The sequence below is a fragment of the Manis javanica genome, chromosome 15 (genome assembly GCF_040802235.1).
Source record: "Manis javanica isolate MJ-LG chromosome 15, MJ_LKY, whole genome shotgun sequence".
Taxonomy (NCBI): Eukaryota; Metazoa; Chordata; class Mammalia; order Pholidota; family Manidae; genus Manis; species Manis javanica.
The window spans coordinates 24,552,155-24,824,983 of NC_133170.1; the positions used below are offsets into that span (position 1 = coordinate 24,552,155).

Consider the following 272,829-nt stretch of genomic DNA (forward strand, 5'->3'; position numbering starts at 1 on the left):
CAGTTATTATCTATCAATGTACAAAGATGTTAAGGAATCACTGACTATATGCTCCATGCTGTACTACTATCCCCATGCCCAACTTACATTATGATTGAGAATTGTTGTGCTCCTTTATCCACCTCAACCCCTCCCCCATGGTAACCACCAGTCACTTCTCAGTGTCTATGAATCTACTGCTGTTTTATTCATTCTGTGTTGCTTTGTTTTTATAGTCCAGTAGTGAGCTCTTCTTAATAACAGATTTTCAACATCCGTCATGCGTATTGTAAATCTTTTCCACCAGTCTATTACTTGTCCTCTGACTCTTCCCACACAAAAATTCATAATTCTTCTACAGTCAAATCTTTCAATCTTTTCTTTCATGGCTTCCTTTCCTGCCTTGCATGAGAGTTTCTTCTACCTGAAACATTTCACATGTTTTTAAAAATTGTTTGTTGTCTTATGGATTGTATTTCAAATATAAATCCATCCAGAATTTCGAGTCAGGTTAAGGTATGTGTATACATATAAATAAATAAATATATATATATGTATGTATATATATATATATTTGCACACACACACATGTATATGTGGTTTTTTTAATGGTTTGTCAAGTATGGCAGTATATTTTGAAAATAAATCATTTTTCTACTTTTGATTGCCTAGTAAGAAGTAGGTAAATCAAAATCAAAATACATTAATAACATAAGATCCTGGGATTTATGAATGTGCATTCTACTTTTCTCTGCAATCTTTTTTTTTTGGTATCATTAATCTATAATTACATGAGGAACATTATGATTACTAGACTCCCCCTATCACCAAGTCCCCCCCACGTACCCCATTATAGTCACTGTCCATCAGCGTAGTAAGATGCTATAGAATCACTACTTGTCTTTTCTGTGCTATACTGCCTGCCCCGTGCCCCCCTACATTATGTCTGCTAATTGTAATCTTTTTTTATTATTGAGGTGTAACTGACATACATTATGCTAGTTTCAGGTGGATAACATAATGATTTAATAGTTGTGTATATTGCAAAATGATCACCATAATAATTCTAGTTTGTATCTATTACATAGTTACAGAAGTTTTTTTCTTGTTAGGAGATCTTTTAAGAATAATTCTCTTAGCAACTTTCAAATATGCAATACAGTGTTATTAAGTAGGTCAACATGCAGCACATTATATCCCCAGCATTTATTTATTTTATAACTAGAAGTAGCTTGTACCTTTTGACTACCTTCACCCAATTCTCCCACCCCTACCCCTGACTCTGGCAATCACCAATCTGTTCTCTGTATCTATGGGCTTGCTTTTTTCTTTTAGATTCCACACATAACTGAGATCATATGATATTCATCTTTCTCTGACATTTCACTTAACAGAATGCCCTCTTGCTCCTTTCCATGTTGCAAATGACAAGATTTCATTCTTTTGGTAGGGGTGGTCGGGGGTGAGGATGGGGGTGATGAAATGTTTTATTTCTTTTTATTTTTTTATTGAAGACTGGTTAATATACAATATTATATTCATTTTGGGTATGCAACATAGTGGTTTGATGATTTTATACTTTACAAAATGCTCACCATGATAAGTGTAGTTACCAAGACTTCATTCTTTTCTATGGTAGAATAACATTCACATATATATTCATATATAATAATAATAAATATTTATATTGAAAATTAATTAATAATATAATTATATTCACTTATCATATTATAATAATATTCACATATATCTATCACATTTTCTTTAACCATTCATCCACTGATGAAGATTTAAGGTTTTCCCATATCTTGGCTGCTGTAACTAATGCTGAAATCTTTTCAGGTTAGTGTTTCTGTTCCTTAGGGTAAATACTTGAAGTGGAATTGATGAATCATAGAGTAGTTCTACTTTTAATATGTTGAGGAACCACCACACCATTTTCCATAGTAGTTGTGCCAATTTACATTCCCATCCACAGTGCACAAAGATTCCCTTTCCTCCACATCCTCACCAGCAATTGTTATCTCTTGTCTTTTTGCTATTAGCCATTCTAACTGACGTGCAGTGATACCTTTGCAGTTTTGATTTGCATTTCCCTGATGGTTAGTGGCGTAGAGCACCTTTACATGTACTTGTTGAACATCTGTATGGCTTCTTTAGAAAAATGTCTGTTCAGATCCCCAGCCCATTTTTAAATCAGATGTTTTTTTGCTATTGAGTTATATTAGTTCTTTACATATTTTGGATATTAACCTTTATCAGATATGTAACTTGCAAATATTTTCTCCCATTAAGGAGGTTGCCTTTTCTTTTTGCAGATGGTTTCTTTTGCTGTGCAGGAGCTTTTTAGTTTGATATAATCTCACTTGTTAATTTTTGCTTTGGTTTCCTTTGCTTTTGGTGTCAAATCCAAGAAATCATGTTCAAGACCAATGTCAAGGAGCTTACTGCCTATGTTTTCTTCCAGAAGTGTTATAGTTTCAGGTCTCACATTCAAGTCTTTAACCCATTTCAAGTTTGTTGTTTATGGTGTAAGAAAGCGTTCTGGTCTCATTGTTTTCCATGTAGCTGTCCAGTTTTCCCAATACCATTTATTGAAGAGACTATTTATTCTCAGTGTATATTCTTAGCTCCTTTGTCATACATTAATCAGTCATATTACATGTGTGGCTTTACTTCTGAGCTTTCTATTCTGCTTCATTGATTCTTGTGTCTGTTTTTATGCCGGCACCATACTGTCTTGATCACTTCTGCAATCTTGACCTTCACTTCTACTAGTTGCCTTCATAGTGTTATTATTATATTTTTCTACATTATATGCATCCTTGCATTCCTCAAACCCCATGTGAAAAAACATGGGTTAAAAAATATCTCTCCCTGAATATAAATACTTCAATATTACTCTACTACGTACAATATAAAATCTAATCTTTTTTTTTTTCTGACAAAACCTGTGGCCTGAAAAAGGTGTGAGCTTGTGTATTTAAGGAGCTGAGAATGTTGGAGAAACAAATGGGACGCTTGGACAAGAGATGTGGGAAACATTGCAAAAGATGGAATTTGAGTCCCAAAGGTAAAAAAGTTGTTAAGGTAGAAAAGAGATCTGGAAAAAAGAAAAATGGGAGTGAGAAGAGTGAGACAGGCTGAGGGACAGATCTCAGAGATTCTTCTATGGCTTGTTAAAGTATTTATTACTTATAAGTAATGAGTGGCAGACACTGAAAACTTTAAGCAGGAAGTGTCATGTTTACACATATGTTAGATGTGTAAACGTAGTAATAGAGACCTATTACTCTAATATCCATATAGAGGAATTTGAGAGAGACAATATGCTGCTTTGCTATATTGAATATTTTGAGTTGTAGGAGCTTGAAAAACAACAAATGCACTTTTCTCTGACCTCCCTTTATCTGCCTGAAGACAGATCCTCCAAAAAGAAACCAATTGTCACAAAGCCCTTCCCAGGGATTTTCAACAACCAGGGAAAATGGACTCAGCACAGGACAGACTAGAAGGCAGTACCACACCCAGACAGACTGTATCACCAACTGATTTACCTCCTATCTTCTAAGGGCCATTCATCTTTTCTAAAAATCATTTACTCCCCTAAGAAGCCCAGATTCCCTCCTTTTCTTTCTCTGTTAGAATATTTAATCCTGGATTATAGAGCCAGGATTAGTCATTGAGCGAGTCATTTTTCCCTAGGTATCTCTCATGTATGCAAAAGTATACATGTTAATAAACCATTATTTTTCTCTTGTTAATCTGTCTTTAATTACAGGGTTCTCAGCTAAGAAATCAGAAGGGTGGAAAGAACACTGTTTTTCCTCCCCTACAGTAGTAAATAATGGCTAACATTTCTTAAGCACTTCCCACACACCTGGCATTCTGTTACCACCTCACATGTTTTATCTCTTATTATTCTTACAAGGACTCTGTGAAGTAATTACTACAGCTCCTGACATTTTACAGATATAGAAATTAAGGCTCTGTAACATCTTTGTATGTTGGCAGATAGTAACTGCATTAGTTGGGATGAGGATTTAATAATGTGTGTAACTGTTGAACTACTGTGTTGCATACTTAAAACCCCTCTAAGACTGTATATCAACCATACTTCAATAAAAAAATAATTAACAAATTAGTAAAAATAAAAAAGAAACTGAAGCTCTACATTAATGAGTAGGATTTGAATGCCTGTCTTTCTAGCTCCAGAGCCAGAAACTCATCCATTGAACTCAAAATACCATGGGCAAAAAACAACAACAAAAAAACTGAGATTCTTGTTATAGTTACAAATTTTTAGTCACCACCTCCTCTTTCTCCAAAATTCGAATTTACAGCTTTTGGAGTCAAGTCATGGACTCTTAAAGCTGATTTTTTTTAACAACTTCATCGAGATGTAATTCATGCATATACAATTTACCAACTTGAAGTGTACAATTCACTGGTTTTACATCATTACTGTTTTTGGAATTTCAGATTTTAACAGGCATCTTAGTTCATTCTGTAGATGTTCCCAAAATACCATTTTGAGAAAAATGTTCTTAACCACCATGCTGTACGCCTCGCAACAGAACACACAAACACGCCCAACACAGTATCTCTCCAGTAAAATGAAGAACTCAACCCATGTTGAATATGAATGTTCAGCCTGCAAACAACTATGAAAGGAGTGTTAACACTGATCTTCCACTTCACATTAAAATATCATGATAAAAGATTAAAATTTAATATTTAGTAGAATCATATACCAGTTTTTGGTAACTAGGTGACAGAATTTTATAGCAAAAATATTTTCTTCACAGTGTAATTTGTTTTTATGTAGTATAATGAACAGATTTTTTTTCAACTTGTAATATTATGTAGTCCATGGCTCCTAGTCATCAAACTCTGCATTAAAAATATTTTTCTTCATTTATCATTTATTAAAACATTTACTGAGCATCTTCCTATACAACAGATATAAATCTAGGTCTAGATGAATAAGGTATATAAAGATCTTACTATCGTGGAGTTTTCATGACTGAAAAGTCCATGGGGAATATTTAACATCAATCATTTGGCCAGTTTCTTAATTTTCAAATTATTCTAGGCTATTATTATTTATCCATGTATTTGATCATAATCAGATGCCATAATTATATTAACAACCTATGTTAAAAGATAAGTGGTCATCAAAGAAAATTAAGCAACAAAAATAACTTTAAAAATATGAATGGACACTAGAGAAAAACAGACCTAAATTAATCCTTATTTTTAGTGTGGCATGTGTCAGTCTTTTTTTTCTCTCCATTTTCTCTTCCTATCTTAGATTAATGATTGGGGGATTAATATATTTCCTGTGATGGTAGAATAAAAGCTGTGTTTTAGAGAATATATTCATAAATGACATATCCAATAAGGGATTAACATCCAAAGCATATAAAGAGCTCACGCGCCTCAGCACCCAAAAAGCAAATGATCCAAAAAATGGGCAGAGGATCTGAACAGACACTTCTCCAAAGAAGAAATTCAGATGTCCAACAGGCACATGAAAAGATGCTCCACATTGCTAATCATCAGGGAAATGCAAATTAAAACCACAATGAGATATCACCTCACACCAGTTAGGATGGCCACCATCCAAAAGACAAGCAACAACAAATGCTGGTGAGGATGCAAAGGGGAACCCTCCTACACTGCTGGTGGGAATGTAATCTAACTCAACCATTGTGGAAAGCAATATACAGGTTCCTCAAAAAACTAAAAATAGAAACACCATTTGACCCAGGAATTCCACTCCTAGGAATTTGGCCTAAAAATGCAGTTTCCCAGTTTCAAAAAGACATATGCACCCCTGTGCTTATCACAGCACTATTTACAATAGCCAAGATACGGAAGCAACCTAAGTGTCCATCAGTAGATGAATGGGTAAAGAAGACGTGGTACATATACACAATGGAATATTATTCAGCCATAAGAAGAAAACAAATCCTACCATTTGCAACAACATGGATATAACTAGAGGGTATTATGCTCAGTGAAATAAGCCAGGCAGAGAAAGACAAGTACCAAATGGTTTCACTCATTTTTGGAGCATAACAACAAAGCAAAAACTGAAGGAACAAAATAGCAGCAGACTCACAGAACCCAAGAATGGACTAGCAATTACCAAAGGGAAAGGGGTTAGGGAGGATGGGGGAAAGGGAGGGAGAAGGGTATTAAGGGGTATTATGATTAGCACACATAATATAGAGGGGGCATGGGGAAGGCAGTATAGCACAGAGAAGACAAGACAGTGACTGTAATGGGTATGTGGTGGGGCCTTGATAATAGGGGGGAATCTAATAACCACAATTTTGCTCATGTGAAACCTTCATAAGATTGCAATGATACCTTAATAAAAAGAATTTAAGTTAGATACAGTTTTGAAATAGATATGTCTCTGATTCAAAGTCAAATCAGTTATTCTAAAAAAGATTAGACAGTTTTGTAAATGTGGATGCAAAGATTAAAGGAAAGAAATTTCTGTAGTTGGATTCAGGTCCTAGAAAAAGTTTAGGTATGTTTAGAACACTTTGGATGTTCAAATATATTTTTCTTGAAATCTAATAGAGACAAAACATTTTTGATGAAAATTTTGTGTGTGAATTCAGATGTGCTCTAAGTTAAAAGACACATTTCAATGACAGTGTGGAAAAAAGTGAAATCTCATTAATAATGTTCTTATTGATTACATGCTGAAATGACAATATTGTAGATGTTAAATAAAATATATTAAAATTAAAAAATAATTACAAATGCCATGCAGAAATGCCATCCTTCTAACCTGCTTCAAGCCAATGCATATGCACAGTGAAGTTTTATCATTCAGAAGTCTGCTCTCTGTTATGGTGAATAAATACTAAACTGCTCTACAATGAAGCACTGCAGCACAGAACACAGCACACTGCCCAGCACATGGGCAGAGCTGGAAGAGCACGTGTGGAATGGGTTTCACAGGACATTTACTGGGTGATCGGCATCAAGCTCAGAACCATACATGGGAACTCTATGAAAGCATTTGTCTAACTCAAAGATCTTCCGGGGGACCCAGGGCACATCCTCTAGCTCTGCTGAAAACAGTACAGGTTCAAAAACATTAGTTCCCGGAGTGTGTTTTCCCCTTTGCCACATTTGTCAGATTACAAAGTTGCCAACAAGCAAAACCTGGCCTTGCCTTCTTCTCCTGTCCAAATATTCTCCAGCAGATTCAGCATCACAAATATAGTTTGAAATTTCAGCAACTGAATGAGCTCATTGAATTCAGTTTTGCCACACTCACAGTCCTCGAAGGTTTCAACCTCCGAACTTCTTCACCGGGATTTCCTGGACCTAGTATGAACTATGTTGACATGTTTTTCCTGCAGAAACATAAGCAACATCTCTAAATCACCTTGAGGGCACAATAAAAGGGATACCATGGGCTGTTGCTGTTCAACTTTTCAGCAATACGGTGCCAAGGGCCCAGAAAGGAGGGAGGAAAAGACAATCTCCTTGCTGTTTGGTTGACTGAAACATGGAAATGTGTTCAATAGAGACTATAGGTAGCTTTTTATATCTCATTAAAAAGGGGGGGAGGCATTAAGGTATAAAAGGAACTACAAAATGTATTATAATTATGAACACCATTTCCCAGAGCAGTCCACATTCCACTGGTGGTGTGTTTGATTATTTGGGGGGAAAGTTAGCTTATCCTATTATCATATAATCCCCATTTATATTTTTATCTTCTTAAGTTTCCAAAGAACATAATTAAAACTCAAACCCCTGGTTTTCTAGAGATATAAAGTTTCCACTATGAATTAAAGTTTAGAAATAAAATAATCTTTGAAAAATAAGTGAATAGTACAAATGGCAGGCAAATGAGGCAAAACTGAGAAGGTGGTAGGAAAATGACTGATGTTTGGGAAACACTGCCAAAGTGTAGCCCACATTGTAGGAAAAGATAAGAAAGCAAGGTAAGTGACCATCAGTAGATGAATGAATAAAGATGTGTACATATACACAATGGAATATTATTCAGTCATAAGAAGAAAAGAATCCTGCCATTTGCAACAACATAAATGGATCCAGAGGGTATTTATGCTCAGTGAAATAAGGCAGGCAGAGAAAGACATATACCATATGATTTCACTTATTCGTGGAATATGAAGACAAAGCAAAACAGAAGGAACAAAATGGCAGTAGACTCATAGACAGTGAGAAGGGACTAGCGGTTACCAAGGGGGAGGAGATGGGCCAGGTGGGGCAGAGGGGGAAGGGAATAAAGGGGCACAATAATTTGCAATCACTATATAGGTTGTTCAAGGGGAAGGTAGTACAGCAAGGAGAATACAGTTAATGACTCTAAAACATCTTACTACGTTGATGGACAGTGACCGCACTGGGGGTGTTGAGGATTTAATAATATGGGTGAATGTTGACCCACTGTGTTGTAACAAATCCCTTCCAACATCTTATAGTTCCCAGTAACCCCCTGTATGAATAAAGAAAGATTATAACTCAGGATGTTTGAGGACTTGGGAATTTACTTGGCACCATGGATAAATTCTATTTTAAATATTTTTGGAGAAAGATTATTTAGGAAAGTGACAAAAATCTCTCAAAGAAGGGATCTAAATGTTGACTGATAATGACAAGAGGGGAAAAAGCTAAACCTGGTAAATAAATGTTAATGTATTAGGGGTTTTACATACATTATCTCATTTAAACCTCACATTAACCCTGTGGGATAATAATGTCACTATAAAGGGTAGCAGAATATGCCACCCCAAAATATGGCACTTTTGCATAAGGATAATTTTGAACTAAAGGCACTGAAAAAACAGCAGATGGAAGAAAAGTGCTCTGACTTCCCATTTTCTCTTGAAAGTAGGAGACAAAACTCCCATATGAAAAATGTCCTCCCTATACCAGAAGGAAAAGAGTATTCTTACACCAGAGATGGGGAATGGGGGTCCAGAGAAATCTAAGTAAGCATGTTAAAACCCTTATCTTCCTTTAGTCTCCCTATATATTTTAGTTACTTTTTCAAAATTACTAGTCTTTTTTCAACTTTGTTATAAACATTTACATACTAACTGCTTTTGAGTCTTTATTTTCCTGTGAAGAATCCCATGTATATAAAAATATTAAATAAACTGCTTCTCTCTTATTAATGTTTTATGTCAACTTAACTCTTAGGCCCAGCCAGAGACCCTCAAAAGACTGAGGTGAAGTTTTGCCTTTCCTCCAGCTGTTTTGCAGGTAGTGTAACTTGAAAATCCGACAGGTTATATTAACCTGCCCGAGGTCAAATTGCTGGAATAATGACAGATCTGGAATTCAAACCAATGTCTTTGACTAACCCCCAACTCCTACCTTTCCAGGTTCCCCAAAACTATATCACACTACTTACAATTTATAGGAATGAAGGTAGAAGGATGGGATTAACCTGAGGGAAATTTGCCAGGGGAAAAACAGAATCACAAAAGTCTAGAGATCTCCCGTCACCACAGGATCTTCATCTTTTTGGCTATAACCGTGGACGTCTGGAGAACAGACGCCATCCAACTGGTAATAAAGATCTTAAGGAAAGATATCTTTGAAAGCAATGAGTACGGAACAAATAATAATGTTCTGGGAGCAGGCAATAAATTCAAGGAGGAAAGGGCTGGGGAAACGGGAGATAGAATGCTAGAATAGATAAGGACATGGGTGAAACGGGAGTCCTTAAAATAAAACAGACCAACCTGTCACAGCCAAGAGGGGCCTTAATGACATAATGGAGACATAATGACGAAATGTAATGTGGTATCCCGGATAGGATTCTGGAACGGAAAAAGCGCTGTGATCCCTCCTGCCGGGAGGAAGCGGCAGAAAGGCGGAACCCAGCGGCGAGCGCCCTGCTCGCGGCCGGAGCCGGAAGGGGCGCGGCACCCCGGCGCGGACGCGGGGCCTGGAGGCAGCCGGCAGTGCTGAGCCCTCCCGGCGCTGCCTGGGTCTGGCGGCGGCTCTTAGCGGCGGGGACGGCCGCCGCTCGTGCGCCCCGCCTTAGTATTTAGAAATGATGGAAATAGAGGAGATGCCACTCAAGTTATAGAGCATTCTGGGTTCACCTGGAGTGTGTGGAGAGTAAACGTTGGCAGGAGGTGAACTGCCGACTGCCGTGACCCCAGCTGCTCTGCCTGGTCCCCCCTGGGCCCGGACACGGGCGGAGGCCGTGGAGCCCACGCCCTCGGCGCGTCCCGCTGCCGCAAGAGCGTTTCCCTTAGAAACACCTGACGATGCTTCCTTATTCAAGCAAGACTGGGTGGGAGCCCTCTCAGACTGCTTCATCGTTTATCTCAGAGAGAGTGTTGGGTTAGCTGGTCCCATTCCACGTTTTCTATCTGAAGAATACAACTTTCCCAGATAGCATTTGTTGTTCAAAAATATAGGGTAGTTGCCCTAGAGTTTTCTCATCTGGAGACAGTTTAATTACAGTTGTACACAATTTTATGCCTAGGATATGTTCAGAGGGGTGAAATACAAGTTTCTTCCGCCAACCCACACTCAAAGCTGCCGTCCTTGCGGCTGCATTGTTCACACTGCCATCTCTTTCCCTTGCTCAACCCTCCCAGTGCCTTTGGGCCACTAGCACTAGCCTAGAAGGGCATTTCATATGCACCTTGACACCTGGAGAGTTCCCTCAGTTTGCTTTCTCATCTCCAGTAGAAGGTTAATGTTTTCTTTGAATTGCTTTTCATATTGCAATTACTGTTAAATCTTTCTTCCATTGAAAACTAAAAATATTCTCTTCCTGAGAGTAAACTTACATGTCCAGATAAATAGGGACCAGAGATGTACTACCTACAAGAGTACTAAGCCCTTCTTTCCATTCTGATTACCGCCACCCTTACTGTATCATAGCCAGAATATTACAAAAGAGATAGTGGGGACATTACCAACCTTAAAAATATTTTATTAAGTAGACTCAGTTATTCCGCTTTTGTCAACACCTCTAATTAAGTTGTCTAAAATATAAAAGATTATATGCACAAACATGTCTGGGTAGCATTACTTGGAATAGCTCACTTAAAAGTTTATAAACCACTTAAAAGTTTAGGGCTAGAGTCAGCAAACTTTTTCTGTAAAGGACCAGAAAGTGATGTTAGGGGTTCTGCAAGCCATATAGGTCTCTGCCGCAACTTCTCAACTCTGCTGTTTGTAGCACAAAATTAACCATAGAAAAGTACCTAACTAATGGTCATGGCTGTGTTCCAATAAAACTTTATGTGCAAATGCAGGGCCATAGTTTACCAACCCTTAGTCTAAGGCAATAGTCAATAGATAGATAGATAGATAGATAGATAGATAGATAGATAGATAGATAGATAGATATAGATATACAAAGCCAATAAATGACACTGTTATGTATTCATTAAAAATTAGTAATAAATATGATGAAAAATAAGAGAAAGTCACTTACCAACTGTACATTTCCCTGTATGGCCCTGGAAGATGACTGGTTAGCCAGAGATGGGTAAGATTCATCAAGGGAGGAACAACCTAAGACAGGCACAGTCGCAGGGGGGCCATCAGGTGAGAAACTGGTCAACAGAGGTGAGGCTTAGAACCTCACCCACCGTTTTGAGAGAAATCTTCTGCATCCGTGGATGTTTTGTTGCCCTTGTCTAGCTTGGATTAATACTTACTCCATAGGCACACACCTGATCATCTACATTTGCTTTCTTACAGCACTAAACTATGTTTTCTACCTTTATCTTGCATCTACCTACCACTTCAGCATTTTATTAAAAATAATAATAATAATAATAATAAGGGAGAAATGTGGGATTCACATATAAATCAAGTATAAAAATCAATCGAATAATCATATTTGACCTGATTGTTTATAGTTCATGATGCGTGATCAAAACCAAAAGTTTCTGTGATGACTGCCCTTGCACTGTTCACCATGTAAGAACTTATTCACTATGTAAGAATTTGTTCACCATGTAAGAACTTGTTCGTTATGCTTCAGAAGATTGGAGACTGTTGAGAATTAGGCTTGGGGTTGATTAATGATTGTGCATTGAGTCCCCTATACAGAATTTTATTGTTGTTAACAACCATTTGATCAATAAATATGAGAGATGCCCTCTCAAAAAAAAATATGAGAAAGTATTAAAAGAAAAGCAAGATACAAGAGTATATGAATGGGTACAATTATGTCCATAAATAAGCTACCAAGTGTATAATGGAAAGGTGACAAGATAAATTACTAACTGTAGTTACAACGGGGTGGCAAGGTATGAAGTCAACTTCACGTTTCTTCAGTATTTATGTTTTTCTTTATTTGTATCACTTTTATAATGAAAATATTTTAACATTAAAACATAGATTAAAAAATAGATAAAAACTTAGAAAATATGACTAAAGTATGAACTTCAGTTAATGGCAATGTATCAAAATTGGTTTGTTAATTTGGACAGTTGTACCATATTGATGTAAGATGTTAATAACAGAGGGAAGTAGGTATGGAGTATGCAAGAACTCTGTGCATTATCTTCTCAATTTTACTATAAATCTTATAAACTATTCTAAAATAAAGAGTTAATTTTTTAAATTATCAAAAAAGACCTAGAATATTATTTTGTTTGTTCAATATGTTTGCTAATATAGTTTAAATAATATCAAGTGTTTTTAATGTATTTTTTAAAGATCAAGAAAAACTATATAATCCAAATGAAAAGAACTTTGTTAATGACAAACGTCAAATTCAAGAAACCAAATCAATCAAATGCTATCTTCAGCACCTAGGTGTTAACTTTCTTGAGTATATTCACTGATAACATACAAAACAGCTAAATGGGGGTTCTACTGTAGAAAGAGAACCAGTAGGATATATATATATAGTTATATAAATATAGATATATATTTATTTAGATAGATAGATATTATTATAATAATGTATTTTATAGATATAGATATTTAAGGAATTGACTTACGTGATTGGGGAAAATGGCAAATCCAAAATCCATAGGGTGGGCCAGCCCACCAGGAACTGTTAGGCAGAAGGTAAAAAAGTCCACAGGTGGAATTTCTTCTTCCTCAGTGAAACCTAGGTTTTGCTCAGGGCCTTTTGTCTGATTGGATAAGGCCAACCCAGACGATTAAGAATAATGTCCTTTACTTAAAGTCAGCTGAGAGCAGACATTAACTACATATACAAAATACTTTTACAGCAACACCTAGAATAGTGTTTAATTGAATAGGACACTATAGACTATCCATGTTGACACATAAAATTAACCATCATAGCTCACACCTTGTCACCTTGACATCCATATACATCTCCTTAAACCATATATAATCTCCAAATAAAGAAAATAGCAAAGTTATACTTTGCCTAACATAATACAACTACCCTGTGTACAACCAAACCATGCTCTTTCCCAAAAAGATGATGCAAAGTCTTTGGTTGATGTTCACTCTTCTTGACATCCTGTAATTTAAATACTATGATGTAAAGTTAACTATTGCTACATCTTATGTTAGATGATAGGGATAAAGGAAGGATGTAAACAAAAATATCTCACACACACACACACACACACACACACACACACTTGTAACTTGTATGGGCTGAATTTTCTCCTCAAATTCATACAATGAAGCCCTAACTCCCAATGTGACTGTTTGCAGATAATACCTTTCAAGAAGTAATTAAATTTGAATGAGGTCATAAAGGATGGGCCTTAATCCAATAGGACTGATGTCCTTATAAAAAGAGGGAGAGGTACCAAGAATACGCAGACCCAGAGGACATACTAAGAAGGCAGCCATCTGCAAACCTGGAAGAGGATTCTCACCAGAAACCAACCATACCAGCACCTTGATCGGGGACTTCCAGCCTCCAAAACTGAGAAAATGAATTCTGTTGTTTAAGCCACCAAGTCTGTCATATTCGGTTATGGCGGACTGAGCAGACTAAGTAACACAGTAACTAATGCAGTAACAAGAAAGGGAAGAAATGTCTGTAACAGTTACAGTCTTTGTTTCTGCAACTGGTCACGTGGTCATAGCGGTATTTACACCTTCCTTTTTCTACCGCCCATTACATAATCCCTCCACATGCAATAAGCACTAAGAAAGATCTAATGCACATTATAATGAATATAGACAATATTGTATTATAATCATCAAACTTGCTTAGAGGCTAAAAGATATTCCTTTTGCCCCCAGCAAGCACTTAAGGTAGTGATTCTTTGCCTGGTGAGGTGACCTAAACCTTCATTCTTGAAGGGCCTGGGCCATTAGTAATCCTGCTGAGATTGGGTTGGTGTAATTCTCTATTGACCGTAATCACATGGCATGATCTCCAGACCAGCACGCTTAAGGTCATGGGTACTGAAAGCAGAAATTTTGCTAGTGAATCACTAGGGATAATAGTAGGTGATACCACTCTCATTTCTACCTCCTGGATTCCTGGACTTAAAGTCCTGACTATGGGAGAAAAACCACCATGTACTGGATACTGATTTGCAGTACATGCAACCTCCTAGAGGACATTGCCCCTGTCCTGAAAGGTATTACCACCTAGCTGGCTCAGTAGCTGAGTCTTCCAAAAGCCACTCCACCATCCTAGCAGGCCAGCTACTTTAGGATGATAGGAAACATTGTGAGACAATTGAATTCCATAAGCATGAGCTCATTGCAGCACTTCCTTTGCAATGAACTGGACTCCTCTGTGAGAAGCAATGCAGTATGGAATGCCACGATAGTGAATGATGCATTCGCTAAGTCCAGCAAATGGTGGGTTTGACAGAGGCATTGCATGCAAGGAAGGCAAATCCATATCTAGAGTAAGTGTATGTTCCAGTAAGAGCAAAAGGTTGCCTCTTCCAAGATTGCAGTGGTCCAATGTAATTAACCTGCCACTAGGCAGATGGGTAATCACCCACCTGAGGGAATGGGGCCATTGGGAGGATGCAGTATTAGTCTCTGCTGCGGCAGATGGGCACGCAACAGTCAGTCTTGGCGGCTGGAAGTCCATGCTGCTGAGCACATGCGTGATCTCCATCCCTGCCATCCTCTTGGTCCTCTCCATACCCCATTGTCTTCTGGAATCCCTGCCTTGTTCAGTCTGAGTGAGATCTGCCACATATCTTTACTATTGAAATGTTTATTTCCCCTTACATGAAAACTAAGGGGAAATTGAGGAATTCTTTTTATTTCCATGTCTCTATCAACTTTTATCTTATAGTCTGTCTACCTGTCCCTAAGATGTCTGAGCTTGCAACCTTGCTCTGCCTATTCACTCCGGTCGATTTCAGAGCTTCAACTTCCAGCCATATACTATGAGCATGCTAATCTCTAGGAAATGAGACCTTTTTCAAGAGTTTTGTCCCTCATTTCAACAACATCTGGATTGTATCTCAGATACATTAATCTAAACATACCTGAAATGTGATTACCTCCTCCAAAATGATTCTCTGCTTGTAATTCAAAATCAAGTGGGCGGCAACTCTAGCCAGAAAAAGTGGCCTAGCATTCTCCACTCCTCTTTATATCAAAATAGTTTTCAAGCCCTATCAAGTCTACCTACTAATACAGGTCATACACCTGTTCCACTCCCACTGCATGGTTCCCACTTCCACAGAGACTCATCACTTTTGTATAGCTCCAGAGTCAGCATACTTTGTTCTTCAAAGGGTCAAGTAGTAAATATTTTAGTATCTGCAAACTATATGGTTTTTGTGACAACTAAACTCCGCTGTTGTAGCATGAAAGCAGCCATAGACAATACATAAATGAATGAGTGTAACTATGGTCCAATAAAACTTTTGTCCAAGTTAAAACTATGGTCCAAGTTAAAACACTGAAATTTTAACTTCATGTACTTTCCACAAGTTAAAAAATACTAACATTTTTATTTATTTTTCCCTAAACCATTTAAAAATGTAAAAAATCACTCTTAGTTCATGGACCCTATGGAACAAGTAGCCAACCCAGTTTGCCAGTCCTGGCCTAGATTATTGCATTTGGCCTTGAATGGGTCCTGCTCCACTCTCTTCCTCAATTCCTCTTTAGGTGTTCTGACAACACTGATTATATCATCCCCACCTAAAAACCCTTCTGCGGCTCCACTGCCTTTACTGTGAAATCCAAGCTCTAGCATGGCAGAGACCTGGATAACCTAGCTCCTAGCTCCTGGCTATAGCATCATCTCTAGTCCCCTGTAGATGTCAGGCTTCTTCATGCTTGCTTACTTTTTTCCTACTGCCTGCCCGTCTTTCAGTACTGAATTCAAGTACCATTTTTTTATGATGATATTCCTAATTCATTTCCCTCCAAGATAGAAGTCACTCCTTTGTACTCCTTCTATATCTCACCTGTATTTATGGCACAGTTCCAGTAACACTTTAATGCTCTCATTTGTTTGCACGGCTTCTTCTCCCTATTACACTATAAAATACTTTGGTATGAGAAGCATGCATAATTCATTTCTTTCTCCCTGCACCTGACACTTCAGAGATGCTTAATAAATAAATATTTGTTGAGCGAATGAGTTAATGGATTCCTTAAAATATAGCCTAGACAGAGAAAATAGTAACAGTTAACATTTATTGAGCTTACAGATAAGACCCGTACCTTTGTGGTCAATGTGTAGGTTTATTTACTTGTTATTTACATGAAGAAAACTGAGGCACTGAAATGTGTAACTATTTGTCATACAATTAGTGGGTGGAAAGAGGATTCAAATGCAGACTGTCTGACTCCATGTCTGAAACACGAAGTAATTTGATAAAAGTCTAAGGCGACATTGGATTTTGAGATTCCTGGGCCTTTAGCAAAAATGCAGGCTGGCTTCCTGGTGTGCTAGAAATCCTGCTATCTGCATTTGGGTGGTGGTTACTACAGTTGTATGCATAAGTAAAAATTCATTAAGCTGTACAACTTGAGATTTGTTCACTTCGCTCTATTATTCCTCAATTTTAATTAAAAAAAGCTTTGCCGTATTTCCTCATCTTCTTGCCCTAACCCTTTCTAATGCCTTCAACAAATGCTTCCTTAAATTTGAATTCCTCTTTTAACACCATGCTTCTTTCTTAGCTTTGGACTCTTTCTTTTCTAATTAAACTTATTTATTCCTGGGAGGCAGGCACCTTTTGCTCCCTCTTCCTCTAATCCCTTTATATTAGAATTCTCTGGTGTCTTGAAATATTCTAAGTACAATATTTAAATGCCATCTTATTAGGGTTAATGCTTTAATTCATCCCACGACCAGCTAATTAAAGCACCACTAAGGTGCTAGAATTTTCCCTTTATTCTCACCACCACTTCACTTTCTTCAACTCCACTCACCATCACCTATTTTTTTCTAAATTCTCCTTCCTCATTCTCTAACACCTACTGAGAAACCGAGGAGCCTGTTCTCTTTTGGTCCAATCATATGTATCTCATTGTCCCAGGGGAATTTTATACGTTGCTAAATTTTGGTAGCCATTCCTAGATGTTCCTCCCCTCCCTGGGGACTAGACTTCACAGAGGGAGGAAAAAGAAATCCCTTTTTACATGGGGGCAAAGATCCCCTGTGGGCAGGGTGGGAAAGAGGGAGTAAAGCCCTAATATCAGTAGGGTTGCTCAGGGTCAGAACTCTGATAGTTCAGTTTAATAGTTTATCCTTCTGAACTCTCTACAAGACCTTAGAATTTGGTACACATAATAATTTAGTCCTTAAATATTAAAACCCTTTTTAGTTAGAGTAAGATCTGACAAATACAAATCAGACAGACATGTAAGAAATTTGGTTTTGTTTTTTTCAGAGTTCTTCTAATTGTCTAGTTTTATGAATATCAGTGTTTTAACCACAGAAGTTGTTTCATTAATTTAATAAATGTGTATTGAGGTTTTTCCCTACTGCCAAGCATGTATTCTAGAACAATGGTTCTCAAACTTTAGGGTGCACAAGGATCATAAAATCTTAAAAGACAGATTCCTGAGCCCCACTCCCAGGGATTCTGACTCAGTGGGTGTGTGGTAAGAACCAGCCCAAAAATTTGCATTTCCAAGAAGCTCCCAGGTGATGTTGATGTAGAAAGGGGGCCTATACTTGAGTAGCAGAGCACTAGGTCATAGTAACAAACCAAGCCCTGAGGGAGTTATTATTCCAGCCAGGAATCCAAACACACACAAAACCTATAACTAAAATGCAAAGTGGGATGAATTGAAGCATTAACTTCCTGTTGCAGGAGGACTGAGGCACAGGCAAGCGGTACCTAATTCAAGGGGAGAATGGGTGACACTCAATCTGGACAATAACTAAAAATGAACCAGGCAAAGAGGGGCAAGAAAAGCATTAAGGACAATGGTAATGGCTTGGGTAGAACAATTTGCCAAAGCTTGAAACTGTCTTGAAGCAGGCAGAGAGAGTAAACTGAGAGCTTAATTAGAGAAATCCGTACAGATGGATAATATGGCTGAGTTGAAGGCAGGCCACTCTGGTGCACAGTTGGTTCAGTCTGTGGAAAGTTTCCTGAGGTCTACAAAGGTCTGGGCAAAAGATGATGCCTGAACAAGGGTGAAGGGAGTGTTGTTGAACATCCAGGGCACAGCCTGGAGACATGCCAGGAAATAAAATTATCCTGACACAGTTATTGATTGACTGAATAAAGGTTTGGATGGTGGAAAAAGAGTCAGTGACGTCTCACATATTTTCATATTAGATGAATCTTTTATTGGGCTTGAAAATTTGCACTCATGCTAAGGCCATTGATGAAACAAGATAGGCCGTGAGTACATTCCTTGAGCTGGGTGACAGGTACGTTATGAGGGTTTATCATATTGTCCACTACGTAAGTTTAAAGTTTTTTCAGAGTAAGAAATTTCTTTTAAGGGGGGAAAAAAGTGTTTGTGCTCTCACAGCTAAAACAGGCACAATAAGAAGAGATGCTGTGTGTTTCCATTTGCAATCTCTACAGCAGCAGTCTGGGTAGCTGCATGGTTCACCTTTACAACACAGGTAAATTAAGAGTTATCTATCTCCCAGAGGAGCCAGAAGAATTGACTCTTTGTCTCAAGTTAAAGTCAGTTCTTTAAAAGAGCTCCAGGCTCATTGAACTCAGCTTAGGGACATGAAGCAAAGAGCATTGTTGTTTTTTTTAAGGGTTATTTTGTATATCACATTGAAGTGCAATTTAATATTTAAATGTAAGGAATGGCTCCCACTTCTCTATTTGCTTGCAAAGTCCTATATCTCATTTAAACCCATTCCTTGGTCAACAAATAGGGATTGAAGTTTTCTACTATGTGCCTGGTACTGTTCTAGAATGGTTCTCAAACAATGGCAGCTAAAGAATCACCTGGAGAACTTTTTAAACACAGATTCCTAGTCAACCCCAACCAGATATTCCTAATCAATAATTCTGTAGTGAAGCCCATCCATATGTGTTTCTAGCAAGCTCTCAGGTGATGCTGTTCATGTTGGTCCACGCACCACACTCTTCTAGGGCTGGGGATACTACACTGAGCAAAAATAGCAAAGATTTAAATAATTGCTCTCACAGAGCTTATATTTTAGTTGCAGTAGGGAGATAGAAGATGGTAGATGATATAAGTAGATGAGACAGATAGTTGATGATAGATAGATAGATAGATAGATGATAGATAATAGACATGGATAGATAGATGGATGGTTGGATAGATGAATGATAGACATAGAATATTTATTATGCAAGATGGTGATAATTGCCATGAAGAAAAATCAAGTGGAGAAGGATGGGAAGTGGAAGAAATCATTGAGAAGTCAATATTTTAAAGATTTAAAGGAGATGGGAGATCAAACTGGTAAGATTTCTGAGGGACGAACGGATCAGAGAAAGATAAAAATAAGGGCACAAGCCCTATTCTGCAGCTTTCCTGGCATGTTCCCGGAAGCAGCTTCATGAGGGAGGAGGAGACAGCAGTAAAGTACAAGGTCAGAGAAGAGCTTATGTAGTTCACTATTTTGACTTGTTTCTCTGAATAGGAGAAAGCCAAAGGAGGATTTTTGAGCAAAGCAGTAGCTTGATGTGACTTGTCTTAACAAAAATTCATTCTGGCCACTATGTTGAGATAAATTATAGGAAGGCTAGATTACAAAAGGGGAAACAGTTGGCAGCCTCTTAGAATAATCCAAGTGATAAGTGGTGCTTTGTAGAGCAGTAGCCTTGGAGATACTTGGAGAGGTCAAGTGCAGCTGGGCTGGCACACTTGCCAGTGTGAGCTTAGTCTCTTGCCAGAGGCCACAGGTAACTGCAAGGCCCCAGCTGTCCTGTGACTTAGGCAATAATAAAATAAACATGTGTTCTTTAAAAAATAAAACTATTTCTTGTGACGTTGCTGGTTCTCCAAGCCCTAGCCCATGTGATGATCAAAAACCCACTCAAACAGTAGAAAGAGGACAGATGGGTGGGGATAAAAAGTGAAGGAAATAGTTGGCTTCTGCATATTTTTTCTTTTCTGTAACTGAAGGTGGTAGTTATGTATTTATTTACTTTTAATTGAGGTATAGTTGATGATTCTAGATATAGTTTGAAGGCATAGTTAACAAGGATGACTTTAAGACTTTGAACTGAGCAATTAGGAAGGTGGAATTGTCATACGCTGAGATGGGAGAAAATGATGGATGGAACCTGTCTAGGGAGGAGCATGAGAGGTTTATTTTGGAAACATTGATTTTGTGATGCCTGTTAGAAATCCCAGGGGAAACTGAAGGTAGGCAGTTGGATATATGAGACTTGAGTTTGAGGAATGGGTCTGGGATGAAGACTGTAGAGCGGTAGCCTTGACCTCTGAGAGTCAAAAGCATATGAATGTTACTTGAAGTTGTAAGACCGGATAAGATCACCAGGCAGTGAGTGTAAATAGAAAAGAGGTTTCAGAAATAAGCTTTGGCACACTCTGACTTTTAGATGTATGGGGAATAAGGAAGAATCAGAAAGGAGACAGAGTGAGAACCACCAGGTTAGTAGGTAAAACACCAGGGGAGTGTAAACTAATGAGAGATTTATTTCAAAACTTAGAGTTTTTTACTACTCATGTCACTTCATTACCTCTCAGGTGCCTACACCCTAATTTCCAATGACCTATCCTTTTCTGACGCTGCCTCTGCCCAGATTGTTCTGGAATTCCCTTCCCTGTTCTCAACATTTTCATTTCAGCTCAGTTGAAGATCTTTCAAGAAGCCTTTTCTTACTCTCCAGCCACACCTCCCCTTGTTTATGCTCCCTCAGCATCTGGGGCAGACTGTGGATTGTTGTATGTTTTTAATACATATTACACAATATTATAACTTTTTCGATGTATTTTGATCTACTCTGCTAAATTGTTAGCTCCTCAAAATACAGATGTGCTCTCTGGCACATGATAGGCCGTCCTTAATTATTAATGGAAGTAAGCAATAAACCAGTAAATAGTTCCTGGCCAGTAAATGCGTGTTAAATCACTAACTATACATACACATATGTTTGTACACATGTGGACAAGGAACAGTTACTTATATAATGAGTTTCTTAGGTAGAATGAAACAGTGTAGAAATAGGAGCAGAAACTTACATGGGAATTAAGTAAAAAGAAAATGAGTGAATGCCTATCAATTTGGATATACTCAGGTAAACTTAAGTGAACAGTGGGGTGAAGAGTAAAAGCAATGATCAATCCCTAATAAATATGATCATTCCACTAATAATAAATCAATCATAAATTTGATAATTTCGCCAACAGACACATGAAAAGATGCTCCACATCACTAATCATCAGGGAAATGCAAATTAAAATCACAATGAGATATCACCTCACACCAGTAAAGATGGCCAACATTGAAAAGACTAAGAACAACAAATGCTGGCAAGGATGCAGAGAAAGGGGAACCCTCCTACACTGCTGGTGGTAATGTCAGCTAGTTCAACCATTGTGGAAAACAATATGGAGGTTCCTCAAAAACTAAAAATAGAAATACCATTTGACCCGGGAATTCCATTCCTTGGAATTTACACAAAGAATACAACTTCTCAGATTCAAAAAGACATATGCACCCCTATGTTTATCGCAGCACTTTTTACAATAGCCAAGATATGGAAGCAACCTAAGAGTCCATCAGTAGATGAATGGATAAAGAAGAGGTGGTACATATACACAATGGAGTACTATTCAGCCATAAGAAACAAATTCTACCATTTGCAACATGGATGGAGCTGAAGGATATTATGCTCAGTGAAATATGCCAAGTGGAGAAAGACAAGTGCCAAATGATTTCCCTCATTTGTGGAGTATAACAACGAAGCAAAACTGAAGGAATAAAATAGCAGCAGACTCAGAGACTCCAAAAAAGAACTAGTGATTACTAAAGGGGAGGAATGAGGAGGGAGGGAGAAGGGGACTGAGGGGTATTATGTTTAGTACATGGGGGAACACGGGGAAAACAGTGTAGCACAGAGAAGGCAAATAGAGAATCTGTGGCATCTTACTACACTGATGGGCAGTGACTGCAATGGGGCATGGGGGGGACTTGATAATATGGGTAAATGTAGTAATCACATTGTTTTTTCGTGTGAAACCTTCGTAAGAGTGTAATAAAAAAATTTAATTTTTTGATAATTCCACGTTTGCTGTATACAGTATTCCTTAAAACTGAGGGACAGTGAAGTCTATGTTAATACCAGGGATGACTGTCACCTCCTCCTTAGCTTGCCAAGTCAGCAAAATCTGCCTAAAAGTTGGGAGGCTTGCGCTCTTAAAAAGATGGTGTTGCCGAAAGTACATTTCCTATCTATAACGGGGGAATAAACCTTATCTGTAAAATATTTTGCATCTGTAATATTCGGCGTTTTTGTGTTTTTTCCCTCGTCTTTGTCAAATGATGCTCCTAGGAAAATAAAACCTAAAATCAGGATTTCGCCGAATCACTCTCGCATTTTTGGCTCTGGACTCTAGCGCATTAAACACACCCCTCCTCCCGGCGCACACCCACCCCGAGAAACCCAGTCTCCGACAGCTTCCGAAGCATTCTCAACCTTATTCAAATGGCTTTCCCGGACGAAGAATGTTGTAAGTCTGCCTTCCAGCTACCAGCCCCCTTCCCTTTGGTCTTCCAGTCCGGAGGCTCTCACCCTAGGTACAATAGGACGCCGGGGGGGAGGGGGGGAGGGGGGAATTCTTCCCAGGCTTCCATGCAAACACCCGCGTCGCCAAAAGAACAAAGCTTCTCGTACCTGCAGTTTAGAGAGCTGCAGGCAAAGTGAAGTATTTGGTGGCCTTGACTGCCCTCATTCACCAAACTGTGCTAATTGAGAGCCAGGAATCCAAGTTTAACTCTTTTTTATTTCCTGCTGCCCCCCCCCCCCCCCACAGTCTTACTAGGATGTAATTGCTATTACCTTGTATTAGTTTAAGGTGCACAACACGATCTGGTATGTGGCCATGCCAAGTGATTATCAGAGTAAGTTTAGTTAACATCCATAACCATATTTCCTTAAAAATCAAATAATAAATAGAATAATAAATAATGATCATAAAAATTCATTTTAAGGAAATCATATTTTCGAGACTGCCTGCCCTGAAGTACAATGTATGTCCATCCACCCTCTCCTTGAAGCTCCTTCTCCTACTCGTCTCCCCTCCATAAGGATGGTCTGAGAAGACCAAAGATGCCATAGAATTTCATCCCCTTGCCTTGGACTGGGCAATACTCCTAAGCGCACAAGTTGGCGTCTGTGCATTGTGAACAAATGTCACTTTGCACCGGAGCAAAGCCAGCAGCTCTAGGTGGAGACCCCAGTACCAGAGTGCAGGCAGGATTCGTCAAGGGTTGTATTTTAGAAAAATATTTAACTGGAATTTGCTAGGAATATCCTTTAGAGGTGGGAAATTGGAAATGAGAAAGAAAGCTGAGGTTTCTTGAATGTCGAATTTGAGACTGGGGAGTAAAGTCGAAAGCTGTAGGTCACTATGTTTGTCGGTAACTGTGTTAGTGCCGGAACCCGACTCTCACAACTGTTCCATTGGAAAACAGACCGAGAAAAAAAATTAACAGTGGCGATGAAGGGGACTTCAGGTCTGCAGGCTAGAGAAGAAAAAGCTAATTAAAGAAAAGAGCCACGGGGGAGGCGGGGTGTGTGTGGGGAACGTCAGTAGAAGATGACTGCTTCGGAAGGAGAGATAGACAGGAGGCCAAACATTATTTCAAAGGAAGCTGTCACAAATACTTTGGCAACAGGACATAATTCACATAGAGTATGTTCTTTACCTCTCTCCTTTTGGTTGCTTTGGTTTACTGGTCAATGAATTTCATTATTTGACATCTAATAATGTGCCAGATAAAAGAGGAAGGTGGTGCTTTCATTCCATCATGTTCACTGGATTAAAATAAAATCACAAAAAAAGAAATTTCAAACTTGGAGGTCATGGGCATAGGATCCTGATAGAATATCTATTGACAGCCACTGTTAGTAGGTCACTAGTGTGTCAAATATGCTGAGTATTTAGCACTTTATTTTCTTTCATTCTTACAACACAAAGGAGGTACAGATGCGGAAATCGAGCCAAGATTCTGTCCAGTAACTTGGGTTTAAGAATTAATTTAAAGTCTCCCACCGTAACCTTAGACACCTAATTACTAACAGAGCAGTAAAGTGTCTCTGGTCAGCAGGTCACAGCTGGCTTTTGTTAAAAACAAGAAAAGTCCAAGTGGAAATGTTAGGCAGAAAGACAAGATATGAGCAGGTGGCTTTCTGCCTAACAGGAAGACCTGCCTATTCTTCTGCATGCTAAAAAACAAGAAAGAAACCAGTTGAAAACAAGTATAATTTTTAACATCAACCGATACCTCATCAGTAACAGTCTGTTTTATTGGGACCTTAAGGTGAATCAAAGAGAAAGAGCTGTTTGTAGTAGAAGTTCCTGGTTCAATGTTGAGATCCTAAGAGGTATCAAATCAAGAAACTAATTGTCCTAGTGGGACTTTGAATCATCTGCGGTAGCCTCAAGAACAGGAGGTGCATCTTTGATTTTAAAAGGTGGAAAAATGGTGAACCCAGAAATATTTAATTGCTTGACTTGCTTTTCCTGCAGGTTCTGTGGCCCCAGTTTCCCCGTTCCCCACCCGGTCTGGGTTACCCGGCAGCTACTTTTTGCATTACAATGGCCTGGGTGAGACTGGCAGACGGGATTAACAGAATTCGCTAGGGTGTGTGTGGGCGTGGGGCTGCCAGGAGGGGCGGGTCTCAGGATGGCGGAGTCTTCCTTATAAATCTAGAGCCTCAAAATTGTTCCCATTTAGCTAGATTAGGCCGCTTGGTGTTGGTTACAGCAGAGGTGACTCACCTTGTCCTTCTCTTTGGTGCTTTTGCTTTTGGAGGCCCTCTTTCTCTAAGCCCTTCCACCAGGATACTCCGGCCTGGGCCTTGCTGACAATCTAGCTCTTTCGCTTTTTTCCTTTCCCCCCAACTCAGCAACATGAGTGTGGACCCAGCTCCTCCCCAGGGCCTGCCTTGTCCAGAGGCATCCAATTCAGGGGACCGTTCTCCAGTGCCCGAGACTTATGAGCCTGAAGAAAATTATGCATCCTTGCAAATGTCATCTGCTGAGACACCCCACGTGGAGATGGGTAAGAGAAAACTGAGTCCTTGAAATTTCCTTGAGACAAAGAGAAAGAAGGAAAGGGGTGGGGTAAGGGTCAACCATTTCTCTCGTGAGTATCTCTAGCTCATTAGGTGTCACTACGGACTCATCTCTGGACACCTGTTCTTTCAGTGGAAATTGGTGCGGTGCCCTTCACATGTGTGCCAGGTGTCAGATCAGACTTGTGGACAGAGAGGCAAGGGACACAGCAATTCAGCCGTTCACTATTTCCGCGCTTACGTGCATAGGCACAGTGGAAACCCAAATATGTTTTGATAAATGAGCTGCTGTGTAAACCTTTACAGCTCCTGGCGTACAGTAACAATACATGTTACTACCAAGCCAGAAGTCAGAAGATCACAGCTTGGGGTTGGGGGCGGGGTGAGCATCACCTTTTCCTTTTGCCTACTCAAGGAGTGCCAGAAAGGGTGAATTATATGAATCACATAATAGTCACACCTTATTGAAATGGTTTGCCACGCCATATATAACTGTTGCAGTTGGCTATTCTCCCTTTGGATGTGTGGGTGCTCTGAGTTTTTGAGCATCTGCTGTACCTGAGTGTGCTAAATCCCAAGGAAGCGTTCACCCCATTTAATGGTAGGTAATTCCAGGAGGTTTAACCGGCTGACAGTCAAACAGGTGTCTGGCGCTTGGATATGAAATCCAGTTTGACTTCAAAACTTGTACTCTAGTACTAAAACTTCTAAACAGGACCTGGAAAGTGGGGGGGTGCTCAGACACTGTAAATCCGGGACCGCTTTTTTGAAAAATCAATTCGGCAGTAGTTGTTAAAAAAGCTAAACCAACTTTTACCTGAGTGCCATTATTTCAATGGTCGAGAAAAATAGCTTGAAAACCTGTAAGATTGCAATTGTAAACGTTACGAAGAAGGAATGAGTTAACAAAATAATTGCTGTTATTTGAAAGTGTTAGATGTTACTGTTACCCTGTTTTCCTAACTTTGGGTTAATGTCCTTTTATAATTTCAAACGTTGAAACTGGATTGTAGGAGGAATATTTTGAAAATGAGCGAGTGGGATGTGTATGTCTTTAGCAGGCCAATTGCAAGTTTGTGTAGTTATTTTTTAGGAGATGCCCCACTTTTAGCCATTAGTTGAGGACTTTCTTTTCTTCTTAGAGCTACTTGCAAGAAACACAAGACAGTGATTTTTCACTTTTTAAAGGCTGTTCATTTATTCCATGACAGGTAAGGGAGCCGAGCACTGGGGAGAGATACCTCGGGGGAAGTTAAGAGTTCAAGTGGCTACAAAATCCAGACAATATAAGAAATTAATAATTCTTAATTACAAAGTCAGTATATACCAGTTCCTGTGCTGGGCAAATTTTTTTTTCTTTTTTTAAAGAGAAAGAAATATTATCAGAAAAATGTACTTCCATAGCTGATCATCCGACAGCCTTTAAAAGATCAAAATTAAGGATATGTAAAGCATGCATTAATCATTGATTTGCAGTTAATTTTATCCTATCAGGGAGTAATCCCCCCCTTTTTTTTGTTATCATTAATCTGCAATTACATGAAGAATATTATGTTTACTAGGCTCTCCCCTACACCAAGTCGTCCGTCCCCCCTACAAATCCCATTACAGTCACTGTCCATCAGCATATGTGCTGGGCAATTTTATCTGCTCCTTTGTTTTAATCAAGGAAGAAAGTCTGAGGGAGGAATAATTTTGGAGATGAGGTCACAGAGGTAGTAATGGGAAAGTCTGGATTGAAACTTCACAATTCACATTTCCTGGTAGTCCTGGTATTTAGAACAAAACTTAATTGTATAGGGTTCCCCAGAATCTGATCCTGCAGTTAAAAAAATTATATAGGTGATGATTAAGTCTACAAAAGGAAGTTGTGGAGGGAACACAGTAGGTGGGATTCAGGTGATCTGTCCCACCTTTTGAACAGCCAGGGTGTGGCTCTTGAACATCCATTCACAGTAAAAGGTGGTTGTCAAAGAGGTTGGAGTCTCACTCTGTTCCCTAGCCATGTCTTCATATGGGAAATGGTGACACTAGTGGCATCATACAAATGTTGGCAAAGTGTTCATTAAGTTACTACTTACTGCTTAGCTCTGAGGTTGTGAGGACTTAATTAAAAGTCCTTTGGAAAAAAAAAAAGCTGTGAATACAATTTAATAGTTGAAAAGTTGGAGAAACATGCCATTTTTTTCCCAGCAGTCTCTCCTCTCCCTTTCTCCGTGGATCTGCTGGTTCAGCACAGCCCTGATTCTTCCACCAGTCCCAGAGTGGAATTCCTACCCACTCCTGTGGAGAAAAGCCCAGTGAGCAAGGAAGACAAAGTCCAGGTCAAAAAGCAGAAGATCCGAACTGTGTTCTCTCAGACACAGCTATGTGTACTCAATGATAGATTTCAGAGACAGAAATACCTCAGCCTCCAGCAGATGCAAGAACTTTCCAACATCCTGAACCTTAGCTACAAACAGGTGGGCTTTGTTCTGGTTGGTGGTGTTGCAATAAGAAATACAAGTAAAAGGCTCATTTGCAGATGAGCATAACTGACATTTTTCTATGTACCCATCTACAGTAATTTTAATGTGAAAGTAGAATCTTTGTAACTTGTTTCATGACCATCATTAAGTAGGCTATTATGAATGAATGTGTCATAATTTATTTACCCCTTTTCCCCTGGGGAACCCCCTATTGCGTCTTTTGTGTTGAACTGTTTGCAGTTGATTACTAATGAAGTTAATCATTTTTCATATATTTATCAGCCATTTTATTCACATTCTGTGTTTTTTCTCACTGGTTCCATACTTCTATTCTAATACACACACACACACATTTTCATACATCCAGTCCTTCTGTGATTTCATATTCTAATTTAACTTTATAAACCAACTGGAAATACCATTATTACCACATTAAACATGCTTCAGGGAGGGGTGTTTTTTATTGCAAACAAATTTCCTATAACTGACTAACAGCACTTGAGGCTTTATGAAAAGGGAGATGAGTAGACATTAAATGTGAGCTTCTAGTTAGTACATTTTCAGTGTGTCTTCTATAACTGGTTAGGTTTATTAAAAAGGAGCCAACTGCCTTGAGGGGCTTGTCATAGAACATTGGTTTAAGATATAAGAAAAAGGACTCTAGAAGTTCAATTTTTGTTCCTGAGCTTTAGACAGTTGGAGTTGTTGAGGGGAAAAAACAAAACAAAACATTAACAATGCTTTTTGATCCATAGTACATCTGCATTACTGGTATTCTATGTTTTCCTGTCACCTTTTTCCCGCAGGTTAAGACCTGGTTCCAGAACCAGAGAATGAAATGTAAGAGGTGGCAGAAAAACAACTGGCCAAGGAATAGCGATGGCATGGCCCAGGTAATGGGAAACTTGTTTTCTGCTCTTTCCCTTTAGTGACTTTCCTTTGGACCACTGCTAAAGCATGCAACCCAGCCATAGTCCATTCCATTTTTCCTTGTACCCATTCAGTTAATTGACGCTTCTCTTTTCAGAACGGCTCAGCAACTGTAGAATATCCAGGCGTCTATTCCTACCACCAGGGATACCTGGTGAACGCTTCTGGAAACCTTGCCATGTGGAGCAACCAGACCTGGAATAACCCCACTTGGAGCAACCATTCCTGGAACAGCCAGACCTGGTGCCCACAAGGCTGGAATGGCCAGGCTTGGAGCAACCAGGCCTGGAACAATCAGTACCACAGCTTTGAAGAATCCTTGCAGCCCCAGATCCAGTTCCAGCAAAATTCTGTCAGTGATTTGGAGGCCACTTTGGAAACTGCTGGGGAAAGCCATAATGTAATACAGCAAACCACTAAGTATTTTAGCACCCAGCAGATCATAGATGTATTCCCAAATTACTCCATGAACCTACAGCCTGAAGATGTGTGACAATGGGTATTTTATTCAGTCTCAGTTTGGGCAGTGCAAGGCAGTATCACTTACAGGATTTTTCTTCTTTAAGAGTTTGGTTTCTCTGCCTTGATATCCTGCATCTCATTATGCCTATAGTGTAAATGGTGGAGGGTAAGGGATTTGATTGCAGCCTAATCAAAGAGGTTTTCTGTAGACTTGCCTGCTATGGACATGATAAAAGATGTCTGGCTATATATATAGATGACCAGGTATAACTAGTTTGGGTATCTTTGGGATCTAGAATCTAACCTCAAGAATAGGAAATAAAAGTACTGAGATATGTGGTAAAGGGTTATTTGTATTTTCTGGGATTGGGAGGTTTTACCTGTTAAAAACCTTAATTGTTCAGATAAAGGGTTAAGCTCTAATGTGCTTCCATATTTTCCTTTGTCCCTTTTGCTGTTTTACTGTAACTCCTAATTATATGATGTTTCCTATTTTGATACATGATGATAATAGTACCAGTCTGGCTGGTTGGTGTATAAGTTTAAGCAGATAAATAAAACACCCATTTTCCCTTTAGTTGTATCTATCTTGATTTTACTTAGTAGTTCAGTGAGTAAAATTTGCCTAAACCTGGGGCTCTTTTTACAGTTTTTGGTGTGTGTGGAGGAAAGAACTGAAATCTTCTAACCTTTGGGAAACTGAGAAATGAGTAACGGAAAGGTAACCAAGTATACAATGCTAGGTGACAAATGAATTAAACCCAAACAACGTATTTCTTTCTTGTGTGTGTAATGTTATTGAAACAAAATATGGTTGTTTGCAGTTAAGGAAGAGTGTCGCACCTGAAGATTTGCTGCAGAGAAGTGATAAGCAGAGCTCTCAGGTTTGCAAAGAGGCTCAAATGAAGGGCAGCCAAGGGAGAAGGCAAATAGTGGAAGTTAGAGGGAGTTAACAAGGAGAAAAGGGGAGGGGTCAGCTCTCACCCTTTAAGGCACATACGCAAAAGGTTCTGTGACCGCTTTTCGGTGGTTTTACCCTGTCAGACTATGTTAAAATAAGCTTATTAAAAAAAATTTTATGCCAGCTTTTATTCAAAAACTTAAATTTGTAGACCAGTTACAAAAGCAGAATTTAACATGTTAAAATGTATGAGTCTAAAGATATTAATATCCCTTAAAAAGATCATATAGAGACCAATATATAAGTAAATTCTGAGGCTGTTGTACATAAACTTTTTATTCAGATCAATAATGTCCTCACCTTAGAGGGAGCTAACCAGGCATTAATAAACTATACTAATCATCATTGCACTGTCCTCTTCCCGTCCTGACTTGCCCCAAAATCATCTGATCCGGAGCAATTGTTCATTCACCTTGCTCTCCATGGAAACCCCCAGCTTTCTGAAGCTGCAGAGGTGCAGAGCGTAACCAGCCCAGTTCTGGTTGATCCCTCAGCGTTCCCCTGATTTTCCAATGTGGCTCAATAAATCCATTCGAACTATCTAGACCTTTGACAAAAGAGGACGTTGGGAATAATTCCTGCCAAGACTAAGGACAACATGAACTCTTGAAATATTTGAGGTTTATGCCAAGCACTACATATGGACCAAGTAGATAATAGAGCATTGACTAAACAATTAAGTGACCACATTTTAGTCTTAAAGCAGATTTGAGTGTGGCTTTTGAAAAACGGGTTCTCTGTTCTGCCACCTAGATTCTTACAGATTAAACTACATTTTTTTCCTTTTAAAGATAATGACACTATTATAAAATTATTCATTATAGCTGAACATGAATTACCAAAAAATTTGAAAACATACTAAATGGTGAGCCATACCCTAGAATCTTAGAATAGCTATTGCAAAATGATGGATTCTAGGGAACTCCAGATTCACAGTACTGGACCATACCATGTGCCAATTTTTATATCTTTGATTGCTGCTTGTCTCTGGATGACATTCGCCTCTAAACCATTGGGAATAGGCAAGGAACGGCTAAGAACGTTTGAGTTGGCAGGGTGGATGAGCACCTAGCATGTTTATTGTAAGTACTGGGAAAGGAAGAAATAAAGATTGAAAAGAAAAAGTTGATTCCTGATGTTCGTTTTATTTGCTTTTGGAAATTAGCCATTTCTGGAAATGCCACTCATGTACTACTTGTACCCAATAGGTGGGTATTAAGAGTAAAGATGAAAAACCTCAGGTGGAGAACAGTAAAACCAACAATCATTAAGGAACCAAAGAAAGCCTTGATATGTTTTTTAATAAAAAAGATAGACCTTTTGATTGCAAAAATAAAAACTTGCTGTTATAAACAAATTTGAATAATAAATACACAATGAAGTGAATCCAGTAACAACTACTATTCAGTGATAACACTATTAGCATTTACTCCTGTCAGCACTATAAACAATTTCTACTGATATTTAGTAATTTAATATGGGTAGTTTTGTATGTGAATTTTTACAGGTACAATGTGACAGGATTGTATCTCTTGTGAAAGCTTTATTTTTATGCTTACCATTATATCTTCAACCTCTCTGCATGTCAGAATTTGGAAGAATTGTAATTAATAACTGCATTCAAGATTCCCTATTTTCCTTAAATGAATTACCAAGGTTGAGATGGTGTCTTAAATATTCTCCATCAAAACATTACTGATTGGACGAACATAAAGTGAACTTCAGATAAACAAGGGAAAGTCTTTTGATTCTTCTAACATTAGTGACTGTCCTTCCCTTTCAAAAAAACAGCTATATGTAAAATACTAAATAATAAACCAAGATAGTTAACTTTGCATAACTTTGATGTTATCTTCCCAGACATTTTCATTAAATGACACAGACAACACTTTTTTAAAATTCAAATATAGGAATTGTCAAGCATTTTGTTGGGCACTTGCTTTCTCACTTAAGAATACATCATAGAGTAGCACATACAGTGTAGGGGGGGTCACAGAGAAGACAAGGAGTGACTATAGCATCTTACTAAGCTGATGGACAGTGACTGCAGTGGAGTGCGGGGGGGGAGGGACTTGATAACATGGGTGAATGTTGAAACCAGTGTTGCTCATGTGAAACCTTCATAAGCCTGTGTATTGATACCTTAAAAACATAGCTGTCCACATCAGTAAATTTAGCTCTGACTCATTTTTAATTGCTGAGTAGTAGTATATATGATGTACTACAACTCAAAATTTAAGTTGTTTCCACTTTGATTAATGGCCACTATAAATGATGTTGTTACTAACATTTTGTCATTTAAGTAAATCTAAGACCTTTTTAAATTATAAACAAAGAATTGGCTTGAAATGGCAAAGTTTTTGGTTTGGTCATTCCTTTTGTTCGTGCTGATTTCACTTGGTGACATTGATGTCTACTGAAATTGCTACTGGCTCATTTAATAAGCACCACTAAATAATAGTGATTTTTAAAAAACTACAGTCAATATGTTCATTAAAAACTTAAAAAGTACATCATTAATACCTAGAAAGGTGAAAGACTGCTTATTGAGAATAGAACTAACAAGTATTGGAGAAAAATTCAGAATTTGTAAATAAAGCCACCCTAAAAGCTTGGAAAAAGTTGCCAAAAAACTTTAGTACGAGAGGTACAAATCCAATTTGAAGCCTTTGAGTTACCTTGGTTTTGGTCACGGGACCACCACGAATATAAACTCGTGTAATAGGAGGAGATAAGGCCAAAAAGAAATAGCAAAATTCACCTGCCAGCCTCTCCTTTTTCACATCCCTTCCCTTCCAAGTCATGGTCTCTCCCTCTTCCTCCCAAAAAAGCAGTTGTTACTTACAATGTCATATTTTAGTAGCTTTTTTATTTTTTGTTTTTTTAAATTCACTTTTTCTTTAAGTTTCAGCTTGTATTTCCACCTCAGTTTGTACCTGAGGGGAAAGCAGCTCACTGGGATGAATTTTCCCAACTTCTGAAATTTCACAGCCTGAATTCAAAAACTCAGAAGTGGGAGGCGGATAGGGTTTGCTCAATGATTTCAAGCGTCCAAACCTTGGGGTAAAGGACAAGTTTAATTCTGTTCTGAATAATCCTACTAACCAGAAAACTTGGTGGCTACAGGGGAAAAAATAGGACCGGGCTGCTAACCCGAAGGTGTAGAGAGGCAGACAACTGCCAGACGGAGGCAGGAAACGGGGAGGGCCTTCAGTAAATATTGCTGGCCTCCCGGGGCCAAGTGCGCTTTGCCTCTAGCGGGAGATAAAGGGAATTTGTTAAATAAAGAAGCCAGTTGCGGCAGACAAAAGCTGCTGGCACAGGAAGTTAGTTCGCCTAAGGCTACCGAAATGGAGGCATTTGAATAGGTTCCTCCGTGTGAGGTTGAAATGGAACCTGATTGAAAAGTAGCAGCTGCTGGTGGCCAGTCTCCTGAAGCGAATCCCGGCTCTTGGGTGGTTGATGGAAACGGTGGTCCTAGATGAAAGCGTCCTTGAAAATTGTTAAAAGTTTAAGCAGCTGTGAAGCTAATTTAATGCAACGGTAGCATTATCGCCAAGTACAGTCCAAGCAAGCTATCAAACGGGAAAGCTCGCGTTAAGATGCTAGAATCATATCGATTAAATTTAAATGGCACAAAGCATGGGGAACGAGATGGGCCGCGCCAATTCATGCACTAAGGAAGGGGTGCAAGTGGAGTAGAAAGGTGGAGACGTTCGTCTGACCATCTCTGACACGGTATGACAAGGACTGGGGCTGAGAATTTGAGATCGCATTAGGGCCGGGCAGGTTTTCCGGGGAAGTTATGTGTGTACTGGACACACAGGCTTGCTCTCTGGGAGACACCGAAGCACCTGCTCTTGGCCACGAAAGTAGCTCTCCGTAGCTGGATAAGCAGCTGTGGAATTTATTTTCACTGCTTGGGCAAAATGTATGTGGGGCTGGAAGAGGTGTGACCAATGATGACCAGTTTAACTCATGGATATTGAGTGCCTCTGACCCATAAGCTTATTTATTGTTAGACTAAAGAATAGTATTAGGTGCCTCTTGCTTCTTTCATCCTTTTCTGTTTCTGCACACGTACTCTATCCACATCTAATAGGTCTTACTGGTTACTAAGTAGTCTATCATTGATGTGCCTTACGTGGGTCACAAATATTTGTTTTACGTAGTCAAAGCAAATATTCTGGCAATGCAGTGAATGCACGTTACACCAGTTAGCTACATGGTTCCTGTCCGTCCCGCAGCTCTAAATCTTCCCTAATTCTCAGACTCAACCTAGATCCCAGATTTCATTCCTTAAGTCTCTTATCCTCCACTGGCCATTTAATCCTACACTCATACTTCACATTCCCCAAACGGTGAGGCTTGGCAGATTGTTTCACTTTTGTCCAGTGGACCATTAAACACAGTGGCTTAATTTCTGCCAGTTCTCTAATCAATTCCCATCTCATTAGGTCAATTTAAAAAATTTCACTATTTCAAAAGAATAGTGAAAAATAAAGTAAGTTTCAACTTGGAGAAAAATACCTATATAAAAATACATTCATACAGCACTCTCTTACATGGGAAAATAGTGATACATTTTATTCCACATGATTCTTAAACTATACTCCGAGGTTTACTACCATTTACATGTAAAGGAACTGAAACTGTTAGTTTAAATAACACGTCCATACAGCGTTGGACTGCTTTCCTTTCAGTCTGCGTTGACTGTAACCCCAGTCTCCGTGAAGAAGCTGCCCTATACCTTTTTGATCCACTGTAATCTATTTCCTATTCTTAACAAGCCATTGCAATAAATCAAGCTAAAATTTCAAAATCACCTGAGTTCATCCTTTGGCGCCCTCAAAGATTATTTGTGAATACTTACTAGTTATTGTAAGGTTGGAGGCATCGGAGGGAGAGGTGAGCACGTCGGACACTGATGACGTGCCAAAGTCCCCGGCTGCTGCCCCTTCCCAACCTTTCAGTTATCATATTTTGCTAAGTGTTGAGGTGAATAAAATAGGCGTGGTGCCTGTCTTCTTGGAGAGAACATAAATGTAATCCTTTGCCCTTAGAGATTATCTTGACTCTTCCTAAATGAACATTTATAGCAACTATGTGCCCAGTACTGTAATAACTACTTTAAATGCATTCTCTTACTTAATTTTCATAAAAAAAAGATGAGGTATTATTATCCTATTTAGAGGGAGGCTAGAGCAGGAGTCATGACTTCCCAAGGGACACATGTCTCAGAAAAGCCACCTCCATATCACATGATCTTAGCTGTACTTCCACACGAAGTTATCTCCTTGACACCTCCATTTGAAGAATATATTTCTAATTTCACTACACCCTTTTTAAAAACAGTCCTCTATTTCGTAGACACGTGAATTGTCTGTCCCCCTTTGCCCCGCACACAGGTTTATGGGCGTCTCCTCCTCTACTAACTGAAGGATTCTCTCGTCAGACTGTTCTGTTCTCAGTCTGCGTGCTTTGCTCTTGTTTTTCCCTAGGAGCTCTATGATTGTTACCAAATCTACAATATAAGAGTCTGGAGGGCCCAGATTTCAGACATGATGCCTTGGTATCTCCATTGACACTAACCTGATTCTGAGACTCAGTTTCCTCCTCTGTACAATAGATGTGAGTAGCAAGTTTCTTACTCTATTGTGGAGAGGATGGGTGAGAATGTCCGTGGAAGACCTCCCAGATAGGCGCCTAGTAAATGGTAGCCACACTTTTCGTTACGGAAATTTCACTGGCATCTCAAACCTACATATCTCAAATCTAACCCACTATCTCTTTCCCCCACTCCTCTTTCAGCATTTTCTTTAATCCTCATAGCCAGAAGTCCTGCTATAACCCTATATTTATCTATTTATGAAGCCATTAAAAAAAAAAATGAGGCTGACTGAAGTGCGTAGGAAAAAATTCCATTATTTTTTTAGGTAAAAAAGGCAAATCATTTTATAAGTTAAGGTGATTCTATTTCTGTCACATACAGAAATAAAATGTGGAAGGATAGATACACACCAAAAAGTACTGGTTATGGCCAGGAAGTAAAACTATAAGGGGATGTTTACTTTCTTTCTCTATTGGAATTTTTTTTGGAACGTATCAGACAAAAATATAAATATGTCTATTGGGGAAGAATTAGAGTCACCTCCAAGGGAAGAAATAATTGCCAATAAAAGTAACATTTTTGAAATGTGTAAATAGCTCAGATATCTTTGGAAGGCTAGCATCCTGGAACCAGGGCTTTTGAACTACAGATTGATTAAATAGGCTGCTTTGGTCAAAGCCTCAGGGTCAGCATTAAGCTCACCTTGAGGGTCACACTTCCCCCAGTGGTCCTGTTTCTCTGGACTCACCAGTCTCTGCACTGGTCTAGAATATTTGGGGAGTTTCCTACTCATCACCCTACTTTCAAGGACAAAGGAATAGACATTACATGTGGTTCAAGATGGAAATCAACATACAATGGCAATTAGATATATACAGATAACGCTTTGTGAACTGAAGGGTCTCCTGAGCTGAACCAGTTGGAGGCCCTGAGAGAAAGAAATCGGGTGAAAATGCTTCCCAGAGTAAATGACACTTGTTTTTACAAGTGGTTCTAAACCAAGAAGGGAAGGAAGCACGCAGGTGTTGCCAACAGAGCATGCTTGCGGTGGATACGTAATTACAATGGATACCTAGGAACAGATTGCTGAGGAAAACCAGAAAAGAGGTCTGTTGTCAGGGGGTTTAACTGAAAGTACATTCATCTTGTTTCAGTTAATGCCAAAAACTCAACAGAGTAAATTTTAAAGATCTAATGGACTTTATTAATCAATTCATGATTCAGGCAGCATCTCATCTAGCAAATAGAAATTTGCCACACTGAGCAGAACAAAAGGAAAAGTTTTTAAAGGTGGAGGGAGAGAGGAAATTATTAGCAAAGAATCCATTGTTTTAGGCAAGGTCACCCTCCTAAGGGAATGGAAGGGAGTCTATCAGTAAATTTCCTAGTGCTGACCAGGAAATTCCATGTTGACTGGTTAAAGGTTGCAAGGGATTATAGGGGGCTGAAACTGTTGGGTTAGGTTTAAGTCTTCATTTGCTGACAAAGGGCCCTTAACATTTTGGGCCTATGGTTTTCTTTTGACACAGTTTATCAGCAGGAAGATTTGCGGGAATAAAAATATTAAATAGGAACTTAAACCCAAACCTAAATGTTCTATTACTAATGTACAGAGAGAAAATGGCCAAATCCATATACTAGTTAATGCCAGAAATTCACGCATTTGTTCAACAAATATTTATTAAACATTGCAATTTGCTATAGACCCCATTCTTTTTTTAATATATTTTTATTTTTTAAACTGAAGTCTAATTGACAATGTTACGGAAAAAACTGGAAAGCCTGGACTGGATCGCTGACGGAAGAACCAAGCGGCACTCAGAGGTCTTCGAGTGTTGAAATTTTATTTTACACCGGCAGGCTCAGAGGGAGTAATCTCCCAAGGTCTGAGCCCCAAACAAAGGCAAGGGGAGCAATATATATCTTTCTGCTTCCGTATCTGCAACATTTCTACGTGCACAGCAAGCAGGCAGCCAGCAAAGGGAAAAGGAAGTTTGGGGGAGTGGGTGCCTGGAGGAGGGAGGGATGAAGGGGAGGGGGAACCAGGAGTTTTCTGCTGACTTCGCCCAAGAAGAGAAGCAGAAGGGAGTCACCTGGACTATATTGCTGACCTTGTAAATATTTCCCTATCAACAACACTGTAGTAGTTTCATGTGCACAATATAATAATTCAGTATTTGTATATATTACAAAATGATTATCATAATAAATCTAGTTAACTTCCGACACCACACATAGTTACAAATTTTTTTTCTCATAATGAGACCATTTAAGAGCTACATTTTTAGACCTGGTTCTAAGCACTGGAGATACAGAGTGGGAAAAAAAAAACAAAGAAAATTAAAAAAAACTAGAAGAACATTAGAAACCGCAGATTTGACATTCTAAGTTTTCACAGTGTGTTTTTTACAATATTTTATGACATATCCAAGAAAATTACAGTTTCAAATATTTCGGCTCATTTTCATTCAACATCACACAAAAATCTCGAATCTTATAGGGAGAAAACAATGCCATTTTTTTACATCGTGTCGGTAAGGCTTTCTCAGATGAAGGAAGGTTTTAACTTGTATAAAGCAATTATTGATTACAGTTGTTTCAAGAGGGCCTAAATAAGTTGGTACAAGGTAACCATAATTGGTGAAAGCAACCTGTCCATGTGCAAAAGCTGCTAAAATGTCTGGAATAAAGTACTCAAAACTCTGCACTGTGTCAGGGAATTAAGGATAGGTGGATAGTCCTAAATTCCTTGTAAATTAATTAACTCTCTAACCAGAAAATGTGGTGATCAGGTGTCTAATCTTTTCTTTCTACCTTTTTTGTCTTAATTGGCTATTCTTCTAACTTCTCGAGATCATTGATTCTCAGCCTTTCATCTTTTCTGATATATTTATTTAAAGCTATAAATTCCCTTAAAGCACAGTTTTACCTGAATCACACTTTTATATATTTTCATAATCACTATGTTCTAAATATTGTCTGCTGTGAATTCTCTGACCAATTCTTTAAAATTAGTTTCAATTTCCCCTTTTTCCTAATTAGATTTTTAAAAATTTCAGTCTTGAGAGTTTTTTATGTTTCTAGATACAAGTCCTTTGTCAGATACGAGATTTGCAAATGTTTTCTCCCAGTCTGTAATTTGTCTTCTCCACCTTAATAAAATCTTGCACAGAGCAAGTTTTTAACTCAGGTGAGATCTAAGTTATCAGTTTGTTCTTGTATAGCTTGTGCTTGTGGTGTCAAGTTGATCATTTTTTAAATTTAGTTTTTCCCCTATTATTAACCTTTGTATTAGTATACTATGTTTGTTACAATTAATGAATCAATATTTTTATATTATTAACTAGAATCTACAGTTTATTCAAATTTCCTTTGTTTTTATCTAATATCCTTTTTTTTCTGTGGCAGGGTCCCATCCAGGATATTATATTCAGTTGCCTCCTTAGGTTTCTCTTGGCTGTGACAGTCTCTCAGACTTTATTTTTAATGACCTTGACAACTTTGAGGTGTGCTGGTCAGGTATTGTGTAAAATTCCTCTTCATTGAAGTTTGTCTAGTGCTTTTCTCATGATTCGATTAGGATTATGGGGTTTTGAGAGGAAGAGTACAGAGATAAAATGCCATGTCATCACATTCTATTAAGAGTATACGTCATCAACATGCTTATCACTGTTCATGCTGGCCTTTGCCACCTGGTTAAAGCAGGGTTTGTCAGGTTTCCCAAACAAGTTATTTTCCCCCCCACCCCCTTTTCCATACTGTATTCTTGGGAAGGAAGTTACTCTGTATACTTAAGGAATGGAGAGTCATGCTCCCCCTCAGTACAGGGTGGAATATTGCCCCCCTCCCAGCCCAATTCATGTTTACCCAGAACCTCAGACTCTGATCTTACCTGGAAATAGAGTCTTTGCAGATGCAATTAGTTAAGATGAGGTCCTACTGAATTAGTGTTGGCCCTAATCCAGGGACTAGTGCCCTTATAAAATGAGAAAACAGGCGCACAGAGACACACAAGAGAGGCAGCTGTGTGATAACACAGGAGGAGATAGAGGGATGCATCTACAGGCCAATACTAAGGACTGCCAGCAAGGACCGGAGGCTGGAAGACACAAGCAAGGATTCTTCCCTAGAGTCTTCAGAGAAAGCATAGCCTTGTAATGCTTTGATTTTGGACTTTTAGCCTCCAAAATTGTGAGAGCATAAATTTCAGTTTTTTTAGCCACCCAATTTGTGGCCATTTGACACAGCACCCCTAGGAAACTAAACATAGCCTCCTCTGGAGTATCTACAAAATTGATTTGGAATTCTTTTGCATAGGAGATTTGTCTCCCCTATTTATTAATTTATTTAATCATTTATTTGTAGTAGTATAGACTTGGCCATGAGGTTTTTTAGTTGAGGCATAATTTACATATAGTAAAATTTACCAGTTAAAACAAGTTTTTAACGTTTTGTTCTGAAAGAGTAGATTAACATGAAGTTGTGAAGAAATATACAAGGAAATCCAAGGCAACCTACCCCCAGCCTCTCAAATAATAACATCTTATACACTATTCTATAATATGAAAACCAGGAAATTGACCTTGAAACAATTCGTAAAACTTATTCAGATTGCACTAGTTATGCGTGCACTCATTTGTGTGTGTATGTGCGCATACCGCATGGTTTCATCATATGTATAGACTTGCAAAACCATCACCACAAATAACTTGACTGTACCATGACCACAGGGTACCCTCATGCCCACCCAGTGACAGCCATACCCATCTTCTCTCCCCACCCCCATCTCTAAACCCCTAGCTACCCCTAATCTGAATTCCATCCTTATAATTATGTATTTTACAAGTGTTACATACATGAAGTCATGAAGCATGTCTCCTTTTGAGTTGGTATTTTCACTCAGGATAACTTCTTTGCAGTTCACCAAGCTATATGTACTAATTCATTCCGTAGTGTGAAGTAGTGTTCCATGGTATGGTTGTAGCACAATTTAACCAATAACTCACTGAAGGACATTTGGGTACTTTCCAGGTTTTGGTTTTTACAATAAAGCTGCTATGAGCATTCATGTACATCATTTTGCTGGGATAATTGCCCAAGGGTAGATTACTGGGTCATGTGATAAATCCATTTTTAGTTTTGAAAGTAACTGCTAAACTATTTTCCAGAGTGACTTTACCATATTACATTTCTACCAGTAACATACATATTCACTATTACAAAGAAAAATGAACCTTCGTGCCTACCTCACACAATGCACAAAAATTAATTTGAGCTAGATTATAGACCTAAACTTAAAAGCTTAAGTCATAAACATTTTAGAGGAGAATATCTTTGTGATTTAAAGGTAGGCAAAGTTATCTTACATAATAAAATGCAATCACACAAAATATAAATTAGAATTTATGTATTTTATTTGTTTATATTTTGTTAAGGATTTTTTCATCTATGCTTATTATGGATACTGGTTGAAAATATTTTTCTTATAATCACTGTCAGGTTTTGCTATCAGAGTTATAACTCTCAGAACACTGGGAGGTATTCCTTCCTAGCAGAGCTTGTGTGAAATTGGTATTATTTTTTTTCTTTAAATAGTTGATAGAATTCATTCTTCAAGTCATCTGTACCTGGAGTTTGTGGAGCAATTTTTGATAATAAGTTCAATTTATTTGATAGATAAAAGGCCAGTCAGATAGGTTATCTTATGTTCATTTGGTAACTTGTGCCTTTAAAGGAATTTTTCCATTTCATCAAAATGTTCAGTTTGATATAAAATTACTCATACAACTCTGTATTATCCATTTAATGTATGTAGGATATTTTATAAGCCCAGCATATTGTTTAGATTGGTAAATGCTCCATGTTCACTTGAAAATAATGTGTATTGTTCATTCATTGGGTATAACATTCTATAGTGCAATTTAGATAAAGATGTTTGTTAATATTGTTCATATCTTCTGTATACTTGATTTTTGTGTAGTTGTTCTTTTATTGAGAGGTGGTGGTTAAAGTCCAAATATTTTCTGTCTCTTTATTTTGTTATATCCATTTTTACTTCATGTATTCTTTTTTTATAGGGTTTTTAAAAATTGAAGAGTTTTACATTGTTTATTTCCAGAAAGCATAGTTGACATACAGTATTATATTAGTTTCAGGTGTATAGCACAGTGATTTGATAATTGTATATGTTACAAAACTCTCACCACAATGAGTGTAGTCATTTCTCACCATATAAAGTTAATATAATATTACTGAATGTATTCCCTATGCCATACTTTAAATCCCCATGGCTTATTTATTTTATATAACTGGAAGTTTGTATGTCTTAATCCCCTGTACCAATTTTATCCATCTCCCCTCCTCCCTCCCTCACTTTTGCCAACCATCAGTTTTTTCGCTGTATATATGAGTCTGTTTCTTTTTGTTTGTTTGTTCATTTGTTTCTAGATTCCATATATAAGTGAAATCATATAGTATTTGTCTTTCTTTGTCTGAATTATTTCACTTAGCATAATACCCTCAAAGCCATCTTTGTTATTGCAAATGGCAAGATTTCATTCTTTTTTATAGCTGAATAATATTCCATTGTACATATATACCACATCATCTTTATCCATTCATCTATTGATGGACACTTAGGTTGCTTCCACAGCTTGACCATTATATAATGCTGCAATAAACATACGGGTGCATATATCTTTTCAAATTAGTGTTTTCATTTTCTTTGGTCAATACCCAGGAGTGGAATTACAGGATCACATGGTGTTTCTATTTTTAATTTTTTGAGGAACCTCCATTCTCTTTTACATGTGGCTGTACCAATTTATACCCCCACTAACAGTGCATGAAGGTTCCCTTTTTTCTACATTTTTGATAATGATTGTTATTTCTTGTCTTTTTGATAGTAGCCATTCTGACTGGTATAAGGTGATATCTCATAGTGGTTTTAATTTGCATTTCTCTGATGTAACAATGTTGAGCATCTTTTCATGTGTCTATTGGCCATCCATATGTTTTCTCTGGAAAAATATCTAGTTAGGTTTTCCGCCCATTTTTAATTGGCTTATTTATTTATTTATTGGTGTTTAGTTGTACGAGTTCTTTATATATTTTGAATATTAACCCTTTATCAGACATATCATTTGCAAATATCTTCTCCCATTCAGTAGGTTGCCTTTTCATTTTGTTGATAATATTCTTCACTGTGCAAAAGTCTCTTTGTCTGATGTAGTCCCAATTGTTTATTTTTGCATTTGTTTCTCTTGCCTGCGGAGGAAAATACAAAACAAAACAAAACAAGACAAAATGAAAGGAGGAGACAGATCCAGAAAAATACTGCTTAGGCTGATGTCTAAAAGTTCACTACCTATGTTTTCTTTTAGGAGTTTTATGGTTTCAGGTCTTACATTTAGGTCTTTAATTCCATTTGAGTTTATTTTGGTGTGTGGTGTGAGAAAGTGGTCCAGTTGCATTCTTTTACATATAGCTTTCCAGTTTTCCCAGCACCGTTTATTGGAGAGACTGTCATTTTGCCACTGCACATTCTTGCCTCCTTTGTCATAGATTAATTGACCATATAGGTGCAGGTTTATTTCTGGGCTCTTTATTCTGTTCCATTGATTTATGTGTCTATTCTTATGCCAGCACCAAACTGCTTTGATTACTATAGCTTTATAATACAGTTTGAAATTAGAGGGTATAGTACCTCAGCTTTGTTCTTCTTTCTCAAGATTGCTTTGGCTATTCAGGATCTTCTGTGGCTCTATACAAATTTTAGGATTATTTTTTCTAGTTCTGTGAAAAATGCCATTGGTATTTTGATAGAGATTGTATTGAATTTGTAGATTTCTTTGGGTAGTATGGCCACTGTAAAATTCTTTCAATCCATGCATGTGAAATATCTTTCCATTTATGTATGTCATCTTTAATTTTTTCATCAGTATCTTATAGTTTTCAGAGTACAGGTCTTTCACTTCCTCAGGTAAATTTATTCTTACATACTTTATTCTTTTTAAAGTAATCATAAATGGGATTGTTTTCTTCCAGGATAAATCACATTAGGACACAAAACTAGCATCAATAAATTTAAGATTGAAATCATAACAAGTAATTTTTCCAACCACAATCCTATGAAACTAGGTATCAATTACAAGAAAAAGACAAAAACCATAAAGGCATAGTAGCTAAACAACATGCTACTAAACAACCAATGGGTCAAAGAAGAAATCAAAGAAGAAATAAAAAAATACATACGGACAAATGAAAATAGAAACACAATGATTCAAAAATCTTTGGGACTCACCGCTCATCTCTGGAAGATTCCTGTACTCCCTCCTTGAGTGTGTACTTTGTTTTACTAAACTACTCTGCTGCTCACTTCTCAGGCATGCCTGGAAATCTGCTTTGAGTATGTACTTTTGCTTTATTAAACTACTTTTTGCTTGTATCTACTTGACCTGCTCATGGATTCTTACAAGGAAGGAAATAATAAAGATCAGATTGGAAATAAATGAAATAAAGATTAAAAAAATCAAAAGATCAATGAAACTAGGAGCTGGTTCTTTGAAAAGACAAAATTGATAAACCTTTAGCCAGACTCATCAAGAAAAAGATAAAGGTCTTCAATAACTGATGTTGGGAAAACTGGACAGTTACATGCAAGAGAATGAAACAATTGCTGTCTAACTCCATACACAAAAGTAAACATGAAATGGATTAAAGACCTAAATGTAAGCCACAAAACTGTAAATCCCTTAGAAGAAAACATAGGCAAAATCTGTTGAACATAAGCATGAGCAATTTTTTCCTGGACATATCTCCTCAGGCAAGGGAAACAAAAGCAAAAGTGAACAAGCAGGACTACTGCAAGCTAAAAAGCTTCTGTATAGCAAAGGATACCATCAGCAGAACAAAAAGGCAACCTACAGTATGGGAGAATATATTTGTAAATGACTCATCTAATAAGGGGTTAACATCCAAAATATATGAAGAACTCATACACCTCAACATACATAAAACAAATAACCCTATTAAAAACTGGGCAGAAGACCTGAACAGACATTTCTCTAAAGAAGAAATACAGATGGCCAACAGGCACATGAAAAGATGCTCCACATCATCAACCATTAGGGAAATGCAAATCAAAACCGCAGTGAGATGTCACCTCACACCAGTCAGACTGGCCACTATCCAAAAGACAAGAAATAACAAGTGCTGGCAAGTATGTGGATAAATTGGAACCCTCCTACACTGTTGGTGGGAATGTCAGTTGATGCAGCCACTGTGGAAAGCAGTATGGAGGTTCCTCAAAAAACTAAAAATAGAAATACCATTGGTCCCAGTAATTCCACTTCTAGGAATTAACCCGAAGAAAACAAAATCTCTGATTTGAAAAGAAATATGCACCCCTAAGTTTATTGATGCATTGTTTACAATAGCCGAGATATGAAAGCAACCTAGGTGTCCATCAATAGATGAATGGATAAAGAAGATGTCATAGAATATTATTCAGCATAAAAAAAGAAAAAAATCCTGCCATTTGCAACAACATGGATGGACCTAGAAGGTATTATGCTCAGTGAAATAAGCCAGGTGGAGAAAGACAAATGCCGTATAATTTCACTTATTTGTAGAATGTAAAAACAAAACAAAACAGAATGAACAAAATAGCAGTAGATTTATGGACACTGAGAAGTGACTAGTGGATACTATAGGGGAGGGGTTGGGGTGGATAGGTGGAGGTTGAGGAGGATAAAGGGGCACAAAAATTTTCAATTATAAGGTGGTCACAGGGATAGTAGTACAGTTTGGAGAATATAGTCAATGATTCTGTAACATCTTCCTATATTGACAGATAGTAACTGGACTAGTAGGGGTGAGGATTTAATAATATAGGTAACTGTTGAACAACTGTGTTGTATACTTGAAACCAATGTAAGATTGTATATAACTATACTTTAATTTTACAAAATGATGTCTCTATGATTTCTCCACATTGTTGCATGTAGCTGGACTTCATACACTTTCATTGGAATATAGAGTACCTCTATGTGAATACACCAAATAGATCATAAGATCATAATTTACCTAAGGGGGAAAAACAATTCCTTTAAACATTTCTTATAAGGCTGGTTTGTAGTGGTGAATTCCTTTAACTTTTGTTTTTCTGGGAAACTCTTTATCTCTCCTTCAATTCTGAATGATACCCTTGACAGGTAAAGCATTCTTGGTTATAGGTTTATTCCTTTCAGGACTTTGAATAGATCATGCCACTTCCTTTTAGCCTGTAAAGTTCTGCTGAAAATCAGCTGATAGCCTTATACGGTTTCAATTGTAGGTAACTAGTTGCTTTCTCTTGCTGCTTTTAAGATTCTCTCTTTAAATTTAATATTTGACCTTTTTTTTGTTTTGACATTTATAGTATGTATCTTGGAGTGGACCTCCTTGGATTCAACTTCTCTGGTGATGTCTGTGCTTCCTGGACCTGTATTGTATGTCTGTTTCCTTCCCCAGGTTAGGGTAGTTTTCAGCTATTATTTCTTCAAATAAGATATCTACCCCTTCTCTCTCTCTTGTCCTGTGACTCTTATCATACAAATGTTATTATGCTTGGTATTGACCTAGAAGTCCCTTAACCTATCCTCTTTAAATTTTTTTTTCTGCTCAGCTTGACTGTTTTCCACTACTGTGTTTTCCAGATTGATAACCCATTCTTCTGCATCCTCTATTTTGCTGTTGATTCCCTTTAGTGTACTTTTTTATTTGTTATTGTATTCTTCAAGTCTTGTTTTTATATTTTCTATCTCTTTGTTTAAGTCCCGCCTGAGTTCATCCACTCTTTTCTCAAGTCCAGTGAGCATCTTTATGAGTATTAATTTGAACTCTTGAACTCTTTTCAGGTAGATTGCTTCTCTCTCTTTCATTTAGTTCTTTTTCTGAGGTTTCGTCTTGTTTTATCATTTGGAACATATTCCTCTGTTGCCTCATTTTGCTTGGTGTTCTGTGTTTATTTCCATGAATTAATTGGAACAGCTACCTCTCTTGGTCTTGAAGGAGTGGCCTTGTGGAGGAATGTCCCCTGGGTAGGTTATGCATACCTAGCAGTACTGGCTGGCTGGAGTTGAAGCAGGTGCTGGCTAGGGTGGTCCATGCAGGGATTGCCCTGGTGGGACAATGGGAGTTGGAGGGGGCACTGGGATTAGTGGGCACCCAGAGGGGTGGGTGCAGTGGGTGCCATCTGGGTGTGTTCTGAGGTGCTTTTACCTGGGCCACATTGGCAAGATGCTTGGAGCTGAAGTGAGTTCAGGGCAAGGGTACTATTGTATGCTGTGCTGGGGCCACCTTGGGGAGATAGCTGGAGCTGTTGTAGAGCCTTCAGTGGCAGCCCTAGCAGGCCACTAGAGTGCCTAGACCCTATCCCCATCTGTGATTTCAAAGTGGAAGGGAACATAAATAATCTTCCCAGTGCCTCTAACCTCAGAGAGGATTCTAGTATTTTCCTCACTGTTTGGCAGATACTCTGGATTAGTAAATGGATTTCCTTCACTTACAGTCTAGTCCCTTAAACTGACATTTTTTGCTGTGCTAAGGGTGGGAAAATTTTTTTGTGTGTGTCCCTCAGTGATATCCCTCCCTACATCAGTTCTGAACATCAGGACTGAGTTCCCAGTGTTCCTGTATCTTTCTCTCCTACTATTATCTGTGTGGTCCCTCTATCCTTCTTTGTGCAGAAATGTTCAATCAGCCCTCACTTTTCCAGGAGGAATTGCTCTATATGTAGGTGTAGATTTGGTGTGTCCACAGGATAAGGTGAGTTCAGGTCTTCCTATGTTGCTATCTTGGATGCCACCTACTTCGTATGTTCTTTTCCTTTCTTTTTTTTTTTACTTCATGTGTTCTTAAAAAGTTTTGATCTAAGCACATTTGATGCAAGACTGAGGTGTTAGGTCTTCCTGATGTGTTGATTCATTTTTTCATCTCTTAAGAATCATATTATCCTCAAATTGTTCTATTTTAATACTCTTTTCTTGAAGTTTATATATATATGTAATTTTCTTTTTATTTTGGTGTCATTAATATACAATTACATGAGCAACATTGTGGTTACTAGATTCCCCCATTATCAAGTCCCCACCACATACTCCATTACAGTCACTGTCCATCAGCATAGTAAGATGCTATAGAGTCACTACTTGTCTTCTCTGTGCTATTCTGCCTTCCCCATGACCCCCTACATTTTGTGTGCTAATCATAATGCCCCTTATTCCCTTTATCCCTCCCTTCCCACCCAATGTCCCCAGGCCCTTTCTGTTTGGCAACTGTCAGTCCATTCTTGGGTTCTGTAAGTCTGCTGCTGTTTTGTTCACTCAGTTTTTGCTTTGTTGTTATGCTCCACAGATGAGTGAAATCATTTGGTACTTGTCTTTCTCCACCTGGCTTATTTCACTGAGCATAATACCCTCTAGCTCCATCCATGTTGTTGCAAATGGTAGGATTTGTTTTCTTCTTATGGCTGAATAACTTTCCATTGTGCATACGTACCACATCTTCTTTATCCATTCATCCACTGATGGACATTTAGGTTGCTTCCATTTCTTGGCTATTGTAAATAGTGCTGTAATAAACAGATGGGTGCATATGCATTTTTGAAACTGGGAAACTGCATTCTTCGGATAAATTCCTAAAAGTGGAATTCCTGGGTCAAATGGTATTTCTGTTTTCAGTTTTTTGAGGAACCTCCATACTGCTTTCCACAATGTTGAACTTGTTTACATTCCCACCAGCAGTGCAGGATGGTTCCCCTTCTTCCACATCCTTGCCAGCATTTGTTGTTCCTAGTCTTTTATATGTTGGCCATCCTAACTGGTGTGAGGTGATATCTCATTGTGGTTTTAATTTGCATTTCCCTTATTATTAGCAATGTGGAGCATCTTTTCATGTGCCTGTTGGCCATCTGAATTTCTTCTTTGGAGAATTGTCTGTTCATATCCTCTGTTCATTTTTTAATAGGGTTATTTGCTTTTTGAGTGTTGAGGCATGTGAGTTCTTTATATATTTTGGATGTTAACCCCTTGTCAGATAAGTCATTTACAAATATATTCTCCCACACTGTAGGATACCTTTTTGTTCTGCTGATAGTTTCCTTTGCTGTACAGAAGCTTTTTGGCATGATGTAGTCCCATTTGTTCATTTCTGATTTTGTTTCTCTTGCCTGAGGAGATGCAATCAGGAAAAAGTTGCTCATGTTAATATTTGGGAGATTTTTGCCTATATTGTCTTCTAAGAGTTTTATGGTTTCATGACTTACATTCAGGTCTTTGATCCTTTTTGAGTTTACTTTTGTGTATGGGGTTAGACAATAATCCAGTTTCATTCTCTTGCATGTAGCTGTCCAGTTTTGCCAGCACCAACTGTTGAAGAGGCTGTCATTTCCCCATTGTATATCCATGACTCCTTTATCGTATATTAATTGACCATATATGGTTGGGTTTATATCTGGGCTCTCTAGACTGTTCTATTGGTCTATGTGTCTGTTCTTGTGTCGGTACCAAATTGTGTTGATTACTGTGGCTTTGTAGTAGAGCTTGAAGTCAGAGAGCATAATTCCCCCCCCCCCCACTTTATACTTTATTCTTCCTTCTCAGGATTGCTTTAGCTATTCAGGGACTTCTTGAAATATATTTTATCTGAAATCTATTTACCTGAGATTCCATCCTATTTTGAACCCATGACAATCAAATTTTCAACATCATTCCACCAAAACTGCTTTGTTGAGAACTTGTTTAGATCTGTTCCAGCTGCCATAACAAAAACACCATTTGGGGTGACTTTTACACAGCAGAAATTTATTTTTCATTTTCTGGAGGCTGAGAAGTCCAAGATCGAGTCAATGACAGATTCAGTGTTTGATAACTGCCTGTGTCTTTGTTCATAGACTATCATTTTTTTGCTGTAATCTCACATGGGTGAAGGGGAAGGAAACTTTCTCAGGGAGCTTTTGTAAAGACACTAATCCCATTCATGATAGCTCCACCTTCATAACTTAATCGTTTCACAAAGGCCCCACCTCTTAATACCATCACCTTGGAAGTTAAGACTTCAGCATATGGATCTGGGGGAAATAAACGTTCAGACCATGAAAGAACTACAGGCCTTTGGCAGAGAGCACAGGGATGTGGTGAGGTGGGATGGCTGAAGAATTGGGGCCATGTATGTCCAACTTTGCTAGATAAAGCCCCTGCTTTCTAAAGTGGTAGTACAACTTTACACTCTTATTAGCAGTAAAGACAGTTCCCATTTTTGTATATTTGTCTATGGTTGTGATTTACAGGTATTTAAAGATTTGCCAACCTCTAGAAGGCATGACAACAAAAGAAAAATAGATGAACTGGACTTAAATTTTTTTTAAAACTACCTTAACTGCGGTAGTCTGAATGTTTGTGACCCCCCAAATTTGTATGTTGAAATCCTAATGCTGAATGTGATGGTATCTGTTGGTGGGGACTTTGTGATATAAGGTCATGAAGGTAGAGCCCTCATGAATGAGATTAATGCCCTTATAAAAGATGCCCAGGAGAGCTCCCTTGCCCCTTCCTCCATGTCAGGATACAGCAAGAAGGCCAACCAAGATGGCCCTCATCCAACTCAGCTGACACACTGATCTCAGACTTGTGTCTCCAGATCAGAACTGTGAGAAATAAATTTGTTTTTTATGAGCTATCCAGTCTGTGATATTTTGTTAAAGCAGCCCAAATAGACTAAGACCTTAACTATATTTAAATGTCCATTACAAGTAATGTTAATTTTATTTACATTGTTATGAAACAGATCTCCAGAATTTTTTCATCTTGCAAATGTGAAACTCTATACCCATTAAACAACAATTTGCCTTTTCCTCATCCACCAACTCCTGGTAACCAGCATTCTACTTTGTTGCTATGAATTTGATGACTTTAGATACCTCATACAAGTAGTCATACAACATTTATCTTTTTGTGACAGCTTATTTCACTTAACATAATGGCTTCAAGATTCTTCCATGTTGTAGCATGTGACAGGATTTCCTTTTTGAAGCTGAATAATATTCCCTTTTGTGTGTGTGTGTGTGTGTGTGTGTGTACATATATATACATATATATAAAACATTCTGTTTACCCACCCACTGATAGAGATTTCTGTATGTTACTTCCACTTTTTGGCTATTGTGAATAGTGCTGCTGTGAACATGTGTGTGCAAATTATTATTTTGGATATACATCCATAAGTAGGATTGCTGTATCATGCAGTGTTCTATTTTTAATTTCTTAAGGAACTTATTTGCAAAGCATATATCTGATAAGAGACTTTTATGAGACTAAAGAACTCTTACAACTCAATAAAAGTAATAAATAACAAATAAAATCTCAAGTAACCCAATTAAACATAGTCAAAGGACTTGAATAGACATTTCAGCAAAGAACATATACAATGGCCAATAACCACATGAAAAGATGTTCAATATGGTTAATTGTTAGGGAAATGTAAATCAAAATCACATTGAGATACCATTCCACACCTACTAGGATGCACAAAATTAAAAAATTAGGTATTAACAAGCATTGTTGATGATGTATAGAAATTTGAGCACAGTAATTAATATTTATTCAATTATGTTGAATATTTGCATAATATTCCACCACAGGATGTTTCAAACTTTATTTTTACTAGTTTCCTATCAGAATACTTACATTTTTATATCACTTACTCTTTTCATTAGTTTTAATCTTTTTATTAAACAGGGTTATTTTTACATAATCTGTACATTACAAACTTCATCCTTTTAAAGTGTGCATTCGGTGATCTTTAGCATTTTTAGTTATGAAACCACTACCATAATCTAGTTCAAGCATGTTTCTACCATCCCAAGAATGAATTGTAAGGCAGCAAAGGTGGAAAAAGGGAGCCAAGATCACCCCAACTGATTAAGGGGCATTATAATTAGCACACACAGTATCGGTAGGTCACGGGGAAGGCAGTATAGCACGGAGGAGACAAGGACTCGGTAGCATCTTATTACACTGATGGACAGTGACTGTGGTGGAGTGGGGGGGACTTCATAACATGTGTGAATGTTGAAACCACAATGTTGCTCATGTGAAAAAACCTTCATAAGATTGTTTTTCAATACCTTAATTAAAAAAATCACCCCAACCATGGGGAATATGGTGCACTCGGTGAGGTTCTCCTGGCTGTCAGGGCTGTTTCAATTTTACATTCCAAGTATAAGGGTTACACTGTCAGTAGGAAGGCTTTGTGGACACAAAGTAGCCATTCAAGTATCTTTAGTAAAGTGAATGGAAACACAGGGGAGTGTCTTAACAATGTAAACAAAGTCAGGGAGACACTGAGTTTGGTGGGTGTGAGATGTTTTCTCATATAAAAAGAAGCTAAGAAATGCCCCATCGAATGAAAAGGCAGCAGGGACCTTGTCCTTGGAAGGGTTGTGATCCCCTGGAGGGCGTAAGTTTTTTTTTCCTGTAGCTGACTGGAAGCTACTGAAGGATTTTAAGTAGGATAGTGATTTATATATATATATATATACATATATGTCACACAGCTACCGCGACATCAGCGTAGTGTGGATTTTAGAAAGCAAAGTTTGGAGGAGAAAAAAAGTACTAAAGAGTGTGAGAGAAAAACAGGATTCTCACTGGACAACGGAAGCATCGTACATTTATTAAGTAGGCAAAGCAGTGCACTGAGGCCTTTTCATTCATCTGCATATCAAACAAGTATTGCTTTTCATATTCGTAGCCTCTCTCCAAAGAAGCTTACTCAAGGTAACAACAGGTATCGAGTGGCCCAACCAGGACTTAAAGCTGATTTTTGTTGTTACAGGAAGGACAAAAGCAAGACAAAACAAAAACCAAGCCTTTGATGATGTAAGTACATTCAGAATTTTTATTTCAAAACAAAGAACCACAGTTAACAATAATAATAGAAAATCCACTTGGAAATATTCACAATCTGGTCACTGAGAAATGGGAAAACTTCCACACTGCGTGCTTGCCAACCCAGTTCCTGAGGAGCCAGAAGTAGAGGTACAGTCACAGGAAAAGGCATCCCGTTCCAACAAAGTCCCCCTGCCCTTTTCACCCAAAGGCTAAATGACCAGAGGTGAGGATTAGCACTAAAATACTGTTGTAGGCAAGGCTCTGGGCTGGGCTAACGGGCTGGAAATGTCTAAGCACCAAGGAGGGAAGGGGGAACAGGCAAGACAGGAAAAGGGGAAGAGAGGAAAAAGTGTCACCGGGTCCCATCGCCTTAACAGAAATACGGGGGAACGAGATGCCTGTGGAGGTGTCTGACCCGTGACAAGCATGAGTCCTTCCATCTCATCCAACTCTCTGAGTGGCCCCTGAGCTGGATGTCTTCAGTGTTTCTCATCCCCTTAAGTGTTCTCTCCCCTCGAAGCCGGGTGGTGCCCCCAGGAGGCCACAGCCCTGACCTCACCTTCCTTTCTACTCCCACCATCCGTCTAGAGCAAGCAGTCCTCCGCCCCTCACCTCCAGACTTAAGGAGTTCTGCAGCAAGGCCGGGAGCCCGGAGGACCCCACCCTGAAGTGCGGAAGGAAACCACAGATGCAAAGCCCGCCCAGCAGAGGCAGTGCTAGTTACACAGTTCTACCGCCTTCTGTACAAAAGGGGGCTGTAGGAGCATGGAAGAAACAAGTTACCAGGAAACTCCCTCCACCCAGAGCAAAGTGTCAGTGCACAGACATTCATACTCTCTCAAGTGTGGGCTACATGGCAGGTCCTCCTCCTATCCCAAGGGTGGCCTATGGGAAAGATGAAGTCCCCTGAGGGCATTGACAGAACACCACGGAAGGAACCTAGCAAGGGTAACTCAGACACAAACAAGCATGCAATGACCCTAAAGCAACAACATATTTCAACTAAGTACTAATGGTCAGGAAAAATCCTCTCCCAGAGCTGAGGTTACAAAATCCAAGTTAGCTATGAACATTCTCTTTTAAAGCTATGGCTTAAAATAAAATCAAAAGCTAAAATCTCCTGAAGAACAAAATGGAGACATATCGAACCTCTACCAAAAACCAGTATTTTAGGTTGCTCTTTTAGAGGGCTCTCTCTCTCCAGGTGGGTGGTAGGAATACTTAAAAACAAACAAACAAACAAACAAACAAAAAAAACCCCGAACAAGTGAGTCCACTACAAAGGGAAGTGTTTGGTCCAGGGAGGGGAGAGAGGATTTCTAGAAACGACCTTCCCTACTCTGGACCCCACCCAAAATTAGAACCCATCAACCACCAGTAACTACAATTCCATCTTTGTAATAACCATAGTTTTCAAGTAATACTACATATAGCCTTAAACAAAGAAAAAAGTTCCAGAGGAAACCAGTAGCTTCTTTATACAGGCACATAACTTTTCTGAGGAATCACACTTGAGAATTTCCATCCGCAGAACAGAAACTGTTGAGGCAACATGCAAACTCCACACATCCTCCAATAACTCGTCATTTCCCCCTACATTCCTCCCTTATTTCACCTTAGCCTCTCCCCCACAAACTCTCTTGAGGCGCCTCCCTCTACCCTCGATTTCCTTATGCTTTTGTTATTTGGTAAAATTACTTTACACTTAAAAAAATAAATATTTATGCAATAAAACCAGAAGGTAAAATAAATAAAACTCAAGTTAATTTGCTCTGCAGAGCTGTATGGAAGTGAGGAAGGTGCTTATTGATCCTCTCAGCCCCCCACGCTCCTGTACGTCTGCTTCCTGGCAAGCGAGGCAGGGGAGCTGCACCCTTACTCTTCCTCCCCATATGCCCTGGCCAGGCGGTACTGGAACCCAAGGGAGGGAGAGCTGGCAAAGCTGTCGTCCGCCAAGGGGTCAGTTCCTCCTGAAATGAAGGCGGGCTCACTTGGTCTCTCCTGAACAGAAGAGAATGTCCAAGAAAGGAAATGTTTAAAAAGCTGTTGAGGATGTGACTAGCCCCAGCCTCGGGTTCCTCTGAGTGCTTGTGGAGTGTGAGGGATGAGAAAGGAAACAAGTAGCAGCATTCAGAGACAGTCCTGGGTTACCACCTGATGAGGCCTCTCCCTCAGGCAGGGAGAAGTTGCTTTTGCCTATGGGGAGGGAGGCGGGATGCGGGGCGCCTAGACGGCGGTGGTGCTTTCCTCCTTCACAGGTGTGATGCTGTTCATCTCCACCACGGGGCCTTTCTCGTGGGGCCTCTCATGGGACTGCCCTTCAAAGGCTCGGGTAATTTCCTCAAAAGTCCTGCCACGGGTCTCAGGGACTTTGAAGAAGGTGAAGATCCAGAAGATGACAAGGAAGGCGGAGAAGATAATGAAAACGTAGGGTCCTAAGTAGAACTGGTGAAAGGGTGCAGAAAAGCGTGTCAATATGGAAATCTGATCATGGACAGACTTGTTACCTTTACAGCCATATTTGCAATAGTCTTCAAGCTAAAACCCGTCCACATTTAATGAAAACAGGTAGGCTTCCTCAGAGATTCATTTATGGTTCCAACGCTAACTTACACTCTCTGCAATTTCGTGTCATTCTGAATATTCCTATTCATTAAAGTTAGCTGTTTCCAAATACCTAGTGAGTATTTGAGGACTTTATTATTATTATTATTATTTTTTAATTCAAAAATACTTTATTGCTAAAAATGCTATCACTGAGTTTTCAGCAAGTCGTAATCTTTTTACTGGTGGAGGGTCTTATCTTGATGCTGGCTGTTGACAGAGATTATTCTTTTTAAAATATTGTTTTTAAAGACCAGGGAAATAGGAAAAGCATTCTAGAGTACACTTCACATTCCTTCATTTAAAAAATCAGCTCCAGGGCACTTTATATTAGGATCTACCTCATCCAATGCTCAGTGAACCTTTACCAGCGTGAAGAGCATTAATGTGGATTCATGTTACGGATTTCAAGTGCTGGTCTGGAATCCTTTAAGGCTTACCACCGCCATCATTCACTGTTTCTAGGCAAAACTATGCCTATTATCAACCCAGACTAGTGGTCTTTTAAAAGTTCCTAGTTCTGCCTTCTTGCTTTAATCTTTTCTAATTCTTCTTTTTATTCCTTCTTTTTCTTTTTCTTCTTTTTCTGTAGGTCACTTAAGTGAGGGAAAGACCTAGTTTAAAGTATTTGACATCTAATCCTTCATGGTGTCAGTAACCATATCTTAAACGTGTTGGTGTACGTGGGTTAATTTAAGACAGGCGAGGTGACTTTTAGTTTACTTACTGCGGCTGAGGGGAACAGCAGTCCGACCAAAAAGTTGGAGGTCCAGTTGGAACAACCAGCCACTGCCATGGCGGTTGGGCGGGGTCCCTGGCTGAAAAGCTCGGCCACAATAAACCAGGGAATGGGGCCTGGGCCAATTTCAAAGAAGGCCACAAAGACCAAGATGGCAGCGATACACACAAAGCTCATCCAAGTATAGTTATCCTATGTGAGGGACAGAGGAGAGTTAACACTTTAGTCAGCAAGACCTACTGGACCCACAGGGTGGTACTGACTCATGAAAAGCTCCCCATCCTGTGGTATAATGGAGTCACTGGACTGAGTCAAAGCCTAGAGCTTTTTAATCCTAGCCGTGTGATCACACCCATCATTTTACATTGAGATCATCTCATCTGTAAAATGGGAATCATAACCTCAAGATTATTATGTAATGTATTTTACAAGCTCCATATCATACAGGTGTAAGGATTACAGCAGTTTAATTACCTGTCTCTGATGACCCACTTTTCTTAAACCTCTGGGCATGTTGCTTCTCCCAAATCTGACTTCCTCAGTCTCCAATGTCAACTGCCCACCCCTGTCACAGAGTCACCTGTCACCTCTCTCCTTCCCCACCTCTTCTCTCAAAGAGCACCCACCTTTAACAACAAAGAAATGGTCATGAGGATGGAACAAAGAGCCATCCCTCCAAGGCCAATCAGGTGGAGGGTCCTTCTCCCTGCCCGTTCCACCAGGAACACCTGAAGGAGGAAGAATACAAGGTGAAGCCTGCCATCCTTCTCAGGAAAGCACCCTCTGAGCTACTGACTTTGCCCCACCAGTAACACAATACTTTAACTGTCACAGGTCCCCTTTTCAGCTTCAAGTTTAAAGCATCCTGTATCGCCTCATACCCCTCTTCCCCATCCATTCCATATTTGCTTAAAGAGGGTGAACACTGCTTATACCCATCATTCAGTCTGTTTCCCCAAAGAGGAATTAAAAAAAAAAAAGGTTTAAATGATGGTGGTACATGGAAGGACATGCAGCCCATCTTTGAACATGTGTATCAAGAATTCCTCTCTCCAAGCCCCCCTAAAATCATCAAAGCACCCAACTTACAGAAACTACAGTGAAGACAGTATTGACGACACCTGCACCAATGGTGGCATAGATTGGCTCCTCAACGCCTGCATCTTCAAAGATTCCTGTTGAATAATAGAACACCTAAGAGGAAACAAAAGCAGTTGTGCATAGCAGTTAGAGAGAGAACCCTCAACAAACACACTCAAAACTCCCAGGAGGTAAAGCATCCTTTCTGGAGTTCTTTGTTCAATCACAGTATCTTTTCTGCAAATGAGTTATCCTCTGTATCCTAGCTCTGTTCTCCTCGTACTTCTCAATTCTAGCTGCCCATTTCCATGTTTTCATCTAATTATGCTTATTCCTACTGTTTCATTTAGTCTCTTCCTTACATCTACTGTGTCAGCTTTTATAAAAAGTCCTATTAGGTTTTTCAATTAGCCTTTTTCAATGGCAAATTCTCCTAACTCTTAAAACTGTGATAGGCATATTGATGTCCTGATTTGATAGTGAAGACAGAGAAGTAATGTCAGCCTGCTCATGTAATTATTAAGAGCCTGGGCAGGAATTCCTAGCCCTAGATCCTAATACCAGCTACTATTTTAATTTTATATATTATTGTACTATTTGCCAAACACTGAGCTGAAACATAGGATTGCTACAACTACCGGACTTAGAAAGAAGTCAAAATACTGGACTCAGATTCCGGTAACAAAGGGCCGTACAAACCACCCAGCGTCAACCAGCCCCTCAGGTTTGGTTCAAGAGTTCACTGTTTCACTCAAGTATTTGCCTGACAGCAGTATTCATTAAATTTTTTTTTTTTTTATGAATATGTGCCTCCACACTGGGATTTACCAACAACGAAACAACTCTTCAAATCCCTACAACCTAAGATAGAAACTACTAACGTTAGGGTATTTACTACAGTAAGATTAAGGTTGTCATCCTGATTGAAAATTGCTGTTATAGAAGAGAGGGGTGAGCTAATTAAAACATTTAAAAAATTCTAGTATTTAATGACATAAAGCTTGTAAGGGAAGTTTCAACAGTTAAAACTAGCAAGAATAGTTGCGCCTATTTTCTTCCTTATATAAGGGTAGGTTGGAAAAGTGATTTGCACACACCATTTCTGCAAGTGGGAGGGGTCTGCACTGCAGAGTGCCCACCTATCACTGGAAATACCCGTAGCTACAGTGGGCTTTTCCAACCCCGCTGCTCTGAAAAACCTTTTCCCCTCCCTAACAACCAGAAGGACACTTGTATTTGAAATAGCACTGCTTCTTGTGAGGGATTAGTGGCTGCTACATCAGAACCTAGGAGGAAAGATGGTTTGAAAGAGGCTTTCAGATGATTTTGATGGATCCTAGTCTCGCATTTCATTTGAAAAATCTCCATGATAAAATACACTCTCAAGACTTTTCAGGAAAAAAAAGATTGTTCCTCCAGGCTTTATACTGATTTGACTGTAAAGTCCTGGAAAAAAGCCAAGGCGTATAAATTTTTGGTATGGCCTCGTTATCACTGATGACCTCAAAGGTAGATCACAGTTAAAGAGGATGAAATAAATGAGTGGTCAAAAAAAGAGAATCAATGAAAATTAGATAATGTGTGATACCTGTATGTTAAAAAAATGTCTAGAAGAGAAGTATCAATCATATTCTAAGACTAAGGGTCTTAGAATTTTTCTAGATGAATTTTTCATTTTTTCATTTTCCCCAGAAAACATGTACTATTGATATAATTTTAAAAGAAAAAGTAAATCAAATCAAAAGCTGGATAATCAACATTTTCTGAGGGGCTGCTACACGGCAAGCCTTGTAGGAGAGTCTTCCGTAAGCAGGGGAGCAACACCCAGTGCACCGCACCCCGGTGAGGCGACCCCAAGGACTCACGGCGTTGATTCCGGACAGCTGCTGGGACAGCTGCAGTATGAGGGAGATGATAATCGGCTGGCGGTAGCTGGGGGCCCTGAAGAGCTCCAGCACCGTGACCTGCTTTTCTTGTGCCATCCTCACGCTCTCGTCTTTCATCTCCTGGATGTCCTGAGCCACATCCTGGGTGCCCCACAACCGCTGCAGGACTAGCGAAAAGAACACAGAGGAAAGGGTAAAGCTCTGGAACTGTCCCAAATCCCTTTCTCCCGTGAAACAGCCGGAAGACGCCACACGAGTTGGGCCTGGATATGGCTGATCAATCAGCATCCGTGCCTTCTCACCTCATTCTTTGGGGGTGGAAGTTTCTCACTGAAGAGTAATCAGAAAACTCTCTGCTGGGCTTTGGAGGGGCAGGGAAAGGGGAGGACAAAACTCAGATCCAATGCCCTCATCCTAAAACAAACCAAACCACCCGCTAAAACTCCTAGTGTGAAGGTGTGATGGATACTCACTCTTCTTTGCGTTGTCCTCTTCCTTTCTGTTAATGAGCAGGAAACGAGGACTTTCAGGGCAGAATGGAAGGGCCGCACTTTGGAGGACTGCTGGAATGATGGTGAAGCCCAGCAACACAGGCCAAAGCTCTTCAGTCCCCAAGATAACTTTCAGACCAAAGATCTAGAAACAAGACAAAGGCAATCCCATTTGTCATAGGCCACAAGGAGATTTGGGAAGTTCTGAAAACCATCTGTTCTTTTACCACAGGAAAACGTAAATTAAGTTTCTTCTCCTTTCTCTAACCTGCCTGTTTCTTTAGCCGTACAAAGTACAGTAACAATAAAACCTGAAACTCATATATATAGTTGAGTATGTGCCAGTCTTTTTTTTTAATTGACTATCTTTTACGTATACTAAGCAATATGTAAAGGCAAATAAAACATGAGTCTGGCCCTTCTTGTGTATGACCCCTGGTGTAGAGGTACATGTGTGCACACACACACAAGTAACTATAATATATTATGGTAAGTGCTGACTCCTAGGAGAATGAGCCAGCAGGCAAAATGGATTAATTATTCTGGGAAAGTCTGAGGCAATAACATTCCTGCTAAACCTTGAAGGATAAATAGGATTACAGTGCAGAGAGGAGGAAAGGCATTTTAGGTAGAAAGAAAACATGGGAGAGCCTGACCATCCAGACGTTAAGACAGATAACCTTGAGTATCTACATTAACTCATTAAGGGGCTATGACACTAACACTCATTAAGTATAAATTCTAGAGTACCTGGGCCACCAGAATCCCAATGACGATTCCCAGCTGGTTGAGAGTGCCAAAGGCTCCCCGTAGGGCAGTGGGCGATATCTCTCCAATGTACATGGGCACAAAACCTGTGCACAGTCCGCAGAAAAGGCCGATAATCAATCGGCCTATGATCAGCATTTCAACCGATGCTGCTAATTTGCAGAAGCCCAGAAGGCACCCCCCAGTGATGGCCAATAGGTTGACAATAAGCATTGAATTGCGCCTGAAAGGTTAAACAAAGACAAGCGAAGTTAGCAAAACAGGTTTCTTCCCTTCTTTCCTCATCATTCTACCTGTCTCCATGCTCATAACACCTTCTCTTTTCATGTAACTTTTCCACTTCCTATTATCAGAACATTGTTAGTGGAAATAACCAGAATCAATGGTTTTTCCATCTCTGTATGCATAAAAGTCACCTAAAGAACTTAGTTTATGATTCTCCTCTCCAAGTCCTAGCTGTAGCTTAGGATTTTAGCAAGTCCTTTCAGGTCAATGGTTCTCAAAGTGGTCCATGGACCAACAGCACCAGCTAGACATTTGCTTGAAAATGAAAGTGTCCACCCAACCCCAGATTTACTAAATCATCAGATCTGACTCTGGGGTGGAGCCCAGCAATCTGTGTTCTAATAACACAGGTGATTTGATGCAAACTCAAGTTTGGGAGCCACTGCCTGAGGCAATTCTGAGATAGCTGGCCATGATCCACTTGAGAGGAATTTTTTTGACCAGGGCCTATCTGTTGAATACTTCCTACTGCACTTGTTATAATGTAGTTGCTTAGATGTCAACAACATACTAATGATGATAGATTATTTCAGACAAAAGTTTTTCTACATCACAGAAAACTTTGTGCAAAAAGTAGTCAGCTTCAGCTCTCCTTCTCTACACTATATTGTGGTGATACCATTAACAATTAGTATTGATAGCCAGTATCAAATAATGAATTCCTGCATTTATGGCTAAACATAGGAAGCAAAGCCACTGAAACAGACCACTCCAGCAGTGATTCTTGACTCAAGTGGCCCACTGGAATTACCTGGGGAACTATGAGAAATACAGATACATGAGTCATATCCCCAGAGATGCCAATTTAATTAATTGGCTTGGGGTGTGGCCTGGCACTGGGACTTTTAAACTCTCCCAGGTGATCCTAAATGTGCAGGCAAGGTAGGAAACCTGCTGCAAAGCGAAAAATATCATCCCTCATCCTTACTTTGACCTCTCTCTGCATTTCCTTTCCTGGTTCCCCCTTCTCTATTAGGTTATTTTGCTAATAAAATAACAATAGGAGGAAAGCCCCATGTTAGTTATGGGAGGCACATGTTAAAATTTTAATGACTTTAGCAGATAAAACGTAGCCTCAAAAATGAAAACAAAACAAAAATCAAACATTATCAAGTAAAATAGGTTGCTTTAATTCTCAAAAATCTTGAATCCATGTTTCCAGAACATCTAAGTATAAAGTAATGGTTCCTTCACCTCTCATCACTCATAGTGTTCTACCTACCCTATAAGACATCTTATTAAGCCAGCAGTTAGAAGATGTAATTTTCTTTTTGGGGGAAAAAACACTTCAGTTCAGTTAGTTGGCCATTACCCACATTTGCCACAGAGCAAGGATTATAAAATAGCTTCTCTCAATACCGCTGTGTAAAATAATGAAAACACTTAAAAGAAATCCCAAAATATTTAAGAAAAGCAAGCATCTTGTGACTTTGTAAATTATTATATGTATGTTTCTAGGAAACTCCACAGCAGATTTTACTAGAGAATGACTGAGTTAGCTAAGGCTGGACTTCAGGCCAGTCATGCACATGGCCCATCTTCTTGAAGAGTAGCATAGGCAGTCATATTTGGTGCCTGCTGGACTGTTTCCGTTGATCAGAATTGAGGTACTCTTGTTCAAATGCATCATAACCTCCAGCCCTAACTCTCCACACCAGGCCTCAGTGTAACAAGGACAGCCCTCTTCTGTGCCCAGTTTCTAGTCAGTACCTGCCAAAGCGGTTGACAAAGAGTCCAACGGAAAAGGAGCCAATCATACCACCAACGGAGAAGATGGCCACAGACAAGGACCAGAGGGACGTGAGTAACACCTCAGTGGGAGGCTTTGAGAACTTATCTTCCAAAGTGTAATTGAGAAAGTCCTTTATGATCTGAAAATTAAAATGGTTGCGGGGAGGACAGGCTGTTACGGTTGAGTGAGAGGTTCTTTTCTTCCTAAGAAAACGGCACTGCGATTACTTTGTAGGTAGAGAACCAAGGGAATTAACAGCTGGGGGTGGAACAGACAACATGAGATAACGTTACTAGCTCTGAAAAGAACAATTTTTTGTCCTGAAAATCCCAGTAGTAGTAGCACCTATGTTCACTGACTATCCAGAGCTCTCCTAGGAGCCCCCCTTCATTGGTAACTAAGCCCTAAGGGACAATAAGGCAGTGTAACACCTCCATGGGGTGGAGAAGGAACAGAAATGGTCTGGGATACATGAGCCACTGGGCTGTTTTTTCCTTTGATCAGCAATGCAGCTAGACTTCCCCACCAAGATTATTCTCCCTCTTAAGTTTCATTCAAGCAAGACACCAAGTTAGTCTGCAATTCCTAATATTTGACACCCCACTTAAAGGAATGATTCCCTATTCCAAATGTGAACTCTGGCTGCCCCGGCACTCACCATCTCAGGAGCATTGATGACTCCTGTGTTGTAGCCAAACTGGAAAGACCCGATTGTAGCGATGGTGATGGCAAAGATCAGAGGAGCTGTGACCTGCGGGAAGGGGGGAGAAACAGTCCTTAAAACTCTTGACTGATGATTGTCTCTTACTAATTACGGAGATACATTAGGGAGACATGCCTATGAGTGGTATGAAAAGAACAGTTAATGGGATTTAGGTAATGATCAGGGAATACAAAAGAACAGGTTCTACCTAAGAACTTACCTGGAGATACACATACAGACACTGGCACGTAGAGTAAACTTGGTAAAGTGGCAAGGAAATCCAGAAAGGAAGGAGTAAGTTAAGAGGAACTGTGTTACTGGGTTTGGATGCATTCAAAATACTGCCCCGGGTAAAAGCAAGCACAGGATGCGCTCAGAATAGAAGACCTGGGAGCCGGAGGGAACTCCCTTTAGGATTCCTACCCACAGATTACTTTGGAAACCGCTAGACCGAGTGTAGTCTCATCTGCACTCCGACTCCACTGAAGCCAAGTGGTGCTGGCGCTGCTTCTTCGCCCTGGGCGGCCCGGACCTCCCTGGATGCGGTCAGCGACAGTATCTGCCCGCTGTATCCCGACCCGGTTGAAATTCCTCCCCGACAGTTGATACTGCACTGCCACCCCCGCCCGGCAGGGGGAGAGCTAAGCTCACTCCCAACGCAACACTAAGGGGGAACCAACCCCGTCATCTCTCTCCTGGCTGGGAATATTTCAAATGGGAGTTATCTTGGATTTCCACCTTAAGGTAGCTAAATTTTTTATTCCTGAAGCCATCCTCTATGGCTGCCAAGCCTTCCGTATCCTAAACTCCTCGCCTCTCAGGTCAGAGAGTGACGGGCTAGGAGTTTCAGTTCCCCAAATTGACCTGGTCTCCTGGGCCAGGCCTCGGCAGAGCAATTCCCATTTAATGCATTTCCCTTCAGGAAAACCTCTTCTTTTCCTCCTCATCATTTACCATCCTTGTGGGCCTTTTCCTCTTCCCATTTTTATCCCTTCTCTTATCTTTATTTTCAAACAAATTGCCTTACGGAGAACGCCGTCCTCCCTACCAGTACTGCATCCTTAACACACAACAGGGTACCTGCATCTCGAGCACTCACAATACCAGCTGCACACGAAGGACGGCTGGGATTCTTTCTCAGGAGAAAGAGGTTAAGGGGCGGGTGCTGGACACTGACCCATGTCCCCAACAAATTCCAGGTCCTTTCAAGGCCTAATGCTTCCAGAGAAATCCTCATAAGGCTCTGTGACCCACACTCGTCATCAACACAGCCCAGCAGCCCCGACCCCTGAACACTCAGCGGTATCACCCGCACGTCCTCAGTGGCGTATAACTGTGTGAAGAAACAAACCCAAAAAACAACCCTGGGCAACAACACAACTTCGCCAGGTGACCCTCCCCACGACAGCAGATGAGAGGAGCTGGGAAAAATCCTTTCCAGGACCTGACACCCTCAAAGAGAGCTGGTGGATCTGTGCCATTGCAGGCTGGAGGAGAAACGGAAAGGCCTTAAGATGGCCAAGTGACTTAGGATAAAAGAGAACACAGCAACCAATCAAGGTTCGCCTTTCTCAGTGTCCCCCAAACCAGCAAAAATAACCAGTAGCTTTATCATTCTTACCTTCGGCGTTCCCATGGCCCCAGTTTAATTCTTTCCGATTCTTTGATAAAGGTTAAATTAAGTGGAATTTCAGAGACACCTCTTCCAGCCAACAAAACCTCCAAAATGTCCTTGGGGATACCAAGTTTTTCTTCAGGTTCTCAGTACGGCTGTACATCCCAACCTCACCGTTAGAGAGCCCCGAGGCACTTATTTATAATCTCTGCAAAGGGTGGAGCCTGGGAGACAAGCCCCCAGCCCCACCCCATACCGCCCCCAGTGATCTCGTGACCTTTCGGAATTTTGTGACATCAAATTCAGCCCCGAACCCAAGCGACGTTTCCCTCCCTCCTCTAAAAACCACATCCTTCACCCTCCCTACTACATTTTTTTTAAAGGCCGTCCTCCTTCCCTTTAATAATAGCTGCTACAGCCTCTCAGTTTCACAGACAAAATGCTACCAGGAAAGCCTTGAGGGAGGGCAAATACACTTTTATTTTTGTTCTGGCATCTGCTTGGAATTGAATCATTCTACAGACAGATGAGAACCAATGCTCTCTATATAAGGCAAAGTCGAGTGGGTGCTGCTATCTGAGAGTTAAGGTTGTTTGAAGGGAGTATAAGCAGAGAGAATTCATAGTCCCACGTGATGTGATCAGCTGCATTTTGATGCAGTCTGGTCTACAGTCTTGGAGGTGAGGGAAGGACAGTCTGAGAGAAGAAAAGCAAGTGAAGAAAGAACTGGCTCAGTTTGGGGCTCTACTTGCCTTCTGACTAGCGCAATCGCTCCTGGGAGGAGAAAACCTGGATATCTAGGAGCCAGACCTTCAGGGCTGCAGGAAGGAGAGAACCAACTGCCAGTGGGATACAGTCCAAAGTCCTTAATATGGCATTTATGGAACCAACCTTTCTGAAACCATTCTGCAATGTTTTGCCTCTAGCCTTCCTTAGGTTCCATCTAGAGATGGAACAATTTTCAAATTCAGTTAAACAGGTATTTCCTGACTACATACTATCTACCACCAGGTACTCTCCAAGAAGTGGGGGACTCATCAGTATATAGGACAAAAAAGTCCTGGTCCTTCAAGAATTTATAGCATTTCCCTTCTTCCACTAAAAAAATAAAAATGGGACAAAGCCAACTGATTCTCACACAACTGGAGACAATGATCAATATCCTATGAATTATGGAGTGTGCATTTCTTGAAATAAAACATAAATATCTGCTTACCAAGTCATACAAGAAAATTGAGCAAGATGAGTAGTAAAAAAAGACAGGAATAATGTGAACAGAAGATGATGAAGGGTAATAGACTGAAGTGGCTCCAGTGTGTGAGAAAACATAGCACAACTATTTTGTTGTGCTTAAAGAGTTGGGTAAGTAAGAGATAACATCAAGGCTCTGCAGGAGGGAAACATCAGTGGTCAAATTCCTAATGCCTGATTAATCTGCAGCCTAGCAACCCCCTGGGGGTTATGGGGAGAGGGTGTGGGGTGACAGATGCACAGAAATGGGTGCATTTTTTTCTAGATGCTACACTGGTGGGTGGGCATCTTCCTTTGGTTGAAGGCCTAGAATTCAAATTGACACTAGTGGATCTGAAACAAACCAGATGATTGTCTCCTTTCCTTAAATGATTATATTTTCTAAATCTGACTGTTAACTGAGAGAATTGAGGAGTGAAACATGACATCCAAGAAAACCTTTACTGAAGTCGTACTTCCCCTCCCCCCTCCGCCTTGTTTTCCAGGAAACAGAGCCTTCAGGCCCCTTTAGTTTCCACAGCAACTGAATTAAGCCGCCAAAGGACAAAGAATATCCTGTATGGCAGCAGTCCAAGAAAAAGAAACAGGAGAAATTAATTTTAGTAATTACTTTATTGACCTGATATATAAAAAATATTTCAACAATGTAATCAATATAAACATTATTGATAAGATAGTTTACCTTTTTCCTACTGTCTTCAAAATCCAGTGTATGTTTTACATTTATAACACATCTCCATTTTAGATTCTAAGTTTTCTACAGTTGAAGTAATAGTGTCCTATCAAAACAAGAAGCTGTGTTTAATGGGATTTAAAATTTTAAATGGTTTCCACTTAAATTAATTGAAATTAAGAATTCAATTCCTCAGTTGCATTAGCCACGCATAAGTTTTCAGCCTCTGCAGGAGGCTCACAGCTGCACTTTTCAGCTGAAGAGTAAGAAGACCAAGGGCAGGCTGCCCCCAAATATGCCACAATGGACTATTGATTATTTTGAATTAAAGTGAGTGGAGAAATAGCCGGTGTAGCAGAGATTCTCCGACCCTCCTCTGTCCCTCACTGAAGCCAAGAAATAAATCTCCCATGTACCTTCCCAATATCTAAAGGGCTGAAAGACAGCCTAATCACCAAAGACTGGTGAATTTAGAGCCAACGAGCCTATATAAGCAAATCTTGTTCCCTTTTTTTTACTAATTTACTACCCCAGACAATGCTGTTTCAGCTCCCAAACTTGAGTTTTCTTTGTCCTGTCAATTCTGCAAAGATTTATTGTTTCTTTGTTAAAATGTATAAAAGATGCCTGTCTTGGTCATTTCTTTGGGTCTCAATTTCATTATTGGGTCTCTGTGCACATGTAATTGCACTTTATTTTTTTCTCTTGTTACTCTGTCTCATGTTAATTTGATTCTTAGACCAGCTGGAAGAACCTTGGCAGGTAGAGGAATATTCTTCCTCCCTAAAATCATACTGCCCTGATTTCCTTCTAGTCTTTTCTCCATTCATTCTTATCTTTGACTATTATTTGTCTCACAATACAGTTTTTGGCTCTGAAATCACTGTCTTTATCTCCTTCTCCTTAGTCTTAGAATAATTATGCTTTAATGTTTAGCATGAGCAAATGGCACCAGTGAGAGTAAAAAGTGTGTCTGTATCACCCTCTTCACTTACTAAGAGCAGGTTCCGAAGCAGTTCCAGAACACAGTGTTTGTCCCGTAATTATCTGATCTGTATTTATTGAAAGAATAAATGAAGTAATTGTGAAGGCCCAGGATTACACCTGTCCTCCCAAAATTTGTGGGAAACAGCTATCGAGGAAGATAATACTGAGGGACAAGTTTTAGAACTTTGAAGTCTGTAGGGAATTTTTCTTCTTGGTAAAGGAAGGAGGGTGAGAGGGAGTAAGATCTGAAGCCTGTTTTCTCTGGCTAAACTAAGCCTGAGAAAGTTACCTTTAAAAAAGTGAAGTAGATCAACAGGGAGAGAGCATTCTACTTCTAGCAATATATATATTTTTTTGTGGTCTGAGAAGCTGGTTGCACAATAGCAGTATATATTTTAAAGATTACAACTGGACTTCAACTGAATTTCAAGAATCTAAGTGTGCTGAACGTATTGAGACAAATGCTTCTTGAGCAAGAGAGACCTAATAAGCTCCTGACGTTCAGAAACTAGTTCTGAGCCGGGCTTGTCCCCAGAGTAGAGACATCTGAGTTAGGCAATCCTCACCCTGGGCAGTAGACAATAGTTGCTCAATACAACTGTTTGTTGATACGCTTGGGGAGATTGACTGGTTGTTTGGGGTCTCTGTGCACTTTGGGAGTAGGTCCAAGCTCCACTGCATCAGAAAGTCACTGCTCTGCTGATCCACCTCGAGGGAGCAGGCCAGCTAGGGTAGGTTAGCAAGTTAAATGTCCTAAAACACACATCCTGTGTCATTTCATTCCTGTGAGATGTTTTTCCACATTATCAAAAACAAAGTAGGAAAAAATGTGGTGGATAAATCTCAAAAATGGATTAGGTTGGGATGAATGTTATGGAATTCCTATCTAATAGTTTAATGGAGGTCTGCTTAGAAGAAACAGATTGAATGGAATAATGGTCTGAAATCTCAGATGCACATGCAGATATGTGCAGACCCTGAGTCTCAATCCTAGCATCAGACTACTCCGTAAGAGGATGTTTGCTGATGTGATAACCAAATGGGAAAATAAACAAACCTCAAACCCTAAAATCAGGGAATACAGGGCTTTAAACACGTAGAGTTAAAGACAGGGAAAACTGCCCCCTCCCTCACAGAACAACATAAATGGCATTTTAAGGCTCACAGAAAGCTAGTGACTAAAGATTGACAGTTAATTCTATTCTTTGCTTGTATTTGTAATATTGTTCATATGGAAAAACTTTCATTACAGCATGTTATTTTTTAATTTTCCTTAGGTTAGGTGTAGTCAGAGTATCTTTTTAATCTGAAAACTCTGTAGAAAATAACTTCTCAGGGTGAAGAAAGAAAAAATTTGAGAAATGTTGATTTTCCTGTCTACGCTGGGTTTCAATCATTCATCACTGTAGTTGATCCTGAGGCATCTAATCCCAGCTCCCAGACCCTTATTACCTTCTGAGGGGTCTTTCCTCCTCCAGTTTCCTTCAAATATTAATTCATCACACACCAGTGCTAGATGAATTACCCTAAATCAAAATTCTCATTATATCAATCTTCTACTCAAATACTCAATGATTATTAAAGTCTAGATTAGTACTATTGAATAGAAATATAATGTGAGCTGCACATGAAATTTAAAAATTTCTAGTAGCCACATTTAAAAAATGAAGAGTTGTTAATTTGAATACTCTATTTTGTTTAACTTAACATACACCAAATATTCTCATTTCAACATACAATATAACAATTATTAACAAGATATTTTACTTTTTTTGGTATTAGACCTTCAAAATCCAATCTATATTTTACATCTGCAGCACATCTTAATTAGGACACTAAATTTTTAACAAGGTGAAACATAATCTTAAAAGTTGTATTTAACAAAACATTTACACTGCTTCAAATTTTTTAAAGTACTACTTCAATTTAAAATACAAACTTAAATGAATTAGACTGGGATGAAATTACCAATTAAGTTCCTTTGTCACACTAGCCACATTTCAAATGCTCAGGAGCCACACGCTGCAACAAGTGGCTGCCGCACTGTGCCAGTCAGTGCCGATCTTGACTCCTTAGCATGACCTCACTCTCTTATTCCAGTCTTATCTGGGACATAGACTGTACACCCTGGAAGTATTACCTCCCCTTTGCCCAAACCAAATAGAATGATTTAGTTTTCAAACAGGCCTTATGTACTTCTTCACCTGTAGCCTTTGTTATATCCTTTAGGGTAAACTTAAGTGTAGTAAATGTTTCTCCGAGTTCTGTGAGCCACTCTAGCAAATTAATCAAACCCAAGAAGGGGTCATGGGAACCTCTGATTTATGGCCAGTCAGAAGCAACCTGACTTTTGATTGGTGGCTAAAGTGGGGACAGCCTTCTGAACCCAAGCCCCTAAACCTGTGTGACCTGATGCTATTTCCAGTAGAATAGAGTCAAATTTTAGCAACAGCTGAAAATTGGAGAATTGCGTGGTGGTATGGAAAAACACATATTAGAGGCTGCCCTGACAATGCACCAAAGACTGAGTGGCTTACACAATGCAAATTATTTTCTCAGAGTTCTGAAGGTTGGAAGTCCAAGATCACGGTGTTGGCTAGTTTAGTGTCTCCCAAGACCTTTCTCCTTGACTTGCAGCTGGCTGGCTTTCTGCTGCGTCCTCACATGGCCTTTCCTCTGTGTGCATGCATCCCTGGTGTGCCTTTGAGTGTCTAAATTTCCTTTTCTTGGAAGGACATCAGTCAGGTTGGATTAGGGCCCACCCTAATGCTTGTTTTAACTTAATCACCTTTTTAAAGGCTCTATCTCCCAGTATAATCACACTGAGGTACTGAGAGTTAGGACTTCAATGTGCATTTTTGGTGGCAATTCAGTCCCACAACACCATGTTATTGGAAACTCACTCTTTTGTATTCCTCCATACTCGTACATCTGCCAGCTGGCTAACTCCTGGTCATACTTCAATAACCAGTATCTCTTCCCTTTTGTGAAACATTCTCAGACAAACCTAAGAATATGCGATTTCCTTTGTACCACAATACCTATCTCAAACATACCCAGGTTATAGTACTTATTAATTCACAGTGATTGTTTGCTTACGTTTCTAAATTGTGAGCACTTTGAGGGCAGAGACTTTATTTTACCTATCTCTATATCCATCATGCCTAACAAACAGGTGAACAAAAATGTCTGCTAAGTTAGCTGAATAAAACATCTCCAAACTATATCCTTAGGGCTGTTGAGTATCTAGACAGGCTATATAACCTAATTAATATATGTACAACATGATTAGAAAAATGATTCATTAATAAAGATAGTGATTCATAAATGTCTCAAAAAATGTCCCTTAGAAAAGAAAATCCTTTTAGGGATGTGCCTGGATGGGGCTTGATAACCTAAGGTGACCCAGTTTCCTTTAATTCCCAAGAACCAGTCCTTTATGTACTTAAAGATCACAAGTAATGCTAGCATCACCGAAACTCACTTTTCATTGATAAAGCATAAAGTCAATTAGAAAAAATGTACAATCTTTTGTCTATTTCATTGGCACTGTCCATATATGAAGCTCTGTCTAATCAGTCACCCAAGCTCTCTGTTTCACATTAAAAACAAAATCAAACCAGAAAAACCTCTAGTAATACTTAGATTAGTTCACTTAATTGGTGAGCACATACTGTTGAGCACTTGTTATCCTTATTCTTTATTGCTATAAACTGAAATATGTGCTTTTGGTTAATATCATCTCCCAGAGCATATCATTTTATATATTTAGGTCTGTTATAAATTTTAAAGTGGGTATATTCTAAATGTACATATTATAGACAAATCTATTACCATACCATATTACTGTAAATATTGCTTATAATAGAAGGGAACTTCCTTAATTGATAAAGAATATCTACAAAAAAAAAAATCTACAGGCAAGGATGTTACCTCTCACTACTCCTTTTCAACATTACACTACAAGTACTAGATAATGTAATAAGACAAGAAAAGGAAATAAAAGGTATACAGATTGAGAAGAAATAAAACTGTCTTTGAACATGACATGACTGTCTTTGTAGAAAATCTGACAGAATTGATAAAAAAATCCTATAACTAATAAATGATTATAGCAAGGTTGCAAGACACAAGGTTAATATACAAAAGTCAATTATGTTCCTATATACCAGCAATTAAAAAATGGAATTTGAAATTAAAAACAAATTACCATTTAACCAGCATCCAGAAAAGGGAAATATGTAAATAGAAATGTAACAAAATATATACACAATCTAAATGAAGAAAACTACAAAATTGTGGTGATGAAATCATAGAGTAACTAAATAAATGGAGAGGTAGTCCATATTCATAGGAGGACTCAATATTATCAAGATGTCAACTCTTCACAACTTGATCTATAGATTCAATGCAAGCCCAATCAATGGATATTTTGTAGGTATCATAAAAGTGACTTTAATGTTTATATGAAGAGGCAAAAGATCAAAAATAGCTAACACAATATTGAAGAAGAACAAAGTTGGAGGACTGACACTGCCTACCTGACCTCAAGATTTACTATCAATCCCCAGTAATGAAGACATTGTGATACTGGTGAAAGAAAACAAATAGATCAATGGAACACAGCTGAGAGCCCAGGAAGACACACACGAATATAATCAACTGATTTCTAACAAAGGAAAAAAGGCAACACAATGACATAGAGACAGTCTCCTCAACAAATGGTGCTGGAAGAACACACATCACAGCAAAATTAAAAAGGAACGTTGGCCTTATACCCCTACCCCTCACAAAAATGATTTCAAAACTGATCATAGATGTAAATGTATAACATAAAGCTAAAAAATTCCTAGGAGAAAACATAGATGACCTTGGGTATGGAAATGACTTTTTAGATACAACACCAAAGGCACAATGCATGAAAGCAATATTTGATAATTTGGACTTTATTAGAATTAAGAAATTCTACGGGTGTACAGGGAAGACAGTATAGCACAGAGAATATAGGTAGTGACACTATAGCATCTTACTACACTGATGGACAATGACTGTAATGGGGTATATCAGGGGCATTTGATAATATGGGTGAATGTAGTAACCACAATGTTGCTCATGTGAAACCTTCATGAGATTGTATATCAACGATACCTTAATAAAAAAATAATAAATAAATAAAAAAGAAAGAAATTCTGCTCTGCCAAAGACAGTTGTGAGAGAATAATAAGACAAGTCACAGACTGGGTGAAAATATTTGCAAAAGACACATCTGATAAAGGACCATTGTCCAACATATACAAAGACCCCTTAAAATTCAACAGTAAGAAAACAACCTGATTAAAAAATAGGTCAAAGACCTTAACACACACTTCACCAAAGAAGATATACAGATGGCAAACAAGCATGTGAAATGATGTTCATATGTGATAAGGAAATTCAAATTAAAATGAGATACCACTACACACATATTAGAATGACCAAGACCTGGAACACTGATGCTACCAAATACTGGCAAGAATGTGGTGCAACAGGAACTCTCATAAATTGCCAGTGGGAATGCAAAATGGTATGGCCACTTCAGAAGACAGTTTGGTAGTTTCTTACAAAATGAAACATATTCTTACCATGTGATCCAGCAGTCCCACTTGTTCTTTACCTAGAGGAGTTACAAACATGTCCACACACAAAAAAAAACTGCACACAGATATTTATAGAAGCTTTATTCATAATTGCTGAGATTTGGAAACAGCCAAGATATCCTTCAATGATGAATGTATAAACAAATTGTGGTGCATCCAGATAATGGATTATTAATGAGCACTAAAAGGAAATGAGTTATCAAGTCATGAAAGACATGGAGGACCCTTAAATGTGTATTACGAAATGAAAGAAACCAATCTGAAAAGGCCACATACTATATGGCTCCCCTCATGTGACATCTGCTAAAGGCAAAACTATGGAGACAGTAAAAAGATCACTGGTTGCCAGGGGTTGGGGTGAGGTTTTGAAGCAGAGATGAATAGGTGGAGAACAGAGGATTTTGGGGGCAGTGAAACTATTCTATTTGATGCTGTAATGATGGATATATGTCATTATACATTTGTTCAAAGCCATAGAGTGTATAAAGCCAAGAGTGAACCCTAACATAAAAGTATCAATTTTGGGTGACCATGCTGTGTCAGTGTAGTTGATCAGTTGTAACAAGTGCACCAATCTGGTGGGAGGTATGATAATGGGGGAGGAAGTTAGGTATGTGTGGGGGTAGGGGGTATATGGGAAATTTCTGTACCTTCCTCTTAATTTTTACTGTAAACCAAAATTGCTCTAAAAATACAAAATCTTAAAAAAAAAAAAAGACCAGTTCCCTAGGCAAGCAATCTTCTCCAATCCTGAAAGCAGAGGGGGTGCTCATTTCTTTTCTACGTCTCTTGCTACACCATCACTTCCACACCGCCCTCTCAATACCTGGCATAGTACATTATTAGATTACACACTTGAAAAGTATTTTGGAGGAATTAAATAATTTCATTTGGAGGCAGACAGTTTTGGAAGGGAGAGAATGTACTGACTGGACATAAACTTTCATTCTTATTGGTAAACCAGAATGCCAATTAAAATTTTACAATCTGTCTCTTGTCAATTTTACTAGAACAACTTGTTGATTAAGTGCTGCCTAATCAATCAACTAGGCTTGCTCACTGTCACCTCTTTTATGAAATCCACTTATTAATATCTATTACACAATTAATCAGTTGGTAAGAATACCCTTTGAAAAGAACATTGAACTTTGCTGTTTAACATCATACCCATAAACTTCTTTGAATTTGTTCCCTTACTTAGTTTTTAGCTTTTTAGAAACTTTATTTCATGCTTTAAAGTCTGTTTGCCAACTCCAGGTAATGTTTTTGGGGGGGATCCAGTATTTTTTAATACTTGGCAGAGATTAAATTGTACCATGCCATAACATCATATATATTAAACTTATTGTTTAAATCGTATCTAGAAAGATACTAGATCATTATAGTTGACAAAGGAAGGTCTGAAGAAAAAGGAAGAACCAGGTTACAAAGAGGGGGAAGTAAGTGATGTGTCATACTCCAAACTAAAAAACCGACTACCTTATACAACAGCTGCCCACAATTCATCTCTAAGCTCTCCCCAATCCCAATACGCCAAACTAATTCTAAAAGATAAGCAACACAGAGAAAAAGTTTGGGGTTTATATTCAAAGACTCTCTCTATTGTTTTCTTAATTGACCTTCCAGGATTAGAGGAAGAAGTGGCACTCTCTCCCTGCAGAGCATCTTGGTGCTTCCCTGAAATGATCATCTACCACTAAAGCAGAAGCACCTTCTGCCACACCTCCCCTTACTGATCACAGCTACCTTGGGTGGGGCACAAATACACTCCTCACTGTGCATTCTTTTTAACACCCAGCAGAGACTTGGTGTTATTTTGTTATTTATCTCATTATCAGCACTAGGAGGAACAGGTGGGAGAGAGGATAATTACGGCTTAGTGTAATCAACTAAGCAGAGGATTAGAAGTCAAAAGAGCAAAATCTGAGTCTCATTTCTGGAACTAGCGTTTAGACATTTGAAAAGGTCATTTAACTTTTATATATCTCAATTTCAGTATTTATACTGGAGGCCATAATATTCAGTTTATGGAATGATTGGGAGAATTAAATGAGATAATGCAAGTGAAAAAAACTGATAACCTCTAAAACCCTAGCAAATACACATTCAGTCATTTATACATTTTTCATCAGCTATTTACTGAATATCTACTGTATGCTAGGTACAGTTCTAGATGCAGGCACTACAAATGTTGTGAAGACAAAGTTCCCTCAGAGAGCTTAAATTTTAATATAGAATGGTTATATGAAATGGTTTAATATGGAATGGCCTATGGGATCATTAATTTTATATTGGCTGTGCCACAGTGCCTAGATATCTGGTCAATTATTATTCTGGTTGTTTCTGTGGGAGTGTTTTTGGATGACATTTACATTTACATTGGTGAACTCTAAGTAAAGCAGATTGCCCTCCATAATATAGGTGGGCCTCACCCAATCAGTTGAAGAACTAAATATAATAAGAGCCTTCAGTCCCTGCAATCAAGAAGGAATTTTTCAGCAGATGGCCATCAGATGTCAGCTGTAACATCAACTCTTCCTGGGTCTCTAGCTTGACAGCCTTTGTACTTGAACTGCAGCTTGGCCCTTCCTTCCTGAGGCCTATCCTGCAGATTTTGGACTTGCCAGCATCCATAATCATGTGAGCAAATCCCTTAGAACAAATCTCTTTCTTTATATATACACATCCCATTGGTTCTGTTTCTCTGGAGAACCCTGACTAATACAGGTATTAGTATTAATCTGAAATGGGATGCTGCTCTAACAATACCTAAAAATGCAAAAGAGGGTCTGGAATATGGGTAGAGGCTGAAAGAGTTTTGAGGCACATGCTGAAAGAAGCCTAGGTTGCCTTGTAGAAATTGTTGGTAGGAATATGAACAGTAAAAGTGATTCTGGTGAGATCTAAGATGGAAATAAGGGACAGGTTACTGGAAACTGGAAGAAAGTTGATTCTTGTTGTTAAGTGGCAAATAAATTGGCAGAGTATCTGATTCTAGTATTTTGTGCAAAGTAGAACTTTTTCATGATGAAATAGGACATTTAGCTGAGGAGATTTCTAAGCTAAGTGTTAAAGGAATGGCCTGGTTTCTTCTTACTGCCTATTGCAAAACACAAGATGAGAGAAATAAATTTAAAGAGTGATTTTTAAGCAAAAGGAAGCCATAAATCAAAGATATAGAAAATTCTCAGCCTATCCATATTGCAAAAACAAGAACATATGCTCTGGAGAGGACACTAAAGGTGTGGCTGGAAAATCATTTGATAGAGATTATGAATGCAGTTTATGGGTTTAATCGGCCACCTCAACAGAATCTAGGAATAGAGATGGTGTTACACTAGGAGAAATGTGACCAGGGTAGATAAAGGCAACAGAAAGAGACAAAATATCTGGGATTCTATAGGATGGGAAAAGAACGCTATCAACATGTGAAATTTTTCAATAAAAGGGAAGAATGACCCCAAAGTAGATTCAGAGATAAGCAGAGTCGCCATCCCCACCAGAGGCAGCACACAGGCCGGCAAGGCAAGGCTATCTCCTCCATAGTTTCAGTGCGCCAGGAGGGCAGAACACTGCTCCAATGAAGATTTTTCTTGAGACTTAAATCTAATGGAACATTGTGCTTGCTTTGGCAGTACACAGACTAAAACTGGAATGGTACAGAGAAGATTAGCATGGCCCCTGCTCAAGGATGACATACGAATTTGTGAAGCATTCGATATTTAAAAAAATAAATGAATGAATGAATAAATAAACAAATCTAATGGAACACTGTTTGGGTATGACACCAAAAGCACAAGCAACAAAAGCAAAAAAAAGACAGATGGGACTACACCAACTTAAAAACTTGTTCATCAAAGGATACAATCAAGAGTGAAAAGGCAACCTACAGAATGGAAGAAAATACTTGAAAATCATAGGTCTGATAAGGAATTAATGTCCAGAATATATAAGAACTCGTCAACAACAAAAATAAATAACCCAATTTAAAAATGGGCAAAGGATTTGAGCAGACATTTCTCCAAAGATGATAAACAAATGGCCAGTAAGCATATGAAGAGATGTTCAATGTCATTAATTATCATAGAAATGCAAATCAAAACTACAATGAGATATCTCTTCATACCCAGTAGGATGCCTACTATAAAAAAAAGTGAAAAACAAAATGGCAAGTGTTGGTGAGGATGTGGATGAATTGGAACTCTTAGGCACTGTTGGTGGGATTATAAAATAGTGCAACAGCTATTGAAAACAGTATGAAGGCTCCTCAAAAAAAAGAACTGCCATATGATCCAGCAATCTCACTTCTAGTTAGAGCCAAAAGAATGAAAGTAAGATCTCAAAGAGATATTTGCATACCCATTTTGTACACCCAGCAGTATTTATAATAGCCAAAGGTGGGAACACAAGTGCCCATTAATGAGGGATAAACTAACTATGGTATATTCTACAATAGGGTAATATTCAGCCTTAAAAAGGAAGGAAATCCTGTTATATCCTCAAAAATGAAGCCTGTGGCCATTATGCAAAGTGAAATAAGGCAGTCACAAAAAGATAAATAATGTATGAATCCACTTATATGAAATATCTAAAGTAGTCAAACTCATTGAGACAAAGCAGAATGGTGGCTACCTGGAGTTGGAGGGAAGGAGAAGAGGGGAGTTGTTGTTTAATGTGTATAGAGTTTCAATGATGTAAGATGAAAAGTTCTGGAGATCTGTTTCACAACAGTGTGAATACAGTTAACACTACTGAGCTATACTGAGCTATGCACTTAAAAATGGCTAAGATGGTAAATTTTATGTGAATAAGAAAACAAGTGAAGAAAAAATTGAATGGAATTTACCTTGCCAGATTTTAGGTTTGTTTGGGACTCATCATTCCTCTCTTCTTTCTGATTTCTCCCTTTTGGAATGGGTATGTCTGTCCCAGCATTGTATTTTGCAAACACATAACTAGTCTGGTTTCACAGGTTCATAGCTGGAGACAAATTCTGCCTCAGGATGGATCAAACCCCAGGTCTCATCCATACCTGATTTAGATGATATTCAGACGAGACTTTGGATTTGGAATTGATATTGGAAAGGGATAAGACTTTTGGGACTGTTGCGACTGAGGTGAATGTATTTTGTATGTCATGAATTTTGGGAGCCAGCATGGGGTCTAATAGACTAAACTGTGTCCTCTTATAATTCATATGTTGAAGTCCTGACCTCCAGTACCTTAGAATGTAACTGTATTTGGAGACAGGGTTTTGAAGAGGTTATTAAGTTTAATTAAGGTCATAAGAATGGGGCCTTAATCCAATATTAATTGGTGTCCTTATAAGAAGAGAAAAAGATACCAGAGGCAGAGTAAAGGCCACGTGCGGACACAGTGTGAAGGTGGTCATCTGCGAGGAGGAAGGGCTCTGGAGAGACCAACGCTACTGATACCTTGATCTGGGACTTCCAGTCTCCAGCACTGTGAGAAAGTAAATTTGTTATTGAAACCACCCATTCTGTGGTACTTTATTATGGAAGCCTGTTAGAAATGGCATAAAACTAAATGTGATGTATTCCCAGAGGCATTAACGTTTCAACAAAAGGGTGTTAACAAGAAGCCTACATGTCAGAACATGTACCAGGGAGTCACTCCAGCTGGGAAGGGGAGGAAGACTGCAAAAGAGCGGGCTATGGGGTCACTTCAGAAAAAGGCAGAAAAATTTTGAATGCAGCCAATAAAATTAAGACAAATGTAAAGAAAGCCTAATATGGATATAACTTGCTTAGGCAATGTCTGGGAAAGAACGTGCAGCCAATGAGGAACCAGGGGAGGGACTTGCATGTTAAGGAATAAATTGCTTGTTGTAAGCACCCTGAGTGCGCCTGCTCACCAGACACAGACACCCGACCTTGCAAGGCCGCCATTAAAGCCTCCCTCCACTGGCCTCAGGGTCTACTTATTGAGTTTGGACCAGTCAGCACATTTCTCAAAAGCCCTAGCAGACTTATACAACAGACAATAAAACAAACAAATATATATGTAACACCAGGTAGTGATAAGGGAGTGCTTTGAAGAATAACAGAGCAAGATAAGGTAATAACTAATTGGGGGGATCATTTAAGATAGGATGGCTAGGGTTGATCTCAGTAGAGATGACATATGAACAGAAACCTGGATGACATGAGGAAGCAAGACTTGGGAGCATTTGTGAGAACAACATTTAGAACAGAGAGCATTTCAAATACAAAGACACGAAGAGCAGGATGTGTGCTTGGCATGGCACCAAAGGGTGGTTTACAGGAGTGGAGTGAACAAGGGGCAGAGAAGTAGGAGAAATGATGTGGAAGAGACAAATAGGAGCCTGATCATGCAGGGCATTGTAAACAATGGTGAGGATCTTGGATTATATTTTTAAATGTGACAGAAAGCCAGGAACTATAAAGCCATATAGGTTATTGGGCAAAAAAGTGACATTAGTTGATTTATGTTTTTTAAAAAAGTATTGCTGTTGATTGGAGAAGATGCTGGAGGAAGCAAGAGTGGAAACATAGAAACTGATTAGGAGGCTCCTTGTCCCGATAAAAATGATGAGAGCTTGGACAAGGGTAGTAGTGGTGGTAGCAGGGACTTGCTGGATGTGAAATATATTTTAAAGACCGAACCAAATGGATTAACTGATAGTCTAGATGTTGGGCGTTAGGGGGAAAAAAAGGAGTCAAGAATGATTCTTAGGGTTCGCCTGAGCAAGTGGAGAAGCTGGAGTTGCCATTTACTTCAGTCAGGAAAGTAGAGAGAGGAGCAGGTTTGAGGGCTCAAATTGAGAGTTTTGTTGTGGACGTGTGAAGTCTGAGTTATTGTTAGGACATGAGCTAATAATAATAATAGAACATTCTCCTCTTTCATCCTTAGATTCTGGGAATATTAAGATACAAATGGTATAGCTCCTGCCTTTAAGTTCTCATGCAAGGGCATGGAAAGAGACATATAAAAATCAGTGTTTGGATTTTTTTTTAATTAATAGATTTTATTTGCAGGGAGCAGTTTTAAGTTTAGAGAAAAATTGAAGGAAAAGCGTACAGTGCTTCTATATACCCCAGCAACTTACCTATTGTTAATGTCTTGCATTGTTGTAATACATTTGTTGACAACTGATGAACTTACATTGACACATCATATTCACCCAAGGGCTTGTACATTTTATGGGTTTGGACAAATGTATAATGACATGTACCCATCATTATATCATCATGTCCATTGCCCTAAAAATCCTCTGTTCATCCCACTACCCCTGCCCCCCCAACCAATCCCTGGCAACCAGAGTTTTTATTATTTCCGCAGTTCTGCCTTTTGGAATCATACAGCATGTGGCCTTTTCAGATTGGTGTCTTTCACTTAGTAATAGACATTTAAGGGTCATCCATGTTTTTTCATGGCCCGATAGCTCATTCTTTTTTAGGACTGAATAGTATTCCATTGTCTTGATATACCATCATTTATCTATTCACCTACTGGAGGGCACCTTGGTTTCTTCCAAGTTTTCCCAATTATGAATAAAGCTGTTATAAACATTCATGCACAGGTTTTTGTGTGAGCATAGGTTTCTAACTTATTTGGGTAACAAGAGGTGTGATTTTTGGATCATAAAACGAGTAGTCTGAATGTGAAATTCTATACAAGTGCTGATAGGGAACACAGACTACTGCTTGCAGGAAGCAAAGAATTTTCTTTGTTTTCCTTAAGTTTACTGTAACAATGCTCTAAAACCATGAATGTCCCCCCCTTCTCTGTGTGGCTACTAGCCTAACACTATCACCAGGATACCCCTGCCTGGCTCATTTACAGGAAGACAGCTACTGAACACTGATAACTGAAGTGCTCATGCTGACTCACATCCACCCTTTCAAAAAACCACAAGCAAGTGCCAATTCGTGGATGAAGTGAGGAGCAAAGCCACTTCTCAGTACACTGTGTCATAATTAAAGGCCTATGTTCTTTTAGCAGGGCTCCTCCCTAACTTTGGTCACCCTCTAGTTAACAGAGCCCAACTCCTCAAAAGAAATCCACCAAGTTCTCTAGAAAGAAAAAGGCTGCTGAAGCTCCAGGCTCGAGTTTATTAAGATGAGGTCCTGAGGTGGACTAGGCAGATACACAAACCCCCTGAAAGCGAATGCAGATGGTGTATTTCAGGTACTTTTCTGAAGAGGAGGGGGACCATATGCTCTTATCACAGTCTCAAAAAGGTGTAATGAAACCCAGAAAACGGCCAAAGGATCTGCCAAACACTGGATTGGGTAGGACATGGGAGGAGAAGAATCTGATTTCTCTCCAGTCACCAGAGGAACTATAGTGTGGAAACTGCAGTAGAGTCTGCCTTCACATTGGTTTACCTCCTGCTCTCAGAGCTGGTCTGCGCTCCTGGTGGAACCACAAAGAGCAAGCTCTTTGCAAACCAGAGGCTCTAATTCCCTCCTAGCAGTGAGGAGAGAGAGCTCAGCGTGCAGGAGTAGGGTGCTTCAGCAAGGAAGTACAACCAATCCTCAGAACAGGGCATAGTTTGAAGAAGACTGTGAATCATCACCTTTCCTCATCCAAGAGGTCACTACATTTTAGCATTTGCCTTGAGCAACTTGAAGATGTGAAGCAGTGGAGGCAAAGATCTTGAGCTGAACTGAGAATCGTGTATTTTTCTTATCAAAATTTATAAACATTTCTTATCAAATGCGATATTCCATGCATTTGACAGATTTTATCATGTGCCTATTATGTATCACACAGGGTACGGGCCACGGTACTTATAACAATTCTATCTCCTACACAGGCTTCATTTACAACTGCCAAGTGGTCATTCTGTGTAGTGAAAAATCAGCTTTCCTAATTTACGCAGCTTTCTCACAAATAGCGGAGGCCACTGGCCTCGTTTTCGGCCTCAAATTCAGGCAGTCACAGAAATATTTGGATGAGGCGGGCCCAGAAACCAAAGAATCTCTTCCCTCCGCGTCTACCCAGGTTAGCCCCGCCCGCCTGCGTTTTTAAGGGGCTGCGTAAGCCAGTACAGACGTGCGCTGCAGACCGTCTGCCAACTCTCTGAAGCGATGAGTAACATCACTCAAAGCTGTCCTGTCCCTTCTTAGTCTTCTGCTTCCCCCCTCCTCCTACGGAACTTATTTTCGCGCTAATACTAAACAGGGATGCAGGCAGTATTTTTATCTCCTTCATCATCCCGTTTTTCCCTTGTCCTCTTTGGTTCTCAGTCCCTTACTTGACATGAATCTGCCCAGTCTCATGGGTGTGTAAAACCCTGAGTGCTTCTTGCATGGTTGGAGGAAAATTTATTGAATGTATATGTACCCACTTAAAAAATGTGTACAAGAAGTGTTGGCTTTGATGGCCTGACCCTATAATTCTGTAACTGTTTTAAGTGCTAAAATGTGGGAAAATTGCTTTGATTATAATCACAATCTAAATGCCTTAAATGATAGGTTCCAGGTGGACTTTCAAAATCAGTGTAATTCCAATTACATGTAAATGGTTGGTTTAAGCTAATTGTAAATAAGTAATTATATAAATATGTAATATATACAATATATGATAGTATATATTATATACTTTTATACAATAAGTAACTGTATATGTAATTTATACTAATTGGAAATAGGCTTATACATATTTTTACAAAATTTAAGAGGAAAGAGATAATCCATTAAATCTCATACCCTTGCTAAGTTGTCCTTTAAGGTCTTTGGACCTTAGTTTGATATTCTCTGGCCTGCTCCCTCTAAAATATGATTAATAGGCAGTAACAAATCAACATACAGCAAAAGTAAAGAAGAAAGATAAATGAACTGGAAAACACCCAGTGGGATACAGAGCTGGGTGTAGGGGCCTAGGGGAGGGCACCCCAAAATGTGCCAATATTGATTGCTTTAAATTAAAGCAAGTGGAGAAACACCTGGTGCATGAGGGCTATTCTGCCCTTCATCTGTCTCCACTGAAACCAGGAAATAAATCTCTCACATGAAAGGTACCTTCTCTCTACCAGGAGATAAGAGAGACAGCCTTATCACCAGAGAGGAATTCAGAGCTGAGAAGTTTGTATAAACAAATCTTGTTACTTTTTTACTATTTACTACCTTGCCCAAAAGCAACTTAGAATTCCTTATTATCTAAAGCTCTCAAACAAAAGTTTTCTTTTAATTGAAGAAATTAAATTAAATAACAGGTCCTGCTAATTCCTCACAGATTTATTGTCTCTAACTAAAATGTATAAAAGCTACCTGGCTTGGTCATTTCTTTGGGTCTCAATTTTATTATTGGGCCTCCAGGACTATGTAATTAAACTTTGTTTTTTTTCTCCTGTTAATCTGTCTCAATTTGATCCTACAACAGCAGAAGACCCTTGAAGGAAAGAGAAAAAATTTTCTTCCCCAACAGGGTGAATTCATGTATCATTTATACAGATCTATGCTGCCAGGCCCAGTTTTAGATCCTGGGGATAGTGTGGTAAGGGTGCTAGAAGAACTCTATCCTCTTCCTGCATGGAGCTTAAATTCAAGTGGGTTGGAATTATGTATATATGTTTTTACTTTTTATTTTTGTGTTTAAAAAAAATAGTTTAAAGCCAGATGTAGCTAAGAGCACCTATTCTGGTGCTAGACAGTGTGGGTTTGAATCCTATCTCTGCCATTTATGTTGTGTGATCCTGGGAAAGTAATTTAGCCTCTCTGTCCTCCTATTTCACATCTATGAAATTAAGATAATAATAGTCTACTTCATCAGATTGTTGTAAGGATTAAATTAAATCAGTTAATATGTAAAATATTTAGAATAGTGCCCGGTATATATTAACTGCCATGTAAGCGTGGAAAGAAAGAAAGGAAAGAAGAGAAAGAAGTCTATTTAATTTCATGATGAATATATATGTTCAGAGATAAAGAAGTTACTAGTTACTCCAGGTCATGGATTAAAGTCTAGATCCCCATTCTTTTTAAGAACCCAAAAACTTTTCAAAGATTCTCTAATTATAATTGAGAATCTTAAACCATCACAGAAATCTTCTTTGTAGTCATAGCAATAGTAGTTCATAAATTGAAGCATTTTTAATAAGTGCCAGGTTCTTATCATGTTACCTCACTTACAATTCACAACAATAGTTTAAATTTAGTACTATCATCCAGATTTACCATGAAAAATCTATAATTTGCTCAATGGACCCATGGTTTGGGGCAGAGCTAGTTTTGTGACTATACTATTATGCTACATTCCTACAGATTAGGAGAAAGATGTAGCAATGCAGGTTTAGAAAAAAATATCTCAGATAACCAGTGTTCCCCATCCCCACCTCCCCTTTCCTTCTAGAAATGGGGTCTGTTCTTGCTCCCTTCTCTCATAAGCAGCGGGTCATAAACAGGAAGCATGGCTGAGGTGCAATAAATCTGGAGATGTCCATATGTGGCTATTCAGGAGTTGTAGGAAGAGGAAGCCATTCTCCCCCACTGGTTCAGTAAGGACCGTTATTCTCAGGCTATAAAGAAGGTCCCCATAGGTGGACAGGCAATGAAGAAGGCAGGGAAGGGGGCTACTGAGAGAAGGAATACTCTTACTACTTATCGGTGTTGTCTCTGCCAACAGGAGACAGCAAAGGGTAAAAAGGAGGTATCTCCAGGAATAATGGATTTAAAGAGCCCAATACCTGTTTTGTACCATCCATAAACTAAGAATAGCTTTTACATTTGTAAATGGTTGGAAAGAAATAAAAATAATATTTCATGACTTGTAAAAATTACATGTAATTCAAATTTAAGTGTACATGAGTAAAGTTTTAATTGGAAAAAGTCATACTCATTGACTTATATATTGTCAAAGGCTTACTGTTGAGATGTAAATAAATTCCTCTGTTGGGGTATTTAGTATTTGATCTTTAGCGGTAAAATTTGCCAACACCTGAGTTAGATAGTAGATGAATCATATGAAATCAGGTCGTAAAGTTTGAGAACCCATAGTGTAGGGTTATACTAGCCCAAGTCAGCGGAAGAAATAGACAGGGCAATGTAGCAGGAGTAGAGAGAAAGAATGGAATATATTTGGGTCAGATACAGACATCTTGTGCAGTAAAAATCTCTAAGGCGTTTCTTGTACGGAATGCAAAACAGAGGGCCTACCAAGATAGAGATGCAAAAGGGCAGAGATTAGGAAATAGAAATCTATCCTCCAAATTTCTCTCACTCCATGTACTCGGGAATGGGAGAAACACCATATGGAGAGTACCTTCTCAGACTGGCTCCCTAGACTCACGCGGGCAAATGAGTTCACCTGGTTCTTCTTAAATTATCTAGAAACAGTACAGATATTGTAACACCTAAGTCCCTAGCGGCCACTTTGGACATGGTGTTACCCTCCAAACTATTGGGGAATGGAAGTGGCTAATGAAATGTGCTGATGGCTAATCTCAAATCCGGTCTGTCTTGCCTAATTCCACGTCATTTTCTGTGACCCTCAAGGCGGCGGCAGACCCACTGCATTTTATGTAACTGCCAAAGATGGTACAGGATGATGGCAGTGAGGATGGCTGAAGGGTACAGTAAAGCACTTTCGACTGCTGCCAGCGAGCTCCCCATCTTCTAATATCCTTTCTTCCGGTTGGAGAAGCGGAAGTCAAAAGTGCTAGGCATGGAAAAGGGAGTCAAAATGTTACCACCACCATTGCCCACTGACCCAAATGAAGTGATGGGTGAAGAAATGGGATGTGGAGAATAGCAGAGGAATAAGAACCTTAGTGGAATTAGGTCCCTAAATAAATCATTATAAATAGAATACATCATTAAAGGTCATTACTTTTTTCTACATTTGTCACTACTTGATGTTGTAAATGATTGTTCTAATTCTTTTCTTGGCAATTCAGATTCTAATGTGTGGTACGACAGGTAAGTGTTTAAAGTAGAATACGCTTGAATTTTCTAATTGTTGACCTACAGTATTTCAGATGCCGCTTTAAAGACACATGTTATATGCTGAATGTTATCTACCCAAAGTCCCAAAAAGTTCATATTAAGTGGCATGAGGGGCACTACCAAGTGTGTAACTGAAATATAATACACAAAGAGAATGTCACGATACATAATTCACATTTTTAAAACACGGTATTTTTCTTCATAGTGCAAGAAGGGTGAGAAAGATAAACCCCAACAGCAGAATTTATTTGCATCTCAACGGCAAGGACACTGAGGGAGGAAAGGGGGAGTCCTTGATTAGACTTGCCCCTTTTCCTGGCTGGCACTTGTTGCTTCTCTCGGGCGCCTCTTCTGCCGTGGCAAGCATAGAGCCAACAACTCCCCATTTGTCTGCAAGTTGTTTTTTTATACTTTCCCCGGGACAACTTGATTCTCTTCGTTGATGCCTCCATTAATTCGCAACGCGTTTCCGCTCCCAATCTCGCTACATTTCGCTCAGCGTCTTGGTTAAAATAACCTCTTTTCTTCGCACCAACTCCGGCCACCCGGCCTCTCACCGCACTTTCTCCCTCTTCGGCTCTCCGCCTCCCTCCCTCCTTGCGCCGCCTCCAAGCACCTTCCCCTTCTCGCGCTCCGCGGTCTTTATCTGCTAAGCCTCCTCGCCCCCGCCGCTTTCTTTCTCTGCTTCTGCATCTTCCCCTCGCGTCTGCGGGGCCGGGGGCGGGGCGGGGCGGAGGCCGGATGCGCGCGCCACGGGCGCCAGGCCACCCCGCACGTCCGCCGCCGGCCGGGAAGCGTCGCTCACGCTCGGCCCGAGCCACGCCCGCCTCCCGTCCCGCGGGCCAGACGTCTACAGCGCCGGCCCACGCTGTGGGCCAGAGACCGCTGCAGTTTCCAGGAACCTGAGGCATCCCCGGGGGATGCGAAAGGCTACACAGGGTTTTGCCTCAAGGGCAGATGTTCTGTTCCCGGCAGCTGGCTCGTCCCCCGCCGACCCTGACTGCGCTACTCCGCGGGGTCGGTCTGCGACCCCTACTCCCCAGCTTTACCCCAGCCACGCCTGTTCAGCTCAGCTCATACCTCTTAGTCTTCTTCTCTTTCCTCATCCTGTCTCCTCTCTTCTCTTTTCTCTGCACACTCAGATCTTTACAAAATCTTCCCCTGATGTTATTTTTTAAAGTCAATTTTATTTATGTATATATACAAATAAAATGCATAATTTCAGATGTATAGGCCAATGACGTGACATAACATCCCTGTAACCACTGCCCCATAGATCTGCATCTTATCTCCCTTAACACACCCTCTTGCTGCACTTTGTCATTTTTCAGTTACAGCTTATAGTTTTATTCTCATGCATTCACCTTTTTCATGTATTGGCATATAAGTACCTTCTATGAAACAAACACCGATGTTACAGAAATAAGTAAGAAACTTACGCTATTCAGTTTAAACGGTTAGTCATGTAATGTAAACCAAGCTATCTGCTCTGCCCTCACTTACATAATTCTAATAATTCCCCTTTTTTAGACCCTCATACAGTTCGGTAAGCTGACTAATCCTTCCTGAGAAAGAAATGATTTCTTTTTTCCTATATTTGCATTTTTCCCAGGAAGGCTGAGGGTGAATGTAACACACCAGACCCAGGAGAGCTGCTTAGAAGGCATAGGCAGCCGGGTGGGAAAGTGCTAAAATAGGGAATTCCCTGGAGGCCTGGGAGGGGGCATGCGCTGATGAGACAGGGGATGTCACAGGCACTGCTGAAAAACACTTGAAGTCTGACAATGCCCCCATAAATAAAGTGGCTGGAAGGCCCCTTGGGCAGGGGGACAGGATGTGAGTCCCTAAAATAGACTCATAAAAGAAAATATCAGGATGGACCATTGAGTTTAATGAGACACAATGGAAAAGATGGGAAAGTAGGCTACCGACAGATGGAGAACATTTGGGGCCCTTCCTCCCCCAGGATATGTTGTATGGGGGACGGTGAAAAACCAATCTAAGAAAAGTAGTCATGAAAACACAAAATGAAATATAAGAAGAAAAGGAAGGAACAACAAAAAATGATTTGTGCAATGTTGACGTAACCCTGGCCCTTTTCCTGAACCAGTGACACCGGGTTTCCACTTCCCTAGACTATGTTGCTCAAGCCTAGGACGGGAGGCATCTCACCAACAGCTATGAATACGAAGGTAACCACATATTAGATATTTAGATCACAAATCAGAGCCTCTTAATAGTTGTTAGAGTTAAAACATTTCAAGAAAAAGAATGTCTTCTAGTTGTGTTAGAATTGAGGGTGAGTTCTTTCTTCCTCTTATTTATGCCTTTTTTTTAACTGAAGGATAATATACAGGCAGTAAAAGCAGGTAAAAATGCACTCATGTTAAGTGTACAGCCTAGTGAGTATTTACATCTGTATTCACCTGTGTAACGACTACTCAGATCAAGATAATTCTAAATTATAAAAAAGAAATTATTAATAATAATAATAAGTTCTAAATAAAAACAAATGAGCCATGTCTTTGTCTTAATATGTGTTCGGTATTTCAGTAAAAATTTTTTGTATAAATTGTTTCAATTGATCTTCAAAACATTTTTGTGGAGTAATACTGACATTCTACAGGCATAGAAACAAATGGAGAATTTAAACACCCGCGTCAAAGTCATAAAATTAACAAATTGGGAATCAACAAATTTGATTCCTAAACAAATCCATTTTTCATTTTATATTCCTCTTAGTTCACCAGCCTTGTGCGGATGGAGAGGTTACCTAAACTTCCACTTTGTCCTGGACTGTCCCAGTTTTAGCATTGAAAGGCCCTGGGCAAACTGGCATGACTGGTCATTGTACAGAACAAAGGAGTCAGATGGATACCACGGCATGCAAATAGACCAAAGAAAAACAGAACTTATCTGATTCATGCTCCTCCATTCCCAGAGAAAGAGATATTTTCTAATTAAAGAGCAATGCAATATCCACACATTTATGTACTATATATGTCAACTGTATTCCTTGACTTGGCAAATTATCTAGACTCAAACTGTAGTCCACAGAGTAGCAGCCAGAGCACCTCTAGGGAGGCTGTTAGAAGTGCAAATTTATACATCCTACTCCGCCTCCCCCAACCCAACTCCAGACCTACAGAATTGGAATCTCTAAGGGTGGAAAGCTCAGGAATCAGCGTTGAACCAGCTCTCCCAGTTAGGGTCAAGGGAGGCTGGGAAAAAGGAGCTAAAGTTTGAGAAGCACTGATTGAACCAACATTCTTCACAGATGCGTGGATACCTTATCTGGTTTTAAAGATCTCAGGGCAGAATGATTCTACCTTCTTTATGTAAAACAAATCCCACTGTTGGGGAAATCTTTTTTGCCCATTAAATCTCATCTTCTGGTCTTAAAAATGAGTGTGCACAATACCATTTCATAGTTGATTTTGTATCCTTTTTAAAGGCCATTCCAATTGTTTTTCATTATCACTTAAATTATGATGTATAGAATGAATCCTAGTGAAAAACTAGAGTACATCAAAGACTTAGTGGTTCCAATGAGAATATTCATGAATATCTAAGAAAAATCACTTTTCAAGGTATAATACATCAGAAATCATACATGTATAAGAACCATAAAGGCTAGAAACAGAGAAAGAAAGAATAATTAATCTGGATCATGGGAGAGAGAGAAAATCAGATGACAGACTGGCAATGAAACAGAAGGGATTTGTCGAATGAGTTTTGTTAGCAGGGGCTGGATTTGGGCCCCCAGCTGGTTTTCCCTTAGGATTTTGTGTGATTTGGCTGGTGTCCACCTACACAGTTTGTGTGTGTCTGTTACAAGATTCAATATAAAAGGTTGCCCTCCAACTCTAACCCAGCTTCTCATTGTCCGTCTATTCTAGGCCATCTCTTCCTACCCCAGAGAGGGGTTGCTGTGGGGATGGAATCATAGTAAGCCAGGTGGTAAAGAAAAGCCGTGACAGGAGCAGAATGGGAGGAGTGCTAAGAGAAAAAGAAGAGAGTCAAAAGGAAAAGGCCCGGACATAAGTGAGACTTGAGATAGTCAAAAGAGGAACTGATAGGATGCCATAAACAACCCATTACATAAATGGATGCAGAAATACCGCCCATGGGTAGAGGTTACAGAGTAGAGGTACTAAGGCAGCAGGAACAAGCAAACCCAGGGACCCAAACAACATGGAATGAATGACACAGAAGGGCAGAGGCGCAGATGCTGAGCCACGTGGGTCCTAGGACAAAGTTCCAAGGAAGTGTTTTTATTCTCTTCTGCTTCCTGAGTCCCTCCTATTTCCAAGGAAGGGACCAGTAGGAGGTTATAAAGAGGACACCCTTACTTCTGTGTTGTTTTTCACTTCCTTTTCTTGTCTGTGGTTTTCTGATGTGCATGGAAAGGAACCTCCCAAAGACAACGAAAGGCGAGGATCTCTCCCTTAGACTTACCCTTTTAGTCCTTTGACTATTCCTTCCTCCATCTCTTCAGTATCTGAATATCAAAATTTCTATTAGCCCTTCTCACTCTTTTTCCTTTTCTTTCCATTTTCCGCGGCCGGGAAGCCTGAATCTTAAAGCTCCCTTTGTCTATCTCATTTTCTTTTCCACTATCTCCCTTTACCTGAAGTCAGACTTATCACCCCATCCTAGACATAAACACTTGTTACTTCCAATTCCATTCTCTATCTTCACCCATTAGTTGCATTCTTACTTGAATCTTCCAATCTTTGGATAAGATAATGTTTAATAAAAACAGTAAGAAACAAGAGTTTTCTAAATCCAGGAAGATTTTAATGAGTTTTTTAGGCAATGTTGAGAACAATTTACAAACACCTACATATCAAGAGAGCCTCCAAAATGCCCAGCACTCTACTGAACAATGCAGAGGATGCAAAGTCCTTGCCCTTAAATTAACTATAATCTGGCTGTGCAAGGGGACAAGATAAGAAAGTGCTGAAGGAAGCCAAAGATTCAGGAGATTTTACCTATGTAGGAACAATCCAAAAGGCTCCATGAAGTTAGACTTTGGAAAAGATGTTGAAAAGGGGTAAGGCAAGAGATGGGCAGAGACAAGAGGGCATTTCAGGAAGACGGAACAGCCTGGGCAAAGGTATGGTGGTAGGAAGTTTGTGCGGAAGGCTGGGGAATAGTGCTTCATCCAATTTTGCTGAAGAGTAGAGTACTTACAGGAGCCTGGTAAGAGATTATGCTGGAAAAGCAAGTTCAGGCTGTGCTGCAGGAGCAGTCGTTGAATACCAGACACACTATGAGTATAAGCCCTTAGGTAGGGAATGAGTAAAATCTTACTGCATTTTTTTCTTTTTTATAGCACTGACACACTCCTTGTACACCAGAGATACCAAATGTGCAGTTGTATCTTAGATGCTTTGCCTCAACTAAAATGTGCTTTTGTTCAGTGCCTCTTTTGTTCTCCCCTTTCCACTGCTTCCCTCAACCCCAACCTTGAACCCCCAGACTCTGTTGCTTCATTTCACCATCCTATCCATTGTTTCAGTCAGATGACTTTCTGGATAGAAAACAACTTGGTACAATAGTGAAAAGTGTTTTCTGCAGGCAAACTTCTCTCACATCTGTTTTTAGAACCAAGACAGGGTTGGAGGTTAGAAAACTCAGGTAGCAGCTCAGATTATGGAACTGACTTCTGTGCCATACGCTGTACTGATCAGTCAGGCTAGTCGTTAAGCCTCTGTACAGAATTACATTTCTGTAATTCCAAGACGTGGTCTTTGCTTTTTCGTTCTTAGCAATCTCAAGGGTCCCACAAATACTTAGTGATTTATGCATGTAAAGCAATCATTATCCCATGGAAGAAAGGTGATGAATTGCATAAATATTTTGACTACTTATTAGCTATTCACTTAAAATTCCTCTTTCAAATACACACTTGAAATTTCCAAATTTTTAGAGCTTCCCTGGTTCATTTATGTGCCTGGTACATGCAGACACATTCAATAAACATCTGAATGAATGAATGAATGTCTTCATTTCTTTCATAGCTCTAAACATAAAGGTACAGGGGAATGATTATTTTTGTTACTAGATTCTGAGTGTTAACACAGTTGTAATATGAAAAATTAGAAACATCTGAAAAAGTTATTTACCTTGTTTCTGGGTAGGGCTCAGGAAAGAATTTATTTCTTCTCTTTCATCAGCCCTTGCTCCTTTCAGGTACTCTGAGAATGAAGCTATTTACTCCTGTCTCATTATTTCCTCTTTGATCTTGACAGCTAAGGGCAATACCAAGAAATAAAACAGCCCCAGGAAAGACTCATGTTCCCACCACAGAGGACAGAGGGATGTGCAGTGAACAGCATTCTTCTGTGTCCCCCACACCCCTGCCAGTGACAGATAGTGACTTCTGCCTCCACCCCTCTCACTAATAACAAACTAGCAAACGTTTTTAGTAGTGCCACAACACAAAATAGCTGCATGCCTCACTGGGTTACTTGAAAGACAAGGGGAACAGAGCTTTTTTGGTTTAAGTTGTATTGTATTTATCTGAAATTAAGGGATGACAGAAGAAAAACAGGATTATTCCTCTTCTCAAGAAACACGACTTTGAACAAAATGTAGAGAAGAGACACACCAAAGACCAGAAAGGGCAATGAGATGAGTGAGTATAATTTTGCTTTATGTAAAAACATAAAAATAATGCCCAAATATGATCAATGAACATTGTTAATATTCTAAAAATTATGAAGATTGGGAGAGGTGACAGAAAATTGGAGCTACAAAAACCTTTTCTTAGGTGAAAAAAAGTAGCGTCTCATTATTTCCCATTAAATTCCAGAAAGGTTATTAACAGACGGTTGGTGTGCAATAAAAGGAGCAGTGATTTTCATTAAGAACCAGAATTATTTCATTAAGTTTAAATCATGTCAGTTCTTTCACATAAGATTTTACTAACCTTTTTTCAATAAGGTAGGTAAACAAAACAAGGAAAGTACTATAGTTAGGGTTTCTAAATCTAGGTACTACTGATATTTGGGTCAGATCATTCTGGGGGTGTCCTGTACATTATAGGGTATTTAGCAGCATCGCTGGCCCCTACCCACTAGATGTCAGCAATATTCTCTTTGCCCCAAGTAACAGCAACCAAACGGCATGCAGAAAAATGCCAAATATCCCTGGGGAGCAAAATCACTGCTGGCTGATAACCATTGCCTTAGAAAATCTCTAATGAGATCCTTGTGTAAAAGGCTGAAATAGCTCACCATCTGGAACTGAACTACCTGGAAAACTCTGTTACTTTGTAGATAGGTTAGAAAAACAAAAGAAAAAATATTTTCTCACCAAAAAGCTTTAATCACAGGAGGGCTCCACCGGCCCCTTTCAGAAAGCGTACTCTCTCTTTTTAAATTATTATAAAATATTCCGATCACACAAAGCAAGATGTTAGTATCTAATACAGAGTATAAATTGGTTAACTGATTTCCAAATCGGTAGATTAGAAGAAAATTAGAAGTGATTTTATATTCCATAGGCAGGGACCCTGAAACAGCAATAAAGAAAACAGACGAATTACAAAACTGAACAGACTTCTGGAAGGATAACAAATCCGAGGTGTAACAGCCCTACACTTTGGGTGTTTTATTCGGGTCACTTTAGTCCTTGTCATCCTACTTTAAAAAGGCTATGAACAGGATGATGAAGTACCTGGAACAAGGTTGAAGAGCAGCTGGGGAATTTGGGGTTATTTAGCTTAGAGAATAAAAGGATCTAAGCCTTTTATTGGGGGAAAAACATGGTAACTTTCTTCAAATATCTGATGTGCTTTTCAAAAGCATGCATTTTTTCAATAACCCCAGATGGAAATGGGTGTCACATTTATGATCATCTCATCGAACGAAATAGAATCTTCTGGTAATTAGAGATTTCTCTAATAGGCTGTAGGGTGGTGAGTTTCTCACTGCTGATTTTTCACCTGATTTCCAGTCTTATTTATATAGCCTGTCTGCTATATCCACTCGAGTGGCCAAAAGGCATCTGAAACTAGGCATAGCCAAAACAGAAATACCAATTTCTTTTCCAAACCCCCAAATCTTTCTCTTCCTTAGTCTGTCCATCACAGTAAACAGTATTACTAGTCACCCTTTTGCAAAAGCCAAGATGCTAGGAATAATCCAGGATTTCTCCCTTTTCCACATCCACATTTAATCCAACAGCAAGTACTGTCAGTTTTACCTCCAAAATAAATCCAGATTCCTTACACTCGTCATCTCCACTGTACCATCCCTGTCAAAACCATCAGTCACTTGATCGACTACAATAGTCTCTAAGTCGGTCTTACTGATTTCCTTCTTATTCTTCTACAACTCATCAAATGCCTGATTTCTTCTTGTCATTTGGGTCAGAGATCAAAGCCTCTTCTTCAGAAAGGCCTCCTCCAACAGGTTTTCTATGATGCCCTTCTACCCATCCATCATTTCTCACATTTCCGTTTTAATTTTTTTCATAGCTTTTACCATTATCTGAAATTATTTCTTTGGTTATTGTCTATCCCCATTACAACAGGGTTCTTGTCTGTCAACATTATTTGTCCCGTATACTTACCATCTAGAAGGAGCCTGATACGTCCTAGATGCTCAATTCATATTTGTTGAATAAATGAATAATCAAATAACAAAGCAGATGAAGTGAATAATTGTTCCTACATTTGGTAGGAAATTGGATTAGATAATTACAGATTGCTGGGCATTATTAGTAAGTCATGAGATTGATGACCATGAATTTATGAAGGTACCAATCCTCTGCCTAGTTGTGATTATTTTTTCAGCATCTTTGGTGTAGTATCAAAGAAGGCTTAGCCAATGCGAGTGGGTGGAACAGAAGGACGACTGTGCAAAAGCCTCACTCAAAAAACAGTTGTTTGGAGGGCTAAGCACAGGAAATGACATATCTCTACAAGACACAGTGCTCAAGATTTTAGGGTATGGAGAAAATACTGCATCCAGAGAAACAAACCTTCTCCCAGTCTCTGCAAACTCCAAAGCCACCCCCCCTGTTTTTCCCAGGTACCCAGATGACCAGGCTCCATGCTTTTTCAGGAAATGGATTTTGTTAATTTCATTCCTTACCCTTAACCTCCTTAATCATTGTTCTAAAATCCTGACTATCTTAGAAGTTTCTATCCTCCTCTCCATTATTGTATCCTCTCTATGCTCTAGAATACCGTTCCATCCATTATTCCCATTTTTGTTTAAATCTCTCACTTTCTGCTTTTCCTTTTCTTATTGCCAGTGGAATTCCAAAGTACCCCCATCTGAAGTACTCTTGTTCTCCCCTAAGGTACTCTTCCCTTCACTGTCAAGTCCCTCCAGAATGATCTATACTTTGTGCTTCTATTTCCTTTCCTTCCCATTCAGCATCAACCTACTTCAGAATATCTTGTGGTCTCCATACAAGTTTAGACTTCTGTATGAAATTACACAACTACAACCAACAATATCTTTGTTATGAATGGAATTCTCAATTATTTTAATGAAATAATGATTATCCTCCTAAGGCCACACATTTGTGAGAAGGACAGTTGCCCTGAAAATAGTTAACACTCCCATATCTGGAGAGAAGAGGTGAATCCACGAAAAAGAAACCAGAACCCTTACACATATGTATAAGGAAACTGAACCTTTTTCCCTTAGACTTCGAGTTTGGATGTGTTTGAGGACCCTCCCAAGAGGTACAGGGTAAAGTTGGCCTCTGACAAATGGAACTAGGTCAGGAGCTTCTCAGGAAGAGTTCTTCAGTGAACCACTTCACTCAAAGAGAAACATCTATTATCCATAAATTTGTATTTCTTCTTTTATCTCCTGGTCTTTGGAAAGTCTTGCTGCAACATTCCCCAGGCTTATCTCAGCTGTATTAAGCATTGGAGCCAAAATTAAAAGTAAAAAGAAGCACTCTGCCTCCCTGGTGCTTCTTCCCTTAGGCTACCAAGACAGTAGTTATACTCTTTAGCAATCATTTTCCAAAGGAAACATGTTTTTTGCTTGAAGGTTCATGCATTCTTCCCCACATTCCACTGCAACCTCTCTACGAAGTTTCAGTTGCAAAAAACATCAATAATGCAATTGCAAAACCAGTGACCTCCTCAGCTACTATCCAGCTCAACCTCTTTTCATCATTTAAATTGTTCATGAGCGTTCCCCTAAATGCACCCCCCCACCCCTGATCCAATCTCTCTTGGCCTCCATACCATACTCTAGGTAATCTTCAACTTCTCCAAATCCTGGTTCTACTTCTTTATCACTGGTTTTTCCTCTTCAATGATTCTTAATGTTGAGTCTATTTTTGAACCAATTTTTAGAGGTCTCAATCTCTCCCCGAGAGAAAGGGAACTTTAAAATTTATGTCTTTCACTGCAAACCTTCTTTTGAATTCCAGACCAAACTTACAGTTGCCTACTATGAATCCCCACATGGATAGCCTCTAAGTACATAAAGCTCAACATGCCCAATCTGGGCTTCCAAATCCGCTTCTGCTTTTCCTCCTCTAATTGACTTGTCACTTTGGTTAATGGCATTATTAATTATCTAGTTCCTAAACTAAAATTTCTGAGATTCTTCTATCTGTTCCACTTTCTAGATGTCAAGTTCTTTCAAGTCTGCTTTCATAAAAATCCCTCAATACCAGAGTAGTTATTGACAAGATCAAATCTTATTTTGAAAATGGTTCTGTGACAACTGGATATCCACAGGCATAAATAAAAATGAAGTGGGACCCCTTCCTCACACAATAGATAAAAATTAAATAAAAATCGTTCACAGCTCTAAATGTAAACCTTGCTGAAGTAAAACTGTCACTATTTGCAGATGATACGATACTATAAATAGAAAACTCTAGACTCCACCAAAACTATTAGAACTAATGAATTCAGTATAGTTGCATGATACAAAAATGGCCATACTACCCAAAGCAATCTATGAATTCAATGCAATCCCTATCAAAATACCAATAGCATTTTTCACAAAACTAGAACAAATAATACTAAAATTTGTATGGAACCATAAAAGACCCTGAATGGCCAAAGTAATCTTGAGAAAGCACAAAGTTGGATGTATCATGCTACCTGATTTCAAACTATACTATGAGGCTATAGTAATCAAAACAGTATGGTACTGGCACAAGAACAGACACACAATGGAGCAGAACAGAGAGCCAGAAATAAACCCACACTTATATGGTCAATTAATCTATGTCAAAGGAGGCAAGGATATACAATGGAAATGACAGTCTCTTCAATAAATGGTGCTGGAAAAACTGGACAGCTACATGCAAAAGAATGAAACTGGACTACTTTCTCACACCATACACAAAAATAAACTTAAATGTCATAAGACCTGAAGCCATAAAAATCCTAAAAGAAAACACCAACAGTAAACTTTGGACACTGGCCTTAGAAATTTTTTTTCTGGATCCTCTCTTCAGGAAGGGAAACAAAAGCAAAAATAAACAAGTGGGACCATATCTAACTAACAAGCTTCTGCGCAGCAAAGGAAATCAACAAAATGAAAAGGCAACTTACTGAATGGAGAATATATTAGCAAATGATATATCTGATAAGGGGTTATTACCCAAAATATAATAACTCATACAACTCAACACCAAAAAAGCAAACAGTCTGATTAAAAAAAGGGCAGAAGACCTGCATAGACATTTTTCCAAAGAAGATATACAGATGGCTAACAGATACATAAAGAGGCTCAACACTAATAACCATCAGGGAAATGCAAGTCAAAACACAATGAGATACCATCTTCCACCAGTCAGAATGACTAGTATCAAAAAGATAAGAAATAACAAGTGTTTGTGAGGATGTGAAGAAAAGGGAATGCATGTGCTGATGGTGAGAATGTAAACCAGGGCAGGTGCAGCCACTTATCAGTATGGTATTCCTTAAAATGTTAAAGCAAAAATACCAGATGAGCAAGTAATTTCACTTCTGGGTATTTAGCTGAAGAAAATAAAAATACTAATTCAAAAAGATACATGCACTCCCATGTTTATTGCAGCATTATTTTCATAGCCAAGATATGGAAGCAACCTAAGAGTTCATCAATAGACAGATGGATAAAGAAGATGTGGCATTTATGTACAATGGAATACTACTCAGCCATAAAAAAACAATGAAATCTGGGTTGCCATTTGTGACAACATGGATGGACCCAGAAGGTATTATGCTAAGTCAAACACTCAGACAAAGACAAATGCCATATGATTTCACTTATATTGGAATCTAAAAAACAAAATAAATTAAGCAAACATAAATAGACTCACGAATTATTATGAGAACAAATTGGTGACTGTCATGGGGGGGTGCAGGGATAGGTAGAATAAGTGAAGGTGGTAAAGAGGTAAAAACTTCCAATTACTTCCAAATGAATAAGTCACAGGGATGAAAGGTACACCATAGATCATATAGTCAATAATATCATAATAACTTTGTATGGTGAGAGATAGTAACTATACTTACCATGGTGAGCATTTCATAATGTGTATAACTGTGGAATCATTATTCTGTACACTGGAAGAAATATATGATATGTCAACTGTATTTAAAAACAAACAAATAGTGAATGTAAACCTCTCTCACTTGGGTTAGACAAAGTCTTTTGTGATATGAGATTGAAAGTACAAGTAACAAAAGATAAAATGTACTTCATCAACATGAACACTTTTGTGCTTCAAAGAACACCATGAAGGAAATGAAAAGACAACCTCTACAACATGAGAAAATATAACTCATACATCTCCTAAGGACATAGCCAGAATACATAAAAATTTATAACTCAACAAAAAAGACAATCCGCTTAAAAAAAGAGGCAAAGGACTTGAATAGACACATCTCCAAAGAATATATACCAATGGCCTGAAAAGCAAAAACATCCTCATCACCTTTCGTCATTAAGAAAATGCAAGTCAAACCCATAATGAGATACCAAAGAGCACTCATCTATTGTTGCTAGGTATGAACAGTGGTTAACTGGGCTTTGGAAAATAGTTTGGCAGTTCCTCATAAGGTTAAACATAGTTATCATATAACCCAGCAATTTCATACACACACACACACACACACACTCATGGAAATTGAAAACTTATGTCCACATAAAAACTTGGGAAAAAAATGTTCATAATAGCATTATTCATATTATTCATAAGAGCCAATTATGGAAAACACCCAAATGTCCATCATCTGATCAATGGATAAAACAAATGCAGTATAATCAGCATACAATGAAATATTATTTGCCCATGGAAAGGAATGAAGTACTAATACACCCTACCACATAGATGAACCTTGAAACATCATTCTACATGAAGGGGCCAGTCATAAAAGGTCACACAGTTCATAACTCCATTCATGAAATGTCCAGAAGAGGCAAATCCATAGAGACAGAAAGTAGTTTAGTGGTGGCCAAGGGCTGAGTGGTTAAAAGGAACGCAGAATGTCTGCTAATGGCTGTAAGGGCTTCTTTTTGGAGTGATGAAATGTTCTAAAATTAATTAAGGATTGCACATCAATGATTACTCTAAAAACCCTTAAATTTTAACACTTTAAGTAGGTGAATTATATAGTATGTGAACTATATACCAATAACGCTGTTAAATTTAAAAAGTCCCTCAAATCCATCTTCTATTCCCCAAGCTCGCAGCCACTGCCTCAGTTTACAGTGCATAACTAACTGGTTTCATTTTCTTTAATTTCCCTGACCAGCCCCATCCCTATCATAGAATGCCACAGCACTATAGTTGTCTTTTTAATACAGATCTGTTTTAAACAAAACATGTAACATCTGAATTATAAGGAATAAAATATATAAATAGGACCACATAAAACTAAAACTTCCTATTGTGATAAAACGCCATCCAAAATTTTTTGAACACCTGGCAAGCACTGGAGTGGGAGAGGACTTGGTAACATGGTTGAATGTTAAACCACTGTTGAACCACTGTGTTATGTATTTGAAACCATCATGAGATTGTATATCAATGATACTTTAATTTAAAAAAAAGAAAGAAAGAATACCTGGCGAAAATATGTGGCAATACCTGGCAACTCCTATGACAAAGGCTTACTTTTCATAATATACAAAGAGGTCTTTCAGAGCAATAAGAATATGAATAATATAAGACAAAAGTAGGCCAACCACATGAACAAGCATTCATATAGGAAGAATAAACACCTAAACTTACTAACAATAAAAGAAATGAAAATAAGAAGGTGTTTTTTTTTTTTTTTCCTACAGAGAATGGTAAAAATTATGAAGGACAATAGCCAGGTTTGTCTAAAGTTTTAGAGAATAGACACTTGGAATGAGTGTATAATTGGAACCCTTTTTAGAAGCCATCTTGACAGTATCTATTAAAATTTAAATATTCATGCCTTTGACCCATAATTTCTACTTTGCAAGGATCCTATAAAACACTGTCACAGTATATACAGACAAAAGTACAAGGCTGGCCACTATCACATTATATCACAGAAAAACTTTTGAAGCAACATAAATGTCTAAGACTATTTGTTTTTAAAAAACTATTATCTACAATCTTACCTTACACTACTACCTCCCCTTATTTACCAGTTATAACCATAGTGATATTTTTTTTCAATTCCTCAAGAGACACCAAGCTCTTCTGCATCTTAATGAGCTGTGCGTATGTACCCTCTGCCAAGACTGCTCTTTTCTCCCATGGCTAGCATATTCCTTCAGATCCCAGCTTCAGTGTCACGATTGAGGAAGGCCTTCCCCAACCACCCTTCCTAAAGAGGATCCTTCTGTTAATATCCATATTAAGTTCTTTTTGTTTCCTTCAATGCCAGCATGGCACCTGCTGTAGAGTGGGTTCTCAATAACGTGAATGAATAAATTTTGTAGCAATTAATGAAAAAACTATGTAGTTATTGAAAAGAATGAAATGTAACTATATATACTGACTCGAAACATAATAGGTATTTTTTATTGTATATTAAAAAACATATATATTCATTGTAAAAAATTAGCACACAAATGTAAAACATAAAAAATTAAAGACATGCACTACATTCCTGTTAAATTCCAAGATTAACTATGGTTAAAAAATTTGGGTGTGTGTATACACATATATGAACACATATATATATATACACAAACACATATTATTAATGAATACATACACATATTCTCTGCTTCTTTACTTCCAAAATCTTTTTAAATGGCATTATATAAACATGTATGTCATTTTAGCATTTTGGGATTTTTTTCACTCAATCGTGGACATTATTTTATACCCGCACATTTAGATATGCTATATAGTGGTGTAAAATATGGTAGGGGGACACAATAATTTATTGTCCATTTAGGTTGCTTTGCTATTATAAATAATGCTGCAATAAACATCTTTGTAAATTTATCTTGTGAACTTCTGGGAACATTGGTAGGAAAATTTGTAGATATGGAATTGCTGGTTCAAAGGTACATAGATCTTAAATTTTGAAAAGAATTCCGTGATTTCCCTTTTCTCAAGTATTAATCTATATTCCTGGCATTTGTGTAAAAAGTGTCCTTATATCCCCACCAAAACTGAATATTGATCACTCTTTTTAACTTGTCCAATCTCATATGTAAGATAGGATATCATTTCAATGTTGATTATTAGTGAAGTAGAGTATATTTACATATGCTCATGCTTTTTGTAGTAGTTCATAATGTTTGTGACCTGCCTGATCATAGAAGATACTCATAATTACTTCAAAAAAGGCAGTGGCCAAAAGTGTGGTTAGAATGATCTCATTCTTACAAATAAATGAATTATACATAAACACATATGCACATACACATTAGCAAACAGGAAAAAATATGGAGCATTATATATAACCAACTGGTTAACTCTAGGCACTACAGAGACCTTTCACTTTACCTGACATGTATTTTCTGAAATAAAGTAAAAAAATAAAAAAAGAAGCAGTATGCTTTGTTTTATAGCAAAAAAAATAATAGTAAAAAATATTTGAAAACACAGATCTGATTATATCACTGTTGTGCTCAAAACTCTTCAATGATTTACTGCCTACAGAATAAAATTCATACTGAATATGAAGCACTCAAGGCCTTACAATTTACCTTAATTCACACCCTCCTCATTCACTTCTATCTAACTTTACCTTTCGGGCCTGCTGCCAACCTTCAAAGCCCAGCTCAAATGTCACTCACCTTCCAGTCCTCAGAAACAATTTACTATGCTCCCCTGAGTAATTACACAGTGCCTATTTTTTACAGTACTAAGTATTACAGGATTAAACATAACCTTGTTATGTGTTATAGTTGAGTGGACACATTAATTCCTTCAGTTTCCCTTAGTTTTCTTCCAGCATGCAGTGCAGGCCTAGAATATAAGGCTACAGCTATGTGGGCAGAATGAGAATCAGCCTTGTCACCACAGAACATTAGTCTTATGAAAGGCAGAAGCATGGGAGACTTAGGGGCCTCATAAGGTTGTGACACTGCATAAGACTGCGCAGACTCTGTGTGCACACCCCAGATTACCATGCACATCAGAGTTTCTGTAGATGGTGTTCCCCCCCAACTCCAAAAGTGCATGACTTCTGGTCTTGCCTGAGGTATTTGGGGGAGATATCAAACTCAGGCAGAAGGAAGGGGTGTGGTAGCATCCGGAAAGGCTTCCTCTTTGAGAAAGTTGAGAAAGACCAGGTCTGCAGCAGTTGCCCTGACAAAATACAAGTGAGAGAGAGAGGACAAGATTATGTTCTAGGAGGAGAGTACAATGCAAGAGGGATATACCCTTAATGTATAGGGTATGATGTGTTCATGATCTTGGAAAAATGCATGGCTTAAGTGCAGAGGACCAAGGGATGAGAAGAGGCTGGGAAACAACCAGGGATTACGTCACAAATGGCCTAATATGCTTGGTTAAGGGGTTTGGACTTTACTCTGAGTACCACAGAATAACATGCACATGAATTTTAGAAAGATTACCGACTGTACTAAAACTAGTCAGTAGGCTTTTGCACTAACAGATGATGATGACTTGAACTGAGGGACCACCAGTGGGCTCAGAATATCAGCTATTAAAGGACTTAAAATGTACATCCAATGTAAACCTCTGTTTTCAAGTGAATTTCCTCAAGAGGTGGATCTTATGATTTCTTGTTGGATTTGTTTGTCCTATAGATGGGGAAAATAAGACATAGAAATAGTTGTAACAAGGCAGGAAAAATAATACAGAACCTGCTTTTGGAGTATTCACTCAATAAACATTTATTGATTAACTACTATATACTGGGTCCTTGGCACAATTCTCTGTATATCCACAGGGAGACATACTCTCAGGGCTTGTAGAGCTCCTAGGCGTGTGCTATCTGATCACAGAGAAGAGCTTTTCTGAGGGCTGGCAGCTCCCCTGCAGGATAGTCTTTTAGAAAATATTTCAGCTAATCTCAGTTTGTTTCTCCAGAATAAAGGCAAGGTTACATATTCATTAGAAGATCAGGAGCCGATGGCACTTGCTCCTCTTCAGCATTCTTGACCTTCATTTCTATTGATTTTGGAAGAATTCTTTTGCATTTAACCAGGACGAGAAGCCTGAGTGGTTGACCTTCCCCTGTCTTTCTCCCATGTTGTAAAGAACGAGTCTTCCTCGGGCCTGTCACAGTTGTCACCAAGGCAGTTTCTCCATGTCTGGGGCATGTTTATTTTTATCTCTAATTGTTCCGTATCACTCTCTCTCCTGCTTGGCTTTTATCACCAGCCCTTTGGAGCCACAGATAACACTTTATAACCTAAGAACAAAAGATATTTGGAATGTTGGGTACTCAGACAAGGAGAGGTGTCTGGGAGCGAGCATAGGAAAGAGAGGGGGAAAGGTGAAGTAGGTGGACACCCCAGGAATTCCATCTATGAAGTCCTGGAGATACCAGTTGTTGCTTCAAATTCAGAGTTGGTCTGGAAGCTCTAAACATCAGGTAATCTCTAAGGTCCCTTTCAGTTTTAAAATGATACACCTCTAATAAGATTTCACCAACATATCAATTCCCAAGGCTGATTTGTCAAGAGAAAGAAATAATTCCTAATTAAAATTAGGATTGAGGATTTTGGATTTACAGATAAATCTAGGAATACTGGAAGTTAAATTTCTGGGATTTCCTACAGTTCCTTCAACAGATTCCTGTAAAAGTTACCCAAAACATTAACAACCTTTTGCCTCTAATTTTTGGCTCCTCTTACAATCCAAACATCACCATTAAGACAAGAGTACAGGCATAACTTGTCTGATCGTGCTTTGCTTTATTGCACTTCGCTGATACTGCATTTTTTGTAAATTGAAAGTTGGGGCCACTCTGCACTGAGCAAGTCTGTATTAGCTCCATTTTCCAACAGCATCTGCTCACTCCCTGTCTCTCGTGTTATTGCATCTTGGTAGTTCTCGCAATATTTCAAACTTTTTCATAATTATTATATTTGTTATGGTAATCTGTGATCAATGATGTTATTACTTTGTCTGGGGGCAACACGAACCATGCCCACGTGAGACAGCCAACTTGATAAACGTGTGTTCTGACATCTCCACCCACTATTCCCTTCTCCCTGGGACTCCCTATTCCCTGAGACATAGTACTGACAGCAGGCCAGTTAATGCTCTTACAATGGCCTCTAAGTGTTCAAGTGAAAGGAAGAGCCACACATCTCTCACTTTAAATCCAAAGCTGGGAATGATTAGGCTCAGTGAGGAAGGCGTGTTGAGAGCTGAGACAGGCTGAAGGCCAGGCCTCTTGCACCAGATAGTTTGCCAAGTTGTGAAGGCAAATGGAAAATTCTTGAAGGAAATTAAAAGTGCTATTCCAGTGAACACACGAATGATAAGAAAGCAAAACAGCCTTATTGCTGATACGGACAAAGTCTGAGTGCTCTGGATAGAAGACCAACCAGCCTTAAGCCAAAGCCTAACCCAGAGCACGACCCTCACTCTCTTCAGCTTGATGAAGGCTGAGAGAGGTGAGGAAGCTGCAGACAAGAAGCGTGAAGCTAGCAGAAGATGGTTCATGAAGTTTAAGGGAAGAAGACATGTGCGTAACAAAGTGATAGAAGCAGCAGGTGCTGATAGTAAAAGCTGCAGCAAGTTATCTGGAAGATCCAGCTCAGGTAATTCATGAAAGTACTACACTAAACAACAGATTTTCAGTGTAAACTAAACAGCCTTCTATTGGAAGAAGATGCCGTCTAGGATTTTCATAGCTAGAGAGAAGGCAATGCCTGGCTTCAAAGCTTCAAAGGACTACCTGACCCTCTTGTTAGGGGCTAGTGCAGCTGGTGACTTGAAGTTGAAGCCAGTGCTGACTGACCATTCTGAAAATCCCAGGACCCTTAAGAATTAAGCTAAATCTACTTTGCCTGTGCTCTAGAAATGAAACAACAAAGCCTGGATGACAGTACATCTGTTTACAACATGGTTTATTGAATATTTTAAGCCCACTGTTGAGACCTACTACTCAGAAAAAAAGATTCCTTTCAAAATATCACAGCTCGTTGACAATGCACCTGGTCGCTCAAGAGCTCTGATGGATGAGCAGTGAGATGAATGTTGGTTTCATGCCTGCTCACCCAGCATCCATTCTGCAGCCTGCATCAAGGAGTACTTTTGACTTTCAGGTCTTATTATTTAAGAAATACATTTCTTAAGGCTCTTAGTGCCATAGTCATTTGTCCGATAGATTTGGGCAAAGTCAACTGAAAACCTTGTGGAAAGGACTCACAATTTTAGATGTAATTAAGAACATCTGTGACTCATGGGAAAAGGTCGAAATATCAACATCAACAAGAGTTTGGATGAAGTTGGTTCCAGCCCTCATGGACTCTGAAGGGTTTAAGACTCCAGTATAGGAAATGACTGCAGACGTGGTAGAAATAGCATGAGAACTAGAATTAGACGTGGAGCCTGGAGATGTGATTGAATTGCTGCATCTCATGATAAAACTTTAATGGATGAGGAGTTGGTTCTTATGGATGAGCAAAAAAAGTGGTTACTTGAGATGGGATTTACTCCTGGTGGAGATGATGTGAAGACTGATGAAAGGACAACAAAAGATTTAGGGGCTGCTCCCTCTCTCTGGGGGCAGGCATTTTCTCTTTCAGATAATAAAATCTCCTGCATGGGCCTGTGTCTCCTGAGTCATTCTGGGGAACCTGAGCTGCTCTGGGAACCCTCACTGCCCGCTCCTCCTCCAAGGGCTCACCGTCCATTTCCCTGGATGCTCATCTTCTCCCCCAACACGGGCCTTCAATTTGTTATTCCTCCAGGGCTATCAAGGCCTTCTCAGGAAGAATAACGAAACCAGCTAGATGACATCATGAATCATCTCAAGATGCCCGCCCTTCCCCAACTCTACAGCAATGGCCTCGTTAACCTCAGAATCTGCACCCCCTTCCAGCAGGAAGTAGCTAGAGAATGAGATTCTACGCCCAGTTCCCCAGAGGCCCAATTAAGAAAAGAAAAGATGGGAATGAAGGCAAATTCTGGCATGCTAAGACCCCCACCCTTTAAGATCCAATCACCAACGTAGAACACACCTACCCCTACTCCTTAAAAATGTGCTTCCTCACCCACGAGCTGCTGCTCCTTCCCTCTGGGTACAGCCATTTTCTCTTTCAGATGATGAAACCTCTTGGGTGGGCCTGTGTCTCCTGAGTCGTTCTGGGTAAGGACGGTTGTGGCGAGATACCCTTTCAATTACCTATTCCAAAACTCTGCATATAACTCTGGGGGGGAAATCTTGGGGCAAAATGCCTTTGAAACCAAAATCAGTCAAGGAGAGAAATAAAGTTTAAGAAACCCATTTATTTCTTAAAAAAAAAAAAAAAGATTTAGGATATTACATAAACTGAGTTGATAAAGCAGGGGCAGGATTTTAGAGGACTCACTCCAATTTTAAAAGACATTCTACTGTGCGTAGAACGCTATCAAACACCACTGTATACTACAGAGAAATCATTTGTGAAAGGGAGAGTCAATTGGTGTGGCAAACTTCACTGTTGTCTTATTTTAGGAAATTGCCACAGCCACGCCAACCCTTAGCAACCACTGCCCTGATCAGCCAGCAGCCATCAACAGAGGCAACACCCTCCACCAGTAAAAGATAAAGACTTGCTAGAAGCTCAGTTGATGGTTTAGCATTTTTTAGCAACAGTCTTTTAAAATTAAGATATGCACATTGTTTTTGTACACATAATGTTATTGTGCACTTACTAGTCTATAGTATAGTATAGACATAACTTTCATATGCACTGGAAAACCAAAAAATTCATTTGACTTGCTTTATTGAGATACGCACTTTACTGCAGTGATCTGGAACTGAACCTGTGGTATCTAAGAGGTATGCTATGAAGCTAGAGAATTTAAGTTGTGCAATGTGTTTCGAAGAAGAGTAGTTTATTCTTAATAAGGAATGAAACAGGTAGAGTTGCCAGTTTTAGCAAAAACAAATAGACAAAGGCAGTGCCATTAAATTTGAATTTCAGATAAACAATTAGTACTTTTTTAGACTAAATATGTCCCATGCAATATTTGGGATATACGTATACCAAAAGATATATTATCTGGCAACCCTAAGCAGGTAGCTAAAGTTCTGTTCCATCTCATAAGTTGTTAGGAGGATCAAATCAGATAAAGTGGAGGAAGTGCCTAATACAATATCAATAAATAAAAGTTCTTTTTGCCTTCTCCTTAAGCTGAGGAATATGATATTGATAATTTCCAATTATCCATGTGTAAATTATACATAAGAAAGTTAAATCCCAGTTGGCCCGATATTTTGGTTCGTTTTTCCTTGCTGTCCATTAGCTAATGAAATGAACTAATAATACTTAGCATTGGATGAAACATAGTTAGAAAAAGAAATCTGCTAGGCAATATTGAAAAAGTCATAAATTGCAGTTTTACTCATCAAATAGCTTCCATTAGCACAAAGGACTGACTTTATATTGGGCAGTGTCAGGTGTTAGAAAGAATTTACTACATAAGGTAAAAGACCTATTACAAATGACATGACCTTGGCTGAGTTGGGCTTTAAAGTTGTGGGGAGGATTCAATAATATAAAGTTTTTTGGAAATTGCCAAGTACTTAGTTATTCTTGTGCTGATTTCCACACAGTATAGGAAGTGAGCATTCTTTGACCCAGAGGTCATCCCACAGGCAGACTTTGCTCTGAGGCATTTCTCTTTGTATGTAGCTTGGGAATCCTAAGAGTGTCATTTGCCCCCTAAAATGACTCCATCACTTCCTAGGGTGATCCCCTGACTCCCACTCTGGACCTTACACAATCCATCTTTACATCTGTTCAGGATAGTTCATTTAATTTCAGTTCCTTTTTGTTTTCTGTTGATTGCCCTCCTCCTTGTTCCCCGAATAGCTGTACCACCAATATTGGGACCCCAAGAAGAGATCCACATAGGTCACGTAATATGTTCACAGCTGCACATTCTCCTTGATCAAACTGCGATGTCTTCCTTTCCCTAAATATTTACCATTGTTCCCTCCAATCCAGAAATGCTCCTTCTTAAGGCACCAGCCTAAGAACATGAAGTAGACTTAAAAAAAAAATTAAATTATATTAGCCATACTATTTTGCACACGATTTTACATTTTTTAGTGTAAATTCTGACTATTTTGCTCATATGTTTTTCAGTCCAGCAGCCTTCAAACTGCGGTATCCTTTTTTAAAAGAGATTTATTAGCAACATCCCCCACCAGAATGGTACATTTGTTACAGCTGAACTTACACTGGCACATCTTAGCACTCGATGCACATAGTTCATGGGTTCGCTCTTGGTGTTTTTGTACATTCTGTGTATTTGGACAAATGCATAATAACTTGTATCCACCATTAAAGTATCATACAGTGTAGTTTCAATGCCTTAAAAATCGTCTGTGCTCCACCCAGTCATCCCTTGCTCCTCCCCACTATTTTTTTTTTTTGAGAGGGCATCTCTCATATTTATTGATCAAATGGTTGTTAACAACAATAAAATTCAGTATAGGGGGGTCAATGCTCAATGTACAATCATTAATCCATCTCAAGCCTAATTCTCATCAGTCTCCAATCTTCTGAAGCATAACGAACAAGTTCTTACATGGTGAACGAATTCTTACATAGTGAATAAATTCTTACATGGTGAACAGTACAAGGGCATTCATCACAGAAACTTTCGGTTTTGATCACGCATTATGACCTATAAACAATCAGGTCAAATATGAATATTTATTTGATTTTTGTACTTGATTTATATGTTGATCCCACATTTCTCCCTCTATTATTATTATTATTTTTATTTTTAATAAAATGCTGAAGTGGTAGGTAGATGCAAGATAAAGGTAGAAAACATAGTTTAGTGCTGTAAGAGGGCAAATGTAGATGATCAGATGATCAGGTGTGTGCCTATGGACTAAATATTAACCCAGGCTAGACAAGGGCAGCAAGACATCCACGGATGCAGAAGATTTCTCTCAAAGCAGGTCCTCCCCACTATTTTTAATGAAATAATTTTCCAGATCTTCAACTTTCACCTGTTTTCTTCCCTAAAAGTTTTTCTTAAGAAGGCACCTGACTTGCTCTTTTTTCTTTCCCAACTTTCTCCTACTTTGGAAAAGAAAAGCTTATCTCTAACCAACCTTAAATATTTGACTAAGGTGCAAAAGGCAAAATTTGAGGGTGCATAGCTCCTGAGAGAGAGTGCTGTGACAGTCAATATGGCACTGACTGGAAATATTAAGGGGGCGCTGCCTTATTTTATCCCAGGGCTACTCAGAGCGCCATCATCCACAGATGGGCAACATCAGCATCTCCTGGGAGACTGTTAGACATGAGAAGTTTCAGCTCCACTCCAGACCTGCTGAATCAGAATTTCTGCAGGTGGAACCAAGAAATATGTATTGACAAGTCTTCCAACTGACTATTAAGCATCTTAGAGTTTTAGAAGCATCAATTGGCCAAGAAACCCCAAGTTCCATAGTCTCTGCCTTAGATTAAGAAGGCACAGGGACATAAATTCACATTTTTGTTTGAAATAAAAAAGAAAGTCAGACTTTTTCTGACAGAAAGGAAGTCTGATTCGGCTTACTGGTTTGCCCATGAACAAGGCTTTGCCATTTAGTTTCTATTTGCACAGTTTGAATGAGCTATGTCTGTATTCAAAGATTTTGCACCCCCACCCCCACCCCACATCCCCACCAAAAATATCTACAAGGTTTTGTGTGTATGGTGTACAGCTTAGGAGGCAAGTGGAGGCTGAAATACAGTCCGCAACCTACCGGCCAGGCCCTGCTCCTCAGCTTTTTTCTTTGTCCGCTCTGCTTTTTCCCAGAGGGACAACCTTTCCTATTTTGCACAAAGGCACGGGAAAGGCTAGCAAGACGACTTGAAAGCAGGCATGCAATAGATCATGATGAATCCCTGGAAGCTATTTCAACATCAAAAGAATTTATTTTGGATGTCAACTTGAAAATGTGTGAGAGGGGGTTACATAGTTTTAAAATTATTTTGTGAGTAAACAAGCCAAAAAAAAATCGCCTCTGTCTTTTGTCAGTACTGCTCAGGTGTCCACACCCCACCCCACACCGCAAGTCTGCAATCTCTTCCTTTCTCTGCAGTTCCTTTTTTCTGCCTTTACATCTCAGATCTCGTCACACTCCTACCCTGAGACACCTTCCTTTCCTTTTACCTTCTTCCTGATCTTTTTCCTAAATGTTCTGAAGTTTACTTCCTACTCTTGAGGGCTTTGCCGCTTCATGGCTGGGACCATGACAACACTTTCAGGCCTAACTGAATACAACCACCCGCACATCACGGCCTCGCCTCAGCTGTATCTTTGCTAGATGCTCATTTCCAATCCCTGTAAACCCACAGAACCAGGAAGGGTGCCTCAAAGATACACACTGCCACCTGGTGGCTATTGCTGCAGTGCTCAGGCCACACCTGGACGCGACTAGCCCACAGCAACGGCCCGAAGGCTGATCACAAGATCACCCTTCGTGAGCAGAAGCGACTGTTAGCTCCCTCTTTCTTGGCAATAGCAGAGTCTCTGGCTGGAAATATCTTTTCAAGTCTGTTTTTCTCAAAATTCTTTTCATCTTTCAAAGTCCAGTGCAAATGCCACTTTTCCATGATCTCCTTTCTGATCTTCCAAGTTAAGAGTATCTCACTCCTCTAAAAGCCCTAGAGTGGGCTCCGTGTTTATCTGTGACTCCTAATCAGCTTCCGCCTTGTCTGTTCCTAACCATCGTCTCGTCCCTCAAAGACACAGATCCCTAAAGTACATGCCATGAGGATATCGTAATTGTCTGCTGATCTCCCGGGTCACTTCCCTCCATTTCCTGGACACCACGCCTGCTGTCATCATTCCTAGAGACTTCGTCATCCACGTATGCTGCCCTCAGTTCTTTGACTACTCATTTCCAATCATCTTTTTTTCAGCCCACCTCAGTCACTTTTCCCCAGGGTGACACCCTAGCTCTGGTCATTAATAATAAATACACTCCTTCCAAACTCTTATTTCTTTTATGTCGCAACAACCATCACCTCCTCTCCAACAATGTCCTTATAGAAGCAGGATCCCTAAGCTATTAACACTATCAATTTTTCACTGCCCATCACCCTTATTCTAGTTTTACTTTCCACATCACCCAGCTTAAATTTTTTGATTCCTCACTCTAAACACGCCTTTGCATACACAGTTCTGGCACTTCTTTCCTTGCTGTTATATTCCTTGTATAACCCCAGCCTGGTTAAGCACAACTCTACTTAACACAGCTTGCTTGCACTCACCTCTGTCTTGCTCAAAGCAGAGACAGAAGCACCTGGGCCTCACCAAGCTGAAGTCAAGGCAAAGGATGTGAAGGCCAGGAAAGCAGAGCTGGAAGGCGTCCACACACTGTGGCACTGTGGCTCTGCGGTTCTGCAGGCAGCCCAAACATCCTTGGAAGCGCGCTCCCTGGAGGAGCAAGTTTGACCACTGTGTCATCAAGTTTCCCCTGACCACCGAGTCGGCCGGCCTTGAAGACAGAAGACAACGTGTATTCCTTGTGGGTGTCAAGGCCAACAAGCACGGGATCAAACAGGCTGTGAGAAGGCTCTGTAACACCAACATGGCTAAAGTCTGTGACACTGACATGATCAGACCTGAGGGAAAGAAGGTATATGTTCAACTGGTTCCTGACTTTGATGTTGTGGATATTGCCAACAAAACTGGGATCAACTAAACTGAATCCACCTGGCTATAAATATAAAATTTTTTCACCATAAAAAGTTCTTATAAAACATATATGCCTTCATAGAAATGGAAAAAACAATTCTCCTCTTGATCTTAAGTCCCTTTCAAGATAACACCCCTTATCTGTGCTCCCTATAAAGTTCCTACAATTCCTTAAACCATTCTCTATTAAACCTATTCCAGTTAGGCTTTTGTCCCTCCTGCTCTATTTGAACTACTCCTGTCCAGGTTATCAACAAACTTACCAAATCCAATGGTCAGCTGTCTTTCTTACTCAACCACTCAAAAATATCTGACAAAGCGGATCACTTCCTTCTTGTTCAAATAAACTTCTTCCCTTGGCTTCTGATCAACCAACCTGTCCTGGTTTCTGGTTTAACCTACTGTCTTTTCTCAGCATTCCTAAATGCTTGAGTGCCCCCAAGGTTAATCCTTAAAGCTCCTTTCTAGCCACACTCGCTCCTTGGTCGTCTCCTCCAGGCATGGCTCCTAATACCACCTGTGCCAAATCTGTCTCCAGTCTGGACCTGGTCTCCAGGCTGCAGACTTAGATGTCTCCACATGAACAGCTAGTGGGAATCTCAGATCCAGGACTACTCCAGGCTCCTGCTCCCTCCTCTACTAGCTTGTTCTTCCTCCAATTTTACTACCTTAATTGCTTAAGCTAAGAACAGAAGAACTAGCATTGATTTCTGGGTCACCCACACCCTAGGCCCAATTCATTAACAAGTTCTACCTGCTGAATCTAATTGCTGTTGCTACCCCCATTACTACCACCTCTACCCAAGTTACCATTATCTCTACCAATTTGAGAGCCAATAACTAACTTGAGCTCTCTGTTTGCTTCTACATTTGCCTCCACTCAGCTCACTCTCCAACTAACAAATACATCAATTGGTCAAAACCCTTCCAGTGGCCCTCTGTCATATTTAGAAAAAAATTTAAACAGGTCATTATGGACTCCTAGGCCCTACATGAGCTGACTCTGTGCTGCCTCCCCAACCTCATGTCCTACCACTCCCCCCCCTTGATGCACCATACTCCCTCTCTGCTATTCATTGAATAATCCATGGGCCAAATGCAGCCTACCATCTATTTCTGTTGCTGTTGTTTGTTTTTTTAACTTTCTGAGATAACTATAGATTTACATGTAGTTTTAATAATAATACAGAGATTCTCAAACACTTGTCATCTAGTTTCCTCTAGTGGCTACACCTTGCACAACATAGTACAATATCACAACCAGGAAACTGATATTGATAAACCTATTCACCTTATTCAGATTTTACCAGTTTTACATGCACGCATGTGTGTGTTGAGTCCTGTGCAATTTTATCATATGCATAGATCCATATAACCACCATAAAACACTTCTATCAGAAGGATGTATCAAAAGAAGAAAGGTCCCTTGTGCTTCCCCTTTCATAGCCAGTCATCTCTCCCCCAATCCCAACCAGGGACCACTATCAATCTATCCTCCATCTCTGTAATTTTGTCATTTTTAAAATGTTATATAAACGGGACCTCTCTTAGTTTGGGATGCTATACACAGTACTATAGACTGAGTGACCTAACAACAAAATTTATTCTCACAGTTCTGAAGGCTTGAAGTCCAAATTCAGAGTGCAGTGCGGCTGGGTTCTGGTGAAGATCCTCTTCCTGGTTAACAGACAGCCATCTTATTGTGTCCTCACATAGCAGAGAGAAAGTGAGCTAGCTCTCTGGCCTCTCAAGGCACTAATCCCATTCCTAAGAGCTGCACCTTCATGACCTAATTACCACCCAAAGGCCCCACCTCCAAATACCATCACATTGGGAACTGGATTTCAACATATGGATTTTGGAGGGACACAAATAATCAGGCCATAACAAGATCATATAATGTGTAACTTTGGGGATTGGCTTTTTTCACTCAGCATATTCCCTTGAGATCCATCCAAATTGTTGTATGTATCAATTGGTTGTTCCTTTTTATCACTGAGTAGTATTCTATGGTATGAATATACCATAGTTTATTTAACCATTCGTCTGTTAAAAGACAATTGTGTTGTTTCTAGTTTTTGGATATGACCTTCAAGTACAGATTTTTATAAGATTCTATTTTTATTTCTCTGGGATAAATGCCCAAGAGTACAGCTGCTGAGTCATATGGTAAGTGCATGTTTAGTTTCATAAGTGTCATATTCTTTACAAGAGTGGCTGTACCATTTTACATATTTGCCATTAATGTATGAACAATCCAGTTTCTCTGAATCTTCACCAGCAAATGGTATTATCACTATTTTTCACTTTAGCTATTCTGATAAACATGTAGTTCTATCTCACTGTGGTTTTAATTCTCCATTTCCTTAGTAGCTAATGATGTTGAGCATCTTTTCACTTGCTTATCTGTTATATGTGTATCTTCTTTAGTGAAATGTCCATTCATGTCTTTTGCCCATTTTTTTTAACTTACTGAAGTCTTTTTGGTAAGTTGAGAAAAAAAACACATACTATACAATTCACCATTTAAAGTGTACAATACCACCACAATCAACTTTGGGACACTTTCATCACCCCAAAAAGAAACTCCATGCTCATTAGCAGTCATTCTCCAATTTCCCCCAAACTGCCATAGGCAACCACTAACCTACTTTTTATCTTTATGGCTTTGCCTATTCTAGATATTTCATATAAATGGGATCATATTATATGTGGTCTTTTATCATTGGCTTCTTTTATTCAGTATAATGTTTTCAGGGCTCATCCATATTATATCATGAATCGGTACTCTTATTTCTTCTTATTGTTAAATAATATTCCATTGAATGGATATGCCACGTTTTATTTATCCAGTCACTAGCTGGATATTTGAGTTGTCTCTGCTATTTTGAATAACGCTACTATGAGGACTCAAATACCAATTTCTTGTGTGAATATATGTTTATGTTTCTTTTGGGTATACACCCAGAAGTGGAATTTCTGGGTCATATGGTAATTCTATGTTTAATGTTTGAGGAACTGCCAGACTATTTTCCAAAGCAGCAGTACTATTTTATATTCTTAACAGCAGCATATGAAGGTTCGTTTCCCTAGATTCTTGCAAACACTTTTCAGTGTCTGTATGCTCAGTTATAGACAACCTAGTAAGTATGAGATAATATCTCACTGTGGTTGTGATTTGCATCTACCTAATGGCTAACAACATTGGGTGTCTTCTCATGTGCTTATTGGTCATTTGTATTTCTTCTTGAGAAACATGTACTCAGATCCTTTGCCCATTTTTATTTCTATTATTTATTTTTATTGATGTATAGTTGATATACAGTTTGTTGGTTTCAAGTATACAATATAGTGTCAGCAATTATCTACATTAAAAGCTCACCCCAGCTAGTGTAGTATGTCAACTCAACACAGAAAGATGTTACAGTATTATTTATATTCTCTGTGCTATACTTTCATCCCCATGACTGATTTATATTTTGTGACATTTTAGATTTTGTGCCCCTCCCCCATGGTGACCACCAGTCTCTTCTGTGTGTCTATGAGTCTATTTCTGTTTTGTTCATTTGTTTTGTTTAGATTCCACATATAAGTGAAATTATATGGTATTTGTCTTTCTCTGCCTGGCTTATTTCGCTGAGCATAATACCCTCTAGGTTCATCCATGCTGCTGCAAATGGGAAGATTTCTTTCTTTTTACAGGTGAATAATATTCCATCACATACATGTACATCTTCCTTACCCATTTTCTATTGATGGGCACTCTGGTCGCTTCCTCATCTTGGATATGGTAAATAATGCAGCAATAAACATAGGAGTCCTTTGCACATTTTTAAATCGGGTCGTCTTTTTATTATTAAGTTGTAATAGTCTTTGTATCTTCTAGATTTGGGTCCTCATTGTGTACATGATTTACCAAAATTATCTCCCATTCTGTGAGTCATCATTTCACTTTTTTGATGGTGTCCTTTGAAGCACAAAGTTTTAATCTCGACTATGTCCAATGTATCTATTTTTTCATTTGCTGTTAATGCTTTTAGTGTCATAACTAAGAAATCATTGCCTAACTCAACATCACAAAGGTTTACATCTATCTTTTCTTCTAAGTGCTTTATGGTTTTAGCTCTTACATTTAGGTCGTTGGTGCATTTAGAGTTACTTTTTGTACACAGTGGGAAGTAAGAGTCTAACTTCACTCTTTTGCATATGGTTACCCAGCTGTCCCAGCACCATTTGTTGAAAGGCTATTCTTTCTCCACGAATAGTCTTGGTGTCCTTGTTGAAAATCAGTTGATGGGGTTTATTTCAAGATTCTCAATCATATTCCACTGACCTATATGTCGAACCTTATGCTAAAATCACACTGTTTTGATAACTTCGCTGAGTTTTACGAGGGCTTTTGCTTTTCTAGATACAGGTCCTTTGACAATATGTGATTTGCAAGTATTTTCTTTGTAGCCTGTCTTTTCGCCATCTTCATAGTCTGAGCAAAAACCTTTGATTTTGATGAGGCCCAATTTATCTATTTTTCTTTTTATGGCTTGAGCTTTTGATGTCAAGCCTCTGCCTGTTTTTGTAAATCAGTTTCACTGTAACATGACCATGCCCATTTGTTTACATAATGCCTGTGGCCATTTTAACTTAAAATTGCAGAGTTGTATAGTTGTAACAGACACCAAACAGCCCACAAAGCCTAAAGTATTTACTATGTGGCTCTTCACTGAAGAGTGCTGACCTCTTGTTCCAATCTGATGAACCTTTAGGGCCTTCAGGAAAGCTGTTCCCTCTGTCTGAAATACTCTTTCCTCAGATCTTCTCTTCGCTGGCTCCTTATTGTCATTCCGGTTTCTGCTCAAATTCACCTTAGAGAGGCCTTCCCTAACCGCATTATTTCAAATATAGAACCTTTCCCCCCTATTCCAACATCTGTTCCCCTTACCTCACTTTATTTTTCTTCACAGAACTGATCACTTTACTCACTAGACTATAAGCTCTGTGAGGGCAATCCCTGGCACCAGTAGTGCCTGTCATGTAACAGCACTCAAGAGTATTTGAATGAATAAATGAGTCATAGAGAAATACAACATTTTTCCAGAAAAAATAATCCTACTTATCAACCCATAAATTACTTTTGTTAGAGGAACAATATTTGACTAAAAGAACAGTATATCTGAATCCCATCATGATTTATATGAGTGATGTTTATGTGTCACTTCACCTCCATGGTACTCCCTAATATATTAAGCTGAGGGGTTCCACAGGGCTAGAGAGCAAGGATGTTTGAAAGTCTTTAGATTTGCTTTCTAACTCTGTACTTCCCCTCGATCTTCCCTTGAACATGAACTGAAATCTACTGGGTGGATAATAATGTAGGTTGTCTTTTCTGCATTATAATTGATTGCTCTTCAATCCTGAACCTCTTGATTTGTCTACTAAGGGAACAAGGTAGAACAGAACAAAGGAAAGAGAGCTTTGTTGTCAAGACATCGGTCATAGGGCAGAGCATCACTAGTTGTGTAATCTTGAAAACTTATCTCAAGATCTTAAACCTCGATTTCAGATAATATCTGCCTCACAACTCTAAGTAGATAATAATAAATTCTCAATTATTTAACATTTATATGCCTGATTCCTGGCAAGGAGCTCCTAAAACCCTTGTAATTTCCTCAGTGATAAGAACACTATTGTTCTAATATTTGTCTTTGATCTTTCCTTGACATGGGCTCCTAAACCCTTGTAAATTCGTAAGTAATAAGAACCGGAGGTACATCTTTTGTTCTAATGAGGTGACTCTCTATGGGTTGGCTCCTGAATGGGGGTAGGTCACCAGAAAGATCAAGTGTGGGTAAAACTGCAGTATTTCCAGAATCTGTCCCTGGCCTTAGTACATTTCCATATCAATAGGTGTTTCCAAGGATGAGAGAGGGCATATCTGGACCAGAGAGGTTGAGAGGTTGAGTGGGGCCCCTTTTTATGCAGCCGATTCTGAGAGACCCAGGAGAGCAGAACTGGACGACTGCTTCTAAGCAATAAACACGTTTCTTTCGCTTTATTTCTCCCTTTGACTGGTTTCAGTTTCAAAGGTATTTGCCCCAGATTTTCCCCCAGAGTTACACCAAGCCATGATGAGAAGCTTGGAATTTTCAGCCCAACCCCCTCATCCTCCAAAGAGGGGAGAGGGGCTAGAAATGGAGTTAGTAATTGATCATGCCTATGTGAGGATGTTTCCATAAAATTCCAATAGGAGGGTTTTAGAGAGCTTCTGGGTGAGCGAACACATACATACCAGGAGAGGGACACATCCCAACTGCACACAGATAAAAGCTCCTACAGCCTGGATCCTCCCAGACTTTGCCTTATGTATCTCTCTATCTGGCTGTTCATCTGTGTCCTTTATCATATCCTTCAATAAGCTGTGAATGTGTTTCTCTGAGTCCTGTGACCCATCCAGCAAATTAATTGAGCCCAAGGAGTGGGTAGTTAGAACCTCTGATCTAGAGTTGGTTGGTCAGAAGCACAAGAGATAACCTGGATTTTCCACTGGCATCTGAAATGGGGGGTGGGCAGTGGCAGTGGGTCTCATCAGACTGAGCTCTTACCTGTGGGACCTGATGCAATCTTTAGGTAGACAGCATCAGAATTGAAATAAATTGTGGGACACCCAGTTGGTGTCGCAGAGAATTTCTGGGTGTGGGGAAAAAGCTCCACACATTTGGTGACGAGAAGCAAGTGTTCTGTGTGAGTGGTAAAGGAGGCTTACAGGAGAGAAACAGTAGGAAGAATTGGGTTTTTCGCTATATAGAAAGAAAATAACTGAGTTTTTTTTTACTTTGCTACATACTTAGAATATATCATCAAATTTAATAGACACAATTGAGTTGACAAAGATAGATGTCATCCAAAGAGCTAATTGCAGCATCTGGGAAATGAGTATGAAACAGGACAAACATTCACAGCCATTTACATCTGGCTATTTCCAAAGTGACCTTGTCACAAGTAAAATCAGTGTTTTTAATGTCTGTAATAGCAACAGCCATCTTAAACCACCTATCCTTAGTTCCCACCAAAATTCAGGGGACTTTATTCTTTAGTTTCTGCATTATTGGGATGTTTTCAGAAGGATGTACTTTTTTAAAGTAAATCAACAACAGCAATGATATATATCTTAATAATGATAAGGTTGGCATAATTTGGAAGCCCACAAATACCAGAGGTAACTATCCTATATGATTTTTGAAATGGAAAACAAACTCCTAGTCTTAAGTAGTCACACCTAATTAGTAATTACATAAATATGCAGCAGGCAGAGCTTGGTGGGGAGCTGGAGGTGGGCAGGGCAGGGGGCACAGTGCCTTGTTCTTGATCGGTAGAGGCGCAAACACATTTCATAAAACTAACGACTCTAATTTCTGTGTTTCATATCTTGCCCTTACAGTGCTTCCTCTAAGGCCTTTCCAAGTAGTCTTAACACCTGTCATATAAATGTGTTATCTTTAAAAACTGTGTTGACTTTTTAAGCTTTTAGAAAGATGCATCGTTTGGAAAATGTGCTATGGAACAGCAATTGCTCTCCCTGCTCTTCCTGCAGCCTTGCTTCCCTAAGTACGACCACTAAAAAGTTCAGGGAAAAATCTGGCAGCCTGATATTCCAGCCATTCAAGACACCAGTGGATTCCCAGAGAACAAGCTTGTTTAAAGTCTTTCTAGATGTGAACACATGAGCAAACCCCTGACTTCAGGCAAAACATGATTTAGCCACCAGACGATGCCTCCCTTACCCCAACCCATTCCAAAGGGTCTTGGATCACTTAATACTTCTTTGTAGATCTTCATCACAATGCTTTTGTACATAATATGACTGAGTTACACTCTAGAGATGCTTTTCAGAATAGTTATTATCGTGCACATTCACATGTTGCTCTATATTACTCTTCACGCCTACACAGCCCAGCTCTTTTCAAGAAGATTCTCCCCAAGACTAGTTGTATAGAACAGTACCAAGACCTCTTTGCAGTCACAATGAAGAACATGGCTATTTTACCATTCTCATTATTCTTGATAATATTAAAGCACAGTTATACCAGTAGCAAATACTAATTAACTGTGAACAGAAAGAATGTTGGCATGTACCAAGTCTACTGGCTGTGACAGTCTCTCCCACCCCCACTTATGTATGTCACACACTACCAAGACAACAAAAGTTTAGGAAGATGATCGGCATTGTGATGATTAACATAACCATGACAAAACATTGATTTATACCAAAACATATATTTGGTACCAATCTAACATACATTCTTCATACTCACATCCTGTTTGCTGCTCTCCATCTCTCTGCTATACTAAGAATTGACTCTCCCTCCAATTCCTCTTCAAGATACTGCTTCCTGTAAATTGTAATTGGCTAGTTATTTATTTGCTCTATCTACTTAAGCTCCTTGAGAGAATAAGCTGTGACTCAGCCCACTGGTCAATGGGCACACCGATAAATACTTGTGGAAGGTGAAACCTCAGATAAGGATGTTTTAGATTATCTTAATTCTAGGGGCCTCAACAAAGCTCTTTCCACTTGTTCAGTAGCCACTGGGGAGGATTTCATCAAGTTACAGCAAGAAAAGGGGAAGAGCTGAGTATGGTGAAAGTAGAACCTTTATATTTTGAGTCATTGCTCTGTCACCAGCTAACACAGTTTCCCCATCAGCAATTTGACCAGGGATTAGGTGATCTTGCCATCACAAAATTCTATGGTTCATAAAATTTAAAGTATTTGAAATAAGCCACCTCTTCATAGACTCATCTTAGCCTAAACTGCTTCAGTGAGCTGCAGTGGAGGCAGGAATCATGATTGTGCTTAACCAGTTATCAAATCTGAGTCTGTTTCCTCCTCCACCCGCTCTCCTGCCTCGGATGCATAGTGTTGCGGATGAGCTGAGACGCTGTATGGTGAAACACCAGTATTATTTCCTGAGTTTATCAGGAGGAAGAATTAGGACAGGCCATTCCTTTGACTCTTCCACAGCCTCCTTACCTTTTCTTTGTCATTTCTCTCGTCAACCTTCCCCTCCCCAGCCTCATCTCCCCTTTCTTCTGTCTTCTCATTCTTGGAGTCACCCTCATGTGGGGAAAAACACAAAACCAAAAAACCCCCACAAGCTCTTTTAACTCACTCTTCTTAAAAAGAGGGGTGCTACTTAGCTTTTGTAAAATGAACTCATATGAACTCTTCTTGATAACCAATGGAAATTCTAAATTAAGTCTATGTATTAAACTGGGATAAAATTAATAACAGTTATTTTGCCAAGCACGCTTGGTCTGACTCTCCTCTCACACTTCAGGAATAAAGCACTGAATGAACTCAGCACTGAATGAGTGAAGATCCATAATTTTCTAAAATTTCCATTTTCATTTTGCAAAAACCAACGAAACTACTCCTATGTGTAGTGCACTGAACTTCCTGGTAGACATCTTTCAAAGCCAACACAATTCCCTCTTCTTTAGCCCAGATCCCGCTGCCTGGACCATTCTTCCAGGGCTCCCTCACTTCCTTCCGGCCTCTGGTCCGGGCACTTCTACCCCACCTCCCTCCTCCAGTTAAACATACCGACCCCCTCCTCATTTCTTATTGTATATTTCCTTCGTAAGATGCATCACAGTCTGGCATCCTAGTATAGATCTATGCATTTTCCTGTCCCCCCCCTACTCCGCCCCCCTCGTTTACTGTGGGGCCCCTGGCACTTACAGCAGGTCTCAGGACACAGTAGGTGCCCAGGAAATATTCTCTCCAACATGCTGAGGCTCCTCTCTCATTTTCCCAGAGCCGCAGGACCCCTCCTCGCTTGGCCCAGCCCACCTCGGAGTCACCACCCACCCCTGCTTGGACCCAGCCCTTCAGCTGCCGGCCACAGAGATCGCGCCGTGCACCCACCACCCGGGCGGGCAACTGCGGTTGGGCCCCGCGGCTCCGTTCAACCGCCCCCGACGCCTCTCGGCCGGTCCCAGGCCGCCGCGCCCGACAGTGGCAGCGACAGCGACGGCGCCACCGTGCTACCGCAGCCGTTAGGACCCCCGCGCTGCCCCCAAATGCCGAGGATTCTGTTTTGAATGATCCGTTGAGGTGGTAGGAAGATGTGCCTCGGTTATCCGGCTCCCTGGGTCAGAGAGACGCAAGCACACCCCCGGGGCCCCGCTCGCAAGTCCCGCCACCGCGGCCCCAGCCCTGCTTCTCACCTTCACACCTGGTCGACCGGCCGGCCGCCGCCGCGTGTCGCGTACGGTGCCCCCGCCGGCGTGCTCCGGCGAGGAGTGCGAGGAGCCCTTCACTGGGAAACAGTGCTGGGCCCCACCACGCTTAACGTTGCCGTTAGGAGGGTGTTAACATTTCTGCTTTAATAGATACCCTTCCACCTCGTCGCCTCCACGCCCCCGAGACGGTGCCCCCGAGACGGTGCCCCCAGCTTTCCCTGCCGGGCGGGCCAGAGTCCGGGCTGGGAAGGCCCAGGACAGTTTCTGGTGGTTCTTTTGGACCCAGTAGCTCGTGGGTGATGAAAGGCCCAACTGTCATTCCCTCCACCCCCGGGAAGGGACTAGAGGGTTTTGGGGTTAGGCGTAACAAGGGCCATTCCCCCGCTGCCTGGTTGGTACTATCCAGGGGAGGGAAACACAAAGGTGTTTTGGGGGGTTCCTCTCCCCTGGACCTATTTTGGGACTATTTGGAGCCTCACCATGATCACACCGCCTTTAGTGAAGAGTTGAGTCAAGTGACAAGGGTCTATACTGCCCTTCTCAAAGAATAGTCCAGGGAGCAAAAAGCACAGCAAAAGGTGTGCGAATGAACTGGTCTTCAGGGAACTCCAAATTAAAACCAAGGCACATGCACTAGCGTGGTGAAAAGGAAAGCTAGGGAATGCCAAGCGTGGGAGGGGATGTGCAACACCCAGAACTCTCAGACGCCATTAATCGGGGGGTATACATGAATAAATTAGTGCCAATCACTTTGGAAAACTATTTAGCAATATTTATGAATGTTGAACATAGGCCTATCCTCTGACCCAATTCCACTGCACGAATATACTTAACAGAAATGCATACACATGTTCACCAAAAAACAGGCACTAGAGTGGTCATCTCTGCAGTATTCACAATAGCTCCAAACTGGAAATAATTCAAATGTCCACTTAGAGAAAGATGGATAAATGCATTGCAGTATATTCACACACTGGAATATTATACAGCAACGAGAGTGAATGTACTATAGTGAAATGTAACTATGCAGATGAATTTCAAAGTTGAGCAAAAGAAACCAGGTGAAAAAGGGAACATACTGAACGATTATATAGAAGTCAGAAACAGGCAAAACTAATCTAGGGTGTCATAAATTTAGATTGTGTTTACTCTTTGGAGGGTTGTGACTGGGAGAAACACCAGGCTTTTTGGGGTATGTTCTGTAAGTGGTCTAAGTGCTGTTAACTTTCTGAAAACAATCATCCAACTAAATATTTTTCCATGTGTTTTATTTTAAAAGGTTTTGAATTAAGAAAAAAAAAGGCCGGAAGTATTCATTTGTTCAAATTCTCCTCTATTCAATTCGACATACATTCATTTTATAATCACTATATATAAGGCATTAGCAAGCACTGTGTATTCCTGGAAAGATGTCTCAGCCTTCCAGGAACTCATAATCTAAGAGGTGGTACAAACATGAAAGTCATTGATTAGGAAAAGTCTTTGATGCTATGCTAATTGCTAGAGAAATTCAAAATAATCACTTTAGAAGAAAGTTGGGGAAAATATGCTGTTAGGCAAGAGTTTCTGAGTTAGGATCTTTGCAATTCTAATAGATCCCTCTGACTGACCCTCTACTGTGGGCTCAATAGCAGGGAGATGAAGATGAAGGTGATTGAAAAACCAAGGCAGAAAAAAAAATTTTTAAAGAAAGGAAGGAAGGAAGGAAGGAAGGCACCTATTAAGGTGACCCCAGTTATTTGGTGGGGGTGGGGGAGCAGGGAATTGTGGGAAACAGGCTAGGATTAGGTTGAGGAGCACTTTGAACGCAAAGCTGAATAGTTTGGATTTTACTGACAGTTGTTGCCATAGAATGTTTTTGAACAAAAGGAGAGACACAACCAAAAAAACATTGTGCGTTTCTTTTTAAATCTGGGTCACTGAAGGGGATGAGTAGGTATAATAAGAGGAATCTACAAGTTGAAGTCTATGTAAAAGATTTTTAGGAGTCCAGAAGATAAAAAAAAGTAAATAACAGACTTTTAGAACTGTGAGGCAATAAGAGGCCTACTAATCTAATGCCTTTCTTATTTTTAACTTTTTTCTTATTATATATGCCTTTTAGAAACCTTCCACTTTCATTCTTTCTTAAATGTTAACATTTTTTGTAACACTCATTCTAGTTAGCAGTAAATGAAGACCCAGTGGTAAAGTGACTTGTCCATGGTTATTCAGCAACTCTTAAGTAGGGCTGGACAGTGACCTTACAGTACTTCAGGGGTGTCACAGGCTGGCTACATTGGAACAAAGTGTTCACCGAGAAAGGAAAGGACAAAGTAGTATTTTTCTTGAAGTTACATTTATCCAGTTCTTAAATCCTGAGAGTATAACCTTCCTACTTTTTTGGAGTTAAAAATGTTAATTCTTTTACCAAATTATGGTTCTGGTAGGTGATAGTTGGTGATGTCCTTATGTGACGATATAAAAAGTCTGCTCCCTCTATTATGCTCACTAAGCCAGGTGGAGAAAGACAAAAACCAAATGATTTCACTTACTTGTGGAGTATGAAAACAAAGTAAAACTGAAGGATATCAGCAGCTGACTCAGATTCCTAGAAGGGACTAGCAGTTACCAAAGGGGAGGGGTTGGGGAAGGTTGCTGGGAGAGAAGAGGATTAAGGGGCACAATAATTAGCAATCACAATATAGGTTGGTCACAGGGATGGCAGAACAGCACGGAGAATAGAGTTAATGATTCTGTAATATCTTACTACGTTGATGGGAAGTGAACACACTGGAGGGGGTGAGGACTTGGTAATATGGGTGAATGCCGAACCACTGTATTGTGTATTTGAAACCTTCATAAGATTACTTTGATACTTTATTAAAAAAAACTTTATCAACGATACTTTATTTAAAAAAAAGTCTGCTCCCTCTTATGACCCTTTTAGTTTATATAAAAGGAAAAAGCCTGAAACACTTTGCTTCATTCTTGTGCTACTTCAGCTCAGAATCCTTTCATTCTACTTATTACCAAGGAAATTTTTAAATGCAGACACATATGTACCTGAGATGGATGTGGGTGACCCACCTTTTTTCTACTTTTTTGATGCCTTCCTATACTGCAGCAGCTAGAAAACTTTAAGAACTCTTTATTTCCCAGGCTTTCTGGCAGCTAGGATTCTAGGTGTAAATTTAGATCTATTATTAATTTGCACACCCAAGAGACTTAAAAAGTAGAATTGAGGCAAGGGTCATCTGCTGTTTTGGCTGCTGGCCAGTGTGGTCATGGGGCATTGGGGTTTCTGCAGCCATGTCCCAGCATCCATTCTCTAGCTTCGTGGCCCCTGAAGGCTGCTGTGGCAATGTCAGCAACAGGAGCTTCTGGATTCCTGGATGGCAACCAGGGCATGTGAACTCAACAATTTCAGTGATACAGTCTTTTTTAATTTTTTATTAAGGTATTATTGATACACACTCTTGCAGTCACTGTCCATCAGTGTAGTAAGATGCCACAGATCCACTGTGTGCCTTCTCTGTGCTACACTGTTTTCCCCATGACCCCCCACACCATGTATACTAAACATAATACCCCTCAATCCCTTTCGCCCTTCCTATCCACCCACCTTTGGTAACCACTAGTCCCTTCTTGGAATCTCTGAGTCTGCTGCTGTTTTGTTCCTTCAGTTTTTTCTTTGTTCTTATACTCCACAGAGGAGTGAAATCATTTGGTGCTTATCTCTCTCTGCCTGGCTTATTTCACTGATCATAATATCTTCCAGCTCCATCCATGTTGTTGCAAATGGTAGGATTTGTTTCTTTCTTATGGCTGAATAGTGTTGCATTGTGTATATGTACCACCTCCTCTTTACCCATTCATCTACTGATGGACACTTAGGTTGCTTCCATATCTTGGCTATTGTAAATAGTGCTGCAATAAACATAGGGGTGCATATGTCTTTTTGAATCTGAGAAGTTGTATTCTTTGGGTAAATTCCAAGGCGTGGGATTCCCAGGTCAAATGGTATTTCTATTTGTAGTTTTTTGAGGAGCCTCCATACTGCTTTCCACAATGGTTGAACTAGCTTACATTCCCACCAGCAGTGTAGGAGGGTTCCCCTTTCTCCGCATCCTCGCCAGCATTTGTTGTTTAGTCTTTCAGTTCAGTGATACAGTCTTGATTCTTCCCCTTTCTGGAGCTTCTATGGTGAGTGAGTTTAATAGTTCATTCTTGGGACAATTTTGTAAGCACCTGTGTCCCTGTATTCAGGTCTTTTCTGCTTAAAATAGTTTCTGTTACTGCAATCAACCCAGTCCGATAGAATACATGACTGAGCAACAGTCAGTGTCCCTTCTGTGCCTCTACCAGTTCCCCCATATCCCGGTCTTCTCTTTTCTTCTCTTTCCGTAAATTCCAAACGTGGTATAACCCGGTACTTTCATCTTGGTCTTCTGAGGCCTTGTAGCTATTCCTTGGGCCTCCAGAGAGGAAAGAAACTCCAGATATCTGTGTCAGATAACTGTGTTTCACAGTGGGGGATTTGGAAGGAGGGGGCAGTTAGGCCCTCGGAGGGTGAAGATTTTCCTTAGGCTCAAGATTCTATCGGACAGAGCTTCTCATGTTCTCACCAATCAAGATGCCACTGGTTTCTCTTGACATGCTGGAGGGCATGGATCTGTGATTAGGAACAATAAGTGTTTTCTTCCTTAGTTCTGGGTTCCAGGTCCCCTCAGAGACAATTTCTGCTTTGGCTTATTGGGCATCATTGAAAGGAAAGGAACAGTGCTGTAAGTGTATGAATTAGTAACCCCAAAATAATTTTGTATGTTTCTACACAAGTCATAAAACATTACTAGGAAAAAAAAAGCACTTTTACCTCATAACTACAATTCTCAGAATTTTCTTAACACCACCCCACCCCACATAAGCAATGTATACATTATGCCAGAATTATTTATAATCTAGGAATAATTTTCCCATGGCACTTTTTAATTGCAAATATGGCCGCCTCCTGTTCCTTCTTCTTTCTAAACTATTGCCATAATGATACTGAAGATGCAATATACTGTCTTGTAAACTATCTGGCCTAGAAGATCATAAAAAGATGGGATCATTTTGGATAAATAGAAGGTACCTATTGCTTAATCTTGACCCATAGCCCTTAGAGAGTCCTGTGGTGAGGGTAGTTACAATACTAATGGGAAGGTTTCTCACTCTTCCCTCAATTTCGGAGCATGTTTTAGACCATATTGAAGCATTGCTGAAATCTAGCTATAAGAAAAAAAATAGGCTAGAAAAAAAAGTTTACATTCATGCTGAGAAACAAGTGATACTGTACTTTGCATTATAGATGGGACCTCTCAACACTCTCAAACAGTAAATTCTTCCTACCCTTTAATCTCAGATTGTTAGGTTGAGTATCTTCCTATTTCCCATTTACTGGATGAAGAGGACACCTTTTTACTAATCTATCTTTTCAGTTTTATAAGGACAGTAAGTTGAGGGGAAATCTGCTTTCACAATAAAGGCCTCGAGGTGTTAGGGAGAAATGGTAGCATTTTCACAAGCAGGCAGTTTCCCAGGGAGGTCTGGGAAGCAGTACATCTCAACTTACGGCTGGGTTAACCCAGTGTGAAATATTTTTCCAGAATCATACAAGTGGCACAGATACCTTTAAAAACATATTCTAAAGGGCTGGCATTTTTACAGTTTGTAAGTCTCATTCTGGTTTGGTTTAGATCACATACTAATGTTATCTGACACTGCCAGACACTGCAGATACAAAGATGAACAAAACACACTCCTTACCCAGTTTCTGTACGTCATTAACTTGATAAGTCTTCACAGTTCTCTTCACCTCCACCCACCCTCTCCAAATATGAATGGTTTCTTTAGGAGCTCATTTCGATACTGTGATCCAAGTGAGACAGGGACCGTGGGTGTAGTCAGAGTAGGGTGAGGGCCTCTGGAAAAAGACCCCTACCAAAACTCCATATTAAACAATTAAACAAAGACAGAGCCGCATTAATTCTCTTAAGTAAAATATCAAGCTAAGAATATAAGCATTCTTCAGTGAAGATTAGTTAAAACTAAAAAGCCAGGAATAACCTGGCCTGGAATGTTTGAACATCCCCCAGATAAGAAAATACCTCAGCACAGCCCATGTCGTTTGTGTCAATTAAATGAGGCTATTGTAAAATTTCCTTTAGCCGCTAAAAGGCCAAATTTATCTTTAACTTTACCCAGATGCTGCTTTTCCTCCTCCAGCCCCTAATCAAGTCAGTAACTCAGCTCACCTTGTAGGCAAAACAAGCAGCCTTGACTGATGTGCTCCCAAACCGAGAAACTGCTACTCTGAGAAAGGATCAAAACAATAAATTTCTTATGTTAACTCCACAAAATAGTCTAGAAAACTGATAAGAAACTTAGTGTCTCTTTAAAAATAAACACTTAGAGACCATCTGGTGGATCCACATCCCTAACTTGGTCTCTCAACTGCCTATAAACCCCCTAGACAACGCACCACCACGTAAATCTAGGACCAAAGGCTCATAAGAATCGAACTACCACGTGTAATCCGGAGAGCCAGGACACACTGACTTCGCTGTAAACAGGAAATTATCGATCCCATGCAGGAAATGACCTTGTTTGAGGGCAACGAAGGTGCCGCGGATTTCCCTCTTTTTCCTTCAATTCCCTTCTAAACTCATTTCCGGGTCTCAGTTAATCTGGTCCTTCCTTACAATAACAGAGTCCGGCTGGGCCCTCCCAGTTCCACCCTAGACTTCGTCCCTCAGAAAAGGGCCAATAGGCCCTTTCCATTAGTGGACATTTTTACGCCTCGTTTTACATCACGGTAAATCTCAACCAATCGTAGTTGGGACAGGAGGCACCAAAATAATCTTCACTTCCTCCCCAAAGAACCACCCCTCGCTTGCGTAATCCTGATAGATTACTTACGTAGCCAATCAAAAAGCAACCTGGAGCCCAGCCTACCTTAAACCCAATCAATTAAAATGAAGACAGGGAAGTGGGGCGGAGAATGGAAAACTTGCCCCTTTTGGAAATGGTTTGAAGAGGAACGTCTGGATCTCTGGAACTTACAATTTTCGACTAGCGATTACTGTACACTGTCCGTCGCAAAGGTCCCAGTTTCGTCCCCTCCGACCCCACCCCAAGCGGAACCCCACCCCTCACTCCCCGTTCCGCCCGTTTCAGTAGCAAACATGCCCATCCTGAAACCTCCGGAAAAGGACAAAACCCAAGGGCCCGGTAGCGTGGTTTACACGCTCCTCCCGTGCGGGTTGAGTAGGGGAAGAGGCGACCCGGCAGCCGCTGGCGCCAGTCTTTCCATTCAGCGGGTCTCTCCTCCCAGCCCCACGTTCCCGGGTCGGAGCTGACACGGGAGTGGGAGGAGCCGAGAGCCCCCTCCGCGCGGGGGAGGCTAGCGCTTGTTAAGGTGGAACAGAAGCGTTGGAGCCTGGGCCTCAGAACCATCGGGGATGGGACGTCCTCTCCGCTTTCCATCCCCGCTCCCTTAGTTTGTCATCTCTGGTTCCCTAGCCTTCGTTCTAGTGTTAATTTATTTGATTTACTTTGATTCTTTGGGAGAATTAACAGGTTAGGTAGAGGATATAAAGTTAGTGTAGGAATCATAAAATAACATTTTATGCTTATTTTTAACAGCCATGTAAAGGAACTATAACCACGGAGAGACCTTTTCCTTTATGATTTAATCTCCTCTGCTGTGTTCTAGCCTTTTTTGAGATTACACTGGCAGCTAGAGTTTCTTGTCTGATAAATATTTCTCAATGGATCATTTGTATGTTCGGTGATTCTCTCTCTCCCCACTAGATCTGACTACAGCCATTAAAGGAAGCGAGAAACCAGTACTTAGTGGCTGCACATTGTCCTCTACAGCGGGTCCCCCTTGGAAGCTGCAAGAGTGGAGGTGGTATATTGCTTGACCTTGCAGTCCTGGCTCTGGTTTAGTCTTCTCATTTGTAAAATAGGTATAATAATACTTACCTCCCAGGTTTAGTGTGAATACTAAAGACCTGGTGTAAATGAAAACACTTTATCTGAAAGGTGTAAACAAACATTGGATAATATTGTAAATACAAAGCATATAATAAAAGTAAGCACTTACATAGTCCCTACTATGTTTTAGCGCTTCTTAAACAGTATTTGAAAAAACACTTACTCTGTAAAATTTTAAACACAAAAGTAGAACACTATTTTTAAAATTTACCCATGTTGTAATAAGCACCAGTGGGCCAATCTTTTATTATCAATACCTGGCTCCCCATCACTTGATTATTTTGAAGCAAATTTCAGTCATTTCATGACTAAATACTCCAGCATGCATCTTTTATTAAAGTTCCCTGAAATAGTAACTTCATTAATACCTCTAACATATAACGATAATTTCTTGATATCAACAAAAGTCATTATTGAAATTCCACCAATTGCTTCATAATGTTTTTTCCAGTTACTTTGTTCAAGTCAGGATACACCAAAATATCCAAATATTGTATTTGATGCCTATGTCCCTCTGTATCTCCCACATTTGGTTGGGATTTTTTCTTTTTTTGGTTGGGATGTTTTTAAAGCCTCTTTCAATCTTCAGTTTCTTCTTCCCTCCTGCACTTACTTATATAGATTACATGCATAAAGTCAACAGTTTTTCCACAACACTAGGAAGGAAGTACTTTTATCATTCCCCACTTCACTGATGAGGAAACTAAGAGAGAAGTTAAGTGATTTACATTTTCACAATCATTGAATGAGGGCCCAAGCTGGGATTTGAATACATGAATCTTATCCACAATGACATAGTTTCATATAGCACACAGGTCTTTGATAGATGTTTCTAAAATGTGTATGGTAGCAAATTAGTCACCAATATTATGAAGAAGCATTTTGCTCAAGGTAAACCTATCATTCATGAACTATATTAATTCTATAATAGAAAAGGGTGGGTCTTTACATTTTGATTCCTTGCCTGTTTCAATGACTATAGTTTTATACTGCTTTGTGGTACCCTCCTTAATAGAAAGTGTACAGGAATGAGTGCGAGTGCTTCCCCCTGTCTTAGGGCAAAAATAAAACAAAAGCCAGCTTATCAGTTATTTTTTTAATTTAAAAAATTACATAAGCAAAAATCATACAAACACTTATTTTAGATACAGTAGAAAATGAGGCAAACTAAAATAATCTCTAAGCTCACATCTTTGGTGTACGTCTATGTGTGTGTATGTATATACACACTAATACATACATTCACATAACTATATATTTTAAAAAGCAACCGTATGATGGTATTATACAAACTTTTTAAACATGATTTTCTCCCTGGAATATATTTAGATATAGGAAAAAACTGCTTCTTCAAAATAATACATGCCTACTGCAAAACATCTAAGTGGTAAAGAAGATATAAAAAGGAAATCAACTCTTCACTAATTCTATTTTCCAGAGTTAAAAGCACTTACTCTTTTAAAAATCTAAATAGTATGCTATTATTAGATATACCATTATTTACTAGCTACTCTATTATGGGTACTTAAGCTGTTTCTAATTGTCTATAGTTGCAAATAATGCTGCAGCATATGTCTTGTATATATCAAATAATTTATTGAGCTTTTAAGTTTTCTAAATTTCCAGGAAAAGGCAGTCTAGTTCTTCCCTAGGTTTCTCATTTTTAGTACTTCTACCTCTTTAGCCCTGCCCCCCAAATTCCATATATATAGAAAACGTCAAAAAAAGATTGAAAAGAAATATAATAAAATTTCTAATACATAGCAAGAAACATTTGGTGCCAAATTATCCGTGTGGGGGAAAATGAGTTAATGTTTCCAAGACGGGAAAATACAGCTTTAAACCTGGATATTGGAAGGATGCGGAGAGAGAAGAGATTCAATTGTGCTTCACTTCCTGTAAGTTTAAGGATGACTTTTAATTCTGACAGCTCAGGATAAAGGAATAGAAGTAAAGAGCCAGGTCTCTCCAGTCATTCAAATTTGTTAAAGTCCTGACTTTGCTACTTACTAATCAAGTGAATCTAGACATAATCAATATCTCTAAGTCATCGTTTACTCATCCATAAAATAGATATAATATAGTGTCCATGGATGGCACTGCTATAAGAAATAACTGTGAAAACATATGCAGAGTGCTTAGCTCATTGCCTGGCACACTGTAAATATAATGTCATCATAGAAGTAAAATACAGTATCATATATTTAGCCAAAAGCCAAAAGACTTTATCTAAATGTGAAATGTAGTCATCAAGGTGTATCTTTAGTATGCAGTCTTTTTTTGAGCAATTCAAATATTTCACGGATAATATTTTTGTTTTCATGTAATTTTATGTGATAGAAAGTAGAATACTTTGAGAAAAGTTTACTAGGCCAGGGGTTCAAATATGTAGAATCTGCAGAGAAAGAATGTAATTCCAGGAGGAAAAGTAGCAGTGGGCTCCCTGATGGCATTTTCTGTGGGTGGGATTATTCCATAAGCGGCAGAGAATTTTGCATCCTTTGTATCCTGCACAGTTAAAAAAGCATTTTCACACAAATGCTCATTTGAAACTTGCATCAGTCTTATTGGGTAGGCAGAGCGAGTAAGACGGTCCCTTCTTCGCTGACCCAAATACCACAGAACAAGTTTATACGACTAGACTTTCTGGTATTTAGTCCGGAGTTTTCTCCGTTATACGCTCATTTATCCCTTTAACATTCAGTCATTCAACAAGCATTTACGATTGTAGCAGGGTAACATTAACGTCGGCCCAACCCCATAACCCTTTATAAACATCTCGGAGGAAGACAGGCCCATCGAAGAAGTTCCTGAGGACGCCGCAGATGCCCGTCTGTACGGCGAATCTAACAATGAACATTTTCAGGGTACCAGGATGAGTGATACTGGAGTTGACAGTCAGGGCGCGGGCCGGGGAATCTCCCGGTAGAGGGCAGAGGGTCGTCGTCTGCGGGGGATGGCAGGCCGCGGGCAGCGAGGCGGCCGGAGGCGGTCGGCGGTGAACGGAGGCCGGGCGCGGGCCCCTGGCGCTGGAGCGCGGCGGCGTGTCCCGGCACCGGGGCAGCCGCGCGGCCCTCCCGGCGCTGCGCTCGCCGGCGGCGCGGCCGCGCCCGGAGCCCGGCTCCTCCTTAACCCGCGCGGGGAGGCGGTGGCGGCGGCGGCCGGCGGGCGGGGGCGGGGGAGGGGCGCCGAGCGCGGCGGGGAGGAGCCGGGGCCTGCAGCGGAGCCGAGCCGAGCCCGCGCCCGCGCCCGCGCCGAGCCCCGCCACCGGCCGTGCGCCCTCTGGCTCCCCGTGAGCCCGGACCGGCCGGAGCCCGAGAGGTGGCAGCGCGGGGACCCTCACGCGCCGGAGGGAGCGGCCCGGACGGGACGGGACTCGAGGCGGCGCCGCGTTCACAGCAGCCAGTGGCTGGAGTCGGCGCCGCGGCCTCCCGGCCCCTGCTGCCCAGGCCAGCTCCCGAGAGCCGGGAGTCCGGGAACCCCACCCTCTGGGGCGCCCGGGGAGCGGAGGCGGGGGCGGGGACGCGAGCAGCCTCGCTCCCAGCTGGGGGGGAAGATCCTTACCACTCGGCTGTCGGAGACGAGCCTCTCCTTGCTAGAGGCGAGGAAAACCCCCATCCTGGCCTGGGGATAGACCTCCAGAAGTAGCCGGGCGATCCTCGCTGACGGAGGCAGGCGCAGAGAGCGCCCCGGCGCGCCTCCACCCCTCCAGGCGCGCTCGCAGCAGTTCAGGACTTTTGAGGCAGAGAAAGGAGCTATGCCCGTGTGGTAGGCAGCCTCCATCCTATCCAGGACTCACAGGGCAGAGGCGTCCTCACGTTCCGAAGCAGAGGACACTCCGGGGAAGGAAGAGCGATCGGCTGCCAGCCTCTCAGGAGAGGGGAAGAACTGCCCCCTCAACTTCCTCGTGCCTAGACGGTGGAACAGGGCAGAGCCCCTGCGCGCCCATCTCCGGCAGCCAGACAGAGCCCTCCACTCCCGAAAGAGCCAGTTTGGGGGGGAGGGGGACTCCCCCAAGGGGGAGGAGACAACTCCTGGCTGGGAGAGGCTCCTCCCCTCCTCTCCAGGGCAGCAGGCAGGGTGTGGGGGGTGTGCCAGCTTCCCCAGGTAGGCCCTCCTTCTCCTCCCCCACCTTCCCCCCCTCCGCCTCCCTGCGCTCCTCATCTTCAGGGCACCGAGTTCTCCTCCCCAGCTTGGGAGGCTCAGCCCAGGACTGGAAGAGCCACCGAGGATGACACTGTTCCTTCGCCTTTGAAGAGGGGCGTCCCTCCACCCCCAAACTTCAGTACCAGGTGGCTCCCTCCCTTTGCTGGGGGCACCTTGGCGACAGGTCAGTGCTTTGCTTCTTTGTCATCTTTAGGCACTAGCCGGGGTAGGGGGCTGAGATGGTGGCCCTTGGGTTTCCTTACTGGAGAAGGTAGATACAGCTTCTGAAATGTCTCAGCCAGCTGGGAAATGTGTTCTGAGGAAGCTCAGGGATTCGAACCCACATCTTGCTGCGGAGGCTTTGAGAAACGGGTTTCTGGGTTTCTTAGTGATTGGGGGACTAAATGGATGGGATTCATTTGAGGTCCCTATGGAAGTATATGTTTTCATGCTGAAAGCAAAGGGATATCAGAAAACACCTGCATTTTTAGAACTCCATCCATACCCCAAATAATGATGGACACATCCCAACCAGACTCCCCACACCACCCCTTATCCTTGGGCCTCTTCATCCAAAGAGCAGGCCTTCACCAAAGTCATGGTGGCATCTTGCGGCCTGGTCTTGTCTAGGGCTTCCATCGGTGTTACATTTTCATATCAGTAACCCTAGGTCAGCTTAATGTCCTCAGAAGTGGTCTCTGCCACCCACTGTGATTACTGCTCCCTTGACAAGAAAAGCAGTCTGTCCCCACTCACCCTTCCCCAGACACCAAGAGGCTTCTTGTGATATTCACATTCCTGACTGGAAGCAGGCTTCTATCAATAAAATCCAAAGGGACAATGGGAACCCCAGCTGTCCCAAAGCAAGAAGAGGAGGTATAGGGGAATGCCAACTCCTGGACTAACATTCTTCCCTAATGATAGCTCTGTACCACTGCTTCAGTGCCCTTTATGACTCCTGTCCTGTCCTGACAGTTCCTTAGGAAAAAGCAGATCCTGCATAGGTAAAAAGGAATATTGCTGCATAACCTCCTTCCAGTCTTCCATCTAAAGAAGTTGGCCATCATAGAGATTTGACCTCTGAGGAGTTTTTTTTTTTCTGAAAAGCACCTAATAGCCTCATCCTCTCCCTTCCTGCTTCTTGTTCAGTTCTGGGACTCAAACCTTGTATTTAAGTTTTCTTTCATAAGAGAGTCGAAATCATCAAAACCCACAATCTTCAGAAAAGGCAAGGAAAAGGTGCCAGGAAATCCTAGTTGAGCCCAGGCTGTGTTTTTAGTAGTGCGCTGCCTTTCAACCTGGGAGCACTAGCTGGGGGCCTACTTTCCTGCCTTGTCGTTGGGAAATACCTTATCTTCTGTAAGGGGTATTGCACCCCACACCAAGGCCAAGTGGGAAGCTCATCTTATTTGGGTTTTTGTTTCCTCCTTTCTCTGTCTGGGCCATGGGTGGGCTGCCTAGGTCCTTAAGTATGTCCACTGAGTCCTGGAAACTACCTGCTCAAAGTGGTATCTGAGACAGGGCTATAATCCTGGTTGGTATGGCAGTGTTATAGAATGAGGCACATCTGTTTCTTAATTCAGGTTGGTGTAGCTCTATCTCTGTGTTCCACATGTGTGGAGACAGGTACATGTGTGCTTTTTAGATGGAGCCTCCAATGATCTAGAATTGCATGTTTCCGGTAGGCCTTTGAAAGCAGGTGCCTCTGTGCAAGGACCTGGAGAGGATGCCCTATAGGAGGAAGGGCTTGGCCTGCCCTGGCCAGTGGGAGCCCTCAAGCATGGCTGCAGGGGAGTCCTCCCATGTGGCAGGGCAGCCATTCTCAGGCTGGGAGCACTTCTCCTATGACTAATAAGAGAGCTTCATTTCTGATATCTCTGGTCTCAAAAGCATGAGGATCCTTGGCTCTTAATTTTAGAACTCCCTCCCCCATTTTTTGCAAAGAGACGGCTGTGGTGTAACAGCAGCCTATTGCTTACAAAGTGCTTTCCCAGATGCTGGAATGCAACTTGTGGAATGGCTCCAAGTGTACTATATCGCAGCACCCCAAAGTGTATCACCACCACAGTTTAACTGGCCCTGCTTGGACTGAGTTTCCCTGATTCTCCTTGTCTCTGTGGAGTGAGTCAGAAGTAGATGGCTGTTAAGTTGAATTAACTGTGATGTAGAGAGTCTGTTTTCCAGATCGTGTTGTATGACTATACCTAGTCCTCCCTGAAAAATAAGAGATGATATTCCCCCATTCCTTCATTCTTGGAGTTCACGTGGTCCTGGCATTGGTCAGTACGGTGGTGACACTGTCCCCAAAGGACAAGTCTGAGAATCTGACATCCTGAAAACAATTGCAAGCTCAGTGCGGGCTTTGCGGTGTAAACCATTGCTGGCTGTTGCTTCCAGTCTTACCTCTGTGGTCTGTTCAGTTTTCTTATTTTTAATTTCTAGTATTCTCTTTTTTCCCCCTTCAAAAATAATAAGAGCTACACTTTCATAACACTCACTTGGTGTTTTAAAAAATACTAACGCAAGGTAATCCTCACAAAAACTCTATATAGGCACAGTTATCTTGTCTATTCTAGATGAAGAGACTACAGCATCAAGAGGTTAATACACTTGCCTGAGGTTGCACAGCCAGGAAGTAGTGGAGCCAGGATTGACACCCTGACTGGTAACTGGTAATGTGGTAAATGTAACCACTGCTCTATTGGTTTTGGCATTATTCTACAGAGCAGGAAGTTATCACTCCTTAATACCTAACCTTGGCACTGTGCAGAGAACAATTACTGGCCTTTCAGATAAAATGGGAAGAAAAACCATGCATGTTATTTTGAATCTTCCACATCTCCTCTGGGGTCAGTCTTCCACTCCAAGAGAATGTCTCTCTGTTTTTCTCTGCCTTTCTCCCAGGACTGTAGTCTTCATTAGACGTCCTGTGGATGTGATGGAGCCTGCCCTTTGGCTGCCTTTCCCAGTTTCTCTGGGTATTTCCTTTCAGTCTTCCAGCATGCAGAGAAGAATGTGGGCTGACTCAGGTTCTGCCCAAGCCCAGTGGCACGAGGCCCACCTGGAGAGAGAGGTCTAGGCAACTAGGTTGGTTGGACTGAGAAATGGAAGTACCTCTTATTTGCCTTTCTAAAAATAGCCCTGGCCATGAGCCTTGTGCCATTATTTTGGGGAGCATGGAATGTGTGACAGCCACAAGCTCATTAAGCTTCATTCACTTCCCTCCAGGGATGAAGGTTTGGCAGTGTTTATGACTTCATCCTTTTTATGGAAGGGGAAACTGAGGCAACCAGCCTTCAGGGGGCAAAAGGTGGTTAGGGACATTTAGTGAGTCAGTGTCAAGGTTGGGATTAGAACCGAGGAACCTCAGTCTCTGGGGTTGTCCATGCTGGGCTGCCCTTCAAGAATGGGGAAGTGACAGGGTGAGGAAGTGGGATGGGTTAGGGAAGAGGGTGCTGAAAGATCAGAAGGATCCTTTGCTGCAAGCTTCTTGCGGCTGGTAAGATTGGAATATATTTTGAGTGCTGGGGCGGCATCTGGAGGGCTGGCTGGGAGGGTGCTGGAGAAAGGTTAAATTTAACCTCAGTGTCCTAACCTGGTGCTGGGGTAAGAATAGGGAAGGGCATAGAACAACTAGCAAAAGGCCCGAGTGCTTCCCTTTCTGGAATTCACAGTGATTGGCATGTGCCAGATGGGTTCTGTAAACTACTTTAAATCTACTCTTATGTCCCTGTCCAATGTTGGGACAGTTTCAAATGAAATGTCCACTGAAGGTTTCTGCTCATTCTTAAGATGAGATTTTTCTAGGGATTTGTAGCAGGAGATAATAGGGAATAGGGCAAAACTTCTTTACAGACCACCCCTTCTGTGGAGGACCCAGGAGAACCCTGGTCACTGAGAACCTGCTCATTGCCATGTTACTGTTCAGCTGGGATAACCCAGCTACAGGACTGGATTATTGCCTAAAGCTCCCCACTTTACCCCAGAGGCTGTGGTGTTTTGACTTATTAAAGTGCTAGGAATTCTGAGACTTGCTGGAGTGATTAAATGTCCCAATTAGTTTTAAAGCTGCCATGTGTTTTGGGCAAGATGGTGGGGATGGGATGAAAAGGAGAGTGGTGGGAAGAGGATAAAGGGGAAGCCCCTTCATGAAGCTATTTATAAACATAGCCTTTTTTGTTTTGTTTGTTTTGTTTCTCCTTGTCAAGCAATTCTTGGGTTGCAATTGGGTTTCATGCTGCCCCAGCCTCTGAGACATTAGGTGTTTCCTGCAGCCTTGTGGAGCGGGTGTGCTGCTCGTGAGGAGCCCAGAGCCGGATACCTGTGTGTACATGCACGGGTTGCATGGGTGGGGACCTTGAGGGAGCAGGAGGTGAATGAGAATGTTGACCCTAAAGAGGAGGGGGTGCGTCTCAAGGGGAGAAGAGTCTCTGACTGGAGGAGTGACCTGAGAGCCTGAAAGGGGTACTGGAGTCAGCAGAGGGATAGGTAGTCACACGTGGGATCAGCTTTTGACTGCAAAGCTTGTGGATTTGTATGTATTTGCCTGTGCACATTATTTGGGTGTGGATTTAGAGATTACATACGTAATGTGTTTCTGCTCAGGATTCAGAACTCTGAGGCATGCCAGTCCTGGCTGCTCAAGAGAAATGCCTGGTGGGACTGTCAGCAGGGGTAGGAGGAAGAAACGCTAGCTGGAATCTGGTGGCTGTGCAGGCACAAACCTGTTAGACAGTGAATGCTTAGGGACTTGCTGGCATCAGCTCTAGGGGAGTGCCAAATGGCTACCAAGTGGTTCCTGCCAGTCTTTCTAGTCCCTGCAATACAGCTATCACCCATTATTCTTCACCTTCCCCTCCAAGAAGTCTCTGCAGCTGTACCTCTCCATCAAGAGCACCCAGGCTGCGTGGGTGGCAGTAAGGCGTGGGCGGTTTGGCAGTGCCAGGAGTCTGCACGGAGGTGCAGTGAGCGTGAGTGCTTGGCTGGGAAGGAAGGAGAGCGGAGGAGGGCAGGAGAAGGGGAGCCAGCTCTTAGCCCCAGAGTGGCTATTTTTAGCCGGGCTATCTGATTGTTACCCGTGCTCACACAACTGAGTGTCTCCCCAGCTCCGGCTCTGTGAAGCCCTGCGCGCTGAGAGGGGGGTGGGCCTTGCTGATGACTTCTTCCTGGTGTTGGTGTCTGTGGGCGGGAGCTCACAAGGGGTAACTTTAAAGGTGTGAGGGCAGCTGTACTCTGGATCTGTTACCCCTGTGTGTGACTTTGTGCCCTGTTGGTAATGTATGCCGTTTATCTAACTGTGATCTCTGTGTATGTGGGCCACTGTTTATGTCTGTCTTGCATCTGCCCTTCGGTGGCTGTCATAGGTGATTTATGCTTGGGATAGATCTGCTATGCCTCCTCATGTGCACATGTGTGTGAGATAAAGAGGGTGAGCACTCAAATATATCCAACATGAAATATCTTCAGAAGTGTTGGTGTGTGCTTCATTGCTGAGTATTTGTCTTGACTCAGACTGTTTCTCGTTACATGTTCACTCATGCTATCCACCTGTGGGTGTTGTGTGTGAATAGAACAGGCATCACATAATTGGAGACTAGACTTTGGCTGATTTTACCTGCTCTCTACATGTTTAAAAAAATTATTTCTACAGTTTTAAAATATGTTGTAGGGCTTGAAGTAAGGAGAATCGAGGAATAGCTCTGTTTGGTAGATGGTTTGGGCTCTCTTTCAGTCCTGCATGGAGGGAGAGGCCTCTTGGCCATGTTCTACATTAAGGTGTAGGATGAGTACCAGTCTGTCATCTGGTAGATGATTGGTAACGTCTTGTTTTGGAGTTCTGGGAATGCCTGGTTGAGCGCTGTCCCGTGAGAGAGGTCGCCTAAGGGGTGAGAGTAGGAAGAAGCTGTATTTCCCTTAAAGCACTAGGATTTGATTATACTTGATTCTAGAAACCAGAGGTAGCACTACTCTCTTTTCCTCTCCCTTTTGTCCTCTTTTCTGCAGAACCCAGAAGTACCATGGCTTCTGACCTAGAGAGTAGCCTCACCTCCATAGACTGGCTCCCCCAGCTGACCCTCCGGGCTACCATTGAGAAGCTTGGGAGTGCGGCCCAGGCTGGGCCTCCAGGTGGCAGCCGCAAGTGTCCGCCAGGCTCACCTACAGATCCTAATGCCACCCTGAGCAAAGATGAGGCAGCAGTCCACCAGGATGGCAAACCACGATACAGCTATGCCACCCTCATCACCTATGCCATCAACTCCTCCCCAGCCAAGAAGATGACTCTCAGTGAGATCTACCGCTGGATCTGTGATAACTTCCCCTATTACAAGAATGCTGGCATCGGTTGGAAGGTGGGACAGCATCTATAACCTGGGATTATTTCAAGCCTTTGGCGATCTTTGTCTCTGCTTTTGTTTCTTCCTGTAACCTCACCTGTCTCAGAGATGTATGAACTTAAAATCTCCTGTCTCCCATCTCTTGTTTTATTCAGAGTTGAGCATAAGGTCAAGGAACTCCAGTAATACCAAGCCACTAAGTATAGTTACGGAGATGGCAGGATGCTGTTGCTCATCATACCCTCTTAGCTTCTGGTTCCTCAAAAGGAGATTCATTCATTTCACAAACATTTATCGTCCCCCTACTATGTTTAAGTCACTGCAAGGCATGGCATTGCTTCTTCCTACCTAGAAGTAGGAATCTCATCCATTTTCCAAAGCTTCATTGCACACAGTCATCACCTTTTTAAAAACTGTGTACCAAGGAAAAAATAATATAATTAGGTCCTCTACCAACAGCACATCCAGCAAGCAAGTAATGAGAGGATAAGTTGTTTGGCTGGAGTTAAAGGAAAAAGGGACCTCCTCTTCCAACAAGGAAGGAAGACTGATGTTCTCCATCTTTGGGAGCAGCCTCTCTTTTGCCAGTTGTTGAGTGGGAGTGGGGATTTAATGTAGTTTTCACTCTGTAAATCACCAGTTGACATACAAACCAGATGATGAGCTGGAGGCTGTTGAAAACATTCCGTTTTTCCTCTCTAAATCTGTCGCCACTAGCTACCACAACTCCCAGCCACACCCAGCACCATATGCAGCAACCATTCATTCTCTCTCCAAGTGTGACCATTCTATGGGCTGTTGAGAAAATAAAGGTGAACTGTGCCTTTGTTTCACTCATGATTTTTGTTTTGTTATCATTTATATAAACAGCTTTAAGACATTACTCTTTTACTATGGTAGAATGAATTAGGGAACTGAGTGGCTGTGATTTTGAGGCATTTATATACCTGTTGTCAGTTGGCTGGGAAGGTTGAAGAACAATATGATCAGCTTTCCAGAAGCACCTGGTCATCAGATTTATAGCCATTACCTTTCACAAATTTAATTTCTGCATTTTTCTTGTCTCATTGCTCCAGCTCTCTGATAGGTAGTTTCTGCCCTCAGTCTAATTAAGAGATGCTCAGTTTGCCCCGACAGTTGAACTGTGTTGTGTATTATGTCCCTCTGTGTTCTGTTGGAAAATTTTCTGCTTTGCACAATGCTCAAATCTTACTTGCTTTTCTGCTCCCCCAGAATTCAATTCGGCACAACCTTTCTCTCAACAAGTGTTTCCGGAAGGTGCCCAGACCTCGGGATGACCCCGGGAAGGTGAGATACTGCTGGAAGCATTGGAGGAGGAGCAGGAAGGACTGAGAAGTGGTTGACAGACTGGAGTCCTGTGGCTGTTTTAATTACCCAGAAGAGGAAGTCATACTAATTAGAGAAGCAGCTTTATTTTTTCTCAGAGGAAGAGCTTGGCCATCAAGCTTGTTGGGCCCCACTAGCATGAGTGACTAAGGAAGATCAGAGTTCTTCTCAAGAAGAATTACTCAAAGGAAGAGAAAAGGGAACATTTTTTTTAATAGAGATATTTATGATAAAGTGGATTTTGATATCCCTTTTCTGTGTGTGGCACTCTTTCTAGATATAAAAGGGAGACTTAGTAACCTTTGTCGGAACTTTCCTATACGAGAAGCCTGTGATTTTTATCATCAGAGGGGAGAAGGGGTAGATCATTCTCTTCATCAGACAGATGTGCAATGCTAAAGACCCAGAGTCTTTAGGTCTTGCCTCAGGTCACATGGAAGAGATGCATTATATCTGGGCATTTCCAGCCCTTGACTTGATACCATTGTTCTGCCCCCTCCAGAACAATCAAAATCTGTATTTGAACCACAGGGGTACCTCTGGCAGGCTCAGTGAGCTTTTAGGATAAATTTATTTTTAAAAAATAGTCAGTATCCTCAGGATTCTGTGTGAATCTCCAGTCCTTCTTCTCAACATAGACTATTTTATGTAAAAATCCACTCAAATATCTACTTTTCCAGGGGCAAGAATTTCCACATATAACTATTTTGTTCTCTTGGGGTTGGGTTCTCCTTCCAGGGGTCTTACTGGACGATTGACACCTGTCCTGACATCTCCCGAAAGAGAAGACACCCCCCAGATGATGATGTAAGTCCTCACCTCATGGGGAGATGCCATTTCTGAGCCAGCTGCTCCTTCTACATGCCTTCCTGTATTTTCAATCCTTTCCTATATTTGGGGCAAAGGGTGAATACCAGCGGAGGTGAAACTGTGGGTGTTGGGAGGGTATTTAGCTCCTGCTTACAGATCCCCATTCTTTCATAATCCTCAGCTATCCCAAGACTCACCAGAACAGGAGGCAAGCAAGAGCCCACGGGGAGGTGTTCCAGGGAGTGGGGAAGCCTCGCTCCCCCCTGAGGGGAATCCTCAGATGGCACTTCAGAGCCCTGCATCTATCACCGGCTACAGCCAGGTGGGACACAGAGGTGGCAGAGGACATCGGGATGGATGGGTGGGTGGCTGGTGAAAGATCAGAAAAAAAAGTGAGAGGAGAAGGGGAGTGTCAGGAAGACCGTGTGAATGTAATGTAGGAAGAGGGCCGGAGGCTACATCAGGATAAGAACAGATGAGGAAAGGAGAAAATGATACTCATTCATTGAGAAGCTGGGAGATGATGGAAGGCAGACAGGAGAACTTGGAGACAGCTTAAGGGCTGTATTGGTGTCTCATTTAGGACATACATCAAGTCTTTCTCCCCTCTTTTTCCAGGGCACAGGATCTGTGGATGGTGGAGCAGTAGCAGCAGGGGCTCCAGGCCGGGAAAGTGCTGAGGGTCCCCCTCCCCTGTATAATACCAACCATGACTTCAAATTCTCCTACTCAGAGATCAATTTTCAGGATCTAAGCTGGTCCTTCCGTAACCTCTACAAATCCATGCTGGAGAAGTCATCTTCCTCCTCTCAGCATGGTGAGTCTGGCACTGGGATGGGAGCATGGACAGCATTGTATTTTTGAATAGGTGGTGACATTCTCTTCTCTCCCTTCTTTCTTATTTTTTAACATAAGGAGAGGTTGATCGCTGGTGAGGGGAAGCATGTCATGAACCCAGACTGACGGAGTTGAGCTCTTCTGGTTTAGTTCTGAAGGACAGCTATTTCAAGAGGCGGGTGGGTTATTAGCTTCAGAAAGTGAGTTGGAGGAATCACCCTTCTAGAACTAAGGGCAGTGGCTTTATGGCTGCAAACGAGTCATTTAGAGGATGGTCACTAGGGGGCAGCAGTACACTCCCTTCCCTGAGATTCCCTGTTGAGAACAACTTAACTTTTTAGCATATTTATATTTATTAGGAAAAATTTCAAACAGATGCAAAAATAGAGAAAAGTATAATAAAGCCTCATGGTTCCATTGCCCAACTTTAACAGTTACCAATATGTTGCTAACCTTGTTTCATTTACCCTCCAGCCTTTTTTTTGAATTGAGATAATTTAATATCATTATAACTATTCAATATGCATCCTTCATCTAAAGACTTTTCATTTAATTATCCACTGTCATATCACTAGTAACATAATCAACAATGCTTCCGTAGTATCGGTTTATATCTTGTCTGTACTCAAATTTCCTGAATCATCATGTGAGAATGATTTAAAGTTCTTATTGGGAGGCTTCTTGAGAGCTCCTTTGGCTCAGCCCTCTGCAATTCCTGATTGTTTTTGTTTGTTGGTTTTAAAGAAATGAGAGGTACGGGTGAAGTCAAGACTTCAGGTGAAGCAGCAGGACTTGCTCTGCGCAGTGGCCCCGTATAGGCAGCAGGAGAGGAACAGAATGACCAAAAGGGGTTAGAAATCACCTTTTGGAAGATTCATATTCATTGTCATGAGTTCTGTCTTTCCCATCCCAGGGGATTCATACTGTAGCATTTGCTGAGTCTAGCTGAAGTGGCTCGTCAGTTGCACGTGGGGATCTTGGAGAGGCTTTCAGAAACAAAGTGAAAAATTAGATTGAGTGAGGACAGCGAAGTTAAATTGTGGCTGGAAGCCCCGAGCCTCCATCTCTAGTCCTTCCCTGCCCAGTCTGAGGAATTCATCCATCCCTCTTCTGGGGTTCTCCCAACTCCATTTGTTGGTGGTAAATATTAAGAAGAATGCAGGGACGATAGGAAGAGGAGAGAAGAGATGCCTAATTGCATTGTTTTATTTATAATTTACTTTTTAACTTTATCTGATGTCTGATTTCTTTTGAAACTGATTCCAGACCTACACCCTGAAAAATAGCATGAAGAGGTACATGCTGACCTTTTTGCTAAATCCCAGTAGTCACCACAGTGTCACTGTGCCTCTGTCATAGTTGGCAGGGGAAGGTGGAGGGGGTGGGGGCAGGGCCAAGGAGACCCTGTCCCAGAATACCCTTTCCCTTTGAAGCCTGCAGTGCTTGTCTGAGGCCTCCCATCTCAACCCGGTGGAAATCCTGTTCAGTGAAAAATGCCCTGCCCGAGTGACTTGCCTCATTCCTCCAACCCTCCAGGCTTCTCGTCTCTCCTGGGGGACATGCCACCCTCTAACAACTACTACATGTACCAGCAGCAGCCACCGCCTCAACAGCAGCCGCCCCAGCCGCCCCAGCCGCCCCCACAGCCTGTGCAGCCGCAGCCACAGACACCAGCCCAGGGCCCCTCAACTGTAGGGGGTGCCCCTCCACTGCACGCCCCAAGCCCAGATGGCTGTACCCCCCAAGGGGGGAAGCAAGCCGGTGCAGAAGGCTACGGGCCTCCCCCGGTGATGGCCATGCACCCCCCCCAACTGCAGCACGCAGGCTATCACCATCCCCATCAGCACCATCCCCACCCCCACCCTGCCCAGCAGCCGCCGCAGCAGCAGGCACAAGGCCAGCCTCCTCTCAACAGTGCTGGCTTCGGTGAGTTAGTGTGCATGCGGAGCCTAGAGGAGGGTGGAATGACCCCTTGTTCTGACTCTGGCCTGGAGGAGTAATTGGTTAGGAAGTTTACAGTGGGGCTTTTAACCTTGCTCCCCCGTCTCATCTGAGCAAATGAAGTTGCCACTTAGAGCTTTCTGTTACAGAATTTGAGGACAAACTGGGGTGGTTTGACATATTCTGCTATGAGCTGGGCCATCTATACTTAGAGCATGGATATCTTCACTAATCCTAAATCTCCAGAGAGGGAGATTCTAAAATTATCTTGGTAATACAATTAATAACCTGCAGAGATGCAAGAATCTTGCATGTAGTCGTCTGCGGTCAGCTGGCTGAATCTTAGACAGCACGCATTACTCACTTTTCCTTCCTCTTTGCAGCCTTTCCTTCTGACTGGTGCTCAAATATCGACTCCTTAAAGGAAAGCTTCAAGATGGTAAATCGGCTCAACTGGTCCAGCATTGAGCAGTCACAGTTCTCAGGTCAGTGACTGAAGGGTGATAAGCTGCAGGGGGAGGGATACATCATAAATGTAAGAACCTGATAGAGACTGAAATCAACAGGGGACGGCTAAGTGAAGTTTGAGGATTGGGGTGTTCATTGTGCCCTTTCTTATTTCACAAGATGGGTTATGTTGATATTATTTTCAAATTAATTTTGCCTTAATCCAATATATGACAGTGGTTTTTCCTAGCTAATTCTGTCTCAGGAATTCTCCTGGATCCCTATTTTGTAGTTTTGTCACGATTTATTGACAGTGTGACCACAACCAACTTGCTCAGTCACTTTGACATTTTGTTTTATTCATCAATAAGATGGAAATATAATAAGTGTTTATAAAGAGCACATAGAATGAGTTTGAGAATGCAGAGCTCTAAGAGATGTCCATCATTACCAGTAGTGTTGAATTGTAACGTGGTTGGAACAGTGAGATAGGGATGTATCTGGAAGGTGCTCTGGGCCTCTGCAAGGTTAGCACTTCTTGCTTCTCTGCAGACCTGATGGAGAGTCTGCGACAGGCAGAGCAGAAGAACTGGAGCCTCGACCAGCATCATATTGCCAATCTGTGCGACTCCCTCAACCACTTCCTTACACAGACTGGTCATGTGCCCCCCCAGGGGGCCCCCCACCGGCCACCAGCCCCTGCCCGTATTCCTGACTCCTGTGCCCTCACCAGTGGCAAGCAAGAGCCAGCCATGAACCAAGGTACTGAACAAACAACTTGCCCAGGCGGTGGAAACTATGAAGAAAAGGGAGGGGAAGAGAAGGGCGGGAGAGGATTGGGGAAATCGTCCTACGAGCAGTGATCCACTAAGCAGTGGGACTAGTTTGTCCAGCCTACTGACTGAGCATCTATTGTATCAGCAAAGTCATCTACTGAAAACTGCCAAAGAAATAGGCCATATGGTTCCTTTTTAGACCTTGAATTGGGAGATCAGAACTACTTAAGAAAGGGGAGGAGAAAGTCCCCACTCAAAATTTGGGTCTTAGCAAGCCCTACCCAGATCATATCAGGTGGAATTATGATTCTCTTGTTATGTGATCTTTAAATCAGTGAAATGAGAGATTCAGTGATCATGTTTCTTATTCATCATCCTTCTCATAGCTGTTACATTGTATAACTCTGGTACCTCATCCCTTTTTATCCTAAGTGGTGAGGACTGTAACTTCTGCAGACAGCCTTCATGCCTGCAGGAGCTACAGAACAGAACAGGGAGGGGAGAAGAGACTGGGAAGGAAGAGTACTTTTCTCCTCCCTCTATCAGATCCTGCTCCACTGAGTATATGATCCCATTCAAATAAATCTTGTCTTGCTTTGGCAGTGAACTCTTATGTGCACCCACAAGCCCCCCATCTCTACCCTGGCCCATCACCAATGTACCCAATTCCCACCCAGGACTCAGCAGGGTACAATCGCCCAGGTAAGAGCCACGAAGCTTGTTTCACCACCAACCCAGTATCTCTACTTTGACAAGTCTTACTTTCCTCTGGCTCTGAGCTTGCATCCCCGTCTTCTTGCCGGCCCCTGGTGGGAGGGTGTAAACCTTTGTGATTCCCAAGGCCTGAGGGTGGGCTGCCTGCTAGGGAGGTGTGTGTCATGGGAGCCTAAAGACCCATTTACTTTAAAATTAGCTCAGGCCTGCCATAATGAAAGGAAATAAAGTTATGAATATAAGCAAAAGATAGATAAGTAGAACATTTATGTGTAGCTTTGGAATCTAGATAGGGGATATACTCAGGCAAATAAAATGATCATGTTATATAAACGTATCTGCTTTGTGCCCATGTCTGTTTTCCTGTTGCCTGACCTCTGGCATCAGGGGTCTAGGATTGAACTATCTCTGATGGTGGGAGTTGGCGGGGGGAGACCCTAAATTGCCTAAGTAGTACAAAATGAACTGCTCTTTCACCTTTAAATACATTTTACAAATTCACTATTATCATCTTGCCTAAGCACAAGTGTTTTCAGTTTTTTGGGTGACATCTGACTCTTCATGCATATATTCCTTATCCATGTAACACATACACAAATTTCTGTTCTGCTATTTCGTATAATAGCACCTTCTATATGCTTTTGTCATTCTTACAGAGCCTTCATAAGAATAATCTTTAATGGCTACATGTATTATTTTGCTATATGACCTAGTATACTCTAGTTTATTTCCTGAGACCTGACTGAATGGGTGCTGGTGACAAAAATAACTCTGGACTGATAAAGACAATAGTTTCACCAGACCTTCCTCATGGTATTATTCAGGACTGAGCATTGTCCATCTAGCCTGAGAGGACAGCTTCCCATCTACTCTCCTTTTAATGTCTTTCTCTTTTCCTGACAGCACACCACATGGTCCCTCGGCCACCGGTTCCCCCTCCTGGTGCCAGTGAGGAGATCCCTGATGACTTCGACTGGGACTTGATCACTTAGTGCGTCATCGAGTGTGGCTGTGAGCCCAGGGCTGGGCGGTGAAGTCTGGCGATGGGGAAGGGCAGCCCCAGCCCATCCCTCCCCTATTCCTCTGTACATAGATAAACATCCTCTTTCTTTCTTGCTCTGTCAGAGAAGCCGCTGCAAGATGCTGCCGAAGATAACCCCCTTTCCTGCCTCATTCTTCCTCTTCCTCCTTTTTCCCCACTTCTTTTATTATTATTCTTATTATATTATTATTATTATTATATTATTGGGTATATGCTATCCCCAGTCTCCTATCCCTACACCATGGACTGTGTCCACCCCTTGGCTAATTTAAAATCATTTGGCTGGAAGGTGAGGCCTTGGTAGCTATGGAGAAAGGTTCGAACTCCAATTACTTTTCTCTTAGAGAAATTCAATGCTAATCCCACCGTTCAGGCCTAAATTGTTTTCTGTTCCTGTCAGTTCAGCCCAGGACTGGAGAGGCTACATTATCAAGTAAAAGTGATCCTAAAACACTGCTTGGCAGCCATAAATTTGCAGGTTTTACTCAATGGTGCTAATTTTGTTCTCTGAGTTCTTCCTCACCCCTTTATATCTTCAGTCCTTACTCCTGCCAATCCTCATTCCCCATTAAGTGTCAGAGTGATGGTGGTGGTACAGGAGGGCGACAGTATAATCCTAGTGGAGTAAGAGCCTGGGTTGGGTCATGTAGAACACTGTAGAGGGGTGATGAAATGTAACGGAGTCAGAAATGGGGTATATGCTACTGTCAAATAAACTTCCGTTGGCCTATTCCTAGCCCATTCTCTGTAGGAGATAGAGTTGGTCTCAGCCAGGACTCTGCTTCTGTGGTGGGGATGAAGACAACTATTTAGCATAGGCTCAGCTTTTAGGAGATGGTTTCAATGTAACCACATTGGCTTTTAAACAAAATTTTCTCTGGAAATTAAGTGTGGCTAGTAATTACACTTGTAAATTATCCCTCCATCCCCAGTTCTCCTGTGTGAGTATTATTTTGTCCTCCTTTAGTTGTTTGCTCATTCTGTCCACCCATCTTATTTTGTTTCCCCATTTTCTGGGATTCTCAAAAGAAAAGTAACCCATTATCACTCTTAATTTCATCATGTCCTAGGACATGATGGAATCTCTTTCCCACCAGTCATAGAACCAAACCTATAGTACTGGTGGCAGGAGGGCGGGGAAACGAAAAGGAAGCTGGTGTGGACACGAGTAGGGAATATTCCAGTTATTTAATTACGCAGGCAGATGCTTCTCTTGGAATCCAGATAATTGGGCTGAAGCTTTTGGAATTAGGCTTTTTTGGGGTGAAGGAAGTTAATAGAGGACATTGAATAATCTAGATGGAAGAGTTCAGTAAAGGCTGAGGGAGACAACATATCTCTTTGAACAAGGAGTGGTCATGATTTATTACTGCAAAGGACTAGTGTATATTTAATGTTAACTGTTGAATTTTAGTTATGGGAGGGAAGATCAATTTTACTTCTGTTTTTATTTCACTGAATGTTCACTTTCCAAAGCTACAGGAACAAAATATATGGAATGGGCAGGACCCCTCTCTCTGTGACTTCTGCTTTTTGTTCAGATTCTTTTATTTACTGATGATTTCCAAGAGGTCTAGCTTTCCACTCTCCTGCTTTTTCCCCTCACCCACTCCTTCCTCCCCTTGGTAAGGGGGTTATATATGAAAGTCTGTTGAAGTCCGATGAGACTGAAGTAAAGGAGCAGGAAAGGGCTGTTAACTAAAGAGCACTTTATTTCTTTGAAGTTCTTTGTAAGAAATGGGAATAGGCATAGCTTGAATCCCCCATGTATTGGGGGGCAGTCAGTGAGGCTGAAGGATGACATAATATTCCCCACTGGGGAGAGGAGAATTTCTCATAGAGGGAGCAAAATGCCCTTGCCCACTGTCCATTCTTTTCCTTCTTTCTGGTCCAGGTGCCTCCTACACACAACTTCCCAGCTTTCCCCCTAAGATTCCCCCTTGACAGATTATGATTCCTCTTTTCTGAACCCCTTATCTACTCAGGTCCATCCAGGATTTGTGAGGGTAGACGAAATCATCCATGTGAATGTCCCTTGTTTATAATTCGTCTGTGTCTTCTGAAAACTAGTCTCCTTAAGGACTCTGGTGGACAGCCAGGGTAACTGAAGTTTGGGGCTAGGGCTGGAGATTGGCCATCAGGCCTCCTGGGATTTTAGCTCTCCTCCACTAAACTCAGCCTTGCGAAATGGCACAGGACCAACCTGGCCCTCTTTGGGTCTCAGTTTCCCCTCCCTTCCATAAAATGGAAAATACTTTTTCTTGTTGGTCCTGCATTGCTGGACTTGAAGTATAGTCGTCTTCGTATTGGGTGATGTGTGCAACACTGCAGAAGCTCACTGCCTAAAGAGGAAGTAAGGGAGAAAGTGGAGGAAAGGGACAGAAGGAGCAATTACTTGGTATAGATCCACCCATCCCTGCCTTCCTCTCTTCAACCCCCATGTTTCTGGTTTGCTGAGTCCTTAATACCACCCATAATGCTTTGCATTGGTGCAGGCTGGGAAATGGGTGTATGGTCTCACAAGTTGTTTTTTGCATGCTTTCTTAATAAAAAAAAAATGTTTATGATTTTATTTTTCTGGTATTGGTCTCAAATTTCTCTTTTTGTCAGGGTCAGAAGGGAGAAATGTCAAAGTCTTTGTTTACAGTTGGCTTTTTGTGTCTTTCCCACATCCCACTACTGTGTTTGTTAACCCTGAAGTTTTTATAAGACTGATGAGAAAGAAGAGCCATGTAAACCATACTGTTAACATTCCTTTTTCCAAATTCTATTAAATACAGTGAAATGTTGTTGGGAGAGGCAGCTTATACCCCCTGAAGCTTGGTGTGTGGACTAGGCCACCTTGCTGACATTTCTGAGATATTTTAAAGATTAAAGAGACTGCAGTTTGAGAAGGAGTTGGGTCCCTATCTGCAACTTCTGTGAACACTTTGAGGTACTCACCAGAGTTTTTCATCAGAAGTGAGGACATTCCAAATGTAAGAATTTTTTCAGAATATATGTCCAAGATAAATGGGACTCTCAGAAGGAGTCCAGACCTGCCAACTATTGAATCTTGTAACTGTGCTGAGATCGTTCACCCTAATGTCCTATACACTAGCTCCAGGAGTTTGGGACTCACACTCAGGGTCTTGTGAGATGTGCTGGGATTTCCAGAAGGCTTGCTAAGCCATTATAGCAATCCTACAGCTTCCCACCATGAAATTTATTTACTGTAGATTATGATATATTCTGAGTGTCAAACAAAAGAATCCATGAATCAGCTTTGTAAAGAACCATCAAAAAGCATATATTTATTCACATCAAATACATAAGCAGATTAAGCTGGAAGGTAGCATTGCAAATACTACATCATGTCAGATATTACCTTATCTTACAAAGAATTCCTAATGGTTTGAATTGACTACTTTATAATTTACTTGTAGTCCAGACCTTCACCTCATCTATTGAACAAATAATAGTGCCTTGCAAGCCTAAAGTATCTCATTTTTTAGATTAAGTCATTGTATTCAGCTTAGATGAGGCTATGTTGTATAAACTTGAAGTTTTAGAGGTTTAACACATAAAAGTTCATGTACAGAGAAAAATGAGAAGGTTATGTAGAGTTGAATAATGTTTTTTTAAAGCTATATATTGGCTGGAATGGATAGACAAGTTGAAAATGTGTGGTCATGAACGAATGAATATTGAGATGCTGGATAAAAAAGTAAAGAATGTGGATAAAATTCATCTTTCAAAACAAGAAGTCATTTTAACATGCTTGCAAAAACTAGCAGCATAAGCACATGACTTAGAAACATGGTTAAATAGAAGAAACATGTAAAATTGTTGTGAGTGTGAGTGTTATCTCTGGGAAGTGGGATTGGGAGGAGGGATTGGTTGGGCAGAGTGTGATGGGAAACTCCTTATATTTCATTATAAGCCTGGAATTCTCTTTAAATTATGTGCATGTATTGCTTTGGTAAAGGTAAGCAATTTTAAAAATGCAAAGGTATGTCTGGTAATTTTGGTGTGAAAGAAACATACCTAGAGTCACGTGTTTAGAAGTTGAATGGTACTCCTAAGGGTGCTCAGACAGGCTGGGGTGAATTCCAAAAGGGAGGCTCCACACCCACCCTCTTTTCTCCTTTCATTTGAGATGAGTTTCTTGAGAAATCTTAATTTGGAGCAAAAGGCAGGAAATAATCTGAATCTTATGAATTTAGACGTTATTAGAGGCACAAAGTCTAATGTGGAAGACAATTTAGAGGCAAAGGAGGAATAAGGGAATTGACAACTTAAGAAAAGGAATGAAAGATAGATGGCTCTATCAAAAGGCAGATAAACAGAGAAGGGAGATTCCTGAACCGCAGCTTACACACCATCTCATGAGTAAGTTTTTAGATGCCTTAGCAGTACGTCTACACAATATGCTACATAATACACAATGACAATAATGCTAAAATTTCATAGACTTCATCTTGAACCTTTTTTTTTTCATTCAAAAACATCACCACCATCAGCACAACAAAGCCATAGAGTAAATGATCATTTTTCATGCAGGTGGGACCAGAAGAAAAGGTTTTAAATTGAATCTGGGAGGGGACTTAGATAATACCAAAGAAAAAAATGTAGTGGTGGAAACATCATTTTAAAGCTGACTAGATTTTCATTCATCTCACATGGCTTAGTTTGGGATAGAAATAAACTAATTCTTGCAGAGATTCTCAAATTCAGCATTCATCAGAAACAAGAGAGCTTGTTAGAACACTTGCTGGGACCCACCCCCAGAGATTCTGATTCAGCAAGTCTGGGGTGGGACTTGAGACTCTGTGTTTCTAACAAGTTTCCAGGTGAAGCTGATGTCACTAGTCTGGGACCAGACTTTGAAGGCCTCTGGACTGATGCTTTGATGGTTTTTCCTGAAGGTCCCCTGCCCACCATATCCCTCATCCTTAGAAACATGTTGCCCTGGGTGAATTCCTAAGAACCTTTGCCCAGGGCAGCTGCTTCATATTTTCACACAGCTGTACTGATGCTATTTCTTCCCAAAGAGACTTTGTTTGGGGTACAGCTGGTAGAATGTGTGAGCTCCTCACTGAAAGCTGCCTCCAGAATGCCCTTCATGGACTGCCTTGCTTTCTTCCTAAAATCTTTCCCCAGGAGGGCATAGAGGAAGGGATTCAAGCAACTATTGGCAGATGCTAGAGCAAGGGACACATGGTCCCAGGACAGCAGAGCTTCTCTAGAGGGATTTTCTGAGTCAATCAGCAATAATAGGACTCCAACAATGTGGTACGGAGCCCAGCAGACAAGGAAGGCAACCACCACGGCTGTGGCCACTCGCAAGGTTTTGCTCCAAGACTTGTTAAAGCTGGCCCGTCGTAGTCGGAAAATGATGAGGCCGTAGCAGGTCACCATGACAACAAAGGGCAGCAGGAAACCTACCACTAGTCTAGTGATGGTCATTGCCACCAGGGCTGTTGGTACTTGAATGTCATATGCAAATTGGTATAAATTATCATCCTGGAAATAATATGTGTATAAATAATTGCTGGAAACACCAGAGAAAAGCTCTGAATCAGTAGAGAAAAAAGCATCAGAGTTGTCCAGAGGGGTAGTTCTGTGATCTTCAATGGGAAACCCACTGGGAATTGCAGGTGAGACCTCACCAGCAGACTTAAATAAATTATAATATGGATGTTGACCAGGTGATCTAGCTGCATCCACAGCAAGTGAGTCTCCAGAAGGTGTTTGCAATGCTTCAGAATATAGGACAGCAGTTGCTGTCCTAGGATGATCATTTGTTTGTAAAGAGAAAGATTCTAACCTGTCATCCATTTCCCCAGGCAGCTGAATGATGGAGTTGTTAACAGTCCTGTTTTCCAGCACATCAAAGGTGAAGTCTGAATAGTCTAGTGAGCTGTAGAGATCAAAATTGTAGCCACACATATTATGGTCATCTACAGTGAACATTTCCCGGTACATGAACACAGGTATACACATTATAAAGGCCACCACCCAAATACATCCACAGACGGTGAAAGCTGTCCTCACATTGCGGTGATTCTGGCACCAGATCGGCTTGAGCACCAAAAGACAGCGGTCCAGGCTAATGGCTGTTAGCAGGAAGACGCTGGCAAACATGTTGAGGATGATGACGGAGGGGATGAGCTTGCACAGGAGCCAGCCGTAGGGCCAGTGTCCCTGGAGAGCCAAGTGAGCCAGAGAAAAGGGCAAGGAGAGGCAGCAGAGAAAGTCTGCCAGCGTGAGATGGAGAAACCACACTGTGTTCACTGTTCGCTGCATCTTCAGGCCGGCCACCCACAGCACCAGCCCATTGCCTGGCAACCCCAACAGGAAAGTGAGGCTGAGGATGACCATGGAGAGAATTACCTGGGGTTTATCCCAGAGCTGTGAGGGGAGGTCAGTTGAATTGGTCTCAGCAGAGAAAGACTCCATTGCTAAACTTATATAAAAATATAAACAAAAAAATGTTAACACTATCATTTTAAAAAGTACCTATTCTTAGAAGTCTAACATTCTCCTGTAAAGATGTAGACCCACAAAGGCCTTCCCATCATTTTACTTTGTATTCCTTGACTTCACATTGAACCACGCACATTCTCTGATAAACAATTTAAAATCTACTGTATCAATTCAAATGTGTATCAAAGTAATAATTTCATTTCGAAGTCCTGTCAATGTAAGTTTCTCTCCTCTTTCTTGCACTTTCAATCTCTAATTTCCACTGGTTCCTTTCCTTACTTAACATCCCCTGTGAAAAACAAACCAACAAGCTAAATGGACAAATAGCAGCTTCTAGACCAGAGGTTCCCAGCTTGAAATCCATGAAAGGGCATGAGAAGCTGCTCCATCACCACCTGGAATGGTATGTGCAAGTGGAACTTTACATCAGCTTCATGTATCTGGGGGCAGAAGGTCTGTTCATTCCCTCCACCAGATTGTCATTCCCTCCACCAGAGAGGGGCTGCTCCAGACTCGGTATGTTTTTTAGATACAGCCTCAACTTTTCCTTTTGCTCTAAAATTTCTCTCAACTTCCTCACCACCCATCATTTGATTCTCATTTATTTGTTTTTTTATGAATATAACTGGAAAATAGCTTTATTATTAGAGAAGCAGTAAATAGGCATGAAGAAAATTGGAAAATATAGAAAGCAAAAATAAGAAAATAAAAATGTCTTTTATTTTTTATATGCCACCAGTCAATGGTTACTATTTTAGCACCTTAATTTACATCCTTCTGAATCTTTTATATATATGTGTGTGTGTGTGTGTGTGTGTATTTTTTGTTAAGCAAAATTTGACAAAACTACATCATGCTGTGCATATTGGTCTTTAAAATTTTTTAATTGTGGTAAAAAACATGTAACATAAAATTTAACATCTTAGCCATTTTTAATTGTATAGCTGTGTTAAGTATATTCACATTATTGTGCAACTGGTCTCCAGAATTTTTTCAGCTTGTGAAACTGAAACTGTGTACCTATTAGACATCTCCCTACTTCCCTCTTCCCCTAGCCCCTGGAAATCACCATTCTACTTTCTGTTTCTATGCATTTGATTATTCTAATACCTCATATGGATGGTATCATACAACATTCGTCATTTATAACTGGCTTATTTCATTTAGCATAATGTCCTCTAGGTTCATCATGTTGTAGCATGTGTCAGGATTTCCTTGCCTTTTTTTTATTAAGGTATTATTGATATACACTCTTAGGAAGGTTTCACATGAAAAAACAATGGGGTTACTACATTCACCCATATTATCGTGTCTCCCCCCATACCCCATTGCACTCACTGTCCATCAGTGTAGTAAGATGCCACAGAGTCACTATTTGCCTTCTCTGTGCTGCACTGTCTTCCCCATGATCTCCCCCACCATGTGTGCCAATCATAATACCCCTCAATCCCCTTCTCCCTCCTTCCCCTCCCACTTTCTCCCACTCCTCCCCTTTGGTAACCGCTAGTCCCTTCTTGGAGTCTGTGAGTGTTGCTGTTTTGTTCCTTCAGTTTTACTTAGTTGTTATACTCCCCAAATGAGGGAAAGGCTTACCTTGCTTTTTAAGGCTGAGTACTATCCCATTGTATGTTTCTACCACATTTTGCATATCCATTCATCTGTTGATAGACATTTGAGGGGCTTTCTCCTTTTAGCTATTGTGAATAATGCAGCTATGAGCATGGATGTAAATGCGTGTTTGTTTGACATACCGGGAACTTCACTGAGGCAGAAGGATCTGCTGCGGCACTGTCCCTAACTCATGTATAACTCTGTGTAAACAGTTCAGTCTAAATAGGCTTAAAGAGTGGCTGATGGACATAAGTGGCTCTAACAGTGACAACATTTTATCTTGGGCATTAAGTAAAGTAACTTTAACAGGTATTGTTTTTAAATCAAAATAATATATGATGCATGGTAAAAACAAAAAACAAAAAACTTATGCTAGAAAGTTTATAGCAAATAAGAGTTCTTTGCATTCCCAAAGCCTAGATCTACTCTTCAGAGGTAATAAATGCATATTATTTTATGAACTGCTTGCTTTTTTTACTTAGCAGTCTCCACATTATACATTAAGGTTGTACCTTAAGGAATATTTAGTCAATACCAATTTTTTCCAAATTGCCCCAAATTTCTTTTCTAGCTGATTTGCCCACAATCATATCCAGTCTAGGATCACACTTCGCATCAGGTTGTTGAGTTTCTTAAATCTCTTGATTTAGGATAGTTTCTCTTTTTTTTCAAGGATACTGGCTTGTTTTGAGATCTGTTGTTCTTACCACTTACTCCTTAACCCTTTGTAATTTGTCTTCTGCCCCTATCACTCCACTAAAATTTCCCCTAAATGACAAATCCAAGCATCTCTTTTTCTGTCTTCATCCTCTATAATATATGTCATTTGTTGCATTGACTCCTTAATACTCTCTTCTCTTGGCCTCTGTGACATTACTCCCCCCTAATTCTGAACCCTCCTGAAAACACACCCAGCTTCAAGCTGTCCTGAACAACTCACTATTCCATGTTAACGCTGTTATCTATTCCTTAGCTAATGCTGTTTACTTCTGTCTGGAACTATGTCCTTCACTTTAACCTCCTCCATCCTTAATCTCTACCTGTTGAAATCCTAGCCATTCTTCAAGATCAAGCTCAAATATTATATCTTCCTTGAAACCTCTCTCCTCTTATAATCCCAATTGGAAATCAGTTCTTCAGCCTCTTAAATTTGTGTCTGTGTGAGTTGAACCTCTTTTCATAGCCTCTGGACAATGACAAATCTTTTATTATAATAATTACTGTGGCTGTCTTATCTATTATTCTGGCCTTAAATTTCATCATGGCAAAAATGAGTCTCATTCTTAAATGCTTGTTCCATAGAATTTAGCACAATGCATTATATGACATAAACAACAAAGATTATTTGAATGGATGAATGCTCACTTTGGAGTTTCACTTTTTTTCTGTTTTCAACTAAATTAAAAATTCTTCTTCTCATCCATTTAATCCAGTAAGGATGCTGCCTCTTCTAACTTCCTTTTTGTTTTCCAGTTCCCAATTCTTCCTGATTGTAATAACATTTTATGTTTCCTTTCATAGAGGCCCAAAATACTTTTGTGACTTAGAAGTAGTTCTGCTGAGTTAACCAAATGTCACAGGGTCTTACATGATTAGCGGAAGTTAAAATAACTGAGTCAACAAAACAAAAAAGAAGAAGTAACTCTTATTCCCCTTACTTAATACTTAATACCATTAGGATTTCTGTTGTGCATGGCAGCTGATCTACTGTCCTTCTTTGACGTAGGATAAATGTACAGATCCACAAGAGAGAGAAGGATAGAGTTATAGAGTCCTGGGGCTGAAAGGAAACAGCTATCAACTCTCCTTGTTTCTATTTTTATTTTGCAGTTTTCAACACTGAATGCAGAAAATTAGGTGACTTTCACATATGCACATCTAGGAGGGTTCTCAGATCCTCAGTCCAATGACTGTCAGCCCATACCCCTTTCACCACAAAGAATCACAACTGAAAAGCCTTTGGTACTAAGACAGGCCAAGGTACTGACAGCTGCACAAATTGAAGCAATAAAGACAGAAAAGAGCAAAATTCCAAGATAAAGAATTGGAATTATCTGGGAGCTCATATATAATCTGTCTTAATGAAAGTATGTATGAGTCAGTGCCTTAAAAGTCTTTCAGAACAAGAGCACTTTTCACATTTCCCCAAGTGTTTTGGCTGAAAAGTACATTGACATTTAAGATAAGTAGAGGCTATTTTTTTTCTTCTTTTTTAGATTTCAATACTGAACTGGCCAACAGTAATCAAAACGATAAATAAAATACTGAAACTCAAACTCAACTATGAAAGGGAAAGAGCAGTAGATTCCAGGATCAAATACTAATGATATAATCACTAGAAATAAAGAATAAAAGAAAAAAAAGGAAATGGAATGAGAAAAATACACACACACACACATATAAAATAGATTATTCAATGATTCAAAAAGCAAAACAACTAGGGAAAGCTGGAATCAACGTTCAGAAGGAGAAACATAGCTAATTTAAGAGAGGGAAAAATAAGATAAAAATTCCTTGTTAGTTCTGGAATGAAAATAATAAGAGCGAAGTTAAACAAAATGTGGAATATTAAGAAAAAGACAGGTGTACATGGGCTAACACAAAAGTTGGGGACAGAATATAATGAAGGAAACTGAAGATAATGACCCTCAAATCGTTATCTATAATAAGCAAAACAAGCCAGGCACAAGTCACTGGTGGATCTAGATTTTCTTACCAAAAAGATGAGACAACGGCTGAAAGCTTCTGCACGGATCTGGTGGCCACCACTAGCCCTTTCTGGTCCTCACACTTAAATCACTATCAAGTCATGAAGTGTGTTTAGGAAACTTGCAGAGTGCTTCCCCTTCCAGCTCCCTGTTTGTTTCTGATGGTAAATGAAACTCTGCACTTTTGACTACCATCTGACTTCACAGAAGAGTTTCAAAGGCAGTCCCTTCTAAATGTTTCAGATAAAGATGAAAAAGCAGAAGTGGAAGGGCTTGAATCCCGGATGTTGCTGCAGTACACAGAGTACGTGTTAGAGAGAGTACTACATAGGTGTGTTCTGTTTTGTTTTAGAAATGAACAAAAATGACCCTCTGGTAGGTGAGGGTGAGGGTGGGAGTGGTTGGGAAGAATGACCTGCACACTCCCATATAATGAATCTCAAATAACATCTCTTATTAAATGGCTTAATATGTGTAAAGAAAGGTGCTAGGCCAAAAGCAGATTATTTAAACTATGTTGTAATCTCTAAAGATGCCCAATCTAGTGGGAATATGCACCCATACACAAAACACAGATTATAATGATAGCGATAAGGACAGAAAAGTAGTGGAAATTAACAGGTTGGGGTGTATTTAGCCTGGGGCATCAAGGAAAGCCCTGTGGTAGAACTAAGATCTGGCAGGTCCTTAAGGAACTACAGGTCTTCTATAGGCAGAAAAAGGGAGATAAGCTGTTTAGTGTTTAAGTGAGCATAGGCCAAAACAGGTGGGTGGGAGAGTATCCAGGCTCTGGGGGATGGGCAGGGGTCTAGTTGCTCAGAGTGTGTTTCATTAAGAAGTTAGTGCAGGAGACTGAACAAGAACTTTGAGCAACAATTCCTGCTTCAAGGACCCCCCTCATAAAGAATTTTCACTCACATTATTCTTTTACATGTTACATATGAAATGAAGTTTGAGTCCAGTGCATGTGAGCACCGTTGCCTGTGGTGAATGTTTCAGTCTGTATTAAACAACTGATTGTCCAAACAATAATATCTGATTCTCTACTTGTTTGTATTCCAATCACCATGGAATATTTCTGAAGAAGAAAGACCCAAGAAAAATGCCAACAATGGAGATTTAATTAGTTAATTTCCATTGTTATTACCTAATTTCAAAAATTGTATATACTTACAAGAGAGATTAATTGAAATAATAGAGAGGTATAAAGGGTAAAAGGGTAAAAGGATGAAAGTTTTTATCTCCCATTCTACTTCCAGGAAGTAACTATTTTTTTAATACATTAGTTTTCATTCTTTGTGAATTATTTCTATGTGCAATGCATTTTCTAAAAAAGGTAGTTTCAAACAAAAATGTGATTATAATTTACATGGGATTTTATGACTTCTTTTTCACTGAACCCTGTATCAGGACATATTTCCATGCTATTGCATGTCATTCTATTAATTATGGTCAGTCTTTTTAGCCCAATATTTGGAAACATTGAATAATGAACGTATTTAGAAAGCAGAGACATGTAGTATACAAAAGGCACTTACTTTAAGTATTTATATATATATATATATATACATACACATAACATGCACTTTATATATATATGCATATATATATAGAAATTAATTCTCATGATAAAAAATTTAAATACAGAAGGATTAAAGTAAAAATTGAAATTTCCTGAACACTTAGTTAACCTAATTCGACTCCCAGGAGGTAACCTCTTTCATAAGCACAAATGTAATTCCATTACACCTGTTTTATTCTGCTTTTCCCATTTATCTTTTCATAGTAGGACATAATAGTCCACGTTTTTAAATGGTTCCATATTATTCCATTTAATCAATTATTCCCCTGTTGATGGATATTGCTTTTACTCAATTTTAAAGCTGTCACATACAATGCTTCAGTGAGCACTGTTCTATTTTACACATCTGTGACTATTTCCATAGAATGGATTCTTAGGATTATAATTTCTAAATCTAAAAGAATGTGCATTTAGATTTTTTGAAAGATACGGAATTTCTCACTACAGAGACTCCACCGATTTTCACTCCCACCAACAGTGGTGAGAGTATCTTTTCCACTTGTGAAAGGTAAGGTTCAATGTCATAACCATGTACTCTGCTCCTATGACAGACACTAGGCCTTTTACTGTAGGAGATGCAGAAGCAATGAGAGGTGTACATATTCATAATAGAGTAAGGGCTGCCTAGGAGGGCCCACCATACCCTGAGAACATTGAAGAAAGGCTGATTCTCACTGAAGTAAACAGGAAGATGATGCACTGAAGAGCAGGTAGAAATTTGATAGACACTAATAGGTGCCGTAAAATAGCACATTATCTGCCTCTGTGACCTGTGGACCATGGATTTGTTTCTATCTCCAGTTGCCTGCTACGTTGCCTGGTATAATACATTTGGGGCACAAATGAATGAACCAATAAATGTTTCATTGAAAAGGAGGTTGACTTTGAATATAATTTAGAGAGTTAATTTGAGTCTTTAAAGTTGTTTTTGGCATGGATTCAGTTTTACTGGGTCCTCTTTAAAGATTATAGAGCAATTAAAACCAGTGAGAGAGAGAGTCCAGCTGTATTCCTTAGATTTTCAGATCAACAAGGAACTTAGTGAAAACATCTTGTGAATAGAACATCCCTGTTTCTGGATGACTTCTATCCCTTCTTATAAAATGCTAGTGTTTTGTGCTGTAATGTGGAAAATGTGGGGGAATTTATGAGGTTCCCTTCTGTTTTGTTTAATATCTAATTAAAAATTTATAAGCTTCCACAACAGAGAGGGCAGGTGTGGTCATGGCAGCCACTGGCAACTGTAGGCTCTAACAGGATTACTGGTTTCCCTACCAGCTACAGGCCTGTGGGTTCCTAAATTCCTGCCAAGCACCAGCAAGACCTTTCAGCCTGAAAGACAAGCACATGCTTGTTGTTCCAGGTAACACCCTTTTCCATTTTTCTCTTTGAATTCTAGGAACAGAGTCTCCTGCAGTTATACCATCTTCTCCTATTTCTCTAGTCCTTCTAACACATTTGTAACCAAATCCTTGCATTAAATACCCTTTTTGAAGTACCCACAATGGTTTCTACTTTCCTGGCTGGGTAATGACTGATTCAGGGAATATTCACTGTACCTTCTCTGTAGGATTATTAAGAACAAATAAATTAAAATGTGCATGGCAGTACCCGCAAATGAACACTCAGTCAATGTTAACAATTAGTATGTCAAAAAACTAATGTGGTTTTTAATGCTAATCAAAACCATTCTCCATCTTGGACATGTAGCAAATAATTTACAGAATATTCCCTTCCTGTTCTGAAGTGGCATCCTTTCTGTCAAATGATATCCTAACCCATGGCCCTCAAGGATACAGATTAGATGAACTCTCTACTCCCTATAACATAACTAATTATGCTCAGTTATACTAAACCAAGTAGAAACACAGACTGAACAACAAAGTCACCTAGAAATTCAGTAGTTCAGTAGAAAAGTAAATACAACAAAAAAACTTAATCCCATCATAATAACAAATATCTGATGAATTTATGCCTGGGTCTTGAAAGATATCAGCCAACTTTGGCACGATAATCATTCAAACCTGAATGGTTTAAAGAAAAGTTAAAAAACTTTGTTTCTTCTATTGATTTCTTGGCCATTGATTTCCTATTATAATATATATCAAGCATGCATCTAGGGCAGCAAATGAAGCAGGATTGGAGGGGAAGTAAACTGAGTGTAGGCACATGTTTCATGACACCCTTTGTGACTTTAGTCCCATGAAACCGGAAGTGGAGAAGGGGACAAGGCTTTGCTCTGTGTTCATCTAATCTAATGAGAAGCCCTGGAAATGTTTTTAGTGGGGACAGGATTCAGGACTATGGAGGGGTAGATGGCTCTCATAAATGTAGGTTCAGATCGATTTTTGAGTACATTTTGATGAATTTTTTTAGGTTAGCTATTCTACTTGTTGCATTATTTAGAAAATGTCTTCTTCATTTCCTCTCTACTTTGACTTCTCTTCCCCATTTCATTTCCACTAGAATGCAAGAAAATGATACTGGTTGAAAAAACACCCAGTTTTTCCCTCTGTGTAGGGAAAAATCCAGTTCTCCATCTGCTGTGTGTCACCTTTACATGCACACAGCTGATACTTCACTTCTGACACTTCTGATCCTAAAAACGTGTTTTTTCTTCCCCCAGCAAACAATTTTGTGACACCAACTGGATGTCCTACAATTTAACTCAATTCTGACACTCTCTGCCTAGAGAGAGTGTCAGATCCCACAGGTTAAGGGATGAGTCCCATAAGACTCTACCCCACATTAGATGCTAATCACAAGTAGTAGGTCCCCAGGTTACTAACCCACAAACTTATGCCCATCTTGGCTGCACATCAGAGGGTTCTCATGACCCCCTCCCTCTTGGATCAATTATTCACTAGAGTGGGTTGTGGAACTCAGGGAAACACTTAATTGTGTTTGCCAGTTTATTAAAGGATAGCAGTGTACAGACATACATAGGGTGAGGTCTGGGAGAGTACTGAGTACAGGAGCTTCTGTTCCTGTGGAGCTGGGGTATGTCATCCACCCAGCATGGATGTGTTTACCAATCTGGAAGCTTTCTGAATCCCATACTTTGGGATAATTATGGAGCTTTTATCAGGTAAGCATGATCAATCATTAACTCTATTTTCAGCCCTTCTTCCTTCTCAAGAGAAGGGGGACAAGGCTGGAAATTCCAAGCTTCTAATCATGGCTTTCTCTTTTCGGAACCCCTATCTAGGAACCCACCCAGAGTCACCTCATTAGAACAAAAGACACTCCTATCACCCAAGAAATTACAAGGGTTTCAGGAGCCCTGTGCCAGGAACTGGGGTCAAAGATCAAATATTAGAACTAAAGATGCTCCTAATGCTCTTATCAATTAAGAATTTATAAGGGCTTTAGGAGCTCTGTGTCAGGAACCAGGGGCAGAGATCAAGATATGTAATTCTTATTGTCTATTACAATATCACACCTACCCACCTCAAAAAAATGTTCTTTCCATACTGGCTGCATTTGCCAGCCACGTAGGGACAAATGGTGTTACAATGATTACTCCATTTTAGTTATTATGTTCTCTGTTGTGTAGCTTCTAAAATACTAAAAATGAATGTGTCAATGTTTACATCGACCTAAACAACATGATACTTCTTTTTTCAAATATAGATTAGTATCAACAATAAGAATAACTTGCACAGTGAGAGTTTACTGACCAGCCACTGAGCTAAGTACTTCACTGGCTGTAAGCTGCTTAACTTTCATAACCCCATTTGATGAGATAGGTGCTAATAAAAGTACCTCATCTTCAGAAAGGACATGTAGATGCCAAGAAGCTAAGGAGTTATCTGAGTTCACAGCACCGTGTAAATGGCAGAATTGGACCCAGAGCACAGGCTGTCAGCCACTACACCGCCCTGTGAGTGCTCAGACAGTCTCTTGGTAATCCCGGTAGTTGTGCTCTATAAAGTCTCCAAGGACACTGAATTAGCAGAGGCTGAACCACTGCTTCTAGAGGAAATGCAGGGTTAGGTTGTAACTAGAGGGTAGGTTCTAATACTACCTACCAGCCTCTGGTCACAGCAGTTTGGCCAACAGATCAATATATCACCTTGCTTTATGTGTGCTTCTGTTTCAAGGCAGCTTTTAAAATACCTATCGTTGACTCATTGGCATTGACTTCTGCACCAACAACAATATAGCTCAAGCCTGGATGAAGTTTACTTAACACCCCTATTTCCTCCATAAGGCACATCACAGGCTTCTTGAGCTTAGGACCACTACATACAGCACTTCAGCACTATGCTTGGGGGCCATTTTCAATAGCAAAATCACCAACAAAAAGTACAAAACTGCAAAAAAAAAAAAAAGTGACACTAAATAGGCTGTTAAAAGGACACTTGTTTACAATATGAGAACTGAAGAAAGAAGGCAAAGCACCACCTGCTTTGACCTCAGCTGTGGACGTGCAATTCCAGGGACCCCAATTTTTTGCCACTCTGTACATGTCCAAGAATGACTGGAAGTTGGGTAAATATTGATATTTGCATTATAAATAAATTTAAGCAAATAGGCAGATTTTCAAATATGGAATCTATGAGTAATGGGGATCTGCTATGATTGCTAAGATTGTTGTACATTCTGTCCATTTTCTGAATGGAAAGGGACAAATTACTGAGGCAAAATTGCATACTGGTTAAGGACCTGGGCTCAGAGACACTTGAATCTATGCCAATTGCTTAATCACACAGTCTCAATTTTTTCATTTGCAAAATGGGCAGGATAATAATTAATACCTATCTGATGTGAGAATTCATGTTACGATGCACATTAACATGTAGAACAGTACTCAGTACTTAATAAATGCTGGTTGTTGCTATAACTCAACCATAGGCACAGGAATACTACTAATACATACAAACATTTAAATATAAGGTAGAGGCAGCTGCTGTGTGTTGGTATCAGAAATTAAAGATCTTCCTTTCCTGACACTTAAATATTGGGTGAGCAAGTCAATGACCTTTCTGTATGTCAACATATTTTCTTAATGAAAATGGGGATAATACTACCTACCAGGCAAGATTGTTATGAGAAATAAATGAGATAGTGTATGTATTTTGTAATCTTAAAGGTACTATGCAACTATTAGGTAATATCATTATTATTGTTACATAGAATGTTTATTGTTGAAATCAATAACTGACACCTTAGCTGCTTCACATATCATTTTTTAAGTTTTATTGTGAGGTATATAATACATTTGAATGAGTGTCTATAGTGAATATGTGCATTTTAAGTAATAATAAAATAACTACCTATGAGCTTACCATCCCGTCTTAGAAGTAGAATGCTACCTGTATCTCTCAAGTACCCTCTGTGTCATGCTCATCTCCTTCCTGTACCTCCCTCCCCAGTATCTACAATTGGGAATTTTGTGTTCATCATTTACTTACACTTAAAAATGGTTTTGCCAACTAACTGTATTTCCTAAAACTATACAATTTGAGATTTGTCTGTTTTGAACATTGTCGAAGTGGACAATCTTATTTTATTTTTTATTAACTTACCTTCTCCCCAAACTCGTCATGGTGTTTTCGTGATGTATGCTTGTTAATACACAAACCAAGCAGCTCATTTATGTTCACTATTTATATATGCATATGCCGCAGTTGATTTGTTCCAACGACAGACATTTATTTCCGATGTCTTGCTGTTATACATGATAAATACTGCAATGAAATCTTGGTGCATTTTTCCTAATTATGCACAGCTCCTGGATGTATGCTGCACCGAGGGAATATCTGTAGGAGTTGCTCTGCTTCAGCAGGGGGACTCCTGGTATGAGCATGTACAACTTTCCTAAGTACTGCCGAACTCCCACCAGTTCCCTTTGCCCCACATTCTTGCCAACACTGGATGTTGGTAGATGTAAAAAATGTTTGGCCGTCTGGGTTGTGAGGAGTCCTCTAAGACTCATCACTGAATAAGGAGATTACCCTGGAAATCAAGTGTTTCCTTAGTAAATTGTCTGCAGAATCTAATAACCATAGTAGGAAGTAGAAGTTGTTTTTGTTGTGTTTGTGTTTGGGGGTGCACTATAGGATGACAGAATGAGGATGAAAATCAGACACCTGTAGCTTTAACCTCTGATCCTTTTCGTAATTACACCCAGCACTTGCCACCTGTGTCCTCAGATGGAGTGGAGATTCTCAAAGTATGAGTTATTGCTGCAAACCTCTCTGGGGCCAAATCATTATCCATGTTCTGTAACTGCTAAGGCTTGAACACCTAGGAGGAAACCAGTATTTTCCTTAAATCAGGAAAAAGAGTCCTAACTCAGGAGCTCTCATATAGAACTTTGAGTGTCTCCAAGTGAGACATATGCTTTGCTTTTCAGAATTGTAGGACCTGAGAGTTTTCTCCATAAATACTAAGTGGCTTTAATCTTAAATTCTGTAGTTGTAGAATTCTTTTTTTTTTGTCTCTAGGCCTCTAGGTCATTATCATTCAAATTTCAAATTATAGATGTTTAATGAACACATCACGTGCCAGGCACTGTTTTATATGTTGGGGATATGGCAGTAGAGCAATAGATAAAGTTAGAATTCATTACCCCTCAGGTATAGAGGCCATCAGATCCACAAGCTAGGCCAGTTTAACCTGACACAGTAGCTGCGGCACAACTTTGGGGAGCAAGGAGTGGAAAGAGCTAGATTTAGGTCAGTGGCTGACCTTATTTACTATCTAATTAAAACACCATAAAATCATTTTAAGGCCAGTGTAATGTTTTTAACTTTTTTTTTTTTTTTTTTTTTCCCAGAATTTTCTCGGTAGTTTATTGCTTCATTTTTTTTTTTTCCTTTTTTTTTTTATTTTTTATTTTATTTTTTTGAGAGGGCATCTCTCATATTTATTGATCAAATGGTTGTTAACAACAATAAAATTCAGTATAGGGGGGTCAACGCTCAATGTACAATCATTAATCCATCTCAAGCCTAATTCTCGTCAGTCTCCAATCTTCTGAAGCATAACAAACAAGTTCTTACATGGTGAACGAATTCTTACATAGTGAATAAATTCTTACATGGTGAACAGTACAAGGGCAGTCATCACAGAAACTTTCGGTTTTGATCATGCAATATGACCTATAAACAATCAGGTCAAATATGAATATTCGTTTGATTTTTGTACTTGATCTATATGTTGATCCCCCATTTCTCCTACTATTATTATTATTTTTATTTTTAATAAAATGCTGAAGTGGTAGGTAGATGCAAGATAAAGGTAGAAAACATAGTTTAGTGCTGTAAGAAGGCAAATGTAGATGATCAGATGATCAGGTGTGTGCCTATGGACTAAGTATTAATCCAGGCTAGACAAGGGCATCAAGACATCCACGGATGCAGAAGATTTCTCTCAAAGCAGGGGGGGTGAGGTTCTGAGCCTCACCTCTGTTGATCCCCAAATTCTCACCTGCGACTGTGCCTGTCTTAGGTTGTTCCTCCCTTGAGGAATCTTACCCGTCTCTGGCTAACCAGTCATCTTCCGGGGCCATACAGGGAAATGTAAAGTTGGTAAGTGAGAGAGAAGCCATATTGTTTGCAAAGGTTAGCTTTTTACTTCTTTGCAGATTTATGCCCTGTGGCTTCTATGCCCAGCACTTGTCTCGAGGTATCTTTACCACCTGGAGGAATTATGATACTCGGTAAATTCGATATGAGGCACGAATTCTATTTAAGGGTTGTAATTAGGAAGGAAGAAGAAAAGCTATAGATGTAGCATACGAAGGAAACTTGGGAGGATTGATTATTTCTTTGACATATCTTCTTGTATAGTACCTTAAGTATGTATAGGTTTTAAACTACTAACTAATTTGCACACATATATTAACATAATAGGAATACGGTGACATAAACAAAGCAAATCTATAATTACCATCCATCTCCAGTGAAGCCAAGAAAACCATTTAGGCACCCTAGGCATTTGTGAAAATTTATCTATGATATGATGGATATTGTCCAACTGTACTTGAACCATCAGACAAATTAAAGCAGCCCATTTCTGGGATCTGTTCACATCCCATATGTTCTTTTAACCATAGATAGTCTATAGTCATGAGATTTTGGAGTGCTACAACTTGCACCCCTCCCAACTCCTGGTTGAGTTCCAACAGTACAGATCCGGTCAAATTCGTTGTCTCACTGTATGCACATGCCAGCCTAGACATCTCCCTCCTCATTCTTATGGCAAGTCCAGGAGATGGTGGGCTGGATGCAGCCACAACCGCAGCATCGTCCGAATCCCTGTGGAGGCTTTTTGATGATCATCCCCCGGCACAAGTCCTCCAGAGAGTGCTGATGCCGGAAGCTCCTCCTCATATCGTATCTTAGTTCATTTTCTGGGTATCCAAGCTAGGCCTTGATCTCCTGCATAGAAACAAACAGACCCTTTGCCCACACTTTGACATGCCCTCTATACCACTGTGCAGAACTCATTGGAGGTCAGCACACAGTAACTGCTTTTTTTTTTTTTTTAAATTAAGAGAAAGGAATATTATCAGAAAAGAGTACCTCCATAGCTGATCATCTGACACCCTTTAAGTGATCAACATTAAGGATATTTAAAGCATGCGTTGATCTTTGATTTACCAATAGTTTTATCCTGTTAAGGAGTAATCCCCCTTTTCCTTCTTTCTTTCTTTCTTTCTTTTTTTTTTTTTTTTTTTAAATTTTTAATCTACACTTACATGAAGAATACTATGTTTACTATGCTCTCCCCTATATCAGGTCCCCCCTAACAACCACATTACGGTTACTGTCCATCAGCTTAGCAAAATGTTGTAGAGTCACTACTTGTCCTCTCTGTGTTGTGCAGCCCACCCTCCCCTTGCTCCCTCCCCCCCATGCATGCTAATCTTAACAACCCGCTTTTTCTTCCCTCCCCTTATCCCTCCCTGCCCACCCATCCTCCCCAGTTCCTTTCCCTTTGGTACCTGTTAGTCCATTTTTGGGTTCTGTAACTTCACTGCTGTTTTGTTCCTTCAGTTTTTCCTTTGTTCCTATACTCCTCAGATGAGTGACATCATTTGGTATTTCTCTTTCTCCGCTTGGCTTATTTCACTGAGCATAATACTCTCCAGCTCCATCCATGTTGCTGCAAATGGTTGGATTTTTCTACTTCTTATGGCTGAGTAGTATTCCATTGTGTATATGTACCACATCTTCTTTATCCATTCATCTACCGATGGACATTTAGGTTGCTTCCAATTCTTGGCTATTGTAAATAGTGCTGCGATAAACATAGGGGTGCATCTGTCTTTCTCAAACTTGATTGCTGCGTTCTTAGGGTAAATTCCTAGGAGTGGGATTCCTGGGTCAAAAGGTAGGTCTGTTTTGAGCATTTTGATGAACCTCCAAACTGCTTTCCACAATGGTTGAACTAATTTACATTCCCACCAGCAGTGTAGGAGGGTTCCCCTTTCTCCACAGCCTCGCCAACATTTGTTGTTGTTTGTCTTTTGGATGGCAGCCATCCTTACTGGTGTGAGGTGATACCTCATTGTAGTTTTAATTTGCATTTCTCTGATAATTAGTGATGTGGAGCATCTTTTCATGTGTCTCTTGGCCATCTGTATTTCTTTTTTGGAGAACTGTCTGTTCAGTTCCTCTGCCCATTTTTTAATTGGGTTATTTGTTTTTTGTTTGTTGAGGCGTGTGAGCTCTTTATATATTCTGGACGTCAAACCTTTATCGGATCTGTCATTTTCAAATATATTCTCCCATACTGTAGGGTTCCTTTTTGTTCTATTGATGGTGTCTTTCGCTGTACAGAAGCTTTTCAGCTTAATGTAGTCCCACTTGCTCATTTTTGCTGTTGTTTTCCTTGCCCGGGGAGATATGTTCAAGAAGAGATCACTCATGTTTATGTCTAAGAGGTTTTTGCCTATGTTTTTTTTCCAAGAGTTTAATGGTTTCATGCCTTACATTCAGGTCTTTGATCCATTTTGAGTTTACCTTTGTATATGGGGTTAGACAATGGTCCAGTTTCATTCTCCTACATGTAGCTGTCCAGTTTTGCCAGCACCATCTGTTGAAGAGACTGTCATTTTGCCATTGTATGTCCATGGCTCCTTTATCAAATATTAATTGACCATATATGTTTGGGTTAATTTCTGGGGTCTCTAATCTGTTCCACTGGTCTGTGGCTCTGTTCTTGTGCCAGTACCAAATTGTCTTGATTACTATGGCTTTGTAGTAGAGCTTGAAGTTGGGGAGTGAGATCCCCCCTACTTTATTCTTCTTTTTCAGGATTGCTTTGGCTATTCGGGGTCTTTGGTGTTTCCATATGAATTTTTGAATTATTTGTTCCAATTCATTGAAGAATGTTGCTGGTAATTTGAGAGGGATTGCATCAAATCTGTATATTGCTTTGGGCAGGATGGCCATTTTGACGATATTAATTCTTCCTAGCCATGAGCATGGGATGAGTTTCCATTTATTAGTGTCCCCTTTAATTTCTCTTAAGAGTGACTTGTAGTTTTCAGAGTATAAGTCTTTCACTTCCTTGGTTAGGTTTATTCCTAGGTATTTTATTCTTTTTGATGCAATGGTGAATGGAATTGTTTTCCTGATTTCTCTTTCTATTGATTCGTTGTTAGTGTATAGGAAAGCTACAGATTTCTGTGTGTTGATTTTGTATCCTGCAACTTTGCTGTATTCCGATATCAGTTCTAGTAGTTTTGGAGTGGAGTGGAGTCTTTAGGGTTTTTTATGTACAGTATCATATCATCTGCAAATAGTGACAGTTTAACTTCTTCTTTACCAATCTGGATTCCTTGTATTTCTTTGTTTTGTCTGATTGCCGTGGCTAGGACCTCCAGTACTATGTTAAATAACAGTGGGGAGAGTGGGCATCCCTGTCTGGTTCCCGATCTCAGTGGAAATGCTTTCAGCTTCTCGCTGTTCAGTATAATGCTGGCTGTGGGTTTATCATATATGGCCTTTATTATGTTGAGGTACTTGCCCTCTATTCCCATTTTGCTGAGAGTTTTTATCATGAATGGATGTTGAATTTTGTCAAATGCTTTTTCAGCATCTATGGAGATGATCATGTGGTTTTTGTCTTTCTTTTTGTTGATGTGGTGGATGATGTTGATGGATTTTCGAATGTTGTACCATCCTTGCATCCCTGGGATGAACCCCACTTGGTCATGGTGTATGATCCTTTTGATATACTGTTGAATTCTGTTTGCTAATATTTTATTGAGTATTTTTGCATCTACATTCATCAGGGATATTGGTCTGTAATTTTCTTTTTTGGTGGGGTCTTTTCCTGGTTTTGGTATTAGGGTGATGTTGGCTTCATAGAATGAGTTTGGGAGTATTCCCTCTTCTTCTATTTTGTGGAACACTTTAAGGAGAATGGGTATTATGTCTTCTCTGTGTGTCTGATAAAATTCCGAGGTAAATCCGTCCGGGCCCGGGGTTTTGTTCTTGGGTAGTTTTTTGATTACTGTTTCAATTTCTTTGCTTGTAATTGGTTTGTTTAACTTTTGTGTTTCTTCCTTGGTCAGTCTTGGGAGGTTGTATTTTTCTAGGAAGTTGTCCATTTCTTCTAGGTTTCCCAGCTTGTTGGCATACAGGTTTTCATAGTAGTCTTTAATAATTCTTTGTATTTCTGTGGAGTCTGTCGTGATTTTTCCATTCTCATTTCTGATTATGTTGATTTGTGTTGACTCTCTTTTTCTCTTAATAAGTTGGGCTAGAGGCATATCTATTTTGTTTATTTTCTCAAAGAACCAGCTCTTGGTTTCGTTGATTTTTGCTATTGTTTTATTCTTCTCAATTTTGTTTATTTCTTCTCTGATCTTTATTATGTCCCTCCTTCTGCTGACTTTAGGCCTCATTTGTTCTTCTTTTTCGAGTTTTAATAATTGTGATGTTAGACTATTCATTTGGGATTGTTCTTCCTTCTTCAAGTGTGCCTGGATTGCTATATACTTTCCTCTTAAGACTGCTTTCGCTGCATCCCACAGAAGTTGGGGCTTAGTGTTGTTGTTGTCATTTGTTTCTATATATTCCTTGATCTCTATTTTGATTTGTTCATTGATCCATTGATTATTTAGTAGCATGTTGTTAAGCCTCCATGTGTTTGTGAGCCTTTTTGTTTTCTTTGTAGAATTTATTTCTACTTTCATACCTTTGTGGTCTGAAAAATTGGTTGGTAGAATTTCAATATTGTGGAATTTACTGAGGCTCTTTTTGTGAGCTAGTATGTGGTCTATTCTGGAGAATGTTCCATGTGCACTTGAGAAGAATGTATATCCTGTTGCTTTTGGATGTAAAGTTCTATAGATGTCTGTTAGGTCCATCTGTTCTAGTGTGTTGTTCAGTGCCTGTGTGTCTTTACTTATTTTCTGCCCGGTGGATCTATCCTTTGGGGTGAGTGGTGTGTTGAAGTCTCCTACAATGAATGCATTGCAGTCTATTTCCCTCTTTAGTTCTGTTAGTATTTGCTTCACATATGCTGGTGCTCCTGTATTGGGTGCATATATATTTAGAATGGTTATATCCTCTTGTTGGACTGAGCCCTTTATCATTATGTAGTGGCCTTCTTTATCTCTTGTTACTTTCTTTGTTTTGAAGTCTATTTTGTCTGATATTAGTACTGCAACCCCTGCTTTCTTCTCACTGTTGTTTGCCTGAAATATGTTTTTCCATCCCTTGACTTTTAGTCTATGCTTATCTTTGGGTTTAAGGTGAGTTTCTTGTAAGCAGCATATAGATGGGTCTTGCTTTTTTATCCATTCTATTACTCTATGTCTTTTGATTGGTGCATTAAGTCCATTTACATTTAGGGTGACTATTGAAAGATATGTACTTATTGCCGTTGCAGGCTTTAGATTCGTGGTTACCAAAGGTTCAAGGTTAGCTTCTTTAGTATCTTACTGCCTAACTTAGCTCGCTTATTGAGCTGTTATATACACTGTCTGGAGATTCTTTTCTTCTCTCCCTTCTTATTCCTCCTCCTCCATTCTTCATATGTTGTGTGTTTTGTTCTGTGCTCTTTTTAGGGGTGCTCCCATCTAGATCAGTCCCTGTAGGATGCCCTGTAGAGGTGGTTTGTGGGAAGCAAATTCCCTCAGCTTTTGCTTGTCTGGGAATTGTTTGATCCCACCATCATATTTAAATGATAGTCGTGCTGGATACAGTATCCTTGGTTCAAGGCCCTTCTGTTTCATTGCATTAAGTATATCATGCCATTCTCTTCTGGCCTGTAGGGTTTCTGTTGAGAAGTCTGATGTTAGCCTGATTGGTTTTCCTTTATAGGTGACCTTTTTCTCTCTAGCTGCCTTTAAAACTCTTTCCTTGTCCTTGATCCTTGCCATTTTAATTATTATGTGTCTTGGTGTTGTCCTCCTTGGATCCTTTCTGTTGGGGGTTCTGTATAATTCCATGGTCTGTTCGATTATTTCCTCCCCCAGTTTGGGGAAGTTTTCAGCAATTATTTCTTCAAAGACACTTTCTATCCCTTTTCCTCTTTCTTCCTCTTCTGGTATCCCTATAATACGAATGTTTTTCCTTTTGTATTGGTCACATATTTCTCTTAGTGTTGTTTCATTCCTGGAGATCCTTTTATCTCTCTCTCTATGTCATCTTCTATACGTTCCTGTTCTCTGGCTTCTATTCCTTCAATGGCCTCTTGCATCTTATCCATTCTGCTTATAAATCCTTCCAGGGATTGTTTCACTTCTGTGATCTCTTTCCTGACATCTGTGATCTCCTTCCGGACTTCATCCCACTGCTCTTGCATTTTTCTCTGCATCTCATCCCATTGCTCTTGCATTTTTTTCTGCATCTCTGTCAGCATGTTCATGATTTTTATTTTGAATTCTTTTTCAGGAGGACTAGTTAGGTCTGTCTCCTTCTCAGGTGTTGTCTCTGTGATCTTTGTCTGCCTGTAGTTTTGCCTTTTCATGGTGATAGAGATAGTTTGCAGAGCTGGTACAAGTGACCGCTGGAAGAGCTTCCCTTCTTGTTGGTTTGTAGCCTTTTCCTGGGAGAATAGCGACCTCTAGTGGCTTGTGCTGGGCAGCTGTGCGCAGACAGGGCTTCTGCTTCCTGCCCAGTTGCTTTGGGGTTTATCTCCGCTGTTGCTGTGGGCTTGGCCTGGCTGGGGCTGTTCCTCCAAAATGGTGGAGCCCCGTTGGAGGGGGAGCAGCCAGGAGACTATTTATCTCCGTAAGGGGCCTCTGTGCTCCCTGCTGCCCAGGGGGTTAGAGTGCCCAGAGATCCCCAGATTCCCTGCCTCTGGTCTAAGTGACCTGTCCTGCCCCTTTAAGACTTCCAAAAAGCACTCTCCAAACCAAAACAACAACAGCAACAAAAAGGAAAAAACAAGCGATTTTTTTTTTTTTTTTTTTTTTTTTGTCCTCAGGTGCCGGTCCCAGGCACCCGCTCACTGGTCCTGCTGCCCTGTCTCCCTAGCACCAGGGTCCCTGTCCTTTCAAGGCTTCCAAAAAGCACCCACCCACCGGTCCTGCAGGGAAGGAACGCTCGATATTCTTTGTTCTCAGGCGCTGGTCCCAGGCACCCGCTCACCAGTCCCGCCGCCCTGCCTCCCTAGCACCGGGGTCCCTGTCCCTTCAAGGCTTCCAAAAAGCACTCGCCAAAAAGAGAGAAAAAAAGGGGAAAAACGCGCGATTTCTTCCGTCCTCAGGTGCCGGTCTCAGGCACCCACCCACCGGTCCCACAGGGAAAAATGCGGGATATTCTTTGTCCTCAGGTGCCGGTCCCAGGCACCCGCTCACCAGTCCCGCCGCCCTGCCTCCCTAGCACCGGGGTCCCTGTCCCTTTTAGGCTTCCAAAAAGCACTCGCAGAAAAGAGAAAAAAAAAGGGGAAAAACGCGCGATTTCCTCTGTCCTCAAGTGCCGGTCTCAGGCACCCGCCCACCGGTCCCGCAGGGAAAAACGTGGGATATTCTTTGTCCTCAGGCGCCGGTCCCAGGCACCTGCTCACCAGTCCCGCCACCCTGCCTCCCTAGCACTGGGGTCCCCGTCCCTTCAAGGCTTCCAAAAAGCGCTCACCAAAAAGAGAAAAAAAAAAAAAAAAGGGGGAAAAAACGCGCGACCTCCTCCGTCCTCAGGCACCGGTCTCAGGCACCCGCCCGCCGGTCCCGCAGGGAGAAACGCGAGGTGTTCTTTGTCCTCCAGTGCCGTTCCCAGGCACCTGCTCACCGGTCCCGCCACCCTACCTCCCCAGTAACGGGGGCCTGTCCCTCTAAGGCTTCCAAAAAGCGCTCGCCAAAAAAAAAAAAACCGCTCCGGTTTCTCTCCACCCGCCGGGAGCCGGGGGGAGGGGCGCTCGGGTCCCGCCAGGCTGGGGCTTGTATCTTACCCCCTTCGCAAGGCGCTGGTTCCTTGCAGGTGTGGATGTGGTCTGGATGTTGTCCTGTGTCCTGTGGTCTCTATTTTAGGAAGATTTTTCTTTGTTATATTTTCATAGCTCTATGTGTTTTTGGGAGGAGATTTCCACTGCTCTACTCACACCGCCATCCTGGCTCCGCCTTTGTTTTTAACTTTTAAAAATGTTCATTTAAAAAAGATTACACACTGATATTGCTTACCATAAGAATCAGATGCAGACATGTGTAAAATTAAAAAGTTAAAATTCTTTTTCTACTTCTCTTCTCCCCAAGTCCATTCCATAAGAGGTGATAGCTTTTAAATGTAGGTGTGCATCCTTTGCAGAATCTTTCTATGTACATGTAAACATGTGTGTGTGTTTTGTGTTTTTGAACATTGCACAAACTCATTTTAAATAATAGGTATAATTCTGCCATCACTTATACCACTCAGTAATTTTTTTTTATTTTGCTATCTTTAATCTACAATCACATGAGGAACATTATGTTTACTAGACTCCCCCCATCACCAAGTCCTCCCCACATGCCCCACTACAGTCACTGTCCATCAGTGTAGTAAGCTGCTAGAGAGCCACTACTAGTCTTCTCTGTGTTGCACAGCCCTCCCCGTGCCCCCACCTCACGCACATTATACATGCTAATCGTAATGCTCCCTTTCTTTTTCCCACCCTTATCCCTCCCTTCCCACCCATCCTCCCCAGTCCCTTTCCCTTTGGTAACTATTAGTCCATTCTTGGGTTCTGTGCTTCTGCTGCTGTTTTGTTCTTTCAGTTTTTCCTTTGTTCTTATACTCCACATATGAGTGAAATCATTTGGTTACTTGTCTTTCTCCGCCTAGCTTATTTCACTGAGCATAATACCCTCTAGCTCAATCCATGTTGTTGCAAATGGTAGAATTTGTTTTCTTCTTATGGCTGAATAATATTCCATTGTGTATATGTACCACATCATCTTTATCCATTCATCTACTGATGGACACTTAGGTTGCTTCCAATTCTTGGCTATTGTAAATAGTGCTGTGATAAACATGGGGGTGCATCTGTCTTTTTCAAACTGGAGTGCTGCATTCTTAGGGTAAATTCCTATGTGTGGAATTCCTGGGCCAAATGGTATTTCTATTTTGAGGTTTTTGAGCAACCTCCATACTGCTTTCCACAATGGTTGAACTAATTTACATTCCCACCAGCAGTGTAGGAGGGTTCCTGTTTCTCCACAACCTCACTAACATTTGTTGTTGTTTGCCTTTTGGATGGTGGTGATCCTTACTGGTGTGAGGTGATATCTCACTGTGATTCTAATTTGCAGTTCTCTGACGACTAGCGATGTGGAGCATCTTTTCATGTGTCTGTTGGCCATCTGAATTTCTTATTTGGAGAACTGTCTATTCAGCTCCTCTGCCCATTTTTTAATTGGATTATTTGCTTTTTGTTTGTTGAGGTGCGTGAGCTCTTTATATATTTTGGATGTCAACCCTTTATCGGATCTGTCATTTATGAACATATTCTCCCATACTGTAGGATACCTTTTTGTTCTATTGGTGGTGTCCTTGCTGTACAGAAGCTTTTCAGCTTGATGTAGTTCCACTTGTTCATTTTTGCTTTTGTTTCCCTTGCCTATCACTCAGTAATTTACCAGGTCATTTCTTCACTATCTAACTAAAAATTATTATCTCCTGGACTCCCAGTCTCTATTTTATTATAATGAAGTATTTGAAACAGACAAATAAATATACAAAAAATATGATTAACACCAGCATTATTAAGTTATAACTAATGAGCTTTATTCAGGTTCTAATATTTTACTGTATTTACTTCAGGTATTTTTTAAAGGTATATACTTTTCCCCCAAACTCTCATCTCCTTTGGTCCCCAGAGGTAACCACTTTTCTTTCCCTACTCGCTTTTATACTTTCATTACACATGTATAATTCCATAAGCAATATGTAGTTTATTTTCATGTTTTAAAATTTTATATGAATAGTTCTTGATTTACTTTTATGAGTGACATAAAGAAGGGCACAAAATGAAAAGTCATTTCCCTCCTGTCCTCTTTCCATTTCTCAGAAATAACAGCCCTTTAAAGGTCTCAGCTATAGTTCCATAATTATTTTATGCCTTTCAAACCTAAATATTTTATATTCATTTTTTATACAAATGACCTAATATTATACCTTTTCTTCTGTACCTTGCTGTTTTCACTTATTAATTTCCCTTTTCATATCTGAACACATAGATCAGTCTCAGTTTTTAATGGGCACATAGTACTTTATTGATATGTTTGATTATTTATTTGTGGAATTAATCAATTCCAGATTGATGGACATTTAACTTATTTCCATTTTTTAATTATAAAGATTCTGCAATAAACATCCCATATATCTTTGTGTGCTTTGGTTTATAAATTAAATGAAAAACATAGATGTATACACAAAACTACACAATAGTACTATTCTTGAAGCTGTACCATAGGTGCTTCTTGTACTAGCATGTGGTGACGTGTCTCATTTGTGAACCATGAGACGTGAGGTTCCAGGTTTTTTTACTGAAGTATAGCTGATATACAATATCGTGTTGTTTTCAGATATACAACATAGTGATTTGACAGGTATCTACACTATTATGATCGCCCTAACCAGTGTAGTTACTATCTGCCAACATAGAGAGATATTACAGTATTACTGACTATATTCTCTTTGTTGTACTTTCATCCCCGTGACTAATTTATATTGTAATTGGCATTTTGTGCCTTTTCATCTGCTTCTGCTATTTCACCCACCCCTCCTCCATGGTAACTCCCATCTTTTCTCTGTGTCTGTGAATCTATTTCTGATTCGTCCATTTTTTTTTAGATTTCAAATATAAGTGAAATCATATGGTATTTGTCTTTGTCTATTTCACTTGTCATAATATGCTCTAGGTCCATTCATGTTGCTGCAATTGGCAAGATATTTTTCTTTTTTATGGCTGAAAAAATATTCTATGTATATATGTACCACATCTTTTTCATCTATCTATTGTTGGAACTTTGGTTGTTTTCATACCTTGGCTATTTTAAATAATGCTACAATAAATAAAGGAGTGCATATGTCTTTTTGAATCAGTTATTTTGTTTTTGGGTAAATTCCCAGAAGCAGAATTGTTGTGTCATGTGGCATTTCTATTTTTGGTTTTTTGAGGAAACTCCATATTGCTTTCCACAGTGGCTGCAGGAAGTGACATTTCCAGCAACAGTGTAGGTGGGTTTCCCTTTCTCTGCATCCTCACCAACACTTGTTATTTCTTGTCTTTTGGATAATGTGAGGTGATATCTCATTGTGGTTATGATTTGCATTCTCTGATGATTAGTGATGAGGAGCATCTTTTCATGTGCCTGTTTGCTATCTGTATTTCTTCTTTGGAAACATGTCTCTTCAGGTTCTCAGCCCATTTTTTAAGTGGGTTATTTGTTTTGTTTTGTTTTTGTTGATTTGTAAGAGTTCTTTATATATTTTGGATATTAGTTTCTTACTGGATATGTCATTTGCAAATACTTTCTCCCATACTGTAGGTTGCCTGTCCAATCTTGACTGTATCACCGTGTCTTTGGACAAATGATTTAATAAGTGCAGGATTTAAGTCTGTGATATGTAAAATGCAGAATTTCAATTACACTGAAGACCACTCTAAGGAAGAAAAATCTGTAAACTATGGTTCAAATCTCATTACAGTTCTCATTGCTTCACTTGTAGCAACCCCAGGATTTAGGAAAATTATACTTTAATAAGTACCATTTCATGATAGATAACAGTACCCTGAGCAAAGGTAAATCAGGATTTAAAACCTGTGATAAATAACTTTTTTGCATGTGGGCAAAGAAGCTGAAAATAAGTTACGGTGGAGGTAAGTCAAGAAAACCACAACTTTTTTTCTTCTTGTTTAAATTATATCTAAAAGTAGTCAATATTTGAGATGGATGATATAATTTCCAACAAAAGTTCTTTCGTTAAATTTAGTTAAATCACATATATTTGTAAAGACACACATGTGAGAAAATTAGCTTGATTTCCAGGACAGTGAATCTTTCTCCAGCTCAGAATTTTAGAATTGTGTGGCTACTACCCTCTAGTGGTAGAAAAGGTGAGTTCCACCTAAGGTACAAAGTTTTCTCCATTAGGAAAGAACAAATTATCGCTGTTAAAGATGGACAGAAAAGATGTCTTTCATTTAACAACGACAAAATATATAGAGTTCTTACTATATTCTGGAGACTGTGATAGATTCTGGGGAAACACAAACATGTTTCTTGCCCTTGGAATATAAAAATACTTATAAAGAGGTGAATGCAATGTGATAAGAATTAAAAACTGAAGTGTAAGAAATGGCGTGGGAACATGGAGTTACTAGATTTTTTTAGGTAGTTGAGGAAAGCTCCTTAAAGATATTGATATTGAATGATATCTGAAAGCATTTTACCAAGGAATGCATGGGAAAGGCATTTCAATCTGTTCAAATAAGTTCAGCATGAACAAAGATGCTGTGTTTGGAAAATTACAGCAATGTGATCAATTAAGCTAGAAAGGACATTGGGGATGACAGAGAACAAAGAGGATGTGAGGTAAGTGGCTTTTCCAGGACAAGTTGGGGGCAAAATAATGAATATCATCAGCTAAGGAAACTAGACTTTATTGTATAGCCAGTGGAGAGTTTATATGATGACTCTTTCAAAAAGCAGAGTACAATGCATGTAATGATCTTAGTGTAAGATCTAATCATCAGAAACACTCTTGATCCTCTACATAACTTTTTTTTAAACCTGTGAAATGGTGAACAATGTTAGATGTCTTTATTTTTCTTACTGTGGGTCAAGATGTACATACTAGTGGGTATTGAAATCATTATCGTGGGTTTAGAGTAACAATGTAAAATAGACTAGACTAGAACAGAATAAAAGCTATAAAATGCCATCACATTTAGTAAGGGTATCATTTTGGGAAACCTTTGTTTCAGTGATTTTGAATTCAAGTGTATATAGGTGCACTGGGTCCTAATATAAAATGTCTTCTTACTGTGGGTCACAGTAAAAAGAATAAAAGACTTGGAAAAGACTATTAATGTCAAAAATATCTTTTCTTATTTGAAGCTCCTATGCTTCTGCTGTCTTTTAATAGCTGGCTGATTCTTTGGAAGTAAATCTCATTAATTTAGTTTGAAGAGATCCTATAGGTTGTCTTTCAATAAAATGTATGAAATGTTCAAAAGTTTGAGGTCTACCTATATGTACTGATACAGAAAGTTGTTTTGATGTATTAAGTAAAAAGCCAAATGTAGACAGGACGTATACAATGATTCTTTGTGTAAATTCATACACTCACATACACACACACTTGTAAATACATAATGCCAGGAAAGAATATATAAAAAATCTGTTTACAGTAGTTAATTCAGTGGAGAAATAAAGGAGAATGGATCCAGAGAGGTGGACTTTAAATTTTTTAAGATAAATTCATTTACTTATAATTTCCATACAATAAAATGCATGCATTTTAAGTGTACACTTTGAGTCTTGACTAATACACACTCTGTTGCCAACACCACAATAAAGATATAGAACATTTCCATCACATCTCAATACCCCCTGCAACATACACCACACAATAGCCTCATACCTCTTCCTATACAATTACATTGCCTTTGGCACCAGGCTACCACTCATCTAAATTCTGTTACTACAGGTTAGTTTTCCAGAATTTTGCATAAATGGAGTCATACAGTATGTACTTTTTTGGGCCTGGCTCTTTTGTTCAATATAATGCTTCTGAGTTCTATCCATGTCATGGTGGGTATTAGTGGCAAATCTTTTTATTGCTGTCACTGAGTATTAGTTTGATTCTCTTTATTGCTATTTATCTTTATTTATTACTACTGCATATCAATGACAGCATTCTATTATATGGATACACAACAATTTGTTTATCCATTCACTTGTTGATAGACATTTTTTGTTTCCAATTTTTGGCTAACCTCATGTTAATATGACACTGTCTTAATTCTTGTATCCTGACTCTTGAAATAGGATAGGGTAAATTCTCTATTTTAGTTCTTAACTTTCAAAATTGTTTTGCCTATTCCAGGATCTTTGCATTTCCATATGCATTTATACATCATGCTGTTGCTTTCTACTAAAAAGTCTGCTCATATTTTGATTGGGATTGCACTGAATGTATCAATTTGGTAGAACTGACCTTTTAACAATATTAAATCTTTCAATACTTGAATATGGCATATCTCTATTAACTGAGATCTACCTTAATTTCTCTCAGCAATGTTAAATTCATCCCAAAATATGTCATGGTTTTTGATGCTATTTTAAAAGCTTTTGTTTCTTTTTAAAATTTCAGTTTGATTGTTTATTGCTAGTATTTGGAAATGCAATTGATTTTGGTACACTGACATCTTTTAACTTTAGTAAACTCTGTTGTGTTTTTTTTTGTTTTTGTTTTTTAGTAGATCCATTCGGATTTTCTATGTGCATAATAATGTCACCTATGAGTCAAGGCAGTTGTATTTCTTCCTTCCCAATCTGCACACTTATTCTTTTTCTTGCTCTACTGTTATTGACTAGGATGACAATGAACAAAAGTGGTGAGAGTGTAACACTTGCCTTGTTTTGTACTTGTTCTTGATCCCTGCAGAAAAGCATCCAATATTTAAACATTAAGCAAGATCTAGTTGTAGGTTTTTCATAGATGTCTTTTATCAAATTGAGGATAATGTTCTTTGCTGAAAACTTTTATCGTGAGTATTGAATTACAAAATGTTTTTTCTGCCTCTACTGGGATACTTATGTGCTTTTTCTTTATACTGTTAATATGGAGTATTACATTTATTGAATTTTGGATGTTAAACAAACCTTAAGTTCTTGGAGGTGAGTTCCAATTAGTCATAGTGGATTATCCTTTTTACTCATCTTTGGATTTGATTTGTTTGTATTTTGTGAAGAATTTTTGCTCATGAGGAAATAGTGCTCTATTCTTGTAACATCTTTGGTTTTGGTATCAAGGTAATGATTGTGGCATAAAAATTAGTTGCGAAGCTTTTTTTTTTTCCTCTTCCATCATCATAGTTTGTATTGGATTTTTATTTCTTCCTGAAATATATGGTCAACACTGAAGCCATCTGGGCCTGGATTTTTAATTGTGGGCAGGTTCTCAGTTTATTAGTTGATTCAATTTCTTTGATATAGGGTCACTCAGATTTTCTATGTCTTCTTGAATTATTTTAGGTAGGTAGTGTACATCAGTGACCATTTAACTTATTGGATTTGTTGGCATAAAGTTGTTCATAAGATGTGGACTTTCAACTTTTCCTATTGTACTTTTCTGTGTTCTTTGAATTTACTGCAAAGTATATGTAGAATCATGAAATCAGGGAATTTTGGTAAATGGCCAGATTAATAAATTAAATGATTATACTTACAGAAATCTTTATTATTCAATAATTGTTAGTGCCTATGTGAAGAATATTGTTCTGGGTGCTTAAAAAGAAACATTCTTGCTTTTGTGGAGCTTATAGTTAAGGTACAATAAAAAGGTACCACAGAAACAACAGGAAGCATTAGAAAAAATTCATCTAAAGTACCTGTGAAGTCACAGAGGGAGTATTATTTGAGCTGACATGTGAACATATGTTTGCCAAATTGATAGGCTAGGGGAGAGTGTTTAAGGCAGGTTCAATGAATGCAAAGGTATAAAGAATATGGACAAGGACAATTCAGGAAACTAGAAATAGTTAAAGATTAATGAAAAAAATTTTTTTAATCTTGGATCTTTCTATGACCTTAATGTCGAGATAAACATGCAAAGCTTCCTATAGAAATGAATATGCCATTAACCATTTTTCTGTTGACATTCATGTTTCCATTTTTTCACTATTACAATGCTGTAATAACCAGTGTACATACTTTTTTGTGCTTATAAGAATTACTCTAAAATACATTACTTGCTAAATTGAAGGTGATGTATTTTAATCAATTCTGCTAAATTTCCCTTCAAAAATGCTGTGCAAATTTACATTCCTGTCACCAATATATGAGATTAAGTGGATTACACACATCAATGCCAAGGATGGATATTATAATTCTTAAATTTTAAGATACCTCTTTGCTACGTGGACAAATTAGAGAGAGGTTTTCAACCAGTCAGTATAATGAAGGGATGGAAGATCACTGCTGTTGCCGTCCGACTGACTTGTGTTTCCATCTTGGGTTTGTCATTTGCTGTGTGCTAATTAATCGTTTCTTGTTGTGGCAAGTTTATATTTGGAGTGTACAGGGAACATTTATGGAGAGAGTTCCGCAGGATTTATCATTATAATAAGACTGGGAGCAAACAGCGGCCATTTAAATAGGTCATTATGCTGCCCAAACTAGAATTGAGCTGGTCTCTGGTCCCACTTTAGAATTTAACAGTCAGATTTTCCGAAAAGATAATCAGAATACACGCTTAAAGTGCAGCAGACTATTTCAACAGGTGCCGTTCTGGAAAATCGGAGATACAAAGGTGCTATTAGACAACTAACCAGGCTGGGCATTTTTAACTTTCACAGTCTGGAAGGGTTAAAATCCGCCATGTCTACGACTGGATCATACATTTCCCGTAGATACTCGGGGATTACCAACGGACGCCCCTCTTCTGCCAGGAAACTACAGTTAAGAAATGCCTCTCAGAAGGAAAAGAATTCCAGATTTCAGGGTGGTCCTCGTCCTTCCAGAGAAGCGCGGGCACCGGGAAGGAGCAAGATAGCACTTCCCCGCATCGCCTCTCGGGGATGGGGATTTCCATAGCGTGACTCACGCACTGTGGGGGCAGCCTTGCCATTACCCAAGATGGAGAGCCGCGCAGCCTCACCGTTTCCAGGTTTCAACATGGCTTCCCCAACGCGCGTCACCGGAGATTAATTTTATGAACCAAGCTAAACGCGAGCGGAAGTTGCGCAAGCGGAAGTCAGCGTGTGTCGTAACTCCGCCCCCGCGTCCCGCCCCCGTTCTTACGCCCGCCCCCTGTGGCGCCGCTAGCAGAGCCAAGATGGCGGCCGAGTTGGAATATGAGTCCGTCCTGTGTGTGAAACCCGATGTCAGTGTCTACCGGATTCCTCCCCGGGCCTCCAACCGCGGTTACAGGTACTAACCCCGAGGCTCTGCGGCACATGCGCACCCGTCGGGGTTGAAGGTTTCCTCCTCAGGTAGCACGCTGCCCATTCCTGGCACATCCACCTCTGGGCTGTCACCTTGCTAGCCTCCCCACCTGGACAATAACTGTCGCCCGTCTTCCTGCTCTCCCCCGAATCTGCACTGCCATTATCCTTGTTTCCTCCTCTTTTAAGTACATTGCCGTTCTTCGGGCTCCCACTTGTCCTCTCCCCGGGCCCCTCCTGGGCTATCCGTCTGCCCGTCGTCATCTCCATCCAGTGCCGCTCCAGCGCCCGTGTCCTTTCCTGCGCTCTTCCCCGCGCCCTTCGGTTTGTCACTCAGGTTCCACACTCCCTCCTCCCCCAATACACATACATTTCCAACACCCCGTGCACATGTGTGGGTGTTCACTGTGTGTTGGCCGCTCTCCGGATGATCCCATTTACCTTCTGGGCTGTTGTCATCCATGCCACTAAGTGTCAAGGTTTTCCCTTCAGCTCTTTTGCCAGTAGCAAAGGGTATGATCACACGTCGTCCATTCTGGTCCTTTTCAATATGTCTTGATGATTTGTGGTATTTTTTGTCTTCCTTCGCTGGCCAACTAACCACCTTGTAAATCCAATGGCTATGAGGGTCTGAGGACGCTGTAGGAAGTTACCAAGTCATGTAGTCGAAGAGTTAACATGTAACTCACTGGGTTACATGTTAACAAATGTGAGTATGAGCCCTGGCAACTTGACAGTAGTATGGTTTGGAAAAACCTCTTAATCTCTCCAACCCTCAGTTTTCTTATCTATAAAATACGGGGCAGGGGGAAAGGTTAACGGTAGTAAAACCTGCTCTAGTTGTGTACCTCACAGAAATTTTTGGAGAGTGAAATGAAGTGATGTAATAAAGGTGAAAGAATTTAGGAAACAGTAAAGGAGTATGTAAATTTAAGATACTGTTCTTAATCCTTTTTCTGACCCACATCACCATTGTGATTTACCTCTTGGCATTTATTATTACATTGGCTGAAAAGTTACCCTCTTCCTATGTCCATTATTTTGCCTCCCTAATAGAGGTTTGTTCATCGTGAATCAGTATCTTTGTGCCTGCTGACCTGTGCACTAGACCCTGTGGGCTTTGCCTTATGACAAAGGGTAGTCCTAATATTAAGCATTCAATCAGACCCCAAGTCGACCATGAATAGGAAACAGCATACTTTTTTGGTGGTAGTCACAGGTACTAATATGTGTGACTCATCTGAGACACCACCTTTGGGAGGCCTTTCTTGACTTCCATTCTGGCTTAGGTATGCTGTGTGCTTCCATAGTGCTCTTCCTTCTATACAGTAATTGTTTGGTTTATTTGTCCAGACCAGACTACGAACAATTTGAGGTCGTTTTTAACTTTGTATTCGCAGGGTCTACCATGCTGTCTGGCACTTAGTGGGCACTCTGTAAATGTTGACTTAAAGAAGAAATAGTAGATTACACTTAGTCACATAAATTAGCATTTACTGAACAATTAAATAAGGTAATAGAGCTCATGACTTGCAACTTTAGGAGTTAAGACTTCCTAAAGAATATAATACATGTATATTGAAGTTGGATTCTGTTCTTTTTCTTCTACTTCAAGCTTTTTAAAAGGCCTTCCTTCTCTCATCCATTTGCATTCTCTATCCTCACTTCCTAGTTTATCCACAGCCTTTATCCCTGTCGTTTAACTGCACTGAGCCATCCAAGCAATTAATTTTCCTCTTTTTGTTATCCTTCTGTTTTCATTACTTATTACTGACATTTTTTATCCTCTATGAGGCATTTTATTATCAACCCCTCTTCTCTTATATGGTAAGTGAAGAGAGCAGAACTAGGTTTGAATCAGAATTCTCATTTATTTGCTGGGTTACCATCTGGGGAAGTCATTTAATCTTTTGAGCATTAGTTTCCTCATCTATAAAAATGAATATAATACTACTTCCCTTGCAAGATCGTCTGACTTAATTTTCACAAGAAATAGGCATACTGCCTGGCACATAACAGATGCTTGATAAATATTACTTTTCTGTCTTTTTATCTGTGTAATCATTCTTGTTTACGAGAACCCATTTTACATTATGAGTATGATTAATTCTCTAGGTTGCCATTAAAGGAAAAATTGGGCCTTTTAGGAGAAATGCCTTCTTTGAATGACTAATAAGATCAGAGGGAATAAATGACTTTGATTTATCTGTGTAATTCAGTATAAGTGTAAATCAAGTATAAGCTGTTATATCTCAGACTTTCACTGACCAGACTTAGGGAAGGAAGATTAAAGCTTATGATCAATTTTATAAATGATTTAAAAAAATGGTTTCCCAACCTGTAAAACTTTTTTTATTCATCACTTCCATTGTCCCCAGCTAAATCAATATTAAACTCTATAGTGTGTAACTTAATATGTACTCTGTAAATAATGATTGAGTTCAATGAAAGATAGTAATATGCTTAGGGGTTTGGGAAGGCTCCTGGTACCAGTATACTTCATTTATAGACTTTGTTGTTACATGATTAGTAAAGCTCTGTATATCACTTACAGTATGGAAATAGTATCAATATGAGCATTTTTTAATTGATTTTATTTGTGTTTTATGTGTTTTTATTGATGCTTATTGGACTCCAAAATACTCCAGTGGTAACATTGTCTTCCATTTGCTTTGGACTGTGTGTAACATAAAACATCTATATAGGCAGAATCATGAGTTATTCTTATTGATTTTTTAATAGGTAGAAAGAATGAACATCAGCACAGGGAAATAGAAAAATGGCAAATGATTCTGCATAGGATTTCAGTATATTAAAGACATGGACCTGAGGCCTGAGGCTTCCATTTTTCTATCGTAGGGCATCTGACTGGAAGTTAGACCAGCCTGATTGGAGTGGTCGCCTCCGAATCACTTCAAAAGGGAAGATTGCTTATATCAAACTTGAGGATAAAGTTTCAGGTAATCTGTGCTGGTGACCTTCTAACATACTAAGAATACTGGTTTTATGTTTTAAGAAGGTACTTTTACAAGTACCTTCAAGCTGGGGACTGGAATGCAAATACTTTAACTGGAGTTTTAGATTTTTGCTTTCTTTGCTCAAAGAAGTCTTTTTCTTACCTGTCAGGGGAGCTCTTTGCTCAGGCACCGGTAGAACAATATCCTGGTATTGCTGTGGAGACAGTGACAGATTCCAGCCGCTACTTTGTAATCCGGATCCAGGATGGTACTGGTAAGGGATTTGGGATTTTGAATGGGATGAGAGTAGGAAATACTTAATGCACTTAAAAGACAGTGGGTCCCAATCTTCAGTTTGCTAAATTTGTCCTCCCTTTTCTCCAAAATTAACTATTGTTAAAGGATTAACATGTTATTTGTAATAGATATGAATACAAGTTTGAGATGTGGTAATTGATAGGTGGCTGTACATAAATCAAAATGTATATCTAACCAGAGAATTAACACATGTTGCCCATTCATTGTTTGTGGTGGCTTTGGTGGCAGGATTTTAGACCATCTAAGTCTAGGGCAACCATTCTCTATCTTTTCTCCATAGTCTCTCTCAGATGTTGGCAAACTTTTTTTGTAAAGATAAAGATAGTAAGTATTTTAGGTTTTGCAGGCCAGACAGTCTCTGCTGCAGCTACTCAGTTCTGCTGTTGTAGTGTGAAAGTGGCCATAGATAATGTGCGAACAATTTGGTATGGCTATGTTCCAGCAAAACTTTATTTACAAAAACAAGCTATGGCAGCATTTGGCTCATGGGCTGTATGTAGTTTGCAGACCCCTGACCTGTGAGAAAGTGTTTCACATTCACAGGGTAATTGTTACATTTGCATTGGGTAGAATTTGCCCAAACACTTCCCATTCTGAATGTTCCTGTCTTTTTCTCAGGGCGTAGTGCTTTCATTGGCATTGGCTTCGCAGATCGGGGTGATGCCTTCGACTTTAATGTCTCCTTGCAAGATCATTTCAAGTGAGTGGAATTTGTCCTTCATTACCAGGTTAAATTGTTTGGGGAATGCTGCTTCAGTTAAATGGGCTCTGTCTCTTTTACCTCCTGGTTCCTTTATTTGGTTAATTAATTCATTAGAAGTATAAATCTTCAGTTCTCTTTGTTTCCTTGCATTATCTCTGTATCTATTCTGTCTCTTCTTTACATCCTGGAGTATGTTTTTGATCTCCCGTACAATGGTTTGAGATGATGCTTTTGTTTATGTCTCTTGGGAATTTGCTCTTGCTTTCAAGTGACTGAGGGAGGCCTACAGTAACATCTGGGCTCTTGTGTGAGATATGTAGGCATTATGTGCCAATTTTGTTACTTGAGTAGCTGACATGTTTTGTGCCTATTGCAGCATTTCTTTAGTCCACCCAATTTTGGTGCAGCTGTTGTGGACAGCGCCATGCACAGTGTCAGCCTCCTACCTCAAGGGCAGCCATACTTCTGCTTTTCTGCCTCAGGACTGAAGTCATGGAAGTCCACTCAGCACCAGGGTGCAACCTGAAGGGCTGAGGAATTAAAACCCTCTTGGGGGCAGCCCTCAACCATGGGGGATGGGAATAGGTGGCAACATGCCTTCCTTTGGAGGGACAAGTTTAATAGCATTCTGTATGGTTCCTCAGTGGTATTGAAGCCCATTTACCCTCCTTCTTGACTTTTTTTCCTTTCTCATTTTGCTGCTGGAATCTTGTTTCACATAAATTAGCTAGACTCAAATTTGTGTGTCAGACTCTACTTTCAGGGAATCCCAAATTAAGATGACTTACTCTTTTACTAAAGGTGGGTAAAGCAGGAATCTGAGATTTCCAAAGAATCTCAGGAAATGGACACTCGTCCCAAGCTGGATCTGGGCTTCAAAGAAGGACAGACCATCAAGTTGAGTATTGGGGTGAGTATTGGTTACCCCTCACTACATTTCCATAAGCTGGTGACTTCTCATTTTCTTTCTCTTGCCCTCCTTCTTTCTTTTTTTTCTTTTGTAGAACATTACAACCAAGAAAGGAGGTGCTTCTAAGCCCAAGACTGCTGGGGCTGGGAGCCTAAGCTTACTCCCGCCCCCACCTGGAGGCAAAGTCACTGTTCCCCCTCCATCCTCCTCAGTGGCCATCAGCAATCATGTCACTCCACCACCCATTCCAAAATCTAACCATGGAGGTAGTGATGCAGGTAAATCTCGCCAGTACTATTAACTTTGAGGAATCACATCATAACACCTGTTTGCCGAGGAGTGTTGATATTTTTGCTATTAAATGGCACTTATTACTGGCAAGGTGATGCTGTCAGCCTCTAACAAGGGATCAGAGCTCCTCTAGTAAACCAAGAGTCATGGTATTTGGTAATCATGGTATTTCTTTGACTGAAAATGGGTGGATACTAAAAAGACTCTTTCCTTCATTGTACTTTGCTTAGATTGTAGTAGGCCTGAAAGTCAGATGGACCAAGATTTCAGCCTTGGTTCTCCTACTTTATATCTGAATATGCTTGGTAACATTGCGTAAGTTTTTTGTCTCAAAATCTGTAAAGTGGAGATACAAAACCACCCCAGGTTTGTGGAAGTTAAATTAGGTGACAGCACCTAGCATAGTACTTAGAACATAGTAGGTACTCAATAAATATTATTTCTTAATCCTTTCCATTTCTTCATGAGGGCAATTGAGAGAAAATGAAACATACATGTTTGTTCACTCTTCTTACTATCTGGCAGGAAAAAAGAATAGATGAATATAGTTATTTCCATTTAAAGAATGAGAGCATTAGAACTTGGAAAGGAAGATTAGAGAACCAGAATTAGAATCTGGGAGTTTTATTTTAATGTGTTAGATGATGCAGATCATTCATATATGTGGTTGCTAAGAGTAAATAATATCTTTCTGAAGTTGTTAAGGTAAAAAATGGCTATAGCCTACTTCTTTTGATAGGGCACAGGAGATGATACCGAAAATTTAATGATTTTTTTAAAATTAAACTTTTTATTTTGAGATAATTGTAGATTCCCATGCAGTTGTAAAAATTAATACAAAGAAATCATCCTGTTTACCCCTCCTTTACCCAGTTACCCTCAATGGTAACATTTGCAAAACTATAGTCAAAATATCACCACTAGGAAATTGACATTGATACCATTTACTAATCTTAGAGTATATCAGTGTTACATGTTCTCATTTGTGTGTGTGTGTGTTTAGTTCTGTGCAGTTTTACTGTGTGTAGGCTCCTGGATCCCCCATGGTCAGGATAAGGAACAGTTCCATCACTACGGGGTCCCTCATTTCACCCTTTTTTATAACCACACCTTCCTCTGGCCTCACTTTGTGTGTGTGTTGTGTTTGTCCTGTTCCTCACTGCCTCCCCTTCTGCCCTCCAACACACACTGTCTCTAATCCTTGATAATCACTAATTTGTTCACATCTCTATGATTTTATCACTTCAGGATGTTATATCAGTGGAATCACATAGTATATAACCTTTTGGGATTGGCTTTTCTACTCAGTATAAAACCCTTGAGATTCATCCAAGTTGTATGTATCTGTAGTTTGTTCTTATTTATTGCTGAGTAGTATTCCATGATATGGATGTACCACAGTGTGTTTAAGTCACCCATGGAATGACATCTGGTTGTACTTTTTCACTATTATAAAATATTATAATATTAAAAAATGCTGGTCTTATAAATAAAGGTGCTTTGAACATACGTTTTCATTTCTAAGATTTTTATTATGTCTCCCCTTTTCTTTTTCCTTCTCTTACCTTGTATTCAGATATCCTTTTAGATTTGGATTCTCCTGCTCCTGTTACAACACCAGCACCAGCTCCAGTTTCTGCAAGCAATGACTTGTGGGGAGACTTTAGCACTGCACCCAGGTATGAGCACAGGGAAGCAGACATACCCTTTGTCAGGGCAGAAGATATGTACAGTCAGATGAAATCTTTGATCTGGCAAAGGGCAGTTACAGGTCATATAAAGTTTTTGGCAGAAATTCTGAGTAAGAAAGTGTAGGAGTGCCGAGGATGGTGGGATGAGAGAGCTATAGGATGAAGTTTGAGGGGGATGTTTCAGGCCTTGGTAAGTAGAACTGCTGTAAAGTAGTTTCAGAAATTCTAGGCAATGACTTCTTGGAAACTGTTAAGTAAAGAGTGGAGTAGGTATCCTAATATTATGCCTTTGGCTTTCTCTCTGTTCTCCTTTCTTGCAGCTCTGTTCCAAACCAGGCACCACAGCCATCCAACTGGGTCCAGTTCTGAATAGCGTTGGCAGCACATTAAGGACAGACTTGAAGAATAAAAATGATCTTGAGGGCACCAATCTGTGAGGGAAGTTAGGAACCCCTTCCCTCCCCAGAACCAAAATTACTGGACAATCTTTTTCATAGCTTTTCCATTGTGTTCAGGCTGGTTTATGTCACTCCCCTGTGTTGTTACTTGCTGAACAGCCAATATAGTACCTCTTACCTCCTGTTCACTATCAAGGCAGGGGAATAGAGGGTCTTACCAAACTTGTGCTGACTGCAGGGCTCGAAAGGCCAGGGTCTCTGGGGGGTGGAAATGACTTCTAACATCTGTAAAATTTTTCTCCATCTTTTAAATTCTTCAGCTTATTTCAGAATCATCTCATGACTCTTGTGTGCCTCTTTGTGGAGCCCTGTTTAGCAATTTTAGGGGACTCAAAAACCTTGAGACTTTCGTTTCCATTAACCTAAGACTCTAAAAATGGACAGACTGACCTCAGTGTTTACAAATTCAGAATTTTGGTAGGGGTGTGTATTGAAGAAAGACCTGTTCCTGGGTCTCTGTTGGGTGTCCACCTACAGGCTTATCCTTTTCAGTGAACATCCAGTGCTGGGTTCAGCTCCAGCTCCCTCTTGTGTTTACATGTCTCTTCCTTTGATGAGGGCGTTGTGTTGGTGGCGTCTCCACTGTCCTGTTTGTTGAATAGTGCAGCATCTTTGATCAGTGGATGTCTCCTGGATGAAGGAGGCTCAAGGGGTTGTTTTCCAAGTCACATTCTAAAGAAGTGTTTATTTCTTGCAGCTCTGTCTAGTTGCTGCAGAGCATAGCATTACTTTGTATTTACCCCATTATTTGACCTAAAGTTAAAGGGTTTAGAGTTTTTAACCTGAGGGCAGAAAGGTTGAAAGCACTTAACTCTCTTTCACTACCCACATTGCCTTGCTGCCTGGGTATTTGGCCCCTTCCCATAAACATTTATTTTTCAATCCATCTAACTCTTCAGCAGAAAGCTGCTATTATAGGTGTTCTTTATGAAGGAAGCTGGAGAGTCACAGCTTTAGCTGTGATTGGTTTTGCCCAAGTGACAGCTTCGATACCCATCACCCAGGGTATCTCAAAAGCAAGTTGCTGTCCCACTGCTTCCCTTTCCCTCTGCCCCACCATTCCTTTTACAATGCTGTGAAGAGAGTTCCCTTTCTTAGATGAATGGGCACTATCTATTTTGTTTGTTCATGGGTAATTTTGAGGATGATATGGGAGGATATTATCTCTTGCCTTCGCACCTATTTAGAAGTATACCCTCGGCTGAAGGGAGTCCTTATATTTAGTTTCAAAATATGTTCTCTTGGATTTCCTTAACTCTTTTTGACTTTGGGTCCATTGTTTTCATTGTCTCCTGTTGCAGGCAGCTCTCTTCTTACAGCCATGGCAGGATGTTTTAAAATTCCAATAGAAAACACTAAAAGGAAAATCTATAGAATCATTAGTGACTAACTACCTGGAACCTATTTTCTCAATCTTCCTCCATGTTGTGTTCTTTGTATTCTCAAGATGATAATATATTATGTATTTGAATTCTGAATAATTGAAAATGAAGTTTAAGATATATGTATATAAAGCATATGCTGTATTGGTGCAATATGTTAATTAAAAATACAGAAAAAGGTAGTGTCTCTCTTTTAATTTACCTATTTAATTACCTTTTAAATTGAATTGGCTTAATATAAATGGGCCAGTAGGTAATAAAAGGATGTTTTATATCCATTACTCTTTTTTAAGAAGGGACTTTTAAGAAGTTGAGGCTAAACCTCTGTGCTCATGGTTCTAAACCCACGGAACATTCCATATAGAGATTATTTATATTCATTATTTGTTTGCTGGTATAGTAGTTAATTTCATTTGCTTCAAATTATCTTCATGGTCTAGGCCACTTGTCATAGCCCAGAACTATAGTCAGCATAACTGAAGGGAATCAGTGTAAGAGCCAGACCCAAAGCCGGAGTCATGGGCTTTGGGAGCTGGAAGGATCTTGGAGTTCTGATTCAGTGATTGTCACAGGAGATGAGTCAGCGTGATATGGGTGCTTGCTTTATATATTTTTTTAAATAAGGAAACATACTGCTTTCTCCAGAGATTCTGATCTACCTCCCCAATTCCCTTCCTGGATTGGGGCTTAGATGGCTTCCCCAACCGTGGCCTTTCTTTACAGTTACTGAGGTTAGGAGGCACTATCATTGATAGAAGTGTACCCTAGACCTCAGATTTTGTTTGAGAAAAAATGTGGACATTTTAAAAATTATTTTTATTAAGGTTTTATTGATATACACTCTTACAAAGGTTTCACATGAAAAACAACGTGATTACTGCATTCACCCATATTATCAAGGTGGACTGTCATTTTTCTAGTTCAATCCCGTTGCACTGCAGTATCTGCTTTCACAGTTGTAACGTGAACCTTTGTTACATCCGGATGGCCTCTAGCTTCTGTAGCTCCGACTCAGCTTACACATTGCCACCATCATAATCTTCCTAAAACAAAATGCTGCTCAGGCCCTCTCCTCCCCTACTCACTGCTTTTAATGATTTTCCTCTGCCTGCAGAATAAAATCCAAAGTACCATTTCATCCTCAGCCCCCAGTTTTTCCCTTTCATGCACAATATGGTCCAACAAACCAAGGTACTTGGCATTCTTCAGATGGCACCGTGAACACTGAATGCTTGCTAAAGGTCCCCCTGCTTGGAATACCTTCCCTTCTTTACCTGCTTGTTGAAACCCTTTCCATCCTAAGTGTAGCTCACATGCTACTTCATTAAATGTTACCTGTCCTCTTAGTATGAAAGATGATTTCCCTTGTTTTGTTTGGGTTGCTGTTAAAATTCTCTCCCTTACTAGTTTGTAAACTCTTGGAATATAAGGACCATGTCTTCATTTTTATCTTCTCATCATACTTTTCATATACTTTTCTAGATAGCAAATGCTTATTAAATACTTACTACTGGTGGTTTCAGTGAAGAGAGACTAGGAATCAGTACGTTGGTGGTGTCTTGCCAATGGGTTTCAGCCTCCGACAAGTTCACTGTGGATTCAGTGTGACCAAAAAAATGACAATAGAACGTTTCTTTGGGGTAAAAGGGTTTATTACCCGGCTTGTTCTCCTGGTTCACCAGGTTGAGTACTAGTGTCTCTGCCTCCACCCAGAGCACTGGGCAGTCACTGCATAGTACAATAATAGCTTATTGCCTACGGGTGTGGAAGCAGTAGCCTAGCATCAGGCCAGTTACATCATCAAGTGGTTTAAGTTCCGTGAGGATCCTGGCCATAGGAGCCCCAACTTCCCCACAGGTATTTTCTTCATTTATTCATTCTCATTTCGGTTCCTTGGTACATGACAAGTATTCCCTATGTTTTGTAGTAGTTGCAGAAAATCTCATTTATGTGCTCCAGACTAGTCAGTCTTAGGGATCAAGCAGTGGTGAAGATGAATTTTACTTTGGTACATAGGCCCTATGGAAAAACATACTGTATAGCACAGCTGCTGATAGAATTTGTCGTTTAACTCTTATCTTAATTATCATTAACTGGCAAAGATTACATTCTACTTTGGTTATATTATAGTTACTTTCTTTTTTTAAACTTCTTGTTATTGTCTCTTAATATATTTGTACATGAAGAAAATACGTGTGGTTTGTGATTAGAGCTCACACTCAAGAGCTCCTTATCAATTCACATATTCTTTCATGATAAAAGGGAAGGAGGAAGAGAGTTCTCTTTCCTTGCAGGTCCCTTTAGCCTGGGGGATATATAGGCTTGTGATTGTTTTCACAGTAATTTTATGGCTTGGCATTTATTTCAGATTTTGAAAGAACTGTATTTTTTAGTCCGCTTTTGAAAGGATATCACGATGCAGGGGTGCATTGTTTTTAAAAAAGCTCTGAGATACTTCAATTGCCTACATCTGAGCCAGGAGGGAAATAATTGTCTGTTGTGACCTCATGTTCTGCTCTATCAATTTAAGGGTTGTGTCACCCCCTCAATTAAACACAGTAATGCATTCAGGCCCATTACGAATTTTTTGTTTGCTTTTTAATATTTTCTTTTTTCTATGTGCTCTGTTATTGAGCCTGTAATAGGAAAGAAATACTGAAGCACTTTGTGAATGCTTTATCTGGCTGCATATCAGCATGAGACCACTAGAGGGCATGCGCCCGCTGGTAACTCAGCACAGCTGTGGGAAATACTGCTGACTGTGGTGATCGGAGGCGTTGAAAAAGAAAGACTGTCAAGGGACATTTCATCTATGGAATCTAAATATGCACCTGTTCCAAAGTTCTTTGGAAATATAGAAGAATAGCTGTTTGGGTAGGCAGGAAATGAAGTATAGAATACTACTTCCTTCAGACTTTAATACTTAAATATTCAAATGGGGAATATACTTATTAATTTTAATGACTCCCCTCAGCCCCTTCAAAATAGATGATTAATGGGTAGTAAAGAGGAGTAGTGGTTATTAGCATGAATTTGGGAGGCTGTTATTATGTTACAAAATTTTGCTCTGCCACTTACTGGCTTTTTGACCTTGGACAAATTAAACTTTGTTTACCTTAGTTTCTTAAGCAAACAGGATACTAGCTCCTACTGTATAGGGTTATTGTGACAATAAAGTGCTTGGAACATGGCCTGGCACATGGTTAGCTCCATATTAGTACAGCTGCTTGGCTGGCTATTCTATTTTTGACTGTTAGGATGTACAATAAGATGGTAAGTATACGGGCAAAATGATGGGAGTTCATTTTTAAAAAACATTTCACATTTTTATTGAGATACAATTGACATGTAGCATCGTGTATGTTTAGGTGTACATGTTGATTTGACACATTTATACATTTCACTATGATTACCACCATAGTGTTAATACATCACATAATTTAATTTTTGTGGTAGGGACATTTAAGATCTAGTCTTTTAGCAACTTTGAAGTTTATAATATGGTATTGTCTATAATGACCTATGCTTTGCATTAGATCTTCAGGACTGATGAATCTACTGGTTGCAAGTCTCCCCAGTTCCCCCAACCCCAGCCGCTGGTGACCACCAATCTACTTCTTTAGATTACACATTTAAGTAATATCATATAGTATTTATTTATCTTTCTCTGACTTATCTCACTTAGCATAATGCCCTCAGGGTCCTCCATGTCTTTGCAACTGGCAGGATTTGCTTCTTTCTCATGGCAGAGTAAGATTCTGTTGTAAATATTATGCCGTATCTTCTTTATCCATTTATCAATAATGAACATATGTTTTCCATATCTTGGCTATTGTGAATAACGCAACAAACATGGGAGTGCATATGTCTTTTTGGTATCCTATTTTCATTTCTTTTGGATATATGCTCAGAAATGGAATTTCTGGATCAGATGGTGGTTTTATTTTTAATTTTTTGAGCAGCATCCATGTTATTTTCCATAGTGGCTGTAGCACTTTGTATTCTCACCAACGGTGTTAGGAGGGTTCCCTTTTGTCCACATCCTTGCCATCACTTCCTCTGTCTTTGTCTTCTTGATGACAGCTATTCTAACAGATAAAATGTAGTGTCTCTGTAGTTTTAATTTACATTTCTCTGATGATTTCAGATGTTGAACATCTTTTCATGTGAATACGCCCCAAGCATCACTCCTGCCAGTCTGGGCCCCTACTCTAAGACTTAGAGTAGAATGATATACAAACGGTTACTTTGTGGTCTTGAGTCACACTGAGTCAGTCAAGTGCTTATGACTAAACACAGACTATCTTTTGTTAAAAACACCAAAAAATCTCTTGGTATGTTATTCATATGTCATCAGGAAAATGTCTATTTGGTTCCTCCCCATTTTTTAATTGGATTGTTTGTTCTTTTGTTACTGAGTTACATGAATTCTTCTATGTATTTTGGATATTAACTTCTTACCAGACCTATGGTTTGCAAGTATTTTTTTCCATTCTGTAGGTTGTCTTTTCATTTTTTTTAAATGTATCTTTTTGTTGTGCAGAAGCTTTTTAGTTTGACATAGTCCCACTTGTTGATTTTTAGCTTTTGTTGCTTGTGCTTTTGTGTCATATCTAAAAAAAATCAGTGGCAGGAGCAATGTTAAGGAGTTTCCTCTGTTTTCTCCTGGTTTTAGTGTGTCAGGTCTATGTTTATGTATCTAATCTATTTTGAGTTAATTTTTGGGAGTGGTGTAAGATAGGTGTCCACTTTCATTTCTCTGCGGGTAGTAATCCAGTTTTCCCAATATTGTATGTTGTAGAGACTGTCATTTTCCCATTGAGTGTTCTTGGCTCCCTTGTGAATTAGTTGACTGTTAGTGCCAAGGGTTTAATTCTGGGCTCTATATTGTGTTCTATTGTTTTTATGCCAGTATTATAATGTTTTAATTATTATAGTTTTGTAGTATAGTTTGAAATCAGGAAGTATGTGATATCTCTGGCTTTATTCTTTCTTTTCCTGATTGCTTTGGCTATTGCTTTGGAGGTGTCTTTTGTGTTTCTATAAAAATTTTAATATTGTTCTATTTCTGTGAAAAATGCCATTGGAACTTTGATAGAGATTGACTTGACTACAGATGGCTTGTATAATATGGGCATTTTAACTATTAACATGAAATACTAATTCTTCCAACCCATCAACCCATGAATACAGGCTTTCCTTTTTTTTTCCTATATTTAAAATTTTTTAATAAAAGTTGTATATTTTTAGTGTATAGAAATTTCATTTTCTTGGTTGAATTTATTCCTAAAGTATTTTATTGTTTTTGATGTTATTGTGAATGGGATTGTTTTATTTCTTTTTTAGTTCTTTCATTGTTAGCATATAGAAATGCAACTGATTTTTGTATGTTTATTTTGCAACTTGCAACTTTACTAACTGGTATATTCTAATGGATTTTTAGTGAAGTCTTTAGGATTTTCTCTATAAGAGATCATATCACCTGCAAACAGAGCCAGTTTTAATTCTCCCTTTCTGATCTGAATGGCTTTTTTTTCCCCCCACCTGGGTGCTCTGGCTAGGACATCTAGTACTCTGTTGAATAGGAATGGTGAGAGTGGGCCCCCTTGTCTTGTTCCTGAACTTGGAGGAAAACCTTTCAAACTGTCACCATTGAATATGATGTTAGCTGTGGGCTTGTCAAATATGACCTTTGTCATGTTGAGGTATGTTCCTTCTATATTCAATTTGTTGAGTTTGTATCATGAAAGGGTACTATACTGGTCGAATGCTTTTTCTCCGTCTATTGAAATGATCATGTTTTTTTTTTTCATTTTTATTAATGTGGTATATCATAGTTAAATAATTTACATATTTTACCATCCTTGCCTCCCAGGTATGAATCCTATTTGATCCTGGTGTATGATCTTTTTAATGTGGTGTTGAATTGGGTTTGCTAGTATTTTGTTGATTATTTTTGTATGTATATTCATTAGGCATGTATTGGCCTGTAATTTTCTCTTCTTTCTTCTTTTTATTGAAGTATAGTTGATACACAATATATTGGTTTCAAGTGTACAACACAGTGGTTCAACATTTACATACATTATTAAATCACCACAACTAGGGCAGTTACTATTAGTTAACATAGAAAGATGTTACAGTACCATTGGCTGTGCTTCATTCCTGTGACCAGCTTATATTATGATTGAGATTTTTGTGTCCTTTTATTCCTATCACCTCACTTACCTACCCACCCCAACCCCTCCCCATGGTAAGACACTTGCCATTGTCTATAAGTTTACTGATACATTGTTCATTTTGTTTTTTGTTTTGTTTTTATATTCCAAAAATAAGTGAAATCATATGGTATTTGTCTTTCTCCGCCTGGCTTATTTCACTTGCATAATACCCTCTAGGTCCATCCATGTTGTTGCAGATGGCAGGATTTTGTTTGTTTTTTAATGGCTGAATAGTATTCCATTGTGTATATGTACCACATCTTTATTCATTTCTCTATTGAGGGACACTTAGGTTGCTTCCATAACATGGCTATTGTAAATAATGTGGCAATAAACATAGGGGTGCATATATCTTTTTGAATCAGGGATTTTGTTTTTCTTTGGGTAAATTCCTAGAAGTGGAATACTGAGTTTTATGGTATTTCTATTTTTAGTTTTTTGAGGATCCTCCATACTGCTTTCCACAGTGGTTGCACCAAATGACATTCCCACCAACAACGTAAGAGGGTCCCCTTTTTTCCGCATCCTCACCAGCACTTGTTCTTTCTTCTCTTTTGGATGATCACCATTCTAACTGGTATGAGGTAATATCTCACTGTGGTTTTAATTTGCATTTCCCTGATGAATAGCTATGTGGAACATCTTTTCACAAGTCTGCTGGCCATCTGTATTTCTTTTATTTCTTTTTATTTATTTTTATTATGGTGTGATTGATATGCACATATACACATGAAGAAACAATGTGGTTACTACATTTACTCAAATTATCAAGTCCCCACTCATACCCCAATGCAGTCACTGTCCGTCAGTGCAGCAAGATGGCACAGATTCACTATGTGCCTTCTCTGTGCTACGGTGTTCTCCCCGTGATCCCCTACATCATGTGTACTAAACATAATACCTCGCAATCTTCTCCCTCCCTCCCCACCTGCCCTCCCACACCCTTCCCATTGGTTTCCACTAGTTCATTCTTGGAGTCTGTGAGTCTGCTGCCATTTTGTTCCTTCAGTTTTGCTTCATTGTTATACTCTACAAATGAGGGAAATCATTTGGCATTTGTCTTTCTCTGCCTAGCTTATTTCACTGAGCATAATGTCCTCCAGCTTCATCCATGTTATTGCAAATGGTAGGATTTGTTTGTTTCTTATAGCTGAATAGTATTCCATTGTATATATGTACCACCTCTTCTTTATCCATTCATCTACTGATGGACACTTAGGACACAAGGTTTTCCATATCTTGACTATTGTAAAAAGTGATGCGATAAACATAGGGGTGCATATGTCTTTTTGAATCTGAGAAGTCATATTCTTTGGGTAAATCCTAAGGAGTGGGATTCCCGGGTCAAATGATATTTCTATTTTTAGTTTTTTGAGGAACCTCCATATTGCTTTCCACAATGGTTGAACTACTTTACATTCCCACCAGCAGTGTAGGAGGGCTCCCCTTTCTCCACATCCTTGCCAGCATTTGTTGCTCTTAATCTTTTTGATGCTGGTCATCCTTACTGGTGTGAGGTGATATCTCATTGTGGTTTTAATTTGCATTTCCCTGATAATTAGTGATGTGGAGCATCTTTTCATGTATCTGTTTGGCCATCTGTATTTCTTTAGAAAAATGTCTGTTCAGGTTCTTTGCCCATTTTTTATTTGGGTTATTTGTTTTTTTGGTGTTGAGTTGTATGAACTCTTGATATATTTTCAATATATAGGGATGTTTAACCCTAACTAAACAAATAATTTATGAATATATCCTTCTATACTGTAGGTGGCCTTTTTGTTTTGTTGGTAGTGTCTTTTGCTGTATAGAAGCTTTTTAGTTTAATGTAGTCCTGCTTGTTCATTTTTTGTTTTGCTTCCCTTGCCTGGGCATAGGTCTCCAGAAAAAAATTTCTCATGCTTATGCTCAAGATATTTTGCCTGTTTTCTTCTAAGAGTTTTATGGTTTCATGTCTTATATTTAGGTCTTTGATATATTTTGAGTTTACTTTTGTGTATGGAGTTAGACAGTAATCCAGTTTCATTCTCTTGTGTAGTAGCTGTCCAATTTTCTGAACACCTGCTACTGAAGAGGCTCTCTTTTCCCCACTGTGTGTTCATGGCTTCTTTAATGTATATTAATTGACCATATATTTGTGCATTTTTTTCTGCTCACTTTTTTCTGTTCCATTGATCTGTGGGTCTGTTCTTGTGCTGTACCATATTGTTTTGATTACTGGAGCTTTGTAGTATAGCTTGAGTCAGGGAGGGTTATATCCCCAGCTTTGTTCTTCTTTCTCAAGATTTCTTTGGCTATTTGAGTCTTTTGTGGTTCCATACGAATTTTAAGATTCTTTGCTCCAATTCACTGAAAAAAGTCATTGATATTTTGCTAGGTATTGCATCGAATCTGTTAACTGCTTTGGGTAGGATGACCATTTGACAATATTAATTCTCCCTATTCATAAGCATTGGATAGATTTCCGTTCATTTGTTTCTCCTCTAATTTCTCTCATCAGTGTCTTACAGATTTTAGAGTACAGGTCTTTTACCTCCTTGGTTAGGTTTATTCTTAGGTATTTTATTCTTTTTGATGCAATTACAAGTGCAATTGTTTTCCTGTTCTCTTTCTGCTAGTTTGTTATTAGAATTGTGACAGATTTCTTTGTATTAATTTTGTCCTGTAACATTGCTGAATCCAGTTATTATTCTAATAGTTTTTTGGTAGAATCTTTAGGATTTTCTATATATAGTATCATGTCATCTGCAAATAGTGACAGTTTTACTTCTTCCTTACCAACTGGGATGTCTTATCTCTTTGTGTTGTCTCATTGCTGTGGCTAGGACCTCCAGTACTATGTTGAATAAAAGTGGTGAGAGTGGACAAACTTGTCTTGTTCTGGTCTTAGAGGAAAAGCTTTCAGCTTTTTGCCATTATGATGTTAGTGGCTTTGTTATATATGGCCTTTTAAAAAAATTTTATTAAGGTATTATTGATATACACTCTTATGAAGGTTTCACATGAAAAAAAAGTATGGTTACTAACATTTACCCATATTATCAAGTCCCCACCCATACTCCACTGTAGTCACTGTCCATGAGTGTAGTAAGATGCCACAGAATTCTGGGGTGAAAATCATCTATCTGGTCTTGAGATTTTCTTGTTTGGCAGGTTTGGATTACTGATTACTATCTTTACTTGTTACTGGTTTGTTTAGATTTTCTATTACTTCCTGATTCAGTCTTGGTAGGCTGTTTGCTTCTAGGAATTTTTCCATTTTTCTAGGTTTATCCTATTTGTTGGTGTATCATTGTTCATAGCAGTCTTTCATGATTGATTGTGTTTCTGTAGTACCAGTTGTAATGTCCCCTCTTTCATTTCTGATGTTACTTACTTGAATCTTTTTTTTTGCAGTCTTGCTAAAGGTTTGTTAATTTTGTCAAAACACCAGCTCTTAGTTTCATTGATCTTCTCTATTGTTTTTCTGGACTCTGTTTCATTTATTTCCACTCTGAATTTGTTATTTCATGTCTTCTACTTACTTTGGGCTAGTTTGTTTTTCGTTTCCTGTTCCTTGAGGTGTAAAGTGAATTTGTTTGGGATTTTTTTTAAGGTAGGTATTTATTACTGTAAACTTCCCTTTTTGAACTGCTTTTGCAGCCTCCCATAGCTTTTGTTATGTTGTATTTCCACTTTAGTTTGTTTCAGGATATTTTTTTATTTCTTGATTTCTATTTCACTTACTGGTTCTTTAGGAATGTGTTTCCTTGTATTTGTGAATTTCTCATTTTTTGTCCTGTTATTGATTTCTAGTTTCATACTGTTGTGGTTGGAGAAAATACTTTCTGTAGTGGTATTCTTTGAGTCCCTATTATTATGTGACTCTGTTGTTGATTTTTGCTTTGTGGGTTATTCTGAAGCTTACATAAAACATCTTATTTATATAACAGTCTATTTTATCATGATAACAATTTAACTTTGATCAACTGAAAAACATCTACCTTTCTATTCCACTCCTTTTATGTTTTTGATGTCATTATTTACCTCTCTTAATGTTGTGCATCCATTAACAAATTACTGTAGGTGTAGCTATTTCTAATTTTGTGTTTAACATTTATTACTATACTAAAAGTGTTTAACACACCACCATATTACAGTATGAGAATATCTGATATGACTATATGTTTATCTTTACCAGTGTGTCAAATATTTTCATGTTACTAATTAGCATCTTTCATTTCAGCTTGAAGAACTTTCAGCATTTATTATAAGGCAGGTATAATGATGATGAACTCTCTGAACTTTTTGTTTGTTAGGTTAAGTCTTTATCTTACCTTCATTTCTAAACGATAACTTTGATGGGTAAAATATTCTTGGTTAGCTGTTTCTTTCTTTCAGCACTTTGAATATATCATCCCATTCTCTCCTGGTCTACACGGGCTCTGCTAACAAATTTGCGTACAGCCTTAAGAGGGTTTTTTTGTATGAGAGAAATTTTTAGTCTTGATATTTTAAAAATTCTTTATCTATGATTTTAGATAGTTTTACTAGAAGTGTCTGGGATAATTATTTGGGTTGAGATTTTGGGGTAACCTCTTGCCTTGACAACCTTTTGGATGTCTAAATCTCTCCCCAGGTTTGGAGTATTTTTAGCTATTCTTTTTTTTCTTTTTTCTTTCTTTTTTTAATTAAAGTATCATTGATATACAATCTTATGAAAGTTTTGCATGAACACATTGTGCTTTCAGCATTCACCCATATTATCAAATCCTCACCCTCCTCCCCTATTGCAGTCACTGTCCATCAGCATAGTAAGATGGTATAGAGTCATTACTTGTCTTCTCCATGCTGTACTGCCTTCCCTGTGACCTACCTATATTGTGATTGTGAATTATAGAGCCCCTCAATACCCTTCTCCCTCCCCACCTACCTTCCCCAACCTCTCCTCTTTGATAACCACTAGTCCCTTCTTGGAGTCTGGATGTCTGTTGTTATTTTGTTTCTTCAGTTTTGCTTTGTTGTTATACTCCCAAAATGAGTGAAGTCATTTGGCACTTGTCTTTTTCCACCTGGCTTATTTCACTGAGCATAATACCCTCTAGTTCCATCCATGCTGTAAATGGTAGGATTTCTTTTCTTTTTATGGCTGAATAACATTCCACTGTGTATATGTACCACATCTTCTTTATCCATTCATCTACTGATGGACACTTAGGTTGCTTCCATATCTTGGCTATTGTAAATAGTGCTGCAATAAACATAGGGGTGCATATGTCTTTTTGAATCTGAGATCTTGTTTCCTTTGGGTAAATTCCTAGGAGTGGAATTCCTGAGTCAAATGGTATTTCTATTTTTAGTTTTTTGAGGAACCTCCATATTGCTTTCCGCAGTGGTTGAACCAATTCACATTCCCACCAGCAGTGTAGGAGGGTTCCCCTTTCTCCTCATCCTCTCCAGGATTTGTTGTTTCTTGTCTTTCAGATGTTGGCCATCTTAACTGGTGTGTGAGGTGATATCTCACTGTGGTTTTAATTTGCATTTCCCTGATGATTAGCAATGTGGAACATCTTTTTTATGTTCCTGTTTAGCCATTATTTCTCTAAATAGCTTTCTATCTCTTTCTCCCTCTATAACTCTAATGATATGTACGTTGTTTTTAATGCTTTTTCATAAGTACTGTAGGCATTTTTCCTTCCTTTTTGTTTTTTCTTTTTGCTCCTCTGATTTGGATAATATCAAATGATCTGTCTTCTAGATCACTGACTCTTCTGCTTGGTTAATCTGCTGTTGGAGCTCTCTACTGAACTTCAGTCATTGCATTCTTCAGCTCTGAAATTTCTGTGTTTTTTTTTAATGTTCTCTTTATTGAACTTCTCACTTTTTTCCTTGTATTTTTTTAAATATAATTAAATTGTTTCTTTGTGTTCTCTCATAGCTCCCTAAAATCCTTTAGAACAATCATTTTGAATTCTTTGTCAGGTAATTCCTAGATTTCCATTTCTTTTAGGGCCAAAGAAAAACTGGAGGTTTTCTGTATTCCCTTATATGTTTCCCTGATCTGCATTATCCTGTAGCCTAGCATAGTTGTCTGAGTATTTGAAGAAGCAGTCACCTCTTCCAGACTCATGTACTGACTGTGGTAAGGAAGACTTTCACTCATGTATGGGTGCATGCTAGTGTGTGCTGTGACCCCAGGTCTAGTGGTGCAAGGTGCCAAGTGTTGGGGTGTTTAGTTGCACTGGTCTGAAGGAGCCACAATATGTCTTTTTGTCTTTGGCTAAGGCTGGTGGAGTCTACAGTGATGACAACTGTGTGATCCTTGGTGAATATTTAAGGGCATCCACAAAAGCTTAAAGGGCTTTTGGGATCCTCAGCAGTGTTTCCAGGCTGTAGTGGTGGCTGGAGCTGGTGGTGGAACACACTTGGCTTCAGGAACCAGCTGTAGGCACTTGTGAAATGGCAGGGGCCAGTTGCAGAAACACAGTGGTGTGGGCCAGAGTAGGCAGCAAGAACTGGAGCCAGCTATCGGCTCACTGGCAACCATGTGCCTCCCCCTTGTGGTGTGCAGTGCTGTAGTGGAAGCTGGTGGCAAGCACATACACCGCTGGATAAGCTAGCCTCCAGTGTGCACATGATATCTGAGGTCAGCTGCTGGGGTCTGTGCTGGCATCTTGTATTTGTGCATCTGCAGAGGGCTGCATTTGTTGCCAGTTTGGTTCAAGGGGTCCAATGAGGACAGCAGTGGAGGTGGGTGTTGTAGGGAGATAGTAAGGTGGCTGCATCAACAAATATGAATACCTGTTGGACAAAAGCTGGTAAAATCTGCATGGGGTCTGCTGCAGCTGTTAGTTTCAGCAGTGGTGAAATCATCTGGGTCTGTCTGCAGAGCAGGTCACTCAACTGTGTTCTATCCTGCTGTGGGCTGCTATTGGTAGCCCCTGCTTTTCTTAAAAAAATTTTTTTTGATTTCATTATTTATTTAGATGTTTAAGCTTTTTCACTAGATTTTTACAAGCTGGTGAACACTGACAAATTATTTCTCCCACAGAACTATAACCACACATTCCCAGACAGTATAAATATATGGTTGAACTAACATTAATACACATTACCATTTTATCAGTTACATAATAAAACAAATTATCAAGTATCCAAATATTAAGTCACACAGCTCAAAAGGCATATAAAATATTAGATGTCTGCTCAATTCATTAGCAGAAACCCACTTCTTTTTTTTACAAGAGAGGTTAGGAAGAGAAAGGGAAAAAAAAATCACACTTCAAACAAAAGTAAGTTGGTAAACAACTTCAGATAACTGAAAAAAATTACAAGAATTTTGGAAATCTTATAATTAAGAATTGTTTTAGCTATAATGACAAAGCATCTCTACCTTTTGAAAAAATATTTACTAAATTAAAGAGCACATTCTACATATTCTGCACAAGACAAAGGCAACATTTTACTAAAAATACTTAATAGCCTCCCATCTTTTTTTCAGGCCCTCCCTGTAAGTTGCACCCCAAAGTACAAACACTAAAATTAACTGTAAGGCTTTTTTGTCTGGGGATGCTAAAGACATGTGCTTCTGTATGATGTAGGTTTTCAAAATGGAGGTTTTCCATAATAGCACAAAGTGATATTTAGAGAAAGACATTAAAAAATCACTGTAAGACTTGTTTTAAAAAAAAAAGTTGAGCAAACCTGATGTACACTGGTACAAATGTGGGAGATGTAAACATAAAGTGAGCAGGCAAATAACCATATTGGCTCTATTTTCTATGTTTGAAAACACTTATGGAATAAACCACTTAAGGTCCAGAGTATTCATAGTTCCTGGGATTTTAGTTCTGTATCATACTAAAAATATACGAGTATTGTGCTGAGTATTTTAGCACCTAATCTAAGTTTTTTATATGTTGTTAAGATTCTGGCATGGGAATAAATTTAAAGACATAACTCAATGCTACCTGATTTCAGGAAGGGTGAACTGGTAGAAATGATAAGCACGTCTTAAGTGCTGAACAGCAAGAAGCTTTTGCTAAGTGTCCAAGTAGGTTGACTGTAGCCCATAGAGGTTACAATTCTGTCAAGCTTGTGGCCTGGTAAAACTCTCTTCAAGATTCCTATGCAAGCTTCATTAGCCTTTTTCACCAAGCCAACATGTTGGCTAATATGTATGACAAGTTCCTTTCTCAAGTTCCATGTCCAAGGCAGTGGTATCACACACCCCAGTTTTATTGAATGCAACAGTTGTTTCTATGACCGTTGGGAGTCTTTGAAGCACAGCTGCATTTTAGGATGATATTTTTCCAAATACAAAAGCTGCTTGCTGTTAAAAGCTCCACGTCACTTTTGTCTTATGAACTGTACTGCATCTTCGTATTGCATTCCATCTTCAAATAATGCCAGGGCAGCAAGCGCTGGAGCTCTTCCGAGACCTGCAACACAATGAACAGCAATACAACAACCAGGTTCCTCATGAAACTTAATTTTTAAAAGACTTAACCAGTCATCAACAATCTCATTGGATGGTGGTGCACCATCATCAAAGGGCCAGTCAAGAACACGGATACCTTCTTTCTCCACAAGAGTAGTGTCATAAGTTGCTTCACATACTCTTACTATTGTAGTAACTCCGTACTTCTTAACTTCCTCTATGAATTTGTTTAGGGTTGCATTGGTTGGGTTGTGTGTAATAAGAAATCTCATTCTTGTTTGTGACTTCCACAGGAGCTGGGCGGTTCATTCGAGCCATGTTAATTTAGTTAAAAAAAAAAACACTCAGTAAGGTTATGAAACAATTTAAAAAACTGAATACAGAAATGATGGAAAGAAACCATGTCTACTTCAGTATACTCCACTTGAAATTCTCAGTGCTTTGGGTATGAAGTTGGGAATAATGGGAAATGAAATGAACCTCCTAACAAGAAGTAGCAATTCTTCAATCCAGTAATACTGAGGCAACAGAAAGGAAGTGCACTGAGGTTTATCCCATCCAGGTCAGAACTCTTGTAAAATGTTTTGTGGATTTCAATTCAACACTTCTGTGTCCAGGTTAACCACTCTTACAGGGGCTTCTTGGTGGAGTAGTAATGAATTTTTACAGTTCACTTGTCTGCATAGAGGTTGTGCTGTGCCTGGCAGTAATCTCCACTGCCCTTCAGAAACTCCATAAATGTGTGACCAAGAACACCACAGAACTGAGGAATATGTTTACTCATTGAAGATTGTGGCCTAATCATACAGCCAGTCCCGAGGTGGCGGTGACACAGGTGGCGTGGGGCAGGGGCGGGAGGGGGAGGGCACTAGACTCTATCATGACTCTTTAAAAAATTTTTTTAATTTTACCAAATGCACATCATAGTGGTTCATCAGCCCTCCTCCCCATCTCCACCCCTGCCCCTGTCCCTGCCTATTCCCCTCCCCCTTGGTAGCCACTAGTCACTTCTTAGTGTCTATGAATCTGATGCTGTTTTTTTCCTTCTGTTTTGCTTTTTTTTATATTCTACAAATAAGTGAAACCATATGTATTTGTCTTCCTCTGTCTGGCTTATTTCACTGAACATAATACCCTCTAGATCCGTCTATGTTGTTGCAAACGGCAGGGTTTCTTTTCTTTTTATGCATAGCCTCTGCTTTTCTTTCTTTTTCCTAGCTGTCTGCATGCATCTCAGCTTTGCTGGGTGGGATGAAACTGAAGCAGGACTCCTTGAAGTGCCCTGAAAGGCTAGGGAAGTTGATCACTCACCCCGTTCTTCCTTTCTGGGTAAAGGGAACTCTTCCTAGCTGGGAAGCACCCTCTTGGTGCTGAGCAGTGCTGGCTTGGGGGATGGGATGATACAGGTAGAATGAAGCTGTCTTTCTTCTTGAGTGATTTTTCCCAGGTTTTTGTTCCACTATGTTGCTAAAGTTTCCTGAGTAACTCTGGAGTTCTTCTAGAGCTGTTTTTGCTCATGGATAGCTGTCTCGTTGTTGATTTTTGTTGGGTGGACAGATAGGATCTGCTTCATCACTATTTTGGTGACACTGAAAAATAATTAATCTAATTCCTTTGTATCTGATGGACTAAGTTGTTCCAGATTCACCTTGTACTTCCCTAGTGGTTTTTCTTTTTTTTAATCTAGAGCCCAGGGAGAGGTATTACTGATGGGTGTTCTCTTTCTAGTTTCCCTTTCACTGAATTTACAGTTGTGAAGGATTCTGAATTAGAGATATAATTCCAACTTCTTGATCAGTGCTTGTCCAAGGGCTTGTTGCATCCCCTTTGTGTGCATTTAAATCCAAACCCTTTGATGGTTACATGAATGTATGCACATGTCAAAATTCATCAAGCTGTATACTAAGATTTATGCATTTTACTATAGGTACCTCAATTTAAAAAATACTTCTGAAACTTTAAAAAAAAAATTTAAACTTAGCCTTTACTGAATCTGATGATCTCCCACTCAGATTAGACTCTCAGTTCATGATGGTTAACTCGGTTGCGTTTTCACCTCGTGTCCCACATTCTTGTATTCTGAACCCGTCAGGATCCAATGGCAAGTGGAGAACACTTCTCAGGAATAGAATAGTTACCTGCTGAAAAGACATGACTTACTCTAAAAAAGTACTAGAGGCTTCCTCTGGATTATCCTAGGGTTTGCCTTAGACTCCATCAGCATGGATTTCCCAAAGAGGATTTTAAATACCACTGGTTTCTTAGGGCTAAGTGCAGACCATCAGCTGTGCAGCCTGAACCATCTAGACAGCCTTTCTTTTATGTCACTAAACCCTGGAATGTTTTCAGTTATCTAGTAATTAATGTGTTTAATACCCAAATGTGGAGGATGTCGCCTTCAAAATCTGAAAAGGCTTATGAATTCTACCTTTTTTAATGGTAACTTGTTATTTTGGGAGGGATATTTACTTATTTTTTGAAATGAACACCCTGTAAATGCAGTACAGAGGAGCTATCTCATTAATTTGTGAACAGGCACTCCACTCAGTGTATTCTGCAAGTACTACTTTTATAAACGTCTTGCAACATGTGCTTAAACACTTTTCTGAATACAGTACAGAACTGTATATCCATCAACTCCCAGAAATAACACTCTTCTCGAGGTATCCTGTGAGTACCACTTTCATAAACATCTTCGTATATGTGTTTTCAAACAGTTCTCTAAATGTGTTACAGGGGTGCTATCACTTTCATTCTGGAGGGGATCTTTAAATTCCCTGGACAGTTATCCATCAGAATCACCTGAGGACTTGTTTAAACATACTTCTGGGCCTCACCTCCAAAACTTCTGATTCAGCCGGTCTAGAGTGGGACCCAAGAATTTGCATGTCTGATTTCTCAGGTGGTACTGATGCTGCTAGTTTGGGGAACACACGAAGAACCACTGCCTAGACCACTGAGAAATTCAGTGACATGAGGCTTACCAAGGTGTGTAAAGCACCAGATTGTCCTGCTCTCGTCATGGTACCATCACTGGAGTGAACTAGCATGATGTCCTGTGAAATGTTGAGAGGTTAAAGTTCTCTGCAGTATAAATGGTGGGACAGAATGAACGAGTTTTGTCGATATGAGGCACGATGATGAGGGTATGGCTCTTGTTTCTGATGGGAGAATAAGAATATTGATTCTGATGTTTCTTGCTTATTAAGTGGAGGAAAAGATACTCACCTCATTAATATTACATACTAAGGACCAAGAACTGCATTGATTTGCTGCTGACTTCATATTTGGAATAGCAGCTAAAATTAGAGTCACCACCTGGCTAAATTTATGATAATCCACTGCCATTCTCTATCATTTACATCATGGGATGGTGAGTTAAATCAAGAATATCCTAGGAATTGCCAATTCTTCATCTTTGAAATCTTTGTTAGTAGTACTCTAACTCTGTGATTCCTTATGGATGCCTTACTGTTTTAATTTTGTTAGGAAGGGGCAGATTCAGAGGCTTCAGTTTGGTCTTTTCACTCTAATCGATCTTACTCCACAGGCCAAGGAGACAATGGGTATTCTGCCAGTTGAAGATTATCTATTCCCCTGTACAACAGAAAATTGACAACCACAGGGTGGATTCGGGCGCTCATGCCTACTGCTTTTGTGGGCAAAAGAAACTCAATAGACTTTGCATGTTTGGGATGCCTTGGGGTATATGGAAGTCCTTCATATATTGTTTTAAAATTAGTTCTTAAGATCACATTTTATCACAATAAAGCGTCTAGTTTTCGTGTAAGAGACCTAGCAAAGCTTGAATTCAGCTGAGTTTATAGTTTTCCAATCTGTAGAATCAAAGCAAGTGTGCAATGATTGGTTTAATCTACAATATGGAAGTTACTGCCAAGTGAGCCATTTTTTGCCAAGGGTAGGACACTTGGTGGTTGGTTGAAGGTCTTCCTGGAATTATTTAATAGGGGAAGCTCTAAAGGGTTAAGTCTGAGATACCTTCTTAGCAGGATGAGTATCTCTCAACCATTGACAAGGCCACAACCTATACTAGTTGCATGAGATTTTTGTAAAAATAACATTCAGTAATAGGGAGGACTGGAGAGCCACCTCGTTCCTTTTCTCACCAGCCCCCACTTGAACTCCATCCATTTTTTATCAAAATCCTTAATATTCTTATAGGTTCCAAGGAATCACAGACTCTTTGATTTGAAAGTGACAATGGTAATTTTGTAGACAACATCCATTTCTGTAACATTCTTGAAAGACAATTATCCAATATCTGCTTGGGTAGCTCCCTCTTTGAAAATCAACCTTTTGTAATACAAACAAATATGGGGTTTGGAATTTGGCAGGCCTGGGTTAAAATTGAAAGTCAATTTTTACATGTAACTTTGGCCAATTGAATAACTACTCATACTCTCAGTTCCCTTATTGGTCAAGGGGATAACTGCATAGTTTTTCAGGATTGACTTGAATATTAAGTGAGATGAAGGCAATGTGTTCATCACAGTGCAGAACATAGTAGGATCAAATGTGCTGAGCATTATTGCAGTCTTTTTCACTGTTGATGACTCTAGAAATAGAACTATTTGTTTTTAAGTCAACAATAAAGGAGAATTTGTTGAGTCACATTACCAGGAAGGACAAGAGCAAAGATGGACATTAGAGTGATTAGTACTAAGAGCTTCATCACAGACTGGCGTCAGTCCATGATTGGTGTTATGTGGCTATTTTATCATATGAATTGTGTTTAGAAGCCAAGGAATCTTGATTATTCTTTGTGTGGGTTTGATGGAGGAGGTATCATAAACCAGCAATGGAAAAACAGAATGGTTTTATTTTTTTGTAACTGATATCAGCTTATCCTTCTTTTTAAGGGTAGAGTCAGAAGAAGAAAAATACTGCAGTTCATGTTTCTTAGTTCTTTTCGATAAACATCAGTCCTTTCTAATACTGACTCTGCAATCTATAATTAAAATGTCATTCTGTGGCCTGTCAGTTGCTGGTCACATGTATAGCTGTTGATTCTGTGTCATCTGTTTGTCTGCTATACTTTGTTGACTTCCATTGCCCTAGAGAGCCCTTGGCTAAATAATTTAAAGAGTGCTATTAACCAAATGTTTGTATCCTCTCAAAATTCATATGTTGAAATCCTAATCCCTAAAGTGATGGTATTAGGACATGGGGCTTTTGAAGGGGGATTAGGTCAGAAGAATGGAGCTTTCATGAGTGGGATTAATGTCCTTGTACAGAGACCCCAGAGAGCTCCCTTGTCTCTTATGCCATGTGAAGATGCAGTGAAAAGACAGCTATCTATGAACTAGGAAGGTGGGGTCTCACCAGATACTGAATTTGCTGGCAACTTGATCTTGGACTTCCCAGCCTCCAGAACTGAGAAGTAAATGTTGTTTAAGCCCAGTCTATTGTATTTGCTGCCCTTGGCATGTCTCTAAGTGGGTAGAGTGTATTTCCCTGCCCCATTCACAGTAAGTCCAGGAAACTTGCATTGACCAATGGAATCAGAGTGGATGTCATGTGCATCCACTTACCTGAGTAGAGGATTTGAATGTTACTACATGTTTCAGCTTACAAGGACCTGCTCTATGATTCTAGGTTCTAGAAATAAAACTGACCTAGAGAAAAGCCAACCAGAGTTACAGCTAACATTATGCAGACCCTAAACCCACATATAATGCGAGTAAGAAATAAGTGTTTGTCATTGTAAGACACTCAGGTTTTGAGGCTGTTTGTCATAGAGTGTGATCCTGTTACAATATATTTTACTATAGGAGAGAGCTACCTTTAGGAATATGTATTTTGCTTTCTCCTTACAAGCTAACATTGTTACAACTGTGATGATCAATGATTATTATTGGGAGGAGGGTGTGTGCACACACACTTGTCCACACGCAAGTGCTTGTTAGGTCCAGAGTTATATGCTGGAAATTTGTAAGAATTTAACTCTTCCCCTTACCTTTTTTCATACCTTGTTCCCTTTCCTTACAAAACAAATCAGTCCTAAATAAAGCATCAGGTGGGTCAGAGCAAGGTAGGTATCTTGTAGAGCTGGGTAGGGGGGCAGCACTGGTCTGGTGCTCGTTGGCAGAACACAGGCAGGTTGAACGGGAACCTTAGAGGCAGTTGGCCTGGCAGTGGTGCTGGAGGCCAGGGAGTGTGAGGAGAACATCCCTGCAGGGGTGGGAAAATATGCACACTGAAGAGAGTGTCTGCACATGGCAATGACCTGCTGTGGTGGCAGCAAAGATAGAAGATTGGTTACCTCCAGGGGATTGATTGAAGTTAAAATCAGTGGAAGTGGGAAGGAGCCAAGATGGTGGTGTGAGTACAGCAGCAGAAATCTCCTCCCAAAACCATATATATTTTTGAAAATACAACAAATACAACTCTTCCTAAAAGAGAGACCAGAAGACACAGGACAATAGCCAGACTACATCCACACATGCGAGAACCCAGCGCCTCATGAAGGGGATAAGATACAAGCCACAGCCCGGTGGGACCCAAGCGCCCCTCACCCCAGTTCCTGGCGGGAGGAGAGGAATCAGAGCGGGGAGGGAGAGGGAGCCCAGGACTGCTAAACACCCAGCCCTAGCCATCCACACCGGACTGCAGACACAGTGCATGCGTGGGATGCTGGAAACTAGGGAAACAGGACAGTAAGACCTGTGAGTGGGTCCCTGCAGCTGGTGCCCCTGGGACAAAGAAAAGTGAGTGCTTTTTGAAAGTCTTAAAGGGACAATGACCCTACAGCTGGACAGAAGCATCCTGGGACACTTAGCCAGCAGCTGAGAATCCTGGAGAACTCCGGTCGCCCTAACCCCCTGGGCAGCAGTACAGCTTGGAGGCCCCTCATGGAGATAAACAGCCTCTCAGCTGTTTCCCCTCTGATGCGGCTCTGCCATATCGGAGAAGCAGCCTGAGGCAGGCCATGCTCACAGCAACCGCGGAGCTAAACTCCATAGCGGCCGGGCAAGAATCAAGCCCCGTCTGCGCACAGCTGCACAGCACAAGCCACTAGAGGTCACTGTTCTCCCAGGAGAGGAAGGCTACAAACCAGCAAGAAGGGACATTCTCCCAGCCGTCACACATGCCAGCTCCGCAAACTATCTCTATCACCATGAAAAGGCAGAAGAATTTGATACAGACCAAAATCACAGAGTCAACCCCTGAGAAAGAGATAGACCTAACCAGTCTTCCTGAAAAAGAATTCAAAATAAAGGTCATAACCATGCTGACGGAGCTGCAGAGAAATATACAAGAGCTAAGGGATGACGTCCAGAGGGAGATTACAGACATGAAACAATCTCTGGAAGAAGATTTATAAGCAGAATGGATAAGATGCAAGAGGCCATTGATGGAATGGAAACCAGAGAACAGGAACACACAGAAGCTGACGCAGAGAGAGATAAAAGGATCTCCAGGAATGAAACAATATTAAGAGAACTGTGTGACCAATCCAAAAGGAACAACATCCTCATTATAGGGGTACCAGAAGAAGAAGAGAAAAAGGGATAGAAAGTGTATTTGAAGAAATAATTGCTGAAAACTTCCCCAAACTGGGGGAGGAAATAATCAATCAGACCACAGAAGTACACAGAACTCCCAACAGAAGGGACCCAAGGAGGACAACACCAAGACACATAATAATTAAAATGGCAAAGATCAAGGACAAGGACAGAGTTTCAAAGGCAGCTAGAGAGAGGAAAAAGTCACCTACAAAGGAAAACCCATCAGGTTATCATCAGACTTCTCAACAGAAACCTTATAGGCCAGAAGAGAATGGCATGATATATTTAATGCAATGAAATGAGAAGGGCCTCGAGCCAAGAATACTGTATCCAGCACGATTATCATTTAAATATGAAGGAGAGATTAAACAATTCCCAGACAAGCAAAAGTTGATGGAATTTGCCTCCCACAAACCACCTCTACACAGTATTTTAGAGGGACTGTTCTAGACGGGAGCACTCCTAAGACTAAATAGATGTCATCAGAGAAAATAAAAATCACAGCAAAGAAAGCAGACCAACCAAATACTAACTACAGGCAAAAAATAAAATAAACTACCCATAAAAGCAGGTAAAGGAAAGACAAAAGAGCACAGAATAAAACCAACATATAAAGAATGGAGGAGGAGGAATAAGAAGGGAGAGAAATAATCACCAGGCAGTGTTTAAAACAGCTCATTAAGCAAGTTAAGTTAGACAGTATGATACTAAAGAAGCTAACTTTGAACCTTTGGTAACCATGAATCTAAAGCCTGCAATGGCAATAAGTACATGTCTTTTCAATAATCACCCTAAATGTAAATGGACTGAATGCACCAATCAAAAGACACAGAGTAACAGAATGGATAAAAAAGCAAGACCCATCTGTATGCTGCTTACAAGAAACTCACCTCAAACCCAAAGACATGCACAGATTAAAAGTCAAGGGATGGAAAAAGATATTTCATGCAAACAATAGGGAGAAAAAAGCAGGTGTTGCAGTACTAGTATCAGACAGAATAGACTTCAAAACAAAGAAGTAACAAGAGGAGGAGGCGGAGCCAAGATGGCGGCGTGAGTAGAGCAGTGGAAATCTCCTCCCAAAAACACATAGAGCTATGAAAATATAACAAAGAAAAATCTTCCTAAAATAGAGACCACAGGACACAGGACAACATCCAGACCACATCCACACCTGCAAGAACCCAGCGCCTTGTGAAGGGGGTAAGATACAAGCCCCGGCCCGGCGGGACCCGAGCGCCCCTCCCCCCGGCTCCCGGCGGGTGGAGAGAAACCGGAGCGGTTTTGTTTTTTTTTTTTTTTTGGCGAGCGCTTTTTGGAAGCCTTAAAGGGACGGGCCCCCGTTGCTGGGGAGGCAGGGTGGCGGGACCGGTGAGGAGGTGCCTGGGAACGGCGCAGGAGGACAAAGAATATCCCGCGTTTCTCCCTGCGAGACCTGGGGGCGGGTGCCTGAGACCGGTGCCGGAGGACGGAGGAGGTCGCGCGTTTTTCCCCTTTTTTTTTTTTTTCTCTTTTTGGCGAGCGCTTTTTGGAAGCCTTGAAGGGACGGGGACCCCAGTGCTAGGGAGGCACGGTGGCGGGACTGGTGAGTGGGTGGCTGGGACCGGCGCCTGAGGACAAAGAATATCCCCCGTTTTTCCCTGCGGGACCGGTGGGCGGGTGCCTGAGACCGGCACTTGAGGACAGAGGAAATCGCGCGTTTTTCCCCTTTTTTTTTCCTCTTTTCTGCGAGTGCTTTTTGGAAGCCTAAAAGGGACAGGGACCCCGGTGCTAGGGAGGCAGGGCGGCGGGACTGGTGAGCGGGTGCCTGGGACCGGCACCTGAGGACAAAGAATATCCCGCATTTTTCCCTGTGGGACCGGTGGGTGGGTGCCTGAGACCAGCACCTGAGGACGGAAGAAATCGCGCGTTTTTCCCCTTTTTTTTCTCTCTTTTTGCCGAGTGCTTTTTGGAAGCCTTGAAGGGACAGGGACCCTGGTGCTAGGGAGGCAGGGCGGCAGGACTGGTGAGCGGGTGCGTGGGACCAGTGCCTGAGGACAAAGAATATTGAGCGTTCCTTCCCTGCGGGACCGGTGGGTGGGTGCTTTTTGGAAGCCTTGAAAGGACAGGGACCCTGGTGCTAGGGAGACAGGGCAGCAGGACCAGTGAGCGGGTGCCTGGGACCGGCACCTGAGGACAAAAAAAAAAAAAAAAAAAAATCGCTTGTTTTTTCCTTTTTTTTCCTTTTTTTTTTTCTCTTTCTTTCTGTTCCCTCTCTCATTGTTGCTGCTGTTGTTTTGGTTTGGAGAGTGCTTTTTGGAAATCTTAAAGGGGCAGGACAGGTCACTTAGACCAGAAGTAGGGAATCTGGGGATCTCTGGGCACTCTAACCCCCTGGGCAGCAGGGAGCACAGAGACCCCTTACGGAGATAAATAGTCTCCTGGCTGCTCCCCCTCCAACGGGGCTCCACCATTTTGGAGGAACAGCCCCAGCCAGGCCAAGCCCACAGCAACAGCGGAGATAAACCCCAAAGCAACTGGGCGGGAAGCAGAAGCCCTGTCTGCGCACAGCTGCCCAGCACAAGCCACTAGAGGTCGCTATTCTCCCAGGAAAAGGCTACAAACCAACAAGAAGGGAAGCTCTTCCAGCGGTCACTTGTACCAGCTCTGCAAACTATCTCTATCACCATGAAAAGGCAAAACTACAGGCAGACAAAGATCACAGAGACAACACCTGAGAAGGAGACAGACCTAACTAGTCCTCCTGAAAAAGAATTCAAAATAAAAATCATGAACATGCTGACAGAGATGCAGAGAAAAATGCAAGAGCAATGGGATGAGATGCAGAGAAAAATGCAAGAGCAGTGGGATGAGATGCAGAGAAAAATGCAAGAGCAGTGGGATGAAGTCCGGAAGGAGATCACAGATGTCAGGAAAGAGATCACAGAAGTGAAACAATCCCTGGAAGGATTTATAAGCAGAATGGATAAGATGCAAGAGGCCATTGAAGGAATAGAAGCCAGAGAACAGGAACGTATAGAAGCTGACATAGAGAGAGATAAAAGGATCTCCAGGAATGAAACAACACTAAGAGAAATATGTGACCAATACAAAAGGAAAAACATTCGTATTATAGGGATACCAGAAGAGGAAGAAAGAGGAAAAGGGATAGAAAGTGTCTTTGAAGAAATAATTGCTGAAAACTTCCCCAAACTGGGGGAGGAAATAATCGAACAGACCATGGAATTATACAGAACCCCCAACAGAAAGGATCCAAGGAGGACAACACCAAGACACATAATAATTAAAATGGCAAGGATCAAGGACAAGGAAAGAGTTTTAAAGGCAGCTAGAGAGAAAAAGGTCACCTATAAAGGAAAACCAATCAGGCTAACATCAGACTTCTCAACAGAAACCCTACAGGCCAGAAGAGAATGGCATGATATACTTAATGCAATGAAACAGAAGGGCCTTGAACCAAGGATACTGTATCCAGCACGACTATCATTTAAATATGATGGTGGGATCAAACAATTCCCAGACAAGCAAAAGCTGAGGGAATTTGCTTCCCACAAACCACCTTTACAGGGCATCCTACAGGGACTGCTCTAGATGGGAGCACCCCTAAAAAGAGCACAGAACAAAACACACAACATATGAAGAATGGAGGAGGAGGAATAAGAAGGGAGAGAAGAAAAGAATCTCCAGACAGTATATATAACAGCTCAATAAGCGAGCTAAGTTAGGCAGTAAGATACTAAAGAAGCTAACCTTGAACCTTTGGTAACCACGAATCTAAAGCCTGCAATGGCAATAAGTACATATCTTTCAATAGTCACCCTAAATGTAAATGGACTTAATGCACCAATCAAAAGACATAGAGTAACAGAATGGATAAAAAAGCAAGACCCATCTATATGCTGCTTACAAGAAACTCACCTTAAACCCAAAGATAAGCATAGACTAAAAGTCAAGGGATGGAAAAACATATTTCAGGCAAACAACAGTGAGAAGAAAGCAGGGGTTGCAGTACTAATATCAGACAAAATAGACTTCAAAACAAAGAAAGTAACAAGAGATAAAGAAGGCCACTACATAATGATAAAGGGCTCAGTCCAACAAGAGGATATAACCATTCTAAATATATATGCACCCAATACAGGAGCACCAGCATATGTGAAGCAAATACTAACAGAACTAAAGAGGGAAATAGACTGCAATGCATTCATTGTAGGAGACTTCAACACACCACTCACCCCAAAGGATAGATCCACCGGGCAGAAAATAAGTAAAGACACACAGGCACTGAACAACACACTAGAACAGATGGACCTAATAGACGTCTATAGAACTCTACATCCAAAAGCAACAGGATATACATTCTTCTCAAGTGCACATGGAACATTCTCCAGAATAGACCACATACTAGCTCACAAAAAGAGCCTCAGTAAATTCCACAATATTGAAATTCTACCAACCAATTTTTCAGACCACAAAGGTATGAAAGTAGAAATAAATTCTACAAAGAAAACCAAAAGGCTCACAAACACATGGAGGCTTAACAACATGCTACTAAATAATCAATGGATCAATGAACAAATCAAAATAGAGATCAAGGAATATATAGAAACAAATGACAACAACAACACTAAGCCCCAACTTCTGTGGGATGCAGCGAAAGCAGTCTTAAGAGGAAAGTATATAGCAATCCAGGCACACTTGAAGAAGGAAGAACAATCCCAAATGAATAGTCTAACATCACAATTATTAAAACTGGAAAAAGAAGAACAAATGAGGCCTAAAGTCAGCAGAAGGAGGGACATAATAAAGATCAGAGAAGAAATAAACAAAATTGAGAAGAATAAAACAATAGCAAAAATCAACGAAACCAAGAGCTGGTTCTTTGAGAAAATAAACAAAATAGATAAGCCTCTAGCCCAACTTATTAAGAGAAAAAGAGAGTCAACACAAATCAACATAATCAGAAATGAGAATGGAAAAATCACGACAGACTCCACAGAAATACAAAGAATTATTAAAGACTACTATGAAAACCTATATGCCAACAAGCTGGAAAACCTAGAAGAAATGGACAACTTCCTAGAAAAATACAACCTCCCAAGACTGACCAAGGAAGAAACACAAAAGTTAAACAAACCAATTACAAGCAAAGAAATTGAAACAGTAATCAAAAAACTACCCAAGAACAAAACCCCGGGGCCGGACGGATTTACCTCGGAATTTTATCAGACACACAGAGAAGACATAATACCCATTCTCCTTAAAGTGTACCACAAAATAGAAGAAGAGGGAATACTCCCAAACTCATTCTATGAAGCCAACATCACCCTAATACCAAAACCAGGAAAAGACCCCACCAAAAAAGAAAATTACAGACCAATATCCCTGATGAATGTAGATGCAAAAATACTCAATAAAATACTAGCAAACAGAATTCAACAGTATATCAAAAGGATCATACACCATGACCAAGTGGGGTTCATCCCAGGGATGCAAGGATGGTACAACATTCGAAAATCCATCAACATCATCCACCACATCAACAAAAAGAAAGACAAAAACCACATGATCATCTCCATAGATGCTGAAAAAGCATTTGACAAAATTCAACATCCATTCATGATAAAAACTCTCAGCAAAATGGGAATAGAGGGCAAGTACCTCAACATAATAAAGGCCATATATGATAAACCCACAGCCAGCATTATACTGAACAGCGAGAAGCTGAAAGCATTTCCACTGAGATCGGGAACCAGACAGGGATGCCCACTCTCCCCACTGTTATTTAACATAGTACTGGAGGTCCTAGCCACGGCAATCAGACAAAACAAAGAAATACAAGGAATCCAGATTGGTAAAGAAGAAGTTAAACTGTCACTATTTGCAGATGATATGATACTGTACATAAAAAACCCTAAAGACTCCACTCCAAAACTACTAGAACTGATATCGGAATACAGCAAAGTTGCAGGATACAAAATCAACACACAGAAATCTGTAGCTTTCCTATACACTAACAACGAATCAATAGAAAGAGAAATCAGGAAAACAATTCCATTCACCATTGCATCAAAAAGAATAAAATACCTAGGAATAAACCTAACCAAGGAAGTGAAAGACTTATACTCTGAAAACTACAAGTCACTCTTAAGAGAAATTAAAGGGGACACTAATAAATGGAAACTCATCCCATGCTCATGGCTAGGAAGAATTAATATCGTCAAAATGGCCATCCTGCCGAAAGCAATATACAAATTTGATGCAATCCCTCTCAAATTACCAGCAACATTCTTCAATGAATTGGAACAAATAATTCAAAAATTCATATGGAAACACCAAAGACCCCGAATAGCCAAAGCAATCCTGAAAAAGAAGAATAAAGTAGGGGGGATCTCACTCCCCAACTTCAAGCTCTACTACAAAGCCATAGTAATCAAGACAATTTGGTACTGGCACAAGAACAGAGCCACAGACCAGTGGAACAGATTAGAGACCCCAGAAATTAACCCAAACATATATGGTCAATTAATATTTGATAAAGGAGCCATGGACATACAATGGCAAAATGACAGTCTCTTCAACAGATGGTGCTGGCAAAACTGGACAGCTACATGTAGGAGAATGAAACTGGACCATTGTCTAACCCCATATACAAAGGTAAACTCAAAATGGATCAAAGACCTGAATGTAAGTCACGAAACCATTAAACTCTTGGAAAAAAACATAGGCAAAAACCTCTTAGACATAAACATGAGTGATCTCTTCTTGAACATATCTCCCCGGGCAAGGAAAACAACAGCAAAAATGAGCAAGTGGGACTACATTAAGCTGAAAAGCTTCTGTACAGCGAAAGACACCATCAATAGAACAAAAAGGAACCCTACAGTATGGGAGAATATATTTGAAAATGACAGATCTGATAAAGGCTTGACGTCCAGAATATATAAAGAGCTCACACACCTCAACAAACAAAAAACAAATAACCCAATTAAAAAATGGGCAGAGGAACTGAACAGACAGTTCTCCAAAAAAGAAATACAGATGGCCAAGAGACACATGAAAAGATGCTCCACATCGCTAATTATCAGAGAAATGCAAATTAAAACTACAATGAGGTATCACCTCACACCAGTAAGGATAGCTGCCATCCAAAAGACAAACAACAACAAATGTTGGCGAGGCTGTGGAGAAAGGGGAACCCTCCTACACTGCTGGTGGGAATGTAAATTAGTTCAACCATTGTGGAAAGCAGTATGGAGGTGCATCAAAATGCTCAAAACAGACCTACCATTTGACCCAGGAATTCCACTCCTAGGAATTTACCCTAAGAACGCAGCAATCAAGTTTGAGAAAGACAGATGCACTCCTATGTTTATCGCAGCACTATTTACAATAGCCAAGAATTGGAAGCAACCTAAATGTCCATCTGTAGATGAATGGATAAAGAAGATGTGGTACATATACACAATGGAATACTACTCAGCCATAAGAAGTGGAAAAATCCAACCATTTGCAGCAACATGGATGGAGCTGGAGAGTATTATGCTCAGTGAAATAAGCCAAGCGGAGAAAGAGAAATACCAAATGATTTCACTCATCTGAGGAGTATAGGAACAAAGGAAAAACTGAAGGAACAAAACAGCAGCAGAATTACAGAACCCAAAAATGGACTAACAGGTACCAAAGGGAAAGGAACTGGGGAGGATGGGTGGGCAGTGAGGGATAAGGGGGGGAAGAAGAAGGGGGGTATTAAGATTAGCATGCATGGGGGGGAGGGAGAAAGGGGAGGGTGGGCTGCACAACACAGAGAGGACAAGTAGTGACTCTACCACATTTTGCTAAGCTGATGGACAGTAACCGTAATGTGGTTGTTAGGGGGGACCTGATATAGGGGAGAGCATAGTAAACATAGTATTCTTCAGGTAAGTGTAGATTAAAAATTTAAAAAAAAAAAAAAAAGAAAGAAAGAAAGAAAAGGGGGATTACTCCTTAACAGGATAAAACTATTGGTAAATCAAAGATCAACGCATGCTTTAAATATCCTTAATGTTGATCACTTAAAGGGTGTCAGATGATCAGCTATGGAGGTACTCTTTGCTGATAATATTCCTTTCTCTTAATTAAAAAAAAAAAAAAAAAAAAAAAAAAAGCAGTTCATGTGTGCTGACCTCCAATGAGTTCTGCACAGTGGTATAGAGGGCATGTCAAAGTGTGGGCAAAGGGTCTTTTTGTTTCTACGCAGAAGATCAAGGCCTAGCTTGGATACCCAGAAAATGAACTAAGATACGATATGAGGAGGAGCTTCCGGCATCAGCACTCTCTGGAGGACTCGTGCCGGGGGATGATCATCAAAAAGCCTCCACAGGGATCCGGACGATGCTGCGGTTGTGGCTGCATCCAGCCCACCGTCTCCTGGACTTGCCATAAGAAGGAGGAGGGAGATGTCTAGGCTGGCATGTGCATACAGTGAGACAACGAATTTGACTGGATCTGTACTGTTGGAACTCAACCAGGGGTTGGGAGGGGTGCAAGTTGTAGCACCCCAAAATCTCATGACTATAGACTATCTATGGTTAAAAGAACATATGGGATGTGAACAGATCCCAGAAATGGGCTGCTTTAATTTGTCTGATGGTTCAAGTACAGTTGGAAAATATCCATCATATCATAGATAAATTTTCACAAATGCCTAGGGTGCCTAAATGGTTTTCTTGGCTTCACTGGAGATGGCTGGTAATTATAGATTTGCTTTGTTTATGTCACCGTATTCCTATTATGTTAATATGTGTGTGCAAATTAGTTAGTAGTTTAAAACCTATACATACTTAAGGTACTATACAAGAAGATATGTCAAAGAAATAATCAATCCTCCCAAGTTTCCTTCATATGCTACATCTATAGCTTTTCTTCTTCCTTCCTAATTACAAACCTTAAATAGAATTCGTGCCTCATATCGAATTTACCGAGTATCATAATTCCTCCAGGTGGTAAAGATACCTCGAGACAAGTGCTGGGCATAGAAGCCACAGGGCATAAATCTGCAAAGAAGTAAAAAGCTAACCTTTGCAAACAATATGGCTTCTCTCTCACTTACCAACTTTACATTTCCCTGTATGGCCCCGGAAGATGACTGGTTAGCCAGAGACGGGTAAGATTCCTCAAGGGAGGAACAACCTAAGACAGGCACAGTCGCAGGGGGGCCATCAGGTGAGAATTTGGGGATCAACAGAGGTGAGGCTCAGAACCTCACCCCCCCTGCTTTGAGAGAAATCTTCTGCATCCGTGGATGTCTTGCTGCCCTTGTCTAGCCTGGATTAATACTTAGTCCATAGGCACACACCTGATCATCTGATCATCTACATTTGCCTTCTTACAGCACTAAACTATGTTTTCTACCTTTATCTTGCATCTACCTACCACTTCAGCATTTTATTAAAAATAAAAATAATAATAATAATAGGAGAAATGTGGGATCAACATATAAATCAAGTACAAAAATCAAATGAATATTCATATTTGACCTGATGGTTTATAGGTCATATTGCATGATCAAAACCGAAAGTTTCTGTGATGAATGCCCTTGTACTGTTCACCATGTAAGAATTTATTCACTCTGTAAGAATTCATTCACCATGTAAGAACTTGTTCGTTATGCTTCAGAAGATTGGAGACTGACGAGAATTAGGCTTGAGATGGATTAATGATTGTACATTGAGCATTGACCCCCCTATACTGAATTTTATTGTTGTTAACAACCATTTGATCAATAAATATGAGAGATGCCCTCTCAAAAAAAAAAATAAAAAAAAATAAAGCTCTGATAATGTAAAAAAAAAAAAAAAATAATATGAAAGTAAGAGAATGATGTGTAATACATTTACATAAATACTGTGGGAGAAAAGAGATTTCAAAATGCTAAAAATGGATATCACATTTTTGTTTCCTTTTGAGAAATATGTTTTTCTAACTTAGCAATGAAAATATTTTAAAAGTAATGTGAATTCTATTCATTTTTCAGTAGGTTTGGTTACCCAATTTAAATAAATTATTAGTATATGCAAAAAAAAAAAAAAAAAAAAAAAAGAAGTAACAAGAAATAAAGAACATTACATAATGATAAAGGACTCAGTCCACCAAGAGGATATAACCATTATAAATATATATGCAGCCAACACAGGAGCACCAGCATATGTGAAACAAATACTAACAGAACTAAAGGAGGAAATAGAATGCAATGCATTCCCTTTAGGAGACTTCAACATGCCACTCACCCCAAAGGATAGATCCACCAGACAGAAAATAAGTAAGGACACAGAGGCACTGAACAACACACTAGAACAGATGGACCTAGTAGACATCTATAGAACTCTACATCCAAAAGCAACGGTATGCACATACTTCTCAAGTGCACATGGAACATTCTCCAGATTAGACCACATACTAGGCCACAAAAAGAGCCTCAGTAAATTCAAAAAGATTGAAATCCTACCAACCAACTTTTCAGACCACAAAGGTATAAAACTAGAAATAAATTCTACAAAGAAAACAAAAAGGCTCACAAACACATGGAGGATTAACAACATGCTCCTAAATAATCAATGGAACAATGAACAAATTAAAATAGAGATCAAGGAATATATGGAAACAAATGACAACAACAACACAAAGCCCCAACTTCTGTGGGACGCAGTGAAAGCAGTCTTAAGAGGAAAGTATATAGTGATCCAGGCACACTTAAAGAAGGAAGAACAATCCCAAATGAGTAGTCTAACATCACAATTATCAAAACTGCAAAAACAAAAACAAATGAGGCCTAAAGTCAGCAGAAGGAGGGACATAATAAAGATCAGAGATGAAATAAACAAAATTGAGAAGAATAAACAATAGAAAAAAATCAATGAAACCAAGAGCTGGTTCTTTGAGAAAATAAACAAAATAGATAAGCCACTAGCCAGACTTATTAAGAGAAAAAGAGAATCAAAACACATCAACAGAATCAGAAATAAGAAAGGAAACATCACGACGGACCCAACAGAGAAACAAAGAATTATTAGAGACTACTATGAAAACCTATATGCTAAGAAGCTGGAAAACCTAGAAGAAATGGACAAATTCCTAGAAAAATACAACCTTCCAAGACTGACCAACGAAGAAACACAAAAGTTAAAGAAACCAATTACGAGCAAAGAAATTGGAGCGGTAATGAAAAAACTACCCAAGAACAAAACTTCCGGGCCAGATGGATTTACCTCAGAATTTTATCAGACATATAGAGAAAACATAATACCCATTCTCCTTAAAGTTTTCCAAAAAATAGAAGAGGAGGGAATACTCCCAAACTCATTCTATGAAGCCAACATCACCCTAATACCAAAACCAGGCAAAGACCCCACCAAAAAAGAAAATTACAGACCAATATCCCTGATGAACATAGATGCAAAAATACTCAATAAAATATTAGCAAACTTAATTCAAAAATTTATCAAAAGGATCATCCACCATGACCAACTGGGATTCATCCCAGGGATGCAAGGATGGTACAACATTTGAAAATCCATCAACACCATCCACCACATCAACAAAAAGAAGGACAAAAGCCACATGATCATCTCCATAGATGCTGAAAAAGCATTCGACAAAATTCAACATCTATTCATGATAAAAACTCTCAACAAAATAGGTATAAAGGGCAAGTACCTCAACGTAATAAAGGCCATATATGATAAATCCACAGCCAACATCATACTGAACAGCGAGAAGCTGAAAGCTTTTCCTCTGAGATCTGTAACAAGACAGGGATGCCCACTCTTCCTGCTGTTATTTAACATAATACTGGAGGTCCTAGCCATGGCAATTAGACAACAGAAAGAAATACAAGGAATCCAGATTGGTAAAGAAGAAGTTAAGCTGTCACTGTTTGCAGATGACATGATATTGTAAATAAAAAACCCTAAAGACTCCACTCCAAAACTATTGAACTGATACTGGAATACAGCAAAGTTGCAGGATACAAAATTAACACACAGAAATCGGTGGTTTTCCTATATACTAACAATGAACCAATAGAAAGAGAAGTCAAGAAAACAATTCCATTCACAATTGTATCAAAAGGAATAAAATACCTAGGAATAAACCTAACCTAGGAAGTGAAAGACCTATACCCTGAAAACTATAAGACACTCTTAAGAGAAATTAAAGAGCACACTAACAAATGGAAACTCATCCCATGCTCTTGGCTAGGAAGAATTAATATTGTCAAAATGGCCATCCTGCCCAAAGCAATATACAGATTTGATGCAATCCCTATCAAATTACCAACAACATTCTTCAATGAACTGCAACAAATAGTTCAAAAATTCATATGGAAACACCAAAGACCCTGAATAGCCAAAGCAATCCTGAGAAGGAAGAAGAAAGTGGGGGGGGGGATCTCACTCCCCAACTTCAAGCTCTACTACAAAGCCATAGTAATCAAGACAATTTGGTACTGGCACAAGAACAGAGCCACAGACCAGTGGAACAGATTAGAGACTCCAGACATTAACCCAAACATATATGGTAAATTAATATTCGATAAAGGAGCCATGGACATACAATGGGGAAATGACAGTCTCTTCAACAGATGGTGCTGGCAAAACTGGACAGCTACATGCAAGAGAATGAAACTGGATCATTGCCTAACACCATACACAAAAGTAAATTTGAAATGGATCAAAGACCTGAATGTAAGTCATGAAACCATAAAACTCTTAGAAAAAAACATAGGCAGAAGAATCATTTGGGATTGGATTAAAGATGGCGGCATGAGAGGAGAGAGAGAGGCTTCCTCCTAAAACTGGATACAATTAAAAAATTTAATTGGTGCAACTAATCCGGAGAGAGCAACAGGAAAGAGGATGGCATCAGACTGCACACACCTCGAGAAAAGAGCAGACCTCAGTGAACAGGGTAACGTACCAAAGCTGTGGCTCCGCAGGACCTGAGCCCCTCCCCCACCCCAGCTCACCAGCGGGAGGAAGAGAAACGGAGCAGGGAGGGAGTGGAAGGCTTGGGACTGCTGAATACATAGCTCCGGAGATCTGCGCTGGGAGCACAAACCTACATTTCATGGTGCTTTCATGAGACTTGCATGACTACTGGGTTGGAAAGTTAATACAGGCAGAGTTCCTGGGGAGACTGGGATTCCAGCTGCTTGTGGAAAGCAGGGATCCATATCTGGCTGCTCTGGAACAAAAACTTATACCTGTGTGACCAGCCCACTGGCTCAGGCAGTGGAGACAGGCACAGCAGCCAGGAGGCGGGGAACAGCTCTTTCCTCCCCACAGGCACCAGTACCTCTCTCCTGCAACCACATACATTGCTTCAGGGGCTCAGCAGCTCCAGAATAGAGCTTCTGGACACTAGAGGGCGCCATATACAAACATGAAAAGCCAAAGGAACCTTGTCCAGAGTAAAATTGTTAATACAACTCCGGAGAAAGATTTAAATGATATGGACCTCATGACTCTTCCTGAAAGGGATTTCAAAATAAAAATCATCAACATCCTAATGGAAGTACAGAAAGATATCCAAGAACTCAGGGATGAATTCAGATCAGAGATTCAATCGTTAAACAACACAATGGAGGGTATTAAAAGTAGGTGGGATATGGTGGAGGAGACAATAAATGAAATAGAAACTAGAGAAGAGGAATACAAAGAAGCTGAGGCACAGAGAGAAAAAAGGATCTCTAAGAATGAAAGAATATTGAAAGAACTGTATGACCAATCCAAGCGGAACAATATTCGCATTATAGGGATACCAGAAGAAGAAGAGAGAGAAAGGGATAGGAAGGGTCTCTGAGGAGGTAGTTGCTGAAAACTTCCCCAATCTGGGGAAGGACATAGTCTGTCAGGCCACGGAGATCCACAGATCCCCCAACACAAGGGACCCAAGGAAGACAATAGCAAGACACATAGTAATTAAAATGGGAAAGATCAAGGATAAGGACAGACTGTTAAAAGCAGCCAGAGGCAGAAATAAGATCACATACAAAGGAAAGCCCTTCAGGCTAACATCAGACTTCTCAGCAGAAACCTTACAGGCCAGAAGGGAGTGGCATGACGTATTAAATGCCATGAAGCAGAAGGGCCTGGAACCAAGATTACTTTATCCAGCAAGATTATCATTTAAATTTGAAGGAGGGATTAAACAATTTCCAGATAAGCAAAAGCTGAGAGAGTTTACCTCCCACAAACCATCTCTGCAGTCTATTTTGGAGGGACTGCTATAGATGGAAGTGTTTCTAGGGTTGGATAGCTGTCACCAGAGGCAGTAAAATCACCGTAGGGAGGGTGGAGCAGCTGATTGCAAGGCAAATGCAAAATTAAATTGACTATCCCCAAAGTCAATCAAGGGATAGACAAAAAGTACAGAATTTGATACCTAATATATAAAGAATGAAGGAGGAAGAAAAAGGAGGAGAAATAGAAAAGAACTTTTAGATTGTGTTTGTAACAGCATACTAAGCGAGTTAAGTTAGACTCTTAGATAGTAAGGAAAGTAACCTGGAACCTTTGGTAACCACGAATCTAAAGCCTGAAGTGGCAATAAGTACATACCTATCAATAATCACCCTAAATGTAAATGGACTGAATGCACCAATCAAAAGACATAGAATCACTGAATGGATAAAAAAACAAGACTCATCTATATGCTGCTTACAAGAGACTCACCTCAAACCCAAAGACATGCACAGACTAAAAATCAAGGGATGGAAAAAGATATTTCATGCAAACAATAGGGAGAAAAAAGCAGGTGTTGCAGTACTAGTATCAGACAAAATAGACTTCAAAACAAAGAAAGTAACAAGAGATAAAGGACATTACATAATGATAAAGGGCTCAGTCCAACAAGAGGATATAACCATTATAAATATATGTGCACCCAACGCAGGAGCACCAGCATATGTGAAACAAATACTAACAGAACTAAAGGAGGAAATCGACTGCAATGCATTCATTTTCAGAGACTTCAACACACCATTACTCCAAAGGACAGATCCACCAGACAGAAAATAAGTAAGGTCACAGAGGCACTGAACAACACACTAGAACAGATGGACCTAATAGACATCTATAGAACTCTACACCCAAAAGCAACAGGATACACATTTTTCTCAAGTGCACATGGAACATTCTCCAGAATAGACCACATACTAGGCCACAAAAAGAGCCTCAGTAAATTCAAAAAGATTGAAATCCTACCAACCAACTTTTCAGACCACAAAGGTATAAAACTAGAAATAAATTGTACTAAGAAAGCAAAAAGGCTCACAAACACATGGAGGCTTAACAACACTAAATAGTCAATGGATCAATGACCAAATTAAAATGGAGGTCCAGCAATATATGGAAATAAATGACAACAACAACACAAAGCCCCAACTTCTGTGGGACACAGCTGTCCTGACCCGTGGGTAAGTCAACATGGTCTTGAGGAGGGGAGTGGGAATGGATGGGACAAGAGACACGAGAAAAAGAGACAAGACAGTGTTCTGATCAAGTGTCATTTATTCTTGAGATACGTGGGGTTTTATAGGGTAAGAAACAGGAAAAGGGAGGGGGCATGCAGCTGCACAGGAACAAAAGGGAGGCGTATGCAGCTGCAGTTAGATCAAAGCAGGGTGTTTTCACACAGATATGCTTATTTTGGCAAGGAGCTCTAACCGCCATATGTTCCGAGCTGGTAACAGGAAAGCACACAAGAGTTTCTTTCTCTCAGAAGTCTTATGATTTAATTATTGGCCGGCTCCCCACAGGTCCCCTTTCTTTATTTAAAATTAAAAAGGAGAAGAAGAAAGAGACTGCATGATGGGACTTCCATGCGACTGTGCCTGTCTTAGGTTGTTCCTTCCTCTAGGAATCTTACCTGTCTTTGGCTAACCAGTCGTGAGATCACTTGCAGAGCAACATACTGGCACATACTACATCTTACCTGTCATTGGCTGCCAAGACAGCTAGGTCTTGCGCCTGTCTTAGGTTGTGTAGTAATGTGCAGGAAGGCGGCACCATATTGTATGGCATAAGCTCATGTGGAGAACATACACGCATTTTCTTCTTGTTCTAGACGGTGATAATGGACCTGAATGGGGCAAGCCAGGATTGTGTTCACTTGATTTTTTACAAAGGACATAAGCTTCTGGAACAAAAAAGGGCCGAGAGATAGGAGGAGAAGCAAGCTGAGCAAGGGTCCTAGTATGGGGAGAAGGTAGGGGAGGATCCCATTTAACCCAGTCCACAGGGGGTTCTCGAACAATTCTTTTTTCCTTTTTATAAGGTCTTCTTGTAGCTTCTTAATTTTGTCTCGAACTATTCCGGATTTATTAGCATAAAAACAACTCTTTTCTTCTAGGGCTAGGCAGATTTCTCCTTGTTCAGCGGTAAGCAGATCTAGGCCACGCCTGTTTTGTAGGACTACTTCTGCTAGTGAATCAATTTGGTCTTGAAGATCTTGTAGAGTACCTGAAATAGCTTGAACATCATCAATTAACTGAAGAGATAATTGGTTATACTTATGTAGAGATACGCCCAGTCCTGAAGTTCCTGTAGCAAATGCTCCAGTGACACCTAAACCTATTAGCAAGGGGATGAAAGTAACTGCTCGCTTGTGTCTTTTAGGAAGATAATCAAAAGAGGGTAGTGGAATTGTGTCATTTCCAGACACAATATTTATATCTGGGAGAAGGATTGCAGTAGTGCACTGCCCTGTCCTATTGCCGGGCAGTGCAGTGTAGGCTAAATTATTTCCACACACAAATACTTGTCCTTTAGGGGGGCACAGGAAACAATGGTCAGAAATGTTGTAATTGGTGGTACAGTTGGCGAATGTGATATTCTCCACATCTATATCATAAGAGTTATTTTGATAGCTCTGGTATAAGCAGGTTAAATTCTCATTTGAAAGAGGTTGAACCTTAAAAGGGAGGCTCAAGGAACAGTTGTCTGAGGAGGACACGTTGGATGACACTGAGGATATATTAGCGGTTAAGATGGGTAGGGGCATAGGTGTTCCCCAAGGCATACAGAGCCAGCAATCTGCTGCGAGGGTGAGATTAGTCTGGTTGAGTAATTGGTGGGTATTTTCAAGTAGAATAGCTGTTTGAGTATCTAAATTTATTCCTCTGGGTTTAGGGAAAGCTAAAGGGTGGTATATTAAGGAAGGATACATATACTCTATGAGTTGCTCTATACACTTTTGCACGAGTTGTTCACAGGCCCTATCCGATAGACCTCCTCCATCGGACACATGAATAGGTGACAAGACCTTCCAACAAACAGGTTTTCCTGGCATCCCTGCACAACTAGCTGAAAGTGGTGAGTTATGGGAATGGGTCTGTACAGTGCCCCAGCGGGTTGTCTTCAGAATGGCTGTCAGATAAGTTTGGTTTTTATAATGACAGCTCTGGACTATGCATTTGATCTTGGACTGTAAAGGTGCCAGTGGCATTGCAATTACAGGGTATTGATTTCTTGTCAGCAGTTGGTGTTATGGAAGGCTTTTTAACGCATTTCCAAGAGAGTTGCTTCCATCCTCCACTAGAGGAATATCCTCCTGCAGAGATATCTGCTGTGAGATATGCTGTCTTATCCTGACAATCTATGGGTCCTCGGGTGGTAAATTGGGGTTCAGCTAAGTATTTTGTCCCTTGAGATGTTACTTGTTTATGTCCTTCTATATTGGGTTCTAAATCCTGTATTCCTCCCTTACAATCACATGGTTGTCCAAATAGCTGCACATAGATCTGTTCTTTGTTAGGAGATGATTGAAACCCCCCATGACAATAGAGAGGGAATAGTATACTTACCGTGAAGAAGGTGAAAACGCGAGAGTTGATGGGCTTCATCCTTTTATAAGGTGCAGTTAAGAAGTGCGAAGATGCCAACAAGGATCCAGTAAGTGGTAACAAGAATAGTCTGCTGTACAAGGGTCCACTGGGGAGGGGTGGAGGCGGCAAGCCCGATGCCTGAGATGAAGGCAATGACTAAGGCTGTGGTTAAGAGTCAGGGCTCACAGTCCGTCATCACTCTGTAAAGGTGAAGTTTGGGGGATGTAATGATCTACTTGTTTAACAAGTCGTTCTGGTAGCCATCTGGCTGAACTCATGTCTTTAGAATATATACAGACAGATCCTCGTCCCCATATGAGCACGGGGTCTGGGCCATGCCAAGAATTGGTCAGGGGATCTTTCCATTTTACTTGAGCGAACTGTTTCTGTGTATTTGCATGCCAGAACCTTTGTGCTGCTGATTGTCTGTGCTGTCTAAAGATAAAAAATTTAAAATAAAGAGGGCATGGTGTAGAATGTTCCTGGGGGATCCTTTGACTGGATACCATTCCCCCTTTTTTATTTTGTTAATGGTAGTTTTAAGGGTGAGATTAGCTCGTTCTACAGTTCCTTGTCCTTGAGGATTGTATGGTATACTGGTTATGTGAGGTATGTGGAGATTTTGGCAAAATTGTTCAAAGTTGTGGCTACTGTAACCGGGCCCATTATCAGTCTTAATTTGCTGGGGCATTCCCATGTTGGCTATGGCAGTTAGAACATGAGCTATTACATGTTTTGTGGCTTCCCCTGTTTGTAGTGTGGCTAAAATAAAGCCACTATAGGTGTCAATAGAGACATGAACATATTTAAGAGGGCCAAATTCTGGGATGTGTGTCACATCCATTTGCCAAAGGGCATTGGGCATTAGTCCACGGGGGTTTACACTGAGTTGTGGCACTGGAAGGTGGAGGGAGCAAGAAGGACAAGACTTGGTGATGTCTCTAGCTTGCTCTCTGGTGATTTTGAACATAAGCCGAAGAGTATGGGCATTCAAATGATGTAGCTCATGGGCCTTTCTTGCTGAAATGATAGGATCTTTAGAATGGATCAGACAGCAAATTTTCGTGGTTGCCTTCTGCTAGAGGACTGGGTAAATTGGAATGAGCATGTAAATCGCCTATAAAAAAGGGTTCTATTCTGCGTCTTATCAGTGTTTGCAATTGCAGGAAGAGTGTTTCAACAGTTGAAGTTGATTTCAGTTGGCTACAAGTCTCTAATTGCGGGATAGAGTAAAAAATAAAGGCACTGTCAGTGTAAAGATTAAAAGCATTGTTTGGAAAAGTGAAAAAAACAGCAACTGCATTGAGTTCCACAATTTGAGCAGAGGAATTGGGAACAGGGAATGTTACTCGGTTTGAGCCACAAATATACGCGGCGGTACCATTAGAAGATCCGTCTGTAAATATTAAGAGAGCATCTTGCAAGGGTTTACTTGAGGTTATTTTGGGAAAAATGAATTCATGTTTTTGAGCAAAATAAATTAGCTTACTTGGAGGGTAATGATTGTTGCGGTGTCCTGAAAACGCTGCAAGGGAAATAGGCCATGTCTCAGTGGTTTGCATGAGCCAATCAACTTGTTCCTTTGTATAGGGTTGAATAATTGTGTCAGGGTCTTTGCCAAAATATTGCACACTCTGAGATCTGCCTAGGATAATTAAGTCCGCAACAGCTTCATAATAAGGCGTTATGACTTTTTTGGGGGAGACAGAGAGGTGGACCCAAAGGAGTGGGGCAGTCTTGCCAAAAGACAGCTGTAGGAGTAAGTTTAGCTTTGAAGATGATATAGATAAGTGGCTTACTATAATCTATAAAGGTAATGGTCTGGTTACTAATAGCTCGTTGAACAATATTAATGGCTTCTCGGCTGTTCGGGGTAAGGTATCGGGGAGATGTGGGTTGGCTGTCTCCTTTGAGAATATCATATAAGGGTTTCAAGTCACTTTTAGATATCTTTAGATATGGTACAAGCCAATTTATATCTCCTAACAATTTCTGAAAATCATTAAGTGTGGTGAGGTGATCAAGATGTAGGAGGGGCCTAGGAGATGTAATAAAAGCTCCTTTCATCTGAAAACCTAAATAGGTATAAGGATCTTGTAATTGAACCTTTTCAGGTGCTATTTGTAAACCTGCTTCGTGAAGAGCAATGCTCAGGTGAGAATAACATTGCAGGACTTCATCTTCCTTTTCTCCTGCTAACAGTATATCATCTATATAATGTACTAAATACATTTGTTGCCATTTAGAGTGAATTTATTGTAAGGTTGCATCAACAAAGGATTGACAAAGAGTTGGACTATTCGACATCCCTTGAGGCAAAACTCTCCATTGAACTCTTTTCATCGGGGCTTTAAAGTTAATGGAGGGGAGGCTGAAGGCAAATCTTTTTTGATCAGCGGGATGGAGCGGGATGGTAAAGGAACAATCTTTTAGGTCTATGACAATTTTGTAGTGACCGAGGGGGATAGCAGTGGGTGAGGGAAGCCCTGGCTGTAAGGCTCCCATGACTACCATAGTTTTATTTACCGCGCTTAAATCTTGCAATAACCTCCATCTTCCTGATTTTTTCTTTATAACAAATATAGGTGTATTCCATGGTGAATTGCTAGGGACAATATGGCCTGCCCGATGTTGTTCCTGCACCAACTGCTCGGCAGCTTGTAGTTTTTCTTTCGTAAGGGGCCATTGGTCCACCCATACTGGATCATCTGTAATCCAGGCGATTTTGTCAGCATGGGCGGCAGGACAGCCAATGGCCTTCACGAAAAATGTCCTAGTCCTTTTAGGGCAAGGTTAATTGGGGGTTGTAACGGTTGGGTAATTCCACTGGAAGTTTTCCCTAAGCTTTGTCCTGGAAGGTATCCCTGCTTAAACATCTGTAGGGTCACTACTTCATTAGGACTACCGATGACCATGCTCATCTGAGACAATAAATCTCTGCTCCACAAATTAATGGGTAGTCCAGGTATAACAAATGGTTGAATAGTTCCACTGTTACCTTCCTTATCTCTCCAAGAGAGAAACTTAGTACCTCTTTTGGATTATTGCTTTGTCCTATACCTTTCAAATGAGTTAGGGAGTCTTCAAGCCGCCAAGACTGAGGCCAGTCATCCTTCTTTATTATGGTAACATCTGCACTGGTGTCTACTAGCCCTTGAAATTGTTTTTCATCTAACCATAGTGTTAAAAGCGGCTTGTCATTTGTGATTTCTTTAACCCAAAATGCTTCTGAGGACCCGAATCCTCTTCTTCCTTGATGGGGATTAAGGGATTCATTATTGGTATTTAGTAATGGGAGGAGCAACAACTGAGCAAAGCGCTTCCCATTAGGGATGGTATTTATATTTTTTGGTGAGGAAGCCATGACTGATTTCTCCAGTATAGTCACTGTCAGTAACACCGGGGTAGATCATCAGTCCTTCCATTGTACTGCTGCTACGTCCTACACTTAACCCAAAGTATCTGCAGGTAGGGGGCCATAAATGCCTGTGGGCAAGGCTTGAACTCCCATGTTGGGGGTCAATACTGTGTAGGCGGTGGAACAGAGGTCCAATCCTGCACTCCCTGCTGTGGCTCTGAGGAGTGTTAAGATGGATTGTCGCTGCTGGCAGCTTGTGCAAAAAATTGACTCTCTGGCCCCATTTTTATGGGGCCTGGGGCCGGCCCTGTTTCCCGTTTCCCTGGTTCTGAGTAAGGTTGGTATTCAGGGGATGGCCGGCATAATCTGTTTTAGATGGGCATTCATTTGCCCAATGGTTGCCTCTCTTGCATTTGGGACAGAGCCCAGGGGCTTTTTTAGTTTCTCTCTTAGGGGCTTCACTACAATTTCTGGCATAATGTCCTGTCTGTCCACAATTAAAACATTTGATCTTGTTTGTTTGAGCGGATAGAAAGTCTCTGACAGTGCGGCCTTGCATAGCAGCTGCCATGGCTAAGCCCTGCTGATATGCAGAGCCTATGTCCGAACAAAGGCGAATGTACCCTGAGAAGTCAGTCTTTTTCCTATAAGGGAGTATGGCTGCCTGGCAGGCTGCATTAGCATTCTCGTATGCAAGTTGACAAAATCTGTGCCCGCCTCTGTACTCTCAAATATCCTTCCTGCTGCAGTAAGGAGGCGATAGACAAAATCAGCAAATGGCTCATCTGGACCTTGTTTTATGCCTGTGAGTGAGGCACTAGCATCTCTTTTTACTGGTATCTTTCTCCAAGCCTTAGTAGCTGCTACTTGAGTCTGAGCGTACAATCCTACATCATATTGCATCTGTTGGTCACTGGTGGAAAAATTGCCTTCACCTGCTAACGTATCATAAGTCCACCCATTATTAGCCTGTGCACTGCGTCGCACAGTATCGCGACAATTCTCAACGAATTCTGATTTCCACAAGAGATAGTCACCGCCTGACAGTGTAGCGCCTGGCGAGAGATCTCTAATCTCCGGGAGTAAGCCAATTTTCCGCTACTGATTCTACTATGGCCATGCTGTAGGGGGGCAGTAGCACCATACTGTGCAAGGGCTACTTTGATTTCTTTGATGACTTTAAAATCAAAGCCATTATGGTGCCTCCACACCTGTCCTTGGGCTTCTGTGGTCTCTGTAACGGGAAAGGCTTCTGTCTCTGAAGGGACAGACAGATTATCTTGTCTAATTTGGGCCTTCAGAGAAGCTCCCTTTATTGGAGGTTTAAGTTGCTCTGGTGGTGTGGTCTGATTTTCAGGTTTAATTTCGGAGCTACTTTTCTCTACTCTTCCCATTTTCAATGCTTCCAATTGTCGAATTAAATCTTGATGCTCTTTTTCTAATTTTATTTGCTCTTTTATTGACTGTATTTTGTCCAGTAATTGCTGATGAGGATTGGTAACTAATGCAGTAAAAGGAAGTGCACTAGGCAAGGCTCGATAAGGGGGAGGCAGAAATTTTGGCTAGTCATCTTTATTATATTTAGCTGCCTCTTCTTCTAAATCACTCTCATCACTGTCATTCAAATCTTTTGCGACAGCCTTAACAACAGTTTTTATGCTCCTTTTATGGGTGTCTTTCAATGGCGGGCTTTCACCTATCTGATTAGTGTTTTTCTCCTCGTGTCCTTTTTGGGGATTTCAGATCTAGAGGCTTTGTCAGAGCCCCTTTTTGTTTTACTAGTGAACTTAATATCAAGGGCATGGTGACTTTCGTCACTACTATCAAAGGACATTAGGTCTTCTTCCAGGACTGGTTTTTCTTCCTCTAAAACGGGGCTTAAGGTGGCTTTACTTTCTTTTTGCAGGACTTGTTCTCCAGCTCCAATGGCTTCTGCTACTATAGGGTCTCTATGTCTCTGGGATAGGATCTCATCTATGAGATTCCAATAAGAGGAAATGGTTATGGGGACTTTTTCGGGGCCGAATGTGTCATAGTAATCCTTAAGAGCGTCACCCACGCGCTTCCACCAGGACTCATTAATAGTTCCTTCGTTAGGAAACCAAGGACAGACATCTTTTATATGGTCAAAAAATTTTAACAAGTCTTTCACTGAAACCTTTACTCCTCGTGCCTTTAAAGTCTTTTTCAATCCACAAATAAACAGCTCTTGCTGACTAACTGCTTGTCCCATGATCACGTGTGCACTTACCGAGGTAGGTTCAGGCGAGCACCGGGTGGATGTCCTCCTGCCTCTATATGCTTCGTCGCTGACACACTGCACAGCGTTCCTCACGGCGTCCCCTGTACTCGCGCCCCATGTTGGGGGCCACTTGTCCCGACCCGCGGGTAAGTCAACGTGGACCTGAGGAGGGGAGTGGGAATGGATGGGACAAGAGACACGAGAAAAGGAGACAAGACAGTGTTCTGATCAAGTCTCGTTTATTCTTGAGATACGTGGGGTTTTATAGGGTAAGAAACAGGAAAAGGGAGGGGCATGCAGCTGCACAGGAACAAAAGGGAGGCGTATGCAGCTGCAGATAGATCAAAGCAGGGTGTTTTCACACAGATATGCTTATTTGGCAAGGAGCTCTAACTGCCATATGTTCTGAGCTGGTAACAGGAAAGCACACAAGAGTTTCTTTCTCTCAGAAGTCTTATGATTTAATTATTGGCCGGCTACCCACACGCAGCAAGAGCAGTCTTAAGAGGAAAGTATATAGCAATCTAGGCATATTTAAAGAACGAAGAACAATCCCAAATGAATAGTCTAATGTCACAATTATCAAAATTGGAAAAAGAAGAACAAATGAGGCCTAAAGTCAGCAGAAGGAGGGACATAATAAAGATCAGAGAAGAAATAAACAAAATTGAGAAGAATAAACAATAGAAAAAATCAATGAAAACGAGTTGGTTCTTGGAGAAAATAAACAAAATAGATAAGCCTCTAGCCAGACTTATTAAGAGAAAAAGAGAATCAACACACATCAACAGAATCAGAAATGAGAAAGGAAAAATCACCATGGACCCAACAGAGATACAAAGAATTATTAGAGACTACTATGAAAACCTATATGCTAAGAAGCTGGGAAACCTAGAAGAAATGAACAACTTCCTAGAAAAATACAACCTTCCAAAACTGACCAAGGAAGAAACACAAAATCTAAACAAACCAATTATCAGCAAAGAAATAGAAGCGGTGATCAAAAAACTAGCCAAGAACAAAACCCCCGGGCCAGGTGGATTTACCTCAGAATTTTATCAGACATACAGAGAAGATATAATACCCATTCTCCTTAAAGTTTTCCAAAAAAATAGAAGAGGAGGGAATACTCCCAAACTCATTCAATGAAGCCAACACACCCTAATACCAAAACCAGGCAAAGACCCCACCAAAAAAGAAAACTACAGACAAATATCCCTGATGAACGTAGATGCAAAAATACTCAACAAAATACTAGCAAACCGAATTAAAAAATATATCAAAAGGATCATACACCATGACCAACTGGGATTCATCCCAGGGATGCAAGGATGGTACAACATTTGAAAATCCATCAACATCATTCACCACATCAACAAAAAGAAGGACAAAAACCACATGATCATCTCCATAGATGCTGAAAAAGCATTCGACAAAATTCAACATCCATTCATGATAAAAACTCTCAGCAAAATGGGTATAGAGGGCAAGAACCTCAACATAATAAAGGCCATATACGATAAACCCACAGCCAACATCATACTGAACAGCGAGAAGCTGAAAGCTTTTCCTCTGAGATCTAGAACAAGACAGGGATGCCCACTCTCTCCACTGTTGTTTAACATAGTACTGGAGGTCCTAGCCACAGCAATTAGGCAAAACAAAGAAATACAAGGAATCCAGATTGGTAAAGAAGAAGTTAAACTGTCACTATTTGCAGATGACATGATACTGTACATAAAAAACCCTAAAGACTCCACCCCAAAACTACTAGAACTGATATCAGAATACAGTAAAGTTGCAGGATACAAAATTAACACACAGAAATCTGTGGCTTTCCTATACACTAACAATGAGCCATTAGAAAGAGAAATCAGGAAAACAATTCCATTCACAATTGCATCAAAAAGAATAAAATACCTAGGAATAAACCTAACCAACGAAGTGAAAGACCTATACCCTGAAAACTATAAGATACTCTTAAGAGAAATTAAAGAGCACCCTAACAAATGGAAACTCATCCTATGCTCTTGGCTAGGAAGAATTAATATCATCAAAATGGCCATCCTGCCCAAAGCAATATACAGATTTGATGCAATCCCTATCAAATTACCAACAACATTCTTCAATGAACTGGAACAAATAGTTCAAAAATTCATATGGAAACACCAAAGACCCCGAATAGCCAAAGCAATCCTGAGAAGGAAGAAGAAAGTAGGGGGGAGATCTCACTCCCCAACTTCAAGCTCTACTACAAAGCCATAGTAATCAAGACAATTTGGTACTGGCACAAGAACAGAGCCACAGACCAGTGGAACAGATTAGAGACTCCAGACATTAACCCAAACATATATGGTAAATTAATATTCGATAAAGGAGCCATGGACATACAATGGGGAAATGACAGTCTCTTCAACAGATGGTGCTGGCAAAACTGGACAGCTACATGTAAGAGAATGAAACTGGATCATTGCCTAACACCATACACAAAAGTAAATTTGAAATGGATCAAAGACCTGAATGTAAGTCATGAAACCATAAAACTCTTAGAAAAAAACATAGGCAAAAGTCTCTTGGACATAAACATGAGTGACTTCTTCATGAATATATCTCCCTGGTCAAGGGAAACAAAAGCAAAAATGAACAAGTGGGACTATATCAAGCTGAAAAGCTTCTGTACAGCAAAGGACACCATAAAGAGAACAAAAAGTTACCCTACAGTATGGGAGAATATATTCGTAAATGATAGATCCGATAAAGGCTTGACATCCCAAATATATAAAGAGCTCATGCACCTCAACAAACAAAAAGCAAATAATCCAATTAAAAAATGGGCAGAGGAGCTGAATAGACAGTTCTCTAAAGAAGAAATTCAGATGGCCAACAGACACATGAAAAGATGCTCCACATCGCTCGTCGTCAGAGAAATGCAAATTAAAACCACAATGAGATATCACCTCACACCAGTAAGGATGGCTGCCATCCAAAAGAGAAACAACAACAAATGTTGGTGAGGTTGTGGAGAAAGGGGAACCCGCCTACACTGCTGGTGGGAATGTAAATTAATTCAACCATTGTGGAAAGCAATATGGAGGTTCTTCAGAATGCTCAAAATAGAAATACCATTTGACCCAGGAATTCCACTTCTAGGAATTTACCCTAAGGATGCAGCACTCCATTTTGAAAGAGACAGATGCACCCCTATGTTTATCGCAGCACTATTTACAATAGCCAAGAAATGGAAGCAACCTAAGTGTCCATCAGTAGATGAATGAATAAAGAAGATGTGGTACATATACACAGTGGAATATTATTCAGCCATAAGAAGAAAACAAATCCTACCATTTGCAACAACATGGATGGAGTTGGAGGGTATTATGCTCAGTGAAATAAGCCACGTGGAGAAAGACAAATACCAAATGATTTCACTCATATGTGGAGTATAAGAACAAAGAAAAACTGAAGGAACAAAACTGCAGCAGAATCACAGAATCCAAGAATGGACTAACAGTTACCAAAGGGAAAGGGACTGGGGAGAATGGGAGGGTAGGGAGGGATAAGGGTGGGGAAGAAGAAAGGGGTATTATGATTAGCATGTATAATGTGGGGGGTCGGGGAAAGGGGAGGGCTTTGCAACACAGGGAAGACAAGTAGTGATTCTACAACATCTTACTGCGCTGATGGACAGTGACTGTAGTGGGGTTTGTGGGGGGGACTTGGTGAAGGGGAGAGCCTAGTAAACATAATGTTCTTCATGTAATTGTTGATTAATAATAAAAAAATAAAAAAAATCAGTGGAAGCGGGTTCCTTACTATCACACGTGGAAGGGAGAAAACTAGGATGAATCTTTGGTATTTGGGTGGACTTAGAGGAGTTACTGTGAACTCATGGCTTGCAATTTATTCAGATATAGAAATAAATACAGAGGTAAATGCGTGTCATGCAGGAGCAGGAGGACTTAAGTGGGAAGGAACATCATTTGGGGGGTAGTTGAATCTAGGGTGTGAGCTGAGAGTATGTGGAAAGACTGCACATGAAAGATTTAGTTTTTGGAGTGTTTCCAGTGGCCTTTGGAAAAAGTCATATTTAACACTTAATTTATCTCCTAATTTGTGAGTCCATTTAATTATCCTAACTTACTAAAAAATTGTCATACACAAGTAGTGAAGTGACTCTATAGCATCTTACTATGCTGATAGTGACGGTAATGGGGTCTGTGGTGGGAACTAGATAATAGGGGGAGTCTAGTAACCATAATGTTGCTCATGTAATTGTACATTAATGATACCAAAAAAAAATTAGTCACACATGCCTGTATAGCCTTTTGTTGTAGTGGCATGAAAATTCAAGGGATAGAGAAGGGTGGCCTACTTCTCTAACATCCAGTAGAAAGAACAGATTTCTGGTGTTGCTGGTGGTGACTGTAGGCAGATGAATGGAGGTACGTGATGGAGTTGGTAAAAAATTACATGGAATAACAGGGAGCACTGGGGAGCAGTTTCTGAAGGCAGATGATCTAAACTTTGACTCCCTATGACATGAAAGGATGCTGACTCATGAAAGTGGGGAGGCTGACATGTGAGTTTGTCAATGATCCTCTTAGAATGTGGTCCCCAAAAGTTGCCTGAGCAGCCTCAAGTGATGAGGAGGATGCAGCATGAATGAGTGTGTACCCAGGTTGGGCATTTACATGGAGATGTAAACAGATATTTAAATTTCATTCTTGCTGATGACAGTTCTCAGGAAAAAATTCTAATTGCTTAGTTGTTCCTCTTTTCCTTCACTTCCTTTTTCTTTGCCTACCCTTTGAGTTCCTACTTATATTTGCAGGCATATGTTTAAAGGCTGTTATCCTCACTGCGCTGGTCCGGGGGATTGGACCAACTAAAAATCTGTGGTTTTTAGTTTTCCCCGAGATTCCTGTAAGGGTTATTTGCCCATCCAGGGCCTCTATTCTCATCTAGTTGTATGATAGGAAGTAAAACCAGTTACTACATGTTTGGGTTTCATTTTAAGATGCTTTAAGGAAGAGATGAAAAGGATTTTTTGAAGAGAGCAGAAGATCTCTTCTCAGCATGACTTCAGAGATCACTTATGCTGAAGTGAGTTTCAAGAAAGAATCCAAGCCCTCAGACACCAAATCAAAGCCTCCTGCAGGTAAGACACACTTTCTGGTGGTCAGAGAATAAGCTGAAGAATGAAGAGAAAATACTACAAACAAAGCATAGGTAATGCTAATAGCTGATTCTCCTGACCGTCCACAGTGGGGAAACAGGATTCTCAGAAGACTGAGTTGTTGAGGATGAGCATTAAGGGATTGTACAGTTGTAGAATAATAAACTGAGGTGTGAGAAAGCCTTGTAGTCCTAAATTACAAGAATGTTAATTATACTGAGATGTTGTGTGCCTGTGCTTTCTGAGGCTGAGTGAGTACTTGTTAAGATTTACTCTCTTAGCAATTTTCAAATATGCAATAACATTTCATAGTTCATAATATTATTAAAATCTGTAGTACTATTAACTATAGTTACCATGCTGCACATTACAGCCTCAGGACTTGTTTATTTTAATAATCGGAAGTTTGTATCTTTTGACTACGTTCATTCATTTTACTAGCTGTTCAGCCCTGCTTCTGGTAACCACCAATCTCATGAGTTCAGTTTTGATTTTTTTTTGGATTCCACATATAAGTGAGGTCATACAGTGTCTGTCTTTCTCTTTATGACTTATTTCACTTAGCATAATGCCCTCAAGGGTTCATCCATGTTGTCACAAATGGCAAGATTTCCTTTTTTTTTACTGGCTGAATAATATTCTTTTGTGAATAAATAACACGTTTTCTTTATCCACTCATCCATTGATGGACACTTGAGAAAATAATTCTCACGAAATGGTGACTAAAAATGTTTGACCTTATTTTAAGGATATGATGAAGAATGCTTATAAAGATTTATCTGCTATTGCATTATTTGAAATAGTTAAAGTTGGAAACAATCTAGAAGATTATTTAAACATACAATGAAATAATATGCAACCACAATAGAATATATTAAAGAAGAAACTATGGTAGTATGAAAAATGTTCATGATATAGTGTAAAAGAAAAGAGTAGGTCAGAAACCAATATATATGTTATATCAATCATGTGGGAAAATGTGAATGAATGTATACACACTTTAAAAATTGCTAGAGGATATACACCAAGATATTATTAAGCTATCCCCAATGGTAGATGTCTGTGCTTTTATGCATTTTCCAAAGTTTCTATAGGGAACATTATTCTTTCTTTCCTATTTTCATATTATTCAAATATATTGTTGGTAATAATGTGTCATCCAAGAAAAGAGAGAAGAGGAAGAGAAGAAAGAGGAAAGTCAGAATTTTTATAATTAAACTAATTTTATTTCTCCTTCAGCTCCCAAAGAGAACACCAACCTTCACAAAAGTTATCCCAGTTTTCTTACGCTGCTTCTTGCCTCAGTGCTGATACTTCAGCTGCTATTGGCAATCTCATTTTTTATTGCTTTTATCAGTAAGTATCCAACTGAATCTATTAGGAATGTGTGCTTTATGTGAAGAGATGACCTCCATTAGAAACTGACATTTAGCAATGGGTTTATTCAGAAATCTGGAGAAGTCATCTCTGGGGGGAGACACAGTGAGTGGGAATCCATTGGGAATTTTATTCATTGAATTTAGTTACTTTTCTATAAAAATAATGGAATATACTCTTTAGAGAAATTGAAGAGTATGTGTGTGCATGTGTTTGTGTTGTGAATGAAATCTATATGGCACCACTTCTGTACTAGACAGTTGTTTAAATGAAGACAAATGTGTTTTTCCTTAGTAGTGTTTCCTTAGGCCTTTGGGATGCACAGACAAATATTTTGGGATGAGATGAATCTGAAGGAGATGGGAAGAAATATTCCAGAAAGAGTTCCCCACTGAATTTTTACCTTAGTTTTTTCTATCCTGCCCAAGACTGTGTGAGATTTAAAAGCCAATTTTGCAAATAGGTGAATTTCTGCACATCTTTGCTTTTAAGAATTTAACAGTTTTAAAAGGTATAAGAACTACACTTAACCCTTGAACAAAGCCAGGGTTAAGGACGCTGACCCTCCACCCCCAGTGCAGTTAAACATTGATGTGTAAGTTTTGACCCCCTAAAAACTTAACTTCTAATAGCCTACTGTTGACCAGAAGCTTTACTAATATCTTAAACAGTTATTTACACACATTTTTATGTTGTATGTATTATGTACTGTATTCTTAAAATAAATAAAGCTAGGGAAAAGAAAATGTTTTTACAAATCTCCAAACCATTTTCCAATATATTTATCAAAAAAAAATCTACGCATAGATGGACCAAGTGTAGCTCAAACCCATGCTGTTCAGGGGTCAAACACAGTTTATATTTAGGTAGCTAGTTTGTTCATTCATTTGGCCGTTCAGTAAGCAATGGTGTCCATCTACTTTACGTCAGGCACTGTGCCAGAGTCCAGACAGAGCCATAGTCCTATGTCTCAGAAAGTTCTGCGAATGATGGTAACCGATCAGATGACCTAGTGGTTATAATATTATATGGCAAGTGTGGTGCAAATAAGCACAGGAGGCTGAGATAGGCTTCCTGAAGGAGATGATGTCTGTAGCTATACCAAGAATGACATGGAGATGTGAGACAGCATAAAAGAATTTGGGAAGTATAAGTGTAAATGACTGGAACATATAGCACTAAGTAAACTGTGAGAAATGAAGTTGTTGGTGGGGGAAGTAAGCAGGGCTCAGATGATGAAGAGTGTTGGTTGTGTAATTCTAGAGTATGGATTGTCTTCTGCTGCTTAATAAACTCATCTAAAATTTACTGGATTAAGATGACTTTTTATCTCCTGAATCTGTGGTTTGGCCATTTGGACTGGGCTCAGCTGGGAGGTACCTTTGCCCTGGCTGAAATCATGCATGCATATGCAGTCAGGTGCCTGCCACTGGCAACTGAGCTTTTGAGGAAGAGGATGTCAGCTGGAATGACATGGGCAATTTGGTTGTTTCTTTGGTAATTCATTAGGTTAGCCTGAGCTTATTCAGATGGTGACCTGTAGGATCCCAAGAGTGAAAGCAGAAGTGAGCAAAGCCTCTTGAAGCTTTGCTTGGAACTAACCAGGGTTGTTCCTGCACATTCTGTTGGCCAAAGGAAGTCCAGATTCAAGGGACTGACTGGAAAAGCTGAGAAGTCATATTGCAACAGGGTTTACAGAGCTGAAAATTGTGGCCATTTTTGCAATGTGTCACAGTCATGGATGCCACTGAAGAATTGTAAAAAGGCAAGTAATTTGACTTATAAAAGTATGCTTTGGCAGAGGTGTGTAAATTGAATATATGAGGACAAAATCAGAAGCAAAAAGAGCTGTTAGAAAGCCAATTCAATGTCCAATTGAGAAATATTAAGAACCTGATCTAAGGCTACTGAAAGAAAAGAGGGGGTCATTATGGGTGATAATGAGAAGGTAGAGAATCAAGACGGTAGAGGTTTGATGAATATTAGACCTTGGCTGAGAGAGGTAAAGTGTGGCTATAATATTTTGAGTTGGTGAACTCAGAAATCATGAAGTTCATCCAAAAATGTAGCTAATGTAGGATGAGCATCAGGTTTGGAATGGAAGATGGTGATTTAAGTTTTGGGCATGTTGAGTTTTATGTGACTGGGAAACTCAACTGGACATGCCTAGCAGGAGGCATATTTGTCTGAATTCAGGAGCAAGGCCTGAGCTTTGGAAGTCATTTACATATAGGTAGCAGTTGAAGCCATGGAGACACATGATATCACTCAGGGAGGGGATTTAGTATGAAAAGGAAGGATTAGTATGGAACACTGGGGAATGTTACATTTTAAAAAAGATGGATGGAGAAAGAGGAGTTTGTAAAGGAGTATAAGAAATAAAGGCAAAAAAGTGAGGCAAAAACAGGAAAGAGTAGTGTCTGAGAGTTAAGGGGAAAGAGAACTGGGGTCAAGTGTTGCAGGAAATCAAAAGGAAAAAAAAACTAGGAAGTGGCCCTAGGATATTACTAACTCATTGCAAGGGTGGTTTTAGTGGAGTGGTGGAAGCAGAAGCCAGCATGTGGTGAGTCAAAGAGCAAATAGGAGGTAAGGAGGAAAGAAAAAGAAAATTCACTTCTAAAGGCAGATGTAAGTTAATTTTGAGGTGGTAGAGTCTTGGGCATGTTAGTGTGCTGAAGAATAAGAGCCAGTGGGGATGGATAGAGCAAAGGAAAGATGATTTAGAGATGCCCTTCCCTCCTCATCAATGTTGGGTCTTTTTTTTTTATTTTATTCTCCACTTTACAAGTAGTTCAGAACTTCTCAGAATTAGCTAAAATTCTCCCCCAAAGATCCATGCTGTGTAATCCTTAGAAGGATGCTTTCTCTCCATTCCCCCTCATCCAAGTCTTAGCCTTTGTATGCATCATACATTTAGTATTGAAGAAAAATATGGACAAGTCCCTTCAGATACAGTATAATGGAACTGTCCCATCCTCTTTCAATTACTGATCTTTTCAGCAATTCCTGGAGAAATCTGTGGTTTCAGAAACCAGTAGAATTAGGGTTACATTGAACGTGGGGTGGTGGGAAATCTTCACAGTCAGGTTTTATCTACTCGTATTGATATTTATAAATTTTGTTCCTATAAAGAATGCACAAAAGTAACAAGAGCAAAGTCATAATGCTACCAGAATAATGAATGGTCTTATTGTCTTTTTCAGTTTTTTTCCAGAAATATTCTGCACTCCTCAAAGAAAAAAAAACCTTAAAAGAACTCACTCACACAGCAATGGAATGTGTACAAGAAAATTTGACCATTGAAGGTAAAAAATGCTGTAACTCTAATTCAGTTGTTGACTATACTGTGTACCCAAATAAATATTTCCAGTAAGACTCACAGGTTGATCATTCTAAGAAGTTGAGTCTCATGGTCATTTTAAGCTTAAAGTTTACAAATATTTGAGACCTAAAATTCTTTCATGCATGTCTTTAACTTGCCTATTTAAAGAAATAGAGCCTTAATTGTGGAAAAGGTGACATTGTTCTTGGATTTCTTCAGCCTTCATTTCTTCTGAACTTTCTGTGCACAGTTGCTTTTTTTGTCACGTTATCAGGTAAAACTCACTTTCTCAAGAGAGATCTAGTCATTTGTGTTTTAGAAAACATACTGTATGGGCATAAAACATTTCTGGGAGAATACATAAAATACTCTTACAGGTTTACCTTTGGACATTAGGGTTGATGACGTTGGAAGAAAGAGAGTTTTAGTTTTATTTAATAAAAATGATGATGATGGTATGAAGATGATTTTAATATAGATGTGAGTTATTTAAATGTAAAAAAACAGACTATTTTTTAAAGAACAGTTTTGTTTTTACTGCAAAATTGAGCAGGTAACACAGAGTTCCTATATCATTCCCCTCCCCTGTGCATACAATTTCCTCAATTATTAACATTTTTCATTAGTATGATTTATCTATTACAACTAATAAACCAATATTGATATCCTATCACTAATTAAAATTCATAGTTCATTCACTTTTCTTTAGTTTTTAATCTAAGTTTTATCTAATGTTGTTTTTCTATTCTAGGATCCTGCCTAGGCTACTGAATTACACTTAGTTTTCATATCTCTTTTGCCTCCTCTTGGCTGTGAAAGTTTCTCAGATGCTCCTTGTTATTGATGACTTTGACAGTTTTGAAGGTTATTGACCAGGTATATTGTAGGATGTCCCTGTATTGGAATTTGTCTGATGTTTTCTAATGATTAGACTGGGCTTATTGGTGTTTAATTTAAGAAGAAGATCACAGGCATAAAGTGCCATTTTCATCACATCCAAGGTAGGCACTGTCAACATAACTTTTTTATTTCAGTTTCCCCTATTGTTTTTTATTTTTTTAATGTTTTTTTTGGTATCATTAATCTACAATTACATGAGGAACATTATGTTTACTAGACTCCCCCCCTCACCAAGTCCACCCCACACACCCCACTACAGTCACTGTCCATCAGCGCAGTAAGATGTTGTAGAATCACTACTTGTCTTCCCTGTGTTGCACAGCCCTCCCCTTTCCCCCACACCCCACATTATACATGCTAATCATAATACCCCTTTATTCTTCCCCGCCCTTATCCCTCCCTACCCTCCCATTCTCCCCAGTCCCTTTCCCTTTGGTAACTGTTAGTCCATTCTTGGATTCTGTGATTCTGCTGCAGTTTTGTTCCTTCAGTTTTTCTTTGTTCTTAGACTCCACATATGAGTGAAATCATTTGATATTTGTCTTTCTCCGCCTAGCTTATTTCACTGAGCATAATACCCTCTAGCTCCATCCATGTTGTTGCAAATGGTAGGATTTGTTTTCTTCTTATGGTTGAATAATATTCCACTGTGTATATGTACCATATCTTCTTTATCTGTTCATCTACTGATGGACACTTAGGTTGCTTCCATTTCTTGGCTATTGTAAATAATGCTGCAATAAACATAGGGGTGCATCTGTCTTTTTCAAACTGAGCTGCTGCATTCTTAGGGTAAATTCCTAGGAGTGAAATTCCGGGGTCAAACAGTATTTCTATTTTGAGTTTTTTGAGGAACCTCCATATTGCTTTCTACAACATTTGCAGCAATTTACATTCCAACCAACAGTGTTGGAGGGTTCCCATTTCTCCGCATCCTTACCAGCATTTGTTATTTCTTGTCTTTTGGATAGTGGCTACCCTAACTGGTGTGAGGTGATATCTCATTGTGGTTTTAAGTTGCATTTCTCTGATGACTAGCAATGTGGAGCATCTTTTCATGTGTCTGCTGGCCATCTGAATTTCTTCTTTGGAGAAGTGTCTGTTCAGATCCTGTGCCCATTTTTTAATTGGATTATATACTTTTTGTTTGTTGAGGTGGGTAAACTCTTTATACATTTTGGATGTTAACCCTTTATCAGATCTGTCATTTATGAATATATTCTCCCATACTGTAGGATGCCTTTTTGTTCTATTGGTGTTGTCCTTTGCTGTACAGAAGCTTTTCAGCTTGATATAGTGCCACTTGTTCATTTTTGCTTTTGTTTTCCTTGCCTGGGGAGATATGTTCATGAAGAAGTTGCTCATGTTTATGTCCAAGAGATTTTTACTTATTTTATTTCTAAGAGTTTTATGGTTTCATGACTTACATTCAGGTCTTTAATCCATTTCAAATTTGCTTTTGTGTATGGGGTTAGACAATGATCCAGTTTCATTCCCTTACATGTAGCTGTCCAGTTTTGCCAACACCATCTGTTCAAGAGGCTGTCATTTCCCCATTGTATGTCCATGGCTCCTTTATCGTATATTAATTGACCATATATGTTTGGGTTAGTATCTGGACTTTCTATTCCGTTTCACTGGTCTGTGGGTCTGTTCTTGTGCCAGTACCAAATTGTCTGGATTACTGTGTCTCTGTAGTAGAGCTTGAAGTTGGAAAGTGCGATCCCCCACCTCCCCTGCTTTATTCTTCCTTCTCAGGATTGCTTTGGCTATTTGGGGTCTTTTGTAGTTCCATAGGAATTTTAGAACTATTTGTTCCAGTTCATTGAAGAATGCTGTTGGTATTTTAATAGGGATTGCATTGAATCTGTAGATTGCTTTAGGCAGGATGGCCATTTTGACAATATTAATTCTTCCTAGCCAAGAGCATGGGATGAGTTTCCATTTGTTAGTGTCCTCTTTAATTTCTCTTAAGAGTGTCTTATAGTTTTCAGGGTATAGGTCTTTCACTTACTTGGTTAGGTTTATTCCTAGGTATTTTATACTTTTTGATGCAATTGTGAATGGGATTGTTTTCCTGATCTCTCTTTCTGCTAGTTCATCATTAGTGTATAGGAAAGCAACAGATTTCTGTGTGTTAATTTTGTATCCTGCAACTTTGGTGAATTCAGATATTTTTTCTAGTAGTTTTGGAGTAGAGTCTTTAGGGTTTTCTATGTACAATATTATGCCATCTGCAAATAGTGACTGTTTGACTTCTTTTTTACCAATCTGGATGCCTTGTATTTCTTTGTTTTGTCTGATTGCTGTGGCTAGAACCTCCAGTACTATGTTGAATAACAGTGGGGAGAGTGGGCATCCCTGTCTTGTTCCCAACCTTAGAGAAAAAGCTTTCAGCTTCTTGCTGTTAAGTATGATGTTGGCTGTAGGTTTGTCATATATGGCCTTTAATGTATTGAGGTACTTGCCCTCTATACCCATTTTCTTGAGAGTTTATATCATGAATGGATGTTGAATTTTGTCAAATGCTTTTTCAGTGTCTATGGAGATGATCGTATGATTTTTGTCCTTTTTGTTGATGTGGTGGATGATGTTGATGGATTTTTGAATGTCGTACCATCCTTGCATCCCTGAGATGAATCCCACTTGGTCATGGTGGATGATCCTTTTGATAAATTTTTGAATTAAGTTTGCTAATATTTTATTGAGTATTTTTGTATCTATGTTCATCAGGGATATTGGTCTGTAATTTTCTTATTTGGTGGGGTCTTTGCCTGGTTTTGGTATTAGGGTGATGCTGGCTTCATAGAATGAGTTTGGAAGTATTCCCTCCTCTTCTATTTTTTGGAAACCTTTAAGGAGAATGGGTATTATGTCTTCTCTATATGTCTGATAAAATTCATAGGTGAATCCATCTGCTCGGGGGTTTTGTTCTTGGGTAGTTTTTTAATTACTGATTCAATTTCATTGCTGGTAATTGGTCGGTTTAGATTTTGTGTTTCTTCGTTGGTCAGTCTTGGAAGGTTGTATTTTTCTAGGAAATTTTCCATTTCTTCTAGGTTTTCCAGCTTGTTAGCATATAGATTTTTATAGTATTCTCTAATAATTCCTTGTATTTCTGTGGGGTCCATCGTGTTTTTTCCTTTCTTTTTTCTGATTCTGTTGTTGTGTGTAGATTCTCTTTTTCTCTTATTAAGTCTGGCTCGGGGCTTATCTATTTTTATTTTCTCAAAGAACCAGGTCTTGGTTTTATTGATTTTTTCTATTGTTTTATTCTTCTCAATTTTATTTATTTCTTTTCTGATCTTTATTATGTCCCTCTGTCTGCTGACTTTGGGCCTCATTTGTTCTTCTTTTTCCAGTTTCAATAATTGTGACTTTATTCATTTGGGATTGTTCTTCCTTTTTTAAATAGGCCTGGATTGTTGTATACTTTCCTCTTAGAACTGCCTTCTCTGCGTCCCACCAAACTTGGGGCTTTGTGCTGTTGATGTCATTTGTCTCCATATATTGTTTGATTTCTATTTTAATTTGGTCATTGATCCATTGATTATTTAGGAGCATGTTGTGAAGCCTCCATGTGTTTGTGAGTCTTTTTGTTTTCTTTGTACAATTTATTTCTAGTTTTATACCTTTGTGATCTGAGAAGTTGGTTGGTATGTCAACATGATTTTTAACTATTGACATTGACTTTGATCACCTGGCTGAAGTTGTTGTGTTTATCAGATTTCTTACTGTAGTTCTTGTTGCCCACTCCCCACTCCCGTGTCTGGCCAGTCACCACCACCAGTACTATACTCTTTGGAGGGAAGTTGCTATGTGCAGTCTGCAATTAAGGATTAGAGATATGCTACCTGTCCTTTGGGGTGGAATATTGTACTAGTCTGCTTGGGCTGCCATAACAAACTCATGAACTGGTGGTTTAAAGAACAGACATTTATTTTTTCACAGTTCTGGAGGCTGAGAGTCTAAGACCAAGGTGCCAGCAGGATTGGTTTTTGTTAAAGCACTTCTCTCTGGCTTTCAAATGGCCAGCTTCTCACAGCATCCTCACATGGCCTTTCCTATGTACTCATGGAGAGACAGAGAGAGAGAAATAGATCTCTGATGTCTCTTCTAGGACACCAGTTCTATTGGATTAGTGCCTCACACTTGTGACCTCATTTAATCCTAATTACCTTCTTAAAGGCTACAAATACATTCATATTAGGGGTTAGGGTGAAACCACCATATGAATTTTGGGGGAACATAATTCAGTCCATAACATTCTATCCTCTAACCACCACCCCCATCAAATTCATATCCTTCTTGCATGCAAAATATATTCAACCTGTCTCAACAGCCCCCATTTATTAACCCATTCTAGTATCAGTTCCAAGTCCAAAGTCTCATTTCAATATAATCTAAGTCAGGTATGGATGAGACTTGAAGTCTGATTCATTAGGAGCCAAATTCCTCTCTAGCTGTGAACCTGCAAAACAGACATGTACTTCCAAAATTCATTGCTAGGACAAACATAGGATAGACATTCCCATTCCAAAAGAGGGAAATCAGGAAGAGAGGGATGATGTGTTCCAAGCAAGTTTAAAACCTAGCAAGGCAAATTCCACTGGATCTTAAGGTCTGAGAATAATCTTCTTTGGCTGCTTCTCTGTTCTCTGTGCCCACTGAAATGGCAGTATCACCACTGTGGTCTTAATAATGGCTTTGTTCCATGACTCTGTGGGCAGCCTTGCCACTGAGACACTGGCAGCAGCATACTGGCCCACTGAAACTGAGGAGGGTCCCTAATCTCTGAAACTAAGGAAACAGCCTTACCCACTTGTGGTGGGAATGGAGAGCCTGATGAATTCTGAATCACCTTTGAGTCATTCTTCCCTTAAATGATAGTGCATGTTTTTAAAGAAATTTCTGTAATGCCTCCCAGAGTGGTTGTACCAATTTACAGTTCTACCAGTAGTGTGTGAGGGTTCCCTTTTCTCCACATCATTGCCAACACTTTGTTATTTCTTCTCTTGTTGATTATCAGCCACTCTGATTCATGTGAGGTGGTATCTCATTGTGGTTGGTGATTTGTATTTCTCTGATGATTGGTGATATTGAGCATTTTTTTCATGTCTGTTGGCCACCTGTGTGTCTTTGCATGAATGGATAAAGAAGATGTGGTACATATATACAAAGGAATGCTACTAAGCCATCAAAAAGAATCTTGCAGTTTTTGACAACATGGTTGGACCTAGAGGGTATTATGTTAAGTGAAATGAGTTAGACAGAGAAAGACAAATACCATATGATTTCATTTATATGTGGAATCTGAAAAATAGAACAAACAAAACAAACAGACTGAGATCCAGAGAACAGACTGGTGGTTGGCATAGGGGAGAGGGGTTGGGGGGATGAGTAAAATAGGTGGAAGGGAAAAAATTAGAATGTTTTATATCTTGATCTGGGTGATGGATACATGAATATATACACATGTAAAAACCCATCAAGCTGTGCACTAAGATTTATGCATTTCATTGTAGGTACCTGAATATTAGAAAAAAAAGAATGCATGCCTGAAGCAAATAGCTCTATTTTCTCATGCTGTAGAATAACAGAAACTCAGTAGATTTCCTTCATTTTGTCTTATTTTCTCTGTCCCGTTTAGTCTCAGTTGGCAGTATTAGGGCTGGCATAGTCCTATTTCAATTTCTGATTTCAGCTGACATGTCTCATTGAATCCATGGGTAATCTATAGAGTAAATGTCCAGCCACATCCTTTGTGTTCTCTCCAGAACACACTTTCTCATTTTTTACAGTACGGAGAGAGAATTTTCCTGATCAAGTTCTGGTTCCTTTTTGCTCAACATTTTCTTCAATCTCTCTCTTTCCTTTTGCATTTTACTATAAGCAGTAAGGAGAAATCAGTCCACAGCTTTAACATCTTGCTTAGAAATCTCCTCAGCTAAATATCTAATGTTGTCACTCACAAGTTATACTTACCACAAAATATTAGAACAAATTCAGCAAATTCTTTGTCATTTTATAATAAGAATTGCCCTTCCTCCACTTTCTAATAACATGTTCCTCATTTCCATCTGATCATCATATTATGCTTATCTTTCCTTTTGTTAAGGTGGGGTATAACATTGATTGATTTGTGAATATTGAACCATCCTTGCATCCCTAGAAAAGATCCCACTTGGTTGTGGGGAATGATCTTGTTAATGTATTTTTGAATTCAGTTTGCTAGTATTTTGTTGAGGATTTGTGTCTATGTTCATCACAGGTGTTAGTCTGTAATTTTCTTTTTTATATTGTCTTGGTCAGGTTTTGGGTCAGGATGATGCTGGCCTTATAGAAGGAACTTGAAAACTTTCCAACCTTTTCAACTTCTTGGAATATCTTGAGGATAGTTGTCAACTCTTAAATATTTGGTAGAATTCACCTGTAAAGCATGTGGTCCTGGACTTTTGTTTGTTGGAAGTTTTTTGATTGCTGGTTCTCTTTTGTCACTTGTATTTGGTGTTCAAGTTTTCTATTTCTTTCTGGTTTAGTCTTGGAAGATTGTATGTTTCTAGGAATTTATCCATTTATTCTAGGTTGTCCAATTTGTTGGCATATAATTTTTCATAGTAGTCTCTTAAAATTGTATTTCTGTCATGTTGTAAATTCTCTTTATCATTTCTGATTTTATTTTATTTGGGACCTCTGTTTCTTAATGAGACTAACTAAAGGTTTATCAATTTTGTTTACCTTTTCAAATAACCAGCTATTATTGATCTTTTGTATTTTTTTAGTTTCATTGATCTTTTGTATTTCTTTTAGTCTCTATTTTATTTATTTTCATTCTGGTGTTTATTATTTCCTTCCTTCTATTATGGGCTTTGTCCTTTTTTCTAGTTTCTTTAGGTGTAAGATTAGATTGTTTGAGATTTTCCTTATTTCCTGAGGTTGGCTTGTATCACTATAAACCTCTCCTTTAGAACTGCTTTTGCTGCATCTCAAAGATTTTGAAGCATCTTGTTTCTATTTTCATTATTATTGAATTATTTTTTGATTTCATCTTTTATTCTTCATTGACCCATTGGTTGTTTAGTAGCATGTTGCTTAGACTCCACCTTTGTGTTTTATCCAGTTTTTTTCTTGTGATTCATTTCCAATTTATTGATTTTCTGTCTGGATGATCTATCCATTCATGTAAGTGGGTGTTAAAGTCCCATCTTATTATTGTATGATTATCAATTTCTCCCTTTGTGTCTGTTAATGTTTGTTTCATATATCTAGGTGCTTTACTGTTGGGTGTGTAGATATTTACAATTATTGCATCTCCTTGCTGTACTGAATGCTTAATCATTATCCTTATTTGTCTCTTATTAGTGATATAAGTACAGCTACTCCAGGTTTTTTTTCCCCATTCACACAGAATGTCTTTTTCTATTTCTTTGGTTTCAGTCTGTATCTTTAAGTCTGAAGTGAGTCTCTTGTAGGCAGCATTTGATGGGTCTTGTTTTTTTTATCCATTTAGTCACCCTGTGTCCTTTGATTGGAGCATTTAGTCCATGGTGTATAGAAAAACAACTGATTTCTGTATATTGACTTTATATCCTGCAATGTTACCGAATTCATTATTAGACTTACTGATTTATTATTAGTAACAGTTTAATCTTTGAGATTTTCAATATGTAAGAGCATATTATCAGCAAATAGCAGTAATTTTACTTCTTCCATTCATTTTTCGGTGCCTTTAATTTCTTTGTTTCACTGATTACTCTAGCTAGGACTTCCAGTACTATGTTGAATAAAAATGGTGAGAGTGGAGATCCTTATCTTGTTCCTGATCTTAGAGAAAAAGCTTTCAATTTTTCTCCATTGAGTATAATGTTAGCTATGGATTTGTTGTATATAGCCTTTATTATGTTGAGATATATTCCATAACTATAACTAATCTGTTGAGGGTTTTTATCGTGAAGTATGTTATGTTTAATGCTTTTTCTGCATGTATTGAGATGATCATATGATTTGTTTTTTTATTGAAGTATCATTGATATACAATCTTATTTTGGTTTCAAGTATATAACAGAGTGATTTGACACTTACCCATATTATTGAATCCTCATCCCCCACTAGTGTGATTACTATCTGTCAACATAGAAAGATATTATGGAATCATTGACTATATTTGTCATGCTGTACCATTGTCACCTTGACTGATTGAGAATTTTTGTGCCCCTTATCCACCTCACCCTTCCCACCCACCCACCACCACCCTTCCCCTATGGTAACCACTAGTCACTTCTCAGTGTCTGTAAGTCTACTGCTGTTTTGTTCATTCTGTTTTGCTTTATTTATATTCCACAAGATGAATAATATATGTACCACACCTTCTTTATCCATTCATCTATTGATGGACACTTAGGTTGCTTCCATATCTTGGCTATCATAAATAAAGCAGTGATAAACATAGCAGAACATATATCTTTTTGAATTAGGAATTTTGTTTTCTTCAGGTAAATTCCTAGAAGTGGAATTATTGGGTCAAATGTTATTTCTACTTTTAGTTTTTTGAGGAACCTCCATATTGCTTTCTACAACATTTGCAGCAATTTACATTCCAACCAACAGTGTTGGAGGGTTCCCATTTCTCCGCATCCTTACCAGCATTTGTTATTTCTTGTCTTTTGGATAGTGGCTACCCTAACTGGTGTGAGGTGATATCTCATTGTGGTTTTAATATGCATTTCCCTGATGATTAGTGATGGGGAACATCTTGTCATGTGTCTTTTGGCCATTTGTACTTCTTCTCTGAAATCTGTTCAGGTATTCTGCCCATTTTTTAGTTGGGTTGTTTGTTTTTTGGGTGTTGAGGCATATGAACTCTTTCTGTGTTTTGGATGTTAACCCCTTACCAGATGAATTGTTTATGAATATATTTTCCCATACTGTAGGTTGCCTTTTTGTTCTGCTGCTGGTGTCCTTTTCTGTACAGAAGATTTTTAGTTTGATATAGTCCCACTTGTTTATTTTTATTTTGTTTCCCTTGCCTGGGCAGATGTGTCCAGGAAAAAATTTCTCATGCTTATATTCAAGAGGTTTTTGCTTGTGTTTTCTTAAAAGAGTTTATGGCTTCATGTCTTACATTTAGGTATTTGATCCATTTTGAGTTTACTATTGTGTATGGAGTTAAACAGTAATACAGTTTGATTCTCTTCTCTTTCATATAGCTGTCCAGTTTTCCCAACACCAGTTATTGAAGAGGCTGTTATTTCCCCATTGTATATTCATGGTCTTTTATTGTATATTAATTGACCATATATATATGTATGTATTTATTTCTGGGTTCTGGGTTCTCTTCTGTTGATCTATGGGTCTATTCTTGTGCCAGTGCCATTCTGTTTTGATTACTGTAGCTTTGTGTTATAGCTTGAAGTCAGGGAGCAGAATACCCCCAGCTTTGTTGTTCTTCTTCAAAATTACTTTGGCTATATTAGGTCTTTTGTGGTTCCATATGAATTTTGCAATTATTTGTTACAGTTCATTGAAAAATACCATTGGTGTTTTTATAGGGATTGCAATGAATCTTCAAATTGCTTTGGGCAGGATGACCATTTTGACAATATTAATTCTTCCTATCCATGAGCACAGGATAGATGGCCATTTATTGGTGTCTTCTTTAATTTCTCTCATGAGTGTCTTATAGTTTTTAGCATACAGGTCTTTCACCTCCTTGGTTAGGTTTATTTGTACGTATTTTATTCTTTTTGATTCAAGAGAGTAGCTTAAAGTAACAGAGTGATCCTACTTCCTCTTTCTTGTTTCTCGTATCATTGCTATTGTTTCATTTATACATTAGCATACATAATTTCATATATTTTTGCTATTATTTTGAGCAAACTGTCATCTATTAAGTCAATTAAGAATACAAAAGATTAAAGTTCTTATTTTACCTTCATTATTCCTTCTTTGGTAATCATCCTTTTTAATGTAGATCCATGTTTTTCTGACCTACATTATTTTCCTTTTCTCTAAAGAACTTACTTTAACATTTCTTGGAATGCAGATCTACTGGCTTCACATTCCCTCAACTTTTGTTTTCTGAAGGAGTCCTTTTTTTATCCTCATCTTTGAAGGTTAATTTTGCAGGGTACAGAATTAGGGTGGAATTTTTTTCTCTCAACACTTTAAACTTTTCACTTCACTCTCTTCTTGCCTCCATGGTTTCTGAGAAATCTACTGTAATATCTTTGCTCCTCTATAGGTACTTGATTTTTTTACTCTGACTTCCTTAAGGATTTTTCTTTGTCTTTGATTTGATTCTGCCTGATTTTACTTGACTTTGTAGTTGACTATGATATGTTGAGGTGTATTTTTCTTCAGCATTTATCCTGCTTGGTGTTCTCTTGAGCTTCCCATATCTGAAATTTGATATCTGTCATTAATTTTGGGGACATTTTTGAACCTATTGTTTGAATATTTCTTCTGTTTTTTACCTTTATTCTCCTTCTAATTTTCCCATTAAGTAAATGTTACACCTTTTGTATCTGCTCCACATTTCTTGGATATTCTGCCCTGACTTTTTTTTCTTTCATTTTCTTTCTCTTTGCTTTTTATTTTTGGAGGCTTCTATTGAGATATTCTCATGCTCAGAGATTTCTTTTACTCAGCTATGATCTGTCTACTAATCAACTCACTAAAGGCACTTTTCCTTTTTATTGTAGTATTTTTGATCTCTGGCATTTCTTTATGGTTGTCTTTTGGATGGTAGCCATCCTTACTGGTGTGAGCTGATATCTCATTGTAGTTTTAATTTGCATTTCTCTGATGACAAGCAATGCGGAGCATCTTTTCATGTGTCTGTTGGCCATCTGAGTTTCTTCTTTAGAGAACTGTCTATTCAGCTCCTCTGCCCCTTTTTTAATTGGATTATTTGCTTTGATCCATTTTGAATTTACTTTTGTGTATGGGGTTAGACAGTGATCCAGTTTCATTCTCTTACATGTAGCTGTCCAGTTTTGCCAACACCAGCTGTTGAAGAGACTGTCATTTCCCCATTGTATGTTCATGGCTCCTTTATCATATATTAACTGACCATATATGTTTGGGTTAATGTTTGGAGTCTCTATTCTGTTCCACTGGTCTGTGGCTCTGTTCTTGTGCCAGTACCAAATTGTCTTGATTACTGTGGCTTTGTAGTAGAGCTTGAAGTTGGGGAGTGAGATCCCCCCCCCCCCACTTTATTCTTCCTTCTCAGGATTGCTTTAGCTAGTCAGGGTCTTTGGTGTTTCCATATGAATTTTTGAACCATTTTTTCTAGTTCATTGAAGAATGCTGTTGGTAATTTGATAGGGATTGCATCGAATCTGTATATTGTTTTGGGCAGGATGGCCATTTTGACAATATTAATTCTTCCCAGCCAGGAGCATGGGATGAGTTTCCATTTGTTAGTGTCCTCTTTAATTTCTCTTAAGAGTGTCTTATAGTTTTCAGAGTATAAGTCTTTCACTTCCTTGGTTAGGTTTATTCCTACATATTTTATTCTTTTTGATGCTATTGTGAATGGAATTGTTTTCCTGATTTCTCTTTCTATTAGTTCATTGTTAGTGTATAGGAAAGCCACAGATTTCTGTGTGTTAATTTTGTATCCTCCAACTTTGCTGAATTCAGATATTAGTTCTAGTAGTTTTGGAGTGGAGTCTTTGGACTGTGGGTCTTTTTGTTTTTGTTTTTGTTTTGCCTTTTAGTATATCTTGTAATTTTTTCTCATTAGCTGTACATGACATACTGAGTAAAAGGAACTTGTGTAAATACACCTTTAGTAATGTGGTGGTGAGGTGTGTGCAGGGAGGGGAAGCATTTTACAGTTCTATGCCTGGTCTCATTTTTTCAGTGAGTCTTTGCCTCTGGGCTTTGAATGTAAAGTGCTTCTCAGCTGTTTTGGTTACTTGCCTTAAAGTGGGACAGGATGGCTAGAGTGGGCTGGAGTTGGGTATTTCCCTTCCCTTTCCTTAGTCAGGCTCTGATAAAACCACAGTCGGCTAGGCTCTGGTAAGATAGTTTCTCCTGATGGCAAACCTTGTTGAGAATAGAATGCACTGGTATATTTCAAAATGGTACATATTCCCCTCTTCTTGCCAGAAGCATGAGAGGACTTTTCTCAGATATTCACAGTGAGAACCTGGCAGAGCTCAAGGAGGTAAACTCAAAAGTTTTGCCCTTCTCCATCGCTGACTGGATCATCCTGGAATTTTTTTCATTAGATTTGTCCACACTGACCTTACAACAATTCAGCCATTACAGTTCAGGTTTCTCTTCCCTGGAGCTGGTTCCCACGGAGGTTTCAGCTCCTGGGTTTCTCATCCAGTAAACTGTAATTCTCTGTATTTGCTTATCCAATTTTGAAGGCAGTGGTTTGCTCTGTGAAGGGTTGTTGATACTCTGTTCAGCTTTTTGCCTGTTGTTAGAGTGGAGTAGTGACTTCCAAGCTTCTTTCTTACACGCCAAAATGGAAACTGAAAGACTATTTATTTATTTACTATTTTTAGTCTATTTTGTCTCTATTGTTCGATTGGATAATTTCTTAGTTTTTCAATTCACTGATTTCTCTGTCCTCTCCATTCTGCTGATGAGCTCATCCACTGAACTTTTTGTTTTGGTTATTATATTTTTCAATTATAAAATTCAATTGGTTTTTCTTTATGCTTTTATTTGCTGAAGTTTTCTATTTCTTTGCTGAGGCTTTCTATTTTTTCATTACGTTCAAACATATTTGTTTTTTTTGTTGAAGCATGTTTGTCATACTTTCTTTAAAATCTTTGTCAAATAATTTTAGTATCTCTGTTATCTTGGTATTGACATATATTTTCTTTTTTAAAAATTAATTCTGAGAACTTCATGGTTCTTGGTATAATGAGTGATTTTCCAATGAAGCATGGACATTTTTATATTATGTTCTGAGAGTCTGGAACTTATTTAAACCTTCTGTTTTAGTTGGATTTTCCTGACACCCCTCTGGCAAGGGAAAGGGGTCTCTGCCTTGTCACTGCCTGATGTAGGTGGACTTGACTTCCTTGACACCAGATGGGCAGTGACTCCATGTTACTGCTGGGTGAAATGGCAGTTCCAATTTCTGTGTGGTCTCCCTTGGTCCTTAATTTTAATAATACACACACTTAAAAAATTACTTTTATTATAATGCACGTTTATATATTCTCTCAATACAGAGAAAGACTGGAGCTGCTGCCCAAAGAATTGGAAGCCATTTGGTTCCAACTGCTACTTTATTTCTACTGTAGTAAAAAATTGGACTGAAAGTGAGAAGAACTGCTTAGGAATGAAGGCTCACCTACTGGTGATCAACAGCAAGGATGAGCAGGTACTTACTACAGATAAGGGACTCAGGAGCCCTACCTGGCTTTTGTACATACACCTCTCTTGTCTAATTTTTTGTTTTATTGTTTGGGGATAATGGTGCTATGACAGAAGGCTCTTGGCAAAATGATTAGGAAAGGCTACCAAGGCCTTTACATTCCATACCTTCTTCCTGTTTCCATAAACTAGCCTCTTCCAAAATAAATTGGGGAATCTAAACTATAAAATGTGGAGTTGGAGTAGAAGGATAAAAATATGTCAGACTGAAATATCAGTTTATTAGTTCAACATGCAAATGTTTTGTAAATTAACTTTTTAACAGAGGAGGGGTATCAGATCAAATAGGGAAATAAAGTTCAATCATGAGGAGTCACAATCAACAATCAGAAATGAAGTTAAAGAATTTCCAAAGTTATGAAAGGAAAAAGATTTAATCTGCAAACATTTTCTAATGCATCACTTTGTGCCATGTCTTCATTACCATCTCTTAGTGAAGAAAAGAGGGGAAGTGAGTCTGAGATGAGAATTCATTATGGTCATGGATAGAAAGTGCTTCCATAGGTATTGAACATTGCAGTGATCTAAATATTTGTGTCTCCAAAATTCATATTTTGAAATCCTAACCCCCAAAGATGATGGTATTAGGAGATAGGGTCTTTGGGAGGTAATGAGGATGGAGCCTTCATGAATGGGATTAGTGTTCTTATAAAAATGAGACCACACACAGCTACCTTGCCCCTTCTATTATGTGAAGACATGGTGAGAAGGTGCCAGCTGCAAACCAGGAAGAGAGCCTTCACCCAACCACGCTAGTACCCTGATCTGCGACTTCCCACCTCCAGAACTGTCAGAAATAAACCTCTGTTGTTCAAAAGCCACCCAGTCTGTGCAATTTTGTTACAGCAGTCTGAGAAGACTAAGACAAACATCATGCTTGCTAGGGTTATCCTCGATCCTGTCCTGCTCAGCCAGGGAAGATTTGGGCTCCTGGGCAGGGCCGCCCTCCAGGGAGCGGCTCCTCCTGGGTCCTCCCCTTTTCTTCTCCCTCAGGCCATAGGAACTCAGTTCTAGCTGAATATTTAAAAGTTCTGACTCCTTTCTTTTCTTCCCTCAGGATTTCATTACCAAGAATCTGTATACACAACACGCTTATTTTATAGGACTGTCAGACCCAGAAGGGAAGCACCAGTGGCAGTGGGTTGATCAGACACAGTACAGTCAAAGTGTCACGTGAGTATAGGAATCCTGTCTTTGGTCATACGGGAATTTTAGGGTGTTCCAACCATCAGTTATTACATAAAATATCTCACTCTTCCCATTTAATCATCACAAGAACTCTATGAGATACACATTAATGTTTTTCCCACTTAGAGATGAAGAAACTGAGTTTAAAGAGTTTTGGTAACACAGCAGAGGTTATCCAGCAGTGGGAACTGTGGTCCTCAAACTTAGCTCAATTCGATACCAAAAAACCCTGCTTTTACCATACATTATATCTCTAAACATAACAAAAATTCATGCCAATTAAGACCACAACTAATTATTAAGATTTAATATCTCTCATAAAACTAATAAACAAATTCTGATACCTATGATATCTCATACTTATGGGGTCTTTTTAAATTAAGTACCTTAGTATATTTTAGCACATTACCACCTTTGATCTTCACATCACTGTGTGAAACATGTAGGAATATTATTGTAGTCTCTTTTTAAATTATGGAAATTAGGAAAATTAAATTACTTGTCCAGGATAACAGGGATCATAGCAGATTCAGAGGTTTTAACTAGTTCTTCAGTCTCCAAAAGCAGGTGCACAAAGAAAAGAAGCTACAGTGACACTTGGTTCTAGGGTGAAATCTTTTTGTCACTAAGGACAGTCCCCTGGGAGCAGGACATAATGATGGACAGATAGAAGGGAGCCTCTGGGATGTCTGCTGGGAGAATCTTTAATACAATCAGAAGACAGTGCTGGGTGAGAGAAGCACAGCTTTGAAGGGAAATGCCAGAGACTTAGATGGAGAGAAACTGTGTGGAAGTGGGGAAAGAATGATGTGGGCATATCTGACCTTGGCTTCTACACAGTTCAACCACAGCCCTGTCTCCAACTGTCTCTAAGCCTTTTCAAAGCACTATTAAAAAAAATCCTCATCATTTTTTTCCCTTTCAGATTCTGGCACTCAGGTGAACCCAGTAATCCTGAGGAGGGTTGTGTTTTGCTAAATTTTCGTTCTTATTCAAGATCCTGGGGCTGGAATGATATCCCTTGCCATGAACAACAGATGTCACTCTGCAAGATGAGGAAGATCTACCTGTGAATTAAACATTCTGCATGAGCATGTGGTTGTATTGGTATCCACCATTATAATAGCTGATATGCTTTTTCTATCCACGTGAAGTCTTGTGTGAAGGATCTCCATAGAATTTTTCAGTAGGCTGTCACCCACTCCACTTATGATAGAATCAGTGTACGCATTCATTTATAAAATGAACATATATTGAACATTTCCCATCTTCAGACCTTATACTGGAGACCAGTGGGGGAGCATGCACCTCCTCTCCTCTTTGTCAGACTCCTAAGGGGTTAGGTACTTTTATAGTCATGTGATGTGGCTCCTCTGTCTGTCTGGATTTTTCTCTTTATGAGTTGGTCAAAAGCAAGATAATCCTAGCCATTACTTTCCATTTCTCCCAGACATCCTTAGTACCTCTAAGTGAAAGCATATTCTGTAACAGTTCAGTATCATACACATCAACGGAAGTTAAGTTCCAGCTTTGGCCCAGGAGACTCTTAGGGATCATTAACATTCTCTGTTTGGTCTTGGACTGTCACTTAACAGCAGGGTACAGGCCAAGGGAAATCAGAAATCGAGTATTAGAGATTTAAAATAAGAGAACTGAGATTAGAAGTTATTACTGATAAGAGGACATGGATTTGTATTCATCTAGTATTCTAGTAGTTTTTTCTTGTTTTATAGTTTCTAAATGTGAATTTCCACTCAAAATGGCTCCTGGTTTATTTATATTTCCCTGTTTACTAAAGTTCTTACAGATGATTTTCTTTTTATTATAATATAAAATACATCATGTTTGCAATTAAGCCTGTTATTCATTGCCTTAATATGGTAATTGTAATTGATCATGATAAAGCTGACTCTAGCCATTGGCTTTCCCAATATGACCTTCTGAGATTCACTCTGATTATCTTGACGCAACTGAGTAATTACATTTGCCACTCATTTTCTGACTATATCTGAAAATGAGGAATTTTTATACAGTTTGGTCTTATCCCTCATGTATAGAATTTATCAGTTTACTTCCCAGAGAGCAACTTACTAACAATTCTGGGAGAATTCTAGGGGAACTTATTTATAATGAGCTTTTCCCATTATCATTTCATTAATATGGGGATGGTGTAAAGGGAGGGCATAAAGAACCAGTTTACTGAATGCCTTTGATTGGCAGAATAGAGGATGTACTTGAACTGGAGCAAAATGGAGAATGGTGATTATTAGTCACTGCTGGGTCTTTTCTCTAACTCCCACCTTATATTTTCTGAATGTGGTGCAGATCCTATTTTCTTTAATTTTCCCTAGAGCATCAGTAAGTCAAGACTGTGGGTAATAGATTTCATGTAATATTTGTGTTTAAACAGTGGTATTAAAGTGAAGAAGCATCCAACTGACTCCCAATCAGTGGACAGAATTGTGAAAAATAATAAAATCACTTTAAGCCACTAAGTTTTGGGAGTGGTTTATTATTCAATAATGTATAACTGAAACACCTTTGACCTATGTTACAGTTTTGAACCAAATTCTGAAAATAGTGACATATATTCAATCATGCTGCTGTCTCTAAAAAGATTAGTGACAATTTTAAAATGAGAGTAGATGAATTTTACCTTAGTGAATAAAATGCAATATTAAGGTGTTGACTTTTTATCATTTAATTCCTATTATTGTATAGTGGGCATATTATATTATATCATAGGTATGCGGTTCTTAAATTTTCAATATTAAATGGGCATATGCTACATTATTTTTGTTGTTAAAGGTGTGTAATCAGAAATCGTTTTGAGATCACTCTTCTAGAAGATGAATCTCAAAATGCTTAATGAAAGTTTAGGTACATGTTCTCTCTAAGGTGAAAGAAAAAGACAGGCTCCATTCAGAACTGTTAGAATAAAATGTGTTTATGTGTTGGTTTATTTGGCAGATATGTTTAAGTCTGTAAATGAAATATAACTTAGAATTTGAGGCTCTATTTTAATCTTTACAATTGCTGTTAAAAGCAAATAATCCTGGAAACAAAGGAGTCTACCAACACTTGAAGCCCTTTTGGTCAATCTGCCACTTAGTAAGTAGAAGATGAAGCTGACACTGAATGCACAGTACTAGCTTTTGCCCATTGGAATTAAAATGATCAGCCTGGATGATTTCTCTGATGGTGGGAATCTGCTGAAACCTGACAACTCTTAGGGCCTATTTAATGTCATTTTGTTTAGATAATTTAATACTGAAACATGGAGTAATACTTCTTTCTTTGTTAAAATGGAAATCGTCAATCATGAACACTTTGTCAAAGATGAATTCAATGACTCAAGGATGGAAATAATAATGTAAGAATTCAAATTTATAAGCCAAATGTCCAGTATAAGGGTTTGGAATCATGTTCTGTCTGCACAGTGAAATGCTCTGCATCAGTTAAAACTGTAGCAAATGGAACTTGATAATAAAGAACCAGTGTTGAGTGTTGTGGTAATTGTTGACCTCTTTATCCCTTCTCCTTACAAATAAATGTCTGTGTTGTTCAGAGAAAGAAATGTCTATCTTTTGTGCAGCCCATGTGTTTTGGGATCTCACATCCAGCTCTGTGGGTGGATATTGATTAACCCAAGACAATCAAAACAATCACCTGAGTGGTTGGCTTAGGACACGCAGGAATTTTCCAAGTCATGCTAATGAATCACCTTTCCTTCGTCCCAGGAGTCAGAACTAATCTCCCTCTCCCCAAGACTATGTCCCAAAGAATATGAACAGAGAATTACATAGTCCTGCGTCCTACTGACCCATCACCAGAATATCATGCAGAGTATTCCCACTGCCCCAATTGCCTATTCATTTCTCTCCACCTCCTCTCAGCAACCATTGATCTTTTTATTTGCTCCATAGTTTTGCCTTTGCCAGATGTCATATGGTCGGAATTATAAAGCATGTAGCCTTTTCAAATTGGTTTCTTTCACTTAATAATAAGTATTTAAGGGTTCATCCATGTCTTTCTGTGGCTTGATAGCTTGTTTGTTTTTAGTATCGAATATATTCCTCTATGGGATGTACCACAGTTTATTTATCCATTCACTTAGTGAAGGACATTCGTGGTTGCTTCCAAGTTTTGTCAGTTATTAATAAAGTTGCTATAAACATCTGTGTGCATGTTTTTGTGTGCTCATAAATTTTCAACTGCTTTGGGTAAATACCAGGGGATGTGATTACTGGATTGTATGGTAAAGGTATTTTAGTTTGTAAGAAACCTCAAAATTGTATTCCAAAATACCTTATCATTCTGAATTCCCACCAACAATGATTGAGAGTTCCTATCTCTCCACATCATGACTAATAATTGATTTGGGCCATTCTAATAGGTGTGCAGTGGTATTTCATTGTTTTCATTTGCTTTTCCTTGATCACATACAATGTGGAGCACATTTTCATATGCTTATTTGTACCTGTCTGTCTTCTTTGGTGAGGTGTGTTCAGGTCTTTGGCCCATGATTTTTATTGATATATAAACACATTAGTTTCAAGTGTACAGCACAGTGGTTCAGCAGTTACCCATATTATAAATCCTCACCCCCACTAGCACAGCTACTATCTGTCAACATAGGAAGATGTTACAGAATCATTGGCTATATTCTCCATGTACTAATATCCCCATGACCAGCCTACATTATGCTTGAGAATTTTTGTGCCCCTTTATCCCCCTCACCTTCCCCACCCATCCACCCATCCTAACCCTCCCTCCTGGTAACCACCAGTCCCTTCTCAGTGTCTATGAGTCTATTGCTGTTTTGTTAATTCTGTTTGGCCTTATATTTACATATTCCACAAGTAAGTGAAATCATATAGCATTTGTCTTTCTCCACCTGGCTTATTTCACTGAGAATACCCTCTAGCTCCATCCACGTTGTTGGAAAAGGCAGGATTTCTTTTCTTTTTATGGTTCAATAGTATTCCATTGTGTATATGCACCACCTCTTCTTTATCCATTCATCTACTGATGGACACTTGGGTTGCTTCCGTATCTTGGCTATTGTAAATAATACAGTAATAAATATAGAAGTGAATATATATTTTGGATCAGGAATTTTGTTTTCTTTGGGTAAATTCCTAGAAGTGGAATTACTGGGCTGTATGGTATTTCTATTTTTAGTTTTTTGAGGAACCTCCATACTGCTTTCCATAGTGGCTGCACCAATTGACATTCCCACCAACAGTGTAGGAAGGTTCCTATTTCTCTGCATCCTCGCCAACACTTGTTATTTTTTGTGTTTTGAACAGTGACTATTCTAACTGGTGTGAGCTGATGTTTCATTGTGGTTTTAACTTGCATTTCCCAGATGATTAGCAATGAGGAGCATCTTTTCATGTGTTTGGCCCATTTTTAATTGGGTATTTCCTTACTGTTGAGTTTTAAGAGTTCTTTGTGTATTTTGGGTAATAGTTCTTTATCAGATACATCTTTTGCAAATATTTTCTTCCAGTCTGTCACTTGTCTTCTAACTCTCTTGACACTTTTGCAGAGCAGAAAATTTTCACTTCAATGAAGTCCAGCTTATCAGTTCTTTCTTTCATGGATCATGTCTTGGTGTTGTATCTAAAAAGGTACCACCATACTCGGGGTTGTTTGTTATCTCCTGGGAGTTTTATAGTTTTGCATTTTACATTTAAGTCCATGATCCATTTTGAGTTAGTTTTTGTGAAGGATGTAAGGTCTGTGTGTAGATTCCTGGTTTTGCACATGGATGTTTAATTTCAGCACCTTTTGTTGAAGAAAGTATCTTTACTTCATCATATTGCCTTTTTTAATATTCCACATATAAGTGATCTCATATGATATTTTTTTTGTATGACTTATTTCACTTCAGTATAGTGCCCTTGATGTCCATCCATGTTGTTGCAAATGACAAGGTTCCATTCTTTGTTTATGGCTGAATAATATTCCATTATATATATATATATATATAATGGAATATTATATATATTCCAATATATATATACACCACAGTTTATCCATTTGCAAATGTATATTTTGAAATCAAAACAATTATTTAAAAATACAGTTTTTCATAATGTGGCTTTCCTTTCTTCAAATATTCCAGAAGAGCCTTTCAAAAGCTTCAGAATTTTATAAAATGTTTTGAATGCTACAGTCTTTCTGTAAATTCCAATACCTTAAAGGGACTAGCATTGATAATCTTTTAAACATCAATCTTATTTTATAAAGTGCTAACTTTTCATTGTAGATTGATAACAAATATTTTGTAATGAAACATAAGGAAGTTAGACTATATAGATTTTTTGACCAACTGGTTTCAAAGGAAGTGACAACACTGACTGGAGTAAAGAAATATTTCCTGGAAGGAATTAAAACACACACACACGCAAACATACACACAGACACACACACACACAGACACATATTCCCCCCCAACACACTTCAAAAGCAAAATTCCAACAGTGAAGCTGTTGCTTTTTTGGAGCAATATTTACCTCAATTTGAGTGAGGGTCATTCTGTTTAAAAACATAGTAACTTAAAAATCTTGCCCAGCTCTAGCGATTACAAACTAAGTTGTACTTGGCTCATTAAATGACTCTGACATTCATTGAGGATTCTAGTTTATTCTTCCTTTTAGGTAAGTGAGTTGTAGATCACTGTGTCAGGGAATTTTGAATGAAATGTATGTCCCTATTTGAAGAGTTTCAGAAGATGTGCCTGGAAATGTAGCAGTTTGCATGGAACAAAATCTCTCCATTTTTTCCCTCCTCCCCTTATCCTTTATACATGGGAGAGGATGGCCAGAGCTGGCTGGTGTTGGGGATTTCCTTTCTCACAGGTAGAAGGCTAGAGCTGAATGGAGTCC

The 272,829-nt window shown here is 39.7% G+C and overlaps 6 protein-coding genes, 2 long non-coding RNA genes, 2 other non-coding genes and 1 pseudogene across 21 annotated transcripts; 6 read left to right on the top strand and 5 right to left on the bottom strand.

Moving 5' to 3' along the window:
* Nucleotides 1-25,461: 25,461 nt before the first annotated feature.
* NANOG (Nanog homeobox) lies at nt 25,462-29,516 on the top strand. 2 transcript variants are annotated; one of them, XM_017652304.2, is made up of 4 exons: nt 25,462-25,612; nt 27,822-28,087; nt 28,900-28,986; nt 29,121-29,516. In XM_017652304.2, exons 1-4 carry the CDS (start codon nt 25,462-25,464, stop codon nt 29,514-29,516), a joined length of 900 nt encoding a protein of 299 aa, XP_017507793.2. The 2 variants fall into 2 exon arrangements, with proteins under 2 accessions (XP_017507793.2, XP_073079108.1); XM_073223007.1 differs by having other exon boundaries at nt 29,169-29,516.
* Nucleotides 29,517-52,967: 23,451 nt separating this feature from the next.
* SLC2A3 (solute carrier family 2 member 3) lies at nt 52,968-121,025 on the bottom strand. Of its 4 annotated transcripts, none has more exons than XM_037008739.2 (10): nt 120,948-121,025; nt 63,232-63,324; nt 62,552-62,712; nt 60,539-60,779; nt 59,771-59,933; nt 59,277-59,464; nt 57,421-57,525; nt 56,958-57,059; nt 56,320-56,523; nt 52,968-55,433 (listed from the first exon to the last, which is right to left on the bottom strand). In XM_037008739.2, exons 1-10 carry the CDS (start codon nt 120,966-120,968, stop codon nt 55,215-55,217), a joined length of 1,497 nt encoding a protein of 498 aa, XP_036864634.1. In that variant the 5' UTR covers nt 120,969-121,025; the 3' UTR covers nt 52,968-55,214. The 4 variants fall into 4 exon arrangements, with proteins under 4 accessions (XP_036864634.1, XP_036864635.1, XP_073078313.1 ...); XM_037008740.2 differs by lacking the exon at nt 120,948-121,025 and adding an exon at nt 64,898-65,197; XM_073222212.1 differs by lacking the exon at nt 62,552-62,712 and having other exon boundaries at nt 120,948-120,962.
* LOC118970610 (U6 spliceosomal RNA) lies at nt 77,058-77,164 on the top strand. The gene has a single exon (XR_005058659.1). It is a non-coding gene; the product is annotated as a U6 spliceosomal RNA (small nuclear RNA).
* A 3,432-nt stretch (nt 121,026-124,457) lies between the features above and the next one.
* Nucleotides 124,458-124,542, top strand: LOC118970611 (small nucleolar RNA SNORD62). Its single transcript, XR_005058660.1, has one exon. It is a non-coding gene; the product is annotated as a small nucleolar RNA SNORD62 (small nucleolar RNA).
* Nucleotides 124,543-124,569: 27 nt separating this feature from the next.
* Nucleotides 124,570-129,832, bottom strand: LOC108392212 (uncharacterized). 2 transcript variants are annotated; one of them, XR_001851951.3, is made up of 4 exons: nt 129,427-129,832; nt 129,156-129,213; nt 128,668-128,838; nt 124,570-127,610 (listed from the first exon to the last, which is right to left on the bottom strand). It is a non-coding gene; the product is annotated as an uncharacterized lncRNA (long non-coding RNA). The 2 variants fall into 2 exon arrangements; XR_005058651.2 differs by having other exon boundaries at nt 129,156-129,825.
* Nucleotides 129,833-134,133: 4,301 nt separating this feature from the next.
* Nucleotides 134,134-151,866, top strand: FOXJ2 (forkhead box J2). Of its 5 annotated transcripts, none has more exons than XM_017652308.3 (12): nt 134,134-135,229; nt 137,622-137,725; nt 141,049-141,395; nt 142,614-142,688; nt 143,466-143,534; nt 143,719-143,859; nt 144,156-144,354; nt 145,911-146,300; nt 146,699-146,800; nt 147,315-147,524; nt 148,142-148,240; nt 149,156-151,866. In XM_017652308.3, exons 3-12 carry the CDS (start codon nt 141,063-141,065, stop codon nt 149,242-149,244), a joined length of 1,707 nt encoding a protein of 568 aa, XP_017507797.1. In that variant the 5' UTR covers nt 134,134-135,229; nt 137,622-137,725; nt 141,049-141,062; the 3' UTR covers nt 149,245-151,866. The 5 variants fall into 5 exon arrangements, with proteins under 5 accessions (XP_017507797.1, XP_017507795.1, XP_017507796.1 ...); XM_017652306.3 differs by having other exon boundaries at nt 137,622-137,717; XM_017652307.3 differs by having other exon boundaries at nt 137,622-137,710.
* A 692-nt stretch (nt 151,867-152,558) lies between these two features.
* On the bottom strand, nt 152,559-160,288 carry C3AR1 (complement C3a receptor 1). Of its 2 annotated transcripts, none has more exons than XM_017652312.3 (2): nt 160,090-160,288; nt 152,559-155,737 (listed from the first exon to the last, which is right to left on the bottom strand). In XM_017652312.3, exon 2 carries the CDS (start codon nt 155,733-155,735, stop codon nt 154,293-154,295), a length of 1,443 nt encoding a protein of 480 aa, XP_017507801.1. In that variant the 5' UTR covers nt 155,736-155,737; nt 160,090-160,288; the 3' UTR covers nt 152,559-154,292. The 2 variants fall into 2 exon arrangements, with proteins under 2 accessions (XP_017507801.1, XP_017507800.1); XM_017652311.3 differs by having other exon boundaries at nt 152,559-155,742; nt 160,090-160,287.
* A 25,770-nt stretch (nt 160,289-186,058) lies between these two features.
* Nucleotides 186,059-195,111, top strand: NECAP1 (NECAP endocytosis associated 1). Its single transcript, XM_017652313.3, has 8 exons — nt 186,059-186,207; nt 189,081-189,181; nt 189,348-189,452; nt 190,115-190,196; nt 191,001-191,109; nt 191,204-191,387; nt 192,977-193,079; nt 193,412-195,111. Exons 1-8 carry the CDS (start codon nt 186,113-186,115, stop codon nt 193,458-193,460), a joined length of 828 nt encoding a protein of 275 aa, XP_017507802.3. The 5' UTR covers nt 186,059-186,112; the 3' UTR covers nt 193,461-195,111.
* A 12,514-nt stretch (nt 195,112-207,625) lies between these two features.
* LOC140846480 (protein tyrosine phosphatase type IVA 1 pseudogene) lies at nt 207,626-209,886 on the bottom strand (annotated as a pseudogene).
* A 21,354-nt stretch (nt 209,887-231,240) lies between these two features.
* LOC140846414 (uncharacterized) lies at nt 231,241-240,665 on the bottom strand. The gene is made up of 3 exons (XR_012125478.1): nt 240,573-240,665; nt 234,943-235,101; nt 231,241-233,608 (listed from the first exon to the last, which is right to left on the bottom strand). It is a non-coding gene; the product is annotated as an uncharacterized lncRNA (long non-coding RNA).
* LOC108392220 (C-type lectin domain family 4 member A-like) lies at nt 240,596-269,440 on the top strand. 2 transcript variants are annotated; one of them, XM_073222609.1, is made up of 7 exons: nt 240,596-240,709; nt 245,581-245,721; nt 246,979-247,095; nt 250,320-250,421; nt 264,541-264,692; nt 265,803-265,918; nt 266,859-269,440. In XM_073222609.1, exons 2-7 carry the CDS (start codon nt 245,640-245,642, stop codon nt 267,004-267,006), a joined length of 717 nt encoding a protein of 238 aa, XP_073078710.1. In that variant the 5' UTR covers nt 240,596-240,709; nt 245,581-245,639; the 3' UTR covers nt 267,007-269,440. The 2 variants fall into 2 exon arrangements, with proteins under 2 accessions (XP_073078710.1, XP_017507804.2); XM_017652315.3 differs by lacking the exon at nt 240,596-240,709 and adding an exon at nt 244,913-245,486.
* Nucleotides 269,441-272,829: the final 3,389 nt, after the last annotated feature.

Excerpts from the sequence above, each read along its gene's own strand:
- NANOG (XM_017652304.2), top strand. The coding sequence starts at position 25,462 with ATGAGTGTGGACCCAGCTCCTCCCCAGGGCCTGCCTTGTCCAGAGGCA. Across the intron at positions 25,613-27,821 it reads GACACCCCACGTGGAGATGG|TCTCTCCTCTCCCTTTCTCC; the intron begins GTAAGAGAAAAC and ends TTTTCCCAGCAG. Across the intron at positions 28,987-29,120 it reads ATAGCGATGGCATGGCCCAG|AACGGCTCAGCAACTGTAGA; the intron begins GTAATGGGAAAC and ends TTCTCTTTTCAG.
- SLC2A3 (XM_037008739.2), bottom strand. The coding sequence starts at position 120,968 with ATGGAGAGCAGCAAACAGGAT. Across the intron at positions 60,780-62,551 it reads TTTGTCAACCGCTTTGGCAG|GCGCAATTCAATGCTTATTG; the intron begins GTACTGACTAGA and ends TTAACCTTTCAG. Across the intron at positions 59,465-59,770 it reads AGAGGACAACGCAAAGAAGA|TCCTGCAGCGGTTGTGGGGC; the intron begins GTGAGTATCCAT and ends TCTTTTCGCTAG.
- FOXJ2 (XM_017652308.3), top strand. The coding sequence starts at position 141,063 with ATGGCTTCTGACCTAGAGAGTAGCCTCACCTCCATAGACTGGCTCCCC. Across the intron at positions 142,689-143,465 it reads CTCGGGATGACCCCGGGAAG|GGGTCTTACTGGACGATTGA; the intron begins GTGAGATACTGC and ends TTCTCCTTCCAG. Across the intron at positions 143,860-144,155 it reads CTATCACCGGCTACAGCCAG|GGCACAGGATCTGTGGATGG; the intron begins GTGGGACACAGA and ends CTCTTTTTCCAG.
- C3AR1 (XM_017652312.3), bottom strand. The coding sequence starts at position 155,735 with ATGGAGTCTTTCTCTGCTGAGACCAATTCAACTGACCTCCCCTCACAG.
- NECAP1 (XM_017652313.3), top strand. The coding sequence starts at position 186,113 with ATGGCGGCCGAGTTGGAATATGAGTCCGTCCTGTGTGTGAAACCCGAT. Across the intron at positions 186,208-189,080 it reads GCCTCCAACCGCGGTTACAG|GGCATCTGACTGGAAGTTAG; the intron begins GTACTAACCCCG and ends TTTCTATCGTAG. Across the intron at positions 191,388-192,976 it reads CCATGGAGGTAGTGATGCAG|ATATCCTTTTAGATTTGGAT; the intron begins GTAAATCTCGCC and ends CCTTGTATTCAG.
- LOC108392220 (XM_073222609.1), top strand. The coding sequence starts at position 245,640 with ATGACTTCAGAGATCACTTATGCTGAAGTGAGTTTCAAGAAAGAATCC. Across the intron at positions 247,096-250,319 it reads ATTTTTTATTGCTTTTATCA|TTTTTTTCCAGAAATATTCT; the intron begins GTAAGTATCCAA and ends TGTCTTTTTCAG. Across the intron at positions 250,422-264,540 it reads AGAAAATTTGACCATTGAAG|AGAAAGACTGGAGCTGCTGC; the intron begins GTAAAAAATGCT and ends CTCTCAATACAG.